Source organism: Paramormyrops kingsleyae, chromosome 5 (assembly GCF_048594095.1).
Source record: "Paramormyrops kingsleyae isolate MSU_618 chromosome 5, PKINGS_0.4, whole genome shotgun sequence".
Taxonomy (NCBI): Eukaryota; Metazoa; Chordata; class Actinopteri; order Osteoglossiformes; family Mormyridae; genus Paramormyrops; species Paramormyrops kingsleyae.
This window is the reverse complement of record NC_132801.1, coordinates 21291329-21542654: the sequence shown is the minus strand read 5'-3', so window position 1 is coordinate 21542654 and position 251326 is coordinate 21291329. Positions and strand designations below refer to the sequence as shown.

Below are 251326 nucleotides of genomic sequence, written 5' to 3'. Positions count from 1 at the left end.
ACATTCATCTTCAAGGGTAGTTTCAAACTAAGGGAAGGTGCTGGATCAGACATGCTAATGTCTATAGAGAGACAGTGGACATTCCCCCCATCGTCATAGGAGAAAAGTGTGAAGCGACATATTACAAATGGCCCACAAGTGTATCTCCTATATATACATGGTCATATCCAATTCTTATATATATATATATGGAGACAGGCAATTTATGATATTGTTTGACACAGCATGGCTTTTCCTGCAATCACACAAACCATTTAGCAATTACCCACAGCTGTCAGTTATTGTCTTTCCACCCATTTCTCACTTCATCCACATTCGAATCAAGGTTTTTCCCAAATTGGGGCTTTGAGATGTTCATGACCACAACCTTGCCTCACCAGTGAGTGATGGATCTCCAGTGTTGCGTATAAGACAGTAGCTGATGCCTGCTATTGTGCAAGAAGAAGACTGCATGTTATACTGATGAATACAAGTGGTCAGACAAAGATCTAAGTCATTTCCTGAATACTTTTGTACATGACCTTAGCAGATCACATCAAGCTTGTTTTCTTATAATTGGTGCTGGGTGTTTATAGTTTGAAGTCCTTCCGCTTGTTGGTGTTGCTTAGAGTTAGAGGTACTATTTGTTTTTGGCCCGATTTCCTTGTTTGAATAAGTTGTAAAATATATTTTCACAAATCTGCATTTTTATTGTTGTTAATTTCATTTTGTTGGCTTTCAGTATTCAAAGAAAATGTGTGAATCTTAGTAACAATGTATTTAATTTATGCCAGCAGTGTGTGTATGTATTACAGGTTCAATATGACAATATGACTGATATGACAACATGCATCTTGTACTGACACATTATTTTTCATATTCAGGGCTGTTGTCACACTTTTCACACCAATTCTTTGCACATGAGAACTATGAGCTCTTTCAGATCATTCTAACTGTTTTGAGCATTGCGTTATTAGTTGATATATCATCTGAAAAATTTGTGCAAGCATTTGTGGTAAACCATAAGCAAAAATTTGAAATAGACAGATGAAGACAAAAGTAATGACAGTGTGTGTTTTCATTCTGTTTGTTAGGAAGGTCTTCTCTGCCAAGCGATGAATCGTATAAAGGCCTACAAAGCTGTAGCGTTAAGCTATTCTTATTGCAAAAAAAAAAAAAACAGGGTGACAGAAAACCTGTAGGTGAATGTATCTTCTTGAATGGCTGCTGCATGAGGACACTCATCACACCTTGGATGGTCCACACTGCAACCTTTCTGAGGATGGGAAATTGCTATATAGATACACTTTCCTGTAAAGACAGCAGCATGTTGACAGAGGCCCCTTTAATGTAATGTTTCCCCTTATGCTTGCCAAGAGCATCATCTGTTAAGAAGTCGCGAATTCTGTTCCCTCTCTGCCGCCACCTCCCGGTCAGATCAAATCCTGCTTCTTTAAGACGGTTAACATCGGGAACAGTTTTTGTATGAACAACTCACGTGTTCTCTGAAAACTATAAGAACATAATTGAAAATAGAAAATAATGCTTTACGTATGGATTAAAATGCGTGTACGTTTATTGGATTTATGGATTGTAATATAATTGTCCACAACGTTACATTTCAGTTTTTTGAGGCATTGTTTAAATACTAGTGAAGAATTATGAGATGACATTTGCACTGTTTCATGTAATTATCTGAATTCATAACATGTTAAATATTTGAGTACCTTAAACCATCCTGCAGGTGTATCGTTTAATAAAACTTTAAAATTTGTGTTGTCTTCCGATACCAATATTAAGTGTCGCGTTTATATGCTATTTTAAAAAGCTGTAATGGTAAAATGAGAGATGAAGGCTTCAAATGATGTGAGGATAAGGCAAGAATTATTACAATCTGAAAAATTGTGCGTATGTTTTTGTCGTTGACATAGCGATTGGCTGAAGGATCACGTCAATCAAACGATCCCGAGGTCTCGATTGGGCTTCACTGGGTGTCGCGAGCTGCAGCAGGGCGTTTCCGACAGTGGCAGCGCCAGCTCGGACGCAGCTTGACTTTAACGCGGACGAAAGCTGCTGCGGGAAAATGGCCGACAGGTTCTCCCGTTTCAACGAAGATCGTGATTTCCAGGTAAACGGACAATTTGGAGGAATTAGTGTGGGTCTTTTAAAATCATATTTCATACTGTGCAGGGGTTTCACTACGATATCCAGCGAAAAATCTGTTTGTTATTTAGCCGCGATGTTTAACACACATTCTTGTCCAATCTTACTACTGTGTATGTATGTTAAAAAGCAATGGCAACTTATTAGTCAGGGAGCTAGTTAGCTAGTTAGCTTTCTGACTGTCTAGTATTATGTAAAGCTAGGTGTTTATTTTTTTGATGCAGTTTGATGCGTATGTCACAAATATTATCAATAATAACGATAATAATAATAATACTACTACTACTAATAATAATAATGTTTGCGCAGATATGTGTTTAATACTAGCCTTGTTTGCCCACTGGGTTCTCGGGTTAGCGGGCTGGCTAAGCGGGGAGCTGCGGCGGCCGTCCACCTTTCGCCCTCACCGCCAGGCCGTTTTCTGAGCGATACCTCGCCGGCTGACCGTCCGCTCAAAGCTGGTCGATCTTCTTGTCGCCTCTCGGTTGTCTTCCTGTTTCTAGCCATTAACTGCGTGACTACACTGCTCTGTAGCCCGTTCTGGTCTATTGCTTTATGTAGGTGACTCTTTTATTGCCCTAGTAATATAAGTGCTGTTAATAGTACTTTAACTTTTTAGTTGTCTGGTTAGCTTGGATGAAACTCTAGGTCTTCCGGTTGTAGGTCGTCCTTGCTGACTTGTTTGATATCGTTTCTTATAAAATGTCTCACTTTCATAACCTCTGTCACACGTCTAATACAATTGCTGCACGTTTGTGTCAATTGTCTGAAAACTGAGCAAGTTAATTTTTTTGTGGATTATTTCTTTAGCGTAGCGTCGTTCTGTAAAAGGCAGACAAGGTTATTTGGCCTGGTGCATTAAAAATGGTCTATGTATACTAAACATTTGAATAGCAAAAAGCAACACTTCTTATGATTGGTAAAATCACTGAGTAAATTCCGTGCCTCGAGCTCATGTTTTTAAAATCTTTAGTGTCTTGAGGTCGGAATAAAGTGTGGCTAACAATTAGATGGGATTTCGAGTTCTCCTCAGTCCAAGATTTACCGTATAAGAATGAACTAAACTGCTTCTAGGGGTGCAGGTGGAGCAGTTGGTGGGGGTGGCGTTTTCCTCTGTTGTTAGCTGTGAAATGTCCAAAGTAGGTAGCTCTCTGTCACTGTGTTGGAAAGCTGCGTTCTCTGCATAATGTTCACATTGTCATGTGATTTGAACTGCCCGCAGAATGCTCTGTGGGTACTGGCATTGCCTCCTTGCTTATTTGTAGTCTTGTTTTTACAGCTGCCTGCTCCCTAATTTGTTATAGTGTCCCACAATTTGAAAGGGAATTTAGACTTGTCGTTATTGTCCCGTTAATGTCAAGCAGCCATAGCTTGTATGCTGGAAATTTATTTATGCTTTACGGACTGGCCATTTTTTTCTTGCCACACTTAAATTATGGTGGGTTCTGGCTAATTAGGCTCAATACAGAATTTCAGTGTTAAAGTTAATGTAGTCTTTGCATTTTACAGAAAGACTAATATTCTTTGTCAGATAGATGCTGATCTTGTGTTTAGATTTTTAGCTTGTGATTTGCATGAGATATTAAACCTTTCCTCACATGTAGGTTGGCAGTGAGGGTGCATGTTTTTATCAGAGAAATAAATGTATGTAATAGTCTCCTGTCAAACATTAGATTCAGTATTTCCAAAGGAGACAACTTGAAAAGGAATAAAAAATGTATACCTTAATTTTGAGTTTGAGTTATGTGTTGTGTCCCTGGCCCTGGAGCTTAACCTCACTGATGGTCAGAAACATATATGCCATTCTGTGTCGTAGCTGCCTATTGCACCAATGCATAGAGAAAGGTCCTGACAAATGACTTGGAAGGTCTACAGAAATTGATTCTTTCTGGCAGTGATGGTGTTAAGAGGCCTTTCTTTACCTGTGAAGAAATGTGTTTGGTCCTCTTGCTGTCCAATGTTTGGAGAACGCTTCTAAGGCAAGGATGCATCACAGCACCGTGTGATTTCTAGGTGTTCTCATTTTTTGGTCAAAGTGAGCATTTTTAAAATTACAACTGATGTACATCTATTTTTTAAGTTATTTAGAGATCAGTAGTCGTTGTTGACACACCACAGCACACAGTGCACAACAACGAAATGTGTTCTCTGCATTTAAGCCATATGTGACATCGTGACATAGCAGGGGGAAGGTAATTTAGCACCCAGGGAGCAGTGCTGGCGGGCGGTACCTTGCTCAGGATACGTCAGTGGTGCCTTGCTGGGCGGGGATTTGAACCTGCATTCTTTCAATTACAAGTGCGCTTCCTTAACCATTAAGTCACCACTTCCCACTGTTTTATCCTAATGATGTTCAATTGTTGCTTACATTTTTATTATTTACTTTTTGGGCAGTGTGCAATTTTTGTTATATAATTTTTGATCTAAATTTGAAATGACTGGTAGGAGAGAGATTTAATCTGTCACGTTAAGATGTAAATTTGAGATGAGCTGAAATATGTCTAGATATTCGCCTCTCAAAAAGCTTGGGATGAGTTTTTACTTCGGTGTACGTTCTGAAGAAATATTTTGTGCTTTGGGGCATTTAGGTGACCTCATTCCTAAAATTTTAAGCCAATGTACTTTAAATTAAATGTTCCAGCTTGGAATTTGGTCAGATTCTGATGTTTGTGATGAACGTAAGACCTGAAAAACAGTTGCTTTTGTGTACCAATCCATCAGTACATTTTGTTTGTCAATGCTTGGGTTATACTACTCATCATTATTGTGACCTGAGCCTAAATGGGCACAGTACCACATTTGTGCTTCACATGCCGTTCTGCCTTGTCCTGTAATAATTGGCAGCAACTGTTGCAGTCCGGGCAGAAAACACAGGCTTCTGTTGTTGGTGCCATGTATTCAGTACGCTGGAGCGACAACGTCCCCTACCCTGACTGCAGTTTCTGATGCATAAAAAGAGCAGTGACACAGTTTTGATACAGGCTTTAGGTGTAGTCTGTTCTCTTAGTGCTGCTCCAGGTTCCATCATCTTATGTTAAAATGCAACAATGTTTCCATATCTAAAAATTCATCTGGGCATAGGTATATTAAAGCATGAAAATATCATGTTTACACTTCTGGTCTGTTAAATTTGCAGTGTAAACTTATTTTAATTTTTTTTCCCTTTTGTTTATTAGCTCTGGGCAAGGTCTTTGTCATATGAAAAAACACGTTATACAATTTTGTTTTGATCCTGAATTAGGTCATGACTGTAACACAGGATTGCTTTATTTGTTTTGATGATATTAGCACTTATTTTATTTTGTTTTTTCTCCTCTTTTAAACTCATGAATTTGGGAAGTTAATGTTTTTGCTCATTTTTCAGTTTGCTTATTTCAATTACAGTTGTCATCAAAACTTTGGTATTGTCAAATATGAACTGGTTATACCACCCCCACCCCCCCCAAAAAAAAACAACTTATAAATTCCTTTTAATACTTGTACATGCAGTTAACCAATGTATGCCAAAGTGTCAGGAAAAAAAACTTCTTTAAAAAACCTTAAATAAAGAAGAAACTAAAATTTGTCTCTAACTCTCTATGGTAGTGGTTTTAATTTAATTTAAAGATGATTTTAGTGCAGTTCATTTGATATGTGGTCTGACACCAGGAGTTAGTCTTCATGCAACTCAAACACAGTACTCAGAGAAATGTCAGTCGTGTGATGCAATGAGTATAAAATTAAAATAAAAGATGGAAGGTTTAGCAGTTCAGTTCGATAATAAGCGAATTCCTGGGGTTGAATGTGAAATGTGAAATGTCACCATAAGCATGAGCTCTGGTTCTGTCAGACTCAAACGCTCCCGCAAGCATGTCTTTGGTCTGACATGTTTCTGTTTGGTCAACGGGTTTGTTTTTTCTTGACACTATATCGTCTTCCGCTTCTCTGTATTGAAAAAAAATAGCCTGGGGTGTCCATCCCACATGCACACGGCACACAAGGAGCTTTAGTTCAGCTTGCTTTGGACAGACTTACAGACAGCTCCAAGATGCTTTTGGAAAGAGGGCCTCGGGACGTTAGTGGTGGACCTTCAGCACAGCTTCCTGATGCTGAATAACGTAAGATACGAAGCCTGATAGCATTCCCAGGTCTAACTGGCTTGTCCTGTCTTTCTGCTCTGAGAAACCCACAGCCTCTTTACTTAGCATTGTTAAAATATTTGTATGTGTTGTCGCTAAGTATTTTTTAACTGATACATTTTTCTGATCCTTAATCTTACTTAAAGTGGTTTAGAATCTATGGAAATGATCCAAAGGGCAATCTTAGAGACTATCTTCTTCGTTCTGGTGTGTGTTATTGTGCTTGTTCAGTTGTCTTGTCTTGAATGCATAAGTGCTCATGCCTCAATGACCCTGGCAGAATCGATGACTGTCGATTGCCAGCACCGGCAGCTGTTTTTATCCTGTGGAGAGAGGACTCCAAGGCTCTCCTTACATAGCCGTGTGCCGAACACGGGCGATAAGCTGCCTGGTGTCGCACTGTTTCCTCTAACCTTGTGCCACTTTGCAAGAAGATGTGACTCAGATGAGCAGGAACTGAAACTAGAACCTGTAACTAGGCAGAACCAATTGTTTACGTTTGTTTCATGAGGATGGCTGTGAGTATAGGGGATGAAAGGGGAAAAAAGCACATTTCAGAGCAGACTCCCATGGGAAAATACTTCATGTTATGTAATTCACTGCCTGACTGAAGATTAGTAGGCAAGTCTGAATGTCTGTGGGTGGGGAGGAGGGTACCTTAGGATATGTATCGCTGCTATATCACTTCTGTCTGATTGTAGCTAGCTCTAAAGTATGTTCAAAAGAATCAGCTTGATCTATGACCCAGATTATCTCAGGGTCACCACCTGGGATTTGAATTCGGTGTATGCTTTCTGAGACTGTTAATGGAGGCTCCAAGAGTGCCCTTGGGACAGCAGCATCACGGTGGAAATGAGAATAACTGGATTGCACGAAAATGCACTAATGAGGGGCTCAGCAGTGCCCAGTGACTGCGTGGCCCGTGGCTATCGCTCTGAGTGGTGCTGTTGTATGTCTACAGGAGGCACTGGAATAAACTTGGAACCCAATGTAGCTTGAGGGGAATTCTGAATGAAGAATCAGTCCTAACAGATTGGGCATTGTGATGGTGTCAAGCTGGGAATCTCTGTATCGGGTGAGAACTGAGCTAGGCTTTGTAATGCAACTCTGGTTCTAACTGCCCCCCCACCCCATCTCTTCCCCTTTTTGGGCATGTGCATTTTTCATTTGGAAGGAGGGACTAGTGAAAGATAAGTTTAAAGACTGTTGTGTCCATTGCGTCTCCCCTTCCTCACTCCTTTTATCCCAGCCCTTCTCCATTTGCAGTGTCCATTGCTGCTTAAATACCTTCTTTATAGTCTGGCTCTTGTGAAGAGCAGGTGGTCCCATCCAGCTCCAGATGTGTAATATACACCATTGTACCAGTGTTTTCACTTAATGCATGGCCCTAAGTTTACCTTTAATAAACAAGGCAATCTTGGAGCGTTTTCACCCCTATACTTCATTTTCTCTGATCCAAATCAGTCGAGTTTGTAAATTTGTAGGGTCTTCCCCTCATTTCGATTTGCTTTCACACAGATAAAAATCCAAGCGAGGCAACTATGCACCACTACAAACCATATGAGAACGTTCATCTCTCTTATGTATTGTTGCGTCACACCCTTAAAGTATTTCTGCTATACTGTGCAAAAGCACTCGAACAGTTGGAACTAGTTTGTTGCCCAGCTTTAATTTATTTTTGTACACTTGCTTCCCCATTTTTGTTATCTAGGCATGTACATGTATTTTTCTTAAAAGCACCCTTATCCCACACAATGTATTTGGAGTGTAAATGAATGCCGGCAAAACAAATGGTTGAAGAAACACATTCACAAGTCAGTCTTTTGAAGAACATGGCTGTAACAGGCCATTTATGGAGCTGCGCTGGCATAATTGAATCAGAGTGCAGTTTCTTCCTATCAGAATGGCAGAGTGACAAAGCAGTGAGTTAGCAATGATCTTTTATCTCTTATGGAAAACATCATACTTGTGGGTTGTGGATAGTTAATATTTTTTAAGAAATATCCAATCTTTGGTGGGAATTGTGTTTTCAGACTTTGTAAGAATCACCATTTATAACCTCAGTTTTCTGATGCTGTTTGAATTTTTATCTTTTTTTATTTGCGTCATACGTTGACTGTGTGTAGGTCACAACCAAATGATGGTGGGACCAGTGACAGCTGTCTGGGGGGGAGCTGGTGGCTGCTTGATTTTAGGTAGCCGTGGGAAGCAAATCAGTATGTCTGAGCATGCATGCTCCTGATACCAGTAAAGGTCAGCGTGTCTCACACCAGAGAAGGGCTCTTTCTTTGGGAATATGTGCTTTGCCATCAGAAAGGAGAGACAGGAGCTGAATGCAGTAGAATAACTACTTGAGGTACTAAGTTGTTTTCCAGTCCCAGATGCTGTTTGGATCCTGCCTGTCACGTGCCAGTCCTGACCCACTTTGCAGAGGTATTGGGCTTGGTCCCTCTAAGGACAGAGGCATAGTAGTTAAATTTTTGTCAACACTGGAAATAAAGGAACTTGGAGGAAAACTGAAAGCCATAAATCTCATATTTAAAATCATTTTCTTCTAATTTAGGTTGGAATATTTATGTTCTGTGGGTCATGACATGCTTTACTTTTTAGCCTTGGGCTGTGCATCTGAAAGATGAATTGCATAAAGAACATTCAAGTTGCAAATAGGTGTTTAAATGCTGCATGTAAAAAATGCTTGTGTGGTTGCAAGTAGAATCGGAAAATGCCTCAGATTAGTGAAATGAATGCATCTCATTCTCTAAATGAACCAACATCTGTTTTGTCTCAAGTTAGACTTGAATTTGTGTTAAATCTAAATATTGTCCAGTTTCGGTTCTGGAGGGCCAGTAGTGCAACACAGTTTGCAGATTTCCCTGCTAAAACGCACCTTATTCAGCTCACCAGCAAACTGCCCGGTTTAGTAGGCGTGTTTGAGCAGGGAAATCTGCAAACCGTGGTGCAGACTGACCTTCCAGGGTCAGAACTGGCCAGCCCTTGCATGCAGTACACCACTGTGAAGTCTCTTAACAGAACAAAGAAAAACCCTAATGATTGAAGTGAGTCACGTTAAGATTTTGGTATAGCAAATATAAGTATGTGGTCCTGTCTCTCTTTTTGTCATTATTTATTTAAGTCCAGCTTCCTGTGCTGAATATGAGCATGCTCAGAATGGCACTGCTCCAGACCAGCATCAGACACTTCCGTCAGCTATCCTTACTGGCTATCTGCATGCACTTCATCTGCAGGAGATTAATCCCTTGGTGGGGGAGGGCTGCATTTCCATTCATCGGGCTCACAGAAGCTCTGTAATAAGCGACATGCGCATGCTTAGTTGGTAGTACACTCCCTTGTTCTGTTTCCCTTGCGCAACCAAATCTTCCCGTATCCTACAGTGACCTTCCAGTTCTCACCCACTGGACATCAAGTCTAGCTGACAGTCATTTGAGTGGGATTTCAAATGGTATGGTAGGTTAGGTTACCCAAAAAGAGAAAACCCAAAATAAAACTTCTTCTAATGCTGTGTTTCTAAACAATTTTATTTAGGATTAGCTTTTGGTTTGGTGGAAAGGAATCGATGATCGACTGCCGCAGGGGCATCAGCTCAACTGATAGCACTGCATCAGCTGGATGTGCATCAGTCATTCAGCACAGGAAACACCCAACCTTTAGCGGTACTGCTGATTGATGAACAAATTATATCCCCCTGCAGCACTCCATCTACCTCGTGGTTGAACAGACTACTCAAGCAGGGTCTCACTGAATCATGGTCCACAGATGTACAGCATGTAGATCAAAGGGTTATTTTGTTTTAAATGCAAAAATATACATTGCTGGAGTTTCTAAAAAGTGTAAATTTCCTAATGTAATTGGGTCGCGCAGTGGCTCATTGGGTAGCACCTTTGTGTTACACATTGAGTACTGGGTTTGAATCTCGTCTCTGCTCTGTGTGTGTACTTTCCATGCTTTCCCCCGTGTTGGCATGGGTTTGCAGTTAGGCAGACTATAGTCTCTAACTTACCCATAGCGTATGATATTGTGTGTGTGTGTGTGTGTGTGTGTGTGTCCTGTGATGGACTGGGGTCTTGTTCAGTGTATACCTTTACCTTGTGTCTTGTGTTGTGTACGATAGGCCCACAACTCACACTGGGAGGAATGGTTATAAATGGGCATATTATTTTTAAATTTAGGTTAAAAAGCTTGTTGAATTTGAATCTAGATTTGGTATGAAATTGCTCCTCCCACTCCACTCATTCATCTATCCATCTGTCTCTCCATCTCTCCGTCTCAATTAAATATCAGTTTTTGGTCTAATTATATTAGTGTGACAGTAGTCAAGTTCTGGTACCCCAGAGGAAGTCATCTCATATCCAGAACGGAGGCCTTGTGTGTGTTAACTTGTAGCCATTTAGTATGACTGTGATAAAGGTGTTAAAAGTAAAATTGTGGGAAAAGTTTTTGCCGGGTTGCTGTGCCAACAGGCCCCTGAATTCAGGGAGTATTTGGCTGTGATGAAGCGTGAGAAGCGCTGCTTCCTAAGGTCTCTGTCTTTGTGATGAGCTGCAGTGAGCTGGAGTACCTACTAGTCACGCAGCCTGCAGTGGCGTCCTGTGACCCTTTAAAAATACATCTGATAACTTTATTTTAACTGAGCTGCTGTATGCTTCCAGTTTAAGTGGTGTAAAACCCCAGTAGCCTGGGTGCAGTCAGTAGTATGATGGAAGTGTTTTCAGCCCCCAGTGACCTTTTTCCACTAGGGGACGCACTACTCTGCTGGTGGTACTGTCATTGGCTGAAAAACCACGATCTCTGAAGCATTCTTCCACAAGTGACTGAGGTGGCAGAGTGTCTGCTTGCCCCTCGGAGGCATATGTCTGTAGTTAATGAATGTTTGACCCCCCTCTGTGTCCTACAACCAATGCTGGTAGCTCCCTCCAATAAACAAATACTCAAGGTCAATTTGCCATCTATTACTCAGTGTTCCAATGACAGTGGTGGACTTGGTGCCTTTCTATTGGCTTGGATACCTTCACTTATAGCTGCAGGTTTACAGTAACACTGTGAGCTCGTCAAGGCATCAGTGGAGGGATAGATGAGCAGGGTATTGCTGTTGTCGCAGTACGTCTCTGTCCTTCAAGCTCTTGCAGCTGTAGCAGTGTTAATGAAAGCACTAGTACAATAATCAGTTTCCCTCCCCCACAGTGTTAAATGCTGGTCTCCCTTTCAGGAAGCAGTCACCTCACTGTGTGGGATGTGAAAATGCAAACTTGAGACTATGTGCGCACGCATGTTTGCATGCACAAAGCAGTCCAGGCAGGCTGGCCCATGTTTTCCAGGGTGACAGTCCGCAGAAGAGCCTTCCGTCCTGTTCTGTCTGGGTGGTGTATTCCGCATTGAAACTGATCTGTCTGGGTGGTGTATTCCGCGTTGACACTGTGCTGTCTCGCTTGCCTTACAGGGGGGAAATCACTTTGATCAGTATGACGACGGTCAACTGGAACTGGAGCAGGCGTCCCTGGACAAGCCCATAGAATCGGTAAGGATGCGCTGATCGCTCAGGCTGTCAGAGCAAGCTGCTTGTGGACAGTGTGTGCGCAGATGGATGGTTGGCTGTACAGGACCCCCCCAACACACACGCACAGACACACAGACACAGACAAGATGTCATGCACTGGCCTTCTGTCAACATACCTCCTTAAACCCTTCATGTATTTTCTGTCTTCTCTATTTCAGTCTTAGATAATTTCTTTGGTTAGCTCATAAAAAAAAAAACATTCTCCTTATCACCTTATTTTCTGCTAGTAGGTGACCTTTGGGGAAATGACAGAACCTGTGGAGTGGATAATGTTCTGGGACAAACTGAATCCAAACTGAGAAATAAGTGCATAGTGAGTGCCTGTGTGCCTCAGAATTCAGTCAGGCTTGGTGCCTCAGCTGTGGCACACTGGGGTCCCGCCTGATCCCCGGAACACGGCAGTACAAATAGCCAGTTGTTAGGTGCAGACAGGGCCTTCCCGAGCACGGCTGCGTCGATAGGCCAGCCGCCCGCTTTCAGACCAGGCAAGACCTGTTTATGAATTCCACTCACCTCATGACCAAAGCCAGGCTCCCCTTCCTGGATACATGAAGTTGCCAATAGACTGCGTTCAGTCAGATGTTTGCCAAACAAAACTGCCACTCTTCCCTGCCCAAGTAGTGAATATGCTTTTGTAAAGGAGATTAAGCTCCACTAAGGACTCATCTGCAGAGGCAGTGTGGGTTAGCTGTTAGCCCGCCCCCCTTCCTGATCCTGTCCAGGCTGTGCCCCTGCTGTCCTCATGCTGCAGTAATTATAGCATGTCCTTCTCAGTCTCTGCTGACACTAGCCACTGTAGGACGTCCGCTTGGACAGCAGTTGAATTAATGTGCTTGGTTATGTTCAATTCTGTAAAAAAAATATACAAAGTAAATTTTACGGTTCCGTTTTATACCCCCCTGGTTTTTAAATATTTGCACGATCCGTCAGTTTATTCATTTTATTTATTGCCTTGTTTGGTTCAGTGTAACTTAAAAGAACCCGGCACAATATCCACTCCAGACAGAGGCTGTGTGAATGCAGAGTGTGTGGGCCTGTCGTTCTGTCCCTAGGTTGTTCACACGTGTGTGTGCACTAGTCATTTTAGAGGTTGCGTGTGCGCTGAATGGGAGAGTGATGGCGGAAATTTCTTGTATTGTACACAACTTGGGGTGTTCGACATTTCTCTCCTGCAGCAAATTGGCCCCAATTAGCTAAGCAGCTATGACCCGGTTTGTATTTGCACGCTCTTGCTTTACTGTTCTCCTGTATCTCCTAGGGTCTCCTGTAACGCTTCTCACCTTTTCTCTCTTGCTCTCCAACTCCTCTTTCTCCTCTCTTGACCTCTATCTGTCTCTCCCTCTTCCTCCTCCTGTTTGACACAGTGGTTCAGTGTACAGTACCCTCTGTCGTCCTGTGCTGGCATGGTGCTTGTGCAACTGGAACTGCATTTTTTTGTTTATTTTGTTTGTTTTGCTGACAAGGCGCATGGATAATATCGCAGGTAGCTCCTCTCCCAGGCACCAAGGCAAACAAGCTCTTTGGGCTGGAGCCTCAGTTCCTCCTCCCCTCTCCATGTCGATTTCACCCTGTACCTGTCACAAAAGAGAAGGTGCTGCTATTTCCCCAGTGTGAACTTTCAGTAAATTAAAAGGTTCAACTAAAGCATGCATCCTTGTCCAGCAGTCCTCTTCCAGATAATCATGGCAATCTTTGCTCAGCTTTCTTCATTTGAAGTTATCCACTGTAGTGGTGCTCTACTGGAGTGTGTGTGCGCACAGTTAGTGTACCTCAAGTTTTAATGAGGGATGTTAAAATGGATTTTTGTAGGTCTGCCGATTTCAGGCTTAAATGTTAATCTGGCAGTTATGGTACAAATATGGCAAGACCAAACAATGAAACCCTAAATCATAGAGCTTTGTTCAGGTTGAATATGTATCAAGAAGTGATTTTGAGACTAGCATGAAAATCAGTCAACAGACCTTTTTCTTCTGGTGTGCTGCCTACACAACCAGAAGAACACCATGATGTTTCACTGCTGTAGGGTGATGGTCAGTCTTTTAAAGGCACCTGGCTTGGGTATCTCTAACAATTACTGCATGTTTAGTCATGGACTTTAATGTTTCCCAATTACTGAGGGAAATGAACAGGAGAAAATGTGTCCTATTAGGGAACTGATTTTCTACTATTTGGTCATTTGTATATTAAACTTGATGCTTTGAGAAAGAGAAGGAGTGAGCTGAACTAAATAAATAAAGAAAATAATAAATGCAGCAACATTATTTGAAATCAAGGCTCATCGGTAGGTAACTCTTTCTCAATCTCTCAACATAGTACATTCATTTATTTAGTGTATTCATTTGCAGTGCAAGTGAGAATCAGAGATCAGGCTCAGACTGTGTCCCTGGGGCTAAGGACACAACAGCAGAATGAACCTACCATCCACAGGGTTTAAACCAGGGACCTTCAGATCACAGGCACGCACTCCTAATCTTCAGAGCTGCACACCCCCCCTTGGGCCACAAACAGGTCCCATACTGACCCAAAGGCAAATTTTCCACATTTGGAGAGAGGGCAGTGGAGAGGGAGGTGGCCTGATCGGCCTGCGGAAGCCACCTTTGCTCCTGCGTTATTGTCTGAATGTTGCCACGACATGCAGCTCTGAGTTGGGGGTGGGGGGGATTCTGGGAGTCCTGAGCTTTGACTGGCAGCTGTCACCAGCCCCGTCACGCCCTGTTGGCACCTCTTAGTAAACCTGCAGGAATGGCAAAATCTAGGAAGTGGAAGCCAGGAGCAGGAAGCCTTTGGACGATCAGCAGCGTCCGTATGATGATATTCCTGGTGAAACGGGCACCTATGGCTCCCTTCCCTTAAAGCTGGGAAGTACCTCAAGCGCCAACTTCTGCAGTGCTCAGGGCTGGCGACAGCACTGAGGGGGGCCGTGTTTGCGGACAGACTGTTTTGGGGTCTGGGGATGGAGGCTCACCGCGTGACAGCTGCCACGGCTGGGGGCGCGTGTGTTTGTGTGTGCGCGCGTGTTTGTGTGTGCGCGCGTGTTTGTGTGCGCGCGTGTTTGTGTGTGCGCGCGTGTTTGTGTGTGCGCGCGTGCACGAGACGGAGCTGTGTGTGCCGCCGGTTCCGCTCGCCGCCTCGTCTTCCCGCCACTCATCGTGCGTGATCCGTTGGCAGCTAGAGGTCTCTGCTCCTCTCTGGGGACCTGTTTAATTTCGTTTTTAATTTCACCTCTAACATCTCTGCCTTGCATGTTTAACTGAGTAGCGTACAGCTCCACTCACTTTCCTCTTTGCGAGAGATATACAGCGGGCAGCTTCAGGCCACCCCACCAAGAAGCACATCACCATGGGCACCAGGTCCTCGCCCCCCAGGAGCAGAGCAGAACCCCAGCCGAGAGACTCTGAGGACATGGCGGACTCATTGTGGGTTGGCGGGGGTGGGTTGTCACATCAGGGCAAATATCGAGAAGTATGACAAAATGGATAGTGTGCCGTGACTTCCGTATGTATCGGAGTTCTGTAATGGGCCGTGTTTGCCATAGTCCTGTAGTTCTGTTAGGCCAGTTATACATCGAGCTGCTTATTATTAACCTGCTGGAAAGTTGCATGTTTACTTATAAGCAGAGAATGCTTGCACTGCAGTCTATTGTTGGAAGATTTTGCATGTTTTATTGTGTCCAGCCCCTTCGTATGGGAGATGGAGATGTTTATTGGGTGAAATCATCCAGAACTCATAGGGGCAATGCTGATGTTCACTCTTTGTGTTGAACATTTTAATTCGATTAAGGTATAGATTGTTTCGAGTTCTTGGCCTTGGATTCCTGCCATTAAGCTGTTTATACATGTAATTTTTGTTCTGCTTGGCTGCAGCCAGAAACCCCTTGTTCTCTGGCTCGGCTTCAGAAACAATGCTCACTGCTTGCTGCTTGTCGCTTTATTCTCTTGTTGTTCCTGTAGCGACACCATGTTCTAGATGCTGGTGTTTGTCACCGCATCCTGGCAGTTGGTAAAGTCCTGGTATTGTCGTGGGGTTTCAGGACAGTTTGACAAAGATCGCTTTCTGACCAGAGCTGACTGCTAAATGCATGCTTGTGGCTCCTGCTGCTTTAATGCTAAATGAATGTGACCAGTTTCTCCTGAATGATGCACCAGGCTATCAACACTAAGACTGAGCTGTAAACCTTGCTAAATTGCTAGAAGAAAGGTCCACACTCAGTTTTGGAAAATCCTGCTTTAACCTTTTTTTTTAGCCTTGGCCAGTAAAATTTTGAATTACCCGTAAGACACTACCCATAAGAATTAGCCAGAGTTTTGGCTGTTGGTTTGTGCCTGGTGGCCAGTATTACTTGCTGTAAAGGTGGTTGCTTCTAAGCTAATGCATATCGGTGAGTTTTCTAGATTGGGGGGCTGTTGAGATGCCATTAGTTTGAAAGAACATGGGATTCCTTACCACATGGTGTATAGGGTCATCTTCAGTTTCCCACCCACCGTCTTGCTACATGCTAAACCTTTGGGCATCTCCAGTATTTTGTTCATGATAGTTAAAGGTGGCTTTAGACCCACCATTCAGGTCTTATGCCGTTATACTTGTGCTTATAACTGACAGTTTAGGTGGCTATGGTGGCTGCCTGGTAAAAGCCACATTGATTTTGAAAATACAATCGTTTTCCTTTGCATGGGTTTACGATATTCCACATCATTCAGCGTAGGTTTGGGAGTTGTGCAGTGACAATTTTGCATTTGGTTTGCTCACTTTAAATGACCGTGAAGCCAGAGGATTCCCTCTCCTCATTATAATGCAGTTTGTGGGAAGTCTCCGGTCTTTGGAAGGAACCCCAGAGTGATCAGGTGAGCTCTGGGCCTGATTGTGTTATCCTGAAGGAAGCAGGCATTATTACAGAAGCCCTCTGTTTTGACTGCACGTTATCGCACATGTTTGGGGCCAGCTGATGGTATCTGTTACTGGTAGGTGTTGAGAGCTTGTGTTTAGAGAGCGAAGACATTTACAAGAGCCCGGGGGTGGTGTTTAAAACTCAAGTAACACACATAGAGGATCTCATTCCTGTTAGTTTGGATTGTTTCATCATGGATTTGTGCCTGATTTTATTCAGCCCCCCCTCAGCCCATCTAAGTTCTAACTCTCCCACCCTTGCAGTTCTCACTAGAGGCCATGTCGATGCCAGCCTTGTATATCTCTCTCTTTTTCTCTTTTCAACATCTCTGGTTTAACCTCTGTAATGTAACTTTTCCCCCTTCACCATCATAGAGCAAAAGCACAGCACAGCAGTTTTGAAATTGCAAAAGTTTTTCTTTTTTTAATTTCTACGCTTAAGACAATCAAAATATACTTGTTACAATGCTTTTTGCATTCCTGTTGCACAATTCCTCTTTTTATTTTTATTTTAGTTTCCCTTCTTCAAGCAAGAAAGTGGGGAAAACAACATAAATGTGATAGCTTTAAAAACCTTAGTTTCTGGACGATTTCTTACATTGTGTTACATGTAACTGTTCTTTTGACAGCCCAGTTTTTAAAGCCAGGTTCGTATGGAATTGCTTTCCCTCCACTTGCACTGCTGTTGGAATCGACGTATTGCTTCATCTGTCTGTTTAGTGCATCTGTTTGTTCGGCACGGCGCGCTGTCTCCACCCCTCCCCCTCGCCTCTAGTCCAATCAGATCTCAGGAATTCCATGTTTTTGTCCCTTGTTTTCCATTTTAGCAATGGGTTGTTTATTTTTAAAATAACTGCTACCCCTGCCCCGCCATTACAGGAATGGGAGATCTGTAAACCAAAAGCAATATGGGAACCCTCCACTGTGTGTGAGTGTGATGGGAACAGTCCAGTGAAGCAAACGTCACACAAAGGCCGGAGTACGGTCTATGTTTGTGTTACTGCTCAGTAAAGCTTACCCTTGAGGGGGTAGTGCTTATCCTCAGAGGCTTGTGTGAATTCTGCACAGCCTATATATAACTGCTTCACATAAACAGTACCTGGTTTTATAGAGTGGGAGCTGAAGTTCTTCAGACCATTACAGAATTATATATTTTTATAATCTCTGCGAATGTACAGAAGCTAAAATGTTGAGATTGTTTATCTGAAATGGAGAGAGACCAGTATACAATGTGAAGCAGAGAACTATTTCACAGTGAGTTGTTTGAGCTGAGTGCACAGTTCAGCCATATATTTAACTGTTTGAGAGCCTCTCTGAGAGCAGATGAGGGATTAAATGCCAGTCAATAAAAATACATTTAAAAAAATGAAACACCGCTCACCAGATAGACTGTTGTCAAACAAATGACCTTCCATGTGGAACAGGATGTACTTACATGAAAATGGTAAGAAGTAACATTTGAGACTCCTAAATAGTGTACAATAAAAGCAACGCATAGCGTAAGTGCTTCAGATCCCAGATATCACTCGATGTATAGGAAGGCGATTTAATGTGAAGGAAGCTGACAGCTGCTGAAGAGGCTGGTCCTCACACAGCAGCTTGTGTGCAATTCACTTGGTGCAGAACCAATCCAGACCAGTGATGGCTGCCTTCAGCACACTGCTAATTGGACATCAAATCGGGGTGTTTTTCAGCCGTCAGTTCTGGTTCTGTCAAGGCTCACCACTGGTCCAGTTCACCTATTGCTTTTTTTGTTACTGATCTTTCTCTAAGCACCAGTTACCTTTATAGCTGTCATACTCCTAGTGCCAAGCCTCAGTGTACTCACTGAATTAAGCCTGAGATAGCATGAAAATATTCTCACCGCTATATTCTGTGGGTACTCTGTAAAAAGTTGATTATGAACATTATACATCTTAAACAAGATTCTTATTTTTTCTTTGGATGCGAAAGGGGTATGTGGTGCATGACTCATTTAAGCAAACAGGCAAATTACTCATTTGCTTTATGCTATATTTTTGTCATGTTTCCTGTTAGTAATTTAAAACTGTCCATTTTTCATTTATGTAGCTGGATCCCAGGATTCCCATATTTGCTTCCTGGTTAAGTTTGTTCCTGTTCTATTATCATTTTCCTGAAAATTTACAAGAAAAAGGGTCTTGCCCAGAACAGTGACCTACCTAGTTTTTTTTAAATAAATAAATAAATAAATATATATATATATATATATATATATATATATATATATATATATATATATATATATATATATATATATATATATATATTAAAAAAAGTGTGTGTGTTAAGCACACACACCGAGGCCGGATGTGTGGTTCCGCTGCAACTTCAGAGGAGCGGTGATGTGTGAGTCGGTGAGGTTAGGGTAGATCCTGCACCCTCTGAGGATTGGTCACTGTTCCGGGCCCAGCGTCCCGTGGGGGCGTGTCGATGGCGAGTGTGGAGTGAGGGGGGGGGGCAGAGCGCCTGCCGTATGTGACGCGTCCTCCTCATGCACACTAACGTGGCCCTGCCTGTTTCATACTAACCCTGTGTCTAGAGACCTCTTGCCAAGCTCGCCACCCTCTGCTCGTGCTCATCCTTCATTCCATTTCACACTCAATGGTTTTTATTCCTGTCCATTTATATAAATGCCTAATATATAGCTGACTAGCACCAGTTTTACTAGCCCAGATTTGCATGTTTTTTTTAATTTTATTTTTTATTTTATATAAATTGTATTTAATATTTCTTTCTACACACACCCCACCCAAATTACCCCCCACCGGTTAATTTATGAGCCTGGAATTAATTTATAATGATTGGCTCTTCTCCTCATTTTATTTATAATTCTTTTTTGTTTGTTTTAATGTCATCCTCTGATTTAGCTGAGGCCGTTTCCCATCCACAGCTTGTTTTGAGTGATATTTGCTGTACTAGTACTACTAGTAGTAACTTTTTATCAAACTAGTACATTTTTTCAAGCTGAAGGCAGTCTCCACCCCTCCCCATTCACCCATGCACACACTTGCACTGGTTGTACTGGTGGCACTGGTTGCACTGGGCGCCTTTACTCTCGTGATTGCTGCATATATACATGGTGCTTCTTGTGTTATGGTCTCACCACCAGCTTGGACTTCCTCTATCTAAATGTTTATGCAAGATCTCGCTCTGTTCTGTGTCTCTGTACTTTCCGGATAGGTTTATATATGTCTAACATGCATATATAACCGAACGTGTTGGAATCAAACTGCCGGTAGTGGTCTTCTGCCTCCTCCTCCTCCTCCTCCCCCCCCCCCCCCCAACTTGCTTTCTCAAAGTTTACTTGCATTTGTGGTCCTGTTTGTAGTCTGCACAGAAACAGCTCATCACATAGTGTGCCCCAAATGCTAGAGGCCTCCTTGCGTCCCCTAAGTTTTCAGTGGTCTGCTTGTGACAGGTCACTCATTCCCCGAGTTTAAGGGTAACAGATTTGAGTATCCCATACACACTGTAGGGAAAGCTTGTACTTTACTGCCCCCCCTCCCATTTTGTGGGTAATGTAAGCCTTCTCCTGGCATGCCTTTCCACACGGAGCTTTGTACTGACACAGTGCCGGAGGTAATCAGATGGTCCATCTAGGATCCCTCCGGTCACCTGCTCCCAATCTTGCTGTACTGTCCACTCCTGCAGGGAAAGCACTTCTTATTATTGGAATATTTTGGTCTTTTTTTCTTCTGTTCTGTCCATCAGGATAATATTGGCCACCGGCTCCTACAGAAACATGGCTGGAAGCTGGGTCAAGGACTGGGCAAATCCATGCAGGGTAAGTGCCTTGTTCGGTGTGACTGCCTCTCTGTCTTCTCTGCTCTTTGTTTTGTTTTCACCATTTGTTTTCATCATGTTTGTGTTGTGAGTCACCTTATTATTGTTTTTCATGTGCATCCCCCATTCCTGCCGAGTTGTGATGGCTTGGGGGGGGTGATATCAGCTTGACTGCCTTTACCGGGGAGAGGGGGCAGTGCGCTAGATCGTCTTTGCTTTATGGTCTTCACCTCCAACAGTGGCCCCGACTCAGTAGTTTGCGGGTGCATCACAAAGAGAAGGCGTAGGGAGTTCTGGGAATGCAGTGGCCTTCTAAACACAGTGGCCCATATCCAAGCGTGGGAAGCATGTTCCGTGCTGAAGCAAGAGACAACGAACCTCTCAGGTGGATATTAACGCTCATTTGCTGGAGCCGAGCTGTGCAGATTCGCTGCTTTTCCTCGGCCAGACAGAGGGGCTCAGTGTGCCGCTGGGAAGATGGTCCCTGGACAATCCTCCCATTGACTGCACACGTGCGGGTGTCACTTTCACAGAGCCTCTGGGGGTGGGCACCAGGGCACAGAGTGATTCATTCTTACAGGTCAAAAGTCTCCTTTGTTTAATAGGGTGACAAAAACTGTCCTTTGCACAATAAAGAGGAAATTAAAGTGCCGCCTTTCTTCATAGCTTGCCGTTCAAAGTTGCTGGCTGCGTTGGTACCATGGCGTAGGACTGCATGATTATTTCTTTTTAAATTGCTATCTCAATTCATAGCACTATGAGATTCCATTCTTATATGATGTTTGCATTAGCAGGAAGATTTGTTCCATCAAACCAAGCCTTTTTTTCCCAAAAGCTGTATCAATAAGTGACTGTACCACATTACACCACGTGATGATCTGTACACAGGAAGATGAGGCAGATTTGAAAACACATCTAATATGCAAGACAAGGTGAAAAGAAAAACAAGAACAAAATGATTTAGACTTGAACACCTTTCCAGTGACTTTGAGGAACAGGATTTTGGCAGCCTCTGTTTGAGCAATAAATTTGTACTCGTACTGAAAAAGGGTTCACATTTGCTTGTGTGGGTGTATTTTTTCTGATTTAACACTACGAATTTGTGGTAAGAAACATTTGTTTTGAAGGTAATTTAAGAGTGGGTGAGGTTTATGTTTAGTATTTTTTGGAATTGGAAATGAGGTTGTTAAAAACCTGGAGTATGCCCTTTCAGTTCTGCAAAGTGTTTCAGTAATGATCATGTTTGTTCCATCTTTATAAAGACAGTATGTAATGCTAATAATAATAGAAAAATATTTTGCTCAAGAATGGTGAGAGAAAACTGCAATCTCAATTCTGAGTGTAAAATGTTGTTCATATTTCATATGTATTAAGCAGCCCTACCGTGGGGTACCAAACCAGTATTTGTTTAATTCTCCTATACAGGATTGTGATTGGTGGAAATCAGGCCTGTAAATGCCCCAGCACATGCCCCCCATATCCTATTTAAGTACATGGTACTTAAAAAAGCAGCACAGTGGTGCCCCTAGTGCACACATGGAAGTTCCGCAGTCTCCACTCCTCCTTGCTGGAGGTCTCCAGCATCAGAATGTGCTTCTTAATGGGGGCAGGGCAGCCTGTTTTTCAGCCTCTGCCTCTGTAAGCTGGGGGCTAGCGACCCACTCTGGCGGGCCCCTTCCTCATGGCCGTCTGCATCCTCCCTCCTGTTCCCTCCTTTCCTCCTCAAGGTCATGGCTTCCTTTGCCTTAGGTTGCTTTTGCAGCCAGCAGCGTGGGCTTGTAAGACATTTTACACAGTTACATTGCTAAAGATTTATCTCTGATTATATCTGAGATGGGATGGGAGACCATGGAAATGTCAGAATCCCCACGATGCATTGCTGCTCAGTTGTCGCCATTGAGATGTTTTGGGAGTTTCTCTGGGAGCAATTCTGATACCTCGTAAATGAAAGGTTATGTCAAAAATGTGCCTGTGATGCTAAAATGTATCCATTCCCACTTTCACTAAACATTCATTTGATGCAGGCGTGCACTTTTGCTTTCACCCCTCATAAAAATCTTTCCTCTCAGATGGACTAATAGACTGCTTCTCAACCCAGTCCACCTGCACCAAATACTCAAGCAATCAAGAACACCACATACCTGGTGCAGGTGTTGAAATCTGGGATAGAACCATAATGTGAACTGTGTGGGGTTCTCTAAGGACTAGGTTGAGAACCATGGACTTCATGCAGAACTACAGATGAAGTGTCAGTATATCTTATGAAAGGTTTTACTACTTTAATGTTTTGAGGACCCAAAGTACTTTGCTCCTGAACTTCTTGGGCAATTTAAATTGCTAATCATGATGTGTCCACATTACCCCCTTTTTATTTTGAGATGTTTGTCCTTGTCATGCCATCAAAAATAATGGCTTAGCTGGAATGTTCTGCTTTGTCCAGTAAGTCTGGAAACAACCATTGAAGCGGTAAGTTGTTGGCCTGTAAAAATAGATCTTGTTCTTCCATACAGTTTAGGTATTGTATGGAAATAGAAGTTCATGTGCTTAAAGCACTTTGAGCATGTTCTGCCTAATTGTTTAATTTGACACGGATGATATTTAGCACAAAGAAGTTGTGTAAAAGGGTCCATTGCGTGGTATTTTTGTGGTTATTTTTAAATCTTTCTCCCTAGTGCAACTAATTAGATCCACAGTGAAGTATCTGCATTTTTTTGGTCCAAACTGGTAATTAGATTAAGCAATGACTACAAATTAGGTTAGCAGTTAGCAATGTGCTTACTCATGCTACCCTCTATAATGATTTTGTAAATTGACTGCTGGTTTCTGAACAATTTGTTGTGCTTAGGCAAGGGTCTCACTGTTAAACTGTTACAGCTCTGGAAGATCAGTTTAAATGTACCCTTTATATAACCTGGGATTATATTTTTTGCTAGACTTAATAAGGTCTTGCCTGCACAGAGATTAATTAAAGAGTCTTACAGCAAGCACTTCCAGTAACTCAAGTTCCATATTCATTCATGTTTGGGGTCGGAAGCCTTTTGCAGGTAGCATAGGATACTAGACTGCGGAACAGCCTGGATGGGGTGCCAGACCATATTAATACATTACGGGCAATATGTGGATGCCAGTAAGCCTAGCTGCATGCCTTTGACTGGCATACAGAAACGAAGCAGTACAGTGAAGAGACTAGTTACAGCGCGGCTCCAGCTCGCTTCGGTTTTCCACTACCGAAGGGTCAGCTTGGTAAAGGCGTTGATGGGTTTGGAGAGCAACAGTAATGTAAAATCGAAGAAATGCTTATTTACTGTCCAGACAGTGTACATCATGATTTACTGTGTGCTGCCCTCCACTAACAAGTCTGAGAATCGCCATCTTATGTTAGCATCAAACGCTAGCAGAATTAGCATTCCTTGTATAAATTTGCAATATGAATCCATTCCTTTCAGCTGTTCTGTAATACTTTATTTAAGTAGGTGGTTGGAAATTTTTAAATGCTGAGTTATTGGGAATGCGTCAATACAGTGCAATGTGCAATACTACTAACAATGAATATTCTATAGATAATCCGTAAATATCATCGTAGATCACCGGTATCACCCTACGTTTCATAGTCAGATAGTGGTGATGCAAGCAGCTGGTGCTTTTGGCTCTGCTAGTAAGCAAGGCCATGTCAGCTTGAGTACAGTTCAGATAGTTTACAATGGAAAATCATCAGTTCCCGTTATGGCTCAGATGCGGCTCAGTTCTTCATGGCAGTGGAAAAGCACCATAAGATTCTTTTTCTTACTGTATTCAGACACAGTTTGGTTTTACTGAGAAATGGGATTCAAGGACTAGTGAGAGCTGCCCAATGAGAAGTATACTGTTCTGTTTGTGACCCCAACCCTTTCTGACCAGTGTAGCTGGCAGAATATTGGGACAGAATGTGAAAGGACTAACAGCTATCAAAATGTTTACTCTCATTTAGGGTGGCAATCACTTGGTTTGCTGCTCTGCTTTTTACTACACTTATCACTCCACCTGTCATTCTTAGGTGCAGCTAATGCAGATTAGCATTAACAGAATGCTAGTTTTTTTATTCATAATTTTTATTCTGTATGCGCTTGCTTAAGCATGCAATTGTGTTTTAAAATTAACCTGAAAGAATGACTATTCTAATCGTTATTGCCAAGCACATGCTTAGGTTTCTTTTGATTAGTCTAAACCAGTAAAACATTAGACTGGAGCTTGGGTTTAAGTTGAAATGTGCCTTGTGAGTCGGTGAATAACAAGTTTGTGATGCTTTTCAACACAGATGGTCCAAAAACTTGCTCCGCAAAGCATTTCAGGTCATTGGTGGCTTCCCGTGGACTCTGCTGAAAGGCGTCTGCTTGAAATGTCCCCTGGGGCACGTTTGATTTGGCGCAGCAGTAGAGGCGAGATTCTGTCCCAGATCGCAATGAGACGACGGCCATTGTGCGTCCATCGGGGGACCCAGTTCTTTTCAGATCCTCTCTCTCTGCTGTCTGCATTTCCTTAGTGGAATTTGGCTCCTTGGTGAAGAGCATTGAGACTATAAAGTATGTTTGGTCCTCCTGTTTCCCAAGCTTCCGGTAACTCTGCTCTGTGCCTTACAATCGGCTGGAGACTGATCCGCACGGGAATTCAGAGGACTCTGTAGTTATTCTGGAGTCTTAGCCTTGAGCCTTCAGTGTTAGCTGTAAATACATATTACCCATCACCCAAGGCCCCACTGCACTGTACAGTTCCAGTGAAAATGAAAAAGTCGTTTGTATTCCTGTCCAGAAGCAAGGGCAAAAGACTCTCCTTCAAGCCGTTTTTTATATCCGAAATCTCAATGCTATCACCTGCTCCTTCCTACTTTTCTGAAAGGAAGATTCAATCAGCTAGCCTTTTGTTCAACAGCTGTGGACTATTCTCTTCATTCATAGCAGTGCTGTACCCTGTACATTTTGGGCACAATCTGGAACATGTAACTAGAGCACTAGAACAATGTAACTATGTTCTGGGAACAAAATTGTTGCCCATGTATTTTACAGAAAAACTAGTGCTATATTTTGCTTGCAGATCCTGAGGCTAATTATTACAGGTTTTTATAACAAAAAATACAAAACAGCACGAAAGGTCCTGTGTGCTCAGTAAAGATCACCCATCCCTCCTGCGGCATACAGGCTGCAGTGCAGCCCCCCCCCCCCCCCCCCAAGCTGCAGCAGTGTATCTGAGACCCAAAATGACTAAACAACCCACTGCCACTCACCGCCCCCCCTTTTGCAGAGAACATTGAAATGTTGGCTAGCAAGGGCCAATCTTCTGCAAAAAGTTTTATTTATATAACACCTTTCTCACATTCAAGGGCAATTTACAATACATAGTCCAATACACACACAAAATCAACAGACAAAACAAAGGTTAACGTCACAAACTGGATGTCAGTGGATGATGTATTATAACATTCTTAAAAAGGATGTGTTTTTAATTGAAGCTTAAAAGTTGAATTGGATTGAACATCTTGCAGACATTGTGACAGTGAAATCCAGAGTTTGGGCACTAAATGCTCTGCCACCCATTGAAGGAGTATATTTTATATAAGAAGAGGATTGTATAAGATGTGCAAATGTAAAACCATTCTCGTAACAGCCATTTAAATTTCTCTTCAGGAAGATTAATGCGATTCTGTCATCTCTCTCTCTTGTGCAACTTCATCCGGTGTCCCTGTTAGAACAGGAGCTGAGCTGAGCAATCAAAAAAGGGACAAGGAGTGCAGACGGACAGATACTTAGAAGCTTAAATTCTCTCAGCTGGTGACAAATAGAACAGTCCTTCAAAGCCGAAGAGTTGTTTCTGGGAGATCGATGGTAGCTACAGGAGGCGTCTCCTGTGGCATTAAGGACTCCTTGGCCTATTTGGCTGGCACACCTGACACACAATGTCATCTAAGGTGCTTTTTCCACCACACCAGGTGGAAAGTACCAAAAGTACGGTACTTCAAGGTATTGGTTTTCAACTGGCATAAAAATTGGTAATGGTGCCAAATGACATCAACACAAGGCTGAATATTTTGTACTGAATTCAAAAAATGGCTGTAGTATATTATACGACTAGATGATGCGAAATTAATACCAGCATTGCATTGTTATGCATATACAATTCTTACATTGCTAGTAAGGGCACTTTTCTGCCGCACCATTTACCATACTTTTGGTACTTTTACTTTTCTATTGACTTAAAACTTTAAACTGATTTTTAAACATGTATAAGAATTTATAAAAGGAATAATTTAAATTGCAAAGCTTGCAGAGTTTTTTTTGTTTTTTTGTTTTTGCCTGTGACAGAGTAACAGTAAAAATATTTTAGCTAAACTTAACCCCCCCACTATAATATCTGTACAGAATTGACAGTAAGAAAAAGCATTATTTTAATACAGCTGACTAGCGGTGTAAGAATTGCATGTGTTGGTATTAATGTTGCCCATTGCCAAGCTGTATAATGTACTGTATAATATTTTTCAAATTCAGTACAAAATACATCGTCTCGCTTAGTGAATGTCATTTGGCGCTGGTACCATTTCTTATGCCAGTGTAAAACCAACATGTTTAAGTACCTTACTTTACCTTAGCTAGCTTTGCTATTTTAATTATTCCTTTTATAAGATTATCTAATATATGTTTAAAATTCAGTTTAAAGTTTATCTATGCTGCTTTTGCTTATGTGCTGCATGTGTTCTCTGAGACAATCACAATCATTTTCATCCTTGCTGTTTAAATAACTCCTACATGGGTTTGTGAGAAATTTCTGAACTAATTTTTGCTTTATAAATACCCCGATATTTATTACAACAAAATCACAGTTCGGGATTTTTTTTTCCGAAGAGGCAGGTTATTTGCATAACCAGTCGACAAAGAAAGCATTTCAAGTCCCACCCTGAAGTACCAAAGAAGTACCCCAGCTGGTTTGACACTTTTGGTACTGGCACTCGACCAGAAGTCAATGGAAACGGGAAAGTACCAAAAGTACGGTACTTGGTGAGGTGGAACGCTCCCCTATCTGAGTGTTTATTCTAAGAGGTACCCTACCGAGTTAGTCATGTTTGTATTTATAATGTGGAATGTACTGGAAGAGAGACCTCAAAATATTTGTGTTTCTCTACAATCAAATACTGTGTCCCTCCCTCAAGGCTTAACGTGGACGGTATAAGAGGTGGGGGTGGTGTTGGCAGGAGATCTTAAGCTACCCGCCGTGTGTGCTGCGTTTCAGTTTAGTCATGTATGATTTTGTGGTCTCTCGTCCCGTGTGATATATCTGATAAAGCACAGCTTAATGGAGTCCCTGTGGAGCAGGGCTGCTTTTCCTAGGGAGTTATCTGGACACAGTAGTAATATCAGGAACATTTTGGCAGTACTGACTAAGCACTTAGTTTAAACCAGTCCTCTTTAGGCATTATCTGTTCAGCTTGTTCTTAGTCAAGGCAACTTACATGACTATGGATATTTAGGGATTTTGAATACATAACATCTCTGATCTGAATTTATTGAATTTAGTGTTAGTGTTGTTTTGTCCGGAAATTTGACTGATTTGCCCCAGTGTGCATCACCCCACTGCATTTTCATTTGCTGAGCCCTGTCTTGTGATTGGTGCTCCGGTTTGTTGGTTTAAATTGTCTGTCGGTGGTCTTTTAAAGGCTAAAGGACGCCAAATATAGTCGTCATGTTAACTTCCCTCACTGTATGAGGTGACGGATCCTCGTAGGCCCTCTTACTTTTCACATTCTCGTATCTCCCACGCCACCTTCAGCTGCTAGCTCAATAGATGAACTGTGTCTCTCTTGTTCATGCACCGCTTGTGGAGCGGAGCTCTCCATGGCCATCGTTGGCAGATTCCTAGCCTACGCATTTCTCATAACTTCACAGGCCTCTGGTCCCACCCGTCAGCCAGTGTACTAGACCTTCCTTCCCCCCTTTGGCCATCCATAAGGGTGCATAGTTACACGCAGCTCCGTGACTCTCTCAGGTAACAGCAGAGTTGCTGGGCTGTGTCCGCGGCTGTCGAGCTGTGGAAGAAAGCTCCCTGCACAGCCAGATGTACAGAGCTCCATCCCTCTTCCCTTGCAATGGCCGTCGGCTGCTTCTTCAGGCTTGGCCGTGTAAATTTATGGAGAAATGGGGGGGGGAAGAAACAATCTTACCATGATTGATAGAGATGATCACGAATTATCTCTTAACTGAAATCCACTGCATTGAAATATGTCACGATCATTCAAAGCAGCAGCATGGTGGAAATTACAGCCGAAAACTGAGCACTTGCTGAATGCCGTCGGGTCTGGATGGTAGCACCTGACATCCCCATCAATCTGTGGCTCTGGTGCCCCTTGTCCAGTAGGCACTCCACAGATTTCATGGGCTGAGATCATGCCACAAATTTTGTTCCTAAAGAGAAACCAAGAATCTGGGTCAAACCAACAGCTTTGGTGGTGGGAACATGGGCCACCCGTTCCCGTCGTCTTCGGCTGTTGCGGGGTGGCGGGCAGGTGTTGGGTCACCTGGTCACCTGGTGTCGGTGATTGGGGTCCACCGGCAGCATTCCTCCTTAACCGATATGGTGTTTCTTTTTTGCAGCGGTATGATCCTGGCCGTGTCGCGGCGATGGTAAACTTAGTGGTAATTTTTAATTTTTTTCGGTTTATTTTTATTTTTTTTAAATAACATCATCAGTGCACAAATGCCATAGGCTTCACTTCTTCTTCCTCCGTTGTAGCTTTCATTCTGCTGCTTATTCCGCTGTAAATTTTGTGCTCATTTCAAACATTTACTGTTAAATGTTTTCTATTGGAATGGGTAATGCAAGAAGGGATACCACTGTTTTAAGACAAAATCATTAATAAAACTAAAACTGGGCATTCTATTGTTTAAAATGCAGATTCCTCTTCTCGCCCTCATGGCTCCTCTCAGCAATGTTGAGCCCTCTCCGTGTTTGTGGGAATTGCGGTAGGCGTATAGAGGGTCACTCTGGTTTTTGACCATCCCCCAGCCAGATTGACAACATCCTAATGGAGTGCCTTTATGAAATGCAGAGCTACAGGCACACGGTTCTCTGTCAATGCGGCGTTTGCCACTGAATATGAAGCAGGAGCGCAGAGAGACACACACCCCCGCAATGGCCTATTCAGCATGGTTATTATAATGATGATCATTAATGAAACATCCTCTACAGCCTCTTGCATACCTATTGCAGATTTTTTTTATTTATTTTTTTGCTTGTGACAATAGGCATCTTGTCTTGCACACATGATCAGAAGTTAGTTTTGCCTTAGCGTTTTTGATAAAATAAAGGTGTTCTTTCCTTTTGTATTGTGTTCTGCTCAGGTAATCAGTATGATGCACCTCTGTGCAGCGCTCCATCACAGACTTTGCGAAGTTTACGCACAACATAAAAAATTTATTCGAAATGAGTAACAACACAGGCAAACAAAATGGTGGTTGCTGCTGGATGACAGCAATTCAGATAGTCAGACACCAGCATAGAGGAAATCTGAAGGAAAAACGTATTTGTATCACAGAGCGGCAAACGCTGACAGCTGGTGTGGCTTTTACTAATTGGATCACAGTGTTTTTGGTGTCCCCATTATTATATGCTGGTGCATTTTCCGTGATTTCCCTGTAGCAGTCATGGACGTGCTGGGCAGGTGGGCATCTCCGGCTGAGCTATCACGATGATGGGGTCTACAGAGAAGGAGACCCTGCTGATTGCCTCAGGGCTTTTTGAAAGGTGTGCCGAGTGCACCATGCCCATGTGGGCCAGTTCTGCAGCCATTGCAGGGTGGAGTCAGGGTTCGGTCTGTCGTGTCTGCAAAACAAGATGTCGCTACTTCAGAATTATATCATTGGGCAGTGACTGCTGACATCGCAGCAGAATGCTGGATTGTGGGCTGGATTAGTGAAGCAGCTCAGCTTCCATTCTTTACAGTTATTTGGCTAAGGTGGTGTCTGCCTTGGAACCCACCCTCAATGTTCAGGCTTGACCATCAGTACATGGGCTTATGTTCCAGGAATAACATGAAAGCACTTCCTTTGTTTCCTCTGGATATTAGCGCAGTCAAAAAGAGCATTAATTGCTAAATACAATACGGCTTTGCCCAAGGGTATAATTTAGGCACAAATACTGTGTCAGTGAAGGTGAAATTGGGGGATCTAACCAGGTGATTGGAGCCTCTGATCATTTATCATCAAACCATAACAGCAGCACTTTGTACAAGTCCTGTCCTCCAGTCCTGTCCTCCCCCCCCAGGTAAGTGCTTTACCACCAGAGTCCCTGTTTTCATTACTTGGTGATCCCCAGCCCGCGTCCCTCCCCCTGCTGCCATAGTTTGGTGCTTGTTTCCCTCTGCTTTGTTTTTGCCTGTGGATTAAACAGTGTGTCTGAACTCTGACATGGTTGGTGTTTTGTTCCCCTTATGTACACCCCCTTCTGTTCCCGGGTTAATGTTCTTATCCAGCTCTTTTCACAGCTTGCAGCGCTGGAGTCCGAGCTGGAGGTCAGGGATGGTGGGGGTACCGGTGTCGCTGGCCATTTCGTGTGCTTTCGTCCAGAGTGCTGTCTTTCTCTGGCCGTTCTGCAGTATTATTAATGCATGATGACAACAAAATGGCAGAGCGGCTCGCAGTGTGTATCATTAACACACGAGTCCTCCTGCACCCGGCACGCTCAGCCGCAGCCCTCCCCCCCCGCATCCCTCTGCAGAGCTCAGCTGTCACTGTTTGAAGCCTCCTGTCCTTGCGGAAGCAGTACTGCGATTCAGGCTGCAACTTTGCAGCAGTCCAGGCGCGGGGGTAGGGGGTTAAGGTGGAGCCAGATGTCATTCAGTTGTGCGATGTTCTGAAGCCAGACGTACGGCAGTGTTAGGGTCCATTCTCTGACAATCCTAACCCCCCCCCCCCCCACCAGTTGGCTTGTCGTGACACCCCCCTTCCGAAATTCTGATTTGGTAAACATACTGATAGAATGTATAAGCTGTGAGAATGGCTGGTGAACTGTTGATGGTGGTAGGCTTTCGGGTTCTGCACAAGGCAAGACCTCTAACCCAACATTATACCAAGCAAGGCTGGCTTACTGACGTGTGTCCTCCCTCCCAGTCTTTTCTCACCACCCCATCTGTTTTTCTCTCCATTCCTTTCTCCTTCCTACTTATAGGTCGGACAGACCCTGTGCCTATCATCCTCAAATACGATGTCATGGGAATGGGCCGCATGGAGATGGAGGTGAGATGGTGGTGAGGAGAGTGTTAAAAAGGGATCAAATGTAGGACTGAGGATGAAAGTCGGTCACAAAAGGGGGTCGAGCTGGGAAGCAGTGGCTGGCCTGCTTTTGAAGGTCAGCGGGGGGTTTCGGTGGAAAGTGCTGGTGTGATACCGGCGGCCCCCAGTTGCTCCCAGTGAAACGGGAGCGCTGCAGGTACGGTGTCCTGGTGTGACGTCAGCTCGCCGCATGGGGGCCACCTCGGGGTTTGCCTGACACGGTGTCCTCTCTGCAGCTGGACTACGCCGAGGATGCCACAGAGAAGCGGCGAGTGTTGGAGGTGGAGAAGGAGGACACGGAGGAGCTGCGGCAGAAGTACAAGGCGAGTTTCATTTAGGCCTTACACTTCCCATCACCTGACTTTATGTTTCGAGAACCACTGCGAGATTCTCATATCCCCAAAAGCAGCTTGATGCTTGACGCATCACTCAAGCTTCTTTTTGCTATTTTACTGGGACAGTTTGAGTGACTTGCTCAGTAGTTTAACGTCTGGGGTAACCTGAGGACTAGGTCAAAAGCTAGGTCAAGTTTGTTATACTTCTGTGTGACTGGCTGTTCGATAAAACAACCTTCTCAGCTTAGTTTCCTCTGCATGTCCAATTAATCACGTCATCCAAGGGCGCAAAAGCACCCTTACTCCAGGGATTCACTCGCCATTGTTAACTTGTGGTGCCTGATTTATTGGGGCCTCCTGGATTTTTGCTGTCTGAGGTCCAGGCAGAATCCAGTGTAGCAGGCTTATGTAACACTAAATTATGGAAGCCATCCAAATATTTGGGAAAATGCCTAAACCTCAGTGAGACAGCTGCCTGCTCGCTGTTAATGCTCCCCCTCATCGCTTCTCTGCTGCTGCTCCTCGGTGTTTGTTAAACTGGAGCTGGAAGGCTGTGTTTCTCTGTCACGATGAATTCTCAGTGAGCCAAGCTGCAGATGCCTCCTGTACGACCCTCTTGCTGACTCCATGAGTCACTGCTCTTATTATTTCAGTTCTGCTTTAGGCAGTTTCCCCCAACTAGTTGTTGGGTTTTATTTTTCCTATGCAAAAAATTTTGGGAACTGTACATAGCAGTATTGTAATGAATTTGCATTCATTTAGAATACAGATGGCATAAGTTCTACATTACAGATTTAATGGTCATAAATGTATGAAATTCACATGATCTATGTCAGAAAGCTGGGCCCATTGTAATTCTTTGTGTCTGCAGAATGTTCCTGAAGGGATTGCATCTCGGGTGGCATGGTGACTCAGTCGGGGGGCACTGTTACAAGGTGTCCATGGGGTATTAAAGTCATAAGAAGTTTTAAGTTCAAGTTGAACCAATTAAGGCCTTGAAAAACATTAAGATATAAATTTACAAGGTCATATACTGTAGTTTGTTGAAAAATGTTTCATTTCAGTTTAAATGTGACTGACTCTTAAGTGTTGTACTATGAAGTCTGTTGAGCCAGCATCACTGGATTACTTGGGGTTTAACACAGAATTTTTTGTACAGTAAGTCCCTGGGTTAAGAACGTCTAATTTACAGACAACTTTTGAACGGACTGCCATAAATCCCATTATATTACAAATCTGAGTTAAATAAAATGGTTTGTAATAACTTTGTGATGCTCATGAAAACAGCAGTTGCTTTAATGTTACCTCACGAATGCCCCTTCTGGTATGCAAGACATCAGTGGAACGACAGTAAGTACCATATGTAATACTTTCCTTATTATTATTATCATCATTATTATTTTATTAAGTACTGTATTATTATGTTTAAAATAGGGCTGCACAATGTCACATTTCAATTATGTCACATTTGCAATAATCACCAGGGCTTTCTATATTATACATTTAATGGTCATAAATGTTAACGTTTGTCCGGGCGCCAGTTTGTCAGTACTATAGGGATGATTACTTATGCCCACAATTTGGTAAGAAGATTAGTAGTGTGCCTGAAATATAAATGAGGTGTGTATTGTGACGCCCAAAAATGAGTAATCCGTATAAATTCAACATCCTTACATTTAATAAATGTCGGAGTTTAAGCTGCAAAAAGTACCACCAAACCACTGATGTGTTTTAACCTTGTTTACCCACAATATCTTCTCCTTTAAAAGATGATGTCGCTGCTGAGCTGTCCCTTTCTTCACCGCCACTTCACTATTTTCATGTTTTACCAAAACATTAGCATGTGGTGCTCCGCTAACCAAATGTAATAAAGATGAGGATATGCCAAATTTATACAGATTAGTAACTTTTGGTCTGATTAACCGCTTCTTTGGGCTTTAAAAGCAAAATTTAAATGTTTCCTTGTTACATGCTCTCTGAGATTGTTCCATTTGTAAGAGAGCTGGATTTAAAATGTTGATCCCAGATGACAGCTGATTTTTATCCACATGTGTTGTGGGTGCGAACTTGAATTTCTGGATGATGATGATGGTGAGATAAACATTTGTGTCTAACACGCATGCCTGTGTGTTAGATCCTTATCCTGCTGCTCTCTGCCAGTGTGCTCACATTTCCCCTGGGGTCTGAGCACTTGCTCCTTTGTTCTGTGCTGCAGGACTACGCTGAGAAGGAGAAGGCCATTGCAAAGGCGCTGGAAGACCTGAGGGCCAACTTCTACTGCGAGCTTTGTGACAAGCAGTACCAGAAACATCAGGAGTTTGACAACCACATCAACTCCTACGATCACGCGCATAAGCAGGTAATACCGCCCTCTGGGCTTGTAGGAGGCTTTGTGGCTGTATTCGCCTGTCACAGAACGCCCCCCCTCCCCCCCCCACACTCCTGCTTTTTTTGCATCCAGACATGTGAAAGTCATCGTCTTTTTTTTGCAGAACTGTATTTGAACCCTCCCCTCCCTGAAGAGACTCGGACTGGCAAAACTGGTCTCATAGGAGCCATCTTATGAATTAAGCCATTGTTCATATGCTGCACATGTTCTGGAAGGGTGTCAGCAATTCCCGGGTTTATCAAACACATGCATGAAACAAACACAATCGGTGACCACTGTGTTTAAAAAAAGAAAAAAAAGAAAAGAAAAAGTGCCATTAATTGTAATATTCACATTTTGTTTGATTTGCTTGTTCTGTACTATTTGGGAAATCAAACAATTGGGTTCAGGCTGAATGAGCATGTGAAATAAGGTTATAAGCTACATTCTGAAGCAAGTGATGCAGTGCCAGTTAAACACAGTGTGTAATAACCGAACCCTTGAGGTGTGAGAGTGAGAAACGACCGACACTGATGTGGGATGACCGACTTTAAAGAGCATCTCTGCTGGGCACAGCTTGCAGGTTCCTCCCCCAGATGTGTCCAGTTTAGCAAACCGCTCTGTCACCCCCCCCACCCCCCTCCTCTTTCAGCACAGGCTGGGGGTGTGTTTGTTTCAGATCTCCCCTAACTCCCTCTCTCAGCCCACGGAGATGTAGTTTGGCCTAACCTGTGACTGCTCCCTGTTCACCGACCCCTCCTACCTCATCCATTGCACTTATCCATGTATGAAGCAGGCTCACCAAGTAATGGCAGATTTTTTTCTTTTTAACTGCATTTTCAAAAGGAATATATAATTTTGGGAATTGTAAAATCTACCTTTCTGTTTTATTCTTTTTTTTCCGTTTTTGTTCTACGATCTGTAACATTTTTCAGCTGATGTATTGCCAGCACCCCCCTCTATAAAAGTGGGCATCCAGACCCAAGGCGTGAGTCTCTCTCTGCTCGCTTGTGTCCCCCTGTCCTCCTGACTGCTGCCTCTCTCCATATGTCGTGAGCGGGTGTTCCTGTGTTCTGTCTCCCTCCCCATCGACTCCACTAGCTCGCGGATGTCCACTTGCACTTCAAAGGCAATGTCCAGTCTGCACAGGGTCAGATTTTCATCTACTGTAACCAGGAGGGGCGGGGTGGGCCGCTGTTGCTGGTAGTGTCAGTACTGTGATGTAGGATGCCAAATTAAGTGCCATTCATGTGAGATGAAATGTTTTTTTTCTTTCTTTCTTTCTTTCTCCAGGACTGCCTTTATCAGTAAACGCCTGTATATTAGAAGGTTAGGATCAGCCTAGTTCTGGTCGTATATATTCCGCCACTCTTGCCCTTCTTGCAGGCATGACATTGTTTTGCTGTCTTCTTCAGTCTCTCTGTTATTCTTTCTAGTATTTTTCATTATGGTTGGTAATGGCTAATCGTGTAGCTGCGCTGTCCCCCCCCCCCCCATACTAAACATTCGTCGTCCCCTGTCCTCCTCTCGCCATCCCCCTCACTCCCTCATTCCAAACCTTGTCCTGTGCACCTTGTACCGGAGTGCAATAGATTTGAGCTGTGGTTTGCAATTTGCTGCTGCTTTTCTCATGACAGTTACTATCTATCTATTTATCTATCTGTCCTGTAAGACACGTGAGTACGCTCACACACACACACACATGCGCACACGCCTGCGCGTGTGCACACACTTAGAGACGAGCGCGAGTACATCGGGGGTACGGAGGAGGCACAGGTAAGGTGCCAGTGACCCCCTCTGGTGGAGTGGTGGTAATGGTGGATTAATTTTGAGGAACTAAATGGAAGAGGGGGCGGGGTGAGGGACAGGAGTACGATTGTTGTGGCTCTGGTGATTGCCCAGTTAGAACTGATTTTCTCCTCACTGAGATTCTCAGCATTGACTTCCTACCAAGGTTCTCCAAAATGTAGAGCTGCTGAAATTTAATAGTCACAAGTTTCAGTCACATTGGGTCCATAATCAGTGCCATCTGTAAGTCTGGAGAAAATCTGACCGTAAACTTACTGTCTCGTCATAATCTTGGGCAGGAGCGTAGTACACATATTGCTTCAGTGGGAATTTGTTGTCAGAGTGCTGCGTTCAGGTTACTTTTTAACCTTCGTCCCCCCCCCCCCTCCCCCACCCACCATTTTTCCTGCTCTTCTTGTTCCCTCTAATTCCCCTCTACCCCCATCCCCCACTCCTGCGTCCTTCCTGTGCTACAGAGACTGAAGGAGCTAAAGCAGAGGGAATTTGCCCGTAACGTGTCCTCACGGTCACGGCGGGACGAAAGGAAGCAGGAGAAGATGCTGCGCCGGCTGCATGAGCTGGCTGAGCAGAGAAAGCAGCAGGACTGGTGAGTGGGTGCTGCCCCCCACAGGCCGGCTGCCATACAGCTGTGAGGGCTGCATCTCATGAGCATCTGTGTCTGTTACAGTGCCCTTGGGAGCGGCCCCATGTTCAAGCCCACCACTGTGGCTGTGGATGGTGAGGCAGGGGAAGAGGGCCCCTCAGAGGGTCTTTCTGCTGGAGATCTGTGTACTGAGGGGCCCCCAGCCCCAGACAAGGTGCTTGCCAGCCATGGTGCCCCCTCACCCAAGTCAGTGGCTGCAGCTGGCTTCTCCGTGAACTGTAGCGGATCCTCACCCTCCTCTGCTGCCGCCCCAATGCCCAAGGTCAGTGTGTCATTCTCCTTCGCCAAGAAAACCCCGGTCAAACTGGAGACCGCAGCCGCGGTGTTCACGGACCATGGGGAGGAGGCTCTGGTAGAGGAGGGCCAGGAGGGGGAGGAGGCATCGGGGACACCAAGGGCGACCAGTGCAGAAAGCCCCAGCATGGAGGAGGAGGAGGAGCAGCAGCAGCAGCAGCAGCAGCAGGAGGCGGATGAAGGGAGCTCCCTGGCCTCCACCCTCTCAAAATTGAAGATGATGATGAAGAAGGATGAGAGCGTCTCGGGCCAGGAGCCCCAGTACTATCACTATGTGCCGCCAGCTCACTGTCGCGTGAAGCCAAATTTCCAATTCCTCGTTTTCATGAAGGCCTCAGACCAGACCGGGAACCAAGAGGAAGAAGAAGAGGAGCAGCAGCAGGTGGCAGGCAGTCCTGCGCAGCAGCAGAGTGATGATGACAAAGACAAAAAAGAGCCAGATGCTCCACCCGAGTTGCCGGCCTTGGAATCTGCCACTGCTGAAGCCCCCCAAGTGAAGGCTGAGCAGGAAGGTGCTGAAAAGGAGCCCCCAGAGAGCAGCCGCGGTACAGGCGAGCCTCACGTGGGACCCCGCCTCCTCACGGGCCCCTTCTTCCCTGTCCTCAGCAAGGATGAGAGCACCACCCTGCAGTGGCCCTCTGAGCTTTTGGAGTTCACACGTGCCCAGCCGTCATTGTCCTATAGCTGCAACCCACTCTACTTTGACTTCAAGCTCTCACGCAACAAGGGAGCCCGTGCCGGGAAACAGTCCAGCGCTGCTGTATCCGACGGCAAGTCGGAGCCGGCTGAGGGGCCCGGGGACCCACTGGCCCCAGGCTCCGGCACGGACAAGGGGGATAGGAGGGATGGAGGAGAGGACAACCAGAAGCTTCAGCACAGCAGCAGCAAGAAGAAGAAGAAGAAGAAAAAGCACAAGAAGTCTGGCAAGCGCCTGAGGCGAAAAGACCGGGATAAAGGGGCGGGAGAGGGAGATGAGGGGGAGGCTGCGGGGGAGAAAGGGAAGAAGAAGAAGAAGAAGAAGAAAAAGAAGCACAAGCGAAAGAAAAGCAAGAACAGGGTGTCCGAAGAGGAGAAGGGCAAGGATGAGGAGGGGAATGTGGAGACCTCCGAGGCCGGCAAGAGGAAGCGGCCAGTGAAGGAGGAGCCTGGGAAGCAAGGGGATGAGGAGGAGGTGGGGAGAGGCGCTGAGAAGCCCGGGACCTCGGAGGAGCATAACAGCGCCAAGCGGCATAAGCCCGACCCCAGGCCTGCGGACCCCCTGAGCGGCTCAGCGTCCTGCCCGGCACAGAAGCGGAGCGGCAAGCGGGGTAGCAGTGACAGTGAGGACGGCGGCTCCTCCCACCGCTCCCACCGACACAATTCCACGTCACGGCAGCGGCACTACAGCGAGGACTCAGAGCGTTCCCGCAGCCGGTCGTCACGGCGGCGCAGTCAGCAACAGCGGCGGCGCCGGGCCAGAGCGCGCTCATCCCGCAGCCGCTCTTACTCCAGCAGCTCACAGTGGTCCTCCGGGGGCAGCAGCCGCTACAGCCGGCGCAGCCGCAGCTACAGCGACAGCTACAGTGACTACAGCGCCTACAGCGAGGACAGCCGTCACTCCAAGCGTTCCTCTGATTCGGAATATGGCCCCCGGAGGTCCCGGCACCGCCGCCGTTGCTACTCCTCGTCGTCCTCGGAAGCAGAATCCAGCCGCTCGCGCAGCCGCAGCAGCCGTCCGAGGCGCCGGCGACGCAGCAGCTCCCGCAGCTCCGGCGGCAGCAGCAGCGCCCCCTCCTGGAGGCGCGGCAGCTACAGCCGCAGCCGCAGCTCCGTCAGCCGCTCCTCCAGCTCCAAGGGCTCCCCCTCCCGCCGCCAGCATGGCCGTGCCGGTTCCAGCCACCGCCGCGACTTCAACCGCTCCCGCATCTACCGCTCACAGTCTCCGCGTTCCTCCTCCCGGGGTGTCCCTCGCAAGGACTCGTCCTGGAATAACAGCTCTTCTGTGGGCCACCCCCGAGGGGGTGGGGGCAGTAGCACCAGCCGCACCACTGCCAATAGGGGAGGTTCGAGGGAGCGCAACTCCCTGACGGCCAGGCAGTTGCTGGAGAAGGTTCAGTCACGCAAGGGTCCGGAGGAGAGCACCACGGGGGTCAAGGCAGGGGTCAAACCGAAGGACCCTCCCCAGGGCTACTTCGGGCCCAAGCTGCCACCCTCCCTTGGGAACAAGGCTATGCTGCCTCTGTTTGGGAAGCTCCCAGCAGGCAGGAAGCCCACGCCGTCACTGCGCCGGCCAGAGGAGGTGGAGAAGGCAGTGTCAGGCGAGAGCGCGGACACTGGGGGCGAAGTGATCCTAGTGGAGCCCATTCGGGAATTCCCACCACCCCCTCCACCCCCTCCTCCCCAACAACTGGAGGAAAGTCCGAAGGCTGGGGTAATTCAGGACCCCATTGGGATGCCCCCTGGTGAGGCCCAGGTTCTTCCAGAATCCGGCTTGTACGAGACAGAGCCAGGCTTGCTGGTTCAGTCATACCCGACCGAGCCAGGACAAGAAGCCCCCACCCCGGGACTGGAGCCCCTCCTGCCAGACATGCAGCAGCAGCACCAACAGCAGCAGCAACAAACACAGCCCCTGCACTCCTATCCCGGGTATGCCCCCCTTGGCATGGAAGAAGAAGACCTGGGCATGGAGACGGAGGAGGACTCCTCCCTGGCTCCCCTGGAGAGCCAGCCCATCACCTTCACCCCAGAGGAGATGGAGAAGTATAGTAAGCTGCAGCAGGCAGCCCAGCAGCACATCCAGCAGCAGCTGCTGGCCAAGCAGGTCAAGAGCTTCCCATCGGCAGCGGCAGCGGCAGCGGCGGCAGCAGCCGCACATGCCGTCAGCCTGACCCCCGCGCCCCCTCCCCCGGCCCTGCAGCAGATTCACATCCAGCAGCCGGCGGCCTCCCCCTCAGCCACGTCCATCACCACCGTGCAGCACGCCATCCTGCAGCACCACGCCGCCACGGCAGCTGCCATCGGCATCCATCCCCATGCTCAGCACCCCCATCCGCACCAGCTGGCTCAGGTGCACCATATCCCTCAGCACCACCTCACCCCCATCTCCTTGTCCCCCCTTGGTCCGACTCTAGGCCACTCCCTGGGGCATTCCCTGATCCCCGCCCACCCTACTGCCTTTCTCTCCGGACAGCCTATCCACATTATACCTGCTTCTGCCCTGCATCCAACCCCATTGGCTTTGCATCATGTCCCACACGCGGCTCTCTACCCCACGCTCTTCGCGCCCCGCCCCACTGCGGCTGCTGCTGCCGCAGCCCTGCACTTGCATCCCCTTCTGCACCCCATCTTCTCTGGGCAGGACCTCCAACACCCTCCAAATCATGGCTCTTGAGGGCAAGCTGTCACACAGGGCTGCCCGGGGCAGGAGTGGAGTTCGCACTGGTGGCCACACCCACACCAGCCTCTTTATTTCCCCAGCCTGACAGCCATGTGGCCAACGCAGAAGAGGCCACAGTTGCCTAAGAGCCTGAAAGCAACACTGGTCGTCCTTGGGTATGTGAAACCAGTCTGCTGTCTTGGATGGGACCTCTGGTAGTGTGGTTTGCTGCGTTGTGATGGTGACCTACTGCTGGAGGGGAGGGGAGGGGAGGGGAGGGGAGGGGGGTGGGGGTTCAAACTTCTACATCTCCAGATTCTGAGCAGGACCTGGAATCTGGATTTTCACTGAGGCAGAAGAATGGATTTGCTGGAGTTTTGGGTGCAGGCACAATGAGAGAAATTTGCAGACTTTGTAGAAAACCAGAACACTGGAGTATTTTTATTGTTGTTGTTGTTCCTGTTGTTGTAGTTGAGATTAATGTATCAAGTTTGTTTCCAACAGCCAAAGAGATGCAATGGCTGAAGCCATAAGTTGGGTTTGGGATGCAGTATGTGAAGAAAGTAACAAATAAGGACCTTACAAAATACCTGACCTAAAAATAACCAGCAAGTTAATCCTGAGGGGTCCTTAAGGAAATAATAAATAATAAATGGTATTCTCTAGCTAACTTTGCTGTTATCAGCATATGGCCGTACAATGGTCTTGTGTTTGCTTCATCCTTTTTGTAGTTGTGAAAATGACGTAAGACACTTGAGTGGATGTTACATCCCATTTATATTAACGTGTCTTTCAGCCTACATCTAGTCAAAACGAATAGTGGTTTACGAGTTCTGATTTCATCAATCATATTTGTCAGTAAATGTACAAATATTGCTAACTTATTAACTCTGTGTAATTACTTTCAACTGGCTGTGTGGAATAGACCACAGAATATAAACTGATGACAAGGGCTCTCGGAGTTTAATTCCCCAAAGCACAGTACCGCCCTAAAATCCACCTTGGGTAATAAAATGCCCTTCCATGTACACAGAGACACATAAACACTCACATGGATTAAAAGGTCATACTCATTGTGAAACATTGATTGCACTGAAACAGTACCATGCTGCTTTTGTAGCATGTAACTTATGATTGTAGGGTACTGCAATTTTATTTTATTTTTTTCATGAATGGTTTTTCAGGTGGATCTTCTGAAGCAGCATGTTTTTTTCCCTCTGTAAATATGGATGCTGTCATATAGATGGCTGGAAGAGTTTTTGGTTTGGCCCCTATGCCTAATGAAATCTAATATACAAGGACTGTGAGACAAAATTAAAACAAGTACTAAGCATGTGTATTTTAGCAGAACTGGTACTGTTCACTATATATATATATATATATATATATATATATATATATATATATATATATATATAATATAATATAGCGCAAAAGTCAACTTTTGAGTGTTGTATGAATTTTCTTTCAATGGTTAAACACCTGTATTGCCTATCCTGGCTTTTACAGGTAGTTAACAGCTGAGCACTGTGCCTTCTGCTCCACCCCTCTTGTACATAAAGACCAGCACTTGAGATATGACAGTTGTAAGCAAAGATGGATAAGGACATATTTGTCTGTGTTTCTCTGATCCAAAAAGGAAAAAAAAGAAAAAAAAAGTCTCATCAGCTGCCACTAGAGGGCCTCAGCTGTTTGGCTGAGCTTTAGGAGAGCTCTGTCACCATACACCAGGGATGCTAAACCCTGTCCCTCAGGGCCAAAAGACATTCTAGGTTTTGCTCCGCTCAAGCCCTTTGTTGCATTATGTAACATGTTTTGGACTGTAAATCACCTCACCTGGGCTTCAGTGTCCATCAGGTGCTAAAATGTTCTTGTGCCCAGGGCTGGGCACCCCTGCCAGTTAAAGAAATGGGCCTGTGTGCAGCTGGGGAAGGCAGTAGTGTGTGAACCTGCTGGTTCTGTGTGTGATCTGGTTTTTGCTCCTGCTGAATTTAAAGCATTATTTATGACCTTTCATCACAAGCTCATGTGCTCAAGGCTTATTGCTGTAAATAAGTGTACAGTGGAAGGAATACAGTAACATTATTCAAAGCAGTTTTATTGAACTGTCAACATCTGACTGCAATATTGCTGTAAAATGCTTCTTTATAATAAAAAAATTTATGGAATCAGTCTCGCCCAACTGGTGTTGAAGTACTGCTCTGGGAATTTAACAACTTTGAAACGGGTTTCACAGCGGGACAAATTAACTGCTACCCTATCCATTTGACTGACATAAGTTACGACAGATCCAAAAGATTCACTCACTAAACCAAGTTGTTATAAATATGTAAGATTCAGAAGGAAATGAGTATAGTACTGGTGATTGCTCACTTATCACAGTAAGGAAATCCGAAAAGAAAGCAAAAATGATCTAATTCATGAAAACCTTTCATCATGGAAAGACAAACCAGCTTTTTAAAGGTCTGCAGGATAAAGCAGTGTAGAAGAATTCACAAAAAAGATTGAATAACAATAGAGGAAAACAGTCAAATATAAAGAGACATACTAATGCATTATATATAAAATGGATCAAATCAGACTGTCACATTAAAACTGCCTTCCTGGACATGAAAGGAAAACTGAAGCAAGAGCAGTTGATCACAGAACTTATATGTCAATTTTAATCCAAACAAAAGCAAGAAATAGGGCAAAACTATTAACAAAAACACATTTTCAGTCCATACAGACCATCATATTCACATTTCTGCTGGGCCTTTGTTGAGACTCTAGTAAGTCCCCAGCTTTGCTTATGATTGGTAACAGACCCATTGTGCAGAAATATTATCCAAACCGTTTGTTTTTACATTGCTTTCGATCAAAACAGTGAAAAGGACAACACAAACAGTTGTTCTCGGACTAGACATTGGCGATTCACTGGAAGGAAGGAAAAAAATCTAATTTCCTGACAGTTGAGAGACATGCACCAGCGGGGAAGACAGAAAGGTGGAATTTTTCTGCAGCTCTCCTGAGGGCACATTTTGAGCCAAAGCCCAAGATCCTGTTGACATACATCCTCCTGCCTGCAAGGTGTTTGCTGTATTCACCTCTCTGCGGCACTGGGTTAGTTATTACTCATCCAGACCACCGACAGTTTAAAGATTTGACTCCTCTCATTAAATTCTGACATGCTACATTTTAGCCATTGCATTTCAAACCACAATTGGTTTTATAAGAATAATGGTAAAAAATACATTGACATTTAAATTATTTTTAAGCATTAATTATTGTGTATTATAACAGTTATGAGAAATGCTTTTTTATGTTATGGGACAGGCAATGGATATATAGGTACAAGTCAGAATTTGCATCCTGTTACCATCTGGTCTGAAATTCAAAAAAATTCAGGGGTCATGGAACAGAATTAAACTTCAGTACTAGACATATTTAGAACTATTAAAAAATGCATTACCCACTGAATCATGCAGGTGATTCATTCACATCTTAATCCACACAACTCCTTCGTAAAATTCCTCTGAATATGACTTTCAGACTAGAACTCCTCATCTGTGGTGTGCCACTGAAGAAGTGCATGGAAAGGACCAGAAGTGCAGCCGTCATGGTAAATCTGTGTGCGACGCCATGAGTTTACAGGGAACGCCTGCCTGAAGCTCAGTAACATTGGCAGGAAATCCTTCGGGAGGGTCTTTCCCTGTCATCAAGCTGTAGGTCTCTGCGTTCTCAAAATGCTTCCGCAAAAAAAAATCACTCCGCTTCACTGAGACAATCACAGATAATTGGATACTTTCCTCTAGGTTGATTTTTTTTTTCACAATTCAATGTTATGTCTGCACTCCATTTTCATGTACATTCCATCTAATAGAGCAGTATTCAAGATTTCAGAATGCTGAAGGTTTTCAATAACTTGTCCTTTTCTTAAAAAAAAGGAAAAAAAATCAACACTTGCCTGTGTGGCGTACGATCATGGTGTCATGATGATTAAGACACACAAAGGGTGTTGATGTGCTCAACCCCTCAAGTACCCTGGCAGTAGCTCATCCTCTTGCTCTGCCAACAGGGTTGTGGTGGCAGTAGCTGGCTCCCCTTAGCTCAGGTATTTAATTACCAAGACTATGACGATGCAGGTGACCAGCATGCCACCAATCATAATGAATTTGTCTTGGAAGGCCCTCTTCTCAATCAGACGCATCACCGTGTTGGACAACCCCAGCATGTTGGCAACATCCAGCATCTTCTTGTGGGTGCCCTGCAGAAGTATGGAGCAGTACAGGTGTTCTTCAGGGTGCAGGTGCTACTGGACTCACAGACATTCTTGGAACACTGGTTCTCAAACTTCTGGCTAATAAGGGTTTCATGAGTAGATTATCAGTGGAATTGGGTCCACTGCTGATGGAACCTTAACATGTGTAATCGCTGATGGTTCCTGAGTGAACACTATGAGGGTTCCTGAGTGAACACTACAGTAATACTTTACTGAAGGCCATGGTTTTTGTCATTTATGTGGTGGCCTAATGGCTATGGAAGTAATCAAAAGACTTCCGGTTCAAATCCCCGACAAGCAAAGTACCACTGAGGTGCCCTGAGCAAGGTACTGCTCCCCAGGTACTGAATTACCTACCCCCTGCTATGTCACGATGTCACATATGGGTTAAATGCAGAGGACATATTTTTTTGTTGTACTGTGGTGTGTCAACAACAACTAAGCACTTTCACTTCACATTCATAACAAAGGATGTATTCATAAAGCATAAACATGGCTATATTTATCAAAAGGCATAACACATTACAGCCATGTGTGCTATGTATTATGAATGCTTTTATGAAGCTCTCATCTATAATGCACTATGCAGTAGATACCTTTATAATGCCTTATAACAGTCAGTATAAGCATTAAGGATGTTTATACTGACTGTTATAAGGCATTATAAAGGTATCTACTGCATAGTGCATTATAGATGAGAGCTTCATAAAAGCATTCATAATACATAGCACACATGGCTGTAATGTGTTATGCCTTTTTATAAATATTTATGGCCATGTCTGTAATGCTTTATGGATGTATTATAATGCATTAAGAATGCGTTTATAAATTACTAAAAAAACATGACCAAAACTACGAACCTAGCAAGTAAGTCACCATGTTTCATTAAGAGCAAGTGAGGTTTTCTGAACAGCTGCAGGGTGCAAACAATCCTCTAGTGTGTGAAAGGCTGAACAATGGAGTTCGTCTTTCCTTCCTTTTCCCTGCCCATTCCAGCCAAAGAGAATCTACAGCATCACCCAGGACACGCCTAGATAAAAGGGAATCTAGGACCAGAGGCAGAAAGGGCATTCTCCCTAGGAACATTAGCTCAGCCTATCATCCTCCCAACATCTCACACATAACACAGAATGTCCAAATACTGAGTGCAACCTTCAATGTGCTCCGCTGGTCCCTCAAGCCATCTAGGATACTGCCGCCACTTGCAAGAAGGTCATCCATGCCTTTGTGTGCATCGTTCAGGCTGGTGTTGAACTGAAGTGTCTCGTCGATCGAGATGGAGGTGTCGGCATCCTAAGTGTGGGAGACATATCAGCTCGTATGACCAATGACGGCCAGAATTGCCCCAAAACGGGCTACATAACAAAACAAGGGCAAAGGCTGGAATGAGCAGCAGCAGTTAGGGGCATTTAGAAGATAGAGTCAATACAACTTTGCAGAGCGCTGTGACACTAACATTGGTGGTGAAGGTACGGGCCATCAGCTCGTCCCTCTCACGCTCTTGGACCTCACGGACATATCGTCTCTGCTGGAAATTGCGAAGGCCACTCTGAAGGTGTTGGATGTCATACTTCAACTGGTCTACTCGTCTGTGGAGGGTCCAGCACAGGTTCTCGTCACACTGATGAAATACCATGTTTATAAAAATAACAATTCTAATCCTCATTGGCCTACAATAATTCACTATGATAATAAATTTACTATAGTTACACTGACGCGTCACAACCCACTTCATACGCATTTTGTTCTAGACTGAACTGCATAGCAGTTGAGTTCAGAAGGTGTTTGCTGAACTCAAAGGACATACTCAGTCCTGAAAACATGTTGACTGGTGGCTACTGGGTTTTCTTTGGGAATTTCGTAGGATACTGTATACCTTTCACCCCAATATTGGTGCATGCAAGGCCTGTAGCAGCACAGAATTGGCAAAGGTGGGTGTCCTGAGGAGCTAAAGGGACTGTAGGTTTTATTTCTCTATGTGTGATGTTAAAGTTCTTAGATTTTCCTAGTGAAAAATTTCCATTTCAAAAGAAATATATTCAGCAAAAGTAAAATCAATAACTATTATTATTATTACTATTAGTAGTAGTAGTAATGACTTTTATTCAGAACTTTTATCCAACACACCTTAATTTTCCCATATCAGTCTTTCCCCACCACTGAAGCAAGTCAAGTGAAACGCCTTTCTCAAGAATACAATAACCAAGCTCTTCATTTGAATAATCAGACATCAAGTTATCAGTGTCTCTCCTTATCCTAACCCCAGCTTGCTGAAAAAGGTAGTTCCTCCTCTAGCAGAAGATTCTTCGATTCCGCATTTAACTTAAATTGTTTCAGGTGACATTCTCCACACAAAAGGAGCAGCAATTAGCAGACAGGATACCCCAAAACTCAGGAAAAGGAACTCCACGAGCAGCCTTGTGTCTTACAGCTTGGCATTCTGCCGCCGGTTCGGTGGTTCCTTGCTGGCCAATATCTCCAGTCTTTCCAGGTGACGGAAGATTTGGTTAATTTTTGCCTGCAGCTCCTCCTCCAGCACTTCAGACCCAGACAAAAGTACAATTAATCCACAGAGAGATTTCATGTCATGTTATTAAAATTCATCTTAGGTCAAGCAGGATAACAAACAATTTCATCATTCTGAACTAGTCTACTTATTCGTCAGCTCATTCATCACACTTTCAGATCATTAAAGTTCATAATATCAACTTATTTTCATGGCATCATAGGGAGCTAATTTTCCTTGGACATGGTCCAGCCACCCACAATGACCTGCAGTAAATGACACATCTTGTCACTTGTTGACAGGTACTGTAAGGTGATGTCATGGGGATTCAACAGACTGCTTCATTATCTTAGCTGGGTGCACCACTCTACTTTCCTGCCCTGGCACCAGGATGGCTCTGAGCCCACCCCCCATCCCCATCCCCAACCCAGGAAACAATAAGGATGACACCCCCCCTTCACAACAGGAACCCACGCTCGTCAGGAAGTCGCAGACTGACTTGCTCAAAAGAGGAGTTTCACAGAAACGTAACTCTTAAAATGTCCTTATAAAGACTTAAGGGTGACTATTAGGAGGAACAGCTGTGACATAAGGCAACGGATTTACCACAGATTTTCCCTACAAAGACGCCTGCCCACTTAAACAGAAAACCTCTGTGAAGCGACAAAGCACTGCACATATACATTGTGCCAAATCCAGACTTATTTTTCATCTAGCCTAATTAAAATAAAGGAATTAAGTCGTACGAACTCACATCCGATATACTCCCGGTCTGTCGTTTCAAGGCGCCCCATTCTGGATTGTACATCTTGGATTTGTCTAGGCAAAAGAAAAAAAATAACAGTCTATAATATTACACACCAATGCCAAGAAATAACCCGCATCAAATAAAAGGACATTGGTTTATATGCACACATACGCACGGCACCCATAAATAGCTGACATACAGAACTTCTGTAGACTGCCAGGTGTTATTTTGTAGTACCTAGTTTAAAAGTAATAATTTGGGGTAAATGCATAGTAACTGACTCACTCACGCTTATTTCAGTAGTAAATTCATAAGAGATATATAACCTCAACAATTTCCGGGTATTATCACAACAGACGCGTTGCACTGTTCCGAATAATATAATTAAGGATATAATGTTCCCTAGTTAGCTTGAACGTGATGCCAGCCACAATTTGCGCAGTAATAAGTAAAAACAAAGCTAAGATGACAACTCTTACCAACACAGTTCCTAACTACACTTACTTATTTGTTTCGTGATATAAAGTCTCCATGTTTCGTGACGTTCCAACAAACGGGAGACGAATGACTGCTGGAAATGGCACGGGGTGTCACAACCGATTTTTTTTATCTATAAACTATGTAAATAAAAACGCAAACGGTTATCCTGAATGAATTTAGACCATGAGCCTTCAATGCGAAAGTATACATCATCACCAGTTTCCACATCATCACCAAAAAGGACCCCAGTTAGGTAGGCTGCGATTCGCCTGAATGAAAAAAGAAGATCGTTGGTTCATGTGCGAATACAGTACTTAAAAATTAACTTAAGTAAATATTACTTCGATTTAAATTGTTGTTATAATTGTGTTATGTATTTTTTACAAGACGTTTCGAAGCAGTCATTGTGACTCGATATAAGGAAGTCATTTGCTTAAAAGTAATTACTGATAGACGTTAATGATAAAACGTACAAATAGTGCACTAATGCATAATTAAAGGATTCTTCGTGTGTTTTGATTATTGTATATTTTCAGTTTGTCTTTATGTCCCTTTTGGAAATTGAATTTAACACTTTAAATGCTTACATCAGTTAATTAATAAACCAATAATGAAACATCATTTATGCCAACTTTGAGCACATGTTACAAACACATAAGATAAATACCATATTTTTTCAGGAATACATATGTTCAAGAAATCAGTTAAATATTATAACAAGTATCACTTGTATACACTTTTACGCACAGTTTTTGCCTCCAGTGTATTAATATTGAGACAAAGCTATATTATAGACAAGAAATTAACATATGGAAAAGACAAACAAATGATGTATGCTATTAAAAGTTAATAATTAATAATTACCATCAATCTTCTAATTGCTTATCCTGAGCAAGGTCACTAGAGGCCCATGCCAGGCAGGGCACATAGCAGAGGGTCCAGCATATGAATGGAATGCCAGTCCACCAAAGGGGACATACTGCAAGCAATTTAAAGACACTAGTTAGCTTAACTCTGTATCTTTGGACAGCAGCAGGAAACGCACACAACAAGAAGAGAAAATACAGAAATATGTACAATTCCAAACACACAGAGCAGAGGTTTGATTCAAGCATACAACCCTAAATGTCAAAATCAGCTTTTGTATAAGTATGTTCACACATATAGCAGGTACATTAATAGTTAAGTCATAGATCATCACTAAATTTGATGTTATGGTAAATCATTTGTCTAACCACTTTCCTTCATTTTTTTCCACTGATATAAACATGGCGTAGTTTTGATCTGTTGTAGTCGGAAACTTGTCTTTTTTAATGATTGCCACAAAGGAATTGTGTTGCATGGATAGCATATAAATGTGCTATTAGTCTCATGTAGAAATGATCATGTGACCACTGAGTACTTACAGAGACATGTTGAGGTATACCTGCTGCAGTACAGTTTCCTGCCCAGCTAATCATACAGCTAATGCAGTCAAATCCCTTTTAAGTGTCTTTTTTGTTAAATATAACAATGATTTGTTATATAACAAATATTTATAGTAAAATATGTAGATATAAACATATAACAAGATATTTTTTTAAAAATTACTGTCATTTTGAACAATAAAAAATTATTTTTGGTATTTCAATCTGCTGTGACAGCTACTTTGACAGCCGATTCTAAACCTGAAAACTTTTGTTTTGTTGTAAGGTGTATGGTTGAGTGACTCCTCATGGTCTTCATTTTGTTACTTTTGTTAAGAATAGAAATGAAAGGATTTAAACCTTTGTTACATCTTTACTTACATTTTATGCTCATCATTGGCACAAGACATAAGATGTGAGAGGAGTGGTACGATATAGAGAGAGATGCTTAAAGGCAACACCTATGACTTCATTGCTTACTACTTGACTAATTTCCGTATTTTCCACATCTTGGTCTGAGGTCATTTTTTAGTTCTGTCGATTCTTGTGTTCAATGACATAATCTAGAATATCAGTCATTCGTAAAGTGGTGAAAAGTCCCAGGCTGTCATAAAGACATCATGATATTTGTTAATTGATGTATCATCTGTTTTGTTGATTGGACTCAGCAAATGCAGCCATTGATTTGTAGAATTAATCTGTAATACTTTAACAAAATGTCAACAAGGGCCCCTCAGAGAAACAATTGCTATCTGTTGCAGACAGTAGTCCTGGGGCAGTCCTAGCCCCTCTGCAAAAAAAGGCTGCTCTACACAAATATCATTCCTCCCTGCTCATCACTGGAGCCAGGGAACAAAGATAATACCCGGCCAGTTCCTCTAGGGCAGATTGATGGTGATGTGTAGTGATTTCTGACATGGATATAGCTGGCTTTGATTCTGTGTTGATGTTTACCCTTGCAGAGCCATCTGAAGGGTGAGACAGTTGCGCCGCAAGACTCCCTGTTTCTCCAGGCAAGAATTCTTTAACAGAGGGGGCCTCTTTTCCTCTGGGCCACAAACCACTGCTGTTCATGCTGCTTCTTGCTTTTTCCTGCTCATGCTCCATAGAAGTCACAACATCTTCTTTGGACAGGTGAGGAAGAACAGGGAGAGACAGTGGACACTAAGTAGAAGGGAGGGTGAGACCAAGACAGGGAGGGAGAGCAAGATGAGGAGGGAGAGAGAGCCCACTAAGAAGCCTGTCAAAGCATGGCTCATGATCCATTTTCTGCTCATCTCTGCTGAGGTCACACCGATCAGCCGAATGTGTCCTCCAGCGACAGCAAGTCTTTCAACTGATCATGTCTCACATAGAGGGATAACAGACAGACCTCACACCCAACCAGGCTTTCCTGATTACACCTTCTCCATCGCCCTCTGGCTGCAGGTGTGCAGTGTGGGAAGTTTCATCTGTATTGACTGCCGCCATGATGCAGGCTATGTCACAGTAGTAGATTCACATATGACAAATTCCTTTAATTTCTAAAAAACAAAAAATGTATCGAGAAGATCACCCTCCTTGCATTTCTTCTTTTAAAGTTGGGACATCATCACAGGTAATGCTAGTATAAAAAGGTACAAAAGCTAGATCTCTTTCTGGACAAAGTAAATTAGTCTCGCAGAAATCCAACGATGTTCATTCTGGATTGACACATAATCCCAAAAGGATATATTCAATTCAGAGTTATCTTATAGACATCTGAATCTTTGCTTGCCAAGTAATTTTGATCCTACAGTATTTATTGCAACACTGCACCCATTCTTCACTGTAATTACAAAGAAACATGTAAAGGGCTATAAATCACTGCTTTGTGAAATGGCAGTTAATGAACAGGGCCTACCTCAAAACCTGAGACAAAGAGTGACACAGGAAGCCAAGCTTTTGGGAACCTACATTACAACTTCTCTTTGTTTGAGTTCAGATATGCTACATGTAAACTGAATGGGAGCTCAGCCTATTTCATCATTTCATCACAAGTACCGAGTTTGTGCATTTTTTTTCCTTTTTTTGCCTGTTGTTTGCCCGCTTGGTTCTGCACCTTTAATAAAGGGTAATAAGATGCAGTAGAGGCGGGAAATTGTGCCCACCCAGGCAGAGGTAGTAGTGGTGTGTGTTTTTTTTCCTTCAGAGCTATGCTGAAATACCTGCCCTGCAGACACACATCCTGCATGATCCTGAGCGAACCACCCCCCCACCCCCAGACCCCAACGGAGCCTGGGATCAAGGATCACCCAGCTGCCACACAGTGCCCCAGACAGACGCTCAAAAACGCCCCCCACCCAAACTCCTCGCCTGCAGCCATACCACCTGGGAGTCCCTCAACACCTGAGTGGACTTTGAGCCAAGCACACTATGAGAAGGTCATGTTCCTCAGGTCTCTGTGAGCCACAGCATAAACACCAACATCACACTCACTCTCGTCAGTCTCTTTTAATAATGGGAGTTACTGCAAAGCTTCACATTTCTGTATTTTCCATGTACATAGCATTTTCACTTTATTTCATTTCTTAAATTTTACATACAAGTTAGTTAAGGTATGTTGCCAGTTGTACCTCAGGATGCATGATTAATTACATAAAGGGAGTCCCCAGATTTTTATTCAAATTCTGCTATAGCGAAATGCACCAAAAAGTGTAAAATAACCATTCATATATCCATCGATTTTGCATAATCGTTTTTCCAGGATGGGCCTTCCACATTCCAATGAGCCTAAGGTCTATTCCAGGAGCTATAGGGTGCAGTTATGAGATGAAACATTTTCAGGTGGGTAGAGTTTTATGTCATTGTAATGTAGCTGCCTGTGCATTTTGACATCATTAACTTCAATTGTCAGGAATAGTTTATTCATGTGTTTTTCTTTTAAATATTGACTCTGTGCAGTTTTGTAGCAATATGTATTGTACTAAGCCTTTAAGTCCTTGACAATGAATCTACACCAAATGGTATAATATACCTGAGACATCACTCATTCCAACCCTACAGACACGGTGGTACCAGCATCTCCCATTGTGCAGTAGCCTGATATGCTTGATTCCTACAGTATGAGCAGCTTCTTCAGACTATGTTGACCATTTTCGTGGGACTGTTTGTGCTTGGGAAGGAGGTCACCCTCTGTGTGTGTGTGTGTGTGTGCGTGCGTGTGTGTTGCACGTGTGTGTGTCTATTATGTTTGGGGGTGTATGTGAGTGAGTGTGTGAGTGTGCATGTTTTGGAGGGAATTGGAGAGACGTGAGGGAGGAAGAATATGATTGGATCCCACAACATGATGCTGTCTCTTATCGCCCCTCAGTGCCACACATTTCTGGTGGCCTGGGCCCAGGTGCCCTCCCAGGATGGTGCAGGGATCCTGGGAACTGCCTCCCCATCTCTTTCCCATCCTTCAGGAACCAATCCAGGGATTGCTGGGGGCTTTAGTGCCATGGGGAGCCCAGCAGTTGCATGGGCTGGACAGGAGCAGTGGGGGGGGGGGGGGTTTGCTACTTTGCTGTGTAGTTATGTCTGAGCCAAGGGTATTTTGAGTGTTTTGTGTTTATACTTTCTGTGTCTAACATTACTATATTTTTACCCATACAAAATGTCATTTTTATAAGAGATAATGCAGTGAACAAAAATACAAAAATAAAATATATTTAATATAAAGGAGCTCACCACAGATGTGTGACATCCAAAGCTGGAGGTGGATTTTGGTAATAGACTATCAACCTGTTGATATTAAACCAGCTGGTTTGTTCCTTGTGCCTACCTCCCTATTCCTTAGCTCTCCCCCACCACCACCATCACTTTTTGGTTTGAACCTATCATCAAGATTACAATCCCTGCCTTTCTCAGTGGGGGTATAAGGTAGGTGACCTGTGATGTGTAGTATTGTCGGCCTCTTTCATCTTCCTGTTGGTCAGGCACTCGTTCCGGAACACATGCACCTGTGACCCTTGGGGAACTCCAGCAAAGAATGTTTCTCTCGCGAACGCATCTGTATAAAGCTCTGGTCCTCCATAAATTGTATCAGACACAAACCTATTTCACCTCATAGCCCCCCCCCCAGTCACTGTGAAATAGGTAACATCTGACAAATGTTCAGCCACCAGCAGCACCCCTCTAAGCCCACAACAACCCTCAACTCAGGTCTCTTCAGGAAAAAATGCACTCAAGTCTGTCGTAGCTCCAGGCACTGCATGAGCTTGTTATGGGTTGTGCAATTGTGTTAGTCATTTTGCATTCCGGATTCCTGCCCAATGCTGTATTCCCGGTCTTTGCTTCTTCTGTCCTTTCCCTCAGTCTTATTTTGCTCCTTTCTTCCCATTGCCTGCTTTAGGGTGGGGTGTGGCCCTGATTAGAAGATCCCTTAAAAAGTTTGTCTTCATAGAGAGTTCTGACTCCCTTTTGGACATTTGCTTGGCCTCAAAAGAAGCAGTTGGCATCAGTCTCGAAGAGTTCCATGTGGCTCCAATAATGTGCTGATTAGTATCTATGTTTCACTTTATGTGTGTGTGTGTGTGTGTGCATATGTGTGTGTGTGGTCCATGTATATGTTGTTAAAAACCTGTTATTTTGACCTTGCAGTGACATTTTTGGTCCCCACAAGGGGAAACGTTTATTTGTTTTTTGTTTGGTTACTTATGGTTAAGTTTAGTTTGGATTAGAGTTATGCTCAGAGAAATGAATGGAGAGTCCTTGTAGAGATATGTGTGTGATAGTATGTGGCATGGTTGGGGGGCCGGTGAGGTTACATCAGTGCAAAGATGGGAGATAAGATGTCTAGTCCCCAGGGGATTCAAGTCCAGCCTGGCTGACCCTACAGATCAAAAGGTAGAGCCAGTGACTCACTTAGTTGACCCGGGTATTGCAGTGCTGATACACACACACACACACACACACGCACAAACAGAGATGTTCGTAATTATATCTTCGTGGGGACTCTCCGTTCATTTCTATGGGTATAACCCTAATGCCAACATGATGACCACTACCCAGCCCTAACCTGGACCAAGCAAAAAATTAGACATTTTTAGTTTTCTGAAAAATGGTCCCCACAATGAAATATAAACACACACACACCTATATATAACCATATATATATGTACAGTGTGAGCATACTTGTGTGTATGTATAAGCATGCAAAACATTGAGATTATGTGTATCTTATAGATGAAGAAACATAACCAAAGCATACATGCACTCGCATACATGAAGAGCTGCGGAGTCTAGATGTTAAAGAAACAAGGTGCAGCAAAGCTGTGCACTGAGACTAAGAATGTGGCCCTGCAGGGAACCCCCCAGGAAAGACGGCTTCTCAGTGGTCTGGGCTGGGCTGGGCTGCGGGGGGTGATTTATTGAGTCGGCTGCTGACGGCCCGTCCATCTTGATAATTGCATGATTTGACAGGAAGTGCTTCAGTAGCACTATGAGACACCAGGAGTTATAGTGTGGAATGCTAGGAGGGAGGGTTATGCGTGTACACGTGTGTGTGAGTGTGTGTGTGTGCGCGCGTGTGTCTGTGTCCGTGTGTGTGTCTGTGTGCATGTGGTGCACGTAGTCTCTGATCCAGAACCATTCCCGCTTTGGTGATGACTGCGACAGCCCCACTGAGCAGGACGCCTGCTTCTCACGCATGTCTCGCACCGGGAGGCAGGTCCCTGAGCCCGAGCCAGGCTGGCGGTGGGTGTTCAGTGTGGCAGGAGAGGGGCAATTCACAGAGAGCGCTCGTATAGCGGGCTGTGTCACTGGAGGTGATGTGGCGGGACAAGGTGTCACATGCTCCCATGGGTCCTTGCTCTAGTCCTTTTGTTCAGCTTTTGGCGCCATCGCGGAGCATGTGACACCTTGTCCCGCCACATCACCTCCAGTGACACAGCCCGCTATACGAGCGCTCTCTGTGAATTGCCCCTCTCCTGCCACACTGAACACCCACCGCCAGCCTGGCTCGGGCTCAGGGACCTGCCTCCCGGTGCGAGACATGCGTGAGAAGCAGGCGTCCTGCTCAGTGGGGCTGCGTCCACTCTGAAGGCCACCGGGAAATGAAGAATTTAAGAGTTCATTTAAAACAACAGCAGCGGGGGGCAGCAGGGAACTCAGTTTGGCCCCCAGGGCTCCTTGAAAATCCCCTCCAAACCCCATCCCACTTCCAGAGATAAGTCTCTCCCTCTTACGCTTAGGAAGTCTCAGCTTTTCTCCTCATCTCCCTCCTGCTGTCTGCTCTCGACTCTTTGGAATTGATCCCCCCCCCCCCCGCCATACCCCCCACCCCCCGTCCCACCTGACCCTCATGCTTATTTCTTCACTTTAATGGAACTTCAGAACTGACAGACCTCTATTAAACATACAACACAGAGTGGTAGTTCCTCACCCCCACCAAAGTCCTCATGTCCTGGCTGTGAGCTGTAAAATACCATCTACCACACCATTACTCTGAGTCTAGTAAATGTCATTTCTCCTTATAAAGTCGTATGCTTGATGGAAAAGACACGGCCTTGATGGGGAGACCTACGAAGCCCAAGAGAGCCGCATTGGAGGGAACCGTTTTAGCTTCATGGCACAAGGAGTCATTAATCCATGTGCTTTTAGGTCAGTGTTGCTACCGCTAATCCAGGCCGACACATTAAGTTACAGCGTGGCCCCAAAGGGTTTAGGGCTATCGCCTTTGCTCTCTCACCTGCAGCCATTAAGATACAATATGAGTGTATGGAAATAATGATCATAGTCCTTTGTGTCATTCTGATATCTTTGTACTCAGCATTATTGTAGTGCTGTAAGCCTCAGCCAGGAGTCACAATTTTTCTTTTTTTTGGGGTGAGATTTTCTGTCATAAAATTTGTTTCAGCAAGATTTGGCATGTACAAAAGACGTGAATCCACAATTAATGAATTATACACTGTTATTAGTTAAAAGTTGTTAAAATAATTGGGGTCTCCACCAAAGTGATTTCGAGTAATATCGGCAGACGTCAGTCTCAGAAAGCATTTTGGTAATTACATCCTGAGAGACGGGATGGTGTGCTGACTCACACACTGCACAGACTCCAAAATGAGAGCCTCTATTGATTCATGACAGTGCCCAGCCCCTCTAGCTGTCTTTGAATCCCTAAAAGATGGAGGGTTAGGTGAGTGTGAGGAAAAGTGTTCATTACGAAGATCCCAGAGGGGCCTGCAGCCGACACCTAAGCGCGTTGGCTCATGTTCTCATATTTTCAGTGTAATTGCTGTTACTTACTTGTCCTTATTGTTCATTTACTCTCAGTTGTTTCCACTTTGAAGCACTTCAGGATTAAATAGCATAGATTAGATGCAATTTACAAGGAAATACAAAAATCAGTACAGAACAATATAGTTTCATAGCATATTAGTTAGAACAGGAAAAAAACCTCAGAACCATTAAAGAGTAACAATTCACTGTCACAAAGTTATATACAGAGGTTTGTAATTATATCTTTGTGGGGACTTTTCATTCATTTCTATGGGGAAAACTCTAATCCCAACATGACGACTTTAATCCCTACCCAGCCCTTACCCATAAGTTACCAAACAAAATATAAGACTTTTGGCATTTTTTCTTTTTTGATTGTATTCACAGATCTTTGTGGGGACCCAAAAAATGGTCCCCACAAAGTAATATAAACCTATTCCACACACATACACACACACACACACACAAACAAACATCACACAATGTATGTACTGTATACATACTTTATTCATGAAATATGAAATATTCAACGCTTGAGGAACATTTCTAGAAATAGACTAGAGTCTGAAATATAGTTTTTTTCACATTAGCTGTCCCTGTAGTCCATATTGTCCTAGTTAATTGTTTTGTTTAATTATCGCTGGTCACATTGCCACATTGGCAATTTAAGCATATCCTGCTCCGTCTGCAGTATTACTAATGAGCACCTGTGCCCATTGTATGACGAGTACAGTGTCTTATCCTGGAACTTCTATGTTTGCAAAGTTCAAAGGGGAGCAGGATGTTGGCGGCTTCCTCTTTGTGTTTTCCCCGTCCGCGTTCATTGCCGTGACTGAGACAGACAGTGATTATGGGAGCTTACAATGCCATTGGGGACGGTACACGTGCTATAGACAGACCTGATCGCATGCCTGCAGGTGTCAACTCGTGAATCACCTGTTGCTATGGTGTGAGTCCATCTCTGTGTTTTTAAAGAGGGAGCTTGTTTTTGCTATTTTTCATATCTGAGAGAGAGCCTGACTGTGGTCTTCAGCAGCACCAAAGGCCACAGTGAAACTGTTTCAGAGGTTATTAAAAACAGGAAAAATAGGCTTCATTTTTAAAAAAACATGGGTGGCTTCATGTTGGAAGGAACCAATGAGAGCCAAGAAAATGCTGAAATGACATTCCTGAGAAGAGGCAAGCACAGCAATACCATACGGTAAGAGGAAAAATGGGAGGTGGGATTCAGAGCACTGCTACTGACAAACCGCTTCAGGTGGGATGATGGGATGAAGGGTGGAAAGAACATCAGCTAGAGGAAGAGGAGAGCTGCTCTGATGGGGATGCAGGGGAAGGGTATTCACTCAAAGTTGGAAGTTTCACCCCCACATATAGGAACACAAAGCATGGATTCTACTTTTCTCCCCATTTGAGATAATACATGCCTTTCATAATTTCAAATGTTTTTGATAATGGATTGGCTAAAAACCAGAGTTGCAGTGTGTTAACAGAATGAACTCACTGCTCATTTGGAGATAACACAAGTTGTACAATCGAGTTACAAACGGAAAGGCAGCGACATGGGGGATCATTTTTTATTAGTGATATGGATCATTGCTAAGTCACGGCTAGGGATGAGATGCAACTCATTACATTTTGCCAATATTCACAGAGCAGATAAATAAGTTACAGAGGGAGGTCTGCTATTACCGCCTTCTGGGTGAGGCGGCTCAGCATTCTGAGACATAGCAAATGAAATGGCAAAAACTGGTGGTGAAATCGGACGTTAAGCCTGGCCACTTGGCGTTATATAAAAAGCAAAGCCGTTCCATGAAAGGAAATGAGAAATGGTCATGTTGTGGACTTTCATGGGAATTTTCATATTTACTCTAATAAAACTGGTCAGCATTGACTATCAGAGTGATTTTGTTTTCCATTACGTATGATTATATAAATGTGTTATTCATTGATGGAGCACCACTGAAATATCCATGCTGTGTCTGCGGCTGTAGCAATGTACGAGGCTACATGATAACAAAATAACATTTAAATGCTATATAATATTGCAATAACTTTCTTGTACCCTGAGCCTTCTGGGATATGCTCCTGGACCCAATACTGGGTAGGTGGATATGAAAAATGGGTGGGAGACAATCTAGACGTGCTAACATGTCAGACTGTTAAGGTTGGCTGACTGCCTTTACCTAATGAAGATTTTCGGAGTTCCTCGAGGGGCAAGCTGGTTTTCCTTATGTGATCCTATGGCAGTACCACAAAGCAGACAGGGTGAGCTTATACATGCCTTCTAGATCCTAATTTAGATGATAAGGTCCCGCAAATGAACTGCGATGGCAGATCTGTCTGGGTCACCCTATGTAGTAAGCTAGAATGCTCGGGGTTTGATCAATGAGTCTAATTTAACAGTGGTGCTTTTGCAGCTCCTGGGAATTTCCTTCCTGGCATCAAAAACTTTTGCCTGTGATTACCCTGATCCGTGGCCAACAAAAACAGCTGTCTGACAAAGCGAAGATGTAATATTCCACTAATAACATCCAGGCTTTGGGAAGAAGGACCTTTATCTCTGACAGAATGAACCCCAAAGTTCTTTAACTGTCCTCCTAAACTGCTTGAAATGAACCTGAAATCCACCTCTTACACTGGGTTGCCAGTTCTCCCCAAACACTCTCATGAAGGTGGCGGCAGCAGCAGAAGGGGGGGGGGGGGTTTGCCCATGGGCATGAAATAATTTTCTTCTTAGCTCAAGCAAACAATAACAGTAACTAGGAAATTATAAAAAAATAAAAAAAAGACACACTACGAAAGCAAGTTGGGACACCGCTTGCACGTTTCACCCTTCGTCGTGGAAAAACGAAGGGGTCCAGAGGATAAACACTGCAATTTCACTTAATTGTTAACGAGGGGAAAACAGTGGGAAACCAGTGACTTCAAAGGCAGAAGGAGAGACACAAAGTGGAGCTTTAAATGAGGTACTGGGGTGGCAACATCTGATGCTAACGACGAAATAAATTCCTCTTGATTTCAGTGACATGGAAGACATTCAAACAAAAGTTCACAAGCGAAATAGGTTTAAAAAAAAAAAAAACACAATAATGCACAAAGAATGAAATATCCCTTCATAACACTTGTACTGTTTGTTATACAACCATCCTGTCCCTTTTTTGTAAACTGTGTTGCAAACTGCCCCTCCAGGACCAGAATTTCTGAATCCCGCTTTAAAGTATACAGGAGGACAGGGTGACCAGGTAATCCATTTCAAGGGGGACATTTTGAGCTGCTTCAGGTTTTACAAACTACTCTGAAACTGAAAGGTTCCTGTGCTTAGCTAAAGAGTGCAGTTCTTCACGTGCTTTGACTGGTTTGTTTCCTTGATTGAAAGACTCATCCAGCTGTTTCAAATTAACATTAGTGGCACATGCATGATTATAGGAGACTGACCAATCAGCACCCAGCATGAACTCAGTGCTTAAATGAAATCCAGGTCCTTTTGATTGAAATGAAATTTTATAAATCCTGTCCTAGCTCCAAGTCTCCCCCCTGACAGGGACTATCTGGTCACCCTACAGGAGGATGTACGGCGGTCATATACAAATACTATATCATTTCATACAAGGGACTTGAGCATCCGTGGGTTCTGGTATCGACGGGGGATTGGATCCAGAACCCCCCGGAGATATATGGAGAACTGACTATATTTTCATTGTCTAAACATTGGCCACAGGCAATAATTACTCCAAGAAAAATTACTTATTTCAAATTAAAACCTTAGTAACTGACATATTAAATGATAGAAAACTGTTTACCGGCATTACATATACTCTGGATAACACAGAGCAAAACATAACCATGAAAGTACATGTCAGGGAAGTGGTCAAATAAAACATACAATGAGGCAGAAAACACAGCTGAACATAACAGGTGTTAAAAGAGCAACAAAACTTTCAAAACAATAAATCAGCAAGATCCATAATCAACTAGTGGATCAGAGATCCTCTGAACACAATGTTCAACTTGGTAATTGTATATAAAAATCTAAGTACACAGCTGGGAAATAAGTGCTAATTATTATTCCAGTATTTACACCAGGACCCACTTGTATCTTCTTACAGCAGAAAGCAGGTATAAAGACCTACATTAAGTTTCTACACAACCGTAGAGTTTTCAGAGACAAGAACACAGGCAGCAAACCAGCAGCAAAGATGGTGGCACAGGGAAGGCACTGGCACCAAACGGCACAGTAGAGAAAATGGTCACCGACAGTCGGACACACTCAGTCGGTGTTGCGCTCAATAACTGCCGACCTCAGGTCCCAAACGCAACTAAAAGTCCATCCTCCAGACTTCAGTATCCATTTCACATGTAGCACCCATAGATGGTGGATCTCCACGCCCTGTTAAGATCTCATTCCTATCAGCAGACAGGGTGACAGGTCTGTCCATGCTGGTGGGACACGTGGCCAACCCCTCTGACAGTGCTCGCCACCATATGCTGTGCAACGCCGCACGGAGAAGGTTAAGACTTGACGTTTAGTCTTTAGTTCTCCCTTTAGGGATAGTCTTTGTTGTGGTGTTTGCATTGAGGCATTCTTGCTTCCTGTTTGCACCAATTCACTGGCAAACAGATGACTGGTATGGATATGATATGAACTGTATGGATATGTATGCTTATTGGTGCCTTGAGGGAGGAGAGACAGTGAGTCATACTAAACATCACGCCACATTTCCTCAGATTCTCTGCATCCCCCCACTTCTCCCGCTCTTCTCACTGGCCCTGCTTCCCCCCGTCTCTGCTTCATCCCCGGACCGTGTGGCTGAATGCGGGTCTCAGTGCTTCTTGCAGGTGTAGACTTCCTCCTCTCTCACGCAGGTCTGGCATTCCACGTGGCAGCACCAGCGCACCTGGCAGTGGCACGACAGCGTGGTGAGCCGTAGGGCCGTGTTGTAGCCACGCCCACAGCACAAGCTTTGGCAGCTGGTGTCCTTGGCACAGGGACGTCCCGCGGTCCCAGGAGAGTAGCGGGATGGACGGCAGAAGCTGGGCGAATCCTCTAGGTAGACCAGGTCGGTGGGGCGAGGACCGTTGTTGTGGCGATGGGCGCCCGCCAGCTGCGTCTCCCCCGTGGCATCGTTGGTGGCGCTGTACACGCGCACGGCCGAGTCGTAGCGGAACTTGAGCAGCCGGCCGGTGTCGTGGAACGGGGAGAGCTGCTTCCAGCAGGTGCGCACGGCACACGAGCCCGACACGCCATGGCACTTGCACGTGGTCTTCAGGCCACTCTTGACCGCCTGCAGGAGGACAGGACACATCAGCTTGGCCCTGCCCCCATTCTCCATTTAATAATGAGCCATTAACAGTATGCCGTGAGCTCAACTTCACGCAGCTGACGAATGTAGAGTGCTCACTCTCTGCCTGCGGCATTTTCTCCGCACTTTACCAGTACCAATTAGCTGTACGTTATCTTGCAGCAGGTGGTGTGGTGGTGTGATGGTTTTCCACTGGCATACAGGAATCGACCTGTATTTGAGCCATATTGCTAAGAAAGACTAATTACAGTTCCAGCTTACTTCGATTTTTCAATGCAGAAGGATCGACTCGGTAAATGCACTGCCAAGCTTGGAGAGCGACAGTGGCGTAAAACCGAAGAGAGGATTATTTGCTGTTCACGGGGTGTACATCATGAATTACTGTGTGCTAATTTCTGCTATCACATCTCAAGAATTGCTGTGTTATGTTAGCATCAAATGCTAGGGGAATTAGCATTAGCTTGAGTAAATCTGCAGTACAAATCCATTCCGTTCAGCCGTTCCCTAGCATGTTTTTAAGTAAGAGGTTGGAAAGTTTCAAGTTACTTGGAATGCATCAATACATTATGATGTGCAATACAGCTATTAATAATACATAATATTAATATATTAATACTAGTAATTATAATATAGAATATGCCCTGTTTTCCTTCATTTAATCCACGAACATTGACGCAGTTCACGGTGCCTCCGCGCATTTCAACCAATCAGTTGGGTGTGTCGCAACCAGCTTGTTTAGATCACGCTTTCGGCTCTGGTAGTAAGCAGAGCCACATCAGCGCGGGTACTATTTACAATGGAAAACGGCTGGTTCGCGGTACGACTCGGTTCTTGGTGGCAGTGGAAAAGCACCGCAATTTAGCTTGTGCAGTTAGCATGCCCAGGAGAGGTGAGCAACCGGTTCACCTTGCACCCCTCAAGGTTTGTTATTCTCTTCTGAATTCCTCTGCTTGCACGGCAGCTGTGTGCTTGTTTGTATTTACACGTGTTAAGTATTTTGGGGAAACTACATCAGGAAGGGAGCTTCGTAAAAAGAAACTGAACTGAATTAGAGAATCACTCGACCACTCTACTCGCAAATGAATGAATGGTTTGACTACAGCATACACTAGTGGCCAAAACTGTGGAAACACCAACATTTTTGCAATTACACTTTAAAAACTACTACACAGATATTGGTCGTAATGTTTATAAACAATTAAAGAATGTTTACAAATATCATACATTGGACGATTAAATGAGTAATTGGAGTAACTGGAATAAAGTTAGTCAATCTCTAAAAACTGGAAGTGTACCCACAATTTTGGCCACTAGTGTAGGTTCACAGCGTGTAAGCTGCTGGATATAAGTGTCCGGCCCCGGGTGCAAGCTAGAGGAGCTCATGTCATTGTAAATTGTAAACTTTCATGTCCCCCCCACTACTTGCTTCCTGACAGAGTGCGCAGCTTTGAAGCATACAGACGGACCACAGAACCGGAAGCTGCCTGAGCTGGATAGAAGATTCCAGAAATTCTGAAAAAGGCATCCTATCTTAATAGCAGAAATGTGCCATGGGTGAGTTTACTTCTCTGGGTTGACGATTGGGACAGCAATGCCAAATGGAATTTTATATAGAGGTGTTACTACACTGAAAGGCAGGGAGAGAAAGAGAGAGAGAACGAGAGAGTGTGTGTGTGTGTGTGTGTGCACGGGGCACAGTGAGAGCAGCCAGAGCAGACCGCCACCAGGTGAGGGTTCACCGTCCTGGAAGAAATAGCGATAGAGCGGTCAGCTGAAAAGAGTGCCTCTGAGCATGGGGGCCCAGGGCAGGTCATGTGGCAGAGGTGTGACTCTAATGGCATGGGGGCGGAGGGGGCAGGAACAGCCTGGGGCTGTTAGGGTGTGTATGTGTGTGTGTGTGTGTGTGTGTGTGTGCAAAGAGGTCAGTCGAATTCCACCCATGCAGGTATGAGCCCCTTAAGGCCTCCTGCTCTTAAAACATTCGGAGGGGTAATGACAAACCACTCAAGCAGCCGCCCCCTACCTGCTGCCAGCCAGCCAGCTTACTAACCCCACGCGGCAGCGGCGGCGTCATCTGATCCGAGTGGGGGGGCTTCGGGTTAGCAGATAAGGCTGTGTTTGTTTTCAGTTTTCTGATTTGTTTCGGGTTTGTTTTCTGGATGCAGGGAAAGATACCATGGCCTGGCCATTGTTCCTGCTTCTTCGGGAAAGGAATTGCCAGAGGGTGACTGGGAATCGTGACCTAAAAGCTGGGAAAGATGGCTCTGATGGTCGGAAACAGATCGCCTGGGGGGGGGAGGATGGCTGACTTTAAATTAGATAATTATTATATATGGACTGGATTTATTAACTATGTAAGTGCCCCTCATACTCTATGTGGAAAAAATGCATGCTCATATATTATAAGGACAAATGTTTAATTTCTGGCAGTTCTGAAAGGAGCCCTTTAATTTTCCGAGGCTCCTGCAGCAAGCTTTATCATGCCTGGGAACACCTGGCTCTCGCGAGTGTCTCCTGACCTTGCAGCCATAGGCTCCACACCGACTTTTTATCTCGGAGGGTGTGGGAGATCTCTGAGGCACCATTAACACGTTCTTTGCTGCGGACTAGGCTGCTAGCACCTGCTACAATAACAGCACACAAACGGTGCTAAGAGACAGGATAGGCTCCAAATAAGCACATGGATACGACAGGCTCTCATTTGCAGCATTCCATAAGCCTCATAGTCCTCATTTTCCTATATTTGGATGTTACTCAATGACAGAAACACTGCATATTTTTGGCACCCAGAGTTCTGTTGTCTCGTACATTTTTTTAACTAATGTATTTGCTTTAATTGTCTAGGCTGTTTAATTGACTGTTAAAAGCACATGAACAAGTATATAAAAGATACAGTGCCATTATCTCTCTTGATTCAATGCGCATACATAAGACCCCTGCAAAGAGGTACCCTGGATTCCCTAAGGGTTCAAATGTGCCATATAAAGCATCATTATCCATTAATAATTATATATTATACTTTATAGTGCATCTACCTGCTACCAAGACCCATTTTTTTTCTGCAGAACAGCCTGAATTATTCAAGGCATGGATTCAACAAGGCGTTGGAAACTTTCCTTATTGGTCCATGGCATTTTTGCACTTGCACCCATTCTGCAGGCTTTAACAAATCTGGCCATTTCCCACTGACTGTTCTCATTAACATTAACTGCCATTGACTGGATCTCTGCAGTTTATCGCACAACCTAGACTCTAGAATCTGTACTGCATAAAAACTACAGGATACCACATCAGTCGTATTCATAATCATTCAGCCCCTCTGAATTGCCCATTCTAAAGCTCCCTAGAACTGAACCTCTTGACTCTGTCTGCATATTTTATATATTGAATTGCATCTATAGGATTGTCTTTTTGTAGGAGCAGGCTATTGATGTCAAAAAGCAGATGTAGCTAATAAAGTGACCGCTGAGTGTATGTTTATAATAATAATAATAATAATTATTATTATTATTATCAGATGCCTTTATTGTCATATACTGTGACCCATTGAGGGGGCTTTCCTTCTGAAGGCAGGAGTGCTTTTAACCTTAATAATGATCATCTTGTCATCTTTTAAAAAGTAGGCCTCACTCACACGAATGCCCACGTTAACGTTGTGGGAGTCAATCTGAGCCCTCAGGTCCTTGCTGACCCGCTTGCTGCCCAGGAAGTTCTTGAGGAGCTTGGTGCTGTACTTGAGGTTGTCCCCGCATATGCCCCACTTCCAGGCCTCACGGTGCTGCAGCTCTGGCGAGTCGTCGCACGTGCAGCGCTCCATGCGGCCCGAGCTGCACGCCTTGGCCAGCGCATGGGACAGCGCCGCCGAGGAGATGGCCAGCAGGAATGCCGTCTCCTTGAAGCCTGAAATGAAGATGCAGTTCAGCTATATTTTCACAAAGTGGACCCTGCACACTACAATACTACAATATGTGATGTTACTTGCATACATGCCCAGACACTTTAGTTTAATGCAGAATATTTACAGCTGCTGAAAAAACTGGAACACACACACCTTAATTTTAGGCAATGGCATGCCTAAAACCTCCCAACTCTTAAAAATAATCAAATATATTTCTCCCAGCATTCAAATTGTTTTCCCTGATTGCACAGCAAACACAGAAACATTTTTACTGTACAGTATTAAAACTACAATCTGGAATTCAGTCTGACTTTGCTTCTCGGAAAACTACGTTTTAACAAATGGTATTATAAATTACAGTGAACATAATCACAAAACTGTGCACAACGGAGCAGTGCACTTCGGGTTTTGTCTGGAATAATTGTAGGTACTTGATATCTCAAAATTAATCTTCCTCAGACTCATAACGATGATTCTCATTACTGCTGGCGCAGTTCGGAGTCACTACAAGGGTGTATTTTGATCCAATTAATTATTATTTTGACTAGGAAGAGACTTTTTCCAGATGAAAGCGGGGAATCTTACCGCCCCTTTCCTCTGGGATCTGGGCGCTTTTCCGAGCTAAAAATACCTCGATAACGCCGCACCTTAAAGGCGCGCAATAAATCCGCCTTTCGATTCCTTAATTACTTTACAGCTGCTCTGTTTATCATACACGATTTTAATCCCTAACAGTAGGTCTATATTTCCAATTCCGTTATTTTCTAACAGTGCAATATCGCTTATTGACAATGTTTAGTCTAATTGTGGTACGTTTGCATGCAGTTTTGTCTCACCAAAATAATACAAACAGATTGTCCCAATTCAAGGCATTTCACTTAGATTGCAGAAACTGCCCAGCATTTTTATCATAAGTACCGCAAAGCCACCATGAGTTTGCCTGACCCCGTATGCAACTGTGCAGTTTAAATACTCTGGCATATTGCGCGCCACGGATTAACGGGAAGAAGTCGCACACCTCGCTTTATCAGGCTGCCACGGCCGTCCAGGCTACAGTTCCACCTCTCGTTTCTGAACTGGTACCGACACTCCAGCAGGCTGAGGCGTACGGACTCCCGCAAGGTTTCGGCCAATCCCGGGTCCCGCCGACAAAGACGCTTCTGGCGACGGTTCAGTGCCAGCTGTTCACACTGCTTAAGGTGCGCTTTATCCGACTGGGCATCGCTGGGTATGGGAGCCGGCAGAAACTCCCTGCCTATCAACCTGCCGAGAAGAATAAGAGAGCAAAATAAGTGTTTATACCGTAGCAAACACTCTAAATAGGACTACCAAGATGAAAACTGAACCACACGGCATATATTCTGATATAGGCTAGAGATAACATTCATATATGAATTAGTCTTGCCCAACTCGCAACCCTGACCAGAATAGGCGGTTAGAAGATGACTGCCTGTATATCTTACCAAGTTTTTAACTACAACGGATTCCAGTAGACAACGGCGTAGGACAGTTTGATTTGGAGGCAACTTTTATATTAATAATAATTTTAATTAACATTTAATAATTAAAATACAAATACTTATCATAGGTTTGAAATTAAATATCGGGGGTACAGGTCCCCCCTTCCCCCCGGTTCCTACGCACCTGCCAGTGAATAATTGTTATTGCCATATTACACATAATGTAGTTGAGTCAGACATTGTATTTAACTCTAACAAAGTATGAGCTGATCTTTAACGGTTCTTCAAATGATGCCTTCCTTAAAGGTAAATTGATGGTTTTGTTGTCTAACTAAGGAACACGAATATAGTTAATACCAACTAATAAACATATCGCATCTCTAAAGGGATTAGCCTTGTGATTTACGTTATAAAAGGCTACATGTGAAGGAAAATATTTAGTTGTCTTATTCAATAATATCAACAATTTCGTGATTATACAATTCTTATTCAATCTAAAATTATTTCAGATCGTGTTGATTTTGTGAAATATCCATCAAGCATTTTTTGCAGTGTTTAGTATGTGTTTAATGTTTAAGAATTTAAGAGAAGCTGATTTTGCGAAACTAAATATATCATGCACAAACATGCCGTTTTCAAACAATAATTAAAAAATCATTAGTAAGTACCCACAGGATTTGATACGTGTCTAAGGTATAACACTGATGGCAACGTGATTCACAGGACGAACTATGAGAACATAATGGAACACTCATCGGTAGAATAGTGTTGTTTGTTCATGTTGCAATTGTAACACATTATTGATATTAATATAAATTCAGGCATAGAGAAAAAACATTTTCAGTTTGTCTGCATTATTACCACCCTCTTGTCTTATAAGGAAACCGTTTATATAAAATGTGAAAACCATGAGTCAATAATAATAGTAATAATAATAATAACAAACTGTACAACAAAAACAATAAATATAATTTCTGAAATATTCAACATAAATAAAAATCTCAACATACCGTGCTTCTCTAAATAACTGACAATGTTATCAAATCAGATGGCAGAATTAGTTTAATAGGATGAATTTCTCTTTTTATTCAATTCCCAGCAAATTAGAAAATTATTTACACGATTCGCTGCCTAGTTTTACCCGAAGACACGTAATTTTGACAATATGATTAAAATATACAAAGCGCTAGATTTAACAGATTTAATAGACCGACGGCTTCATTTTTTAGTTTAATGTTTATCTGGAATTGCGTTCATATCTTTTGAAACACTGACATACTTATTTCCGCGTGTGGTATCTTAACCAAAATCTGATGAGCATCATCTTTGAAGAGTTAACATGTCAAAAAGTATTATAGTCCTCATTGGTGATACACACGCATCAAAGACCGAAAAACAGGACATTGAAATGCAAAATATGACACTATTCCCATGACAGGGACCATTAGAATAGATACATTACGAAGAAAAACAGCAACAAAAGGAAAAGTCTGGCTGACCCGAAATAAGCTGATGTTTGTGATAGAATGATGCAGAGGACAGTGAGTCGTAGCAAGCAGGCGGTCCTTGGGAGCCTGGGGCACATGATGCCGGACTAATGCCGCTCTTCATCTCGCTATTTCTCCACCGTGAAGTCTTCGTTGCATGACCAACGCAACTCTTAAAGGGTTTTGCACCCATTTCACCCAAGAGCAGGTGCGTTCTCGAGAGGCGTGGTCTTTGGGCATCACGCCGCTCTCCTGTTGGCTCGATTCATGCGATGCCCCGCCCACACCTTTCTTAACGAACCGCTTCCCGTTTTACGGCGCATACGCGTAATTTGGCACTCAGGTATACATTTTTAAGATATTCACGTGCACAGTTTTAGTTCAATAAACACCACATATATAGGTAATTTGTTCACACCCGGAGGCACATGTCTGCAGTGAAAATATCACTGTACGACTACTTAACGTCACCTATACAGATACGATTAAAATAACAGTAACATCGACTCAAAATATCAACATTCTTATTTCAGAGTAGGCCTACTTGTAGAAAAATTAAAAGACCCCACATTTTCTTATATTTAATTACTGGTCGTCTGTCTCTCATGAACGTAGGCAGACTTTGCATCTGAATGAGAAATTCTAGAAGTAATTTGTGTGTGTGAGGGTCATGTATATATTACATTATAGGGGCCAACCAAATGTCCCCACAACATGATAAAAATCTATTATTTTGACCTTGTGAGGACAGTTTTTTGGTCCCCATAAGGGGAAACTGAATTTTATAAAAAAAAAAAATTGTGAATGCAATCACAAAACTAAAAATGGATTTTGTTTGGTTATGGTTGTTATGGTTAAGGTTAGGGCTGGGTAAGGGTTATGGTCGTCATAGCTGTAATTATGGTTATTGCCCATAGAAATGAATGGATAATCCCACAAAGATACAGATACCTAATCTCTCTCTCTCTCTCTCAACTCATGTTACTAGATACAGATACTGTGATCATTTCCTAGAAAACAACTTGATGTGGAAGGCAGGGAAATTAACATCCATTCACCCATTTTGCAGGTATAGGGTGACAGGTAGCATACAATTCAATTTCTTTTATAAATAATTCATATTATGTACCTTGTATAGGCAGTGCTGGTCAGGACCTTTATGAAAGGTACAACAGAAAACTCCACTTGGAGTCTCAACCAATATTTTATATATTAGCACAAATCATGTAATGCATTTTATTGCACATGCCGATAAATGTTTCATATTATTTTGCTTCTATTATAAAAGTATACTGATCACTCCAAGGGTCATTTTTCTTATTCCACCAACACGTGAGTATGCTCACAGCAAAGAAATGAGAGTTATCTCCTGTTTATATGGCATGACTGTACTGTTATTGGATTAATCTGTTTTCCAAAATCCGTCAACCAAATGTCCTGATTTTGTTAGAATTCCATGTAAAAGATAACTGTGAAAAAAGAGGATACAGCCCCACCTAGTGGGGAAAAAAATAGCTAAGGTAGTGTTCTCCCCCACCAAGATCATAGTACTGTAAATTGAAGTGATTAATTAACACACCAGAGCACACAACAAGGAAATATGTCCTCTGCATTTAGCCCATGTGTGACATAGCAGAGGACAGCTAATTCAGGACCTGGAGGTGGAACCTTACTGGGTAGGGATTTGAACTAGCACCCGTTCCATCACAAGCACGCTTCCATAAGCAGTAAGCTGAGCAGCACTTGGAGGTGGTAACTTACTGGGCAGGGATTTGAACCAGCAACCTTTCAATCAAAAGCACACTTCCCTAACCAGCAAGCCACCAAGCTCCACCAACCCCCCCCCCACCCCCTCAGTTTTAAAATGTAGGATAGCTGTAATAGGCGGTGCCCTCTTATGTAGATGTAATACTATACATCAATGTATAGTACAACAATAATATGGTTGTTGTGTACTTAATTACTGTAAAATGGAGCTGGAAACCCCCCACTGAAATTGAGTGTTTTGGCCAGTTTGACATTGATTTTGATCATTTCAGTCATCTTGTTTACAATTAAATCAAAGAGGCACTTGTAAGTCAGACAAATATAACATAACATTTATAATGAAATAACCACAAATGTCTTTTCTGTGCTCACATCATTATCAGTTTTATTCAACCCCCAAGTGACATTCATTCTTAGTACAACATCCTTTTCCAGTTATAACATCTTTTAAACGTGAAGCATAGCTTGACACAAGTGTCTTGCAGCGATCTACAGGTATCTTAGCCCATTCTTCATGGGCAAAAGCCTCCAGTTCAGTCACATTCTTAGGCTTGCGCGCAGCAACTGCTTTCTTTAAGTCCCACCAGAGGTTCTCAATCGGTTTTAAGTCTGGTGACTGCGATGGCCACTCCAAAATGTTCCAGCCTTTAATCTGCAACCATGCTCTAGTGGACTTGAAGGTATGCTTGGGATCATTGTCTTGTTGAAAGGTCCAACGTCGCCCAAGCCTCAGGTTTGTGACGGACTGCATCACATTTTCTTCCAATATCTCCTGGTACTGAAGAGAATTCATGGTACCTTGCACACGTTGAAGCTTCCCTGTACCTGCAGAAGCAAAACAGCCCCAAAGCATGATTGACCCCCCACCATGCTTCACAGTAGGCAAGGTGTTCTTTTCTTCATAGGCCTTGTTCTTCCTCCTCCAAACATAGCGTTGATCCATGGGCCCAAACAGTTCTAATTTTGTTTCATCAGTCCACAGAACACTATCCCAAAACTTTTGTGGTTTGTCCACATGACTTGTGGCATACTGCAGTCGACTCTTCTTATTCTTTGGAGACAGCAAGGGGGTGCGCCTGGGAGTTCTGGCATGGAGGCCTTCATTACGCAGTATACGCCTTATTGTCTGAGCTGAAACTTCAGTACCCGCATCTAACAAATCTTTTCTCAGTTCCTCAGCAGTCACACGGGGACTTTTCTCCACTTTGCGCTTCAGGTAGCGCACAGCAGTCGAAGTCAGCATCTTCTTTCTGCCACGACCAGGTAGCGTTTCAACAGTGCCCTTTGCCTTGAATTTGCGAATGATGCTTCCTATGGTCTCTCTTGGAATGTTTAACATCTTTGCAATCTTCTTATAGCCATTGCCCTTCTTGTGAAGAGAAATCACCTCTTCTCTTGTCTTCCTGGACCATTCTCTTGACTTCACCATGTTTGTAAACACACCAGTAAATGTCTAGAAGGAGCTGAGTATCACAGTCATTTTAAATCTGCCTAATTGGTGCTTATTATGCTTGATTGCTGCTCGTTGACATCCACAGGTGTTTTCAATACCTGATCGAAAACACTTGAATGAACCTCTGTTCTTAAGAGTGGTAGCCTTTAAGGGGTTGAATAATTGTGTCAATGAAGAAATCACAAAAAAAAACATTTAATACTGTATTACAAAAACAATTGATGTCATTTTAGTTTAGGGTTGCAAAGGGGCAGAAATTTTCCCATAAACTTTCCAGAAACTTTCCATTCCATGGGAAGTTAAGCTGGGGAATTTTGGAAGTATTCCAAGATGGAAACTTTCCATGTGAATTAATGGGAATATATGGGAACTAAACGGAAAATTTCCAGAATTTTGCAACCCTATTTTAGTTGCATTTGGTTCTTTAAAAAGTCCTTGTAAGATTTCATTCTGAACACAATTACAAATGTACACTGAATTCCCTAAAACCCTTTACAGCATTGGGGGTTGAATAATTTTGAACACAACTGTATGTCAAACATGCCTGCAGATGCAAGTAGTGCTGGGTATAGATGAAGGTTTGTGACGTTATAAGGTGATATTTGACAGCTTCTAAATGTGCCATGCACTGTAATCAGGAGGCCGACTATACAGGGAACAATAAGAACTTTCCAATAGGCTTCAGAATTTGCAAAGCAAAACTGGTCCGAAAATGCTTATCAAATCAAAGTCTATTTATCAATGTACCGCATACAGCAAGAGGTGCAGGGAATGAAACGTCACTCAGAAAGTATTACTATCATGTCATGCTGCCTCAATAGTATCAAAAAATGTGTCCTTTTTTTGAACAGCATTGCCAAGACAAATTAAGATGCCAGAAGTAATCCTGGACTGTAAAACTAGCAAAGGTCTCCACAATTTACAGCTGCTAATTCACGAGTACTTCTTGCCCTCTAGTGGCTTTCTATAGTATTGCCAACACGTTACAAGATTAACCAGACCGCGAACCATGGACTGCCATCCCTGACCGGGTGTCCTTTGCTTCCCGACAGAAGCCCCAGGCTGAGTAATGAGTAAGAGGATATGGGTAGACGGGCATATTTAAGGCGCACTGTTTTCTCCCAACAATATGGTACCACAAACAACTGTAGCAATTTCGACAAAGGAATGGTTGCATTGAATAACCCGCCTTCGCTCGTAATACTGCCTTTCTACAGGAGATCCGACCGAAAAACATTCTGCAGGGTAACAGAATATTAAAACCCGAACGCTACAGTTAAAAGCATTACATATAGAGTCCGTACTGACGCGACACCTTGTCTGCAGATATCCGAAATCCGCCGGAAGCTGGAATTATTAAAGAACAGGGCGTGCACTCAGCTCCGCTTCCTAGTGCGAGGAATCTTTTCACGTCCCATATTTCGTTGGCAGGAACGGTTCAGTCTCCGTCCCCACCCGTGTTATCCTTTAAAGGATGCCCATAGGTTAACGGGATCGGAAGGCGGGGCTTACCTCTTACTGTGCGTGCTGGGATTGGAGGGCGGCGCGGTGGGTTAGGGTCTATGACTCGGCTGTCTTCTGGGTTTGCGAAATGCGCCATTTTGTTGTTACCGGAGAAGTGGACCGCAACAGAAAGAGTAAGAAGTCCAGTCTTCACGGTGATTATATATAATTTTAATAGACGTTTTTACATCGCGCTTGTAGGTAATTACCTGTGCGATTGTAGCGCTGTGTATGGATCACCGCTGCTTATGGCAGGGTTTAATAAAGTCGCGGGTTTCCCCGCACCGGTTGGCCTTACATAGGCGGACCGCTAACGTCCGTCGAATGGGTGTTAACTACCGGTGGAGTTGCCGGCTTAGCTAAAGACACAAAGTTTCTCTGGAGGAAGTTACATTTGTGGGCTGGAATCCTGTATACATATTTTTATCGTTGTACTATTTTGATATATCTCTGAATCTGGTCCCGTGCGTGTCAAATGAAATATTAACGCGGGCTCGGGGTAGCCGGGTAGCTAATGACTTACTGAGCTGCTGTGGGGAGTCGTGGACTTGCCGCACGATGTCCGGCTTCGCTGCTCATTTATGTTACTTCTCCGTATCTTATTGACGACTGGTGGTAAAGGTCGACTCGATTAGTACAATTTAATAACTTTGTGTAGGCCTCGTTGCTCGGTAACAATTTTAGTCACATGACTTGTATATGCTTTTTAGAAACACTACATTCACATCTCCCTCCTCATCTTCTGTGATGAATAACGAAAATAAAAACTCCAAGCCGGGGTGTAACTTCTCGTTTGGATAGACTCTCCTGTATTTCGGTTGCACTGCAGGTTGTTGGAGGTAGTGAGCTGTCTTTTCTCTTTCCATGACTGAGCATGTTGATTCGTGTTAAACTATGAGTAGACGTTTTGATTTAATCTCCCCCTATCTTCTCCTGGACCTTTCGGGTAGCACTGGGCACAAAGCAGGGGTACAGTTGAATGGGATGTCAGTTCATAGAAAGGTGCACACATGCTCACATTTACTCACAGAATCAAATATTGTGGGCAATTTATAGATCACGTTATGATCTTGAGTTTTCCTCAGCGATGTCTTAGGTAATGCTCAGCATTAATAATGAGGTGGCTAGTTTGCTGATGTTGGTCATTAACTGCTCACCAAGAACTGCAGCTGTGATCAAAATGAGCATGGAAAATTGATATTGTACTTGAGTAATTCTTTACTTGTCAATTGATTCTGTTTCCTCTGGACATTGTTGCACATGGTGCTTTACTTTATTGGGTCTGATTTATGCTACATTTATATTTTTTTATGGGAGTGGGTGGTTCTGAGGTGTCCAGAGCAGAGAGTGTTTTGCTGACAATTTCTCAAGGAATGCTTTCTAGATTTCCACAAGGTTAACTAACTTCCTGCTGTTACTAGCCCCTCTTGTGTGGAGAAACAGTATATTGGTGTGATAGTTAAAGGTCCTTGTATATGAAAAACAGTTTTGCAAGTCGTGGAGTACACCCAAATGACCAGTCATTCACAAAGCCTTTCTGATAGACAGACAAAGTTTATTAATCCTAGGGGATATTAAGGATGTCTCTGGTGTGGTCCAGTCTAGGAGTTTGATAAAACTGTTATATGTTATTAGACTGATATAAAACTAAGTCTGTGCAATTAGCCTTTGCATTGCAGCTTTAAATGAAATTGAACAACAGAATGATTTATTTGGAGATGTTCTCTTAATAGTTCTATTCGAGGTGTTTTATATTAACCCTTTGCAGACTGGTCTTTAAAAGCCCTATTTTTTCAAAACTATATGTTGAAATGTTGCTGATGAAATGTCAGGCAGAGCCATGTGTCCCTTCGAGGTCAAATGTCACTTTTTATATCAAGCTTGAATGTTACTGGCCAGCTAAATGCACACCTGTCTTTATCATTTTCCCAATCCTATAGTTAAGGTCTTCTCTACCAGTAGTCATCTCAATAAAGAGGTAGACTAGCAGTGTGATTTCATGAGAAGTATTGTCTTTTCATCAATGACTGTAATGTCAAAGAACCTTAGTCTAATGTGGTTTTAGCTAGTAGAGTCAGGTGGGGTATTCCAATTTTCTTTCTCATAAAAATGTAGTTCCATACTTGGCATTGGATATTACTTTCCACTTAGGACCAGAGTAGGCAAATGTATGAGGTAGAAGAGATAATGGCACACCCATCACATGCCTCTTTCATCTGTATAGCGGAAGACAAGGCATAGGAAATTTGGCAATGTGTTTGGGAAGAACTGCCACTTGTCATTGGATTGAATTATTGTTCTAGTTTTTGAATGGCTGAATGATGAGGACCTGGGTGTTTAATGAATAGCTTAATATAGTAAACTGTCATTTTCTATGTGTGTATTTTGCTGTACACCAGGATCTGTTACAAAAAAAACATTGTCACAAGAGACTCTCATGACACATTATGTGTCTGGTATATGCTTGGAAAGTGTACCACTGACACAGCAAATAATTTCTGCAGAGTTTTTGTGTGTAGCTTCAGGAAGTCTCCCTAGACGGTGACAACCATTAGGAATCACCAGCAGTCGGCATGACCAGGAAGATGGGTGTCCGACTTCTGGAACTTATTTCCTGTTTTCCCTCTGGATTGGTTAGTCTGACGTGGGAAGCCAATAGCCTCATTTTTGAATATAATAGTGTGTCTTTACTATTTGTCATGAGGCTGCACTGTAGCCTTCATAACCCTGTTGTAAACTGCTCAATTTAAACAGAAAACCAGAACTGAACTGTTTCAGTATGACTTCAATTTCATTTCCCACCATGCGCTGCCAGCATAGAGATGTCGGCCATTTTCTTTTGGGAGGGCCCTCTTTCTTAATGAAGTTGTCATAACCCTTTGGCAGCCACTGTGGGTTTGGAAAGAGGTGCTTTCCAGACCTTGTTTAAAATTTGATAAAGGACTGTTAGTTTCCGGGTTTTGCTGTCTCTTGCGTTAATGCTGACCTCTCTCCCGATTAACTTACAGGTGTAGCATTTCTGCTCAGGTAAACGATACTCCTGGGCAGTGAGGAGAGCAGTTTGCAGGCGGTCTGACTTAGCTGCGCTCGCTGAGTGTTGGGGGATGAAGACACTTAAGCTTTTGCTTAACGTTTGTAAATGTGCTTTATGAAACTCAGCACTTCTTCACTTAAGGTTTTGTTCTTATTTACTTACCTTCGAGCCTCTCACTCTCTGTCCTGAGCAGCCATGTTAGTTGCTGGGATGTCTTCCTCCCCTCAGAGTCAACCTGAATGACAGTGGGGTCAGGTTTCCCCAGCGTGCGGTTTTGATGATGAACCCACAGCATGGACAGAGCAGGCAGGTTGAGCGGTGAGCCCAGCAGGGAAGGTCGACCGTGCATTATCTGTACGGCAGCAGAGCTGCGCTTGTGTGTTTCGGATGGCAGAGCCATTTAGTCAGGGGCCGTTGAGCCGACAGCTGGAATGTGATTCTCAGCACTGTCTCTATTACTGTAGTTTAGCTGTTGCATTGACGGGCCCAGGGATGAAAACAAAACATGGCTGGGCAGAAATGTCACAGAATACTTACAAGGGCCAGCTAGGTTGCTTTTGCGTACCATTTAGGTAGAGAGGTTGTTTTCAGACCATTTTGGTGATCAAGGTCTTCTGGGGCAAAGAAACATGCAATGAGGGAAGTGTTGGCAGGGCTTTAGATAATGGCCATACCAATTTGTTTGGAAGCCTGCTTTTCAGTCCCATACGGATGTTTACTTACACCCACAATTTGTTAAGCAGATTAGTAGTAGGCCTAAAATTCAAATGAAAGGCATATTGTGATAGCCAAAAGTTAGTAATCTGTATAAATTCGGAAGTATCCTTATTGTTTGATAAATGTGTCGGACTTTAAACTGCAAAAAGTACCACCACACCACCAATGTCTTTTTACCTTGTTTATCCACAGTATCTGTTTCAGAAGATGATATGGCTGCTGAGCTGTCTTCACCGCCGCTTCAGTGCTTATCGCTTCCATTGTATTCTGAAACAGTAGTATGTCGCATGCTCTGCTAACCTAATTTAATATAACATAAGAATATGCTGAATTTATACACGTTACTAACTTTTGGGTATACTGCCAACCCAGTTTTACGGAGGCTCTGCTCAGTGATGCAAACCAACTTTGATCGTTCATTGGACAGAGGAAAAGTAACTGGAAGTCTGATTGAATGATAATGTCTGGCAATACCGGCACTTATGGGGCAGTGGTGGTTTGATGGTTAAGGAAGTGCACTTGTAATTGAAAGATTGCAGGTTTGAATCCCCGACCAGCAATCAGGCAATGCACCACTGAGGTACCCAGAGCAAGGTACCGCCCCCAAGCACTGCTCCCCGGGCGCTGAATTAGCTGCCCCCTGCTATGTCATGAAAGTCACATATGGGTTAAATACAGAGGACACATTTCGTTGTTGCGCACTGTGTGCTGTGGTGTGTTGACAATGACCACTTCTATGTGATTTCTTGCTACAGGATTGTAAAGACTCCCAGATGGCTACAAACTAAAATAAAATACAGTAGTACTACAATGCCACATACCCATTAGGGATGAGCAGTATGGATTTAGTTTTATCATGATATTTCCTGGTATGTATTGTAATAATATAAATGACAATAAAAAATATTACAATTCAACACTGTCTATTTGGCTACAAATCTAACTCTGCATACAGTCTAGAGGGCTTGAAAGGTTTTATTTAATGATACGGTTTGTTCTTTACTTAAAATATATAGTTGTTCTTTTGGTATTTTATTGAAAGTATGATTACATTAATAGACCAGTTGTACTCTATAATAAAATGTATATAAATAAAATAAAATACCGTTCAATACCGTTTAATAATGCGCCACTGACTTTAAACATGGTGTTTGTGAGTCTAAGGCAGTTCAATGTCATTGCACCCGGCCATGCCTCATTAAAAGAACACCACTCTTAGAAGTGGAAAGCAGGTGAAAAATCATTTACTATTTTGACAATGTGCATGCATACTGTGAAAATGAGCAGTGCACTGGTACATAACTAGTTTATTGTTATCGCAGTGATCATTATCATGGGGATTTTTTTTCCCGGTATATCGTAAAAGATACAATATTGCCCATTCCTAATACCCATGTATGTTTTTTTTTTTTTTTTTTTGTCGTCGTCAGTGTTGTTATTGTTTAGACTTAGTTTTAGGTGTACTTTCATTAGTTTCTATTTTAAAGATCTAAATCTAGTTCTATATTTTACTTCTGGGATAGAAGGAAAGTTGTAGTACTTTGCTGGCTACTACAAAATGTCACAGCGTGGTGCCGTTTACCATTTCTATGGTTCAAGTTCATTGCAGAACTGGCCAAAAGACACAAATCATTACTTTAACTAAATAGTATTTTAAAATGATAGTGGGAAATATTTGATGTTTGCTTTTTTCTTTGTTCGTTTTGGAACCTATATTTATAGTTTGTGTCTGATTGTAGCTATTTTATTTCAGTTTATGGAAATGTTTTCATTAAAGATTATAACCCTGCCTTGCATACTGTAAGGACATAGTACGTGGTCAGTTTTAGAAAAAAAAACTTCTTATAGCATCCGTACCATACTTTATAAATGTAACTTTTAAAAGCAGCTTTGTCTGGCACGTTGGTACTGGAAATATGAACATTCAGGATCGTGGGCAGTCTGGCCCTGAGATGCACAGGCTGCAGGCTGCACATTTTCATGTAAAGTATCACTCAGCCCTGAGCCACACCTACAGCACAGAGAGCAGATGAGAGGGTGGAAGCAGTGTAACTGTCTAAAATGTCAGGGGCATTCATTCTTATGTAAACACAATTTGGCAATATCGAGGTCAGAAAAAAATTATCGGTTATGCTTGTATATCATGCGATAAGTTGATAACCTAATTATCGTGAAAGGCCCAATATTTTAGTCGCAATAACACTCACTAACATCAAATTGTGGGTGTAAGTAAACGTCCATTTAGTACTGAAAAGTAGGTGTCTGGATACATTAGTATGCCCATTATCTAAAGGTCTGTGTTGGCATGGTGTACAGAAGATGTGAAAGACCATCATACTGACTATTATAAGGCATTTTGAAGTATCTATAGTGCATTATAGATGAGAGCTCCAGACAGCATCCATAATGCATAATAAACATGGCTTTAATGTCATGCCTTTTTATAAATAGTTGCCGTGTTTGTAATACTTTATGAATGCATCACAACATATTATGAATATCTATAATCCATTATGATGACTACTTTAAGTAAAGTGTTACCGAAAAATAATTTCAAAATGTACTTAAAAAAAATACAGCTCCATTTAAGAAAAGTGTGGATTCCCACCTGGTCACTCAGAGTGCCAATATGATTATCACCTGCAGAAAACCAAAGGTAGTTGGTAAAGTTTTTTTTTTAATGTAGACAAACAGGCAAACTGCAAATTCATTAACCCCTCAGTGTCTTCACGTGTCATACGAGCTGTGGGGGTTTCTGATCATTGTGGCTGATTTAAATTTTCTGAGGATCCTTTTTTTCTGTGTAGCTAATCCAAAAAGCAAAACTGAAAACGAACACCCTATGCTTAAATCTCTGATTTTAGGAAGGACCTATCAGCAATTTCTCTAAAGTTGTTAGTTGATACATGTATTGTATGGTTGTATTGTATGTCTTAAAATACATCATCTGTTCTAATCTAAATTTAACGTAATGCATAATGCTGTTTCAGATTACTGGGTTTCTGTTTCATGGTTAAATTTAGAGATGGGCGATCCACATTTTTTCAGTTCCGATTCGATTCCGATACACAACTGGCGATACCGATACAGATTCCGATACAAGAGCTCTTTTTACTTTGTTATACTTTATGTATAATTTTTATAAGCTAGTAAATACAGATGGAAAAAATATATGACAAAAAATATTTAATTAGGCTACTACGAACATTCATAGCGCACTGTTTCACCTCATTTGTTTTAAGCGTTTTTGAGGCATTTGCAGTTCAATATGAATATCTTCAAAGCAAGTATACACAAGTGGCCAATGCTTAAAATTTTAACAGTTTTTCTCCCATTGGCGTCAGAGCAGTTACACTTTTGTTGTGATGGCAGCCCCTCTTGTATCACAAGCTGCAGCGAGTTTGCGAAACAGTCCAATTAAGTTAGCGACACCCAAATCATTCATTGCTTTGTTTTGTCTTGTAGATGCGTGCGCTTTGTTAAATGGGATTGTCCATTAAACGCTATTCCCACCTCAAAACATTTGTCTACTTTTACATAGATTGCAAATCGCTGTGCTGCTGGTTTCTGTTAAAAGCGTAAAATACTCCCAGGTCATCACGTCTTATCTTACGCTCCTCGTACTGCGAAGGGTATGTGCATGACGTCACAGCAGGCGGAAGTCACTACTCACACCCACTGAGTAGCAAAAAACGACTGAGGGGCAGCGATAGCATTCGATTTGAATGCCGCAAAAAAAACACATGTAAAATGGGAAAGAGCTGTCGTGCAATTGATTGCCAAAAACTAAATAAGTAAGTATAGGATGTGGATCAGTCACGCATGGCCGATACCCGATCCGTCAAACAGGTCTGGATCGGCGCTGATACCGATCCGAATATCGGTATCAGTGCATCTCTAGTTAAATTTGCAGTGTTATATTTTAAAAGCATTGTTAAAATGTTAATATCAGTAAAGTTGTGTAGTTATGCTCATTGGTTAAAAACTTAGTGCTGCTATGCTTGTTACATATGACTCCCTGTTTTCTTAATTAGTTTTTTTGTTTGGTTTTGTTCCTCAGGAGAACCAAGATGGGGAATGTTTTTGCAAACCTGTTCAAGGGCCTTTTTGGGAAGAAGGAGATGAGAATCCTCATGGTGGGGCTGGATGCAGCTGGGAAGACAACCATCCTCTACAAGCTCAAGCTGGGAGAGATCGTCACCACCATTCCCACCATCGGTGAGTGTCACTTTTCCCGCTACACTGGTTCTCATTACCCCCCCCCCCACACACACACACACACACACACGCTTTATTCACTTCTTCCATCTGTTTATTAACCCCAGATTGTTCTGTGCAGCTGCATATCAACACGGGTCGAATAAATAACGAAAACTAGAAATGGAACAGAAGTGAATAGAATAGCTGCCTTTTATTCATCCCTGTGAGCCAGAGTCCTGCACCGAGTTGGGTACCCGCAGATAGTTGCTGAAACGAGCAGATTTTAATGTTCTGGAATTTTACGGGCGGGTATGCGGGCGGGTAATTCATTACACACGGGCGGGTAGCAAGTCAATCAAAACAGTATTGTAGCCTGCAGAAATAACATAAGCGAAAATATCTATGTATTAGACTATCATGTACAAATTGTCATCATCACAGTGTGTTCAGTATGTCGGGGGTACCTTATGGTGCTTTCGATTATTTCTCTCCAAGTCGGAACTCGGATGAAAACATCACGAAACGTCACGAAAAACGTCACTCGGAATTTCCAAGTTCCCGAGAGAAAAATGAACGCACCATTAGATAACATTCACATACACGTCTGAATCCTTGCTGAAGCGTGTCGTTGTGTTCTCTTTCACGCTCGTCACAGTATGGATAGCTTAGATCTATCTGATTTGATTTTGTGTTAAACTGACTTTTTCGTTTCAATTCAAAATTTATGTAGGCCTAGCGCTTGTCACGTTGAAAGGTGCATAGAAAAAATTATTGTGTGTAATTTATCACGGGTACGGGCAGAATGTTAACGGGCCCGGGCGGGTGCGGATTTAACTTTGAAATAATCACGGGTGCACGGGCAGGTGTGGTGCTGCACTGAGCGGATGCGGGCGGGTGCGGGTCTCCAAAAGTGGACCCGTGCAGGACTCTGCTGTGAGGGACTTGTGTTGTTCTCACAAACCCCAACTTTCTCTGCATGAGGAACACAGGCACCATGTTCAGGTGAGAGCAGGCATTAGGGTCAGAGTGCAGTGCCAGCCAACCCCACTGGAGCAGTTGATGTTAAGGGCCATGCCCATGAGCCCTACAGTGATATGATTACCCTAACGGCTGTGTACCCGTGATCTTCCTGATCCAGGCATGGATCTGCAACCTGCTGAGCTATACAGCGCCACTACACAGGCTTTGGGCTGTGCAGGGGGGGCCCTTTGGTGAATGATGGAAAAATGGATATATATTATGTTTTTGCCGCCTCACAGGTTTTAATGTTGAAACGGTAGAGTACAAGAATATCAGCTTTACTGTGTGGGACGTTGGCGGTCAAGACAAAATTCGGCCTCTGTGGCGCCACTATTTCCAGAACACACAAGGTGAGTGAAAGCCCGTTGCCTCCAAGGCCCCCTCCCTGGCCTGCCAGCTCCCCGCTTAGTTCCTCTGCCCCGTAGGCCTGATCTTCGTGGTGGATAGCAACGACAGGGAGCGTGTGAACGAGGCACGGGAGGAGCTGACCCGCATGCTGGCAGAGGACGAGCTACGGGACGCCGTACTTCTCGTCTTTGCAAACAAGCAGGTGAGTTTCCCGCCACTGTGGTGGCCCAGTGAGTCGGGTAGTAGTTACCTTTTGTACATCAGAGGGAAAACAGTAATTTAACAGTGTCAGAATTTCACCTTATCTACCATCTGGCACCTACCATAATTAAAATTCAATTATCTAACATCTTGCCAAACATAAATCCTTGCTATTCTGACTGCCCAAGCAGTGCACTCTACCATTTTCCTGCCCTGGTGTTCATTGCCTAACCGTAACCCTGCCCCTTCCAGGACCTGCCTAATGCGATGAATGCTGCAGAGATCACAGACAAACTGGGCCTGCATGCCCTGCGGCAGCGCAATTGGTACATTCAGGCCACATGTGCCACCAGTGGCGATGGCCTCTATGAGGGCCTGGACTGGCTCTCCAACCAGCTCAAGAACCAGAAATGATCCGTTCCACTTCCAGAGCGTCAGGGACACGCCCCTTCCAGCCCCTGGCCCTGTTTTCTTCTCCTTCTGTCACCCCCCCCACCACCACCACCTCGTTTCCTTGTTTTGGGCCTATTGCTGGCCAATACACATGTCTTGTGGGTGTGGGTGCTTGTGTGTGTGTCTGTGTGTTTCTCTGTCTGCTGCGAGTGGGAGCAGCCCCAGCGTGCCTTTTACACACTTCCCACGGGAGCGATGGTTCAGCTGTCATTACCTCGGTGTGAGGGCGGAACCAGGATGGAAGATGGCGTCTCTGAACGAGAACCTGATCTGCACCACCGTTTTCAGTGTTTAGATGTGCATGTTAAAATGGTTGAAACTGTAAGCCAGTTTAATTTAATATATATATATAAAAAAATCTAATTTGTGACCTGTATCAGGTTGAAAGAGATTCAAAGACATTTTCCATCCTTGATCCTCCTCCTGATCCTTGAAAATCCTGCTTTTTTTCGCCCCGTCTTCTGTCGCAAAAAAAAATCCCAGGAATCTTGCAGCTGTCTGTCTTATGAACACTACCTTTCTAATTTGGAGACCAGAAAGCACAAGCTGTTCAGCATAGAGGTTTCCTCTGTTATTAAATACAAACTTGTCTATTGGAAAAGCTACATTGGGGAAAAACACAGAATAGTGTCAGGGTTGTAAAGGCTGTGCGCACTGTGTAATATGGGGTGCCACTCCTGAGTGCTACTAAGCATTAGTGGTTAGTGAGTTACTGAAGGGCAGGCTTGACAATCACATGCCCACATTCCACTGGGTACCTGATTGTGCCGTCTCTTTCCAGACCAGGTTGAAGGTGGTGTCCCTGGGGGATGCAACTGACAGCAGCTCCTTCACCTGATTCATTCTCGGGTTGTAGTGAAGTCATTGGAATTTATACATTTCGAAGTACAAAGGAAGTTCTTGGTATGGGTTTGAACTTCACTGAACTCCATACACAGTTAATATAAGGCCATTAAGTAAGAAACTTGCATCCAAAGCTACTTAGGATGCTACTTGGCCATTATACTCCCTTTAAAACCTTGAGAAGCAGGCAGGTGAGCCTTGTTTGAAAGCTTTTGACTTGTAGGATCTGTATACCCCAGTGGGATGTCTTGAATTCATTTAGGACCTAATTGTTGTTTTTTAGTAATCATACAAATGAGAGCTGAATTAGTTGTGTTTTGGGACACGGAGGCCTTTTCAGAGAGCTGCTCCTACTCTGTGTGTAATTATTATTATTATTATTATTTTTCAGGATTTTCTGTTTTTTTTGTACAGAATGCCTGCCTCTGGTTGGCATGTCTGGAGAGCCAGGTGTACAGTGGTAATCATATGGTATATTTGGAGGTGGGGGTAACTGGGATCGGTTGGTTTTTGGATAGTTTTCAGCGGTGCTGGGTCTGAGCTGCAGAAACATGCAGCATGTTAAAGGGACAGTTGAGGCTGGAGGTCTGGGGCTTAAGTGATCAATATATTATTTTTAATGATTTCATTATTGTGATAGGGTGTGTGTTTGACTTTATTACAGTCCTGCTATGTACCTGCTGTATGACCAATCACAATTTAGGATTGATGTTTCCCATAAGAGATTCTCCATTGAATTCATAATTATCACACAGCTACAGGACACATTCTCATCATCTGTGACCGGCTGGACAGTCTGTTACTCAGGCACATTAGCTACGTAGCAGAATTCAAGCTGGACTAGGAAAAAATTGCAGCCCGTTGCTTGATCTCAATGGAGCTTATATAGGTTGTTGTGCTCTGTGCCCCTGCATTATCCAGACAGCCATTTCAGATTTGTCTGGGTTTCGGCAAAGGCAGAAACTCATGACCTGCAGGTTGGGAAATGCATTTCTGTGTTAACTTCTGTGTTCCTAATCAGCTTAGTTGACAGGAACTATTATGTTATCCTGAAACTTGCTATATTTTCGACTTGGCCACAGTGCATGTTCTGCGTACCTTATCTGTGTGTGGCTGAGAAATCTCATCTTCAGTTAATACCTTCTTGAGGGAGGGTGGTCTTTGCATACAGCTGAGCAACTGCAGAAACTTAAGTAAAATGCACCCAGCTTTGTAAACATGCAGGTGTAAGTCAAAGATCCTCATCTTGACATTTTATTTTGTCTACCATAAAAGCCATACAGCACATAAATCTGAATTACAAGTATTAGTGAGAGAATCACAAATACCTTATTGCATATATTTTAGGTAGGTCCATTACGGTTCAGACGTGAAGCTTTAAGTTTGAGAAATTTATAAATGTTTGTGTGTGTGTGTGTGATTTTTTTTTTTTTTTATTCCTTTCCCCAAATGAGTTAATTTTCCTTTTGTTTTAGCCTTTTTTTAATCCATCTTGTAACATCTGAAAAAATGCACTATAATAAAGATCTCTATTTCAGTTTGTTTGTAGGCTTTTGAGATAGTGATTAATTCAAGCATTATTTGCTTTTGTTGTAAATGTTGTGCTGTAAATCCCAAAAAATAAAGTTAAGCAGGGCCCCATCTGCTGTATGCCACTAAACAAATTCAGATTAACCTGGAAGATTATGAATTGGTAAACCCTCTAAATATCTGAGGTTTTCACTTTTTGGAATGCATATCTTGGATTTATTCAGCAGCAAATCAAGATAAAATATAAGAATGTGCATCATTGTGGTTAGATTGGTAGATGCAGTATATCATGCTTTCCAGTAACTGAAAATACAATCACTTTGTTAGAATCACTAGTAACATCACTATGAAAAGATGAACCTGCTGCTGTACGGAATTGTGTCTATAAAGTATCAATAACAATTGCCTACAATGCCCAAAAATCAATTACTGATCTTTTCCTTTACATATTAGTAAAGATGCTGTTTTGTATCCATAGGCGAGAGAGGTATAAATGTTTGACAATATGGAGGCAATGTAGTAAGGCTTATTTAAATTGGAAGCATTCTGAAACTACCTTCCTTTGTTTTTATTTGCATTCTTAGTTGCTGCTTCTGTTTTTGCCATGCTTGATTTCCTTTATTAAAAGAAAATATCCAATGGCAATGTGTGGGGGTAGAATATCTGAAGAATACCCCTGTGAATGGAAATATAATGTAAAAGTTAATGATTTACTTTTATCTCAGAAGAGTTAATAGCAAATTAAAGAATAAAAGGGAAAGGCTATTAAAAGGGGTACAGCTATTTCCATTACAAGCTTTGCAGTTTCTCTTGAGGAAGCATATGTATAGCATCTTTATATCTTCCTTGCGTTCATAATGACAGGTCATATATTGTATGGATTTGTATGCAGCACACTACAATTTTACTTGACAAAATTAGTAAACGCAGCCGTCATTAAAAAGGATTTACCCAATTTCCTCCATATCATCTCGTATTCCTCTCTCTGCCCTGAGGATATAGTTGTTTTTTGTTGAGTGCTCCGTTAAAAAAACAAAAGAAACTTTGCTTTAGGCATGGTAATTCCTGCTTATGTTTTGACAGAGATGCACATCCTTGCACCAATAGGTTCATCTTCATTTAATCCCCATATGACTGAACAATGCATAATATGTACTCTTCTTAGCTGTTTTTGACAAGTGATTGCTCTTTTGTCGAACCATGATTTCAGTGTGCAGTTAAGCATCCTTTTTATAAGCGACATGAGGTACTCCCAAAGGCAACTAGGGTTTTTTTTCCAGGTGGTGCAAGGTGAGATTCATTACAGGCTATGCTGAACTAAGCTGCACATGAAAATAGTAAATACATAAATTATTATTACACATTGATATAACTAACACGAGCCTTATATTCAAATAAAACTTTGCAACATAATATAATGTTACTGATCCTAATATACTGCCTGGCCAAAAAAAAGTCACCGCTTGAATTTAAATCAGCAGGTACTTAAAAGCTAAGGATAGGATCTTTTTTAAAGCTTAGCAACGTTAGGCAGCGATAAGGTGAAGTCAGCTGAATACCTGAATCTACTGAATGGTCAGGTTGTCTCATCAATGGGTTTTTTCTTACCTAAAGGCATGGACATATTCCTGGATGATAAGGCCAAGATTCATACGGCTCCAACTGCTAAAGAGTAGTTTAGGGAGCGCAAGGAATCATTTTCATACATGAATTTGGTAGCACAGAGTTTTGACCTTAACCTCATTGAAAATCTTTGAGATTTGATGACTTTACAGAGTGGTTCAACTCGCCTATCATGAATAGAAGATCTTGACGAGAAATGAATGCAAATCTGGATGAAGTTTTGCAGCATAAGCACATGTCATCAATGCATTAACGAATGTGCACCACAAAGTTAATAGTGGCCCAACAAAATATTAAACTCTGCGACTTTTTTTTTTAGCCAGGCAGTATGTGTTCAAATGTTAAAATATTTTTTTTTCTGACCAGTAGGGGGTGGAATTTTACCTCCGATAAAATCGCCTATGGGTGCACCTGCTATGATAACCAGACAAACACGAGATCAGTGTTCCAGGAACTGAAAGTCTAGGATATCATTTAGCGGGTTAACCCAATCCGAAATCTGTCAGTTTATCCAGAATTTGTTTGATGGGCTGCGGCTTAAAACCCCCAGAGGACAGCGCTATTGGCTCGATTTCACAAACTCCGTAGGCACGTGGTCGACGTACGATGGCGCCCCAGAGCTACGAAGGAGGAAACTAGAGGTCTTTGCGGCGCGTTGTGGACTGAAGTTCTGTCACAGAACCCAGTTCTATGCGAAATGCCAGTTTTATATCACAAAGTATTGTTATAGTGCCGCTTAATTCTCAAACCATAGACATGTATATGTTCCAGAAAGTTAAATATAGTAAGGGAGTAACATACCTGTGTCTGTTACGCAAGTACGCGTTCGCGGTATAAAGGTTAAAATGCGCGGTAATTTCGTGTCATGACAGCATTTATGGCATTTACTCTGGCGTGACACTGACATCTTCAGACTCACGCTCACGCAAGAAATCTTACGGCAAATCGATATTATTCCATTATAAACCTAAAATTAGCTGCATCAAAAGCGTTGGGATAGTTTGCAAACCCTACAGACTATTTACAAGGTAATAAAACCGTTACGTACATGTAAATGAATGTACAGACTTGTCTCGAATTGAAAATCTCAGTTTATCCAGCTGACTAAAGTTGCAACCTGCTGTTATGACAAGAAATTTAACCTTTATACTGCGAATGCGTAGCCTACTTGCCTACTAGCCTACTAATATTTTGCAAGATGTACAACTTGCGAGCAGGAATGTGACGTGATGCATCAGTTATTTATTCTTCTTATTCAGTACGTTGTCGCCTTCTAACTTGGTTACGACGATTAGGTACACCCCCCTGGTTTAATCCAGTCGATGGTTATACCGCATTGTGTAGTGCTCAAATAACCTGTTCTGTCACGTGAAGTCAATTGATAAACCTTTCTCCATCATCTTAATCCGTATCCTGTTCAGTATGTCCACTTGAGACAGTTCGGAGAACGAATAAATCACACGAGGTCATCAGCGTAACTAAAAACCATTTATTGCATGAATAAATTTGAACCTTTAAACATACAATTTAAAACGGATTTTCGTTATAATGATTCAGAATATTTTGCAAGATTAGCTTGTTTCATTTTCTGTTGCACTTTTTAAAAAATCTAAACAACTATTGTTAACCTGTTTCTGAATTATTTTCATTAATTTCAATAACATTTCATATGATGTTGATCTTTTGGTCTTTGGTCTGTTCTTGCATGTGCAGCTTGTTCCATAAAGTCTGAGGTTCAGGATAACCCCTGGACAGCCAGAGACACACAAATTCACCTGGTCTTTAGACAGATCAGTTTGTACTGCAGGAAGGAAGAGTTTTTAGAGGAAGCCAAGAAAAAGAAAGAAAAAAAAATTAGGACAACCTGCAAAGTCGACACAGAGAAAGCTGAAGCCAAGTTTAATCCCTTGCCCGTGAAGGAGTGCCCAGTGAAGCATTCCTTTAAATAAAATATTTACAACTCAGTATCACGAAGCACGTCTACGTGACATGGTAGCCTGTCAGGGCATGGAGGTGGGTGTGTGTTAGGGAAGCTAAGAGTTATGTTGCCAGGTGTTTTCAACTCATGCCAGGGTCACCTATGGAAAACAGGTCTTGGCAGAGGTGGTACCTGAAACCTATGACATATACCAGGCCTTAGGGATACAGTCTTGTGTCAACAGCAGATAATTACAGTGCACTATTTTAAACTGTGGAAGAAGGCAATGATAAAGCACTTCTATATCTTACTAAGAAAATCTTATGGACAGGCACACTAGAATGAATAATGACATAATGTTTATAAGTGGCTCTTTCAGGTCAGAAAGCATTTATTATGCAAATTTGATGGAGCTAAGCATTCTACTGAGTGCAGAGGGTGTTTATGACATACTTGGATCAAAGGTTTTTGGTTGTTCAAAAGCTGATGTCATGTCAGCAAATAAAATTCAAAAGAGAATGCAAAGAGAAGCTGTAAAGGATCAGTACTACAACATTGTGTGGATCATAAGCTATGGAAAGCTGGATATGGTAACGATGGACATAGATCACTTGCAAATTGAGATCTCAGCAAAATTAATGAGCTGGACTATGATTCTTTCAGTCAGGAATACACCATTTGCGACTCAGGAAATGGAGTGCAAAGAAGTTGTGTGGCTTTAATAGTTATGAGGGACGATGGAGAGACTGTAACCCACTGCTGTCTGTGACCAACTGATATCATGGTTATATAGGCTTAAACAGATGGGACATGCAAAGAAAATATGTTCATAGTGAATTGAGAATGAAATGCCAAAGTCAGAAAGGGGGAGGTGGGAAACACTGTTGGCCAGTATTTATTTAGTTAATCAGAAGAATCTAAGCTGGAAAGTAAATAATTACTGTCAGTGAATCCACCTCTTCCCTGCCAACATATTCTTCTGGCAACAAAAGTGTCATCTTAATACTTGGACATTACCTGATAGAGGTCAGAAAAATCAAATAGACCACATACTCTGTGCCAAATGATGGAATTCAAATAGCAAAGACTAGATTAGAAACAGATGAAGAGCTACTATGTGCAAGCTCCAGGTGAAACTGAACAACCTGAGAAAACATCCAAACACAACACTGACGAATATGTGGGATCAGTCTGTGAATTAATCAGGAAGTGCATCAAGGATGTTTTCCTGTCCAAAACAATAAAGATATACCCCAACCAGAAACCTCGGAACAACGCCCTCCGTAAGACAATACAGGCAGCCAAGTGTGGGTACGGGGCCAAGGTGGAACTGCAATTTAATGGAAACACCTGAAGCATGAGGAAGGGACGGAACACCATTACAGACGACAGAGGAAAAGCCGGTGTGATGTGCACTACCGTATCTCTTCTGGAAGAGCTGAAAACGTTTCATGCTCGTTTTTCGGCCAACAGCACCGCCCCCCAGAGAGGCTGCATGCTGCTGATGATGTCGCTATGCTTTCTGTGTCCGTGGTCAATGTGTGCAAGACCGTCACGTGAGTAAATCCCCCCCAGGCTGCTGGCCCAGATGGCATCACCAGGCGTGTCCTTGGAGCATGTGTCAGTGTTCATGGAGATCTTCAACTACTCCCACACCCTGTCTGTTGTCCCTACCTGCTTCAAGACATCCACTATTGTCCTTCTACCAACGACCACCAGGATAACCTGCCTAAATGACTAGTGCCCCATTGCCCTTACTCCTATTGTCAGTAAGTGCTTGGAGAGACTGGTCAGCGACATCATGGCTCCACCCTGCCTGCCTCACTGGACCTGTTACCGTTCGCTTATTATCAGAACAGATCCACTGACGATGCAATAGCCATGCCTCTGCACACTGCCCTCTCCCACCTGAAAAGGAGGGACACGTACACAATATAGATACAAACACTGGGACACCTGGCCATTACCCCTACTGGAGCTTTTATGACATCCCATTCTACTTACATTGGCATAAATATGGAGTTGGTGCCCCCTTGACGGCTGTAACAGTTGCCACTCTTCTGGGGAGGCTTTCCACAAAATTTTGGAGTGTGTCTGTGGAAATTTTGCCCATTCATTCAGAAGAGCATTTGTGAGGTTAGACACTGATGTTGGACATGGAGGCCTGGTTCGCAATGTCTGTTCTAGTTCATCTCACAGGTGTTTGATGGGGTTGAGGTCTGGGCTCTGTGTAGGCCAGTCAAGTTCTTCCATGCCCAACTCACCCAATTTACAGACCTTGCTTTGCGCGCTTGGGCATTCCCCAAACTGTTCCCACAACACTGGAATCATAGAATTGTCCAAAATGTCTTGGTAAGGTGAAGCATTAAGAATTCCCTTCACTGGAGTGTAGGTGTCAGCTTCGGGATGGAACGCGAGCACGGAAGCAAGCGAATGAAGCCAGAAGGTCCAGTGCAGGGTTTATTATAGGTAAAAGGACAGGTGCAGACAACGACGGACCATACAACGATGACAGATCTGGGGAATACAGACTGAGACTCGGACTAAATACACAAGACTAGGTAACAGAACGAGCTACAGGTGGGAACAATTAGGGCGAAACAGAAGGTAATGAGGTGGGCGTGGCACACATCGGGAGCGGACGGAGCGGGGCGTGACATAACCCCCCCCCAAAGGCGCGCACACCGGGCGCGCCAGGGAGGAGGCGACGGACGGGACGAGGGAACAGGACCTGAAAGATAAAACAGAACGTCAACCAAACCCAGGGAACAGGACGGAGACGCAAAAGACGAACAGGGACGAAACGAAGGACAGGACCTGACAGAGAACAGGGAAGGCGGAGAGACAGACCCAGAAGGGAGACACAGGGGGAACACCCACAGGCGACACGAAAGGGCCAGGGGTGCCAAAAGGAGGGACAAAGGGACCAGAGGGAGAAACAGGCGGGACGAACGGCAAGGGAGGAGGAACAAGGGGAGCACGAAAAGGCCCAGGCGGGCGACGGGCAGCGGCCGGAAGGGCCGCAGGGGAGAGGGAGAAGGGAGCAGGAGGGGACCACCCAGGGACCAAGGGGACGGGACGAGGGAGTGACGGAGGGGACCAGGAGGGAGCAGGAGGGAACACCAGGGAAGGCAGGCAGGAGGGGGAAGCCGCGGCAGGCGGAGGCGCAGCCGCAGCCGGCGAAGGCGCCGTCCGACGCCAAGCCGGAGCAGGGGGGCCCGGAGGCGGCCGACCGGGAGCCGGAGGCGGGACCGAGGACCGGCACCCAGGGACCAGGGGGGGGCCCGGCGGCGACCGCCGACCCCGAGGCGCAGGACCCGCAGGCAGCCACCGAGCCAGAGCTAGGGGCCGAACGGGCGAGCCAGGGGGCATGGCGGGCGGGACCCAGGCCCGACGCCTGTGTCCCCGTCCCTTACGGGACACTGACAGGCGGGGTCCTGGGCGGTGCTGGTCTGGCCGGGGTAAGGGCGAGGGAGTCTCAAGGGAGGTCAGGTCTGGACAAACAAGTGTCTTGGCCTCTAAAGAGGCAACAGGCGGGGCAGCCGGAGCCTCAGGTGTGGCCGCAGGCAGAGCGGCGGCCTCAGGCGGGGCCACGGGCAGGACCGGAACGGCGGCCTCAGGCGGCGCCGTGGGCAGGACTGGAACGAAGGCCGGCAGGACAGGCAGTTCAGATGCTGGCAGGTTGGGCGCTGCCCTCCCGTGGCCAGCAGGGGGCGCTGCCGCGGGGCAGAACCCCCCCCCAAAGGCGCGCACTCCGGGCGCGCCAGACAGGGACACCCCGGCGGGCGCTGTCACCCCGTGGCTAGCCACCGGGACTGTAGGCAAGCCAGGCAGGGCAAGCGGGTCCAATGGGACAGACGGGTCAGGCAGGTCAGGAGGTGCCGCTGACAAGGCGGCGGAAGCTGCAGCAGGCGGTGCCGCAGGTAGAGCGGTGGCAGCTGCAGCAGGAAAGACAGGCAGGACGGGCGGTGCCGCTGACGAAGCGGCGGAAGCTGCAACAGGCGGCGCCGCAGGCAGAGCGGCGGCAGCTGCAGCAGGGAAGACAGGCAGGACTGGCGGGTCGAGCGGTGCTGCCGGCATCGCGGCGGCTGCAGCAGGCGGGGCTGCAGGCAGCTCAGCCGCGGGCAGATCGGCGGCGGCAGCAGGCAGCGCAGCCGCAGGCAGATCGGCGGCGGCAGCAGGCAGCGCAGCCGCGGGCGGATCGGCGGCGGCAGCAGGTAGCGCAGCCGCAGGCAGATCGGCGGCGGCAGCAGGCAGCGCAGCCGCAGGCAGATCGGCGACGGCAGCAGGCAGCGCAGCCGCGGGCGGATCGGCGGAGGCAGCAGGCAGCGCCGCCGCAGGCGGATCGGCGGAGGCAGCAGGCAGCGCAGCCGCAGGCGGATCGGCGGAGGCAGCAGGCAGCGCAGCCGCAGGCGGATCGACGGAGGCAGCAGACCGGAGAGGTAGTGCTGCTGGCCGATCGGCGGAAGCTGCAGCAAGCGGTGCCGCAGGCAGGGCGGCGGCAGCTGCAGCAGGCGACGTCGCTGGCAGAGAGGAGACGTCAGCAGCCGGCGGTGCCGCGGGCAGAGCGGCGGCATCAACCGCCGGCAGGTCCGGACCGAACCGGTCCGGTGCAGGAAGGAGGGGTGCTGAGCGCGTATGCGCCCTCCCTTTTCGCGCTTTAGGGACCCGAGGACTGGCGTCTCTAACAGCGCTGTTCCCTCTCCCAGGACAGCGCTCTGGCCAGGCATCCCCAGTCTCCAAAGCAGGCAGGTCCTCCGCGTCTTGGGGCCCACCTATCACCCAGGCGTCCTCCCAGGCGGGGCGAAGGGAGCACGCTCCCAAGAAGAGAGTTGGGGCGGCTTCTTCAGCCTTTCCCTTTCGCCTCTTCTTTCTCCTTCTGGATCCGGAAGGCAGCAGTGGGGTCGCATCAGCGGGTGGTGAGCGGTACATCAGCCCGCTGTCCCGCTCCACCTGCCTTTGCAGGGCTGCAGCCGCTACCTCCCGAAGCTGCTGGAGGCTTTCGCGCACCACGTCCGCGTGGTGCGCGTCGCCGGGGACAGATATCCTCTCCAGGATATCCCGGCTTCGGTGAGCTAACCGGAGTGCTGCGGGATCCTCTCGGATCTCGGGTTGGGCCAGCCAGTATAGGACCTCGTCTACCAAGCCGAGGTACTCTTCCTCGGCTAGGGGGGATCCTTTCTTGCGGAGATCTGTCATTCTGTCAGCTTCGGGATGGAACGCGAGCACGGAAGCAAGCGAATGAAGCCAGAAGGTCCAGTGCAGGGTTTATTATAGGTAAAAGGACAGGTGCAGACAACGACGGACCATACAACGATGACAGATCTGGGGAATACAGACTGAGACTCGGACTAAATACACAAGACTAGGTAACAGAACGAGCTACAGGTGGGAACAATTAGGGCGAAACAGAAGGTAATGAGGTGGGCGTGGCACACATCGGGAGCGGACGGAGCGGGGCGTGACAGTAGGGGCCTAGTGCAACCCTTGTAAAACAACCCCATACCATTATCCCTCCTCCAACAAATTTTACAGTTGGTACAATGCAGTTAGGCAGGTAACTTTCTCCTGGTGTCCTCCAAACCCAGACTCCTTCATCAGACTGCCAGAAAAAAGCGTGATTTGTCACTCCACAGAACAAATTTGCACTACTCCAGAGTCCAGTGGCGGTGTGCTTCACACCACTGCATCGAACTCTTGGCATTGTGCTTGGTGATGTGAGGTTTACTTGCAGCTGCTTGGTCATGGAACCTCATTTCATGATGCCCCCGGCGCACAGTTTTTGTGTTGGGGTTAATGCCAGAGGAAGTTTGGAACTCTACAGCTACTGAGTCAACAGATCTTTGGCGACTTCAGTACTTAGCAACCCTGTTCTGTTATTTTATGTGGTCTGTCACTTTATGGCTGAGACCCTAAATGCCTGTGACCGTGGAATATCTATTAGGGAAGAATTTTCACAAACTGACTTATTGGAAAGGTGGCAGCCTATGACAGCGCCACGCTTGAAGACACTGAACTCTTTCAGAAATGTTTGTAACCCTGACTGGATGGCTTGGTGCTTGATTTTATACACTAGTGGCAATGGATCTAAATGAAACACCTGAATTCAATGATTAAAAGGTGTATCCCAATACTTGTGTCCATGTAGTTTATATGATAATACTGTTTGTGGACTGCTGCTCAGCAATCAACACCATTGATCTTTTCAAACTCAACAGGAAGTTCTGAGCCCTCAGCCTGGACAGCTCTCTGTGCAGCAGTATCCTGGGCTTCCTGTCAGATCAGCACACGGGAGCCCCCCTGTACACCCATGACTGCGTGGTCACAAACAGCTCCAACATCATTGTGAAGTTTGTGGACAACACGACGGTGGTGGGTCTCATCTCCAATGGTGACATGACCATGTACAGAGTGGTAGAGTGCTGACATACTGGTGCCAGGAAAACTGCCTCGCCCTCAATATTGCCAAGACCAAGGAGCTGATAGTGGACTTTAGGAAGCAAGGAGGAGTACACATTCCCATCTCCATCAACGGGGCCACATGGAAGGAGTTAGCAGTTTTAAGTTCTTTGGTGTACACATCACAGAGGACCTCACATAGGCAGTGCATTCCACTGAGGCAGTGAGGAAGGTATAACAGTGCCTCATCTACCTCAGGAGGATGAAGAGCTTTGGCAGAGCTAAGCCCCCAAAGCCTCGGCAAGTTCTACTGATGCACCACTGAAAGCCTCCTAACCAGATGCATCACCACCTGGTATGGGAACTGCACTGCCCTCAGTCACAAAGCACTGCAGAGGGTGGTGTGGACTGCTGAACAGGTCACTGGAGGGATCCATCACCACTGCAGGCCATCTACACCAGGTGGTGATGGACAAAAGGCATTAAAACCAACAGGGAGCCCAATCACGCACTGTATACTCTGCTACTGTCAGGCAGACAGGACCACAGAATCAGGTGCTGGACCAGCAGGCTCCGGGGCAGTTTCATCCACCAGGTGACCAGGATGCTGACGTTCAGCTAGTAACAGTCACCCTGCAGGACACTAACTCCATTCCCCATTGCACTACTAGAAATCCTTTTGATGCACTAAACTGTTGTTATTTGCACCTAAAGTCTGTGTAAAGTATTCATTGCATACTGTATTTTGTGCATATGTATAGTATATATTTCGTTCTGTGTACAGGTTGAATTTATTTAGTGTATCACACTGCTGATGGGGAACTCTGGACCCAAGATTTTTACTTACTAGTTCACTGGATCTAGTGATGAGACAATAAATGTGATTTGATTTTATTGGACAAGGCCACCTAACATCCAAAAAATGATCTGGAGAATATACACATTGTCTTTGAAAAAGGAATGACAGCTCTTTAAAAACAGAAGACCCAAAAGGCGGACACAGAGGAATCAGGAGCAGGCAAGGTTCCAAAACAAAAGGGTTTTTATTGGGGTTTACAAGTACACTGAAAACAAAGACGACCGCACCGCGTTCGGAACCGAGGAGACAAGGAAACCAGGGAACATGCAAGCAGTGCAACAACATTAATGACAGAACTGGGGTTTGCTGGACAGGGAGGCGCTTACATATAGGAGTAACAAGGGAAGATAATGAGGGGCAGGTGGAGCGCATCACATGAGGGCTGGAGCAAGAGGTAAGATGAACGAGCCATAGGCGTGAGGAAACATGAGGATCAGGCAGGGCAGGACATGACATTTACAATGAGAATACCCTTTAAAGGGTTTATAAATAGTTTATAATCAGGTTATTAATTTGGTTGTCACACTTTGTAAATCATTAATAGACAAGAATAAACAAGCGATACATTTTTTTTTTTACATTACCACCATTTATGTGACAAAAGGGAGCCTTATTATAAAGTAGTACCAAAATTGTGAAGAGAAGCCAAAATCAGGAATTATATGTCTCTTAAAAGTGCGGAATTGGTTTAGATGGTTTTTGTCTGCCTGAAACAGTAACAGCAAGAGATCCTACAGTCAAGAAGTATGTCATAGAATGGTGCTGAGCAGAACTGCCTTGATGAACCAGCAAAAAAAGTAAAAAAAACAATTGATCAGAATATGGTATTTTATGTGATTATGGATATGAGAGGTGGATAATGAAGAAACCAGGTGCCACAACTGCTTGAAGCAGAATCCTCTGGACTGCAGTTAAAGCCACACACCTGGATTCTTGATCAAATGAAGTGTGAACTTTCATTTGATGCACAAATGACTTGACTAAACTTGACTTATTTTGAGAATATTATGTACATGCATTGGAAGATGCCATAATACTTCGGACAATTGTAAGACGAGGGAGTATACAACCAGAAACAAAATGGATACAAAGCATACAAACACACTGACGCCAACAGCCGTATCGTATCATCAAGTACAGCGCCCAATTCCCCCGTGAACCTGTACTTGAAAAACGGTTGGAAGGTAAATTGCTCAGTAATTCGCGCATAATTTATCTAAGAGACCAGTATAAACTCTATTGTCGATAATACAGTTGTCTTTGGAGTATTTAAGCCATATTAATGCTCCAGGGGTCAGGATAAACCTTTCCATTGTGTAAAATTCACAAAAAATGTCCTCAAAAAATGAATGACAGGTTTTATCCCAAGTTTCGACACAGAACGTGCCAATTTCTTTAAGCTTCTGCGCGTCAGTGCAGGATACGACATGCATGGATTTATGCAGTAGGTAAATATATCTGTCCCTGAACACGCGATCTAAAGAGAAAACGTACACCAGATTTAGAGACTTTCTGTCACAACACTCTTATTGTACTGCGTTGTGACAGATCAGACACCCCGTAAAAAGCTGCCCCCACAGCTCAGGTGGAACGGCATGCTAGCTCCTCCCACGGATATGAGACGCGGGGCAGAGCCGTCAGCCGTGCGTGGGAGAGGCCGAGAAATGACAGCTTGTGGCGGCTAAGGAACAGGATCTGCCGGTTGTAGGTGATCAGTTCGTACGCTGCCCGCCTCGCCGACGACTTCCGACCAGGTAAAGTAGAGTCTCCGGTCTGGGGAGGACCAGCACTTTTAAGGTCTCCTTTTACCCTTCAGAGCATGATCCAGTTCTTTTTTTATTCAGAGCATTTATTATATATATTTACTTTAAGAAACTTCCGAATTAAATTCGGTCTTGATAGTGCATGTGTGAATCGTTATTATAGGCTAGTGTAACACTAAAACCTGAAATTGATTACGTTTGTATTTTCTGCTTTACGGAGTCGATTGTTAGAGTCCATTTAGTTTTGATTAATTAATCATCTTTTAAAAAAAAAAAAAAAAATCAGACGTAATTTTGGAATAAACTGTTTCTCTACTTTGGCATGCCTTGTCTAGCTGAGATAAAACAAAGTTTCCTAGCTGACTTTCATCCAAGTATCAATTTCTAAACGTCAATACTTCCTTGATGGTGACTGTACTGTATATTCAGTGGAAATTAGCTAAAGTTTAACTGATCATTCAAGAACTGCTTTCTTTGTGTCCTGCATGTTTCTACTCTAAATACTTTGTAATAGGGTAAAATGGTAATATGGTAAGAGGGTAATAGTTCTGAATGAATAGCTAGGTTTATGTGAACCCAACTTTACAGGTACACCTGTACATATTTTTCCTTAGGTGTTAAACTGGGGAACACAGTCTTTAGCAAACATCGCACTCTGTATTTTCTATTATTGTAATATCTATTCCATTTCCAAAGTAAAAATGAATTTAAATGCTGATACTTGATACAAAAAAGATTTCAAAGTGTCACAACACCAACCCCACTATAGCAGATAACAGAGGTTAGAATTTCTGTTTATTTGCTTCTATTTTATGCCTGCTATTCATGCCTGCTTGAGATTTAGTATCTTATCTACAAAAACCTCGAAATCAGGTTTTAGCTTACACTGCTAAACAAAGGAGCAGCACAGGGGATATGGGATGTGTCCAGATAATGCAAGTTGTCCGGGGTAACATTAATACACTGCAAACTTTGTTTTGGTTTCAGTTTAATGACTTACTTATTCTGTGTAACTTTAGTGAACGTTAAACATTTAGACGTAGGTTTGCTATTTTAAGGTTATCTTTTTATTTTTTATGATTATTTCATTCTTACTTGTTAAACCAAAATCACTTGGACATTATTTCAGCTGGAAGAATTTTCATGAGTAAGTAGTGATTACGTTTTGTGGAGCTGTTCTTTTTTTAATTTGTGTACTAATTTCTAATTCCTAAATTGCCTGGAGTGCAAGTCTGAGGTTTGCTGTTTACTCTTTATACGTGCCTGTTGTACATGAGGAGGGCAGGAAGGGGGCAGTAAGTTTCAGTATGAGGTGTCCTGGGGGTGAGTCAGGTGTGGGGGAGGGGGCACCGTGCCACTCTATCTCAGTTTGACTACTGAACTGCTTTGTGTCTGAATACAAAGAACAGGTTCCTGGCAGTTCTCCAAACTCGAGTGAGCTCATTGCCTGCACTGCTGACAAAACCCAGGAGAGGTTTTAACTAACAACCCCCCGCCAGCCCCCAACTATGAAGAAACCACCTGTTCATATGTTCATGAGTGTAAATAGTGGATCACATTACAAACATCAATAAAATCATGGATCTTTACATGATTCAGGGTTTTTCAGGAACTTTGACTTTGGCTCTGGATTTTGGATTCTGTCTGATATCTGTCTTCCCAGAGGGGATACCTGAGATTAGATCAGGCAGACTTAAACAAGCACCAGAAAACGCTCAGGGTGGCTTCGAGGGGGGAGGAGAGGAGGCGCAGGGGAGCCCTTCGAAGGGTTAGGAGGCAGGGCAGAGCACGGAGGTGAAGCGAGGACACAGATGTGAAGTGATACTGGGCCGGTCGGATGGGAACTCCTCTGTCAGCGCACGCTCACGGGACAGTCGGACTAACAGCAGGTCCCGTCATGTCAAAGCAGGAATTAAAAATAGACATGCCTTGGACTGGCAGCCTGCACAGAGAAACAGGCGGAAAACAGGCATCTTCTTGGGTTGCTGATTTTGGGTCACATTTAGCAGAGGTAAGACACCAGGTGTGTGTTCTTTTGGAGCTGCGGCGGTGTGACGGACTCTGAGTTCAGCCGTGCTCGTGCAGCCAAGCCAGAGCATGCTAGCTGATCTCTTTATTTATTTCATTATCTGCCGATGATGAAAAGCCTCGGATAAAGTCGGCCGCACATATTTGTTTGTGTATTACTCCTCCTTGTGCAGCATGGAGTTGAAAAACAAAACAATTAAATTAAAACATACAAGTTACTCCAAGCCTATCACACATTTGCATTTTACTAATACCTAAAGCAGGCAGAGGTACATGCTGCCAAGAAGACAGTGCAGCATTTAATTAGCAGCCGCAAATGATGTCTTATTGATAGATCTGGAAATTTATAGTTACTTTAATGTGACACTCAGGAGGGACAAGATCTTACACAGTTGGTCAGTATGCTTGGAAAAGGGCACAGAAGTGCCCTTTTCCAAGCATACTGGCTTTAGGTATTTACTAATACCTAAAGCCTGCCTGCTTTAGGTATTAGTAAAATGCAAATGTGTGATAGGCTTGGAGTAACTTGTATGTTTTTTTTTTCAATTCATCATTTAATTGTTTTGTTTTTGAACTCCATGTTGCACAAGGAGGAGTAATGCACAAACAGACATGTGCGGCCGACTTTATCTGAGGCTTTTCAGAAGCACACGGCCTTGGAAGCAGAGACACACGTGGGGACTGGTCACTGAACGTCCCGTGCCATGCTGTCATTGTTCCTCCCAGCATCCTTGGAGATGGAAAGTAAGAGACCTGTGGTTGTTTGCCCCACTAATGGTGGGGCCCGGCAGGCGATCTCCACCTGCTCCAGTGACCTCCGACCCCCCGCCAGGTGTGTTAGCGTTGCTGTGTGACTGTGACGGCACGCCCTGCCGGGGCACGCTCGTACACGCAGGCGCCAAGTCATCCGGGGTCGTCGAACAAAGGAGTGTTTTGTGCGGTGTCTGACGGCAAGCAGCCGGCTCCGCCTCCTGGCCCACGCCGTTTGCTCTCCGCCAGAGAGAGTGACCCACTGGCGTGCTTGAGCTAGACCTGGCTTCATTTAAGCTCCATATCAAGTGGATCTTGTGATTTTATTTTTTTACATCTCAGGAGAAGATTATCATGGTTTTGTGCATTGCATTGATCGTGAGGAAACCGTGAAACGGTAGAAAGGTCCAGGCATGTCCCAGAAAAAGCTGCATTGGGTCTAATCCCATGCAAGCCCAAGGATAACCCTCACAGACCCGGCGGACCCTGCGCAAACCCAGGCTCTGCCATGGTGGCTGTACCGCGAAACACCTGTTCCTTCTTTCATTGCGGTCAGTGAAAGAAAAAGGCAGAGTAAGTTTCCCCCTTGAGATAACACCACAAGCTGAGCTGGTCTGTGCGGGCTTTGGCTGTATCACGTTTCCTCTAATGAAAGCCTTAGAAAACAGGCATTTACACACTGGCTCTCCACGTGTCAGTGTGTTTTTTTTTTTTTTATTTTGTACGTGTTGTGTTTTTAGATTCTGCACAGTCCCGCTTCCTGGTTCACGGAGAAGACAACCCGTTAGGAGGGAGAGGCGCACCCGAGGAATTGGCCGTGATTCACTGCAGGTCGCTGCAGCCCGTCAGGCACTCTCACAAGTTGCGGCTGGCCAACGGGCCGCTGCGTGTCAGCTGAAGGTGGGCCCCGCTCTGCCCCCGAAGGTCACTGGTGCATTAAGGGGCCCCAATTCCACCCGAAAGTACCAGTGCCAAAGTACGCCCGAATATAGATAAGCTGCCCCTCAAGCTCCGAGGAGGTAGTGTAGGGTATGATGTGTTTATGCACACGCACAAACACTCTTCATGCCTGGTTGAAAAACTGGTTGTCTTGTTTTTGTTGTTTCTGTTGCCGCGTGCATATCATTGTTCTAAGCCCTGTCCTGGGCCGCACCTTCTGCCTCTTCCTGTAAATAGGATGTGGGGAAATACCACCTGCAGTCATGTATGTGTTAGTAATATGTATTAACAGATCATGGTTCTGTAGGGTGGTTAGGCTGGCTGAGGTCATGGAGCAGTCAGGCTGCTGTGGTTTTGGGGAAATGACAAAGCTTCCATCTTCCTTCATGGAATCGCTCTGTGGCTCCCAGTTTCGGGCAGATGCCACCACCCATCTCCATATCTGCTATTGTTCTTACATTTTCTTTCTCCTGTGCTTGTTTTTGCTTTGTCCCACTGCTGATATCCTTCCATTAATTTTAACACAGATTTTTTTTCTGCTGGAGTTTGGGGGGGCTGTACTGTGTTAAGTTGAGCTTGAGGAGCAGATGCTTAGATTGACAGAAAACCACTGTTTTTCAACATGTATAAGTCGCGGGACATAGACGTGTGCTTCCCATGGCTCCCCTGTCACTGTTCTGGCATGTCTGTTTTTTTTGCTACCTCTATGTGTATGGTTAGTGAAATGGACATTGTATAACTCTACTAATAATACACTAATCTTTATGTTCTAGAGAATTCCATGGAGGTGGAAGGGTCATGGAGAGAAGTCTTTAAGGGGGCAGACAGTGCCAAGAACACCTGCACAGATGTTCAGAATAACCCCAGTATTAGGACCTCAGCTGTGGAAACTTCAGCCTTATGCCGGTCCCTGCCAGTCAGCATCCATCAGAACAGGTACTTTGACTCACTGGGTCATGGGTTAACTAGCTCAACTACTCTGTATAACGTGAGAACAGCTTGAACAAGTCAAATGGGTAGCTGGATGCAAAATAATATCAGCACAGGTCTCAATGCAATTCAACTCTTAATGTTTCGGCACGAGGCCTGGGTGCCGTGCGGGAAGGTTTTGCCCCGAGCGTAACAGTGGCACGCCCCCTCACCACCGGCACCCGGCAACTTCCAGGCACCTGACAGATTTATGGAAGCACTTATGCGGAGTCTGCCTCCCGTTGACAGCCAGCTGGCGGTAGAGCTCAGGTTCTGAGCTGCAAAGTATGTACTCTGATGGTGGAGAGACTGAAAGTGTCAGAAGTCCTATGCTGCATCTATCCATACAGCCATCTTCCATTTATCTGGTACAAGGTCATGGTGAAAAATCTAACAGCTCAGGAAATGACTGGACCAGTCCCATGTTAGAAGTTTTATTAATATGTCCATTTATCTTCCAAACACTTAGCCAGTACAGGTTAAATGGGGGGGGGGGAGTGGAGCCTATCCCAGAAACACAGAGTACAAGGCAGTGGTCAATCTGGATAAAGATACCAGTTTAGTTTTAGTATATAGTATTGTTTTACGTTTTCATCTTTCAGATCCAAAGAAGGAGAGTCACCCGCTTCGTCAGTGCCCTCAATACCCAATCCCTTCCCAGAGCTCTGTAGTCCCTCCCACTCACCGGTTCTGATTGGCTCTCCACTTGGACAGGGCAGCTCTCCTGCAGCTGGCACACATGTGAGTGAAAGCAGGCGTCGGTGCCAGGGGGTGCTGGACAAGGCGATGTGCATGTGATGTCCCCTAATCATTACAGTGAAATTATAAACATCATCCATCCATCCATCCATCCATCCATCTTCAATAATAGTTTATCCAGAACAGGGTCATGGTCACTGAATCCTATCCCAGGAAGCACTATGCACAAAGCAAGAGACATCCTGGACAGGACATTGTTTATTTTACAATATTTTCTAAATATGTGGGCATTCATCAATCAACTGCCTGAATATAATGACAAATAACCAATGATTCCTCGTTCTTTAGTAATGAGCATTCTCGGTGGGTCTATACTCAGAACCCACATTATTCCATGGTCTGTAAGTTTATGACCCAAACTCACTCACACCAAAAGTTAAAGACATGAAGTTGGTGACCAGGAGAGTGAGGGTGGCGATATTTTTTTAACCAGGCTCTCTGCAACCCACTGAAAATGACCCAGTTTTTAGTCACGACCCACCAGTTGAAACAATGATGTGGTGCACCTTTAAGGCCAATGAACCGCCTGCGTGTCATTCAGGTGACTCAAGAATGCAGAAGCAGGTAATAAGTGGTTAATTTGGTGTGAAACAGTTTTGCAATACGTGCAGTTCCATAAATGCCCCAATCGGCTATGTTTGTTTTGTCGGGTTTGGTTTGGTCTGGTCTGAATAGAGGCAGCCATGCTGAGTGCTGAGGCGTGACTGCTGTTGCAGTCTTACTGGTATGTGGTAGCGTGTCATTTACACGGTGGCTGGCAGAGCCGCTCGCGGATGCTGTCATCTCGCAGACTGACGCCAGAAGCCCGTCTGTAATTCGGCGCCTCAGGGGACAAGCCGTCACTGGGGGCAGCAGAGCGGCAGAAGGGCAGAGTGCTGTCCTGGGGCATGGCAGATGTTACCTGATGTGCCCGGCCTGCGAGGCAACTGAGGCCGCCGGGGCCGTGTGCATGCTCACACAAACGCACGTGCTCGCAGAGACGGGGCCTCGCAAGGGCGCTCAACAGCGCCTGACGAGGGCGGTGCGACATAGCGCGGAAAGAATGCTTCTGACGTTACGCAAATTGAATGAAAACGACAGAAAAACAAGGAACACAAAACACAAGAATACTGTGCTACAGGTCCAGGTGTTGACTGGACCAGTCCCGTGTGAGATGCTTTATTTATTTGTTCATCTATGTTCCAAATACTTAGCTACTATGGGGTAGTGGGGGGAAATCTCCCAGGAAAACAGGTTATGAAGCAGGGGGCATCCTTTTCAGCATACCAGTCCATCAGAGGCTACATATTCTCATACACAAACACATGCTTTATCCATTCAGAGACAGCAGTTCAGACATGTGTGTTTTTGGACTGTGGGAAGAACATGCAATCTGCTTATGCAGCTTCATACATGTGTAATGTGCCTTAAATAGAGAACTAAACAGACTGTAAACTGTGTGGAGAGTAGCTTAACCTTCAGGTATTACACACGTGGAGAAGAAAACATATCAGTGGCAAAGAGCAAAAAGCATAGTGTTTTCCCAGTGAAGGTGCATGGCATAGGTACAGAAAATCTTACACTTTAACACAGCATCTTTTCATGCAGGATTCCACCTAAGAGGCGACCCAACGATCTTCTCCACTCACACGGCCAACATCACCATGCTGCACATTGCAAATCAATCGTCATTGTTCCACAGTGTGGACGGACACTGAGATTATAGTGTCATCACTAACAATTGGGCAAAATGCGCAGTCAGGTGTGATCTGAAACGGCCAGGTTAATACAGGAATGCTACTTTGAGTGTCAGGCACAAAAACATATGTAAAATAACTGGCAGCTCAAGCTGGAATCTCAAAGCATCTCCTTCTAGCTGCAAGTTCAAAGTTTCTTGAAATCTGTAACCTGTTAATTCAGGCAAAGAAAAGCAGTTGACAAGTGTGCGTGTGACGCGAGTCGCCTAAAATTCCCGGCTTCCTGCTTACTTGAAACCAAACTTTTTGTAGTCTTGGGATATGGGACAAGCTGAAAGTGACATATCCTCGGAAGGCATTTTTGTGACATTTTGCGTTGGTGTGTGGCTGGTTAACCTGAAGAGGAGTTATTTGTAGCTTTGATGGTGACACACCTATGTTCAAAACATAACACACAATGACAGAGTCAATGGTGGTAGTTTTAAAGAGGAGTTGTTTTTTTTGTGGTAAATAAGCACACATATCTATAGTCCTATAAAGATTAAGGTAAACTTTACATATTGTGCAAAACAGGCAGCATGCAGAAATGGTACACATAGTGCAAATAAGTAAACATGGTGCAAAAAAATTAATTATGCAGTAGGAATGCGGAATATCAACAATCACAGCTGGAAACGCTTCTCACGAAGTTCCCACTTTTTACTAATTTTAATAATCCTTCCTGGTATTTTGTTTTTTATTTTTTACACCACTGGCATGGCTAGCTATCTTAAACTTCCGAAATCCTCTCCCTTTAAACTGCATTTCTTTGTACGACGTTGCTCTGCTACTCAGATGAAACCAAAAGTTTTTCCCTCTTTTCACTAAGTTGAACTTTACGCAGCAATAAAAGAGACAAAAGGACACTAAGTGGAAGGGGATCACAGTGTTGAGTGTGAAATGCACCCTACCCTGGAACATTGCACAATCCCTGCATGCCGTCATGAATGGCAGCCATATAATGTGCCACTGTCATCCTTCCTGCCCCAGGCTGTCTGGGCCTGGTGATTGGCAAATGACATATCCAGGTCAGACTGGTTGTTATAGCTGTCCCATGGGATACGGAGAGGCAGGATGACACAGCAGTGAGCGTGTCCTGTCATTCTCATTCAGTGTTTCAGATACCACCTATTGGCACATTAGCAGCCCAGTATGAAGAATATATCGATACAGTGATATTTCTCCGGAGATGTTTCTTTTGTTCTCAGTTTAGCGGGTTTTCTAGACTACATTTGGACCTTACTAATGGAGTGCATGGGGCTCAAAGCACTCACTTGTTGAGTTCAGAAGAACCCGGTTTCTGTACAACAAGACTGATGGACAGCTGCTGTGATTACCATCTCTGTAGCTCTGTTTGGCATTGTATGGCTGTCTGCTCTTGGATTGGGCCAGCAGTGTCTGGCCACCTTGGAAAATGCTGGTGTTTGACAAGCCGTATCTTAGGTATCATGCACTGACCTTTATGCTGCTTATGGCAGTGCCATATTGGAGCCAGTCTACCTGGTGGTGGGTATCCCTTGCTGGCTGTCACTTGAGCTGGGGGTTCTGTGGGTCTTCAAGTCCCTAGAGAGAGGTCACAGTATGGGAAGCTTTGGTACTCCAGGAATCCCAGTCTAACTGTGTCTCCTTAGACCACGCCATTCTCCAGTTCTCATGGACCTCTGTGATCCTGCTTTCAAGAAAGCAAACATTAATCTCAGTCTTCTACTTCTCTGAAAGCCTCTGAAACCATGGGGTTTCCATGCCACATCCTCCCCAGTCTTAGCCTAATGCTTTCTCCACCCTACTTTTAGCACCTTTACGCTGCTACATTTCTGTAAGCGAAGAGACACACCTGTGGGCTCCTGCCACATAAGGAGATTCTGTTTTTACATCATCTCTAGAGAAGAGATAGAAGAACAGTCATCAATGTAAGTACCTGTGCAAACCCCCCAGCCAATTAATAGACGGGAAAGGAAATTAGTTACAAACAGAAATAGCCACAAACGATCCTCAGTGAGACAAGGTTAGTGGCTGATTCTCTTCACAAGGGCAGAGATGGTTCCCTTGAGGTTAAATCAGCAGCTCTTGCTGGGAAATATTCCTTCTTCCCAGATCAAGGGCAAAAATCTGAAACACAGAAAAGCCTTGGGCTAAAAGGCTACATGCCTGTAACAGGCCATGACACTAACAGCTCCCGAGGGCCCATTAAAAAGGAATGATGCCAGGCCAGGTGCACAGGGCAAGGTGCCCTTTAGATGTGCATTCCCATGATTATTGCATCTGAGACCACATAACCTGTGCTTTGTTGAGGTAAAAAACACTCAAGACAATAATGCTTTACCAACTTGAGTGCTGTTGCTCCAACACTCTAACCTGTTCAATCCCCTTATACAAAGAGACCATCTTTATGCTGGTGGATCTAATCAGCTCCATGTTTGCCAGCTAAGCGACAGGTTTACCTTCTGATGTCTGACATTCACTTTCCCACAAATGTTTCTCAGGAGAAAGGTCCTTCGGTTCTCTTCAGGATCCTGCTCTATGCATCATCTGGCTGGAAGCCTCCGGCTGCCTGTCAGTTGCAGTGAGAGGCTGGCTGTTCAGGCCGCAGGCACCAGCATGGCTGCTTTTATTTGTCCAACCAACGTTTAACCTCCATAATGGGCAGAATAATGGGCACAACAGCTGCAACAGACATGATAATACAATAACAATCTTCACTCTTAAACAGCTCAGCTGGCTCTGTTTAACAGTCCTGTTAGATTTCTACAAGCCAGCAGGACTTTCTTTACATCTTTTGCAATGCACTTACATGTTTTTGTTGCAAAAACCTTTGTCATAACACCTTTTAAGGGCCAGATTCTAAAACAATTTAATATAAGTGTTTACCTAAGTGTATGTCAATGTTTTTCACTCCTCCTTGAATTTGAAGTCAATATTCTTAGTCACTATATTATTAGAGAGTGGAAAAAAGAGGATTTGGTGGATATCTATGATGTCATTATTATTATGTAAATGTTTTTACAAGCTGACCTTTATCCTGACAGATCTGTCTGCTTACTGATACTAGAGTCTAATCCTTTCTCTGTGTGCTTTCGTTTATGGTGCCATGGTGATATGCTACTTTTAGTTGAAGTTCCTCGTCTCTTTTCAGTTTTCTGTCCCTCATTGTGTACCCAGTACTAAGAGCTGCATGTATACCTGTCAACACATTGGTCACATTTCTTTACTTGTGCATTTAGACATCAGCATTTCTTTGTAGGACTGAGTCACCATATGACGACAGTAGGGTTCACCTCTGCATGGCACACTCTCAGCCACGTGTCTGTCACTGGTCTTGGCAGGTGGTGAAGGTCTTTGGGGAAGATGGTCGCAGCCGTTCGCTCTGGGTTCCCACGGGTGCCGCGGCACGAGACGTCTGCCGCATGCTGGTGCAGACGGCCCACTGTGCCGACCAGGAGAGCTGGGCCCTTATAGAGCTGCATGCGGGCCTCGGGCTAGGTGAGACTGGCAGTGCCAATCCAGATGTGAAGTCAGTGATGTAAGATTTTTATAACGGGTCCTCATTTATGAACATGCACACAAAGCCTTTGACACTTGCCAGTCAGATGTTACAGATATAGCTTGTATCTTTATGAAATATCCTTAAGGGTTACAATATAAACTTTTATAGCCTGGTTGGAAAGAAAGAAACACTTAAAATTGGACATTCTGAGTGACTAAGATTTGCCAGCTAGGTAAAGAGTATAAATATTGTTTTATTTCTGGTGGCTCATGATGCAGTGTAATATGCTGCAGTCATTCAATAGATCAATAGCCTCCTGATCCTCCCCACAAAAGGGGCCATTGACCCTCCATGGGCCCCTGTTTCTGAGAGCCCCGCTGCGGCTGCACCAGCTGCACTGCCTGCAGCTGCACTGCCTGCAGCGCCTGTACTGCACTCCTAATGCCATATGCAATTTGTCCTCTTCATATTGCATCTCACTTAAAATACTTTAAACTGCATCTGATGCTAGGTTAAACACATATTTAACAATGCACATTTTAGGTAATTTGTCAAACAAATGTTTGCAAATAGAGTGCTAGCCGAAAGCTGACAATAGATGAGTAATCATACAGGAGAGAAAAATTGGCAAAGTCAACAAAGGCAGAAGAGCTCTCCAAAGCCATGTGTATTATTCAGCCTGAATGACGCGGCACCAACTACCTCATTGTTTGATGAGACTCCCTATTATGACGTGATAAGTAGGTTTGAAAAGTGACCTCCCAGTGACTGAATGAAAGAATGATTCTGGAGTGACATAAATGGGGCTTGTTCTACATCTCTGGAGTGGCCAGTTAACAATAAATGTCAGTATCCAGTCAGCTTCCTAATTCTTATCCTTGTCAGGTTGATGGGAGGGAGTATCCTGGAACCCATCCCAGGTAGCGTGGGTCACACTGGCAGAGGTGCACCATGGATGGGGTACCAGCTCATCTCAGGGCACAGAGATGCACACAGCCTCATGCACATAGGCAATTTAGATACACCAGTCTGCCAAGCTGCATGTCTTTGGGCTGGCAGAGAAAGCTAGAGGATCTAGAGGAGACCCACACATCAGAGAGAATATTCCTGGGATTCAGAGTCTCATTCTTGGTGTGAGGCAACAGCTCTACCTAGTGTTGCTGTGCTGTCCTTAAATGTCAATACAGATGATCTTTGGGTTACAATGGGTTAATGTTTCCCGAAAAACCTATGGTAAGGTGAAAAGATTGTACAGCGAAAATGCATTTTAATAGAGTACATCAAGCCTAACAAACATCATAGCCTAGTCTAGCCTGCCTTAAACATGCTTAGAACACTTACATTAGCTTACGGTTGGGCAAAATCATTAACACAAAGCCTATTTAATAATAAAGTGTTGAATATCTCATGTAATGTAATCATCCCCATCATAAAGTCGAAATATTGTAACACGGACCATCGTAACCCAGGGAGCGTCTGTATAAAGAAACAAATTACAGAGACACAGATATAGTGTAATCTAATAAAACTACAAGAGAAGTAAAACAAGGAAACCTTTGTATATCTGGGTATTTTCTTTTCATTCTTTGTCAGGATATTTTCCTTGCTCAGGGGTACTTAGGTAGCCCTCCTGGGATGACCTGTATCCTTTTCCAATGAAGTTCTCAAATTTTCAGATGCATACTGTTTCTATAATGGCAGTTTTGTTAAAGGCTTTTTATGTGGCAGTGTAGGCATGTTCTGCAGCCAGGTGCAGAGTGTGCACTGACATTGGCCCCGTCTGGTTTGTATGTGCCAACAGAGCGCTGCCTTGAAGACCATGAGACAGTAGTGGAAGTGCAGGCCACCTGGCCACTAGATGGAGATAGCAAGCTTTTATTCAGGAAGAACTACGCCAAATACGAGTTTTTCAAAACACCCATGGTAATGAGCACTTTCCGTTCCTTTTTTGGGTCTGGGTTGGCTTTATTTGTCCTGGTCTGTCTTCCCCTCCAGACTGGAAGTCAGGTATCTGGACTAGTGTGCAAGTGAGTGGTTCCTGTCATATCCTGTTTCAGATGTTCTTTCCGGAACACATGATCTCTGACAGCGCTGATGTCAACAAGGGCATGACTTCGTCAGAACTCATCCAGGTAACCTTGAGTTAGTGATTAAATTTCAGAGAGCGAAAGAGATGCTAATGGGAACATTCATATGCTTTATTTATTATGGTCTGTCTTAAAGATACAGGCATTCATGTAGAAAATGGCTTCATTTGTAGGATTTTGTTAGATAAATTCTTTTATTTTGGTGTCTTCACGACAATACCATACCGATTACACATTGAAAATGCACAAACTTAATCTATCATCTAACCCAAGCTTATAAAAGCAATCTAGGAAAGAGTACTTTATCTTAATTACTACTACATTACTACTATTACTACTACTACAACTACTACTACTGCTACTACTACTCTTATTATTGTTACAGTAGTAGCCTAATTGTACTACTACAGTGTCTGGTACCAAAATAAATTAAAATGCATAGACACTTAAGGCTGCAAAGTGCATTTCAGTTTTCCTTCTGCAATAAATGCAGTATGTTATTAGAAAGAACAGGTACGTCTGAAAAACTCTTTTATTTATTTATATTTTCTTTTAAACTCTTTGATTTTAGTATGTCTAATGTACAATTAATAGGTATATTTGTACCAAGGAGGCAGATTGTTGCAGTACTGCCATCATGAGCTTCATGTATAGGTGTTTGCTGGGGTATAAGACCTGTCCTGCTGGCATTTGGCACCAGGTATAGATGTCTCAAGCATGACTGTGTTTTGCACATTGGGGTTGACAGCTAAGCCCTCTCCCTTCCAGAACCTACTCAACTCGGGTAGCTGTCCAGAGATCCAAGGGTTCCTGCAAGTCCGGGAGCCCAGCCGCAAGGTGTGGAAGAAGGTCTGCTTCTTTTTGAGGAGATCTGGCCTCTACTGCTCAACCAAGGGCTCCTCCAAGGTCAGATTCCCAGGATGGAAGCAACCGTGTCTGTCTCCCTTCAGCCTCCATGGGCACTTTTCCACTGCAGCAGGTACCATAATTTTGGTACTTCGAGAAAGTACCAAAATTACGGTACTTCAAGGTGTTGGTTTTCCACTGGTGTAAAAACTGGTACCGGCGTCAAATGGCATCACAACACGAGGCGGATATTTTGTACTGAATTCTAAAAATGGCTGTAGTATATTATAGGACTGGGTGATGTGCAATATTAATACCAACATCGTATGTTATGCACATGCCATTCTCACATCACAATCAGCTAGATTAAGATCAAACTTTAAATTCTGTATGGACATTATAGCACAGTAAGTTTGAGATTCACTAAAACATTTTTACTCTGTCATAAAAAATAAAAACTTAACTAGCTTTGCATTTTTAATTATATTTCCTCTTATTTTATCTAATATATGTTTAAAAATTTGTTTAAAGTTCACCTCTGCTGCTTTTGCATGAGTGCTTGCTGTTTGAAAGCACGCCTAGATGAGTTTCTGAGAAATTTATGAACTCCTTTTTGCTTTATAAATACTCCAGTATTAATTACAACAAAATCACATCACTATATTTACAACAAAATCACATCACTATATTTACCACAAAATCACATCGCCAGTACAGCACACATATAGCACGCTGTCCTAGTATATCAAACAAAATACTTTTTAAATTTCTTGTCGTGCCGTCCCGAACTTTTTGTTGCATCTTAAGCATACACTGAAGGTCTGACTCAGTGTAATGGGTGTTTGATGAGCAGCTTCTTTGTGTCAAGGCAGGAATGTTAATTGTCAGTAGCTACAGTGGAGCTGATGGCAGTTTGGCTTTCCAAAGTCAGCTTCGTTCCCTCCATTTTAATACTAGTAAGAAGCTTGAGAAAGAAACCCAACCAGGGTACACAAAGGGGAATAGTCAAAGGCACAGACGTTCCCTGTAAATTAGAATTAAGTGATCAGTGGTCATTGTCAACACACAGTGCGCAACAACGAAATGTGACCTCTGCATTTGATCCATATGTGACTTGCGTGACATAGCAGGGGGCAGCTAATTCAGCGCCCGGGGAACAGTGCTTGGGGATGGTATCTTGCTCAGGGTAGGGGGATTCGAACCTGCAATCTTTCAGTTACAAGTGCGCTACCCTAACCATCAAGCCACCACTGCCCAAAAAAACCAGCAATATTATTTGTATTTGTTCTTCAGGAGCCTCGGCATCTACAGTACGTGGCAGATTTGGAAGATCTCAACATCTACACCGTTACTAACGGACGCAAGCTATACGGGGCACCCTCAGACTTCACCTTCTGCATAAAGGTAACGTCAGCCATGACCGGCTTGCCCCAGAACAATTTCATGGCGCATCAGCAAAGGCAGCGCAGTGGGTGGTACCACTGCAAAGAGCAGGTCATTGTGTCAGCGCAGTGCCATCTGAGGCAGGTGACCAAAGGGGAGCGTCGCGCGCTGACAGTCAGTTTCGGGAAGCAGAAGGGCTGCAAATGAGTGGAGTTTGTGTGGGCGCTCTCCAGCCCTGCAGGAACCGCGCTCGCTGGCGGGACATGAAGCTGCTGGCCGCGGAGAATGAGCAGACGCGCACCTGCTGGACCACTGCCTTCAGGCTGTTTAAGGTGAGGCGCCGGGCAGGTGGCATGGTGACGGGAGTACCGGGTGTACTTTCAAATGTGACACAGTACACGCAGGCTTTAAAGGCCCAGGAGGAGAGAATCCTTCCTTAAAAAGTCCATAAATATATCACAAAACAAATATTCTGTCCGGGCAGATAGGAACTCTGTTCTTTATCTGACAATAGACACTGAATTGAGTCTCAATAATATCAATATTAGTGGCCATACACTGTCAGAAAAAAGAGCACCAATTTGTACTCTTGCTTGTCACTAAGGCTGTACCCTCAAGGTACCTTGTAAGATACAGAAATGTACTATGAGGAACATTTTTGTACCATCGAGGGTACATAATGATGTTTGTGGGGTGATATTCTTCAGAGTCCATTTTTGTACCTTTAAAGGTACAATTACCTACAGCTTGGGCATACCCCTTGACAAGCCCCAGTGTCAAGCAGAGGTACAAATTGGTACTCTTTTTTTCTGTCAATGTAAAAAATGGATGGATAGAGTATTAGTACTAATATTAGTAGTTGACTAGTTTTTTGTGTATCAGTATCAGAGCCAAGGTTTGCTGCACTCATGCCCATAAATCATTGTACTTCCTGCTGAATCTGGATACCAACCTTGGATGATTTGATCATGTCACACAAACAAGCAGATCTGTCTGCTCTAGTGACTGGCTTGTCATTATGGTGCTGTTGCTGGTGCATGACGGTGTTTATGACTGACACAGCTTTCAGTTTTGAAATCTTATCCTTTTATCTCACCCGCGGCCTGTTGGTGGCAGTATGGAAAGCAGCTCCAGTGTAACTACCAGCTGTCCCAGTTCACGCGCAGGCAGGAGGGCACTGGGCGCCTGGGTGTCAAGGTAAGACCCCACAGTAATCACTCTATCTGCCTTAGCTGAGATTTAAGCTGCAAGCCGGGGCCAGTCCCTTGACTATCAGCTTCCAGTGTCAGTGTGGTAGTTTTGTCATTTCTGAGCGATGTTCCCATGTGTCCAATGGCCAGCACTGCATGTCTGAAGCTTCCTTGGTGGCCATGGATTTTTCTGGAAAGGCGGGAGGTCGAGTAATCGCGAACCCCAGGGAGGCCCAGCACGCCGAGCAGGAGGAGGGCCAGGCCTGGAGGGTAAGAGAGGGGGAAGGATGATGCGAGGGGGAAAGAGAGACACAGGGGCTGGGATAAGATGAGATGAATGTAGAGAATTCTTCTTGTGGTGCGAGATAAATACTGTGGCATGATGAGTGTGGGTGAGTGAGAGAGTGAGAGAGTGAGAGTGCAGGTATGTGTTAATGGTTCAGCCTGCTTTGCTCCATCAGAAGAAGACAGCCCTTCGCTACAGCCTACCCAGCTCCTGCTCCGGCTCCCGCAGCACCCGTGAGTCACCCCCCACAGTACAAAGCACAGAGCGCTGCATCCCAGCATGCATCACACCATGTATCATAGCTGAAGGAAGTTTCCTGTTATGCCAGACATCACAGAGGGACTTCACTGAGAAATGCGTGTCTTTGCCTAGTTTGTGGAAGACATTAAGCATAGAGTTGCAATTACCATTTATTCATTAGGTTTCAGACCTCATGATGGGTGAGCTGTCAGTGACCGACTGCAACTACCTCTTTGACATTGGTTATTCTATGGTTCATCATTGGGATGGTGTTTCTCACCCACTGTGGCTTTGGGAGCTTCATGTCAATCACTTTCTGCTACTAATACATCTCCGTGGCTTGATAGATCACATTGTTTGCTACAAAAAACATTATGGGGTATTTGAAAATTGTTCTTTGTTTTTTTTTATTTTTGCTTGGGAAATCCTTTAAGTACGTTTAAAAAGCACTAGCTAACAAAAGTGAGATATCTTTGGAAAACCCCCAACCAAAATGAGACACTCTTTGGAAATCCTCAATTTCCCTTGATGGCAGAACAGTGATGTGTGATCTTCACACGTCGTATCTGCGTGTGGATTGTAGTTATAATTACAGATGTGTCATGTTTTCCCAGCGATTCACCAGACCCAGCCGTGGTTCCATGGTGGGGTGTCACGAGGGGAGGCGCAGAGGCTGATTGAGGAACAGGGCCTTGTCGATGGGTGAGTTTGTCCCCCTCCACGTCGCCCATCAGTCATTGGCTCCACATGACATCGCCCTTTCCATGTCTGCAGGATGTACCTGATCCGTGAGAGCCAGCAGCACGCCATGTGCTTTGTCCTCTCACTCTGCCACAAGCTGAAGACCAAACACTACCTCATCATCCCGGTGAGCTGGCTTATTCCTCACCTTTTTCTGTCCACTGCATGCTTTTATTCTTTTTGGGTCCCGAAACCCAGACTAATCCACATATGTCCCATTTTTTTTACGGCCCCTGTTATTCACCCTACCTTTCTCCCCTTTATGGCTTTGAAAGATGAAACAGTGACAGCGGTCTCTGAGATCTCTGTTCCTTGTTTTTTTATAGATTCTCTGTCTTTTTTTCATTGACCAGCTCTCCTTTCTCCTTATTTGCCTGCTTCTGCATCCATCTGGATGAATATGTAGCCGTTTCTCTGAGATCTGCAGCTTAATCTCGCCGTTCCCTGCCCGTTCTGCCTGACGGTTTTGTCTCTCAGCTTGTCCCACCTGTCTGTTTCCCCATCAGCCTGTCTATCATTTCAGATGTCAGCTTCTCCATTTCTGGAGCAATTCCTCTCTATGCCCAGGTTCCACTTGTAAATGGCACCTTTACACCTCACAGTGTGAAGACGGAGGCAGGAGTTACTACACCATGGATGACGGCGTGACACTCTTCATAGACCTTCTGCAGCTGGTGGAGTTCCACCAAATCAACCGGGGCATTCTGCCCGTCTGTCTCAAGCACCCCTGTGTCCGGGTTGCCCTGTGACTCCGCCCCATCGAGCTGACAGATCAGACCACTCCCCTCTTGAATCCCAAACCCCGCCATACCTGCGGTTTCCCTCCAGGAGGTGTGGTTGGGAGAAGGGATAGAGGAAGACAGTCAATGAGGAGATGGAGGGTTTGGTGGATTTCAGCTTTACTCAGGTCACCCTGAGCCTCCATGCCTGCAGGCTAGCTGGCCTGGCATAACCTCACCATTGGGATCTGACTCATCGCTGTTCCATTTTACGGCCTGGGATTGGCCGGCTCTGGCGTCAGGGAGCCGGGCTTGTTTTGGCCATGGGCATACGGAGATGTCTCTGTTTCAGGAGAAACAGCGCTCTTGCGTTGGCATCACGTGATGCAATTGGCCACATGACGCATTCTGTTGGCACTTCCATCGTGGTGGATTCTCAGCAATTAGCCAAATGCTGGGGGGCCAGCGCATGAAAAAAAAGATGTAGCGATAATAGTAGTAAAAAACCTTTGTTAGAAAAATTGAAAATGTGCCATGCCTGTGAATCCATATAGGATCAGACTCATGTCAGATAAGGAGACATTTAGCAGGGCATACGGTTTTAATTGGGGGTGTTGGAACTGAAGCGTGCCCCCAGCAGACAGTCTGGGAGATGGTGAGATAAGCGGCAGGCACTGAGAAGAGTCTCCTTACTGTGGAGTCGGGGCAGCAGTGCAGTGTTGCACCTATTGATTATCTTCAATCTTAGCACCAGTGAGCTGTGTCCTTTCAGGTACATTTTTATATTAACCAAAACAGTCTAGTTATCACAATGTTTATGGCTATGACTAGTTATGGACCTGTCATGAATTTCAGTCTAAAATACATATTTTTAATAATATTTTTGCTTAAAATCATGAATTTCTGATTGTCTTGGTTAGCAGAACTGAGGTCCTTGTTTTACCTCATGCAGAAACACTTGGATGTCTTATAGCTCTCCACTAGAGGGAGCACCTAAACACTAAACGGGTTACTTAATTTATGCCACTTTTCCTACTGCTGCTGCAAGCTCTGCATTGGAAATGAAAGACAGAAAAGATTGTATTGAATATACAGTATATTTCACCATTCAAGATTTTGCATACGCTAAACACAATACAGTGGAACCTCGGATTACGAGTAACGCGGTTTACGAGTGTTCCGCAAGACGAGCAAAGATTTTTAATAAATTTTGACTTGGAAACCGAGCAAGTCCTGGTTTACGAGCGCCAAGTATCATCAAAAATCATATGGCACATATGCGCTCCTTGTTTTTCTTGTTTTTACGTGCGCTCCGCTTCAAAACAGGACGCCGATCACACGTCATCACAACTGAACCAATGGTTATTCACTTTCTCACGCTGCGGAATTGTGGGTAATCGTCTCCCATGCTCGGTCTCAGTCGGCATGCCTCACTCGTATAGTCAAAATTTAGTAGAAAAGCACCACCTGAATAAGGGCATAGCAGTGCGAGCGATGAATCTGTTTAACGACAATGCAATGTCCACATTTTTGCGAAATCAAAAAGGAGGCAAAAGAGGCTGTCATTGGATGGGTTCCTTGTTAAAGTCACACAAACAGAAAAAGATTCCAGTGAGCCAACAGATAGCAGTGATTCCGTTAATTATAGTGAAAGTCGTCCTACAAAATAACCCTCCTGTTCTCCTCTCTTGTCTCCCTCACACCATCCACGATTCTTTTCAAAGGTAAAGCACAGGTTAATTTGTTTTATGTATTTTTACTTTATATTTTGTATTAATTTTTATATGAATATTTTTGAGTTGTGGAACAGATCATATGAGTTTCCATTATTTCTAATGGGAAAATTCGCTTTGATATATGAGTGCTTTGGATTACAAGCATGTTTCCAGAACGAATTATGCTTGTAAACCAAGGTACCACTGTATTTGGTTACAATGTTGCATAAGCACTCTTAAACATGCATGCTTTTGCACAGTTGCGGTACCTTTTAAGATCATGCCATATACCGTAGTTTTCAGTATGCCAGTTCTGATTGATTGATTGATTGATGTAATTAAAACTGGTATTTTGCCCCAAAATGCGCAACTGTGATTGAAGTGTCGGTGCTAAAAACTGTTCTTTCACTTGACAGTTGTGTTGAGTTACTTTAAATGCATAAGGCCAGTCTGTTTTATGTGTTTTATATATTTGTGCAAAAACAACAAAGCCAAAATTTATTTAAACCTTTAATACATATTTCAGAAAAGCAACCAATGAAAAAATTGCATTATTATATTACTTTTGCATTATTGAAATAAAATAATTTTCACATAAACTTTGTACAGTAGTTCACTACATATTTTATACTTTTGTATAATATTATGTATAATATTATACAGTTTTATTAGGAGGGGATTTTTCAAATTGTTTGCCTTGGATGCAACTCAGTAGTAGTGGCAGTATTTGTTGTTTGGTGAGGGGTAGGGGGACATCTGTTGTCATTTTTAGGGCTGCTGGTGGGGGTACTAAGCAGATTGCCTCCCCCCAGTCCTGGCCCTATTTACTTGCATGACAAGACTTTTCTTTGACTCTTCCAAATAGATTGAGCAATTTATTACTACGCCGTTGGGCTTGCATGTCCTGCCTTTCTTAAGGATAGGACTTTAGAAGACAGCCTCAGGAACCCTTCCATGGCTTCCCTTTGAAGTCAAATTTCATGATGCCAACTCTCTATGGAGATGTTACCTTGGAAACAGTACTTACTTATTTTATAGATAGCGGCCAGGTAAAGTAGGAGGGTAATACAGTGAAAAGTAAAAGGAATATGCTAAGGACGTCTAGGGGGAATACGGCAAGGTGTCTAGAGTCGAATCAAGGTCTGTCTGTTAATGACTCACTGGGATTAGAAAATCCAGTGCAGGGCAGTGACTCAGTGGAAAGATGGGCAGATGGTGGAGAATTACCGTCAGACCCCTCTCTGGTCTCCTCACACTGGTTTTTGGAATGAATACTGCTGGACAGGAGTCTAGCTGTTAACGCCCACACGGTTTCAGGGCGGAATGCAGGACGAAGAGAGCAAGACAAAGATTTCTGTCCACTTACCTTATTAATTTTAATAGAACTACCTTAAATTTCAGAACTTAAATTGAGTATCGATTTTCTCTCAATGGTCACTCGCCAGTTGATTGCATGGAAAGGAAGATATCAATAATAATAAATCACTTTTGATAAAGAGACTTTATTCTATCTGTGTTAAGATTCAAGATGTTTTACTGGCCATGCGCAACATGTGCATTAGAATATTTACTTGTTCTACTACACCAAGTACAAAGAACAACAAACAAAAAACCATAAACAGACTCAGGGGCAGAGTAAGCACCCTGGGGGCCCTCGGCTAACATGGGTAAGAGGCCCCCCAAGTGAGCCATTGGAGATATTTTTGGAGCTGAAAGAGAAACAAGAGGGAATTAAAAATGATAGAACATCAATAATATGCTAATGAAAGCACGGGATGCCATCGATAAAACTTAACAATCAGGGTCGGGGTGGGAAATGCTGTCAATAAGATTTGCTGATCGGGGAGGGGGGTATCATGCTGGAGGATTGATTGGCCAAATTTAAGAAGTTTATCCATTTCCTCTTTTGCTATGGTTAGCTTTGCATTTTTGCATATGCACATTAATTGTGTTCTCTCCTCGTCCGTTAACGATTTCTCTACCATTCTAGAGAGACAGTAACAGACAAAGGAGATGTAATGTTTGTCTTTGTACCATTTTCTTCTTCTTACTTAGTGCCATTTTGTTTGACAGTGAACAACTGGTAGACTCCAGTGGTAAGAGAAAGCTGGGTAGCACAAAGTCTCAAGGTTGAATAATTCATTGTAGCTAGGATGGGAACAACATTGTCTATCCTGAAAACTGCTGCTACAAATGCAAATAACATGCATGTTGCTGTCATTTAAATTATCATATTATGTTATATCCTTAGATGTAACTTCTGGAAATTCTGTCTTCATCGGGCCCCAAGTTTTCTGGGGCCCAGGCAGCAGCCTACCCCTGCCTTATGGTAAGTCGTCCCCCCCCTGAACAGACTACAGGCAATACACATGCAATAGTGAAGTGAAATAAGTTTCATTTATATTCTCGATCAGCTCATCAGGAATTTTCTGCACACCAGTAGGGGGCAGAAATAACAGGAAGATGATAACAACATTGTCCTCTTGGTCAGCTCAGATACCACCTATGAGGATGCTAACTGCACACAGCTGGTCAGCACTAATTATCCCAACCAGGGCTGGGACGGTGTTTCTCAATGTAGCATAAAGCTCATGCTAGGGAGAAGGAAAACGGTGAGCATGTTGTGTAGGTTTTCTCTGGCCCCCAAGAGTAGGCATCCTACAGTGGGATTCCCAACCCGCAGTCCATAGCCAGTATACCACTGTGCCAAGGAGCACTGGGGGTGTTTTTTGGGGGGGTTGAGTAATTTCCAAAGATAAACTATGTATTTTAAATTTTTATGACCTCGCAAGAGCCATCAAGGCTGACTGGCATGTGCATGCTGCAGTGCCATGTGTCCATAGTAATCCGCTCTGTTTTATTGATCTTCAGAGTGAGGTTGTTGCTATGGCACCATTCCACCAGCTGTACCACCTTGCTCCTGTATGTGAACTCATCATTACAGGTGCTGAGACTAATTACTGTGAATTATTAGCAAAGTTCATGTGGTTGCTTCTGAGTGTGCAACCGCAGTCATTACGTCAGAAGGGATGAGGTCTTATCTCCGATCTTCAGTCCCTGGGGACCGTTTCTTTTTAGGAAGTCCAGAACCCATTTGCATTTGGAGTTGCTGAGGCCCAGTTCCTTGAGTTTTCCCACCAGCTTCTCTGGCATGGTGTTAAAGGCAGAGCTGATGAATAACATTCTGGCTAAGGTGCTCATATTGTTCAGATGTTCAAGGCTGGTGTGAAGGGCCAAACAAAGAGTGTCATCCACTGACCTCTTCCTGAGTACACAAGCTGTAGGGGGTCTAGAGCAATGCTGGGGAAGTGCCATATAACCATATCAGTAATTCCATATCAGGAAACTGGTCATGTACCGTGACCTTCACCATAGTCATAAAACAATAGCATTTATTAGTTTCAACATTTGATGTGTTCTATTTTCAATTAAATATGGGTTTAAATGATTTATAAATCATTGCATTCTGTTTTTATTTACATTTTAAACAGAGTACAAACTTTTTTGGAAACGAGGTTGCATATAAATTTGTATATTTGTATGTGTTTTGCACAGAAGTATTTTAACTTCACGAATTACTTCTTCAAATGCACAGATAAATCATTGTGTAAATGCATTTCAAGTAGTAACTTACATAGTGCTAAAGTGCTATAATCGAGAAAAAAATAGCATGCAAGCTATATTGAAATGCTAATAATATTAAGCTATTCATTTACTCCCGTTGAGTATTGTGGGTCTTGCAGTTCCCATTTCTCAATTTCTTTGTGACTGGATTCTTGGGTATAACAGCTGTTGTGTTCTCTGGCTTTAATGGTGAATGCTGACTATCTAGCATGTAATTAAAACCCCTGCCAATGTTGGTAGTTAATTCTTTTCCTTACCAAACCCATCATACTTCAAGGACAACATTATATAACAAACGTTTGTATTTGCAAATTTGATGACTAAGAAGAGAATGTGTTAAACAGTTACACTAGTAATAGGAAATTCGCTGTATTCCCAAAGCACCTGCTTAGTAATGGTTCCTAGCTCCCCTGAATATCAAATATTCAAAGCCCTGAATCGGTAGTATGTGCCACACATTACATTAGTAGACAGTGACCTTAACCATTGCTTGAGAGGGTCCCAGGGAATAGCACTCTGTGAGCATGTGAGATATGAAGATGAATTCCTATGTACCTATACTCGTATTTGTGCTATGGCCAATAAAGGATTATTATTATTATTATTACTATTATTATTATTATTGTTATTATTATTATTATTATGTACTCCAGCTGAATAACAAGAAATTAAATATGTTAAAAGGTTATATACATTATAGTGAAATGAATGACCCATACCTGCTCAGCCTACGTAATTCTGGATCGTTTTTCTGGATTTCTTAATATGTGCAGCACCAAATCTTTTCTGAGGGTTACTTCCCTTTGCTTTTGTGTTCAGAAATCTTCCTCAGCCTGAGCTTGGGTGTCAGGAACTTTGGACTGGCCCACATTTCTCACTTTCAAGACCCGCTGCAGAGCTTGAACAAGCACATGGACTCACCCCTATCCGGTTTTGCTTGGTTTCTCATTTGTTTCTCTCTTGTTCTCCAGCTGTCGCTCACTAATTCTCTTTCATATGGAACAGAGCTGCTACACAGAGGCAGCTGTGGTAACTCGTGAGGAACCTCCGACGTGTCAGAATTTCTCCCCCCAAGTGCCCACCACTTTTTTGCTCTGAAAGCATCCTTGATTTGAGATGCACCAGGACTTCACAGGCAATTCATTGGGGACAGGTGATAAAAGTGGCATGGTGTCACATCAAGGATACGGTGCTCATTTGGTGACTGATAAAATGGAGCACACCTTCATACACACATACACACCCACATACACACACACACGTTTTTATGAAGATCTTTGTGAGGACCATCCATTCATCTCTGTGGGCAGAACCCTAATCCTAACAATGACAACCTAAACCCTACCCAGCCATAACCTTAATGATAAGTAGCTAAACCAAATACAAGATTCCCCCCCACACACGCACACACTTTCCTGGTCAACTACAATGTTATCTCTCCTTACTAAACACACAGACCTATACAATCCAGGTCACGCAAGTACAGACTGCCTTAACACTGTGTCCTTCTGCGGACGGTATAGACCTTCATAACTTTGTCCTTTTGACACAGCAGCCATCGCCATGGGAACACATAGATTTGGCTGAGTGAGTTTCCCTGTTAAATTACGGTGTAGTGGGCCTCTGGCTTGAAGAGCCGCAGTAATGGTACTGGATTGTATCCGTGGGAGACCAGCAATCGCCTCCATCTGCACACAATGCAAGAGTAAATACAACCCAGATTCTGCTCCCAACAGACGAGCCCGCTGACAGTGCAGTGAAGAATGTAGACAGATGGGGAAGAGGGATGTGGAGCCAGGGAAGGAAGACGGAAATTGACACTTCTGGAATGGACTCGGTAGCAATATACAAATGATAAGTCTCATTAGCCCAATGAGATCCGTCAAGTGAAACGTTCAGTGGGAGAGGTCCGGTCAAAGCAGCTGCAGCCTCTTATCCAGAGATACTCTCACACCCACCAGTGCAAGTACAAAAGAGTCAATAGCAATGCTAAGCCATGAATAAAACAGCAGATATAAAAGCACACACTGGCCACAGGAAACTGAAAAAAAAATCACACTTACATGGAAGGACACGGCAGACAAACAAATGGGTTTTCTTTGGTTATGTTAGTTTTGTTTGGCTCTGTGATTTGGGTTTGTTTGACTGGTTTTCGTTCCTAAGGTTAGTTTTATTATTGGTCATCTTCTATGGACCCTTCAATAATTACCTGCATTGCTTTACCCGTTTTGTAAACATCCATTCTGAAAATAAGTCAATGTTCACGGTGGATTACACTGTATCTACAGTATCTCGTATCTGTACTGATGTGAAATCCCGAGCATTCTGCATCATTACCACTGTGCTGGAGGTCAGGCCCCATGGCTCTGCAGCAAGCCAGAGCGCTGACGTTTATGCTTATGACCCGTGTGGACACTAATGATCCTTGATGAGCCCTTGCCATAGAAGCGTGAGGGGAATGAATGTACCATGTGGGAAGGGAGGGTGGCCCTGTCAATAAGGGTGAATCCAGGGTGGAGGAGGACAAGGGGGATGCTACTGAGGTCATGATGCCATGATGCCACTCAGTTCAGGACTGGTGGCAAATTATGCATCATTACCATTGGACCCTCCAAATAACATTTTCATAGTGTTAATATAGATTTGAGGTAATGTTATGCTGGATATGCAAGATCACACAAGTGTGAGAAATTTGGCTGAGCTTCTCATAAAACAATTAGCTTCCCTTAATGACCAAGAAGGTCAAACTGAAAAAACAGACATCAGGCTTCACTGCGGCACCCCTGACATTTCACACCAACTGACATTACTTACTGTCTGAAAGCAAACAGATTAGATTCGTTTTGCTATTTCTGGCTCATGAACAGTCTGCTGTGGGACATATTTTGCTACTCTGGACAGCACCTAAACTCAATTACCCCCCCTCCACCCCCCTGAGAAAAGGCAACAAATCTTGTGGTGTGTGTATTACAGCATCAGGGTGTGGATGGCACTTGTTCGTCTGAGCTCTGCTTTGTCAGCATCTGGTACAGTACAAAGCCCACTACAATTAATCAGGTTCACAATTCAATCTAAAGAAACTCCATTAAGAGGAGGAGAGGGCCCCCCAGGTAAAAGGCAACGCTTAATTAAAAAACTATTTACACGACAGGATTAATTCATTGGTCTCCCAAATGAACAGAGCTACATGAAATGGCTATTGTAGAGGACTCCGGTCAAGTGATTTGTATCAGGGAATAATATAACCTTTTGCAGTTATTATTTATTGAAATAAGTTGGCTTTGGATAAAAGTGACAGCCACACAAATTAAATGCAAATGTAATAAGTTTTTCATCAAGATTTTCTAATTAGGGGATTCAGTTTGATGAAAGTGCAGTTTTCCAGTACTAGGTGCGGTGAGTTATGTAACCTATTATTTACCATTTTGTAGGTCAATAACCAATTCATTGTGGGAGCTCGATCCTATAAGGAGTAGTGATGCGTAATGCGTGACCAGTAGTTTCATGCGGCAAGTCTGGCGCGGATTCGGTATAGATGTGACGAAATGTGTACTATGATAGATCGCTAGAAAGGAATAAGAACTGCCACGCCAGTTAAAAGCGCCGTTTTCAAAAGGTGTTACAACCAATAACAACTAAAACGAATATTTCATCTCTGACAGGAGGCATTTTTTCAGGGATGTTAAGTGATCGCCGTGTTCTTTATTAGCCCAAGCAAATGCGCACAAAATTTAACACGATCGATGAAAAATACAACCACACAGGAAATGTGTTTACAAATTGTTTTCGGTTAAAAATAAAAGTAAGTAATTTCAATTATACAAATAAATTTCGACTGGTGTTGGGAAACATGCCCACAATGCAGTCCTTTTCAAAGTTAAGAGCAATAGACTGTGAAATTTGTTAAACTTTGTTCTTGTCTTGAGAAGAGTTACTGTATATGGGCGAGGAAAGTCCACCAGACCAAAGTTTATAGATTTTTTATTAAGAATTATTTTTCCAAACAGCTGCGGTTACTCAGTTTTACCATGGAACATTTGTACAAATTTGTATTAATGTAACTCCGTTCATTCCTTCTGTGATAGCCTACATAAGTAACCTGTATTCGGTTGCCTTTTTGCATCGACGACGTCAAGCGGTATATTCCTTTGGTGTATCTGTAGCTTAAATGACGATGAAATACCAGTGTATGCCTATGTATATATTAAGATTAAATTGTAAATGAAATATCTTACTAATTTCGACATGCAGTTGTGGTTAAACAGACAATTTAAGCACGAGACACTACTATAAATGCGCGTTTGATTAAATACGCTCATTGCTTTCATGCGTGTAAATACAAATACACCACGCAATATATTTGTTCTTGAGACTAAGATAGCATGCATTTTGAATGTTTGATTAGGTAACTGCATTGACATATGAAAAGTTCTGTTTTTTAAGCACGTTATGAGGCTTGTCCTTTAAATTGCAATAGTTGCTTGGTTATGTGGCCTGACACTCGACTCATTATAAGAATGTAATGTCAAGCATGGACGTTTTTCATGCCCTGCTAAAGACGTCCTAACACAGTGATGATCAAAGCAGGCCCGAGATGCGGCATTGAATCATTTTAAACGGCATATTTTTCATATGAAAAAATGATTTGCATGAATATAACAGCTTGTTGTTGTTCATCTGCTCGACTTCGTGCCACTCCATCAGCCAGCCCGGAAAAGCGTGAGCTGACAGAATAAACGCTTCTCGACTGCAGTCATTAGACGCTCATTTTCTAGCGTGATTAACGCGAATTTAGCTGAAGGTGCCGAACAGCAGACCCAATTCTACGTGAAATCTCCGTTTGATGCAGCATTATAGCAGATGATCGCCCGGTGTGCATCCGCACTTTTGTTCCACTAACTAAGCCGTGGCTTGTTTCTGCCTGCTGGAAAGTGCTGTTCGCTGATAATTGTTAATTAACTTAAAATCTCAGTCACGTGTCAGACAATATTATGAGGAACACCGCAACATTTTATCAGTGTGGATAAACGCATAAGTATTCACACAAATATCAATATGTAAATGAGGTTTTGCCTTCGCTAGGATTTAACCAGCAACGCCAGCCCCTTGCGGCACCATGAGCTCACATGAGGCCGCTGTCATCGGGAAGACACCAGAAAGGACGGCGTTTCCCTGTTCTTAAAATCCAGCAGCGTTTCTCCATTATCACGCTTAAATCTCTGGCGTGTGGAGAAGGTCAGTACATCGTCACTGTTGTGCGACTTAATCCTCCTGGTTTAAGTGTGCTGTGTTAGAGATGCCAATAAGACACTCGCACTGGCGTAACTGTGTATGGCAGAAGCATTCTGACATATTATGCCAATAGTGTTTCCGTCACTGACAGCTTTGGCGTTGGGTAGCAGGCTGCCAGTCCGTGTCTAAGACCATTTAAAATCGTTCTGTTCCGTGAAAAGCATGTTGTGCTGTTGCTGTTTTTCCCCCCCAAATAAACCTGATGGTTGGCAGAAAACCATCTTTAATTTGGTTTGCACATGCATCGTTCATGAAGCAGGTTCTTACAAAGTCCAGCCCTCAATCTCCCTCTTGTTGTCCTGTACTTTATGGCTCTTTATTTGTCATGGTGCGTTAGCTGCCTATCGCACTGTCTATGTCCGGCAATCATTGGACCAAATGCCTATATTCTGATGGCATTCCATTGCTATGCTCTTTCCACCTCCTGATTATGGCATTTCTGTATTCCTTTGGCTGTCGTCTCCCAGGTAACCTTCCCCAGCTTCATAAGCTGGTGTCAGGATGTCCGTGCCCCATTGGCTTCTCTTCCTATCCGCCTGCTGCTCTCACATACTGGGCCATGGGTGCAAGGTTGCTCACAGGAAGGACGCAGAATCTACATGCTCCTTCACAAATGGTGTAACACTTGGAAACATTTGTAGACATGTGCAAATGTAAGTGGTGCATTTTTAATGCTAATCATACCCCTTCATCATTACCTGCCTGACACACTCCTAGTGTTTTTTAAATCTGCATTTCCAATGCAATGCAAAAACACAAGGTATCTAGGCTCAGCCAAAAAGGAATTGAATGCTTTTCTTTTGTCTGCAAAGATTGTCTTCCACCCTTACTGTTCCCCAAGGGACCTGTCTAGACCCATCATTAGGCCACATATATTCCCGGGTGCTTCATTGGACCCCAGCTCACCTGATTCCTGAAGTTTCCTTGACTACTCTAACACCAGTGGCTTGTACTGTAGAATGGTATAGATGTGCTGTCCCTTTAAGACAGAGAGAGAATGCGAATAGGAGAGGGTGAGAGAACACATTAGTCTATCATGAGCTATTTTTTTTTTTTCCATCCTCAGTTGTGCTGAGCAGCTCTCCTGCACAAATACACTTGTGCGCAGGCACGGATGCTAGAGACATTCACACACACACATACACACACACACACAAGCACGCAATCGCACACACTCTGTCGGTGTGGCTGGACTGGCGCCATCACGGAGGAGCATCCAGGCCAAGAGAGAGACAGATAGAAAGAAAAAAGGGAGACAGCCGGAATAAGGAAAGCAGCGAATAGGAGAAGAGACAGTCTGAGGAGAGCGTGAGAGGCAGGAGAAGGGGAAAAAAACCCAAAAATTATTACGCACAACACAAGAGATTCGTATTGCAGAATGGGAAATGCACCATCCCAAGGCATGTCAACTCTATCTCCATGCACACGTTAGTAGCAAGGTATTTTTAATTTGTGTGTTTTACAACTGCTGCTGTCGGTTCTTTGATTTCTGGGGGAGGGTTGGTGTTGGTTTGATGTGTTGTTTTTTTCCCTCAAGTTTCATTTGATGCTTGCGCCCGTTTGGCCGGTGCTCAGAGTGGGGAGGGGAGATGCTAGCGTGTGCGTGTTGGGCTGTGCGGGAAAGTGAGTTGGCAATGGGATCGGTGCCCCGTGTGAGCTGAGCAAGTGGGCTTGGTGGAGTCCAGATGCTGATGCAAGTCCGAGCACTTCGCTGTGCCTATGTGCTGCTGAACGAGGGAGCCTTTAAAGAAATGTGGTGCTGCTCTGCTGGAGTTTGAGCGGGGTGTTATTTAGCTGAAGTGAGGAGTCTGAAATAGTGTGTTTGTGTATCTATGGGGGGGTCTGCCAGCACATAGGGGAAGCCTCATCGCCCATGAGGCCAGCAGGGTGGGTGTTATGAAGATGCTGAGATGCTGTGATGCTGAGGTGGGCTCCGTGTGTGTGTGTGTGAGAGAGAGAGAGGGGGGGGGGAGAGAGTGCATGGTTTATGTAATGCTTTTAAAGTGGCTGTTGGACAGTTTATACTTAATTTGTCATGGAAGATGGAAATTCAGCATCCCCTACCATGTAAACATGAAAACCAAGTGAGGAACAGCGGAGCAGGCAGATCTGACACTGAAAGACAGTCAGACTCTTGGGAATTGAGAGAGCGACAGAAGGAGGGGGTTGCATGGCAAGAGGGATGGAGGGAGCTAAGAGAGCAGAGGGATGGAGGGGGAAAGATCACTCACACAACTGGGACAGGAAAGGGAGGCAGTGATGCTGTTGTCAGGGGGGACCTGGGCAGTTCATTCTGCAGGTCACCCAGGGAATTGTTAGGGTTGCTGTGGAGAAAAAGTCCACCTTGGAGAAAGCAGATGTACTGTAAGACGTCTATTTAAAGGTTGTGGTATGAACAGAGGAAGAGTTTAGACCGAGAAGCCAAAAATAACAAGTAGAGAGATGTGTGGCATTGTAAGAACATGGTACTTATACACATTAGCATATAAAGCAGAGGTTAATCATTCTGTTTTCAATATATGTATCCATGATTTCTTCTTCCATAAGCAGTTTGGGGTCACCGTAAGCCTAGAGCCAATCCCAGGTTGCATAGAGCACACCATGGATTAAACATAGTCTAAATTCTTGCTAAGGTGTAGCAAGAAGAACTGGACATACATTTCAAAGAGAGTGTGTCAGAGAATGCCATTATCATTCTTAGGGTAGCAGTGGAAAATGCTGCTCTCCCTGTCTAAGTTGTCAAGTAAGAGCCATTTTTGCACTATAATGATCGATCAGAACATGTTTGTGTGAAGTGAATCAAATGCAGAAAAGTGTGTAAGAAGCACCTGCAGGTCTTTATGAAAGCTGCTGCAGTGCCGCCATGGGGAGACAGTGATAAATGAGGCATTATGGGAGAAAAACCACTGATTATGACTGAGAGGTTGAGGCTGCTTCAGGAAAGCCAGTCCCCACTGGCTCTGTGGCTGCTGAATGCCACTCCCAGCTTTTTTCTGGGGGGGGGTGCGCCCCCCTCCCTGCCTGAAGTTGATTACCTTGCAATCAGCCTCTACTCTCCCTGCATGGGGGCTTTTGAGTGCAAACGGCAATTTGTGTTTCTCGCGTGTGTTTTTCTTTTGGAGCAAAGGCTGGTCTGTTTTCCTTGATCTTTTGACGTTGTCTGTTGCTGCCTTTCCATTCAGCTGAGCCTGCATTACACAAAAAGGTCAGAGAGAGCAGGTCAGGTTAGTGCCGGACCTGAAAACCCAGAACTGGGTGCAGGAGTTTTCCACAGCAGTGCCGAGGTCAACCTGTCGTCTGTGCAGAGTGACCCACCGTTCCGTCGGCATTAGGCTCACTCTGATGGATGCCTTCGTTTTCAGTCAGGACTGATTATTCATGAGCATGTGGCAAATGCACACTGACACTACAGGTGTGATGAGGGGCCGCATTGATCGTGCGGCACAAAGTTCAGGGTTGAATGTGTGGGCTTTGTATTCCCTGTGTGTGTTTATGCGGTTCGCAACTTGGCCGCTAACACTGGTAGCAAAGGAGCTTTGGGTGTTTCGTGACTTAAAAGTCATGAACTGCTTAATGATCTATGATTACTGAGCATGTTTAGGAGCTTACAATTTCAAAATTGACTTGTTTTGTTTTATGCTCAAGCAAATGTGTTTTTTTTTTTAATATTGTGAGTATAATATATTGAAAGGCATAGACAAGCACAGTGAAAATGTGAGGATGAGGAGAGCCAAGGCACAGTTGCAAAATGTGTGGGCGCGATGTTTCTGCTGGAAAACCAGTACAGGAAGACTTTAGGTTATAAAGTCAGTGATACATTTGACTAGTACAATGGCACTGCCCTAACAATAAATGACATTTTTCAGGTAATTGGAAATTGGTTTTGTGGTTTAAGGGACATTAAAGTGGGATGTTTAATTCTGCCTCCTGAAGGTGCCTCAATGGGCTTATTGAGTTTGGCTAAATGGTTTAATGCAGGCTTCACAGGGGATGAGAGGCTCAAAGGTTAGGAGGAGAATTGCTCTGCTTTAAACTGTGTGGAAGGCTAGAGGCATCTATCATTGCATACTGCCTAAGGATTTTAAATGCCTGTGTGATTTTAGGGTGTACGCAACACGTTTTAGTGACTATTGATTGCCTTTACTTTTGTTTTCCTGAGTGCATTTTTATTTCTGTTGGCCAATACTTTAAGAAAAGGAGATGCGTGTGTGTGCTGTACAATCGTTTCCCATCATAGCAAGACAAGAATTCTCTGTTACAAGAAGTTTGAAGACTGATCCAGCCTCTTTAGCAAATTGACCTTTTCTTTTCTGAAAGTGCTGCCCCACCCTGTACACCCCTGTGTAAGGAGTAAGCGTCACCCCCCTCCCCCCCTTTGTGAGATTGTAGCTTCACTGATCAGATGCTGAGCCTCTTAACTTTTCTGACAACACTACCAATTCTGCCTCCCTTGCATGGGAATCGAGAGGAGGTTTTTGGATTGAACTGCTTTCATTATCAGATCACTTAGCATTAATAAATCGATTGTCTTCATTCACAGTCCAGTGGCCGAAGACACATAGTTACAGATGCGTCTTTCATTTGTGAGCTGAAACAGACAGTCATAATTGAATAAAAACCCAGGATGGCATTTTTCCTTGTTTCACAATATCTAATCCACCACACCATATATCCTTGAACATTGACATAGCAGTTATATTAGGTCAGCTAGCCTCTGACATGTGTGTTAAGTTTATTCCAATTGATGTTTATGAAACGTAGTTGTGTTCCGCATGAGGCTCACATGCGATCACAACAGACTAACGATTAAATAGGGTGACTGTTCAAGGAGTTTCTGTCTGCTGCCCAAACAAAATATTCATGCTGGAATAGAATGGAAAGGAAAGGGGAAAAGTGGTATTGACTAGGGATGGAGACAGACAAGGTCCTGCTTGTTACCTCAGACTAGTAATTGGAGCTGGTCTGATTGCTCTGTCTGGGGTTGTGACTTGTAGGTTTCATCTTATAAAACCCTAAAGGGATCAGAGCCATTTTCTTTCCCATTAAATCACACTTTATAATCACCCATGCTGACAGCATCCAACACCTAATTGTCCAATGTACTGTTTGACTGCTGAGAAAGTATATTACAGATTTGACTGCCCTTTGAGTGCTGTTCCTCGTCTTCCCCCGTTGTTCCTGGACAGTACTGGGTTTAGCAGGTCCTATCCCACAGTTCCGTTCCAGATGCTGTGGACCTGCATCAGGCTGGCCTAACGGTACCCAGGTCCTGATTCCAGATGCCCAGAGGAGACCAGCCACTGTGTGTGTGATGGGAGCTCAGCCTAGGACTGTAGGTCCACTGGGATCCTCTGCTCCACTGGAGATTAATCCCCAGCCTCGTTACCTTCTGTAGCATCCAGAACGGGGGCTATCAAAGCAAAAATCTAAATCACAAGGCTATGTCCTGCAGCAAGCAAGTGTTCCGTAATAGCAATCTGTGTTATCATTTCCATAATATTTTCCTGCTTTCCTCAATCCCGCCTCGTCCAGTTTGACACATTTTATAGGGAATACAGCACCAAAAGCTCTTCAGCCCCAGATTGTTATTAGATATAACTGTCAAGTCGTGTAACTATTCTCTTCTATCTGTAATGAGCCAGAGGCTTTCTCTGACTTGTTAGCATTTTAAAAATGCATTCATACTAATTGTGAATAGTTAACATCTGCTTTCTGCAGTTAATTAGTTTCCTGCTTGTGGTAGTACTTCATGATTATGTGTTTCTGGATGGGTGTGTGGGCCTTCGGCTGTTTGTTCGCTGACATCATTGTCGGTTCTCAGTCCCCACGGCCAATGATAGCTGCATGGGTGGGGGGATGGGACAGCATAATGAGTGAAGCACAATGAGTGAAGCAAGGTGAAGCAACAAGTGATGAATCTCAATAGCAAGAATGCAAAGACTATGCTTGTGGTCTTGGCAAGACTGGTCTTGGCAAAACTTGCCTTCCAAGAACGAGCTTGGGGTACAATGAACGATGGGATTGGTCTCGTTTGGTGAGGACGCGACTGCTGCATCCTTGATATTTGAGGTGGGGCAAAACCAACATCCGGGGATTTTTACCGTCCTCATATACTTGTGTTCTTAGTATTGGAACAGGTCTTCAGCAATAGATGACGACTTGAAACGGGTACATGAGAACACAAGTATGGTCAAGTACGCATATTGAGATTCACCCAAGGATTAGAAGACTTGCAAGATGGCTGTCTCTATCTCCATCTTTATACTTTCCTAAGTGCTCTTACAGACACTCCTAAAACACAATACACAGCACAGAAGTATGCCAATTTGGCACTGTAAGGTAAACCTAGCTGTTTGCCTGTTTTCCTGAAACAGGCACTGATGCTGCACACCTCACCAGCGTCAGTATGATGCGTGGCTCTCAAAAAGCTGCATACTGTGTAGTGCCCTGCTCTGTACATTTAGGATCCTCTCTGAGCTGTTTTCAGAGGTGCAGAGGAACAGAATCTCAGGCTTGCTTGAGTGTGTTGCACACTCTGCACAGAGATCAGCTCCTGTCTTAAATTGAGATCTTATGTTTTGACAGGTCAAGTGCAGCATGACCAGGGGGCATGATCCTTATTCTGTGGCTTCCTGGAACTGCTTTCCTATAAGACAGGACCACAGCCATTGCTGTGTGTGAAAAATTCTGGGTTAATGTAAGCAGTACACCTTTTGAAGAGGTTGTGTGTACAGTTGATAGTATTTTTCTTTTCCTGTAAAATTATCCTATTATGTTTCTAGTTATGTTTTGGTATCTGTTCCTTAGAGGGCACTGACATATCAAAAGCAGCCATTTTACACCATATAAACGGACAGTGAGCAATGGATGAAAGTTTATGGAGGATAATACACGTAGGTGTTGTAAAAATATCACAGCCGGTCAGGTGACACTCCTGCTAATTTACGGAAAGCGTTCCACCAAAAAGAAGTTGGAAGTACCGGCTCAGACACATAACTGAAAAGGAAATCGCGTGAGGCAGGTGAGAGGATTGATCATTTAGGGACATACGTCTGCAGTATTACTCCCCAGCCCGCTGTTTTGCCTCTTGGGCAATTATTAGGTTATTGAACTGTAGCCGGAGATTTATCAGTGTGTAAATCGCCAGTCAGCATCACGGGGACGCGCCGCGCTGCCTGATTAAATTTTCTCTGCACTCTCCCAGCCCTGCATCGCACAGCTAGCAGATTATATTCCAGCATGCATCAATTATTAATCTTAGAAATAAATAAATGTTTAAACATCCATTGAAAGCAGATGGATGTTTCAGATGGTATATATAAACGTGAGTCTCACTCCACACAAAAATTTAAGATGATGAACATATGTGCCGCTCTCTAATCTAACATAATAAGCGGCGCGCATTAATTGCTGTGTAAAGACAGCGCGGAGATGCCGCCGTGAGCACATTAAGCGGAGTTCAGGCGAGACCGGAGAGGCTGCGCGGCGAGCCGCAGTTTCGTCGCTCTCTCCGTCTCCAATAATTCGGGAGTCCCGCCGGGGCCGTGAGCGTCGCGGAGGAGAGCGAGGGCGCCAGCGATTGGTTAACGAAGTGCGGAGGAGGCACACTTCTCGTCGTTAATTAAAGATACACGAACATTTGGGAGTTAAAATGGGCATCTCGGTCTTTATTTTCTAGCGAAGAATTTCAATTTCTTTCCACAGCCAATGGGATTAAACATTATCTAAATACTCTTAGATAATTGTTTCTGAAAGGATCTGTTTATTTTTGCATTAGCTGTTGACAGTAGCCGCATAGGCGGTTCAAGAGTACCCCCCCCCCCTTTGCTTTTAGCGATTTGTCCCGTATTGTCGTGTACGTGTCGTATCCGCCACCCGGCAAATTTTATCACGGGGGACCTCCACCTTAGCTGCGGGAGGCTTCCTAGAATCGACACTAGTGGAGGCTACTTTATTGTACTATCCATTTATGGGTTCTGCACGTACTTTATTATTTGTTTGCCCCCGACCTTTTGTCTCAATCGAGCACGTTTTTACAAACACTGTGGCTGAGGGCATGCAGCCCAATAAAACTGGCTGGCAACTGGTGTTTTGATGATAGATTTGCTGATAGATTTATATGCTCTCCAACAATCTGTGACGGCAACTGGCTGGGCTCCCGTCATACTTAAGCTTTGTTTGTATTATTATTATTATTATTATTATTATTATTATTATTATTATAATAGTGAATTATTGTGCCAAGCGCGACCCGTAACTTAAACACTGTTATGTTCACTGCGGTAATCATTATACAAGTACCAGCGGTATAATGGCAATCCCCTAACTAGAGCTTTAATGCCAGCCCAGGTCTTTTTCCGCAGCTGTACTCTCCGCTGGGGATTCATTGTACATTGTGGGTTGGGTGTTGGGTTCCTGTGCAGATGCCCTTGACGACACGGATTCCCTGTGTTATGACGCTCTCTGCGCGTTCCCGTGACGCTGGCAGGCTGCTCTTACTCCGCAGAGTGGCCCTTCACGTCGGACGTGGCCGGGAAACTGACACCCGCCACAGAACACAGGCTGTCTTCGCTTTGTAATATCAGGATTAGTTTATGCTTTTAGTAGAGATGTTTTTTCTTGAATAAAGAGAAGCATTTTCCTTCTTCCCACGAATATTCTGATCTAAATTTTATTTCTAAAAGCTCTTATTTAACTCTCCTACTTTGCTCGGATAAGTCCGGATAGGGAGAGCGCCTGTTTCCCACTGCCATTACCGGTCTGTGTGAGTGGCTGGTTTCTCTCTTTCTTTTTTTTTATTCCGGTAATGGCTTAGCAACCAGAGGCTGGGCGACCTGCTGTTCAGCCTTATTCAAGTACAGGCGGCGAGTATCTGGGCACAGAGGCGGCTGTCTGAACCTGGAGAGGATGGTAAAATAAATGGTGGAGAACAGTGCAGTATTTCTGCCTATTATGGCTCAGTCCATTGTGAATATCAACAGCTCTCCACACACACACACAGACAAAATAATCTGTGTTTGTATTCACATCTTTGTGGGGACCACCCATCCTAATCCCAACAATGGCAACCTTAACACCTACCCAGCCCTAACCTTAACCATAAGTAACCAAACAAAATATTAGACTTTATGTTACAGTATGTATACCTGGACCACACACACACTACCCTTTTTGTTCAAGAAATCCTAGCCTTTGATGCCAAATGAGAAAGCTTCATTAAAAAAAAACGTAAACTGAAAAGCAGGGGAATTCTGCATGGTACCATGTTAGACAAGCTGCCTCCACACCCACCTGTACCACATCCGGCTCCCCATTTGCACCAGAGAGCAAGCGTAAGGGCCGTGCAGTCAGTGTATTCCCTCCAAAGATGCATTCTTGCCATTTGCCCCTAGTGTACTTGAAGAGTTCATTCCAGCTCCCTGTCCTTTATGGAAAAGCACTTGATCCTTGATCGTTGTGATTGCTGCTATTTTTTAAACTGTGGGAGCGTAAACAGAACTCCCCCCCCCCCCCCCCCCCCCCTTTTTTTTGTGCCACTAGTGTTTATCGCATTTGTGTTTCTGCTTTTGAAACTGTCCATGTACAGTAAGCGAACAGCATCGTAGAAGGTGACTTGGTAAGTCAGAGTGGTAACCAGGACCACAGCAGAGGATGGAAGGGGGCATCTGGCAAACACTGGGCAGATATGATGCCTTTTGTTTTGATGCATAACGCCCCCCCCCCACCGACACGCACACATGCCGCCACATTCTTTGGATGACGAGATAACACCCCGGAAGCTGTATGCGGGGGCACAGACCGGGGAAGGCGTGAAGCTCAGTATCCCAACAGACGGTGGCGTTTCTCTTCTCAGGTTGACAGCTGCGTCGGCTGCACCTGCCTGCACTCACGCACCACCTTCAGAGTGCATCTGAGCCCATTCTCACCCTGAGCCTGTTTAGAGCAGTAGATGGGTCATGAAGGGATTGCAAAATCAACAACACAAAACGTTATGGCGTCTGACACCATACGTTCATTGATGCCAGTGACGTTTTCTGTAGTTGTTACTGCACAATGAGAGTAGGAGCAGCACCTGATGAATGAACTTTAGGAGCAAAGGCTCTCTGTGTTTCCTAAGTTCCATCAGGCTAGAACCCATGTGACCTGACTGGATGTAGTCACTGTCGCTGGACACGGCCCAGGAGGGGCCTGTTTATCTTAAGAGGTCCGGCTTCGCCAGTTTGGTCCAACTCCTTTTTGCAGTATCCATGAAGGGCGGTGTAAATCTCATGCTGGGCCAGGTATGCCATGTGAAAGATTAATGAGGGCCGGAATTACTTCCCACCCCCCCCCACCCCCCCCCAATCCCTAGGGGGGCAGTTGGTGTTTCAGCTGTTTCATTATACGGCCTGTTTTTCAGCAGCGGAAATGTGAGACGGCCTCACTCTCTTTGTGTTGTCGTCTAGCTGCCGTCCCAAACTCAACTAGCTGGTTTTATCTGCCCCTTTAAGGGCGTTCAAAGCGTGAAAAAAGAAGTGCCTAACTCATTCACGTTTTGCATTTTTTTTAATTACCAGAGTGACAACATTTAGGGCTGAGTTCCAGGCTGGTCACCAGTGTGGCCACCCAGCGAGTGATGCTGTTTTGCATTTCAGGATAGTGCGTTCTTGGAAAACAGCTCACCGGCACTCCAGTCCACATCTTCTGGCAGAGGTCGGGCTTGTTGGGGGGGAAATGACGACATGGATATTGGATGGGGTCGATTAAACAAGAAGACGGAATCCATGGAGATTAAGTAATTATGAACTCTGCTGCTTGAGCTACGATGGAGGAAGGATTTAACCTTAAGGATGACAAGGCATCCTCTTGCCGTGTAATTAGGGCTGGAACGTATCTCTGAGCGTGAAACATCACCATGAGGATTGGCTGTAAGTTGCACCTTTTCATTCATAAATATTGGTTCACTGTAAATTATTCTTTATTGCACTGTGTGGTTGAATGTCTTGGTTTAGAATTTAAATTTTAGATTAAATTGGTTAAATCTTAGATGTCTGGGTTTATAGGAAAATGTTTTTATTGCATAATCATAAAAAGTAAGTATTATACGTAATAAAAAATATCCATTCATTTTCACTATACAAATGATCAAATTATACAGTGAGATCACTGTATAAATAAACAGGCATACTTTTAAAATAATAGAAAACCTTTGTCAACAGGTTGATAGTAATTGTGGAGTTTTTCCCTTTGATGTGGCTATTAAAGCGTTTGACTTCGAGGGCTTTGGTGCTGTTGACACATCAGGTATCTCTTTCACTTGACCTTGTGCCAATCTTGGGGTAACTGAGCCCTTGGCTGGGGACCCAGAGAATGGAGGCTCCAGTAACGACTGAATCGCGTCCCTAAAGTAATGGCTCCTCATTCTAGAGGAGCCCTGCACATAGGTATGCCCTTTCTGCCCAAGGACCAGTTCTGAGTGACTATTACATCGCGGAAGTGATGAATGCTTTCGATGCCCCATGAAAGATATTGAAAGTGCTGAGCTGGGTGATCCATTAGTTATTCCTGTAATCCCCCCTTGCAAGTAACAGGATAAATTGCTTCGCCCCCCCCCCCCCCTGAGGGATGGAAGGTACCCACGTGATCATGCGCTCAATCGTCACCTATAAATCTCACCCTAAAATCCTGTATCGGTCAAATGGACAAAAACTGCAAATTTGAAGTTGTCTGACTCCTATGGTAACTTATGGTGATGTTTTCTGGGTGATCACGGACACTGCTTTGGAGGAGTATCCAAATGCTCAATCGTCAGCAGTCATTCAAGATTACTCATCTGTACCTTTTAATCCATAATGAAATCTACTGCTGTTCATAAAGAACCATCCAATTTATTTTAGCTCATTTAGGCACAACAGGATGCTAAGTAGCACGTCTTTGGTGATAACTGTGGAAATTAACTCTCTAACAGTTCATTACACTGAGGCATCTGTGATTCTTAAATGCTGCTATAGCCTTTTACTTTGGGTTTGTTTTCCAAGCTTGGGCTGGCATGAATGGGCGGGCCTTGACGGTTCTTGGGCCCCGATCCACCAAGAACATCTGCCTGAGGGGCTTTGGTGCGAATGCCCCAGGAATCAGACCTGTGTTTTGTGTGTGATGGGAGCTCAGCCTGGGACTCTGGCTGAAGACCCCCTGGGACCCTCTGCCGCAGTGGAGATTAATCCCCAGCCTTGTTACCTTCTGTAGCACCCAGAGTGCTACATGTAGCTGTCACAGAGGAGCCAAAGCCATATTTTTTATCCCCATAATTAATAATAAAACTGGTGCTCTTCATAAATAATCACCTCCTTGGTAAAGATAATCTGTCAGGGCACAGGCTCAGCATCTAAATGTTCACTATTTCAGTATGTACAAATTAGCAGATTCTAATGTAAATAGTTATTTGTCTTCACATGCTTGTCTTTTATGCTCACATCTCCCCGTACCTAGCTAGAATATGACCTCCTTAAGGATTTTCAGCATTCCGGTTTACCTTTTTCTGTCAGAAGTGACTAGGAGCCAAAACAAACCCGCATTTTAGAAACGAGCTTAACAATGTCTTGGGTAACAAAGGGCAGAATCGTCACATTTGTTTTCAGTTGTGTTTTTCCTGAAATACACACAGATTGCTAAGCATATGTAAGTGGGACAATGCTTACTATTCTACCAGGTGCTCTTATCATGTACATAACCAATTCTTAGATTTGACCACATATCTAAAATTATCATGCAACCTAATTATTACATTTTTTTATTATTTAACGATGAAAATATCCACAATTCACAATTGTGGGGGAATTCACAATTCCCCCACAATTTACTGCATGTTTTATTACTTTATTAAAAATGTTTTTATACAACATTTTATCGATCAAGGGTACTATGCTTTCAAATATATGCTGCATTATATTTTCAACAAAACCATGACGGTACCCATCAAGAATAATATTAACTGATATATTTACTTTTGAGTTATGACTTGTACTGTATGTAGATGTGCAGGCAAACTGAAATTTCTTTTGTTACATTTTATCCTTTAAACTTGGCATAACTCAGGTAATACAATCATCCTGAATGGGATGATGTGGTGATTTTGATTAATTTGATTGTGACAACATCATAAATTTAATTTCTAATGAAAATCTGAGAACTTTGCTGGGTAATTGGATTGTTTTATGCAATATACGTTCATGAATTAGAATGCAAATGAATAAGCTCCTGAAAAATTCTAATAACTTCTAGGTTATTTTTAAGTCTTTGGCCATGGTTAAGCCAGCAGTTTATTATTTCTGTATCTCTGCAGTCATTTTGCAGGTAAAAGTTTCTGGATGATGTCATTGTGTGATGTCACAATGCAAACTTAAGTTATATGTACACCCTGCCTTGACCTCTGACTTGCTAAAACATTTGAGGTTGATATAGCCTCCCAGAATCTTCACTAGCCCAAAAAACAAAAATAAATTGGTGCAATCCACCTAGCTAGCAACCAAAAGCTTCACTAGCTAAACCTCCGCTAGCTAATACACCCAAAAGCTTCACTAGCTAAACCTCCATTGGCTAATGCACCCAGAAGCTTCACTAGCTAAACCTCCACTAACTAATGCACCCAGAAGCTTCACTAGCTAAACCTCTGCTAACTAATGCACCCAAAAGCTTCACTAGCTAAACCTCTGCTAGCTAATGCACCCAGAAGCTTTACTAGCTAAACCTCTGCTAGCTAATGCACCCAGAAGCTTTACTAGCTAAACCTCTGCTAGCTAATGCAGCCAAAAGCTTCACTAGCTAAACCTCTGCTAGCTGATGCACCCAAAAGCTTCACTTGCTAAACTTTCACTAGTTTTCATTATCTAATATTTCTAGATTAATGAAAGCAGTGCTCTGCTTTGTCAAACTTAAAATTATGTTCATTTATTATGACAAGACAGCTCATAACAGGATGTTAACAATAAAGCCATTTCAGAATTGGCAGTTGCACAGTGGCATTCCAGCTGTTACAGTCTTTTAAAGAAAGGAGTCGTAATAATGCAGAGGTGATAGCTTCAATTCATTTATGTACTTTAGGAAAAGCTCCAAACAAAACAGAAGGAGCTTTATAAAAATAGAGAAGATTTTACAATGGTTGTGTTTCACTGAAATGAGGATTGTCTCTGTAAGGAGTTTACCCTAATTGAGATATTTAAAGCCCAGAGATGGGTTGGCGCCCCATCCTGGGTTGTTCCCTGCCTTATCCTGTAGCTTTTTGGATAGGACCCCGGGCCCCGCAACCCTGCATAGGACAGGTGGCTATGGGAGATGGATGGAGATATTTTAGGATGATGAGAGTAGCAGTGTGGTCACAGTAGCTCACAGTGTCCTGCCCAGGGTACCCCTCTGCCTTGTGCCCTGATTTGCCTAGAATAGACTCTAGACCTTTTATGACCCCGACCAGCATAAGCAGTTTGAAGATGGATATAATAACAGCAGTATCATTTATAATACTTTCCTTTTTTAAAATTCTGGTGATATACCTGCAGCTGTGAGGTTACATCGCAGGATCCCCCTGGGGTCATGAGCATATGACCTGCTGGCTGACTGCCCATACCCCCCCCCCCTCTCCCCCGATGGTCTTGATTGTGGGTTAATGAGAACTGTCTCACTTAATTAGGACATTTAATCAAGGCTCAACTCATGTGTGGAGAATATAAAATAACAGTTTTCAGTCAACGTGCAAGTCACATGATGGATGAAGCGGCAGTAGGACATTATATGTGTATATGTGGGATGGGGGGGGGGACGCTTTGTCATTCTATCCATCCATTCACCTTCCATTGGCTAATATAGTCACATCCATTCCAGGCAGCACAGGTCACGAGGCAGGGGAACACCCTTCACAGGATGCTAGTCTATCACAGGGCACACACACAAGTTTTAAATATAACACAATTCCTCTGTTTACTGTTTATGTAGTGGAAAAATGAATTTAAGAAACGGGATGCATATGACTGGCTGTAGATAACGGAAGCTATTGAAGTTGCTTTCATTTTCTTTTCTTCTCCTGCTCCTTTCTTGATCTCCCAGCTTTTGTGCTCAGGTGGCTTAAAATATAGTATTGATTTTTTGTGTGTGTGCATGTGAAACAATGTCTGCATGGACCATGAGGCCTTTCTCCTGTTCGCTATGTGTTGTATCTTCCTCTTTTGTTTTCTTCCTCCTTTTTTGTGCTATAAACGTCCTTGTTGCAGATGATTTTCTGTCTCGGATTTCTTTTGTAAGTACTGCAGGACTCCTCCCAAGTCCCTCTCACTCCTTGCATATGAATTCTCACAGAGGGGTTCTTGATAATGTTCAGCAAGTTTTACATCATGCAGTGAATTATCTATAGATGTAAGCAAAGGAATAAAACTCACCATGGTGATTATCGCGGAAAAGATAATTGAAGCATTTCTGTACCACTGCATTTTCCGCTGCATCCCCATGTACCTCCACATACTGCAGTACCAACCCCCCCCCCCGCAACTTAGTATCTACTGGATCCATCCACATCACAGGAGAGCTGGTTCTGTAACGCCTTAAGGTAGTGCTTGGCGTCCTGGGCAGGAAGCTGTAGCTAGAGAGTGAGGAGAAGCTCTCAGCTGTTCTGGTTTCGAAGAATCTCCCGAGATAATGAATTCTGCTGGCCAGCGAGGTGTGACCAGCCACCACTTATACCACAGCCGCGAATTCTCTTCACCGCGGCTTTCCCAGACTTGATACTACCATGCTTATATGCCTCTCATGTCCCCTAGTGGAACCCTGGGGACACAGTGTGTCCTATAAACAGGGGGGTAGAGCTTCCAGCAGCTGCCTGCAAGCTTACATCCCACCCCCCCCCCCATCAGCTGCACCGATTCATTTCACCTTGGACTCATCCTCCCGCCCATGTGTGCTATGGGGAACGCCGTCGCATCTGTAGCTCACACTCAGATTTTTTAGTGGTCATGTTACATGTGCTGCTTTCCTGTATAAGTATACCAAATTAATGTGATTGCAGGAGGTAATTTAGGTAGAAAAGCAAGGAATAAAAGGAGATCGTAGATTGATGTGATCTGTGTGCTCCGATTTCAGTTTTCCTTCACGATCTTTGATCATATTTTTCTGCTCTTGTTTAAGCCTCCCTATGGACTGTCATGGTATGAAGGCAGGTTTGAAGCCTCTTTGCTGTTTCAGGCATCGCAGTGGAGAGGCAGGACCTCCGGTGTTTTGGCTCTTGATGGAACTCTCCGCACGGCAGTTTTGATGATGAATCGTGAAGGTGTTGCTTTCGGAACGTATATTAAGTGGGAGGCACAGAGGGTCACGGGCTAAGGTGTAGCACCACCCCTTGACATTCACACACAGGCGGGCTTGTGTGATGCTAGGTAGGCTGGCAGTCTAAATGTGCAGCCCTGCCAATACACACCAGATCTCAGACCACTGCTCTGCAGTACCCTGCTTTTAGTCTGGGGAGCACTGATCCACACCATTACTGTGTAAAGATCCAGTACCACGACTGAAATAAGCACTAATTTAAAAAAAACAAACTGGCTTGAAAAGTTGACAGAGTGCTAAAAATGCAGTGAAGCTGTAGAGGTTTTCTTTCTTCTGGCGGTGCCAGTTTGAGAGGAAGGCATATTCGGCTTCATTTATACTCAACCCATGAACTGCAGAGTACTGTTCTAGCGGTTGGGTAGGGGGCTAGGGAATTGTCATTTTAAAACTGTAATGGTTTTTAAAAGGTTGAGAAGAACATGATCCATACTCTTTACCATCTCCCTGTAACTGAGGTCAAATCCTGCTGAAGATTCGCCCCATAGAATGAAACCTCTGGGTTTTAAGATCATTAGCAAAAACACTCTGAACTAATAAGCTGCTTCTACAGCTTTAATGACTTGGTTTCCAGCTACATCTTTTTTTAATTTCCCTGGAAGGGAACTACAGTTGTACCTTTGACTTGGCAAACGTTGTTTTTGCATTAATGTGTGTGCGTGTCCTGATCCTAAAAGCATGCTCGTCTTCTCAGTCCAGTTTAATACTCCAAAGCTTCCTTTTAGATTTTGAGTGCCTTTTGTGAGACCTTCTGAGTGCTTGAACATGTGTATTACTTGGCAGCAATCTTTGATCCGGTCATAAACAGAAGTGTTACTCCATGGAACAGATGTGTGGTGCAGATGGGTGTGTGGTTTTTTGTGTGCGGATGATCACATAAGCTTTTTTTATGCTTCTAAGTAGCTTGCATTTTTTGTTCCGATCCCACGTCTGTCCCTTTACTTGAAATAAACATGCGTGCATGTTTAGGGGTGCGTGAGTGTGTAGGGGGCTGTTTAAATCCACATGCAGTTCTTTCTGGGGGCTAATAATGCTGACTGCTTGACATTGCCAGTCTGCTGTACCAATGTGGCAGTGACAAGTGTTTGCTGGGCCGGATGCTTGGCCAGGGTGTCCAGGTGTTAGCAGCGGGGTGCTGCAGATCCGGCCAGGAGCTGATGCTGGGACAGGACAAGTAGCCCCGGGGGGGGGGGGGGGGGCAAGGGAGCCTGCCAGCCAGCCAGCCAGCCAGCAATGGGAGGTAAGCTTTGTCTTTATGGCTTAAGTATCACCTCACCAAAGAAATTCGCCCAAATATGTTTGAAAGGACTTATTTATTTAATCAGCACCAGCTGTGGTCTTGAGTGTCCTGCAGAGTTTAGTGATCATTAGCTGTATGCATGCGTTCTCCTACTTTATAATCTGACTTGGATTGGAGCACAGATTCTGTAATATCCTTGAAGTGCCCTCCTTTATTAGCAGCCGGGGAAGTCATTTTTACTTGTTTGCTGTATGGAGAATGTGAATGGGCAATTTCACACTTCGGACTCTTGAAAGCTAATTGCTCACTTTGTGTTTCAGCTTTTAATGCTCCTAAAAAAAGAATACCAGGTCTTGCCGGCACATCATTGTGAGATCTAACGGCACAGGGGCGTTGTGTTGAATGGTCTGATCCCTTACTCCCTCGCTGGTGCCTCTTGACAGGTCCCTGATGTAGCATTTTGCTGTTCTGCAAATTTGACTGCCAAAGTTTCACATTGTCACATGGTGAGAGTGGTGACTTTTATTGGCCTTGTGGAGGTGCCTGGGTGTTTTAGAAACCAAATTAATTTCTTCATCTTCATAAGATCAGAGTTTGGATCTTACTGTGGCCAGAAGGATCTGCTTGGGGTTGGTAACTATGACTCCTTCGTTCACTAGCTTTGGACTCTTTATTATGACCAGGTTTCACACCTGCCATCCCATCTGCATGACTGTAAGCTCTCATCTGATTATTGGGATGCTTAGGAGCACCTTGATATGCTAATGGTGTTAGGATTCCTGTTTGTTGTGCATTGTTGTGTAGAAGGATTAGGTTTGAATCTCATGACTGGCAGAAACTCCTCAAGATTCTCTGGTGTTTATCCTTAAACATGACTTTTTAAATGAATCTGTCTTATAGTTTATAATGCAGTAGCTTCTTCTTCAACACAACATCTACCTGCTTACCTCGGTCTGTGTCTGTGTGAAATTTTTTTGAACAACCTACAATTCTAACTCTAATTTTAATTCTGTTTAAGTGCTATAAATTTAATTCCTAAAGTGTCTTTGAAGTTATGTTTCTTTAAAATTATGAATAAGGATGTTGGTTTTCAGATTCTCTTCCATCGTTTCAGTTTTTGCGTGCCTACAGCTGGTGGCCAGTTAACTTATGCACCGAGTGACTTGTGTGGCCTCCTCTGATGATCATTTACAGTATGCGGCCCACATATCTCATTACCCCTGAGATGTATCGCAGCATCAAAGCAGGTCCAGTCATCAGGCTTTTCCATGTGCTCCACGGCACGTCCGGCTCTTTGATCTTGCGGCGTTGGCGGGGAGGACCAGGTGGGACGACCCCGGTGCCGACTCTGTGTGCCGTGAGCAAACCGGGAAGCCTGCTTGCGGACAAAGCAGAGTTTGGCTGGGAGTCCCGGACTCAGGAAGTGCCAAAAGTGGTGCTGTGGCGGCCAGCTCCCGGCATGGTGGCGTGGCTTCATGGTGGGTGTGAAACGCAGGCCAGTTTGAGGCTTGCAAGGCTGTCTCTATGCATGCACCCTGCTCATAACAATGGGTTGTACCCTAACCATGACCAGAACCCTAACCTTAACTAAGGGTGTGCTCACACTTAGCCTGGTTCATTCCCCCCCATTGCACATAATGTTCCAGGCCTGAGCTTTTGTCATCACCATGCAACTTTTTTGTTGAAGAAAACATATGACGGAAAGCGCTATCACAGCGCACAATGGAGTTCATGATTAATGTCCTTATTTTCTGGCTTATTTGGAGTCGTTTAGGGTGCGATGACGCACGGCCCTCTTATGGATTTATTGAGTATGCAACAGCTATTTTCATTTAATCGTGCTGCGTGGAGAAGAAGCATGTGCCATATTTTACCAAATATCTCAGATTTTGTGTCTTCCAGTTGTTCCTGGATACTTTCGTCAAGCAAAATTTCCTGCAAACACGGCACCTCTGCTGTCGACCTAAACGATCCCTTTGCCGCAGTGGTGTCACTACCTGATCTGTACGGCCTACCTGACTCGTTAGAACCAGGTCCTGTTCATGTGTAGTGTACATGTGCACATGCGTGTGTCAGTGGCGTCCTTGATGTCATGTCTGTGCTCGGGCATGGCTTGGCCCACCTCTTAAAGCTGGTTCCACCATTTAAGCATATTCTGCCCAGGCACAGTACAGAGAAATCACACTAGATGAATGAACTGGACTTTGGGGGTCAAGTGTGCTTGACACGGTACAGATCGCCTAGTGTGAGTATGGCCTATCAGTCCCTGTTCTCCTTCAAAGATTAAGTCTGTTGCAGTGGTGCATTACATTTTATTCCTGTTGTTATCAGCCGGTGAATTCAGATCAGCAAGAAAATACCTACAGTGCCGTCTTGAGAAATGCTCTGTACAGCCCAAGTGTGACCCTGGTAGCAGAGATCCGTGCTTTCTCTGATGCCTTCTGTGAGTACTGGTGCATCTTGCAGGTGTCTCTTGCAGGTAAAGGGTATATCAGTGTCCTCTCAGTCATCAGTGGAGCGCTGGCATCACAGACTGTCCCGCAGCCTGTTTTTAATGCCTCAGAAGGCACTGTCACCGACACGGGGGAGGGACTTGGCCACCAAACGACTCCCTGTCATCAGATCGTAAAGACGCCGTTTCTTAATTTACTTTTTTTGTCACCTTGCCCCTGAATGACGGGCTGAAATACCACGGGGTTGCATATCGCTGTCGTGTCAAAACAAAGCAGAGTACGGATGGAATAAAATACTGGCATTCAACAGGCAGATGTGGAATATGAGACAGGGAAAATATCAGGGTCTCCCGTGACTGCGCTCCGAAATGAAGAAGACAGAGACACTTTGAACAGAAGCCGACAGGAAAGGGAGCTGGAAGAACACGGCGCCAGCTTTATTTCCGCAATTAAAAAGTGACCTCTGAAGGTCCCAGCTTATCTCCATGCCAGGCAGCACTTGATAGTGTAATGGGCTGCCAGCAGCCTTCATGGTCAAGCTCAGCTTGTGGTCAAAAGACCCAGAGGAGGCCCAGTGGCTGAGCTCCTCCTCAGGGAAGTATCACACTGGGACCTATGTAATTGCCTTTGGATGGAAGTTTCTTCTGAGGGCCGGTCGCTGCAGCTGCCTGCTTAATAGGCACTGAGACTAAGAAAAGGTCACATGTTCACATGTTGCTACCAGTGGGCTTTACGCCAGCTCCTTCCACACCTCAGCTTCTCTCCTAATTTCCAGTTTAAGCAAGAGTATGTTGATCTTGCAGCGTGTTGGAATTAAGCTTCGAGCAATGTGTAAATACTAATGTCAGACAGCTCATCAGATTCCCATAAATTAGCGTAATATAGACTGTTACAATTTAAGACACAAATTAGCTTGTCTCAGAATTATGGCTGTTTTTTTGTGAATTATGGCGCAAGGGAGGTGAACGGGCCTCGCATGTGTCATGACCGTGCCGTCTCCCTATTGGAGGACAACAGCCCACTGACAGGTAGGGAAGCACCTCTGATTGGTTGCTGGCAGAACCCTGTAACACCTGATGCCATCTTGGGGATCTTGTTCTGAACAGGCCATGAAATCCGGGAAGTAGCACTTAAAGGGAAAATTATCATCTTAGCTTTCCATAGACTGATGATGTCATAGGTGTCACAGCCTCTTCACCTCTTCCTCCCAGTCAGATTACTTCTGGCATGTTCCAGGGCCCCTGTCCCCTGGATCAGTCAGGGTTTCTTAGCTCAGTTATGGCAGTGTTGTCACTACCTCAGTTATGTCATCCCTGCTCTCAAGGTCTTGCTCCTGAACCCAGTGAGTCCTATGTCAATGTGAAAGCGTAGCCACAGTGAGCAGATTGCTGTGATCGCTCTTGAAGTCTTGCATGACTGCTTTGGGAAGTAAAGTCTAGCACTTCCTCTTGTCGCAGGCAGGCCCACTGTGATCCCCCCCCCCCAATCTGTTCTGTGAGTATGACACCGAACACCCATGTGACATTGTGAGATGAGCCCTGTGGTGCTGCCATGGGGGGAGGGTGATAGTATAGTGTACAGAATGCTGGTGTCAGCATGAAGTCACTTTCTCCTCCAGTCCCCTGCCACCGCCAGCAGGGCGGCGCTGTGGTACCAAGGAACATGGGGGGGGGATGACAGGGGGGTGGAAGAACACAATTATTATCCTATCCTGCATTATCTGCTGAGCAGCATAGACACCACAAGCTAGCACTGGAGGGGGAGAACGTGAACCAGAGAAGCTCATTTACAGCCTATCCTGGCAGGCAGAGGGGATTATGGGGGCCACAATGCGTACGAACAAGCTGACGGCCCTGTCTTCACAAGGCTGTCCCCCCCCGCAAGCCCCTGCCAACCGGACGCTCTGAGGTCAGAGTTTCCCCACAGCTGTGCTGTCAGATGCCCTGCATCGCCAGAGGGGATTCTGTCTCTCTGTATGCGGGCCCCCTGCCTCTGTCCAGATCCCCCAGGCCTGTGTGGTATGGACCGGCCCGGCTCCAGGATATTAGTCTTGGGAGTTTTTCTTCATTAACTGTAAGGCCCAATCCCAATTCTATTTTCTACCCCTTTGCCTACCCCTCACCCCTTCCCCTTGCCCCTTGAAATGAAGTGGAAAGGGGTAGGGTTAAAAAATTTCCCCTAAGAAATGGGACACCACTACTACACTGTTATACGTCATCATCCATTGTCACTACCTCCTAACGTTACGTCAGAGGACATGCTCCGATGTTTATCACAAATTCCAAGATGTCGCCGTCAGCATCGTAGCATGTAAAGATTACTCACTCCCAAAGTTTTTTTGCGCCGTATTTGGACTTTAAAAACAGATGTTCGTTTTCACCTTGAAAACGTATGAGCCTTCGGGTTTCCTCAGCTGTCCCTATACAGAATATAATTTACAAAAATGTTGTCATGTTGCAATAAGTACGAATAGTGTAAGCACCGTTCATTTACATGTACACATATGGCCGTAAGCAAAACAAAACAACGCGTTACCACATGCAGTCAGTCACCGGGTAACGTTATATGACATAAAAATATATTTCCTAATATTGTGCAATCAGTGCTATCCGCAAGCAAACTTTAGCGATTTTTTTTCAAACGTTTCTTTACAGAACATCACCGTAAACACAAACACAAGATTGATGGTAATATACATGTAATGAAAAAATGTCATAAAAATCCTTATTAATGGCAAAAATTACTTAACATTTATGGGTCTGCTTGCTCGAGTGGGCAGCCATGTTGTAAATTTCTCTTAGCCCTTCGTTTGAAGTGAGGTCCCGAAAAATCTTCGTTTCGAGGGTTATCTAGCCCTTCCCCTTACCCCTACCCCTCCAATCAAAAGAGAATTGAGACACCCCTACCCCTACACGTGAATGCGCCAAACGGAGGGGTAGGGGTAAGTGTAGGGGTAAGGGGTAGAATTGGGATTGGGCCTAAGTCTGCATGTCCATCAGCAGCTCGAAGAAACCCATTTTGATCAGTTCATTTAGTCGATGCACTGCAATTTCTGTTAATACTCTTGCACAGGCAATTTTTGATTTTTTTTCTTACTGAAAATGCAGAGCTTGACAATTTTTTTTGCATTATAAATGAGAATAATACAGGCAGGAAGGTCATATTTTACACGCACTTTAAAAGATATGGTTTAATTTTCCAGGGTGCCAATAAACGTGTATGCTCTTAATAAGGCATTTCTGGACATTACATGAGTTCCCATGTTGACATGTTCACATACATGACTGATCCGGGGTCACAGGGGGGTCTGGAACCCATCCTAGGCAGCACTGGGTACAGTAGTGCCAGAAGATCTGAAGAGCGGTACTCACAAAATCAGATGTTTCTGGTAATTGCTTGTATTTCCAGGATGTGTAACCGTGTTTTTATTTAGAATTATGCATTTTAAGAGAATTCAGGGTCACAGAAAACTGTGGAAGTTTTTGATTTTTTTTCTGTGGAGAATTTCTTCTGGTTTTACCTTTTCTGTGAGAAACACTCCAGTGTTCAGGTGTATTTGAAGGGACAGGCTCTCCGGGTCAGTGTCAGCTGTTGGTTTGTAATGGCCGCAGATAACGAGAGTTTCTGTGAGTACAGCTGTGCTTTGTTTCTGTGCTCCCTCCAGTGCTGCCCTCTTGCACAAATGCCTCATGGCTGATAATGTCTTTTATTATCTTACTTTTTGTGTGACCCTGCTCTGTAGCTGGGGAGAGCTCATGGCTTCCCCACACTACATGATGTCATCATATCTATCCCCCGGCAAAAATGCTGTTCTTCACATCCTGTATGAAATGAATGCATGCTTCGTTAAAGAACCGGAATTTTAAATTGATTTACATGCAGTTGGGCAGGTAGAGATTTCATATGTGTGTTGTTAAAGTTCATCTCGATTTAGAGGCTGTAATTTTAAAGTATTTTTGGTAAAACTGTTGTGGCTGTTTTGAATAAATGCTCTGCTTTTAGCAGCCAAGCTGCTAGACTGCGTAGTGTAAGATGGAGTTCATATTTAAAAGACACATACACAATCATTCTACTTTGGGGCCCATAATTTAGGGCTGTTTCAGTGAAAAGTCAAGATCCTTAACCACAGTGCCACCTGCTGTCCTTTAGAGGCAGAATCAAAGAGCCAGATGCACCAGAACAACTAGGCTTCCTTCCAGACCAGCTGGCGCCGGGCACTTGTGCCAAACTCTTGCCACCCCTGATTACACTGGACCTTTAGCCTCTGCTGGCATGGTCACCCCGCACAGCTCTGTCTCTCATAACATATGTTCATGGGAACTGTCTCCTCACTCACCCCCTGTATCTTACTCTTCTTCTGCCTCTGCCATTGATGCTGTCCTTGTGTAATCCCAGTTGCCCCGGCTTACCCTATGCTGTCGTTAGATGCGACGGACTCTCTTTCCCCCTCCCCTCGCCTCCCACTTCTTGTTTTTCATGCCAGGTCCTGCTCGGGGAGCTTTGCCCGTCCTGCTTTTTGAACCTCCCCATCTCCAGCCTCCCCATACACCCTCCTACCCTCAGCTACTATCCGCCTGCTTCTATTTTCTCTTTCCTCGGCCTTCCCTGTCGGCTGTCCCTGCTGACGCCGTCCTTCACTCGCCCTTCCTGTGCACCGTCAGATTCCGTTCCGGCCGGCTCCAGTCAGAGAGGAGGGACAGTGGGGCTACTCCCTGCACTCAGCTGACTCCATTTATCGTTAAAACGTTTTGGCTTCTCTGAAAGATTGTTCGCTTTAATAATGCCATTCTAGCAGCGGAAGATGACGAGCGGTTAATTAGTAACACTTCGGAAATCAAAGCTTTGTCATTCTATGAGATTATGGAGCAGTATCTCTTTTTTCCAGTTTTTAGACTGTAATGAAATTAGTAGAGCTGAAATCCCCTTTGACTAGGCTGGTGACATTGTGCCGCACTCTCAAGGACAGTGCTACTGTTAATGACAGGTTCTGTCACCAAAATTAACTAGCACACACTGTTTTTTACGTTCTACCAGTATGATATCTGCTGTTCATGGCAAGGCTGCAACAACATGCCACATCCAGAGACAATTGGAAACTTTTTGGTCAAGTTAAGTTCTCTAAATGCTTCATTCTTATGATATGTGTTTTTTTGGACTGTAGCGGCTAATAAAGGATGACCTATCATTTTATTGCCTTTGTGAGTCTTTAGCGGCAAGGATGAGGGAGCCATCAAGGTGATATGGCCTGTTCTCGGGGGGGGGGCTGAGTCGTACTTCACTACTTATTAATGTCTTTGGAGGAGCATGACGACAGAGCGGGGGGGCTCCGTAAGCATGTCTTTGCAGCCGCCGGCCTCCCTGCGTCAGAGGGACACGATGACCCTTGTGTCAGACCACGTCGGGGCTGGGGCACTCGCTCCGTAGTGGTCGCCGAGGCAGCCGAATGAATCACCCTGCCGGTTTCCAAGGGGAGGCTCTGGCACACGATGAGAGATTTGGCGCTTGTAAGCGTCTGTAATGCGCTGACCCTTTTTAAAACAAGCCATCCCCGTTTGGCCAAATCTGGTGTACGTTTATTTGTCGTGCGTCTGACTGCTGCATCGGGTCAAGTCAGCACCCTCCTCTCCCATCAGCCATCATGATATCGGTATGAATTCGGCCACATACAGTAGTCACTTGCAAACTGCTCCAGGCCTGAAGTATGTCAACTGGTTGCATGTCTATCTTTCTTCTTTTGACATTTTTTCTTTTAAGGAGGGGGCGGGGGTGGGGGATTGGGTGGCTCTGCATTGGAAGGATTTTGGTTTTTTAAAAAGACATAGTGCTAGTGGGAGGCGTCGAGAAATCACTTCATCCCTTTTAATACGTTTCAGATTTGAAAATTGATTTCAATAATAGGCTTTACTCTCAATTTTTCTAGCTAGATTACCTATCAAAAAAAATCGGAGAAGACATCGCCAAATAGCTTATTTTGTATGGTTGACTGAACCGAAATTAAAATAACTCCTCTTACTGAAACGGATGGTTACCGCCTCCTTTCATTTTGGTAATTATGAAATATAAAGTATGTTCCATAACCAGAGCCCCTAAATTTAATCACAGAAAGATTAAGGAGTTTTATGTGCTAAATTTATCAAAATTCAAAGTTCCCTTAGAACTCCCACGGTTTATTTGGTCTCCAGTGTGCCGTGAATATTTCTAGTGTGTTATTAGAATGTGCACGCATTTACGGACTCTGACCTGATTGTCTTTTCCAGTCATTCAGGGAAGGGATGCATAAGCATAAATAATGGGATGCATTTTAAATGCAAAATACTGCTGCCCCTGCATTTATGTCTGACTGTTACAGGCCTGGCTGGAGCTGCAGCTGCACAGATTAAGTCGATTGTGCATCAAAAATGCAGGAAGGACTCAGGAACTTTCATAAATGTGACATCATGCCATCTAAATTTTAGCATACTGTGTCATTAATAAAATGTCGGAATTGCTATGATGAGTTTTGAGTGGACAATAATATTATTAATGGTAATGATAATAATAATAAAAAAAATAATTTTAATATTTGGGCTATACCCGTGCATGCAGATTTAAATCTTCAGATTGAGAGAGTTTTAAAAAAGGGTAAAATGCAGTGTACAAAATACTGGGGGTTCCAGGGGGGTCCGACACCCCCGATTAACCAATGAGACCCCTTGAAAGCCTCAAAAGCAAAATTTTATGGGGGTCTCAAGATTGGTATTGTGCAACAATAGGGAGATGGGGACCCCCCCGAATACTGACGGGTATTTCGCACACTGGTCAAATGTACAAGTAAGATACGCAGGGTGATGCTTGTGAATGTGTCTTATAGGCAAACGCATTAATAATAATCAAAGATGGTGTCATAGTGGCGATTTTTAATTTTTTTTTTTGCTTGATCCCTCCCTCTTCTGGTGCCATGACAGACTCATTGGCTCGGTTAATATCCCATTCTACAATTAAGCTATCAGGACGTTACTCGGTGTTTGCTGTGGCACGCCACAGCCTGGGGACTGGAGATTGCAGCTGAAACAATGGGGCCTCCGAGCCAGCGGCAGCAACCGGCATCTCGGCGACCCAGATAGGCTTTATCAGCCTCCTGCAGCCCATCTCCCTCCCTCCCTGGCCGAATGTCGGGGAAAGTACATGGGCCGAGGCGAGCCGGTCTCAGAGAGGGAGGCCTCACAGGCTGGACACATCTGCCTGCAGCCCCGAGGAGAAGAACGGCGCTTCCCTGCCCTGCTCGTGGTCCACACCGGCGCCTGTGCTGGCGAGATAAGGGGGCGGCGGCATGCCTACCCATGGGTCTCCACTAACGCTGCCTGCTCTTGCAGCCATGCCGCAATAATGACTGTAGCTGCTTGCTAAAAGCCTATAATTAATTCTGAAGGGAGACAGAGGCGACACTGAAAAGCCATCCGCAGCTTTTCGGCAGGGACCGTAACCCCGTCCCATCCCGGATGCCTCCCAGATGCTTTGAGTAATCACCCCAATGCCCCCGCATCCCCGCCTGTGGATGGGTCTCATTCGGATGCCCCCTGCTGTACCGGTGCCTCTTTTGTGAGGCTGTGCTAAGCAGCATCGACCCGCGCTGATGTCTCATCTCATCCTGACAGGTGTATTTTGCATATTCCTCATTTCCCCCAAGCCAAAAATAAACTATATTTTTTCTAATTTTTTTAAGTTTGCAATCACCGCAGGCAAAGCCAGACATGACCTATGATAACAATCATGCCTTGAAAACACTAAGTAGACTCAAACAAACGACTCCTCTCCATGGAGCCCAGTGACACTAGTCACTCAGATCAATATCTTGTTTTCTCTGGCTATGACGTTGGCCTTGGGATCAGTCCTATTCTTCCAGCGCCACACCACGACTGCTAATTAGCTAGACAAAAATACCGATGTATGCAATTCACAGTAATTAGTGCTGTTTAGCAATTCTTGGACTTTGCGTGGTTTTCATAATGTTTTGCAATGCTAATTTACTACCTTCTGTCCCAGATACTGCAGAAGCTGAAAAGGGAAAATCACATATTAATAAATAAACCCTACAGCATTTTTGTGTAGAAAGGCTCTGGATGAAATTACTTTGTTTTCAATGAATGAGTTGCTGTATTTTGGATGCATCTCTGCCAGTCCGATGTGCAAAGTATTTGCCAAAACAGCCTTGAGTGAAACACGTCCCAATTCCAAATCGCTTCTCTGTCAGTCGAGCAAGTTCATTTTTATTTTTGTTATGCTGATTTCAATTTCAATGTCAGAGTTGCTTTTATATTCCTTTAAATCCTTTGCTTTTTACTATGTTCCCACTGAATTATATAGCTGTGAATATAGTCTATTCTGTAGTTACATTAAAAGAAAACATTAATTTGAAATGTGGATATTGTTTTTCACTGTTGGTAAATCGGTGCTCATACTGGTCCCCCGTAAATTATTTTATCTGACAATAAATTGATTCAAAGAAACTTGTTCCATACAGTGTTACATTTTAAATGTTTGTTCAGGATGGCATTGTGATTCCTACCCCCATGTTCTCCCCATTCCTGTGATGGGTTGGCGCCCCCATCCTGGGCTTTTCTCCACTTACACCCAGTGTTTCCGGGATGCTGTCGGGTCCCTTGTATGTCTGTAGTAAGTGACTGTCTGTGTTGGTGTGACTGTGTGTGTCGGTGTGTCCCCTGTGACGCGTCTCGTTCGGTCTGTCCCCTGTGACGCGTCTCGTTTGGTCTGTCCCCTGTGACGCGTCTCGTTCGGTCTGTCCCCTGTGACGCGTCTCGTTTGGTCTGTCCCCTGTGACGCGTCTCGTTCGGTCTGTCCCCTGTGACGCGTCCCTTTACTGGATAAGTGGTTTGGGCACATGGACGGAGGGAATATTTAGGTAGCTGTGTATGTCACTGAAATCAGTTGCCATATAGCTTAAGTATATCAGTGTTTCTTCTAAGATCAGACTTGTCAACCTTTTGAGAAACATCAGTGTCACGCTCTTGCGGCAGCTGCACACTTCCTGACCGGAGTGGCGTGTGTGTGCTCACACTTCAGGCTCCTCCTGCCCGCGTGCAGGTGCCCGTTGCTGTCTGGGTGTATCACGGCGTCTGTTTCACTCTCCCATGAAAACGTAGTAACTGACTGCACTGTGTGCTCTCAGCCTTTCATGCAGGGTTATATTCTCAAAAACAGCAGAGAGCAACATGGCATCACAGATAATCGCTAGTGTCTTCAGGGCCCTCTGAGCATTTCTAAGGCTTTTCTATTATATTGGCTTCACACTCTGTTTTTTTGTCTCATTTTCTTTAGTTCTTTAAATTCCACATCTCACATTATGTCATGTTTGTTTGTATGTGTGTGTGTGTGTGTGTGTGTGTGTATACATGTATACATATATATAGATGTATATTATTCTTGGTCAGATTCTTATCATTTTTTTACAATGAACTTAAAGTTAGCTGTTCTTGGAAGGAGTGGAGTTATTTTGTCACCTTTTTGGTGTTACTCACCAAATGCCCCGCAACATCACGGCCCCTAGTGCTGAAATTAACCACTTTGTTTCCAGTTGGCTGAGAGACTGGGATTCAGGGTGACCAATGAATGGGAAATATCACAAACTTACTGAAGATAAAATTTGGAAACGGTCGAGCCAAACATTCGTCTCTTGTGGGCCACCTATTGGGGAACCATGCTTTGACACCCAAAATCTACTTCCTAAAAATGGTCCTACCATGCCAGACTAAGTGCTTTATAAGCCCTATAACATTCGGTGACTGTTCTTATGCTTCCATCACTGGCTTCTGTTATCCAAAGAGCTGGAGTAAGACAATCAATTTCAAACCTCATTAATGACTGCAAAGCACATTTTAATTATAAGTATGTTTGATTAAACTGTTCCTCAGCCATGACTATAAGTACTTTAGGAGGACAATGTATACCAAGATAAGACCTGTAATTAACACAATTTTTTGGAAAGCTGTCATTTTACCTGTTTTAAATCTGGAAAGATTTTAAACAGAAGAATAGGGTCCTTCAGTCTCTTCTGAGCTTTGCCACATAAGCCATGCATTAGAACCTTCTGGAAGGCATTGGTTATGTGACAAGGAAAACAGCAAGAAATGCTTTTGAAATGAAAAAGATGAGGCAATATTATGGGTAGGGAGAAGCTGAAACACAGCAAGATATTCAGGTCACGGTTAATGGTGCAGTTTCTATAGCCGTGTTGTTCATTCTGTCCTGCTGTGTGTCAGATTTAGTTGGGCGCAGTTTGCTGTCTGTGATCAACTGGCTGTCGATCGGTACGTTATTTCCAACACGTGCTGGCGTGCCATGTGGACGGCAGTTGAGGAAGTGGTTCTGGAGAGGCCGGGAGCAGTAACTGAAAGTGCCCCCCCCACCCCTGGAAGGTTGTTGGGTTCTTGTCCTGGCATATAGGGCCAGTCCATCCAGAGTTTGCTATGTGAGTGGCCACTTCTGGGAGCCAATAGGGAAAGGTGCAGGGGATGATGGGGCCCACACCAAGCTGTCAGTGTGGTATTTGGCACTTGTGGTCGTTCCAGAGCCCCGCCCCTTGCTTCCCATTCCCAGCCAATCTCCTTCACCCCAAAGGCAGTGCTTTCACTAACTCCAACAATATTTGCAAACAAAAGAGGTTGTTAATTAAGTCAGCCCCATTTTATTAAGTTTGAGAGTAAATGCACAAATTTTTTACAAAAGCTTGTTTATTTAGGTATTAAGCTTATTTTAATTTGTTTTTGAGCTAAGCCAAAAGCAAAGATAGCTGCTGTTTAGGAAATGCTTTTGAGTGCCATGTTTTTCCGTGTAAAAATATCTTCATAATGGTACTCAAATCTCTTACGGTGGACATTAAAACTAACATTAATGCCAGTGTATGCAGTAGCCCCTAGCTTATATCCAGCTTGGTGTATATGAGCCTACTCTCATCAGTGATACCTCACATTGATGCTTTTCAATTCAATTCAATTCAAAATTCAAACTTTATTTGTCCCCTTTATTTTGATTTCAGGTCCAGAAAGTACAAATCCAGACCAAAATTTTGTTTCAACCAACCAGTTTAGTACTCTGTGACTGTGACTCTTTATGCTCATTTGGTTGGTTGAAAGTAAATCATGGTCTGGATTTTTACTTTCTGGACCTGAAATTGCCACCTCTGCTGAGAACCGTGCTCCCCACCTTCACATGCATTCTCTGCTGTGGTGTGAGAGGTCGCTGTCACAATTAGGGAGCTGTCAGCTGTGCCTTGGCCTCTTCTGCTGCCCACACGAGCGGTCAGTGCGGAGCAAAGCCTGCCCTGGCCGGCCGTGGGGTTAGCGTTTGTTGTGATTGGACCTCCCACCTCACTGTCTGCTCTCGTCTCTCACTTAAACCCATTGAATTCCACACATGAAGGCGAGTCCTATCGACCAGCGTGACCCAAAGCACAGCTTTCTAATGGCCGATGCTGTATTTTTCTGTCCTAAGTTTTCTCCTATCTGGCTTTTCCTTCCTGAAGCCTCTTGACCCAGCCTCAGTGATTCTGTGTGATGGAGAGCGGGACCATTAAGCAGCCAGTGTGTCTTAGATACTGAATGTAGAATACATTTGGAGATGTGCTTTTATTATTATTGACTGCTTTCGCAGAGAATTGTGTGATTTGCTTCTTTCAAATTATGAAATTTCAGAAGATAATGACATAACCTCCCAAGTAGCGCAATCTAAAAAAAATATAGGTTTTGTTTTTCACTTTTACTGCAGATACTTTAATCTTTATTTTCCTTTGGACAGAAAATAAATGGCAAAACAGTTTACTATAATTCGATCAGTTTTGTGTAATTTGAATCACTTGAAGCAGAATGAAGTATCTAGGTATGCGTTTCTAGATTTGACAGGTACTCATCAGAATCACAGGCAGAATCAGTTATATGTCATTTTATGAAATCCTGAACAAGCGCAGGGTCTGTGCTTTGCTGTCTTTGGTGCTCAGACGCACAGTGACACGGACGTCCCCTAGGGTACAGGGTGTACAGTACAGGTGCTGACATGACAGACGGCACATATGAAGATCATGTAGTACTTACAAAGAAACCTGCAGCTCAAATAGAGAATAAACATACAGGAAGAGCCAGATTCATAAAATAATGTATGCATGTTGTAAATATTTTCACCCACATAAACAAGTGGAGGACAGTGACTGTTCATGTAAAATCACATTGTGATGTAATGCTTGCATGAAATGTGCCATAATGAAATGGGCACTTGGAATGAATAAATTATACATACTGCATATCTCCAAATAATTTAGTATCACATGCCTTTTATTGGGTGTCGGCGCTCCTTAGGTACCATTATTTCTTCAGAACTTAGCACACTGTTGCCAGTGTGTGCAGAACGTACCAGAATTGGTTGTGGTTCAGAGACAAACATGAAGCACACAGCAATATTATAAGGCACTTAGCAGGAACACTTCACTATGTAATATGCACAAAACTAAAGAACACAACATCAATTACAAATAAACAGGAAAACAGTAAGTTTGCATACGAGTACGGTACTGTGTGCAAATGACTGCGAAGTGCAAGGGAAACTGTGTGCTGAGAGATGTCACAGACGCAGAACAGACCAATGACCTATCGGAGTGCATTCTGAATGCCACTTCACCACAAAACATTTATCTGTCACTCCAAAGCAATGTACGAGTGACGATGAGAGAGCAAGATCCGACTATGTCCTTGGAGCTGTTGTGGTTAAGGGCCTTGCTCAAAGCCCCATGGTGAGATGAGTGTTGTTCCGGGCCGTGGGATTTGAACTGATGACCTTCCTTTTCTTTCCTCGGTCAGCTGTGTTTGCACATGCGGGAAGAGGGAGCTGGGGACTGATGGGAGGCATTTCCTGTCGGCATGGTGATCCTTAGGTCATTCTGATTGGGGGACTGTCATAGGCTGTGCTGGGAATTTATGGTGATGGGACCAGCCAGCAATGGGGAAAAGAGACTGTTAAACATAGAGAGAGAGAGTGTGGTTGAGACAGGTTGGGGCATCCCCTGCAGATGAGGAATAGTGTCAGCTGCTCTCAGGAGAGTGGATGGATAGATGGATGTGTCTTTGGGGGTGTGGAGGGCAGGTGAGTGGAAAATGGTGTTAGGCGGTTCACGCTGGGTGAACTGGGAAATAGAGTGAGTTCACCGTGGCGATGCCTACAGCCCCCCCTTCAGAAAGTGTGCCTGTCATCTGCATGATAGACCTCTGGCATACTAGGCTTATTTATTTGGCTTCCTCTGAAAATGGGAATGTGTGTGTGGGGGGGGGGGGGGGGGGGGCTGTTCCTCTGTGCTCTGAGACAGAAGCCTGTGACGCCACTCATCTTCTCCGCCCCCAAACCTCCATTCGGACAAACTTGCTTTTCATTCATTGCCTTGTTGCTTGGAGCAAATGTTTAATTCTACTTTTCTTTTTCCATCAGTCTGTAGGCAGAGCCCGTTTTGTTGGGTGTTTTTTGCAAGCGATAATTACCTTATGTGTTTGGCTTTCCAGGAGTGTTTAATTAACCACACTTGTGTTGTGGCATGTTTTGAGTTTTGAACAGTAGCGTGCAGGTAGAAGAGCATGTGAACACTGTGAAGTATATCCTCTTGGTAGAGGATCTGCCATCTAAGGTAGGGCACTTTCGCCCAGACTCTCTGTTGCCATGGGAGTTAATGTGTTTTTTTTTTTTTTTTTTTTACTTTTGTGGGCTTGTTCTGCTAAGGCTTTCAACAGCCATTCCCTGTACCAGTGACATCACTGCAGTTGCCTGATGACTCTGGGTTCGACTGCACTGTACTGAGTTAATCAGTTTGCTTAATTCCATGCAGGGATAACAGTGATGGACATGGCAAGTTAATTGCCTAGTTTCCAAAATTTATGATCTTGAGTAAACTAGAGAATGGTGGGTCATGTGACTAGACTCAATTTGAATAACACCCATAGAGGCGCTGACTTCCACAAAGCCACGGGTCATTAATCCCCACGCTATTTCATAAAAGCTTATAAATAATAATAATTAAATGAATGACATTAAATCGACAATGATGTAACCTGCTGGTTAGGGATTTTAAAATTCCCTGTTTCAAGAGGGACCCTGAATCTTTACAGTAAACATATGCAGCTTTATAAAAAAAAAAGTCACCTTGGGTAAAAGTGTCAGCTAAGCAGATAAATGGAATGATTTGCACCCGTGCATATTTGGGTTGTTGTTGGGTATTAAGATGAGCCTATTAAACAGATGCTGCTGAGATTGCTGGAGTTGGCAGAGGAGGCAGGATGTAATGGTGGTGGGGGTAGAGGTACAGATCTGCCCCGGGGGCAATGGCGTAGCCGTGCGGTGCCACTAATCTGGGCTGGCCGACGACTACGGCAGCACAGAGCAGCCAAACCCTCCCTCCCTCACCGCTGCATTCCCTCCCTCTCTCTGGCACGCAAACCCGAAAAGAGGGACTTTGGGCCGCTAGCTCAGCGGCCCGTGACAGAGCCAGCCTTCCAGAGCCGTTAATTAGCCTAAAAGGGGCTGGTGTGTGATAGCGGGACTCTGCTTGCGGGGCTCGCAGTGTATGCATGCGTCGCCGTTAAAGAGCATGCTTGTACTCCAGGCACAGATTTCCTGACCTACGATTTCTCTTACAAAAAGAGGTTGAGCACTTACCACCAACATAACACCCCATGCCCAACAGAAGGTGTTTACAAGGGGCCAGCCTACGGATTACTGGAGTTCCGTACTCAGTTTAACCACCCTGAGAACTATGCAGGATTAATCACAGCCAAAATGCCAGCTAATCACGCTACATTGCTGTTCTACTCACTTATTTATTTTTATAAGTTTAATTCTAAGTGACCTACTTTCTAATTACAGTTTTTAATATTTAATAGTTCTAATTATCATTAAATTGGTAATTAGAGGCTGGATTTTAATCTGGTAGTCAAGCTGCATTTCAGTAGTCTTTCGATATGTTGTCCCTTTTGGGGACCTGCTCACCAAGTCATTGAAAAGAAGCATGATGTTGCTGATAGCTGTGAATGTGTCTAGTGAAAAACAAATATACCCGAAATGTCAGAACGTGGTTTCATTGACAGCAGACTAATACAGTGTTCCGCTTGGACATCGCTGACAGATGTATTCATCTTTCTCGACTTGTTATTTGACTTTCAAGCGTGTGCGGACCATTACACAAGAGTCAAAGAGACATAATGTCAGTCAAACCCTGAAGGAATGAGACAAAAGGAGATGGCACAATGGTTTCATATATGACTGAGATAGTGAAGTGGTAGGTGCATACGATTCAGACGGGGGGGTGACGGGGGTCTGGATCCTAACCCAGACAGCATTGAGCAAATGGTAAGGGGAGGACCTGCAGCTCACACCAGTTCACCTGACACCATGCATTCAGGCTGGAGCTGTCAGTGCTATACACTGCTCATAGTGTATTTGTTATAACTGAAAATGCACAGGTACAAAAGATCACACACATTTTCACATATATATTATATATATGGGAAATAAATATGGGAAATATTGTCTTATATTAATTAATACATATTTGTTCATCATAAGTGTCACCAGAGACCAATATCAATGTCAATATCAATGTGGTTATTTTGTTAACCCTCCAGATACATTAACATGTACTGACTGCCATAGTTGTAATTTGTTAGTAATAATCAGCTTTTGGTGATGGGACTGAAAATGCTTCCGGAAATGATCTCAGCTTCCTTTTGGTTTTGAACTCTGCTGTCTACCGCTGCCCGCAGTCAGAATAAATGCATAAATAAGTAAATAAATAAATAAAGGGCTGGACTGGGATTCAGAATTGACCCTACGGACTCACAACACATGGGGGTTGCCCCAAATGAAGTTTTCTGACCCACAACCCCTTTGGCTCACCGAGATAATGCCTCAGTATGCCTGTCTGGCCCTGCATGCTGATGAAGTTACTAATTCTGATTTATTTTTTGTTTGCACTGAACTCCTTGTTAAACATCACATGCCATTCTTTATAAGATTTCTCCAAATTACTGATCAGTATCTATTCTAAAACCATGCGTGATCTAATCGTCCCACAATATGTTAATTGACTGCATAATTAATCGGTTACTTCATTACCCAAAACCTGATTGCACTCTGATGCAAACAGCTGCCATGGTGATGTGATGTCACACTAGCAGCCATGGTGATGTGATGTCACGCTGGAAGCCATGGTGATGTGATGTCACGCTGGAAGCCATAGTGATGTGATGTCACGCTGGAAGCCATGGTGATGTGATGTCACGCTGGAATCCATGGTAATGTGTGGTCACAGGGGCGTTTGTAGTTATGTGAGACAAAGCTGGCTGCTATGGTAAAGTAAATCAGTCTAGCTGCTTTGGTGATGTGAGGTGAAACTAGTTGCCAGGATTTTGTGAGGTCAGTTACCCATAGGGACTGTGAAGCTTTTAGTGTGAGAAAAGTACTTTATTAATGCCAGACATTTGTCTTCTTCTTAGTGAAATTGGAATCTTCTAGTACTTGACAGGAATGTTCTTTGGTCAGTAGTGGAATGTCCATTATTTTTTATTGTAAAGAATTTTGAACTTTGAATGAAATCAGTTCTATTACAGCTGGTTTGTTTTTAGTAGCATTACTTCTGTTTTGCCTGAAAATGTTAATGTCTGCTACATTTGGTCATTTCATGTAAGCATTTATCGTCCTTAGAAAAAGGCCCTGTGATGAGGGGTATGTCATCTGTATCAGGACTGCAGGATTGGCTTGGTGATAAATATGTCACTTAAGAACAACACTGTGTCCTTGTGAGCGGGAGGGGTTGCAGAAGCATGAATTGTGCATTGGTGTCCACTCTCATGGATACTGGATTTAAGGCTATCTTGACTGAATATATGATATCGGCAGCCACTGGGTCGTTGGAAAAGAATGTTTGAGGACGACCTAGTCTCATTTATTCTCCCAAAAGAGAAGGAGGCAGGTCTCCAAGTGCAGCCCATGATATCTGGTATGGTTTAGGAACGCCATTTACAAAAACCTAGATCAGCTTTTTAATAACTTGCATGAAAGGGTTAAAGGTCATAGAGGTCATTATCACGACGTGTGAGGGACGGCGTCTGTGACCCACTGCTACCAGGCGATGCCCCAGCACCATGATAGCGCAGTAGGGTGTGTTTGGGGGGGGGGGCAGATAGACAGCAGGGGATACACAAGCAGACAGCGAGGGCAGAGGGACGATGCAAGGAGCTGACACATTTCCATATTTGTGCTGTGCTCTGTTTTCGCAGTCGGCACACTCCCCTCTTCCCTTTTAGTTCTCCGCTGCTTCTCTCTCTCCCGCTTCCTCTAGCATTGAACTCGTTAGTCATCTCCTCTTTCCCCCGCTCCTATTCAGCTGTCATGTGCCCAGCAGTTCCCTTGCCGCAACTCACACTTCACTTAGGTTCCCTTGTATACTCCTCTCCTCTCCTCCCACTTTTCCCTCCCTCGCAAACCCCCCCCCCCCCCCCTGCCTGTCTCCCTCCGCGATTTTCCCCGCCAGTATCGGAGCTAAGGGAGTAGGGGATGGATGGACGGGATGTGTGCACGATCCAGAGGAAGGGGGCTTTGAAGCGTGCCGAGGAGCAAGGTGGGAATGACATCCCCCCACCCCCATGCTTTCATTTGCGTCTTTGCCGGTTTTGTCCATTCTGTCCTCACTTGTCCCGCTGTCTTCATTTCTTTACCCGAATGTCTCTTTGTCACCGTGTCCGGTCATTCTGAGGTGCAATGTCCTCTGCGTTTTGGTCGTGTGCTGATAGACCTGGTGTGTGTGTGTATGTGTGTGTGTGTGTGTGTGTGTGTGTGTGTGTGTGTGCGCACATGTCTGTCCCTGCTTGTCTTATTTCTGACCGTCCTCTGGCAGGTCCACAGTGATGCATTTCTTGTCCGGGTCTCCAATGGTTTGCTGTCGCTAGATACTCTGTGCTTCATGTTGCTGCTTTGGATCTGTGGCTGCATGGGATCAGGTGTGAACAGGTCTACACTTTAGCCTCAGGTCATATGGAGCTCTGCCCTCCTCAATGCCGTGCTGCTGCCAGATGTCCCTGGGAGACGAGCGTCGCCCCTGTCCTCTTCTAACATAGCTAATCCCTGGCTTATGTAATCAGGTGTGAGGAGGAGTTTTTCAGAGGAAGCGTTGGCCAGCAAAGCTTGGTGAGGGTCTGGGGGTACACAGAGCTCACGGTAGGGTAGGGTGTGAGAGCAATGGTGACCCTTCATCCTGAAGAGCACCTCAGAGGGACTTGGGAAGCACAAGAGGGAATCTGCTGGGTAGGAACATGCTGCTTCGTGCTGCAAGCGGCTTCGATCCCCCTGGCCAACGTGGGCCACTTGCTGATGGGCAGGTCCTCGACAGTGCATTAGCAGGCTGACACACACAGGTGGGCACGTCTGTTCTCACATTAGCACTAATTAAATCGGCCTGCTCCTCCAGTCCCTCGGCAACTCTGCTGACGTGACGCCGCTTTCTGTCATGTGCGTTTACCTCGGACGGGCTTCTGTAACCTGGTGGTAGAGCCGACTTACTTGCTGAAACACTCATTCCCGGTCAGCCAGGGGGCACCCTTCATTCTGGAGAGGAGTATAGCGAGTGCCTGCCTGTTTTGGATGTGTGGACTGACCCCGTCAAATGATTAGTTAGGAAACAGGGAATTAGCCGCATTGTAACCCCATTAACTGTCACCGAGGGAGGCGCCGGGATGCACACCTCTGCGCTGATCCGCCGCTCGCTGCCTGCAGAGTGATTTATCAGACGCTGGCAACTAGAAATTTTCCATAATCTGACAGCAGTCGTATCTGTATTTCCCTTTTAATCACCGTGCGGTTTGTATATTCATGCCATCTCAGGTCGTCAGAGCTGGTCGAAGGGCTGTCCCCGCTTGGCCAATACCTGGATTCTAACTGGGGATATTAAATTTCATTCAGTTTCTTCGATATACAGTACATCCGAAGCAGGTCTGTGATTCAGCTGTTTTGTAATAGAAGGTGGAAAAGTTCATAATCACTTGTCAATGAAGTAAATTGTACCTGTTGTGTAATGTTTTTGTTAAGAAAACTGACAAGCACATACCATAGAAAATACAGTATATAACCTATAATGGTCTATAATTATGTAATTGTCTATATGCCATTGATTACTTTGGCATTTGCTCCATACTTTAGCAGCATAGTTTAGTGGAAAGGACAGTGTAAGGACAGTAAAAGGACAGTGTAAGGACAGTAAAAGGACAGTGTAAGGACAGTGTAAGTTTGCAGTACTCTCTACCAGTACTACTTCATCTTGTGTTGTGTAGTTTATGTTGTGTATTCTGTATATGGCAGAAGCTACATTTAAAGCAGGGATCTGTGAGGCCTGGACTCCATGACATGTTCTGCTACACGTTTAATCACAGCAGGAGTGACTAAGGTCATTTGGGAAGCCTGTGACATCATGTGAGCTGTGACCTGGAAGTGACAGGTCATCCTGAAACTGCATCATGATTTTAGGCATCTTTGCACTCTGATGAAATGTGAAAACCCTGCACATTTCAATCACCTGCCAAGAAATGTTGAAATGCTAGTACATTGTTGTTATAATCATTAATAGTCATTTATGTCATTACTAGGGCACAATTTAAGGTTGTATATTTTATCGTAGCACACGTAGATAATAGACAGTAATTGTAACGATAGGATAATTTTGTACCTGAATATCAGGTGGTGCAAGCATATCACGTGTTATATCATCTGTCCTCTTCCTGCACTTATAATTCATTTTTATTTGAACAAATAGAAAAAAAATAATTACTAAGATATTAGTATCATTAACCATACACTTGATATACATATGGGAAAAAAATGAATGTTAGCCATTTTATTTGTTTTCATTTTGTTTGTAGCCAATTTATACTGTTGAGTCCAGTGTTTTCCAACCCGGTCCTTGGAGACCCACAGACAGTCCCTGTTTTTGTGTGAGCTGGGATAGAGATCTGGCAGGGACCTCGGGGGGAGCAAAAACGTGGACCGGCTGTGGGTCCCCAAAGACCGGATTGGGAAACACTTCTGTAGTCGGCTGATGCTTGATTTTGGATTCATAGATTTGGCCGAGCTGCAGGATCTTGCTTCTTTCTATTTTGTAGATAAAATCTGAGCGTGTGATCCAGGGCACCAGGTCTTCTCTTAGGCCTCTTTCAGAGCCTGTTCCTTTCCCACGCAAAGTAGGATGTAGAACTGGGATCCCCTGCAGCCTCTGCATGGTCACAGTGGTTCCTGGAGCTGACTTTGAAACCTCAGACAGGAAGAAAGGGGTTAGCTGTGGAGCAGCTGTTCTAGGCCATTAGCAGGATCTCTCAGAGGTGGCATCACAACAAGAAGGTGTTGGGAGGAGTGTGGAGGGGGGAGGGGGGGGGGGGGGGGGGCTGAGGTGGCTGGGACAGGATCAGAGGAAGAGGGGGTGTTAAGCTGCGGAGAGGCTGCTGGAACAGTGCTGCCAGGTCTGGTTATAGGTCCCTGTGATCTAAAAGGTCCTCACCAGAAGAGTTAGACAGCATCCTAGAAGACACAACGTGTTGTAGACTGGATCACCATGAGGATGGGAGGGAGGCTTTCAGCTGCTTTTAAATACTGTGACGAAGAAGAGTAGGAGAAGCATAGACACAGGGCAAGGGGGTGGGAGATGTCGAGGGCATCTCTCATAATAGAAGAGAGGTTGAAAGCAGGTTGATGGAGGACTCAAGGAAAACATGAATGGTGAGTGTTAAGTGTGTAATTGTTGAGTGGGGATAATGTTAAGTGCTTTGAGACAATGTAATGTTCCACCAACTTTACCATCTTAAAATAAAGCAAACCAGCTCAGTATAAGAAAGCAGTTAAGTGGAAGGTGTTGGTAGATATGTAGTTTAAGTGGGGAGAAGCACTAAAACCAAAGACAATGTATGATGGTTGAGGTCTATCAATGGTTACTGCCCATCCATGATTTGTGTGACAGAAACAGGTTTTTATTTGTGTATCTGAGTCTGTTATGGCACGAGTGTGCACTGCTGATTGGCTAATGCGGTGACCAATCAGGGAAAACTGGCCGGGGCGACAGATTGTGTGTGCGTGGGAATCCTACAGTGTGTGGCAGCCACCAAATACACAGACGGTAAAAGCTGTGTGGCTGTGAAATGAGCAGGAGAGGAATCAGCAACCGCTGGAGCAGGGATGAAGGATAGTTTGAGGCTTGGTCTAAGCATATTTAGGTCTTCCATACAGATTTAAGGCTTTTTTTCCCTCCTCCCCAGTCAAGGCGGCAGAGACCTTACAACTATTTATCTTGTCTGGCTATGAGTTAAGTTAGTGCGAGGGGGCAGAGAGTGCAGGTTTGGAGAGGCCGAGAGCGGCACGGGCACCGTGATAAATAGATACCTCTCGTCTTTCGGGACCCTGGTTGGCTGGCAACTGCTCTGAAGATTCGCTTCATTATTTATAGCCAAGCTGATCCTCGGCGTTGAGGTAATGAGTTTCATGTGACAAATGCCTTTGTGGGAGCCACGCTCGAGTTTCAGATGCTTCATTTTGCCTCCGTGTGCACTCCCCCCCCCCCCCCCCCCCCAAAAAAAAATCTGCCACCGTATCATTCCTAAGACTCATTCAACCTCCCCCCCTCAAAAGCTTCCAGTCACTTTATCTAATTTTCCGCTTCTGTTTTCCATGTTGCTTCCACTGGCCCTTGCTTGTTTCACCCCTCACATTCCTACCACTTGACCCCCCCCCCCCCCACAACGCCTGTTTCTCACCCAAATCTAATATCCTGCTGGCTTTAAGCACAGCTTCTCAATGCGCCTTGTCAGCTCTTCTCACTCCTTTAAAGCGGTAAAAGTCGAAATCGCAAGGATTATACTGCTGCCGTCCCCTGTGCCCTGACATATTAGCGAGGCACAGAGCTCTATCACGCTGCTGCTGAAAGAGGGGAGGTGCCACTCGCTGCTCCTTTGGAGCACAAAGGGTCTCCCTGCAAGCCTGGCCTCCTGACCGAATGCATTCGGAATATGATTGGCTCAGACCTTTGCAAAGGACACGCTCTTCATTTGTCAAAGTCCCCTCCAGCAATCTCTGATGAAGGCCTTGGCGGCAGGCAGAGCCAAAATTGTTATCAATTCGCCTCATGTAGCATTGGAAAATGTCATATTCCCTGGGATTTTAGCTGATTTATGGCAAAGCAGGCCTCCCTAGTTCTGCGATGGGCCATGATGTCAGACATAAAGGCCAAACAGGCGAGTGCACATCCACAGTTAGTCTGGTGGCCTGAATTTTTGGCGTATTTGTGTGTGTGTGTCGTTCAAGCACTTCCAGAGTAATTTACAATTTGTCCTCTTCTGTTTCCCTTATTTCCAATCCCACACCTTGCATGACTTATTTCGTCTACCGAAATGCAGAATTTGGGGGAACTTTGTAATCCATAACCTGCTGCAGTATAAAATGATAGACTGCAATGAAAAAGCTTTATGAACAATCGGAGCAGTGCTTGCCTAAACACTGCGAGCACCCCTGAAATATACTGTAATCGTGTAGTCGCTCTTGCCGATTCCTTCACATAATCTTCTTATTGTAGACTTTTGCCCTCAATAAGCAGGTGTTCATGTGAAGGTTCATTAATTATATGGCTGTGGCCCCTGACTCTGTGTGCAGTTTGCATGTTCTCCCTGTGACTGTGTAGGTTTCCCCTGAATACTCCAGTTTCCTCCCAACAGTTAGTAGTTAGATGAATTACTATAGTGCCCCCACCAGGCTCACCAATCCCTGCTACTGGATAACTGGATAAACAGAATGGTGGATTAATGAATGACATAGCTGTGATATCCAACCAAATCTAGTATCTAAGTGATGTGACGTGCCCGTATGCCACTTGCCAAACCCACCTGTTGCCACATGTCTGCATGTGTCTGCCCAAGATTCACTGGAGGTTCTGAAGTGAAGGCTCCTCTTTCACAGTTGCTGTCTAGCTGTAAAATTTCCCGAGGGTGGTGTTTGGGGATGGGCCAGTAGGGTGGGGCTGGAGTGGTACTAATACAAGATGACTTGGATGCATCAAAGGTGCTGGGAGACATCTGCCTGTGCTTAACTCACCGTTTGAAAAAGGACCATTGTGTCAGTGCTCCTTGCACAGAGTCCTCAGTCCAACACCCCGCACTTACAGAAAGGGAGCAGAATTATTCTAGTCTGCCCCTCCTTTCTGTCTCATCGCGCTCCCTCTTTGCAAATCCACTCTTCCTTTTCCTGCTGATTTCCCATACTTCTTTTATCTGCATAATCTCCCCTATTCCCTGGCTCCATCTTTTTCATTTGCCTCCTCACTGTCTAGATGCAGGTACGGCGGAGCGATTTCGCTTACCTGCACAAATGGAAATTGGATGCTGGAAGCAGATGGGCCAGATTGAGTAGCGAGGGAGGCAGATAGATGAGCAAGCCAAAAGAAAAGGGGCTATCTCTGACTGCACAGATATAATAATCACATAAGGGTTTGGTTTTAATATAACTCATTGCCACTGGCGTTTAAATGACATGTTCTTCTAAATGCGGAACAAAGTTCTAAAAGATTTTACCTTTGTACCTTATGAAATCTGTATAAGTTTTTTCTTGTAAATCATTCAGTCTGAGTCTTGGCATTTGGATAAATTAGTGTGTATCATTTTTGCGGGCGTTTGTTTATTCATCCGTCTTCCAAAAGCTTATGGAAGCCGGGATGCCCTGGGTAAAGGGTCTCTCCAGATGGGATGCCAGTCTATCACAGGGCACACACACTGTGTGGCAATTTTACAGATGCCATTTCAACTAGCATGTTTTAGGCTACAGGGGGAAACCCACAAAAAAAAGTGTCGAGAACGTGCCGACTACACAAGCGCAGAGGTGCGGTGTGATTCAGTGCCCGACCGTGGGGGTGCGTGGTGACAGTGCCACCTGCTGAGACACTGGGCCATTCTTGTATTCAGTGTTGATGTCACTGTATCCGAGTGTCACACCAAACTCGACTGACTGCTGACTGGCTTCCTTTAATAGTGATTGACAGCCCCCACATCCCGAGTGATACCCCCACCCCTCTCTAGGCTGATGGCTCTCCCTGGCAGTCAGGGCCCAAGGTGCCAATTCCACCAGGTTCAGAGGGTTTCTGGATCGTGGTGCTTCCGGCTGCCCTTCTCCCAGGATGGCTGACGACGATCTTGCTTGCCTCACCCTTATGAGATTCTCTGCTCCTCATCCATCCAGTAAGGAATCGCTGTACCGTCGCTTGTTTAATGATCTGCGTTTAGGCAGTCCTCCATGATCTGGAGGGGAATGGGAGGGGAGTCATGGAGGACTCTTTCAACCGCTCCTGTTTGTACATTGTTCCTCTGTCTACATTGCTTCTGCCAATACGTGTGTCTTAAATGAAAATAATTAGTTGTCAGGAAACCAAGCTGACTACCATTGTGAGGATCTGTCCCGGCAGGGAAAAGTGAACCTGTTTCCTTGGAGACGGCTTAGCAGTATATATATATGTGCTCATTTCCAGTCAAGCCAAGCTGGTTGTTTAGTTTTCACTATTTTATTGACTTTTAATCACAAAGTCCTGGAAAACACAGTTCCAATTATGTGGCAAATGGAATTTCAAATGTGTTGTTATGCCAGTGTTGTTTTTGTTTTTTTTTTTTGGAGGCAACACAAACAGGGTGTGTTCTTTTAAGCCTTTTATTGTGCAAGACGGATCGTCTGCTGGGGGCGACTATAAAGCACTGGGAGAATGTGAGCAGTCAGAGCATATTTGTGTCCCACTGCTGCTGTCCTCCCCCTCCCCCAAACACACACACACCTGCCTCTGACAGCTTGGCTTGTGGTGATAACCTCTGTGAGCTCTCAGAATGACTTAGCTCTCACATCGTAAGCAGCATCGTACAGGCCCTCGTGGTGACTTTGGGAGCTGTCCAGTGCCCGTTCATGCAGGAACATCGCCTGCATTCATCCATGGTTGGAATCAGTTTGAGCTGACAGTTGAGCTTCAAGGATGCCACTGCAGGAAATGACATGGGCAGTGATTGACACACGGTAGCTTTGCGCTTTGTGGGCTAGGAAAGTGGAGTATTGCCCATTCTTCTGGTATTTACTCATATCACTTAAGTTCTATGGTAACTCACTTATTGATATGGTAACCATTGTCTTCATGATGAAGGACAACAGATAGAAGCATTGCAGGAACTTTTACACAAATCATCATTCTTTCATAAATTAAGGAGGACCTCATTATAAATTTAGCAAAAACATTTTTGGTTTGCAAGACAACACTACAGAGAATGCATTTATGGATATTTCATTAAATTAATTATTTAGTACTTCATTGTAGCAGTTATTTAATAGAACTTATTACTTATTAAATAATTGCCACTAAACATATCAGTGACTGAAGAATTACCTCATTCTCATTAACTCAAGTTAAATTCAGATCTGAGATGACAGTCCATCGCAGGGCACAAGGCTGGGGCACCAGGACGGGGTGACAGTCCATCGCCACTAAACATATCAGTGACTGAAGAATTACCTCATTCTCATTAACTCAAGTTAAATTCAGATCTGAGATGACAGTCCATCGCAGGGCACAAGGCTGGGGCACCAGGACGGGGTGACAGTCCATCGCAGGGCACAAGGCTGGGGCACCAGGACGGGGTGACAGTCCATCGCAGGGCACAAGGCTGGGGCACCAGGACGGGGTGACAGTCCATCGCCACTAAACATATCAGTGACTGAAGAATTACCTCATTCTCATTAACTCAAGTTAAATTCAGATCTGAGATGACAGTCCATCGCAGGGCACAAGGCTGGGGCACCAGGACGGGGTGACAGTCCATCGCCACTAAACATATCAGTGACTGAAGAATTACCTCATTCTCATTAACTCAAGTTAAATTCAGATCTGAGATGACAGTCCATCGCAGGGCACAAGGCTGGGGCACCAGGACGGGGTGACAGTCCATCGCAGGGCACAAGGCTGGGGCACCAGGACGGGGTGACAGTCCATCGCAGGGCACAAGGCTGGGGCACCAGGACGGGGTGACAGTCCATCGCAGGGCACAAGGCTGGGGCACAAGGACGGGGTGACAGTCCATCGCAGGGCACAAGGCTGGGGCACAAGGACGGGGTGACAGTCCATCGCAGGGCACAAGGCTGGGGCACAAGGACGGGGTGACAGTCCATCGCAGGGCACAAGGCTGGGGCACCAGGACGGGGTGACAGTCCATCGCAGGGCACAAGGCTGGGGCACCAGGATGGGGTGACAGTGCATCGCAGGGCACAAGGCTGGGGCACAAGGACGGGGTGACAGTCCATCGCAGGGCACAAGGCTGGGGCACAAGGACGGGGTGACAGTCCATCGCAGGGCACAAGGCTGGGGCACAAGGACGGGGTGACAGTCCATCGCAGGGCACAAGGCTGGGGCACAAGGACGGGGTGACAGTCCATCGCAGGGCACAAGGCTGGGGCACAAGGACGGGGTGACAGTCCATCGCAGGGCACAAGGCTGGGGCACAAGGACGGGGTGACAGTCCATCGCAGGTCACAAGGCTGGGGCACAAGGACAGGGTGACAGTCCATCGCAGGGCACAAGGCTGGGGCACAAGGACAGGGTGACAGTCCATCGCAGGGCACAAGGCTGGGGCACAAGGACGGGGTGACAGTCCATCGCAGGGCACAAGGCTGGGGCACCAGGACAGGGTGTCTATCCATTGCAGGGCACAAGGCTGGGGCACCAGGACGGGATGACAGTCCATCACAGGGCACAAGGCTGGGGCACCAGGACAGGGTGTCTATCCATTGCAGGGCACCGGTTCAGTGTTTCTCCTGGAGGTGCTCCCAGGAAGCACAAGGCATCAGGACGGGGTGACAGGCTGGGGGCTCCGGAATGGGGTAACAGTCCATCGCATGGGACAACAGGAGGGCACCAGGAGAGGGTGACGGTCCATCGCAGGCGACAACAGGGGGGCACTAGGACAGGGTGACAGTCCATCATAGGGCACACACAGATCTATATATTATTAATCACATCAGCCTGTTGCTGATGCAGTTTTTGTGGAACTTAGACTGGGATAAAATGACAGCTAGTGAAGTTACCCTTTTGTATATAAACATTAGTTTGGTCAGTTTCTGGATAATGGGCGATGGATGGATGGATGGATATTTCTTCCTCACTTGTATGTGAGGAAGGTCATCACTGTATGATACTTAATTTCCCCAAATGAAATAATGACTCGTCTCATTTTTGCCATGATGACTGCCTTAAGAACAAAGAAGCAATGGTATTACATTAGCATTCAGTACGATTTTTAAGCAGGATGAAGACCTCAAGCTAAACCAAATGTCACTGTCCTTAAAAGTATGTATTTCCAAAATTTTGATCCTCATCATCATTATCACGACCTAAAAGTACACATCTCTATTTTTGTTTTAGATTGCTTTAATTCAGAAAATAAGAATGAATGTGAAGCAACAAGATGCTGATGAACTGTTTGCAATTTTCTGTACTGCTGCATTATTTAAAACCAAAATTTAGTCTGATATTACTAATTATAATTAATGTAATTTTATTTTACCTGATTAAAGAGCACAGAAATTGAATGCATTGACTGCTTGTGTTGGAAAAAGTATGTAAGTCAACTGGGTAATCAGTTATTTGGCAATGTAGTCTAAGTTTGAGGATCCCTGTTCTAGAAAAAAATTGTGACAGGTTCGTGGAAGAGAGTCATAATTTGATCAAAGGAGATTCCTGAGCTCTCGAAGAAGCAAGTGAGGCTGGAGAAAGTTAGAAAGCCATTTCTGTAGACAATTGCATCCATCAATAGGTAGTGTGTGGATGGAGATGGGTGGAGTCCAACTTAAGGAAATAAATCCCTGACGTGGGAGGATGCCGTGGAGAAAACGGATTCCAATGACATGAAAGTGGAATTTCAAGAACATTTTAGCAAAAATAAAACTACATTCCCTGAAAAGAACCTCTCACTAACCGTGAAACATGCTGGAGCATGAAGGATCATGGTTTCAGGGCTCTTTATAGTCTTGGAGAAAGAGATGGGTTCTGAAATGTACCAGGAAGCTCTGTAGTAGAATGTCACTATGTCCATCCATGAACCGAACCTTTAATGAAATGAGTCATGCAGCAGGACAGTCATCCAATAATTACAAGTATATCTACAACAAAATGGTTGAAGAAAAAGAAATTCGGCATTTTGGAGGATCCACAGTAGAAGTCCTGACCTTAACCCAAGTAACATGCAATGGCATGACCCAAAGTGAGCAGTTCTGGGCTGTAGTATCTCCATGTGCCTGGGTGTGAGAGATCAAGAGGTACAGAGAGCGTACAAGTCATTAAATTGGTCATATACCTTCACTGAATCACCACCTACAGAATACAAGATTTGTCATGTTTTTCTAACAAACTTGCTGAATATTGTTTCAATAAAGACATGAAAAACTACCACTTGGTGTATCCAATTTTTAAAATTAGATTCTATTTATGTGTTACTGGGATGAGATCACATTTTCAGTCAAAATATAAGGGCATAAATTATAGTAAATACTTCACAAACTTTTTCTTGCTGCTGCAGGGGATGATTGACCTGTTTAATCTAGCGGTCCTTTCGGCAGCAAAACAATTCCCAGACAAATAGATAAATATTTACTGTCTGCTGTATGCAGAAATTCATTTCCCGTCACCATTTGCAAAAAATACATTAAATGCAAATATTTACAGATCACAAACCCCAGCTGCAGAGATACAAATGTAGATATTACTCATCATTAGCATCGAACGGCATATATTGAAAAGCGAAAAATATGCAGTGAAACCAACAAAAGTGTATGCATATCATCACAGCTGCGACTGAATCCCTACAGTTGCGTGACCTCTGCATTCCGATATCGGGGGTGATGTGGCAGCCCTAGCATGGACAGGCTGTTGGCTGGTTGGTGATGTTCATGTGTCATAGTCTCCCGTCATTCATATCTGAAGACGTAATGTGTTGTTCATTGTGGTGTCTGGTTAACCCAGTGTGACCCACACATGCAACCTGACTCCTGATTCAGTTTCATTGTTCTTTGATATTACCCACATTGCTTCTTATTAGTTCTCGCAAGTAGTATTGTAGATTGACTCTATGCCCCTTTATACAGTAGTTCCCCAATAAACCCGTCCTCCCATGACCTATCTGAGATTAGATGGTTTTCATTGGCACCCGTACTGAAAACTTTATCAATATATAGATCACCACAGCAGAAAAGTCAGCATAGCAGAAAGAATATTCACATTGCTTTAGAGATCAGAGCATATTATGCAGTACACATGGCCTAAATGCATCAAACATGGCCTGCATTCTCCTGTCCCTGTACCCCTGAACATAAGCTTTTAATTGTAAGTCAGAAATATTTCTATACATTCAGAAGCTACAATGTGTTTTTCAGATAATTTAACAAAAAGATGGATGAAGTATGAAGAAAGTATAAGGTGCACCTTACAAATCGCCTCCCTGACCAGAAAATCCTGCTCTATCTTTATTCTTAGAAGTGATTCCAACAATTTTGTAAATAAACTGGATGGAGGACATTTTGTGCTGGCAGTGACACATGTCGTAGGTTCTAAGCTGTGAGCTTTTTCATCAGCGGGTTCTGCTGTTGCTATGACTCTGTTACTTATGATAATGCTTGTCCAGCACTGAAAACATTTGACTGGGACTAAAACCATTGAATTCTGCAACTGTGTGGAATGAGATATTGGCTCCTAATTCGTTTACTAACACAAGCTATTTAGTTTGAGGCTTAGGGTGAGACTATACATTTTTTCTTTCTCTCTTTCAAAAAATCCATTTCAGTTAGGTCCCATTTTGCATAATTTTCTGAGGTTGTGATTTCTGTAATTTTCTCAATGGTGAGAGTAGTGGATAGATGACATAGAAAAGGCACAGATGTACTGTAGACTCTCACGTTTCCTGTGTTTGGCACATTACTACTAGTGCGGAGAGGAAGAATTGAGCAGCAGCAGGTCATTTTTCTTGGTAGGAAGGCCACATTTTCACAATTTCAATATACAGTTACTGTACATTATATCATGCTGTTGGCAGATGTCTCAAAACCTCGAGCTCCCCCCCCCCCAAAAAACCTCTCCCCCAGCATGACCATATGAACTATCATGCTAATTGCAGCCCAATTTGTAATCTCCCCAACCTTTCACACCACCCGCTATGAACATCTCGTGCTCGTTAATATGCAGAGAGATGGAGGGCCTTTTAAATACTCCGCTTGTGGGTTCATTTTTTTTAATGCCGGCTGCTGAATTTTTTATATAAACTCATATAAACGTTGTCAGAGCCCCTGCTAGCATTCCTTTCAACCTAGACTGTATCAGAAAGATGATTAGGTGATGAGCAGATAAAATATAATTCTCCTTATGCTGCATGGTGTTTATGATGTGACACATAACTAAATAATCAGTAATCCACCCCGTTCCCATGAACACAGGGAAAGCATAACTCATACTCTTCCTTCATATTTAATATTTGTTCTTGTTCTTGTCTAATACATGTAGAAAGGAGGCTGCATTGTTAGGCTGCTCGCCTATCATTGTTTCTGTCTCAGCCAGACCCGATTTGTGTGTGTCTGTATGCTCTACAAGAATCCACCCCCACCCACCAAAAGCCTTCATCTTATTAAACTTGCCCACATTGCCTGCCACAAAACCAACAGCTGGGTGCTGTTATTCACTTCTTCATAAATGCAATTATCAACTCCTACTGAAGGCATCCCATTTTTTGCCTGTCCAAAAGTAATTCATATTTAACCCTATAAAACTTTGCTTTGGTTTGGGTTTGTTTTTTATTTGGAATTTAAATGCCATGTGACGACCCCTGCCCCTGATTTATCAATCAGGGAATTGCAGTTTTGTCACATCTGTCCTCGGTTTACCAATCAGGGAATTGCACCTTTGTCACATCTGTCCCTGGTTTACCAATCAGGAAATTGCGCCTGATATGGGTTGGGTTCAATTAGAACCCAACCTTCTCACTGCTTGATCATCATTATTGCTCTTTGATCATAGGGTTCAGTTGCTTCTTTGTTAGAGGTTTAGTTTAAGGAACTTGGTGGTGTTCTGTCTTCTGGATTTTCTACATGTGTAGTCCTGTTTCCTCTCTGACTGTCAGCCCCATATGCTGGGAGACCAGGGTGTGATATACTAGCCATTATGACCCATTTTCTGGGACTGAGACCTCTTTAGTATGCAAAACATGCATGGTTGTCCATTTGTACTCTGCTTCTTTCTCTGTTGCCAGCTATGGATGATACAACTATAAACTGAGGCTTAAATTCCTTTGCTGTAAGCATCCCTAGGAATGCTAGTTAATGTCAGACAGAATAAAAGATTATGTTAGAGAATGCATGTAAACCAAGCAAAAGGTACAGGCAAAGGCAGTCCATTATTTTTTTATTTATTTCTGGAATAATGCCTGAAAGCCCTTAATCACAGAATATAGACATTTTGTATGGTTTTTGGAATCACATACCCAATTTTTCAGTCATTTGACAGTCTCTTTCTGAACCATTTATTTTTTTTACACCTCATGAAGGAAAAGCAACAACATGTGTATACACCTTTGGTTGACTTGCTTTCTTTATTTCCAAAATGCAGGTACAATCAGGCGGTCAGCTGTAACCATTGAGTAGATCACAAAGCAAAATACTTTCCACTTAGGATTAAATGGTACTGACTTTGATTTGATAAGCAAGAATGCTTTGGCCACATGGTTAGATGGTATGTCCTGGGAAAGTCCAACACATTTTGCAACCCAAATAACACCACCAGCAAAGTAAAAGTTGCTAGTGGCAGCCTTCAGCTGTGGTGCAGTTTCTCTTCAGCAGGAACTGTGGCACTTGTAAGGATAGAGAGGATGGGTGCTGCAAGATATCATCTGTTTCTTGACGGAACCCTGATGACCACAGGGATCCTATACAGGGTGTGGCCCATACCCATATGCCCCTTATACAGAGGTTTGAAGAAGGATTGATGGACTAGTTATATATTTATAATTTCAAGGCATTGGAACTGACATTCCATGAAGTCAGGTCTGCAGAGAGAATTTAGTATGTATGACCATAAACATCCTGTGAAAATCAGTGTAAAAGTCAGCTTATTGGTGGCGATGCTGGGCTTTGGGCAACTTCAAGTTAGCGCAGGTCCACGTGAGAGATTCACTTCAGTTCAATATAACAGGTTGCGGCAAAGTTCTAATTAACGGGCAGCACTGAAGAGACGGGGGCAGCTCCAGTCTGGTTGAATTTTATGCCGGCTTTTATTTCGAGGATCAAGAACGACTTTGAAGTCCCTGTTTGGAATGTGGCACTCATACGCGTGTCTTTTCTGAAAGTATCTTGGAGCATCAAGAAGGCAGCACCCCTGAGCTGATATTGTTTGCCTCAGCTAAAACAAGGGCTGACAGATGTGGTGGAAGCTGAGCATCTTCATGGCTGTTATTTATGCGGCCTGGGGAAAGATATCAGTAAAAATGAGTGATAGGAAGCAGGAGGGGCATTGCCCCTGTGTCAGGTGGAGAGGTGAGAGAGCTCCGGTCTTTCACAGTTGGCTGTATGGCCCCCAGGAGAGTCACCGGTGACTAAGAAAAATAGACAGTTAAGGGTAGAAATACCAAAGAGACTCATATTCTAGCCCCTGCTCTTGTAGCTGCCAGCTTGGTCCACTACAAAGAAATAATTCATGCCTTCCTTGTGTTCATCTTCTTACAAAAGCTTTTGAAGACCTTTAGTCTGGATCCAACCCTGTTTTTTGTCCCCTGCTAATGGGTTATGTCTGTCCAAATCCCAGGGCAATGCAAACAAAATCCTCATTCCTTCCTTTGAAGGTCCGTATGTTGCAGTTGCTGGTGGTGGTGGGTTGAATTGATGCTCATTTGGCCCCATGTTGTTATTGGTGACTCTGGGGTTAAATTAGTGCAGCAATGTAGTCCTATAATCAAGAAGCCATAACTATAAGACCGCAGGGCAAGGAAGGAACCATTCAGGAGACCGATGGGGGGAGCCTGGAACGATCCATGTCACGTACATCCATCTGTGGTAAATGGAAGCAAAATTCAGCATTCATCACTGCTAGGAATTTCAACACAACGGTTGCCATAGGTAACACAAACTGGCGTGTGTTGTTTACCAAAGCACTGCAAAGCGTAAGCAATCCCCAGGGAGAAATGTAGAACAGGTGCATCGGGATTTGTCAGACATCTTGTGATGGAGTCGGGGTGTCAGAATTTCTGACATGCTTCTGGTCAGTTTATTAGCATTGACCAGATGGCACACTTTGGAGCACCATTGAGAAAGAATGGGAAAATTGCAATGATTTAATATAAAACCCTTAAAAGGGTATTAATTGAAGCCAGAATTATATCCATCCATTTTCTCTCCACTTGTCCTGTTCAGGATCACAGGGGGAGCTTATCTTGGAAGCTATAGGCACAATGCAGGATGGGGTGCCAACCCATAATAGGGCACATGCACACCTACAGGCAATCTGCTAACTCCATTTCACCTTAGAATGTTTTTGGACCGTAGGGGGGGGATCAGAGTACTCAGAGGGATCCCCGCAATGACACAGAGAGAACATGCAGACTCCACACACATGGAGCCACGGCAAAGACTCAAACCCTGGTCCCAAAGGTGTGAGACAACAGTCTTAACCACTCCATGTTACTTAAAACTGAAGGTTATATCTGTATTTCTCAAATACAAATAGACAGGTGGACATGGCGTTATATATTCCGTGGCCCACTATGCTGTTTTTGCTATGCTAATTTAAAATCATCTGGAACGTACAGTTCCAGTGTACATGACTAGATGTCCTTTATGCATTTCTGCATCGGGAGTGATGTTCTGCTCATTCACTGCACTTAAAACTCTACGAGCAGATTCCTTTGTTGTTTTACCTTTACTATCAAAACTTCAGTGGCCCCTTAACTATGCCCTGACTGGGAAAAAGTCCCCCTGACTTTCTGCTGCCCCTAAAACAAACACAAGTTAGTCCATGCCGCAGTACACAAGTCAGTCCATACCGCAGTACACAAGTCAGTCCATACTGCAGTACTTGCCCCACACCACTTCCTGGTCGGGTCAGGAAATAGCTTGTGACTGGTTGGTGTTAATAACCCAGAACACTGCTCCAGGAGGGGGGGGGGGGGGTCTCTAGTTGTTCCTCCCACACAGTGTTTCAGAATATTTACTGCTCCGTCCTTTGAGGATGCATGTGTCTGTCTGTGATAATTCAACCACCACAACTTACTCTCTGGTTCCCCCCAATGAAAAACACATATAACACTGCAGTGCAGCCCAGTGAAATATTGGCCTTTATTTATTTCTCAGTCAGATCTAACTGCTGCTGTTGTTTAATATATCATTTTTATATTTCAGATGATTTAGGATTTTATTATTTTTGATATACTTTTCAAACGTGTATGATGTTTTTCTTTGTTGCCTTTCACAGCTTGCCTCTTCCCTTCCCTCTTCTTACAATACCCTGCACATACTGTATCAGAATCAGAATCCTTGTAATTGCCAAGAACGAAATGTCCAATGAATCTGTTTTGGTGGCATGAGATGTACAATTAAACATACAATCAAGATAATTACAAACAAAAAATAGAATGAAAAATACAAAGAAGCAGAAACAGGGATGTTCAAATAAACAGAAAATGTGCAACGATTGGATGTAGGGTACAGGCAGGTTTGGGGTATGTACAGATTTCTTATAAAGTCAATAAGAGTATAAAATTCTTACAGTGGGGTATTAAATATGAAACAATCTGCCAGCATGCTCCTTATTTAGGAGGGCAGTAACCTGCGGAAAGATGCCGTTCATGTGGTGATTAGTCCTTGGACTACAGAGATGCTGGGGAAGAAGGCAGTGACTGGAGTACAAGGGGTCATACATTATTTCCTTAACCCCATTCCTCATCTTTGATGAGATATCTCATCAATACGCACTCTAACACGGTGCATGGATGTCCAGTGACACAGGCTCTATGTGCCTCTTCCTCAAAGGTGAAAACAGAGCTACCCAAACAGGACAGCAGGATGACAGTAAATGGCTGGGGATGCAGTTCAGGGGAGGGACCCTCAAGCAGCTGTGTCTGCTGTTGGTCGGCATATGAAACTCCCAGAATGTGGTTATTCTCGCTGGTGGGAGTTTTACTTACAGAAAAATGTTCTGAGGGCAGAAGGAAAAATGGTTTAGAGAGATAACCAATCAAATTGTAGAGGAGGTGGGTCCAAGCAACTAGAGGAAATGGGACCAAAACATCTCATTGGTTGGTCACACCTCTTATAGTTGCTTGGACCCACCTCCTCTAAAGTTTGATTGGTTATCTCTCAAAACCAGTAATTTTTCCTTCTTCTCTCAGAACAGTTTTGTGTAAGTAAAACTCCCAGGAGCGTTATTCTCCTGATATTGAGGAACCTCAGGTTTACAGTGCCTCTGGGGCAGTTCTGAGATGGGGGGGGGGCAGGTTTTTTGTTTTCAAAATTGTCTTTTGCTTTTTAATTCTGGCAATGTAGTGTAAATAATATTTGGAGAACGCTTAGTTCAGATGCATCTGGACCCCCTAACAGAATAACTGGCACCAGTCTGGTCCCATTGCGGTGCCTCTCTGACCCTAACCCTAACCCTATCCATAAACCCAACCTGCATGCGGCTTAACGGAACAACAGAGAGATCTGACACCCCACAGGTCTCCATGTTCCTCCAACATCTCACTTATCCACCACCATCTGCAATCTGCTGATTTCACATTCGAGATCCTTCAGCTGTAAGCACAAAAATTTCTCTCCTTGAAGAATGCCCCCCCCATACCAGTAGACTGGCAGTGGAGGGTCGGAGTCTTACATATGTGCTTAAAATATGGTGATGACAAGCTGTTCGGAAACGCAGAGGCGCTGATCACTGTTAATCGTTAAGAAATCCCAACGACCTAGTGTATAATTCTGTCCCTTGCTGTTCCCGCTTTACCAGATGCTGGTACCATAACACTGTGAGCGTCTGCGGGTACAGCAAGACGGCAGGAGACCAGCCCACTGGCATGTTTAACTGAAAACCAGTTAGAGCAAACGATGGACCCAAACAAACAAGCCACTGAGGGCTTGAACCTTAATAGTGCTGGTGGGAGTTAACGAGCCTGCACTCTCCATTTTTATGGGGTGAGGCACTAATTACAGGCTGCCGTGATTCTAATTTGGGTCCTCTCTTCAAATCCCTAGGCTGGGATGGAGCTGAATGTAACCAAGGCAGATGATTCTGTGGGTTAGATGGTGATAGGTTGTGTGTGTGGGGGGGTGAGTTTAATTAAAAAAGGAAGCCAATCTTATTAGTTTGTGTCTTCATATAAATTTGCAAGAAGCCATCAAGGTGGGATGTGTTGATTTATTTACTTTCCGAGTTGTTTTCATTCAGCATTGACAAAGACGTCAGTGAGATGACACAGGTGTCATTTCTGTTTGATTGATTTATTGCACTGACTTTTTTTCCCCGGATTTCCTCATGCTGAACTGCAATTAACTGACTAGAATTTCTTCACTTGGTCGATTGATAACCCCCCCCCCCCCACCCCGCCACCCCGCCACCCCACTAGGTGCTAGCAGTTAATGTGTGCGGAGCAGGGAGTAGAGGCTGCTGACCTGTGTGGGTTTGAACTGAACTGTAGTGCAGATACAGTATATGTTGGTTCTGCTTGTCTGTAAGGTGATCAATAAGCATTTTGTGTAATTTCTGTCACTTGCTCCCCTAAATTCCTGCCATTTGGACAATTTTCTGTGACAAGACCATATTTTTTAAGAAGCTGTCATGGATGAAAGATTTACATACTTATTTGTTGTTACTGATCCCTAACTGTACAGTCGACCTTCCTGCATTGTAACTTTCCCCGTCACGGTTTTTGATATATCGCAGAGTCAGCATAAGATATTAGATGGGAATTTTTTTGTGAGTTTTGTGAAAGTTACAGACAATGCACAAAAAGTTTAGTAAGTCATAAATGTGTACAGTGCTGGTTTGGAGGATACCAAGTGTGTTTATGGCAGCCTCTCACGTGATGTCACACAGTGATTTCACAGTGATCCTTGTATCTTTTCACTTCGTATTAGTCGCCAAGGGGACCACAAAATCTTATGTGGTTTTGGCAGATCACGGGGGGCCTGCGCCTCTAACCCCTGCGATGTGGGAGGGTCGACTATAAATAGTCCTACAGGGGCTTCGCTGTAGAAGACTTGTGCCCTTACTTTGTATTTGAGAACTTCCCTGGTAGTTAAACACCTTTGAAAGTGACTCTATACTGTACTGTCTGATTCTAAATAACAAGCAGAATCTTGTCCATCATCACAAAGCTAATGATGTGGCTTTCACCTCATTTTATGTTCTCAGAAAAGTCTATTCTAATATAACTGCTTAGAAAAATGACCATCAAGTAGTTTTCATTTTATTTAAAATCAATTAAATGTTACTGCCAGAAAGATAAAGTGTGATAACAGTAACAGAATAGTAACAGAAAGTGATGAGAACATTAATTTATGACAGGAGAAACAGGCCTGTCTTTTATCTTAATGTAACATTTGTACCCTAGACCTACATTATCATTTCAATACTCTGAAAATGCAGACAGTAATAGTAATTGCTCTTGAGCTGTGAGCAGTGTTCTCCTTAAATATTATTTTCCTTTTCAGATGATGTGAGATGTTTCTTCAGTAAGGCATAGTGACATTTTTTTCCCCCCCGCATTTGACGTTATCAACTCGCATGTCACATAGAGCTACATCTGTACCATCTGTGCATATCGGTGGCATCTTCTGGAACGTGGTGGATGGGCTTCCAGTCAGCCATGAGACCCATGCTCCGCATGGTGTGCAATTTGGAGACTTCAAGTCAGCTAACTGCCTAGTTTTTCAGGAAACAAGATGACCTAGAGGAGAAACACACAAACACATATAAGATTTGTTTATTGTGACTGAATAGCAGTTATATAGTTCTATCCAGGACCAGGATTGGAAACACGTAAATAAAAAACATGATGCTAAGATATGCTAAGCATTTCTCTTCGCTTGTGAATGGCAATAGAACACAGGAACGGGTTTTTAAACGGATCTGATTACCAGCTGTGGGAGGCTCTGTGCTGAGAATTCCTGCTATGTAAGACTTAGCAGAGATTAGCATGCACCCAAGGGACCCGCCCTCCGGTCTGTTACAGTGCTTCCTCATTGGCCGCTTGCAGTGTCCATCACCACATTGCCTTTCGTAGATCGTCTCCTGCCTGCTTGCTGGATCATCATCAAAAGCCTCCCCATAGAGAGTCCAGTGACCCACAGCCCCCCTGATGTGGCATGTGACCAGAGTACGGGTCTAATATGTTGATTGAGTCTTCTGGCATCCTGGGAATAACATTTCTTGCACACATATTCTCAAAGTTCAGGTGCAATTTACTCATAGGATGAAATAAACTGTTTGTAGTAAATTCTACAACACTGTACCATACCATAGGATGACATCATAATCTTTTAGAAATTAAGAAATTTATACCTGCTGCAAAAATTCCAGCACAAGGTCACTATCCCAGGCACAGGTTCATTCTGAACAGAATACCAGGGATCATGATTATTCAAATGTAGGTTATAACCCACCAGACAGAACTCCTGTATTTGTGAGAAAAGGAGGATTCATTTTCTCTGAACAATTTACCCGTGATTTCTGGCAGAGCATGGTTCTGCTGTCTTCGCATTTTCAGCTATGCTATTTGTATGCCTGCCTGTCATGGACGTGTTTATTAAAATGTCAGAGGCCTGTTCGATGTGGTTCCCAGCAGCTTGACTTTTTTTTTGCCTCTGGGCCTGTCGCTGGTGGCTGTTTTCTGTCCCCACTGACATTCCCCTAGCCCCCAGCTGGGTGGATATGGCGTGAGCTTGTGCACAGTGCATCACGTGAGGTCCTCCCCCTCGCATGGGCAGCCCGGCAGTCCCTTAAGTCACCAGACCTGCATGCTGGATGTCGCCAGCTGCCAGCAGTTGGGTTTCTCCATCCCGCCTGTGGCTATAGCTCTACGGTGTATGTGTTCCCTTTCGCCCAAACGCTGTACCTCGCTCCCCCTAATGCCGCTCCGTGTTATAGCAGCATGAAGCGTGACATCAGTGTGGATTGCCACATCTCCAGCAGGAGACCACAGCTCTGCGTTTAATGGACTTAACTCAAGGCACAGTCGCAGAACGCATCATAAGTCGGAAAATCAGAAAAGTGAGCTCAAGGCTGGAGTTGCTGGAAAGCCCTTCACATAAAGGCCCTTCAGATTTTTCCATACTTATTGCTAATTTCATAATTACACCTGAAGGAATACCTGGTTTAAGCATTATGATGATATAAATTGTTATAAAAGAATGGATTCACCCCCCTATGGGACACAGTGGGATCTTTTGGGATCAGTGGCTGGAAGGTGAATGGATGGTCTTGAGAATATATTGATACTCATTTTTCTTATAGTTAGTAAGCATATTAAAACAGGGGATGTCGTCACTGAAATATCAGCCAATGACAGGGGAACAGTGTTTTGATTGGTCTATTTTGCAACATTCTAGTGCTCCCAGTGTGACATGTTCACCAATCGGCAGCCAGACATTGCAGTGGTAAAGCAGAGCAGACCGGCTCCATGCGACAGATGATGCCACCTGCTGGTGTCTCCAGGTTCTCCACAGGCGAAAGACTCCCATGGCGGTGGCGTGAGGCAGATGGTCACCCAGCGGGGCGGGGGGAGGGGGCCAACAGACCCACGCGGGGGCAGGTGGCTGGCCGGGGGCTGGGGTCTGCCCGTTCCGATCTGCAGTGCCCACTCTGATGCAAGGCGAGCTGTCCCATCCTGCCCAGCAGACCTCACAGCTCCTGTGCCGACATGGAGAGCGTGCGGAGACCGGGGGGGTGGCACACCTGCTGTGAGAACCTTGTTAAGTTAATGAATCCTCCAGGACCACAGGAGTCGTGTGGACCCGCTCTGCTCACACCTTCTGAGGCCGAGTGTGGCCAGTTTGGCGCTGGCACCCTTATGAAGTGATGAACCTTCTCAGGCACCACAGGCTCTTGGCTCCCCAGTTCAGCTCAGAAACCTCAGACAGCCTCCCTGACTCCTCTGCAGTCATGCATTAGGGGACACTACCCAGGACAAACTCTTATGCTTTTCCATCCATCTTCCATAACTGCTTATCCAGTAACAAGGTCATCGTGAGCCTGGAGCCTATCACAGGAAACTCAGGACGAGGCAGGGGACACTATGCATGGGATTCCAGTCCGTTGCAGTGTGTTCACTCAATGTGGGCAATTTTCAGAAATTCATTTTGCCTGGGCGCATGTTTGAGTACCCAGAGGGATCCTGGGTATCTTATTGCTGTCTGCATTAAGCACAGTGACTGTGGCTCTGGGACCAGAACATGTTGCCTGCCTGATTTTCTATGTGTGCCCATCTCCCTGCATCAGGCTGGCTCACTTCTCCAGTAATGTTGCAGAGTCGCAGTTCACCTCCATGTTTCGAGTGATATTTGCTATGGTACTCTTAGGTCAGGGATGACCACTGCCGCGTACGGCTGTAGATCCCCTTGTGGTCCTAAATTCGATTCCATACTTTCTCCTAATGGATCCAGAAGTTCACCTGAAATAGACATACAGGCAAATTAGCCAAAAAAAAAACATACGGTATTTGTCAGTTGGGCATCGGTAAAAGCTGACTGGGACTTATGTGTCCCAGTTTCAAACAGCTCCTGTGAAGTTTTTCTTTTTCTGCAAACAGCTCCGGGACAGAATTATTTCCACATTCTGCCCTTCCTTGGAAGCCAGTGGAGAGAAAAAAAATAGCATTTTCAATCCTCCGATGCGGGTAAATCTCTCCACTTAGCGCACTTTACTGGCAGAGCAAAGTAACATTTTCTCAATCCCAAGAATTTGGAATTTGTACTTGAAGAAAAGATGAACGGTGGTGTGCATGTAGGGTTCATGCCAGCTATGTCCTCCGTTAATCCGCTTCACGTTCCCCAGTCTTCACAGCCGCCTGCTCATAAGATCAAGGGGGTGTTTTTGCTCCTGGTGGAATCTGAGGTCTGTTTTTCAAAGCTGAATAACCGCAAACTACAAGCTGGATTTCGTGCTGGTGTTCAAAAGGCTGTTAATGCCCGCCTTTGGTATTGAACCTATTCCTTTTGTTTTCCTTCTCTGGCGAGTGCAGTTGTTTTGAGTCCATCCATTGGCTAGAACATTTTGGGCCACTTTAAGTCTGCCGTGATTGGTTTAGAAGCGTCGACAAATAAATTCGAAAATCTGGAGTGAGTGTTTTTTTTTGCCCTACTCTAATTGTCGCATGGGCCTTGGTCCCTTGGCGTAATGACTTCTTTTTGAAAGCCTTTTTGTTTCAGGAAGCAGCAAAGGCAACTGAAATTACAAACAATTACAAAAAGTGGGAGATGTGTATATTAAATGAATGTTTTCTGATGTATCGTGGCAGCGTGGTTAGCACTTGGATTCTTGATTGTTCTCTTCCTTAAACTGGGAATCAGTGTAATGGCAACCGTTGCACCTTTTCTGCCGTTCAGGATTGCTTTGCTCTGGGGGGCGTGTGTCTGACTGTTTGGGTGGGGGGTGTTCGTCCTCCTTACTGTCACCCCACAACCCATGCTGACCTGACCCCTCCCTCTCCTCCGCCTCCGCAGGCTCCGAGAGCGGCGGAGGTCACATGATCTCGACGGACGACGCCGAGTACCCGCGGGAATACCGCACCCTGGGCGCCGGTGGCTCGCGCCGCTTCTCCAACGTGGGCCTGGTGCACACGTCCGAACGGCGCCACACGGTTGTCGCCACTGTCGCCGGCGGTGGGCAGAGTGTGGAGCCCAAGGTGGACGCCGAGCGGAAGAGGGACGCTGTCATGGAGCACCTGAAGAACAAGTACCCTGGGCAGCAGGGGGGCACACACACCCCCTCCTACGGCAGCCTGCGGGTGCCCATGGAGCGGCCCCGGGAACAGGTACCTGAGCCCCCCCCCCAGCCACCTACACACCTCATTTTACCTGTCATCTAATTATAAAGCTCTTGACCACTCTGCGGGTGGACTGGCTAATGGTGGGGGAGCAGGGGGGGTTGGCTTAAAAGCACCGATGGAAACAAGCGAAGCTCCAGAGAATGACCAGGACGAGCTGCTCTTCAGGCTAAGTCTGCGGAGAGGCTGTCCCTGCTCACTCCTCTGCCCTTCACTCTCCTGCTCTCATCCCTCGCTCTTTATCATTCCTCGCTCTATATCTGTGCCTCGGTAGATGGTGCAGCTCCCTGAACTGCAGTCCTGTAAAAGTGGCATTCCACCGCAATCCGCAGAACTGAGGAGAGGCACTCAGAACTGCTTCCTCTCTCTCTCTCTCTCTCTCTCTCTCTCTCTAAACTCGCTCTCTCTCCATTACCTTTTCCTGAATTCCACATTTCTACCTTCTCGCCGTGTTGTTACCCCACACCATTTCCTTCTGTTCTCTTTTTCTCTTGCTTTCTTCGTCTCTCTCCTTCCCTCTGTCTCTCTCTTTAGAGTCAAATCCACCATCTTTACAGAAAACCGAGAGATATGGAAGGAGAGACTGAGAGACAGTGACAAAGAGAGAGAGAGAGAGAGAGAGAGAGAGAGAGCGAGAGAGAGGGAGAGAGAGTGAGAGACAGGTGGAGTCCGCGGTTGCTTAGCAACCTGTCCCTTATAAGGAAATCAATGATATCACATAGTAGAGGCTGCTCTGGAAAGAAGGAGGGACAGAGTGCGGCGCGGAGGGAAAAAGGAGGCAGACAGAGAGGAGAGCCGGACTCGCCGTGCTGAGGGGAGAGCCTCAGCCACGGGCATCTCTGCGCCACCTCGGCGTGGGAGAGTTAGCGAACGAGGGGGAGGGGTGCCAGGGGGCGGGGCGGACAGAGGGCTAAGCGTTATGCGGATTAATTAGCAGCAGAACGAGCTGTTCGTTAATCAATGAGGGCGGCGAGGAAGCGTCATGTTAATGGAGTGTGTAAACATTTACGGGGACGCGCTGGCGGCGGAGCCAGCAGGGCGGCGGGTCGGGCCGCAGGGCGGAGCTTGACGAGCAGCCGCACCTGAGCGACGTGTCTTGAGCTGAGCACCTGGCGGAGGGGAGCTGCACGCAGGTGCCAAGCAGGTGAGGAGACGCCCTGGTGGGGGGGTGGGTGGTGGGGGGGCACCTGCTTGAGATGCGGGTCACACAGCTTTCCCAGAACTCCTGCTCCCGGTTGAATGCCTAGTCCTCACCCCAGCTGTGTGTCTCACATCACACCTGCAGCGGCGAGACGCTGAGCTCTCTGAGGGGGCTGAGACGATTAAGGGGGCTGCTGTTGTACCCTTGAGCCACGTATTGTAATCGAGATCCCCGGTTAATGGTGGTGACGCTTGCTGAAGGTCAGGGTGCTTAGGGCGAGTGTGGCACTTTTGTATTTTGTAATTTAGGTTTGTGTACTGTATGTAAAAATCAAGGAGAGGGACTTGGGTGACCCTGGAATTGGCCTGCTCTGGGACATCATACACAGCAGCAGGCTGCACATGTAAACAAGCTGGATGCCGACTCTTGGTGCTTTTTGTGCTCCAGATATCAGGTTGTCAGGTTGCCTGTGAGACAACCATTCCATTTTCTGTTTTGCTTCAGCTTAAGTAATAACAAATCTAAATAATATATAAACAGTGTATATTTACCTACATGATTAACAATTCAGTTACCCACAGCATGGTTACAATCATATATATGTAATTGTTATGATATGTGTGGCCCATGATGGTGTGGTCGTGGTTTCTCCTGACTTCCTAGAAGAGGCTGCATGACCTTGTATTGGGGAAGCAGTTAAAAGATGGGCGGAGTGCTGGTTGTTGATGGGTGGATGGTTATATATGATACATTTGTAAGTAACAAGCTCCTTTCCTTGGTGTCCTTTACCACAATGCAGGTAGCATTCAGAATGTCTAATTTTATACCACCATCATCATTAGTGTATACTGTAAATGCCTGGGGGCGAATGTTTGCTGTGACCGTCTGGGCAGCCTAGCGGTGGTGTCCAGCGGAGAGACGCAGTTTGGGGGAGGTAGTTTGGGCCTGATACCCGATCAGGTAGGCCGTCACTCAAGCAGGCCTCCGGGAAACACGAAGAGCCTGTACTGTATGTGGGTCAGGCTGCTGTCTGATCCCTGTGTCTCAGGTTTTCCACAGGCTATTGTCAGCATCCTTGCCAGACCGAGCCGTTCCCACCGGGGTGCCTGTTAGAGCCCGTCAGGGGGTGCAGGCCTGCTGCTTTAGGGAAAAAGAACGTAAGCGTGACACGTGTCATGGGATTCAACGGGAAGGTCAAGGATGCAGCACCTCCCTTTCAGACTGGGACACAACCGGAGATCCCAGGTCCCTGGAATTGGTGCCGGCCATGATAAATGGAGGCTCACTCACCTTGTGCCCGCCACACTCTTCTCCGTCTGCCTCTGCTGCCCCCTCGCTTGGTATCAGTATTTGCCTTCCATATGTCGTCCTCCTGTCGAGTATAGAAAACAGGCCTCCCACCAATCTGGTCGCTAAGGAGAAAACAAATGTTGCCGGCCTGATTGTGTTGCCACGCTGGAGGATGGAGATTCCGTGCTGTATTTCCATAGGCTAACAGTGTCGCCGTGTCACTTTTAATGGGCTTATCTCTTACCTTGGCCTCTCCGTGCCACAAATATGCAGATTGTTTTGTAAATTTGCATAACAGATGTTTATGTGGTGGAGTATACAGCCCACCTTAGGTTAATTGCTTGCATCAGTGGGTGTTCCCCTATTGGGATCTGAACCTATAACCTTTTGATCATGAGCCTCCTTTGAGAATTTAGCAGGTGCTGTCGTATTTGTGGCCTCATTCTATGCGTGATTTAAAATGTGCCGATGCTGATGATTGTAATCAAGATCTAAGATGAGAGCTTTCAAACTCAGATGCCACCCTGAATATGTTCTCTCCAGTTATATTTAACATCCATAAACACTTATCCAGTACAGTGTCCAGGGGATCCAGCCATCCTTCTGTCCAACCAAGCAGCACAGGGCACCAGGATGGGTGACACACAGGAGGCAGTGCCAGTCCACTGTAGGTGCAATGCACACGTACACAATCATACAATACAGGCTGTTTTGTAAAAATTCCCTTTAACTTAATTGCATGTTTTTGAACTGTGGGAGGAAACCAGGTGACACCCAAAACTTGTACTCAGGACTGAGGGGGGATTTGAACCCCCAGTTTAGGAGGTGTGCAGTAATAGTGTTGCCCACTGGGCCCACCTTTGGAGGCTGGCACTTTTCCTAGGAAATACAAGGATGAGGCATGAATCGACAGTGACACAAGAATTCATACCTTATGGGGAAACTGGAGGTGCTAATTTGCCTGAAACACACATTTTTAGACTGTGAGTGTAAACCCATGCAAGTGTACACCGAGAGCCAGGGCTGGGAATCAAACCCACAACCCTGGCAGTGCAAGATCATAGTGCTACCCACTGCATCCCACTATTCACATTTAAATCCTGACCGCTGATTAGGGCCTGTGCCTGTACCTTTTACTGCATGCATTTTTATTGCAGGAATGATAGAGTAACTTTTTTTTCACTTTCAGTGGTTGGCAGTTTCAGTGTACTCAGGGGAGGAAGATGAAATGTCACGTCAGCTTTATGAATTGGGAAGGGAACAAAAAAAAGTTTGTGAGGGGAGAGGCATGCCCTGGACAGGTACCCAGCTGCGGACAGGTACCCGGCTGCGGACAGGTACCCGGTTGTGGGCAGGTACCCAGCTGCGGACAGGTACCCGGTTGTGGGCAGGTACCCAGCTGTGGACAGGTACCCGGTTGTGGGCAGGTACCCAGCTGCGGACAGGTACCCGGTTGTAGGCAGATACCCGGTTGTGGGCAGATACCCGGTTGTGGGCTGGAGGTCCTGCTTCGCTTCCCTCCAGGTCATCATTAAATCCAGACTGACTGGTTAAATATTCAGTCGGCTTCTCCGATTGATGTGGGGCCTGTGATGATCGCTCCTGTGTGCACACCACTGCTCCTGTTGGTTTCTTTATTACTGCACCAATGCTGATCCTGAGGGTTATGGGAGGAGAGGAATGCCATGCAGAGAGCTCGGAACACGCCTCGCTGCGTCAGTTGGGGGGTCTGGACTCGCCCTGCCTTTTTTCCCCACACTATGCGCGCCCGCAGTAGATAAGATGACAGGATGCTGCCTAAGAGTCTAGATGCATTTTGTTCAGCATGTTCAGGATGCTCCATATCCATCCAGCTGCCTTTTTGAGGTGGGTTCATGACGGATACGTCCGGCTGCAGGGTTGACCTGAGGCCGAGGTCTGTCTGTGCAAAGTCTGTTTATCTGCACCTTCTCTGAGTCCCCTCTGGAGAAAAGCTGTCCAGGGTAACTAGTGATTTCCATTAGTCTGCATGCACTTAACGATCGAGGGGGAGTCACACCCTGCCTCACCCCAGGCTCCCGTCGAGGGGGAATGTCACCCTGCGTCCTGCCCCACCCCAGGCTCCCGTCGAGGGGGAATGTCACCCTGCGTCCTGCCCCACCCCAGGCTCCCGTCGAGGGGGAATGTCACCCTGCGTCCTGCCCCACCCCAGACTCCCGTCGAGGGAAAATGTCACCCTGCGTCCTGCCCCAGCCCAGGCTCCCGTCGAGGGGGAATGTCACCCTGCGTCCTGCCCCAGCCCAGGCTCCCGTCGAGGGGGAATGTCACCCTGCGTCCTGCCCCAGCCCAGGCTCCCGTCGAGGGGGAATGTCACCCTGCGTCCTGCCCCAGCCCAGGCTCCCGTCGAGGGGGAATGTCACCCTGCGTCCTGCCCCAGCCCAGGCTCCCGTCGAGGGGGAATGTCACCCTGCGTCCTGCCCCAGCCCAGGCTCCCGTCGAGGGGGAATGTCACCCTGCGTCCTGCCCCACCCCAGGCTCCCGTCGAGGGGGAATGTCACCCTGCGTCCTGTCCCACCCCAGGCTCCCGTCGAGGGGGAATGTCACCTTGCGTCCTGTCCCACCCCAGGCTCCCGTCGAGGGGGAATGTCACCCTGCGTCCTGCCCCAGCCCAGGCTCCCGTCGAGGGGGAATGTCACCCTGCGTCCTGCCCCAGCCCAGGCTCCCGTCGAGGGGGAATGTCACCCTGCGTCCTGCCCCACCCCAGGCTCCCGTCGAGGGGGAATGTCACCCTGCGTCCTGTCCCACCCCAGGCTCCCGTCGAGGGGGAATGTCACCTTGCGTCCTGTCCCACCCCAGGCTCCCGTCGAGGGGGAATGTCACCCTGCGTCCTGCCCCACCCCAGGCTCCCGTCGAGGGGGAATGTCACCCTGTGTCCTGCCCCAGCCCAGGCTCCCGTCGAGGGGGAATGTCACCCTGTGTCCTGCCCCAGCCCAGGCTCCCGTCGAGGGGGAATGTCACCCTGTGTCCTGCCCCAGCCCAGGCTCCCGTCGAGGGGGAATGTCACCCTGTGTCCTGCCCCAGCCCAGGCTCCCGTCGAGGGGGAATGTCACCCTGTGTCCTGCCCCACCCCAGGCTCCCGTCGAGGGGGAATGTCACCCTGCGTCCTGCCCCACCCCAGGCTCCCGTCGAGGGGGAATGTCACCCTGCGTCCTGCCCCAGCCCAGGCTCCCGTCGAGGGGGAATGTCACCCTGTGTCCTGCCCCAGCCCAGGCTCTGGGAGGCCCCAGTCCCAAATGAACAAGCAGTTCCATCTGGTGAACTGATGGATGCTTTTTGCATATGCTGAAGAATGTCATCCCACTGACTTTGAATTAGAAGGAGATGGGCTTGGGACTATCCCATTGACCCTGTGACCCTGACCACAACAAAGCGGTTGAAAGATGGGTGGATGAATGGATGGATGGATTATCGCTTTAGTCTGTCTGTCATGAAAGCGTGTATGATGCCTTCAGACCTTCAATAGAGGCAAATAACTTCAGCAGTGCCAGCAGCTCTGTGTATTAAGAGGTTTCAGAGGAAACAGTCCAAAAGCAGCTCCATCTTCACACTCAGCTCTCACAGGTGTCTGAGGGATCACACATTATGCATTTCTTTCAGTGCCAAAAGATTTTTCATCCAAGATGAACAAACAGCACGTATTTCAGTTTTTTTTCTTTTCCTTTGGTTTCTCTGTGTGTCTCTGTTGCGCCAAATTGACCTTTAATTGTCTGCTGCAGAATGTCCTTAGAGGAAGTGGTGAAAGATCTTTGTGAGGTACAAGTCTGGGAGCACCGCCAGAGTTTTTAAAGAGAGCAGGCTTTTAAGCTCATTTTCCATCGTTTCATTGAGTGCTGTCATGAACCTAAGGCAACTGAATGTGTTGGGAATAAGGATCGGATGTGATATTATGTATCGGGTTTGAGGGTAACTCCCTTTGCGGAAATAAATTATATCAGCAAACAAATGTCATTTGAATCGCTACCCTGAAAAACAATCGCAGTTGTAATTAGCTCTTAATGTTTCTGAAGTTTTTTTTTGGTAAAGGATGAGTTTAATCGGGTCTCTCTGTGTTAGCTATGTCTGTAATAGGCAGGCCCTTCTGAAATGAGAATGACAATATAGTCATCATCTGTCATACTGTGCCCCCCCCACCCCACCTTCACTGCCTGCTCCTCCATCTTCCCCATCGCCCTCTCATTCTTAATCAAGGAAGCCAATACCCGTGTATGACATACATGCGATTCTAATTCCCTCTCCTCCCCCCCCCTCTCTGTTTCCTCTCTCTGCAGCAACAGCCAAACTACTGGAGCTTTAAGGTCAGTGCCGTTTGCTGTGGGTCTTGCTGCGTCTGCCTTCTCTGTATGCTGGCCTTGCTTGTGTGTGCGACGGCAGCTACACAAACCCAAGCACTGCACGCCTGTGTTAGCGGGGTTACTGCTAGCTGGTTATCCTCGCTGCGGTCTGGCGAACATGAACATTAGCTGTCGGAGCATGTTTGCCAAAAGCTATGTCTGCTATAGATGTTTATTTTTACATGTTTGTATGTCCATGTTTGTGGCGTTGTCCAGATATTTTTGCAGAGGTTGTGACAGGCTGATGCTGTGGCTGGGAGTAATAGAGAGTAATACAGGCCCAGATCCACAATGTCTGCTAAGCCTCACGTTGTGGTGGACAAACCATACGGCCCATTGACCAGTGATACCTTCTATATAGAGCTGGAAAATTCAGGTCCAGAAAGTACAAATGCAGACCAAGGTTTTGTTTCACCCAACCAGTACTCTGTGACTATGACTCTCTACACTCAACTGGTTGGTTGAAACAAAATTTTGGTCTGGATTTGTACTTTCTGGACCACCTTAGCTTCTGTGGCGTACAAGCGTCCTGAGCCCATGTATTACGTGGTTTTCTCTCTGTGGAATGTATTCAGATGGCTGCAGTGCTGTGTTAGAAACAGAATTGGGGATTTCAGTCCAAAAAAATACTTTGTATATGCAGAATTTGGTTCCAGATGAGGAGACCAGGGATTTCGCCATTAAAAAACAATAATTAATGAATGAATTTGTGAATTAATACATTAATTCATTCACTCAGTGAATGAATTCATTTATGAATGAATTCATGGTTTATATTAAGTTGAATAATTAAGTTAAAATCAATTCAGAATTCTTTTTGGATCATGATAATTGAATCATAATAAGAATTAAACTTATTTGTACTATTATTCGGGGGTGTAAATGAATAATATTAGCATAAGAGGACTGTTTTATTGCTTATCCACAAATGTCCTTTTGTGTTTATAGTAATGTACAAGGTGTAGGTTATTTAAGAAGTTATTACTAGATGTGATATCAGGATTGTTGTAGCACTGTCGAGTTTGGCTGGGAAATTTGCCACCATAATCTCCCTCAGGACTGAAACAGGCAACACACTTACAGTAGCTGGGCTACAGACATTCACATCAAAGGTCCTCTGATCGTACTCAACATCGACTGGCGATTAACTCAACGTGATATTGATCTCACAGCCTGCATCTGGACTGGATTCCTGGAACGACTGATCATGTTTGTTCTGTGTTTGTGGGCATCTACTTTAAAGACTTACAATCCTCCATATCAATCCTCCATGAGATCATCAGCAAAATCAGATACAACCCTAAATATAGTATACATCAAACGCTAACTATTTCAATATATAGAGGGAATAGAGGAAAATTTTATGGAATGTGTACCCAGATAGATGATGAGTTCACATATTATTGTACAGCTGAAAATAGAGTAGAAATTATAATGGTCCTGCACATGCAGTATTGTTTATTATAAATTTTCTTACTCTGCCCTTGAAATGACAAACTATTCTGTAATTAGTTATTTGTATTAATGCTAAACATATATTAAAGGTAGGATTATTTTTACCGTGGGACTGTATTTTATCTAATTTTTCACATTTTTAGCTCTAACCATATCAACATATACATGTTTTTTTTACAATAGTGCCTCACAATGTTAATATTTTTGGCACCTTATTTAAAGGTTTACTTGGCAGAAGCGTAGTCAGTTTGATGCTCCCGTAAAGTTTTGCAGATATTGGAAGGCCTCCTAATTTCCAGCAGTGCACAGCTGCCACACTGCGCAAGGTCGATTCTGTTCGATTGTGTGCATGACCTGTTCCAAAGCATTGTGGGTAGGTGGTCTGTGTGGGTAAATCTCAGCTCCTGATTAAAAGCTAGTCCAGTTTGAATTTCTGCTGATCTCATCTTATCCTCCCAGTCTTGCATTTCCTTCCTTTCCCACTGGCTGAAAGATTCATTCCAGATGATTGACTCCTTCTCACCTGACCTCTTAGACTTGGATGAACTGAGCAATACATAGAACATACAGATGCTGCTAACAGGATATGGAGAAACGTGTGTCTGTGGCGTTTAGCACACCAGGATCAAATTCAAAAAAGCTAATACATTTAGGCCCCAACTTAACCTAAGATTCGGTGTGTTCTCTGATTGATCTTGGACTATTTAACATTGCGGTCCTCAGTGGCTGGCAGTGGAGGATGTGGTGGAGCTGAAATTTTTTGGGCACCAGCTGGTACGCATGTATGCACACACTTAGGACACCGTGGATGAGTTGGAACAGTATGTTACGCAGCAGGAAGTGTGCCATCACTGACGATTTTAATTAAGTCAAACACACCAGCTAGAACAGGCCAAGAATTCAGAAAAAAAAGCCAGATATGATGAGGAAGAGGGTTCTACATGTAATCCACCCCAATGGGTCCAACACCAATTTCAGGTGACCATCTAAGATAAAAAGAGCAGTAAAAAAGTGTGTAGAGTCACAAGCACACTTGTAAAGCATCATCCTCACACAGAGAATAAAGACAATAGGCTAACAATGAGCAGAACTGTGTATTTGCATAAGCTCATAAGAGATAAAAGTTATAATCTATTCAGTCGGGCACCTTGGGGACACAACTGAATGATAAGTTGTGGCATGTGTAAATGGTGCTTAGTGCAGTGGCCTTTGGGGAAGGCAGATGCACTGGTGAAGAGCTGCACCTATGGAAAGATTAGCATTTCTTATTGGCAGACAAAGGACAGCACACTGTCATGTTGGTGAGATCTCTGCTGAGCCCCTGAGCTGTTAGCGAATCACCAGCAGATTAATGAGAAAGTAAGATAACACAACTGAGGAAGGAGCAAAGGGGAGGATTAATCGGTGCTGTCCCCCCCACAAGGGCGGGGGGGAGTGGGGTCTAACCTTTTCTCCTTCATGTCAGTTTGCACAGTTTGCAATTGACGGGTTTGTCATAACCTGCTGGTGACACCAGGCTATGGCTGTCTTCCACATAGCACGCCAGTTTATTTACATTTATATTTTTATCAGGCACTTTTGCCCTGAGTGAAATACAAGTGAGACAAATAGCACATTCATGCTAACAAGGGGTCAACTAGGCATAAGTGCAGCAAGGCTGAGCTTCCAGTGAATGCCCAGGTACAAGTGCAGCAAGGCTGAGCTTCCAGTGAATACCCAGGTACAAGTGCAGCAAGGCTGAGCTTCCAGTGAATGCCCAGGTACAAGTGCAGCTAGACTGAGCTTCCAGTGAATGCCCAGGTACAAGTGCAGCTAGACTGAGCTTCCAGTGAATGCCCAGGTACAAGTGTACGCAGTTTTGGAGCAGAAGCCACAGAACAGCTATACAACTACACAAATAACTATTAACAAAGTAAGAACCTCATTCAAGGGCCAGTGAGTGTAACATAAGAGCATTCAAAGAACAATCAATATTCCATGAAAGATTCCCTGTGTTAAGTGTACTGGGTCATGCTTGCGGAGAACATGTGTCACGTCCATAAAGGAAGGATGAAGTGAAGATGATGTGAGGCCAGGAGGGGAAAGAAAAAGAAGGACAGTTAAAAGGGAAGATTCCTCAGCCTGGTGCACGGCAAAGCAAGACGCTTGTGTTTCTGTTCACCAAGCTGAAGCTGAAACGTGACGGGAAAACAGTGGTGTGGGGTAGAGCGCAAACAGAGCCCCGCTGGCAGCTTCTCCAGGAAAGGTTTTCATCAACGGGCACAATGTCAACAAGGACGGGCGGATGGGGGGGCGGGGACACCTTTGGGATGGTTGTGGAATGAAAGGTGAGCGTTCGTGGCAGTGCTGCAGAGGGAAGAGGAGGCCACCAAAAGTTAGAATGAAAAGCGATGGAGGGAGCGTGTAAAATCATGCAACGCTACTGGAGGGCGTGGCTTCAGCCAGACGCTCGCACCACCCTATGAAGTCCGTTCCATCATTCCGTCACGCTGTCCTCTATTTCTCACAACCCCCACCACACGCATCACCTCAGAGAGCGGCTGCTTTCACACAGAAAGCTTTTAGGTTCTCGCCCCCGCTTAGGGTGGGGGGCCTCAAATGGCACTTCCTGTCATATTAATCTTTCCTACTGGCCACTTCGTACGTCCTTCTGTCACAGAGACTGAATCACAGGCCTGCGCAATGTCCCCTAAACACACAACATAAAAATAGACTCAGTACTATTCACCCAAAATGCAGCTTTTAAATCTATTTTTATTCTGAATGGGAGCGTCACTCACCCGTTTGCGTGTCCTCTCATCACGTGTAGTAGGAACATAATCTGACACTCTGCAATTACACCTCCAGTAAGAAACATCTGCTTTGGACAACACAAAACATCATACGACGTGTTAAAAATGCTTGTTTTCTTCCACATCCTCCTGAGCACAAACATTGTAAAGAAAAACAAATTAAAATGTTTCATCCTCTAAATTATATAGAAATTATATGTAAATTTGCTGTCCCTGTATCAGTACTTATTCTGTGTATTTTCTGGTCCAAAGTGGCGTAACTGTCCAGTAGCACTGCGACCTGAAGCTCAGTGTCACTCTCTCTGTTTCTCTCACTCTGCCCCCCCTGCTTCCCTCGTCTAAATCCTCGCCACTCCTGTTCTCGCGTCTACGATAGCTTGCTGCTGCTGGTCTGATGGCTGTAGCTGTGCTTACCCCACCTCTCTTTGCTCATATATAATTTAAGCATCACGTCCACTTAAGCTGCTTGGAGGAGGTTCCTGAAACTCATGAACCATGAACGACATTGTTTATGGCAACAAGGGGAAAGGACAGAGGGCCCCGATCAGAAGCCGTCTTCCTCTTCTGTCTCCATTATGAGGGAACAGAAGCTTTTTTTCACAGTACTGTATCTAACCTCATTTTGTGCTGTATCTAACTTCATCAAACAGTATTCTAGCCGCTAACCTGGAGGGTACAAGATAATGGACAGGCTGGAGTGTATCCCAGGATGCACCTGGTGCAAAGCAGAGGCACCTTGGGCACAGGGTGGGCACTAGGTGCCGGTCTATCTCAAGGCACACACATGCACGCACGCCATGGGCAATTCCGGACTGCAGAGGGGGGTGAGATTCAAACCCCCAACCTGTCAAGCTACTCTGCTGTCCTGACTTCAGTAAATTTCAGTATATTTATGATAATTAGGTGAAAATGTGAGTAGCGCATAGTATTCTTTCCCAATTTTGATGTCTTGGTTTTGCCCTGGAGACAGGTTGCTGTGCAGGCAGGGTTCTTGGCAAAACTGACCAGTTCTGACACCGTGCTGCTATCATCTTCTGCGTTGGTCCATAATGGAGAGCTACAGTACATGGGGAATTTATCAAAAAATCTTGAAAATATAAGCCAGATATCTGTTGAGTCCCCCATATGTGTGGATGTGTGTATATATATATATATATACACACATATATCACTTCCTGCTCTGCCTGGCTGGTGAGAGACATTCTTCAGGTTCCCAAATATAATCTTGTCCTCAGTTTCCTGGGGAGGGTGAGGAGGGGGGGATTTATTATACTCAGCTAAAACACAGATGGGGTCCCTGTCATCATCTACCAGATCATCTGCACATGTAAAATGTCAAACATACCCAACTGTCATACAAACTAAGTTTAAAAATCAACAGAATTATATACCAATATTTTACAGACATTTCTTTCAAGCTATTTTTGAAGATTTATCCTTTATTCTGGCCGGCTTTCTTTTGCTCGTGCAGAGGTATTTAAAATAACAACTTGGAGACAGCAGGTCTCAGGCGTGCTTTTTGGATCCACGCAAACTTCACCCTCCACCAAGCCAAGGGCCGGAGACAAGTGCACAGGTCTGGTGGCTGCAGTGCTTCCCACTGAACCAGTACGGCAGCTCTGTGCTGTGAAGTTTAATTCAATTTGCTGATAATGACATACCGGATGTACACAAGAGATAATAAACACCATTTTAGTGAAGGTTTTAACTTGTGCGTGTCCATGTAATGCTATTCATAAAAGTTCTTGTGCTGTTAAAAGAGAGACGTTGTCTGAGGCGCTAAGTGTGTTTGAGGACGGTAAAGCTCATGGAGCGGGTTCTGCTAGGCTGTCATCTTCGTTACATCTTCCTCATTTAATTTCCAGCCCTATCTTTGTATTTCCTGAGTCAGGAAATGATGTCGCAGTGGAATGATGTCACAGTGTGATGACATGGCGGGTCTGTGGGTAGTACTGTTGCCTCCAGGGCTGTGGGTTCAAATCCCACCCCTGCTCTTTGTGTGTGGAGTGTGTTTATTTCTGCATTGTGTAGAATATTTTGGTTTCCTCCCTCAGTCCAAACAAATGCAGTTAGGCTAATTGGCATCTCAAGATTTCCCATATTGTGTAAGCGTGTGTGTGTGTACCACGTGATAGGGTGGCATTCCATCCAAACCGTACTCTTGCCTTCTCTCTTATGCTGTCAGAGATAGGCTCTAGACCCCCTTCAGGCCTAAGCTGGATAGGCAGCTTGAAGATGGGTGGATGTTATCACAACGCATCACTGTCACAGTAGATGACTGGTGTGTGTACAGTATGAAAAGCACGGGAGAGGACAAGATAGCACAGCTGACAAATAATAATGTAAGGAAAAATAGCAATTTTATCAGTGCAGGTGAAATAATGAATCTATAAACATGTCAACTGACATTTATATTTCAACATTATGCATGTTGAAGCCTGTTTTACATAATGTGGAATGCAAACAGCTTAGTCTGACAACTGTCCTGGTGTGGTCGTAGATGATCGAGCTATATACACATATGGTGGACATTTGGTGTATGGTGATATGCAGTGTGTGTTTACAAATACAGTATGATATTTACAGGGAATTCACACATATAAGATGATGTATAGGGTGAATTTAGAGATGAGTAGAGAATAAAGGTAATACATAGTATGCATTTACAAACAGCGTGGTGTATTGTGGCTTATATGGTGTATTTAGACATACAGACTCTTATTTCATGTGTTAATTAAAAAAGGTTGATATTAATGTGTATGTGCAAATATGGAGACATATGACATGTAGGGTGTATTTCGACTTTTCACACACTGTAGTGTATTCAGTATCACATAAGCAGGATATTAGTGTGAATGTGCACGTTTGGTGACAAGAGTCTTGGGCAGTCAAAGAAAATGTCTGATGCTTATATTTTATCTTAGTAGCCTGTGTATAGTTTTTCAGGAAAAATAATTTAATATTAGAATATCTGGAAATGAACATTTAACACAATAAAAAATTAGAATTTCTTCTGTTCTCCCAAGTGTTACACATATCAGCCCTAACATTAAAACCACTGAGACATGAAGTGAAAAGCAATGATTATCTTGTTACAGTGGCACCTGTCAAGGGTACCATTGTAAATTAGGCAAGTGAACAGTCAGTTCTTGAAGTTGACATGCCTCCAAATTCCCCAGATCTCACTATGATCAAGCATCACTGGGATGTGCTGGACAAACAAGTCCGATCCACCACCTCACTACTTACAGGACTTAAAGGATCTGCTGCTAGCGTCTTGTTGCCAGATATCACAGGATATCTTCAGAGGTCTTGTGGAGTACAAGCCTCGATGGGGCAGAGCTGTTTTGGTGGCACGAGGAGAACCTGTACAATATTAGTCAGGTGGTTTTAATGTTATGGCTGATGTATATAATGTTGGATAGCTGTAAGAACACAGCTTCAGTTCCTAAACCTCTACTCAGTGCCACCCCAGCCAGTAAATAATTTGATGAGGTGTTGATTAGCCAAACACGATACGTTAGAGTCAAGAGATCCATGGATATGTTAAGTGGTTATTGCAAATCCTGGGGTGACATCCGCAGAGGTCTTGGAATGGCTAATTTAATACACTTTGACAGACATAAAATCATATTTTCACACGAAGATGAAGATCATTTGCACATTATTTTATTTGACTGGCTAAGACTTTTGCACAGTGCTGTATATCATGCATAAAAGTGACACATAGGGTGTATTTAGACAGTTTGGTGCATTACACTGTTATTCGGTTTGTGGCCTAATAATGAGGATGAGGGTGGACTGTACCAATTAGAGTGCTCACTGGAACGGTATGCCAGGACCGCGGGGGGGTAATGTCTGTGAAATTGGAAGAGGAACAGCCTAGATTACATAGGGTGTGGTGGAGAAGGGGGGGGGGATTACAGATATGCACAGCTGGTCCCTCACTCACTGCCCATTCCAGGGTCTGTAGAGCAGAAGAGCAGAGCTGAAAACAACCAGGCAGCGGCAGATCCAGAGGACTGGTCTGTTTGGGCGAGGGCAGCTGACACAGTCAGCGGGGCCCACCTATCCTGCTTCTCAGGGGCGGGGGCACAGGTCACCTAGGCACGCTGACACGGGGCAGACTGACCCGTATCTGCCTTTTGTAAGGTCTAAGGCTGCCCGCAAGTGATTATCAGATGCGGCAGGAAAGGATGCGAGGCTGCCAGCTAAGGTAAGGGCTTGTGCTCCAGTTCTGCTTCCTGACCAGTTCTGTTCTGAAGAGGGTGGTCATTAGAATGAATATGACCGGGAAACACGCGCAGACGGCAGCTGAGCTCGCTGAAGGTGATGGCACATGAAGTCCTGCCCCAGCCGGCTGTCTCTAGCTACCTGCTACTGTCAGTTCTTTTCTGACTACTTGTGGTCGGTGTAGTTGCCTACCTGCCTCTTCTGTAAATCCAGTTATTAGACAGACATTTCTGATTGACTGCAGGGTGACATCCAGAGTTTTCATGTCACAATGCTATATATTATTATTATTATTATTAATAATAATAATAATAATAATAATAATAATAATAATAATAATAATAATAAAATATAATGATAGTAATAGCTGTTGTTGCTATTATTATTAATATAGTATTCATAGTACTGTATGTGGCTTCTTGAAGTCAATACTGTCTATGAAAATGGATGGAAAATAAGCACTTTTTAAAAGTTGTTCAAGCAGAGAAAAACAAAACATGCATATAATTAATTCTACATCTGACATTGTTTTTTTTTTTTACTTGGGGTTAGATGTTTTACAAGATGCAAAATCAGAATCAGATAATTCCGAGAAATAATTGTTTCTGCGTATAAATGGGCTCCTTATAGTATTTACACTTTCGTTCAACTGAGCCTCAGCCAAAGGGCACGAGTTAAGGGAAATGTGAAGTTTATGCAGCAGGCTAACCATTGAGGCATAGGTGGGTCATTGCACACAGGCCTGTAAGTCAAAGCATTGCTTAGTGGTTGTTAAATAAAATACAGCTGCTTCATCCATGCATTCTCTGTAGCACACACAGCCTGGGTAAACTCTGGACAGTCTACGTAACTTGCAAGAGGCCTGTAGCTCACCCCCAGTGGGACTCCTTGTGCAAAAGTACGTTCTGCACCACAGACAAAAGGCTTGTTTAAGTCTGTGATGCGGTATCAATCTGGCAGCTTCATGACAAGGTGACGTGAAAGCAGCAGAGGGTCCTCAACAAGACCACGCAGCTGAAACGGGCACTCTGTCAGGACTACTACCTGCAATGCCAGTGTCAAGGTTCTGAGCAATGAGAGGGAATTACTCTATTATCTGGGATGGATAAAAAGAATCGTTTACCCCTTTGATAATAACATCTGCATTTAGCAACCACCCATGCAGAGCTAAGTAATATGATGTATATGGGTGGGTGGGGGCATTTTTTGGTGCTAGTGCAGGCAATCATTATCCCCCACTCCAGGGGAATAAAGACCTGTTTTTCACATCGATTTCCACATGTGATTTGGGCCTCATCCTTTTCTTCTCTAGCCTGTCCCTTCCCCGAGCAACTGGATGGCTCTTCCTGTGCTCCCAATGCAGGGTAGAGAGGTCTTCAAATGGGAGTTATTTTTGAACAGCATGCGCTATGCATCCCCACCCCCCTGATCCTCCTTGAGCACACGGACTAGGCCTGCGTGGTGAGCATCTGGATGTGACTCGGACAGCTGCTTCAGTGCTTCCAGCAGCTAGGGAGCCCCAAACTCTTTCAGTCCCCTCGGTGTGCCAGATGAATAACTTCTCTCGAGTAGAGTTTAACACCTCCATCCTCAGCCATCTGGGATTTGTCATGGGAAGCAACAGCCAGGCACTAGCATCATCTGTGTCTTGCCATTTTTTTAGGATTTTCTGACTGAAACATTGGAAGTTGTCTTTTTTTAGCCACTTTTCCACAGTCCTCTGTCTCTTGTACATAAAACATAGCCATTACAACACTGGAGAAGGTCAAGAGTAGGGTTGCATAGCGGTAGGAAATTTCAGGAAACTTTCCAGAAACTTTCCATTCCATGGGAAGTTAAGGTGGGGGATTTTGGAAATATTCCAAGTTGGAAACTTTCCATGGGAATTACTAGAAATATATGGGAATTAACAGAAAAATCCCAGAATTTTGCAGCCAAGAATAATGCATCCCTCCCATTAACACTCGTGGCTTATGGTTGCAGGCCTGGCTTCTGTGTGTCACTGATGAGTATTCTCTCTGTTGCGCAAAGTAGTGATGTCTTTGCTTATGCTTCACTACTCAGGTAACAAAACATAGACTAAGGCTGAAAAAGGAGGACACCCATGAAAAGTTTGTGGGGTATTATATCATTCACATACTACAGAAGTCAAGAACAGTATATCTCATTATCTTGAGAGAACAGCATAAAAAAGCACAGCTGTTCTTGGCTTCTGTAGTATGTGACAGCATGTGTTTCATGGTTTTTGTGCAACCAGGGGTGGTGGAGAATGTGTTGTTGACTGAGAGATGGGTAGGGGGTAGGGAAAAATTAGGACAAGGGGACTACAAAGCGGACATCCAACAGCAGACCAGAGCTGGACTGTCCAGACAAAATCTATTCAGCGTGCCTAAATTTATATATACTTAGACAATAAAGTATCTGTTCTACAATAGGTAAAACTGTCTTAAACTGAATTCTCAATACTGCTGATTAATTAAACCTGGGGTCCTTAATCCTGGCCACAGTGGATGGGCCATATGTTCTTAAGGCTAAATTAATTCAATTATTATCTTAAAGGAGCATTTTCAGATACACTGAAAAATGACATACACACCGGCTTGTTAGAGTCTGTTACTGGGGATTCCACATTAAACCTTTCCATGTCTTTTTAAATGTTAAATATGGCAGGTTTCTGTCTGTTTTCCTGTTTTAGATTGTTCACATTTTGCCCCTGAGTGATGTTAGTTCTGTCCCTGCTCCATCCTTGTATACCCATGAACTTTTCAAAATGCCTATTCAGTTGCTAACTTTGCTTATATAATATACAACTAAACCCTTACTGCAGTAGAACTGTACTGAACACACAAAAGGCAATGTATATGGCATTACCACTCAAGCAAGTTTTGTTTTGAGTGTAGTTTTGATTTCAATTTTTAGTCTTTGTATTGCAAGGGCAATACTAATGCTGTAATGTTAGAGTCCATTACAGCATTGCAGTGGGTTTATTTTTCTGTTGAAAAGTATAAATCAGTAGAGGGATATGAAAACACTTTGAAAGCAATAAATATACTATGGAACACCGTGAAGTTGGTAATCAGGAAACTAAGGCAATATAGCACCCCTAGGACCTTGCCTAGAGTAAGCCACTGCCAAGATGGATGACTATTCAACGAATGGGCTCCTTAGGGAGAATGCTGGCACAGGACCCACCACGCACTGCATGCAGCAGCTGTGTCCTCCAGAACTTCCCGGCTGTGTGACAGGGTGACAAAGACAAAACCCTAACCCTAACCCTAACCTTAACCCTAACCCACCATGCACTGCATGCAGCAGCTGTGTCCTCCAGAACTCCTAGGCTGCGTGGCAGGGTGACAAAGACAAAACCCTAACCCTAACCCTAACCCTAACCTTAACCCTAACCCACCATGCACTGCATGCAGCAGCTGTGTCCTCCAGAACTCCTAGGCTGCGTGGCAGGGTGACAAAGACAAAACCCTAACCCTAACCCTAACCTTAACCCTAACCCACCATGCACTGCATGCAGCAGCTGTGTCCTCCAGAACTCCTAGGCTGCGTGGCAGGGTGACAAAGACAAAACCCTAACCCTAACCCTAACCTTAACCCTAACCCACCACGTACTGCATGCAGCAGCTGTGTCCTCCTAGGCTGCGTGACAGGGTGACAAAGACAAAAGCCACTTTTCACAAAAACATCATTCAGTCACATCTCAGTCAGTCTCTCAAAACCATACTGGAAAAATCCTTAGTGGTCTGATGCTGCGTTCCATTTACCTCAGAGATTGGAACTCGGAATGACGTCACACATGAGTTTCAAAAAGCAAGATATCTTGCTTAGCCAGATATATTATCGGATTTACCCCTTTATCTTCCTTCACTTACATTTAGTCCAGACTACCTTAGATCCGACAAGTTGTCTGGCTAAGCAAGAAATTCTGCTTTGAAATAGTTCCTGGTTGTAGCCTGGTTAATTGTTAGCCATTGTTAGCAATATCAGTGGATAACAACACATTACATGGTATTTTGTGCATAAAAACACCATAGCAACATGTCCACAGATAGCGGTTGGACAATACTGTGTATACGACCGATTTAATGAACCACAAATAAAACATTATAAGTGCTAATAAACAGTGTAAAACTACAGCTTTAACTTCTGTTGATAAAGGGTGCAGCCATCTTCGATTCTGTGGTCGGGATTGTGTTGATTCCTCCGAGTTCACGAGTCGGAATTCCAACTTCAGAGGACGTTCCAGCTGAAATTTCCGATTAGAACTCAGAATTTCTGAGCTACAAGGTCAAATGGAGCGCAGCATGACAGTGGAGAATTTGGTATGTTTAATTCAATTCAGTTCAAGTTTATTTGGATAACGCATTTTCACAACATTATATTGTCTCAAAGCACTTTACATTATCCCTACATAAAACCCCCAGGAAAGCAAGCCAGAGGTGACAGTGGCAAGGAGAAACTCCCTAGAAGGAAGAAATCAGGCAGAGGAAGTCAAATGAGCAAGATGCCAAGTCCCAATTCACACTATCCCCATTTCAAGAGCTGAGTCTCAAAGCAGGGGGGCAGGCAGGTGATGGCAAGCAGGTGCTGGTGCTGCTTCTGATGATTCTGAGGACGAGCAGTGGTACAGCAGCAGGGCATACAGGTGAGACATCACAGGCGGAAGTGCAAAGCCAACAAATTCATCACCCGAAGGCTACAGTACTTGTTGTCAAGTATGGTGTTAGTAGCTCTTTCTTCTCAGTGGGGACATCCACCCTGGTCAGGATGGAGTGGGAAATGAATACTAATACTGAGATAATTCTGCAGGAAAACTTGCTGCCCTCCACAAAAGAGCTGAAGCTGAATAATTTTGCATTTCAACATGGCAAGGATGTGAAGCACATAGCCGAATCAAGCAGGACACGGCTGATAAGCCTCAAGTCCTGCAGAGGCCGAGTCAGTCATATAGAAAATCTGCGCACTGACCTAAAGCAGATGGTACACAAGGGGTCCTCCTGCAATTTGGGTACATTTCTTTCATTTTCTGCTACTCTTCTGCATGGAATAATGAGAAAAATAGTAAAATCCTGGTGTGGTAAATTTATGGAGATGTAGACTTACACAGGGTCACTTCTGCTATCAGAGCGGTAGAACACTCTGGGTATATAAATTTATGCCAGATTTTATTGGGAGGTCAAATTTTTATTACATACTATTTCTCTGTCTTTATAACAAAAATTTTGACTTCTAAATTTAATTATGTACGCATAGTTTACAATTATTTCTTTTGTTTTGAAAATTTTACAATTAAAGCTTTATTATTATATTGAAGTTGACACTTGGATTCCGCTTTAACAGGGAATTAATCCATGCATCTATAGACTATGACTGGGTGAATTTTTCTGTGTGTGAATGGGCAGCACTTTTGGCTCACACCTCCCGGCTTGGGTATGTTTGAATGTTGCCTCTACTGTATGTATGTGTGGAATTTCTATGTTCTTTAACATTTGCCTGGCTGGTCTAGTTTCCCCCTGCAGACCAAATGCATAAGTTAGGTAAAATTCCCTGTTTTGCATTTCTGTGTGCTGTAATGGTCCAGTACCCCATCCTGGGTGTAGCCCTGCCTGGTGCCCTATATTACCTGGGATAGACACTGGGTCCCCTATCACCCTGTGCTAGATTAGGTTTTGGGTGGTGGTTAATTATAATGGTTTAAATTGATGGATGTATTGCTGTTGGTCTGTTACCAGGCTTCAACTGTCTCTCACATGACTGCAGTGAGGAGTGTTAGATTTCAAAGTCAAAGTTTTATTTGTCACATAGTTATACTCAGTACAGTATACAGTGAAATACATTGTTGTCCCAGACTGTGAAACAGTGGACATATGTATGAACGAAATAGGTATCAAAGTATATACTCTTAAGTATAAAGAGACCAGACATAGGGCATTAAACAATAGATATCAAACAATAAAGTGCAGGGTGGTGTGTGTAGGAGGGTGATCAGAAGGTCATTGGTTCAAATCCTGTGGTTGGCAGAGTGATGTCATTGTTGGGCCCTTAAGCAATGCCTTTAATCCCAGTTGCTCTAGGGTTGACCCTGTTCACTGATCCTCACTTTGGACAAAATAAGACAATGTAATGCAATGCATATAGTTAAAGTGTGAAAGTCTGTGTTCCTAAGATTTCTGTGTCTACAGTGTAAATCCAGGAGTGCATTGTGGTGATGGGTGATTAATGTGTGAGGAGTGAAGTGAATAAACCAAGACATGTACATTCCCACGTATCCCTGTACATGTAGACGTCTGTCACCTTTGGCAACATTTGCAGGGATCAAGGTAGATTTGGTTAAACAACAAAAGAGCAGCAAATCGCAGTTTTCTTCCAGTTACGGGGGGCTGATGACAGCAAGCGCGCATTCGAAGCGAGGCACCACGCACTCTGGGAGCTCATTACTGCATGCTCGGAGCTGGAAAATTCCCTGACTGTAGGGATCTCTGAGCCAGCTCGCTGAACGCAGAGCCACTGGGGGGAAAGCCTGGGAGCAGCTTGGCTCCGCTACACCATCATGACAGCCTCTCATGGCACCTCCATCTGCCCCCCCGTCCCCTGGCTTGTCTGCAACTGGATGATTAAAACACAGCTGCCCACCTACGCCTTTAATTGCTGCGCTCCACGTCACTCCCTATATATGCCTCTCACTCACCACATGAAAACAAACAGCTCCCGTGGCTCTGGGGGGATTATGTCATCGCATGTGCTCTCATGTGCCTCACATCTGATTGGCTGGTAGATCGCTACACTTCATTGAAGGCCGCTGATGTTCTCAGTGGTGCCATTTTCATGTCCTTCTCATCCCTGCTTTACGTAATCGAAGTATCGCCATCATTTGTTTTGCATAAGCGTGAACAGGATAAATTTAGACATGGTCTACATTATCTCGCTATTATTATTTAATATTGTTCATCTATGGCTAATTCATATTAGCATCCATTCCAAGCAAATGCTTTTATTCAACTTGTGAAGCACAATCTATTTGTTTTGCTGAAACGTAGTTAGTGATGTAGCCTCACACCTCCTGCTCCTCGGCATGTCTGCAGTTTGGATGTCCTCCCTGTGTCTCTCTGGGTTTCCTCCAGCTGTCTTGGTTTCCATCCCGTGATGGTCTAGCTGTCCCTCTGAATAGGCTCCAGGTTCACTGTGACCCCGTGCTGGATGATTTGTTGGAAGATGGTCGAATGGGCAAAGTGATCGTGTTGATGGTGACAGAGTCGTAATTTGAACCCCTACACTGTCGTCCACCTTCCTTGCAGAGCCGGAGCCCACGACACTCTCATTCCACCCAGTCTGGCCTGGCTGACCAGGCCGCCAAATTGTCCTACGCCTCGGCCGAATCCCTGGAGACCATGTCGGAGGCCGAGATCCCATTGGGCTTCAACCGCATGAACCGGTTACGGCAGAGTCTGCCGCTATCACGCTCTGCTAGCCAGACTAAGCTGCGGTCACCAGGTTGGGCCCCCCCCCACAACACTGAATGCCTACATTTAAGCAGAGTCACGTTTTCAAGTGTGTTGACTGTTTTTATGCTTTCCCCCTGTCTCTAGGTGTCCTCTTCCTGCAATTCGGGGATGAGACGCGGCGGGTGCATATCACCCATGAGCTGAGCAGCCTGGATACTTTACACGCGCTCATTGCCCACATGTTTCCCCAGAAGCTCACCATGGGGATGCTCAAATCCTCCAACACAGCCATCCTCATCAAGGACGAGGCACGCAACATCTTCTACGAGCTGGAGGACGTGCGAGACATCCAGGATCGCAGCATCATCAAGATCTACCGCAAGGAGCCCATCTACGCTGCATACCCTACCGCCCACTTAGCCAATGGGGACCTGAGGGTGAGTGAGAGGGGCGGGACCCATTATCAAATAGCCATAAAGCACCTATCAGAGTCTAAAATGTAATGGCTGAAGAAAAAGTAATGATTGTTGGGAAGAGAATTTGGTCTCTGTGTTCAAATCTTCGCTTTTGTTGACTGCAGCTTCCATGAGCTTCAGAGTGTTTTCATCAGCGTTATACTTAACCTCCCATTTCATTCGAATTCCCATACAAATATCACTATACCATGAGCAACAGATCTTTCCATAGTGGTTTTCTTCCTTGTTTAATTACTTCACAGCTGTTATTTATTGTTGCTTGCTAAGTATTATGATACATTTAATAATCCAATTTTGGCATTAAAATTGTGTTTACGAAACTGAGCTACTGTGACAGTTCATTATGTATCGCTGGGTAACCAAATTAGTTTATTCCAAACCAGCAACCTGTTTGTGTTTTCCGCATCAGTGGGTCCTTGTAGTGCATGCCAATTCGCCTCCCTGAATCCGCATCTCTCTCAGATTCCCCCTTACTCCCATGCGTATCTGATGCCGGCCCAAAGCAAAGATCACTCAACCCAAAGATAAGGAGACCCACTTTCATTCTTTTACATGGCCCAAGTCGAGCTATTAAGTGTTTTCCCCCCTCCATCCATGTAAACTGTCTATACTTGAAAGAGAATCCAGGAAATCCCCTAGCAATTGAGCACTTTTGCTGTCTTCATTTGTGGCTCCCAGCATCCTTCTCTATGTGTTTTTGCTGATACATGAGAATTACTGAAAGCCCTCTGATGGTGGGGGGGGGGGGGGTGATTCAAGTGCGGTAATAATCTTGCGCAATCTTATTAGGCAGTTTAAACCAAGACCGGGGGAGCACTGGCAGCATAATGGGGGTGGAGGAAGAATTACAGGATTGAGAGAAGGAGAAAGTGGGGGAGAGAAGAGGTATTTGCCCATGAAAAGCAGGGGCTTGCTGCAGCCGGGGGTGTGGAAGATCGGGGTGGGTGTCCATATGGAGAATGTGAATGACAAAGTTGTGGTTCCAGCTTTCCTATTGTTCCCCTGTGAGGATGGAACTTGCTGTCCATTTGCACGCTTATTCTCTCGTCTCCTTTGCTGTCCCTTTTCATTCAATGATAAAGCGCCTTCATGCTGTGATAATGCCCCTCATTCTGTTATAATGACCCTTTATTATGTGATAATGCCCCTTCATTCTATGGTAATGCCCCTCATTCTGTGATAATGACCCTTTGTTATGTGATAATGCCCTTTCATTCTATGGTAATGCCCCTCATTCTGTGATAATGACCCTTTGTTATGTGATAATGCCCCTTCATTCTATGGTAATGCCCCTCATTCTGTGATAATGCCCCATCCTTCTGTGATAATGCCTCCTCATTCTGTGATAATGCCCCGTCATTATGTGATAATGCCCCATCCTTCTGTGATAATGCCCCTTCATTCTGTGATAATGCCCCCTAATTCTGTGATAATGCCCCCTAATTCTGTGATAATGACCTTTTGTTATGTGATAATGCCCCTCATTCTATGACAATGCCCCCTCATTCTGTAATAATGCCCCTGCATTCTGTGACAATGCCCCTCATTCTGTGATAATGCCCCCTCATTCTATGACAATGCCCCCTCATTCTATGATAAAGCCCCCTCATTCTGTGATAATGCCCCTGCATTCTGTGACAATGCCCCCTCATTCTATGACAATGCCCCCTCATTCTATGATAATGCCCCCTCATTCTGTGATAATGCCCCTGCATTCTGTGACAATGCCCCATAATTCTGTGACAATGCCCCCTCATTCTGTGATAATGCCCCTGCATTCTGTGACAATGCCCTCTCTATCTCCCCTTTCAGAGGGAGATGGCATTCGCCTCCCGGGAGTCGTCGCCAACCCGCCGTCTTAACAATGCCCCCCCTTCATCCTCGCCCCCCTCGGGCTCACCCTCCCGCTCCCGCCTCTCCTATAGTGTTGGCCGCCCCCCCTCCTTTGCTGGTCCCGGTCATGCACCCCCGCATCCCCACCACCCACTGGTGGCGCACACCCAGGCCGGCCTCTCACCCTCCCCAAGCGCCATCCTGGAACGGCGTGATGTCAAGCCGGACGAGGAGGTATCCACTAAGAACATGGTGCTGCTGAAGAACGAGGGCCTGTACGCCGAGCCCTATGGCCTGGTGCACGAGGGCCGCCTCAGCATCGCCTCCGCCCAGTCACTGGCCGTCGGCGACCCTTTCACCTTTCCCGTGCCGGGGGCGCTGTACCGCCGCGGCTCCGTGCGTTCGCTCAGCACCTATTCCACCGCAGCCCTGCAGGGGGAGGTAGAGGAGGCTCTCTACAAGTCTGGGGGCCCGCTGTACCCTGAAGCTTACGCCACACTGGGGATGGGCTTCCGCATGCCGCCCTCGTCCCCACAGAAAATCCCCGATGTGCGGGACCGGGACTCCTACTCGGGCTCGCCCAGCCGAGGGTCCCCTGTGCGCCAGGGCCTGCGGAAGGACTCCAGCTCCTCCTCCGTGTTTGCAGAGAGCCCCAAGTCTCGCACGGGGTCCGGCTCTGATGGGCTCTGTGGGGCCCTGGTGCCTGCAGGGGAAGCGGCCCGAGGAACGCCAGGGTACAGCTCGCCCCTTCCAGGCAATGAGGTGGACACACGGTAAGGGGCCCTGACCGTATTAACATGTCCGGGTCATTCACACTCTTGCGTCTGAGTGCTCAAGCTGAACCCACCCATCTTCCACCTGCTTTACCTGAGCTGGATCTTTGGCAGCCAGGAGTGTCTCCATGTCCTACCAGTGTTTGAACTAGATTGTCCGAAGTCTTGCTATTTAGGTAAAATAGTGTCTACAAATTATTTAGGGTGCCTAGTCTGAGATTATCTGTGTCCTGTCTTGGACTGGCATCCCATTTAGGGTACCCTATGCCTTGTGCTCTGTGCATTCTTCATTTGGCTACAGGATCAGTGCTTTCCTGCTTTGGATAAGCATCTATTAAACATATGACTGAATGAATTGATATTTTGTATTATTTAATACAGTAAGACCTCAGATTGCGAGTAACTTGGTTTGCAAGTGTTTTGCAAGACGAGCAAAAATTTTAAATAAATTTTAGCTTGATAAACGAGCGAGGTCTTGCAATACAAGTACTGCGTATACGCTTTGTCTGGCTAGCAACACGTAATCACAACTGACCCGATGGTTCTTCTCTCTTGCTGCGGGATTGTGGGTAATCGTTTCCCATGCTTGGTCTCAGTCGGAGTGCCTCATTCATATAGTCAAAATTTAGTAGAAAAGCACCACCCGAATAAGGGCGTAGCAGTGCGACCGATGAATCTGTTTAACGACAATGCAATGTCACATTTCCACGAAATGGAAAAGGAGGCAAAAGCGGTTAGGTTCCTTGTTAAAGTCGCACAAAGAGAAAAAGATTCCAGTGAGCTAACAGATGGCTGTGATTCCGTTACTTATAGTTATAGTCGTCCTACAAAAAAACCCTCCTCTTCTCCTCTCTCTCGTCTCCCTCACACCATCCATGATTCTTTTGAAAGGTAGAGTACACGTTAATTTATTTTATGTATTTTTACTTTATATTTTGTATGAATCATTTTTATATGAATATTTTTGGGTTGTGGAACGAATCATATGAGTTTTCATTATTTCTTATGGGAAAATTCATTTTGATATATGAGTGCTTTGGATTAGAAGCACGTTTCCGGAACGAATTATGCTCACAATCCTAGGTTTTACTGTATATGATTTTATATATAATTCTTTTAAAAGTATGAGGATGTATATATTCTCAGTTTATGTCATTCCACTGTATAACCACTCTGCCTGGGTTATTTGCTTTCCAGGTATCCAGTGTAGTGGCTGCAAACAGTCTTACAAGCTGTACTGCATACACAGTTGTGCTTTCTGCCCCAGGTGTATCCACTGATTTCAGGAATCGTGTTTCAGTCTCTGCCTCTTACATTACGGTAAAGGCCAGCCAAAAGTAACCTTAGCTTGTAAATGTTTTTGGATGTGTGCTGGCCAGGGAGCGGATGGAGGCGATGGAGAAACAGATCGCCAGCCTCACTGGTCTAGTGCAGAGTGTGCTGACCAGGGGTCCGGACAGTGACAGCACGTAAGTTTGTCATAGACACTGTCAGCACAAGAACAAGGAATTTGTTATGAACTAAATAAAGACCTAAGTAGCCTTTTCAGTCCCAGGAGAAATTACTGGTTCAGAGACATAACCAATCGGATTGTAGAGGAGGTGGCTCTATCAACTAGAGAAAGCAGAACATCTGATTAGTTGGTCCCACCTCCTCTAGTTGCTTGGAACCACCTACTCTGCAATCTGATTGGTTATCTCCCTGAACCAATCATTTTTCCTTCTGCCCTCAGAACATTTTGTGTAAGTAAAACTCCCATGAGCAGTGCTGCTGTGCAGCTGATGCAGGGAGAATCTGCTTGACGTGTGCTTTCCTGTATGAAGGAAACATACTCATGAATAGTGATAATTTATTAAAAACTCTAACTTTTCAGTTGTCCTCCATTCACAATACACACAAATGTGCACCTATCGCACTGAGCCCAATACAGATATGTGTTTTTGTAAATAAGTAAGTATACCAAATTAACACATATAACATAACATGGTTAACAGGAAAGTTTTGAGTTCCTTCTCTTCCTACACTTCATTCATGAACAGGTAATTTACCATCCACCACACCCATGTGACATGTCATGTGACTGACAAATATGGCTTCTACACACGCCTGTGATTGTTTGATTGAGTGAATAGCCCAGCGAAAGCTCTTCCCCCAGCATATCCAGGTGGTGAGGACCTCACTGCTTTCTGCTTCCCTTCCAGTGAGAAGACTGAATCCACTAGTGACTGTTCAGGCACAGGAAGTAAGTACGGTCCCTGCTCTCCATCTACATCCCAGCTTTGCAAAGCACTTCTTTTTGCTCAGTTTACTTTTTATTGGGAGGGAATCATCACATGCTGCTTAACTGATAGGAGCCATTAGCATTTTCAAATCCATTGTCTGGAGGCTGTCCTAAGTTTTCCATGCATCTCTGTTTACCATGAATCCTTATTCATATATATGGCCCCTTGAAGTGGTTTCACAGAGCTGTTTGAAATGGAGTTTTCGACTGAGGGAGGTGTCATATATTGGAAGGGGGAACTTTCACTGTGCTTCCTTTGGACCGCTCTCCTCTGATTGGCTCTGCTCCCTTTTTTAGACCCGAGACATAAAAGCTTGACGTAAGTGAATCTGTGCAGACTTCTTCTCACAGGCTGGGCAGTTGAAGCTCTGCCTAGACAGATTTTTAAACAAAGTTGCCTTTCTTCTGGCACTTCACAAGAGATCAGCGAGCAGGGAGAGTTTCGGTGTGGATAGCAGCACCCTGTCCGGAAATTCTTGACAAGCACACGTAGAGCTGTCTCGATAGAGAGACAAGCTTTTATTTTTTGTTTTGTTTTTTGTAACAAGCCGATTCCTTCTTTGTTTCAGCTGGACGCCTTAAAAAGCGGAGAGGTATCTATTTCCTTTGTTCATGCTCCAGTCTGTCTAAGTGCAGTTGTCTCTTTTGATGGCTGTCCTGATTTGTGCCTATTCATCTGTATGTTTCCCTTTCACTCCTGTTTGTCTTTGGGAGGAAGGCTGTGCTCTTTCTCACTGTGCTATGGGACATGAACAGAGCAGACTACTGATGCTCAGGGGGTGATTTGTAGGCCACTCCAGTGTCTGAGAGGCAAGGTCTTAAGGCAGGCAACCCCCCCCCCCCCACCCTTCATCATCCTACTTTCAACATCCATATAGAAATCAGCCCTTGTTAGCTTCTTTAATGAAAAATGGGACTCCTGTTCTACTGCGTGCTTCAGAAAGCCATTTGTTAGACTTGTAAAAGTCGATTTGAGCATCAAATGGATACTAGCACTTGTGTTTGTCTGTCTGTTTTTGTCTCTAGTTGTGGTTTTAATCTTAAATTTATGTCTATTGCTGCTACTAATCTGATGATGGTATGACCCCCCCCCCCTCACCACCACCATGCCAAACCACAGGGCTGTCTTCCACAGTTCACATGCTTTCTCTTACTCTGGGTGCATATTGTGAGCCCCTGTCTGCTCATGCCCCACTTGTACTTAATCCATGGTCTGCCTTGTGAGAGTAGAAATGCCTTCCTTGTCAAGGCATTCTCCTTGATCTGTTTGTGTTGATTTGTGGTCTTGACTCTGTAGATCAGGTGTCTCCAACTCCGGTCCTGGAGAACTACTGTCCAGTAGGTTTCTATCCTACCTGGCTTCTGATGAGCCACACCTGTTCCTGGTATTTACCTGAGAGCATGTGTGGCTCATCAGAAGCCAGGCAGGATAGAAAACCTACTGGACAGTAGCTCTCAGTTGGAAAGCCCTGCTGTAGATCCTGCGTGACATGATGTGATATTGAATGAAAGCCAACCAGGTGTCTTTCAACAACCCAACTAACAATAATATCTCACTGTGTATGCTACCCAGTCCCAGTGGCGATCCCGAAGACTGTCCTGATATTAACTGTTGGTTATGGCTTAATATATAGGGGGTTCGAAGCATTTTGTCTGTGTGTTTGTCTGTTTGTAACCCTGTTCCATATGTGTTAGCTTAAGGATAGCATTGGTTTCATGTCCGGTGATCCCTGTCCTGTCCTCTCCCCGCCAGCTCTGACACCCTCCGCTCCTTTGGCCTTGATGCCACCTCCTCCAGCCAGCGCCACGCAGGCGACCACAGTCTCTCGTCTGCAGATGCAGCTGCACCTGCACGACCTGCAACAGAATGCCACCGAGCTGCGCGACCAGCTGTCCCAGCTGCGCAAGATGCAGGTCAGAGATCACCTGCTGCCGCACGGCAATCGTCAAAATATTTATTCCACTTAAAGGAGGCCTACCTTAGCTTTTTATAGCTAATCAAATTGTAGGTGGTGTATTTGCATTTAATTATAGTTATTTCATGATAACAGCAGGTAGAAAGAAATCTTCTCTTGTAAACAGGATGTTTCCCACACATTTGTCCCTGGATAAATATAGCTTGAAACAGAAAAGAGTGAAGTCAGGTCAATTAAGCAGCAGTTTCACAATTCCCTGGGAATCCAAAGGTGCCTGTTGAAACGAGAAGCGTTCCACCTCCAGGAATACCATGAGAGGAAGGGATTGGTGAGAAGCATCAGATGTGCACAATGACAAAAGAGACTACACTGATATCTGGCTGGAATCTGACACTGCAGTCAGGAGCTTTTAATTGAACAGATGGTGAGTGGCTCAGTGAGTTAGGATAGTGTGGCTGTGATTGGAAGGTCAGTGGTTTAGATCTCTGGGTCGGCCAAATGACTTTACTGTTGGGCACTTGAGGAAGGACCCAGTTGCTCCAAGGACTGGCTGGTTCTGTTTTTTCAACGGCACATTGCTTTGAATAAAAACATTTGCCAAACAAATAAAATATTCTTTTAAATTGAAAAAATCTTGCAACCATGATGCAGAGATGGGGCCATCACACCTGCTCTGAGTTTGACAACTTGTGTCAGAAAGGCGGAAATGTTGATGGGACCAGGGGGACGTTTTGGTAGTTCAAGGAACTTCAGTAGAGCAGTTGATGTTTCAGAACTTCATCTGTGGCTCCAGGTTAGAGGCATCAGTTGCATGTCTGCACAGGAAGCAGGCAGAGGATAAGGGCTGATGCAAGTGAATCAGGGTTCAAATCAGTGTTTGCTCTCCCAGTGCCAAGGATTAAAGCGTGCTTGACATCCGGAGATGAGAAAAACGCAAGATTTTTATCAGATGTTTTTATCTGCAGCAAGTGAAATGGCTTGCATGTTTCTGTTTAATCTAGTTCTACAGTTGGGTATTTTTTCCTGAATTCAGACTGAATGCCTTTCATTTGACCTAGCTACTTTAAAGCCCCATGCCCAGATTATTAGCCGTGTGAGTGCCACAGTATTAATTGCTATTTTCACAGTTATTGCTGTTCTGTGGAAAAGCTTGTGTTTACATATCATGAATAATTCATGGCAGCAGTAAATACTGCAAAGGGAGGAGCAGATTCGGTGCATAAGAGGGGTGGGAAGGGAAGTTGGGCTGGGAAGGGAAGTTGGGGTGGGAAGGGAAGTTGGGCTGGCAAGCCGCTCGATGAGAAACGTGTTTTTTTTTACTGTAACTGTCTTCCAGTTGGGTGTCAGCAGCCAAGCTTTGCTCCATCCTTAGATTTCAGCTCTTTCTTTTTTATCAGCCTCCTCTCTCTCTCTCCGGCCCGCTGGGCTCACGGACGGTCAGGCTGTCAGCTCTTGCTACACTCATGGCCCAGCTGCTGGCTAGGCAGGAGTCCCAAGTCCCTTCCACAACAACTTCCTGTCTGGCAGGATATTCGCTCTGCACCAGCTGGGCTCCAGGGGGCAGCTAGTGTTGGGAGAAAAGGCCAACCAGCTGCTGGCTGATTTTAGTTAAGAAACACACCGGTCAGGGGTCAATGGACACACAGCCCTCCTTTAAATGCATCACACCCTAAAAACTTAATGTTTATTATTAGGTAACACTCTTGCCTACGTGCACCTGTGTCCGTGTACTGTGATGTTGCACGATGTGCCCTCATTATGAGTCATTATACGCTGCTTTAGGAAGGCACCATGCAGAGTGGAAATATGCCGTGTGACGTATGCATCAGGATGCACAGGCAGTTCGGCACAAGCATCCCCAGAAAAACACAAGGACAAAGACAGTCATGCTCCAGTTATGGAGATGCTGTCCTGTGACTGGAAGCAGGCCATTACAAGGTGGAGCAGGTTGAGTCAGCTTTGCATTTTGACCATCTTACAGAAAGGCAGGACCAACAGTATCTACACAAAAGCACATGGACTCACACACCTGCTTAAGAGTCCCAAATATTATTGCTTTCATATCATCCCAACTGTAGATGAAAATACAAACATATTATTATTGTATTTATATTTTACTACATAAGGCTCTGCTGTACTGTTCTTATATATTGTAGTGCATAATCTTTATGAATGTTAGCCGTTAGATGTACAATCACGTGTACTTGATGTACGCTCACGCATTCTATCGGTATACTATAGAAGTGATCAAATTGTCCCTAAATGTATGTGCACACTCAGCTCCAGAACCAGGACTCGGTGCGATCACTGCTGAAGCGGACAGAGACAGAGATCAGCGTACGGCTGACGGATGCCCTCCGTAAGCAGGAGGACCCCCTGCAGAGACAGCGCCTCCTAGTGGAGGAGGAGAGACTCAAGTACCTCAACGAGGAGGAACTTGTCATCCAACAGCTACAGTGCGTTGAGAATCCCAACAGAAACAGAAATACAGAGACATTCTGGGCTTCCTCTACTGTGCAAAGCAGAAGTACTTCTTTTCCAGTTTTGCTGGATGAATTAAATTTACATATCATTTCAGTTCATCCTTCATATATCTGGCAGATATTACAGATTCAAATTGTTCAAATGTCCTTGAACAGTGCCTGACCTAGGATATTAGTTTAGTTTCCAAACCACATCCTGTAAAACTTCTTAGATGTATCACATTTTATTTTGGATTTCCCATATTAGATGGTGCAGTCTCCCATAGCTTTGTGTGTGTGGTTGCAGTGATTTGGAGAAGTCAGTGGAGGAGATCCAGAAGGACTCATCGGTGAACCAGAAACTCGTGACAGTGCAGGAGCTTGAAGAAAAGACTGCAGCACTGAGGAAGCTGGGAGAGACCCTCACAGAGCTAAAGAGTGAGTCACGATGCAGTTGGCAACCTACTGAGATGATGTATGAGGAGACTCTTACAGGGTCTATTGGCATGCTGCAATAGACTGAAATGCTGCCATACCTTGAGTTGAATCGAGATTTGCTCAGTCAAACAGTTACTCTGAGACACCCCGGGGTGTGCTGGGATACATTAAAATACTGTCATTCTTAGGGACGATCTGAAACACATATCCCAAGGAAAGCAGTGATCCACTCAGAAAGGCTGAGTCACACATGCATGGAAAATTACAAGAAATACTGAATTATACTAATTTAAGCCCATAATGCAATGCACAAGTGACATGATTAAATGCAACATGTGCACTTTGTTTTTCCATTTCCTGCTTTGTAGACCAGTTCCCCAGCCTGCAGAGTAAGATGCGTGTAGTGCTGAGGGTGGAGGTAGAGGCTGTCAAGTTCCTTAAGGAAGAGCCACACAGGCTGGATGCTCTGCTGAAGCGGTGCAAGACCATCACTGACACACTGGCCACGCTGCGCAGGTATAGCAGGCGGCTGTGAGTTGCCTCGGGGGGTGGACTTTTTGGGGGCTGTAGGCAGTCTTTTTGGGGTGGGGGGGGGGGGTTAGCTCTTTTTGGTCTATGAATGCGTTGATCCAGAAGTGTCTCCTCTCTCAGCCGGCAGCTCCACAGGCTATGATGCTCCAACGGGCTCTGCTCCCCCCACTCATGGTAACCCTGTTTCACGTGTCCTGCATCCCCATTTTCAGGCAGACGAACGAGGGAATCTGGAAGGCTCCGGAGGAGTTTTCCAGTCAGTCCCCCAAGCAGGCGAGCGATTTCAGCAAAGCTACTGACTTCGATATTCCAACAAGCCCACCCTTAAACTTCAACAGCCTGGGGGGGAACGTTAGCTTGTCTAGCTGGACTCCCCACTTGGGCTTGACTCACGGCAACCCTACCAGCCCCCATCATGACCCACTGGCACCCACGTCCCTCAAGAATCGGGCCCTGGAAGAGCTGTCGGGCCGCCGCAGCACAGAAAAATCGGTGTCCGTGGAGGTTAGACTGGTACTGGGAACCTGTTATCATGTGCTTATAGCTGTGTGTTGGTGTACATCTACCTGAGCCTTATTATCTATGTGCATCTCATTTACCATCTTTATTGCCCAGGTCTATCATGTGTCTGCTTCGTGTGCTTGTTTGCTTGTTTTTACATTGCTGTTTTGTCTGTGTCTACTGTTGAGTGTGTGAATTTGGATTTCGCTGCCTACAGCAGACCTATATTGTTTCATCACACCTGCTTGTTTGCACCTAACTTGTGTTTGGTTGGGAGCTCAATAGAAGAGATGACCCTTTATATGTTATGTATTTTGTAGGCAGCAGAACGGGACTGGGAAGAGAAGCGGGCCAGCCTCACCCAGTACAGCGCCCAGGATATCAATCGGCTGCTGGAGGAGACCCAGGCTGAGCTCATGAAAGCCATTCCTGACCTGGACTTTGCAGCCAAGCAGATCAACAAGCCTTCAACGGCCAACGCATGCGAAAGCGCCGGTAGCACGCCAGAGCACCGTCCCAGCAAACCCCAGCACACAGCTCAGAAGCTGGCTGGCAAGGAGGCCAGCTTCTGTCGGGGATCTGGTGAGTCAGCTGAACTGAACATCACCTCATATATCTGGAGTTGGACAACAAGAAGAAACTGGGTAGACACAGATAGCAAACTACAGAATGAACATTAATCACAAAAAAGTAACCCTGGTAATTAAACTTTGATTGATACATAGTTTCACTACCGCACTATAACAGACATGGAGTTTGTGGTTACTTCTGCACTACGCACACTGAAATATTCATAGGTTCCTTCAGATGTCCCATCTTCACGACTTGAAATCTTCATGTCAGAAAGGGTTCCTGTCAAGGATGTCAACGATCTGCCCACAGATGAGCTGACAGTTCCCCGCTATCGCACCGAGAAGCCCTCCAAGTCCCCCCCACCCCCACCCCCCCGGCGGAGCTTCCCCTCGTCCCACGGGCTCACCACCAATCGCACTGGGGAGGTCATCGTCACAAGCAAAAGTGTTAAGGTGAGGAGTGTGGGGCACTGCATGTTGGCACAGTGCTACTGATGGTGTCAATATAGTGACATCGCTCAGAAGTGTGACAGGCCTGAAGTGCGGAAGACAAATTCACATGCCATTTGGGGCAACAGCTTACATTAATATTCTGTCAATTCTTTGTCATTCCATGTTCATAATTCAATCATAAATCCATTCACTCATCCATCTCCCATAACCACTTATCTGGCGCCGGGTCAGAATGAGCCTGGAGCTTATCTCAGCAAGCACAGGGCACAAGGCAGGGCAGGCCCTGGATAGGATGCCACTTCATCACAGTCAGTTATAAAGCTATCTATCCATCATCCAGCCACGTCTCCTGAGCAGGGTTCTCTGGTTTCTGGAGCCTATCCTATGTAGCACAGAGATTAAGGTGGGGGAAGACCCTGCACAGGATCTCAGTCAATCTGAGAAAGTTCATGGAGACTATCCAAGGAAGCACATAGCACAAAACAGAGGAGCACCCTGCACAGAGTTCCAGTTCATCACAGTCATTTATGACTATATCTTTTCAGGATATTATTGAATTCTGGACAACTCACTATGAAGGACTGTAGGAATTAATTTTCTCTGTCCTTTCCAACACTGTGCCCTGGTGTGCAGAAGGCAGAATCGGAGGAAATGGAGACACCAAAACCCCATGTTAAGCTGAGAAGAGTCTCCTCAGAGGCACCACGGCCCTCCTCCACACCCCCAGTCATTGCTGCTTCTGGGGTGAGGGATGAAGATGATGAGGAGAAGATAATCGCTGAGCTGGAGGTAGGCTTGGAAGGGTCCCAATATTTCCCATAATCAAGTGACAGATTCTGGTGACACTGTACAGTGGGACATATTTGAAAAGACATAGGATATAACAGGGGTGCCGCATGCTTCTCATGAATGCTCTACTCATTTAGAAGTTGGAAATTCCATTAACTATATAGAGAAGTGGTTGACTTGGTAAATTTAGTTAGTTATTATCCAGAGCTTTATCTTGTTGACCTAACCCTGCGTAGAGTCAAGACCCCAAGCTGATATATCTAAACATGTTAAAATGTTGTATTAAACTAAGAACAAACTCCAGTCTCACATCTGTGCAAAGAATATGTCAAAAACTGAAGTAATTATTTTTTTCTTGAAGCGATTTTTAGAATTTCCTGATGAAGTTCATCACAGTTACGGTTTCTCATCTTAGATTACCAGAGAGTCATAAGTCAGTCCTTGACCACTATAATCAGCAAATGATTAACTGTCCTAAGGAATTTTCTTGTCCGGAACAGGGAAATGTATACACATCCTTTAAAAATGTCAATGTGTTTTGAGCTATCAAGCCAAAATTAGGACAACTGGAATGTGACATCCTTCTACCTTCTTTTGCAGTATTTTTACACACATCTCCAAGTGAAAAACAAGCACTTCAATAATCTCTTGTTTGAATTAAAAGGAAATAAAATGCAGACAATACAGGTTGAAGAAGTATACTGAAGTTAATTTAGTCTTGTGTCTTGAGTAACTGCTAGTCTGTTTTGGTAGGTCTCCATCAAGATTGCATAGTCTTGCAATATTTTTCTGTTCCCCCTCAAGAAACATCAAGTACTGTCCAGTTCATGGGAAACTGTCGTTAGACTCCCCTCCCCTCCTCGTGTTTTCAGTTGATGGTGATTTTGTAGCTGGGGGAGTAATAATGATCTGATTCATTTGGGAGTCCCGGGTTCAAGGGTTGACCTCCCCAGCCATAAATGCACCTTGAGGGGGGCTTGGAGGCTCAGTAGCCTCATTCATCCAAGACTGAGGCTTTGAATCTCGCCTTTATATATCCACACCATGTCCTTCTCAGAATTGCCCGTCGTTATGTCCTGAGATGAATCAGTATCCCATCCAGGAAGCTGTCTCTGCTTCTCAATCACCCTACAAGCGATATTTAAAGCCTTTGAAATCTTTTGTCTCTTACTAAAACTGTGTATTTCCACAGCCTCAATCTTCATTCACAGCAAGAGAATAATCAGATTTTTAGGTCATATTGAAGACACTTGGTCACCCAGACTTAATAATTGTTATTACTGCGGTGTTATATGCTTATTCAGGTCTCTTATTACTTTCACCTCTCACATAAGTGTTACCCATAACCATGTATAACCATGGGCAATAAATATGATGTAATCTCTTTCGTGTCAGACTGTAGATGCAACAAAAGTAGCTGAATTTTAAATGGTGTGTAGACTTTTTATCTGCATTCAATATGGTGCTCTGCCCCTTGTCAGAGGGTGAATGGCTTTCCTCTTATTTTTGGATCCGCTCACCGCATTTCCCCCCACCATCCACTAGGTGTTTCAAAGAAACCCAGTCAAAGTCAAAGTGTCCCCTCCCCACTCCCTGCCCAACACCTTGCTCAAGACCCGTGCCCCCCCTTCCAGCCTGGACCTGAGGTCCTCAGGGCCCCTGAGAAGGAAGGTAAACAAAAAAACCATGAGGCCTTTCTGGGGCACAGCTCCCGAGGTCCCTGTCTCTATCTTCCCCTGCTTGGGCTGTCCTCTCTCAATCATCACACTTAGACACAACTAATCTTAAAGCTGGTGGACCATGGGGGATTCCAGTCAGAGTCACGCTACCTAGGCTTCCTGTAGCAGCACGTACTTCTGGCTTGTGCACATCTGGTTTGAAGTGATGTGTATGTGTGCTTTTTCTTTCCAATTATAGCCATTGAAGCTGCTGAGTGAATGTGGGACTTCTGCCTTTGTTCACATCCAGCAGTGCCTGTGGCTGTAATTGGCACGAGCTGTTACAGAAAGGGAATCCCCAGATGATGCACTGTCACACCATCTTAGCTGGAAATGTGGCAGCAGTCACAGAGCCTCTCTGGTCCAGCATGTTTCTGTGCCGAGTTCTCCCTCGACACTTATTACCTCACCTAACTGTCTAGGATTCCACCAGCTAACCGCCCTAGTGACGCTGTAGTTCATCCTACATAACAGCCAGAACCTCTTCCTGAGTTCTAACTAATTTAGACTCTAGTCACTGTATTCACCAGGTACTGGAAATTATGCTTTTTCTGGAACTTAAAGGACTCGCTTCCATAGGATTGCAGAGTGATGCGTCTCCTGTTGTGTGCTTGTGATGGGTGGAGGCTCATTGAATGTCTCAGGAAATCAGTATCTCCCATATCCTGTCTTTGAGTGCCAGACTGGGGCCCGGCTTGATGAGGTAAGGTCATGGGAATTGAGTGTGGCGTCAATGGCCGGGACAATGCGTGTGAGGAGTTGCAGCTGCTCTTGCGTGCAGTGTGCTGCATGCTGCCATGTGGGTTGCACTGACAGCATGCTCCAGTGACCTGCAGAGGCTGTGCCTCGCTGTGTCCTCCAGTTATCTGCAGCCTCTCTGGACCCCTCTGGCCTACAGTTGGAGTTGGGCCAATGCCCAAGTGAGCGAAGACCTAGTGCTCCTATATTAGCTACACAGGTACGACTCTCACCCGGTCTGCCCTCCTGCTATCATCACAATGTCTTATATGCTATTTTGTTCCATCAAACACAGGACAGGGTGTCGATGCTAGTTTGATGTTGTCTTTGTGAGTACCAAAGCTTACAGCATCAAATGAACAAGAGCCAAATCCTTCACGAACATCAAAATTCATAAGTGCACGTTACGTTACGTTACGTGAACCGTTACGTTAATTTATCTGTTAGTGCAGCTGTAAACAAGCCAGGTCTGATAAAAAGATACTAAGAATGTAAGAACAGGAGACAGGATGTCTTTGTTCAGAGTGCTGCTTAATCGCAGGACTATTCTGTGCTCAGTCAAAATTCATGTAGAACGCCTGCAAAATTACACAGTCAATTCCTGTGCTGCACCACTGAAGGGAAAGAAATAGCTTATGAATGAACTCTGAAGTGAATGATCATTACTTGACTTAGTTGTTATACCTGTATAGTAGTCCTGGAAACAGCATGATTGGCACTGTGTGGCTCAGTGGGCTAAGCCTCTGTACCTGGTATTGGAAGGTCGGTGGTTTGAGTCCACCTTGGTACATCTGTGTAACCTTGAGCAAGGCCCTTGACCCCCCAGCTCCCTGGGCACTGTTATGGGTGGCTGCCTTCCATAGCCAGCTTGCACTCACCTACTGAGAGCAAGATGGGGGAGGTGTAAAGACAGGGATCAATAAAGAATGAATTATTATTGACTGTTTTGGCTTGTGATTAATATTTATTAGATTAATATTAGTGATGATAGTTTTGTAGTTATTCCTTATGGATTATTTCTTACATGGTTCACCCGAGTAATCTTCTGATTTTATTGACAGATCACACCAACCAGTCTTTCATCCAGTCAGATCCCTCAGATTGTGCTAACTGACTGGTCTTCTGCCCCATCCTCCCCTTCTAAGAGGTCAGGCACAGAAAGGGAGGATGGTGGACATGTACTCAGAGCTATGCAGGCCAGAGGAAAAGAGTCCAGAAGCATTGTGAGCCCTCAGCAGGCATCTAGTGTCATTGTAGATGGCCTTGGACACAGAGCTCAGGCACCAAGCGTTACAATGAGGCCAGTGGTAGCCACAGCTTTACCCCGTTGTCAGAGGCCCCGTGTGCCCCAACCTCAGAAGAAGCCCCAGAATTGGGAGTTGAGGATCCAAGAGTCCTTTGAGGAAACAGAGACTGAAAATGATAAGGAAGAGCTGGCCCTACTCCTCACACACCAAGAATTAAGGGTGCTATCCAGTAGTGAGGCCAAAGATCTCACTAAGCAAGGATGGCAAGGCTTACAGACACTGACCCTTCCAGTCCAACCCCAAGACGATACATCTGACCTCAAGGCACAAGAAAAAAATACCTACAGACCTAATCTAGACAGTAGCCCTTTAGTTCTGCTTTTCAGAGAATGTTTGGAAGTTGAAGAGGCCTTTCGACAACTAGAAGCACTATTAGATGAGGAGAATCCCACTGAAAATGGAAATTTTGAGTCTGACATAAAGTCTGACCAAGCAAGTCATGTGGGCAAGCCAATACCTAAACCCAGACTTACCAGACCAATGGATCCTTGCAGGGCAGGTTCAAACCCCAGGATCGCACTTCCCAGAGAGAAGCAGGAAGCACTGAAGGAAGCAGTGAAGTGGGGGCTTCAGACAGGACAAAGGACCCTGAAGTTTTCCCATGATGCTGAAAAGGGTATTAATGGGTCAGCTAAACAGCTGGACAAAGGGAAACCAAAATCACACACCGGTGTCTGTGAATCCGGATCCGGTGCTTTACTCAGTGCCCTGCCAAGCGTAGCTGGAGAGGGACAGTCCCGGAAGGTCCAAGCACAGGCTTTGCGCTGCAATACCTACCAGCGGCTGGACAGCCTGGAGGAATCCATCCGTGAGCTGGAGAGCACGCTGCAGGAGTTCAGCAGCAAACCTTCCCTGGGCGATTCCATCGCCACAGACTCCTTGGCAAACCTAAGTGCATCAGCAGTGAGTAGGAATGTTGTAGAACCACTTGCTGAGATCACAAAGACAGAAACCACTTCTCCCCAGGCCTCCCCAAAAAGAAAGCCTGCAGTTCCACCTAAGCCCATGGAGCTCCCAGAACAAATGACTAAGGTCCACTCACCAATTCTTATTTTCTTTTGATTACTTACGGTTGCCTGTTTTTCATCCCATGATTGGCTCTGTCCGTGGAGTTGGGGATCTTCCATTTCTCTGATTTCCTCTTGTCTCATGCATATTTCTCCCTGAGTCACAAATATGCTGTTTTTTTTTTTCTAGCCGCAGTTCTATCTTGAAGTGATGGATTTCTTGTAACTTCTTTCTGAAACTACATCTTTAAAGAACTGCACATCTGTGTGTGAATTTCAACCTTTCTCCAATACTTTAGGCAAATAATTTCTGTACTCAGGTAAGATATTCTTGTAAAGCTGCGGTGTGTCTCCATCCTTAGAAAGGTTACCACGGGCTGTTTCTCAATAAACTCTTCTCTTTCTACTCTTCCCTTTCATGGGATGCAGTGTCCTGATTTTATTCCTTCATCCACTCAGAAGTTTTTCTGTCAAGCATCCATCTATGAAGCATCCCTCACCTTACCAGTTATTCGTGGTTATGGTGTAGAGGATTTGTGATTTATTGTAGCTTATAGATTTATTGTGGCTTATTGTAGATATCAGCTTATTCTGTTTAACATTACTGTTTAGGAGGCCGTGTTATTTGCATGATGTTCTCTGAGGCTTATGTATAAAGGGAGGCCATTAAGATATATATAAAAATGGGCATGTAAATGCAGAGATGCAGCAGGTTGTGTTGGGGCAGCTGTCATATCCATTGTTTATTGAAAAATAGTGAACAGTGTGGGGGGGGGGGGGCTATTTGTGCAGAACTTTAGAACAGCAACAACAGGAAATTTATTCAGAAATATATGCATTTTCCTGCATTCAAATATAAATCCCCACTTTACATAATGTTAAAATCAGGTTATAGTCAAATACTTGAAGTTAATATGACATTTTTTAAGCTAGTATTGATGATGGCTTTCTGCTATTGATGTCAATGTTCAAAGTACAGTGCCGTGCAAATGTCTTTGGCAGTCTAAAGAAATGTTTAAAGCTATTTATCTGGGTAATAGGTGCACATTTGCTCAGAACAAAAAACAATTTAACATTAGGCTACAACATATGCAAATTGAGCATAACAAAATAAAAACTAGTATCAATTTCTTCTGTTCTCCAAAAAGTCACTGATATCTAGTTGGATGGCTAGATGAACAACACTTCCGTTCCCAAACCTCTCCTCAGGGGCACCTCAGCCATTCCATGTATTTATTAAATTTTACCACCAGCTCAATTAATTAAATAAATTAGTTTATGACAAAGTCAATGAGGTATTGACTAGCTATACCAGGTGTGCCCAGTGGTCAAGTCAAAAAATACATGGGTGCATTGAACGGTTGCTGGAAATAATGGGGTGATTTTGGCAGAGGTTTTGAAATGGCTAAGCTAACACACTTTTACAGGCATAATAGCATAGTTTTACACCAACATAAAGATGATTTAAACTTCATTTTTTTGGCTGCCTAAGACTGTATATTTCAGCAGAAAATAATTAGTCATGATTTTAGTGGAAGAGAAGAAGAGCGCAACCGTATTTCCCCACACTCAGTTTGTGAAGTTAACGAAGTGTGAAAGGTTTCTGAATTTCGTAATCAAAGTATCTATACATCACCCTGTCCATTTATGTTCATGATATACCACCAAAGTTATATTTTTTCAGTATTAATTACAGTATTAATAAACCACTGCTACTGTACTGTTAAGGTTTGTTTTTCTAATGTGATTATTTTTTTGCCATCACAATCCACGGCCTTGAGTGATGCTTTAATCAGAAACAGAGTCAGCCAATCAGGTGGTTTTAATGTCACTTCCTGCAATCGCTTCTGCACTCTGTCGTCATAGAGTCAACAATTATTTTCTAAAATAATTTTTTACTTTGTTCCATTGCCCATTTCTCCCTCACCCCCTTCAGGATGGATTGTAAAAAGATTGGGATTTAAAGATAGTGCCAGCTACATAACAGAGCCTTAAGGACTCACGTCCAAACATTTCTGTTTCAGTGAAGATACGTCTGGTGAGAGTAAAATAAAAAAGTGTTTTGTTTCAGTAGTCTCCAGCCCTCTAACTAGCTATTATGTAATATGTCAAATAAAAATCAAGAGCTTTTTGGTTGCGATAAACTCAGTGAACGGAGCCAAAAAATATAAGATAACGATAAACCTTTTAAAACCCCCTAGCGTCCATGCATTATATTAATATTGGAATTACTTGTATGGTTTGTCATAAAATTAGCTAGCTTTGCGGCGGCTAATTTTAAGTTAGCTAACCCTGTGACCATTTCTTTACATTACTATCCCTCAGGTACTTCCCCATCCTGGTTAAAATCACACAAATCCAGCCTGGTTCCACTTAGTACTGCATGTTTCAGACTAGTAGTTCCTCACCTGGCCTTGTTCTTTCTTGATATGACTAAGGGGGAAAAAATGACGCTAATATTAATGTGCGAGGTGGCCATCACGGCAAGTGGCAGTATGATTTGCGTGAGCTCACTCCCTCACGTGGCCTCCCCTTTTACTGCAGACCAGCAGCGGCTTCTCCCCCAGCTCTGGCAAAGGCCCCCACCCCACCGCCACCTCACGCCTCAAGCACTTGCAGCAGAGCAATCCAGAGAAGGGCAAGCCGGCCAAGCAGCGGGAGGACTTCCTCAAGGTCCAGGGCCAGCCGCAGGTATTTCACTTCTAACGGCCCTTCCGCTTTCCACCCTGATGCTGTCACCGGCGTTTTACCTGTCGCACCCTTGCCGATTCCTCTGCCCCACTCCGAAACCCTCTGTCGCCCCGTGGTGCTACCCGTTCACGTCAGACTGCAGAAGGACGATGTTCTGCGCTAGCGGGCGTTCGTCACGTATGTTGGCGACGTGCTGGCACAACGAAGGTGCTCACGTTCACTAGGTGGTCGCTCGTTGACAGTGCCCAGCGCTACCCAGTGACGTACACGTTGTACCAAACTCCTTCCAAACCAACAGGAGTCAAAGCGACGGCAGTTGGGTGATCTACTATTGTGACGGATGTTTAATGAGGGAGGACTGGTCAACTTTTGGGGCTCCTCTACTATGCCAAGTAAGCTGAATGCTGCCAAGTGTGGGGCCCTGGATTCCTGGCCCTCTACCCGATCCGTTCCTTTGCCACGTTTCCATGTGCTCTGTTGCTATGTTACCTCTGATCTCCCTGACGACCATACTGCACCATCACCTCATCCCGAGCCCTTGCTAGTTACAATAATCTCGGGAATTTAATTTCAAATTCACATTACTGATACAGCCTTGGAAAAAAAATAGGCAGATAAATATGGAAGTGTTTTGCACCCTGTCTGACCACTACTGCATGCAGCCTCTGCCGAATGCCTCAGGCTTCCTGTTCCTCAGTCAATAAGGCCTGGGGCTTCTGTCTGGAGATTAATCTTACATTCCAGACTCAAGAAGTAACTGTATAATGCATGGTACAGGGAAAAGGGGGGGATAAATAGGTAAGAATTGTTATAAGGTTGGCAGGGAAACTTAAGGGATGCTGGCAGGCAGAGAGTAAATGAGAGTTAAATTATGATTGTAGGCAACGAGAGGGAGGAGTGCTTGACAGACAGAGTGAAATAAGTGGGTGAATGAGGAGAATGCCGTGATGGAGGTGGATGTGGAGCACTGATGATGGTAATCAAGTGGGGTGGTGTCCCTCTGGCTGGGTTTCTGGTCTGATCTACGTCGAGGGCCTTATCAGCTGAAGCAGCCTCGCTAAGTCACAGCCCTTAACCAATCTGGCCTAAAACCAGAGAGGTTCGAAAATGTGGGGTCAGGATGGGGGGGTCTCCGCTTCCCCTCATTGAGCATCTGTGTCAGTTGGGCCCCTCTGTATGCATAATACCTGATGATTTCCCAGAATAATTCATACTGCTGCAGATACTGTCATCTCTTCACAGATATAGTGCTGTTGATACCCCCTGAAATTCCCTTAGTAGGCTGGGGTAATTTTGTCCAAGAGCACTTATGCAATCAGATAGAAAGAATGGACCCACCTGAAAAAAATGGACTTGACATTGTCAACATAATTACAGAGGAAGCTCCAAGTCATCCCCCCCCCGGCATCAAAACAGCAGTACTTTCCTGCATTACAACAAGTAGCATCATAAATCACTAGGTACAAATATTGTACCACAGTCTCTAAATTATGGTAAACAGTATTACAGAAATGGCATAATAGCACATCAGGGTGATGCTTTCTATGGTGCTCAGAGGGAATTTTTCTGTGACTGGGCAGCAGGGGGAGTAATGGTTAAAGGTTAGTTCCAGGAAGAGTCACACTTTAGAAAGTTACGCAATTCTGCAGCTAGAGTACTATAATGTTCAAGTGTTTGTGCTTTATCCAGGAAGACATGGAGCAGCCATAAAATCTTTAATTCATGCTTTTAAGACATGTTGAATTTGTGCATGCACACAGCTGCTAGAGCTTTTCTCACATCCGTGTATTAATGACGTTCCATTAGTCTGGAAGACCACTGCTGGCAGACAAATCAATGCTTTAGCTAAACTCTGTGGGTAAGATTTCCAAGATTTATGGTCTGGTGCACCAGTCCCCTAAGAGAAAATGATTGGAAATGGTGCAGCAATGTAGAGCAACATAAAGGAAAAATGCAGTAGGTGGAAGAAGGTGCTTTGACTACATGAAAGGACGGTTCCTGTCTGAGCTGCCTCGTCTAGCTGCTAACGGTGTCGTAGCTTGAACATGCCCACCACAGCTTCATTCTGCTTTAATTTAGCCAGGGGTATTAAGGCATCCCACTGCACAATCTCCTCTCGCAGCTTCAGAGTGCCCATACGTACGTATGTAACCTACAATGCACTGGGGGAGCGACTGGTTGGCAGAGAACCTCTACAAGGATGCCGTCAAGTCACGTTGAACTTGAGGCTTGTGCCGGGCAGCTGGGACCGGTGTGGAATTGGAAACGATGTAACTTGGGTGGGAATCAAATGAAAGGATCAGAATTCCTAGGGAGACACATCTGTATGTGCGGCAAGAAGCTTGGGCTGAGCGCCAAGTCTCCGTTTAGGTTGTTAGCGCTAAATGGTAGAACTTGTATTTACTGGTGACTCTTTGCTGTTGTTCAGTGTCAACTGAAAAAATGTTGACTAAGAGAAGGCAGAGGGTGATGTAGCCTTCGCCATGTGATATAATATCTGTCCTGCGGTGTGTTCTCATTTTGCTTTGGGATGTTTGATTATTGCTGCACTACATCATTAACTTCTGTACTTTGCTGGGTGATTGTAATAGAGGCTAATGGAAAAGCAAGAAATCCTAGCAGTCCAGATATCTGCAGTTCACTGGATCCTACTGTAAAGTCCCCGGCACAGTTTCGGGCCTCCTTTGGTCTGACCAAGTAGGTCAGAGAGCAGGGTAGCGGGGGCCACTGGGGCAGGACGCTGTCCCCCTGGGAGCATTGCAGTGCCATGACGATACTAGCCACTGTTGGACTGAGAAATCTGAAGACTCATTTTTTTGGTATGATTCCCTTTAGCTGACACCCCCATCCTTCCCTAGACTGCATGTGTAAATATGTGCCCCTCCTCCTCCTCATCGCCCCCTGGATCTTTTCTTCTTTCATCGAGCACACAGTGGACTTTCTGCCCCCGTCCTTCTGCAAACGCCTTTCTGACTTAACTGCTCCTGCTGCACGAATGGCTCAGCGCCCCCCCAGGGCGACGTTGCCCACAGAGATCTCTGCACGCCATTGCAAGATGCTGCCAGGTATCTAGTGACCGCTGGAAAGCATCCAGTTATTGCCGGGATGCGAAGGCTGAACCATCACCCAGGGGAAGACGGCTGAAGCGAGCCTTTGGATACCTTCCCCTCTCACGTAGATGCAGATGCCTTCAGCCTGTCCGGGGTTTCCCTGTCCCCTGCCCCCTGTACACTGCAGCCTGCTCCCGTCTCCATACTCTACATATCCATCAGCTCTCCCTTCTGGGTTCATTAGCAGAGCATCCAAGCCCGTCATCATCTCACTGCTGCCTCCTGCATCTCTGCTGTCTCCCGCCCCCACATTGCCTTTCCTGGCCCCCTCCCGCTTTACTTCACTCTGATACTGAGCTTGGAGAGTGTCTCGTCAGGCAGACTTAGCGATACGAAGTATCGGGGGCCTGGGGGTAGAAGCAGCCGCCTGTGTAATCGCCATGTGTGACTCTGCCATGCTAAATAGGACACATGCTTAGAGAGAGAGAGGACTGAAGGGATGAGGGGCTTGTCACCCTTCTGGGAGCCGGACTATTCTGGAAGCTGAAATCTGCTTCTTTCTGTGTCATTTCACACTAACACTGTGCCTAATGCATGTCCTCAGTACACACTGATCACTCCTCTTTAAGGGGTATTTTTAGCGCATGTTGTATGAAATTTCTTCAGTATAGCTAACTTCAAGAACTAGACAGCCCTGTTTTTAAATGAAAATAAATGTATTTTTTCCCGAACTATGCTTTTTAATATTAGCTGGAACAAGCTATGATTACACGACGGCATAGTGTGCATTTAGGCGTTGCCTGACCTTACTGCTATCTTAATTTACCGCATCGTGGTCACTGCGATCCATCTGGAGGAAAATGCAGGAAGATTGGGTTGGGGTGGGGGGGGGGGGTGGTGATGTCTGCAGCAGAAGACACTACAGCACAAAGGCTGCATTTTCTATCTATTTTCTCACTCCAGAGCTTTATTTCAAGTTGTTGATGTTGGGATGGAGCAGAAAAGTCAAGCCATTGCTCTCCGGACGGAACATGTGGCCTTTTGTGTGCTGAAAACTACCAGCCTGTGGTGGGAGATTTTCAGTGGCTCTGCTGAGTCTCTTAGCATCCTCTGCAAGGCACTGAGGATCTCAGACAAAAAACAAGATTATTGTCGGTAAAGCTCCAATTTAAATTTACAAAAAAGATTATTTATCCTTATACATTTGTAAAATGCCCCTTTTTCATGCTAGTTTTTTTTTTGTATGACAATGCTAATTTGCATAGAGTATTCTGTACCTGAACTGGATTGTTATTACAAAGATAACCACTTTAAATAATAACTGTTTATATAACACCTTTTGTGCATTGATATGCAGCTCCAAGAGCTGTACATGTGTTAATCAAAAACATAAATGCAAAACTGTAATAAGGGGACAATCTGGCAAAGAAATGACTACAATGAATTAAGTCAAACGGTGCAAGTTTTTTTTTAGAAAGTACAAAACATTAAATATGACAATAATGGGGAAAAAAGAGAAGCTAATGGAGAGGAAGATTTAAATATGTGTAGAGGTTGCCTGGTGGCATGAAACCAAGAAGCTCACTGCCCACATTTTCATTTTTTTGCTTTGTTCTGGGATCTTTGCAGAAGCCCATTATCAGGGGAAATGTAAGTGGCTGCTTAGAGAACACATTTAATAATATAGTCACATTGTTAGATTATTTAGAGCTTTTGTGACGTCTGTATACAGTGAGCCAGCATTGTGAAGCCAGTACAGGTGTGATATGTTAATACTTTGTGTTCTTGTTTATATTCTTGCTGTGGTCTGTCAGTAGTCTTCCTTGGCAACTGCCAAATCGTGCATTATAGTAGTCTAGGTGATGGAAAACAACATGTCAATTTCGTAGCATCTTGCTGTGAGCAAAGTAGCTGGATGCTGTATTTCCCAGGTGAAAAGGGAAGTCTTGGATGCATAACAAACTTGGTGTTTAAAGCCCCCAGATTTCACACCTGTGTTGTCATCTCTGTAGCTAGAATTTATCTTGTCCATGTTCAGTTTAACAAGGTTTAAGTGTGTTCAAGTTCTGATGCTGGTGAAGCAGCTCATTAAAATATTTACTACACTGGGATCTTGTAATATGTCATTTGCAAAGCTGTGGATGAATGCGCAGTGGTCTTTTAGATTGCGGGAATTACTTTGGGTTCAAAAAGAAGGTCCAGATGTAGTGGTGAGATGCTGCGCCTGAATATATTCAGTAATTCATCCACATAAGTAACTGGGTAACAGCTTCACCCTGGAGCTCTGCATCTGTCTCTCAGCTGCTGCAGGCCCCTGCTCTGTAGCGCTGCATAAATCATTTGCAGCTCTAGTTGCTGTTTGTCTAAGCACATGCAGATTAACTGCCTTGTTCTAGCTTAGCAGGAACTGTAAACAGGTCGGTACTGTTTGGATGGCTTCTGTCTGTTTTCCTGAGATTGCAGTGAGCCTCATCCACAAGTCGTCCTCTTGACTGGTACACATGGTATAAACAGTGACCTTGTCCTCCTCTTGCCTCCTTTGCCACATTGCCTGCTTCTCCATTAATCTCATGTAGCGCTCAGTACTGTCTGTACATCCCACTCAGCCATTTCCCATCACCTCTTTCCTAGTTGTAGCTGACCAACTTCGTGAAAATCCCAGGCTCTCTTCGGCTTCTGTTTTAATTTTTTGCCGAGCAGATGGAGTTAAAGCTTCTGCTTCAGAAAGCTCTTAGGAAACTCTTTAGAGCAGACAAGCATGCCCAGGAACAGGATTTCTCAGTGTTAATCCGGGAAGGGTGCCGTCACAGTGCTGACTTTACTGTTATTGCCTATTTGATGCTCAAGGGCCATGGAGATTTCGATCTTTTACACTTTGAGCTGCCGTTTCCAATTCCTCATTTTATTCTTGTACCATAAATTGGGCTGGTTAAGATGTCAGAGAACTCCTCTCAAAAATGGGCCCCTGGAGCTGGAAGGGAGCTGTTTGTATTTAGGTGGTTGAGTTTATGGGCCTGCCTTTATTTGCCCAGAATGAAGAAGAGTTTCTGCTGAATTAACAGGGTGTGATGAATAACCATTGAAACTCAAAGAATATTCTTACACAGATTTTACCCTCTTGTGGGAAACAACATGTTCTGAGCTCATATCGTGGGATCAGAGTTCCTGGATGATTGTAGAACATAGATGCTGCACCAAACCATAATGAGATGCCTAACATTGTACATAACAGAAAGAAGGGCTTATTTAATTGTATAACACTTAAAGTGTTCACTGTTCAGTAAAATTTGTCTTAAATATTAAATGTTTTCCGTTAATTGCTGTCAGAGGAATAAAAAATGCAGAAAAGCCTCAAATCTTCGGTGCTTGGGCTTCCACAGTCTAAAAACATGTTCAACTGGTGTGTCTGAATTGCCCACACGGCATGTCTGCATGCCAGGACCTGGTAGCCCATGGTGTTCTTCCTCGAATAGTCTCCAGGTTTCCTGAGACCCTGTACCAGATATGCCCCTAAAATGTCTATACATTCAACAAGATTAATTCATGAGATGGTGCAGAAATGTACTTATCTTGTGTGAAGTTGTCCTTGGAGGTACTTGGAGTTGATATAAACAAATGTTTCCTTGAAATCCTACAGAGACAGAAATGTTTTAGGTCTGTGTGTTTTGATCATGAAAAAAATTAGACAAATATGAGTCAGTGTAGTTTTCACATTGTATTAATTAAAATTTCACCCAGAGAAAGCCCATGTAATTAATGTCTACCTGCATTTTTTTCCTACTGGGCTTTCACACAGTGCTGTCTCAGAACTGTGTCAGAAGGTGCAATCTACACTCGTTATAACTCTGATATAAGTCTGCCATATAGTCCGGTTCAGCATCAGGTACAGCATAAAAACTAAGGGTGCCACCCAGGGGCACAGTAGTACGTGCCCATTTCAAGCAAATAACCCAGATCATTAAATGGGAATAGGAAACGGCATAACTGCACACAAGTCCTCACTAACAGCCCTGAGGCAGCCAAGCAGAATGAGCAGAGGGACGACAAACCCACCCATCACATGATATCATATTGGAAACAAAGATCTCCACTGGCCTGGAAATGATTCCATCACACTCATGTCTCTTTGCTGATTCCTTTGCATGTGCCACCTCACCATGCGCTCTGCCCAGAGCAGCCCAGGAGCAGAAATCAGTCGTCTATCCTTTAATTCTCTCTCAGGAATAGATGGAGCTAAATACATTCATGCATTTCAATTCCGCAATTATCATTTTCTGAAACAGATTCAGCAATTCATTTTAGTGAAAGACGTTTTTAGAACCACAAGATGTTACTGCTGGTATGAAATGCATCCCCCCTCCCTCAGTCTAGCCAGGCTAGTGTACCGTTACTGCAGTAATAACATTACTGCATTAGTGTGGTGGCAGCTCGTCATGTGAAGCCGCAATGGGAGGCTAATTGTCAGTGGTGTCATGCTGTTAAAGTTCATTCTTATCACTGGCCACCCACATATTTACGCATATTAGTATAGGCCAAATTTAATTCTAGAACACATAAATCTCAGAGAATTGCACTTGGTTTAAACTGAATTATGTCCCATTAAACCTATTCCTGTGAGAATGACATCGCCAATACAGGACACCTACCTACCAAGACTCATATCCACGTTTGCAGGCGGTGAGAAATACAATGAAACAGAACAACAACCTGCTGAACCAGCCGAGCACAAGATCATGATGCGGTTGTATATGATTCCACAAATATATATATATATACACACACACATATATATATACATACATACATATATGTAGTCTTAGGTAGTCAACGAAAATGTTTAAAGCCATTTATCTGGGTAGTTTGCATACATTTGTTCAGAAAAAAAACACATTCTAACATTAGTATATGCAAATTAACAGTAATACAGCTTTCAGCACTAGTTAAATTACTTAGCCAGTTAAAATAAGCCAGTTAGGTATTGATTAGCCAAACAGTGTGTTAGTGGTCGAGTCAAAAAATAGATTGGTATATTGGATGGTTGTTACAAATGCTGGGGTAATTTGAGGTATTCAAATAGTTTGGCTGCCAGCATTTTCATTTCATAATTTGCATTTCTATATTAAATGGGTCTTAAATCTGACCTTCATTTAGGGTCTTATTTAATAATAATAAAAAAACACTTCACATGCAGGGTTGCATGAATGCTACATGTCTCCGGCAAACGTCACGGCTGGACAGATACGTCTAAAGCCAAAGGTTAATGACACACTATCTGTTGCAGAGATGTTTTTGAACTTGAGAACTTCAGCATAAAGTCAGGGGTGAATCATGGTCTATATCTTAAGGGCTGGAACATGCTGAATGCTGACATGATCTTCCTGGGTCTGGGTGGCCTTCAGTAACCCTGACCTGTGACGCCTCCCTCTGCTTGCTCTTAGAGTCACTGTAGTAGCACTTACACATTTAGCTGGAGGGGGAGCTGCTTTTGCATGCATGTAGAGAGCAGGAAGGGAGCAAAAACATGGACTCCTGGATAGGGAGCTGAGAGTGAACAATAACGTGGACTGTCCAGGGGTTCCTGAGGGCTGGGTTGAGAAGCACTGACTTAAGCAATGACAAATAGCCTCAGTCAGTGTTTAGGTCATTTGCAGAAGTGTGTACTAAAAATAACAAGATGGAGATTCATAACAGGCAAAATGGTGCCGTTGTGTACATCAGCCTGTAACAGTCTATAGGGATTGCCCAAACCAGGCCAGAGAGCATGAAGTAGATTTAAATCTTGCCGAGCCTTGAATCTTGTCTAGGTTTTGATAAACTTCCGTGAATCTCACCCACCATCCATGTGCTGGCTGTCTTCTCCCTCACCACACATTAAAAGCAGGGATAGGGCTGCTTCTTTGTGTATCGTCTTGTTTTGCCAGAACATTGCAGTGTGTTTGGAGATAGATGAAGTGCTGATCGCTGGTACAACAGAAAATAATGTCTTGTGTTTCCCTCCCCTCATTTTCTTCCCACTCCCTGGTAAGTGTCTGCACTTCAGTATGAATGTGACCTTAAATTGTCAGAGGCTGCCGCAGTGACAGCAAGTTCCCTCTACAGGCCAACATTAGCATTACAACTTATGCTTGTAATGTTCATTTTCACATCAGCACTGATAGCCACTGGAAAAATTGTGAAAATGAATCTGATGCCAGTACTGTCCTTTAGTGTGCGGTAGTTGCATGCGGAGTTGTGAATGTTATACGGGTCTTTAAGAAATGTTTTTGTTTGGCTCTCAGAAAGGTTTAAGGTACACATGGCTAGCTTCATGCATGTGGTTTCTTATTGATTAATTCCTCTGTTTGTTCTTTTTGTTTTGTTTTGTTTTCTCTTTCCTTATTTCCTCCTCCCCTCACCCCCTGGCCCTTTCACTCGCCTGCCTGCCTGCCTGTCTGCCTGTCTCTCCACACCCGCCACACCTGGTGACCCCCCCGACCCCCCTGCGCCTCCCCGTCTGTCTGCCACCCTGCACGTGGGCCCAGCAGTGAACTCTCTACCCACTCTCTTGCTTCCTCCAAACCCTCTTCGTCCCAAGCCCAGCTTTATCTGGCTTCTGAGCGCTCACTGCCCTCCCTTCGCTGACCCTGAGGCCCCGCCCATCCGCGCCTCGTACTCTGCCCCCCAGAGCCGCTCTGCTCCAGTGCACGCTGTGTGCCTGCAGTCACGTTCTTCCAGTGTCTTGGACTCAGGGGAAGAACTACAACCCCATTATGCCATGGCGATCTCTCCGACCCTAAGACTATAGCTTCTCTTTTTGTTTCAGTATTCTTCTCTAAACCCTGCCCCCAAATTGCTCCCTCTTCTTCTTCTTCTTCTTCTTCCTCCTGTTCCTCTTCTTCTCCTGCCCTGGGAGCTGTGCCTCTAGGCTCTGGGCAGCAGCAGCAGCAGCAGTAGATTCTCGGAGCCGCTCTTCATCTCTGGCACCAGGACCATCAGCTTCTTGGGCTACTCGCTGCCCTCGGCCCCACCGTCCTCCAACAGCCTCTTCGCCCTGCAGATGAAGAGGTTCCCCCAGGAGGGGGCGCTGTCCTCCTCCTTGCCAGCCTCCATCCTCCCAACCAATGCCCCCAAAGTCTCAGTCTCCAGCCTGAGCTCTGAGGCCCTCTTCCTCCCCCACCTCCTGCCAGAACATAGTTAAAGGACAACAGTCCCCTCCCTGCCCTGGCTCCACCCTCTTGTTGCTACCCAACGGGCAGTCCGACACAGCCACCTCTGCCTCTCCAGCCTTTGCCACCCCTTCATGCTCACCACCTACCCCTTCACCATCAGCTTCGCTCACCCCCTGCACAATGAACCGCAGCCATGACACCCCCCTAGAAGCATATCAATGAAATCCTATCATGAACCCCCTAATGAATGGCACATGCTGTGACAATGGAGATATGATGGAAGATTCAGGAGTTTCAGTCCAAGCTCCATGACGTGCCAAGAACTCAAGATAAAAGCACAAAGATTTATCCATCTCACCCCATCTTCATCCCCACTCCTTTCAAGGCAAGAGTGTGATACTGGGACCAAAATGGAAGACCTGAACCTTTTTGCATTCCTTTATCCCTTTGGGTGCTACTCACTGGATGCACATTGTTCCAGATGATGATGTTGACTTTTACACAAAACAACAGGAGCCAGTTAAAGAAGAGTCACCTTATCACAGCAATCTATTTTGCTAGTTCTCAAAGAGAAGTATCATCAGCATAATTATAGAGGCTCAGAACACTGCATACTCCCCATTTGCTATGTTTCATTCATCCCCTTTGCACAACGCACTCTGTCTTGTCGCTCTCTGCTCTATGAATTGTGCTGGGTCCCTTGTCTCTTACTGCCATCCTGATTAGGGTGGATTGGCAAAACTCAAAGGGGAAATTCTGATCCCATCCACTGATGCCAAATTTCTGGGGAAAAGATCTGCAGGTCATTTACTAAGTATGTTATATATCTGATTAGAACATATTCAAGACAGAAGTGCAATAATGTGGTGGAATGGCGCTTGGCATGTGTGTAATATTTTGCTGTCTCTTTTCAGTAAAACAGTAATCAATGAAGAAGAAAAAAAAGCGTGAATTTTAACCTTTTTATTGCTTGTGTCCAGCCCATAGAAATACTGGTGCTAGACTACGTTTGTATCACGTCTTTGGCAGAGATTCTCAGTTCAGTCGATGGATTTCTCCTGCCTGCTTTAACGTAATGTCTGAAGCTATTTAAAAATGCAGCCTGCAGACTGATTGTTCTGTGGGGAAGGATGCGGTTGGAATAACTACAGAGGATTTAAAAAGTCCAGACTGTGTTAATTATACTCCAGCATATTTGGAAATCTTGACTGTCATGTGGTCAGTTCAATATTTTGTGACATCATGGGGGACTGGGCAGTTTTAGGGGCATGTCATGCTCACCAAAGCACTGTCTCATCTGAATTCTGCCAGCCACAAAGCAGAGAGCTGCAGAAGAACTGCTAGGTTAATGAAACCATTCGTAGATGGTTCCTTCCATTGCTAATTGTTACCTTTGCTGGCAAATATGACTTACCTAAAGGCCCAAATCAGCCTAAGCAGAAATATTACTAGTACATTTTTATTCTTTCCCTGTTCTCTGCGGCTTCTTGGGACCACTGACTCTCAGAATGGAAAGGTGGATTTCTGTAGATTCCTGAAGGATGGATGGGTAGGAGCTCGCTGCTGGTCACCAAAAGTTGGGATGTCACATTGTTGGGTTCCTTATTAGCAATGTCCTTTAGCTTTCACACTGGATGAGAAACACAACCTTCGCACACTTTACCAAAAAGTACAAAAAGCTTTCAGTCTGTTTCACTGAAATGTTTGTGAAAACATAACATAGGTCCATCTTTGGATTAGAGTAGGAAAAGGAATGTAAACCTAAGGGAAATTAAGACACATTCTTTTGATGTTTTTTTGACAATGTGAAAGCACATTACTGATTTGTGATTTTTTTTTAGCAATGTGTTTGGTTTGCGAAGTAGATCACAGTACCTGCAGCTCTCAGTAAATCTATGTTTGTTGGAAACAGTTCATTACAATTGTATCATTTCCAACTAGATCCCAGCTATAAATGGCTTATAGCCAAGGTCAGATTCTCTCATTATCAGGTTGTACAGTAGATTTAGTGCACATAAAATGTGTAATGGTATCTTCCTATAGTTTGATGAAAAATACAGATTGTCACCCAGAGCTATAGCCTCTTTCTACCGTGCATTACCATAAAATCACTGTGCTCAATGTTGCTACAATTTATTTAGTTAGCAGATGCTTTTATCAAAAGTGATATACACTTGAAAGCAGAGTCAGACAGTCCCTAGGGTGATTGGGGGTTATGGGTCGTTGCAAAGAACTAGTCATGTTTTAGTAGAGGACGGTTTCAATCCATTGACCTCTGCTCCCCTTGTTAGTCATGGTTACTGTGTCTGAGACTTCATGTCCACTGTGTTGATGTGAGACGGTAGGGCCTGTACAGCACAAAGGGTACCAACAAAATCAGACTGACTCTAATGACTTTAATATTGTATAAAAAGCATGCACTCAATATATTCAATGCCTCACAGCGAGTGATATTAAGTCATCGCCCCCTTGTGGGTACTGGTGGCATTGTAATAGGACTCTACAGGCTGGTTGATTGGGGGAGGAGGGTGCAAGGCAATACAAGCAAGGTGGCTTTGTAGAGCTGACTGAAGCACAAATTATATAAATTATACAGTGAAGGCGTAATTCTCATATACCTGTGAAACCTGGAAAGTGAATCCATGAATAATTAGTTTAAGAAATATGATAAAAAATCAGATTGTGGGTTTCCACTTCTGTCATGCTGCTGTTGTTGAATTGCAATAAGTTGGGCCTCTCTGAGTTCCAGAGGCAAGATTTGACTGTTACCCTCAGAAAGTCAGCAAAATTCACATCACAAAAAAATGTTAGACTGCTCTGGCTCCCCCTGGCTCTGTGAGGTTTTGGGGATGTGCAAATTAAACCTAAACAATAAGAAAATGTACTTGTCCTCTCCCCCAAAGAAGCACACACAGGAAATATTATGGCACTAGTGTGCACTTTTTCTGTATGTTATTTTGTTTTTAGAAATTAAAGAGTATTGACTGAAAAAGCCTCAATACCTTAGATGTCATGCACTGGTTCAGGGACAGGAGCCATGCTGGAGCCCGTCTGGCCCAGTATGGCTTTTCCTTGCTGACCAAGCACAGGAAAGATTTAATATAAAGAGCTGATATAAAAAATACAGAAAGCATACAAGAGTATATAACATATAAATATAACACAAGTCCTGTTTGTGTATGAAACTAATATATAGTGTGAAAGTGTGAAATACATAGAATAAATATTATGTAATGTAAAATTAAAATCCTCATCTTTTGCTTTTTTTATATTCAAAGCTTTTTTGTACAGTTTTTTTAATCGGGATGGTATACCATATTAACAGATACTTTAACTCACAACCAAGACCTCTTCAGTAGTGAGTGGACTAACATTTTTGTATCTAGTCTCAAATAATTGTGTTTGTGTGTGTATTTATATATATATATACACACACACACACACACATATATATATATATATATATATATATATATATATACACACACAGTACAGATAAATCAGATGCGGTGTAAACTGTTTGCAAAATCTGAATTTGGATTGTATTTATTTTCTATTGATTTGCAGAGTGTGGTGTGTCAATAGTCTTCTTGAATTCACTGTTTATTTTTTAATTGACATTGTCATTCTTTTGCCAACAGCATCTGATAGTTTTTGTATTTTATATACGTGTGTGTTTATTGATGGAGATGTACAGTGAAGTCTCTGAGGTACCCAGACAGCATTTAAAATCATCTGTGTCCCATGTTCACATCTGTACTCAGAATTCAGGAAGCAGGTGAATTTGTGATTAATGACTACATCTGAAGTGCTTTTAGAAAGAGAAAGATTTTCTTCTCTTTATGTGTGTGAAAAGTCATTTTGTTATAATAGAATTGCAATTTCTTATCAAGGTGGGTTAATGTTTCTGAAATCTGCATTTGGATGCTATAGTTCATCTGCTCGACTGACTGCTCTCAGTCAGTTATCCCTCTCTGGTCTGGCTCTTCTGTCTGTCAGGGTTACTGAGAAAACTTCACTGCTGTTCACGGGTTGCACTGTGTATGATGCTGACATGATGTCTGGTATCAAATCAGCATTACTTGTCACACTGCCTGGTGTTCAACCTCCTGGACCCTATATCTTGTAATTGAGTTTTTTTGTACCCTGCCATTAGTTCTTTTACTGTTACTGTTTTCTGCTGTTGTAACCTTGTAAGTGAGACACATCCACTGTAATGGGCTATGCTGTAGGCCGTGATTGGACAGATACTGCAATCATGATGCTTCCCATTGGAAACCGAAGCACAGTCTTAACAGTATGTACTTCATGCTATAAGCTGTAAATGAAGCAGCTTTAGGACTGGAACTAGGGTCGTCTGTATGCACATCAGTACTGCACCCTTCAGTGGTCGAGACTGATGCACCTTATACTTGACCTGTGTGTTTAATTAGAACGGTATTTCCATACTAACAGATCCAATTCCTCACAGCCACGACCACTTTAGTGATTGGAATAAGGTTTATTATATTTGGCTGCAAATAAATGTGTGCACCGCTTCCTTACCCGAGTGCACCCTAGAACCAGCTGACCCCAAGCAGACTGGGGAAACCAGAATCCAATCTCTCTCCTGTTTCCTATTTAATTCATGGTCAATAGGAGTTATGAAGTACTTTATCTTTGGAAATGGCACACTTCAAAAATCTGACTTTTTTTAACCTAAAAAAACTTTACGCTTCACTTGCAGATTTTCATATGAATGTGTGAGTGGATTAAACTCATAGCAGTGGAATAAAGATTCACCTGTAAATACACTGAATCATCCTGAAAAAAAAGTCCACAGTACTTTATGTCAAACATGTCTTTGGGGTTAAATTTAAATGAAATATATGATGGTTATAATGCATGTGTATTTTGAGAAACTGCACGGCACAAAATTTGGTCAACAATAGTTTTTTTTTTTAATATATAAATGTCAAGTTCTAAAAGGTTTAAATCTATCAAGATTTTTATTTTTTTAATACTCCATGTATAGTGGCAAAGGCATGATGTGTTTACTGTGGTCTTTAAGGAAAGAGCATTGGATTTGACTAATATGAGACCAGGGGTGTTTGATGCTGTTCCCATGAGCAAACTTTTTATTTTTTTGAGAGTGATGTTTCTGTCTGTAGAGTAGTGTGATTATGAATGATGAAGAAAAATAAATCATTAAAATGCATAATAATAAATCAATGTGGTTGCCATGGTGATCTCTTACAAATGTAAATCTCCTGTGGGCAAACGCCAGTGACAGTGGGCTTATTTTGTAAATAATTGCTGTCTGTGTACCTAATAAAGTGCAGCTCCCTTGTAAGGCTTGTGGGATTCTCGATTGCAGCTGAGCACTAGGACGCATCTTTGCGCTCTTTGCCTCACCTGTGTCACACTCAAACACGCATCCCGCTACACAAACATACATACTGAGGTAGTGCCTTCGTCACGTGCAACAAAAACGCAACCCATTACATTTGGCACAAATGAGAAAGCCACAGAGATTTTCATAACCACCAATCTGTGTTGCGTACTTCTTAAATGTTAAATTCAGGTTCACAAAAAATGTAATTAGTGAAACTCAGAAATTCTACAACGCTGGTCCTCCAAATTGTTATGCTACAGTACCGTGTTTGACTTCATCAAACTAGAAAAAAAAAAAGAATTTATTATTACACCTGATAGCAGAATGCACATTTCATATTTGCCATGATGTATATTACAATTGTTGTTCCTCTAGCATCAGCATTGGGTGGGGGGTGGGGGTAAACTGACAGGTATCCTAATTGTATGCAATAAGCCTAATAATGTGGAAGCAGATGTTGTGATATACATTCTGTAATATAACTGCAATTACCTGCAGAACATCCTGAGACACTAATCCGGTTAACCCTTTGTAAATGTTCAGTGGAGTAACTCATGATGAGCACCCTCATCCTCAGGGCCCAATCTGTACAGATGAACACACCGCTTTGTCGTCACCAGGAAAACCACAATCACATGACAGGGTATTGAGAACTGGTGTCCTGGCTGTAGGCATACAATCAACCTTAGAGATATGCAAAAAACACTTTCCAGAAATGACACACTGAAACGTTTTTGTAACTCTAGCATACACCAGCCAAGGATGGCAAGATGGGACTGACTTTTTATACTTTCCAAAACCCTGTTGTGTACCACAGACATAAGGTAAGGAACATGTACCGATTACGGTGCATTGCCGCGGCTACCACCTGGCAAACGACGACAGGGATGAGAACAAGAATGCAGCAGGTGATACCTCAGCACCATACTAGTCCAAATGGAACAGTGTGAGTTTTTTCCAGCGGCTGGAGTGCCAATCCTGCCAACAACCCACAAATTTCCCTGTAAGTTGGAAGACCTCCTTATAGGGCTGGATGTAGATTAACATCATACCCAGGATGAAGTCATTGCAGGTTAAGGGCTTTGTTCAATGACCCAATGGAGTAAGATCATTCCTGGCATTCAAACCAGCAACATTCTGATTGCCAGCACAGTTCCCAGGCCTCAGAACCACCACTCCACCCCGGAAAACTGTTTAAACCAGAACCTGCAAAAGTTATTCTTAGAAAGTTTTTGACTTTTAGATACATGCTAATGCATTTTTATGATAGTTCTGGCACCATTTATGATGAAACTAGGCACCGAGAAGGAGGGAAACCACAGTTTAACTGGGTATGCTAGATGGAGAAATGCATTTCAAGGATCTGTCACCCTAAGTCCCCAAATTAGCGTTAGCTAACTACAGCTAGGGTTAGGGTTAGAAGCGTTATACCTTTTCGGAAATTCTAAGGTGTCTATGATAAATCTAGGCCCCAGGAAGGAGGCAAACCATAGTTTAGCTTGGTTTGAATTTTTTTTAAAAACGGCCTGTTTTGTCACCTTAAATCCCCAAGTTAGGGTTAGGGTTAGCAAACTGAGGATAGGCTTAGGTTTGGGAAACGTATGGCATTTTCAGGCATCAACATGTTTTTATGACAGGTCTGTTCCCCCGTAGGATAGGTAACCACAGTTTAGCATGCTTTAGTAGCATATTTCCTACTTTACAACTACCTTTTGATTCACCATAAGGCCCCAAAATAGGGTTAGGGTTAGCATACTGAGGCTACAGTTAGGGTTAGACAAACTATGGCATATCCAGACGTCAATATGTGTTTTTATGACAGTTCTGCTCCCCACACGGATTAGAAAACAAAATTCAGTACGCTTTAGTAGCATGTTGCCTACTTTCCAACTACCTTTTGATTCACCGTAAGGCCCCAAATTATGGTTAGGGTTAGCAAACTGAGGCTACGGTTAGGGTTAGAAAAACTATGGCATATCCAGACATCAATATGTGTTTTTATGACAGTTCTGCTCCCCGTCTGTTTTGTCTGTTTTGTCAGTCTGTTTTGTCACCCTAAGGCCCCAAATTAGGGTTAGGAATCTGAGGCTACGGTTTGGGTTAGAAAAAGAATGGCATTTTCAGGCATTAAAGTGTATATTTGATTGTTGTGTCAAACTCAGTGCATCTAGACACATCACACAAACATGAGCTCTTATGGGAACTACTGCAAACCTCCTAACCCAGGGGTGTTAAATCTTATCCGCAAAGGACCGGTGTGTATGCAGATTTTTGGGATAACCTGTAGGTCAGCTGTTCAAACCCAGGTGTGAGGATTCTTCAGCTAATCAGTCCTCTAATTAGAAATCTACTTAAGAAGTTGCAGCGAAAACCCGCACACACAGCTGCCCTTTGCGAATAAGATTGGACACCCCCGTCCTAACCTGTAGTGGGCAGAAAGAACAACCTTTGTTTGTTAGGAAACCTAAAGATCAGCCAGTGTTTCTGCAGGGACCCATATACTTGTGCACCTGCTGAGAGAAAAGTTTGGAAAGAAAGGCTTCACTGGGATTTCTCGGCAAGCAAATAAAATAAAAGAACAATCAGCTCACAGTCAAGACACT

At 44.5% G+C, this 251326-nt stretch overlaps 6 protein-coding genes across 17 annotated transcripts; 4 read left to right on the top strand and 2 right to left on the bottom strand.

The window, feature by feature from the left end:
* Positions 1 to 1965: 1965 nt before the first annotated feature.
* Positions 1966 to 42780, top strand: LOC111832884 (G patch domain-containing protein 8-like). 9 transcript variants are annotated; one of them, XM_023790629.2, is made up of 10 exons: positions 2047 to 2107; positions 11716 to 11793; positions 17346 to 17363; positions 20449 to 20521; positions 29133 to 29174; positions 31705 to 31772; positions 32045 to 32131; positions 34359 to 34502; positions 36776 to 36906; positions 36988 to 42780. In XM_023790629.2, the coding sequence occupies exons 6-10, from the start codon at positions 31746 to 31748 to the stop codon at positions 40625 to 40627; spliced, it is 4029 nt and encodes a 1342-aa protein (XP_023646397.2). In that variant the 5' UTR covers positions 2047 to 2107; positions 11716 to 11793; positions 17346 to 17363; positions 20449 to 20521; positions 29133 to 29174; positions 31705 to 31745; the 3' UTR covers positions 40628 to 42780. The 9 variants fall into 9 exon arrangements, with proteins under 9 accessions (XP_023646395.2, XP_023646397.2, XP_023646396.2 ...); XM_023790628.2 differs by lacking the exon at positions 29133 to 29174; XM_023790627.2 differs by lacking the exons at positions 17346 to 17363; positions 29133 to 29174 and having other exon boundaries at positions 1966 to 2107.
* A 468-nt stretch (positions 42781 to 43248) lies between these two features.
* Positions 43249 to 48845, bottom strand: gosr2 (golgi SNAP receptor complex member 2). The gene is made up of 6 exons (XM_023790636.2): positions 48632 to 48845; positions 48134 to 48198; positions 47303 to 47411; positions 46330 to 46462; positions 46026 to 46166; positions 43249 to 44858 (listed from the first exon to the last, which is right to left on the bottom strand). The coding sequence occupies exons 1-6, from the start codon at positions 48658 to 48660 to the stop codon at positions 44697 to 44699; spliced, it is 639 nt and encodes a 212-aa protein (XP_023646404.1). The 5' UTR covers positions 48661 to 48845; the 3' UTR covers positions 43249 to 44696.
* Positions 48846 to 57777: 8932 nt separating this feature from the next.
* Positions 57778 to 69540, bottom strand: wnt9b (wingless-type MMTV integration site family, member 9B). The gene is made up of 4 exons (XM_023790637.2): positions 69395 to 69540; positions 67454 to 67698; positions 66172 to 66437; positions 57778 to 62519 (listed from the first exon to the last, which is right to left on the bottom strand). The coding sequence occupies exons 1-4, from the start codon at positions 69478 to 69480 to the stop codon at positions 62058 to 62060; spliced, it is 1059 nt and encodes a 352-aa protein (XP_023646405.1). The 5' UTR covers positions 69481 to 69540; the 3' UTR covers positions 57778 to 62057.
* Positions 69541 to 74102: 4562 nt separating this feature from the next.
* LOC111832888 (ADP-ribosylation factor 1-like) lies at positions 74103 to 86458 on the top strand. Of its 2 annotated transcripts, none has more exons than XM_023790638.2 (5): positions 74103 to 74260; positions 81917 to 82074; positions 83316 to 83426; positions 83502 to 83626; positions 83878 to 86458. In XM_023790638.2, the coding sequence occupies exons 2-5, from the start codon at positions 81927 to 81929 to the stop codon at positions 84037 to 84039; spliced, it is 546 nt and encodes a 181-aa protein (XP_023646406.1). In that variant the 5' UTR covers positions 74103 to 74260; positions 81917 to 81926; the 3' UTR covers positions 84040 to 86458. The 2 variants fall into 2 exon arrangements, with proteins under 2 accessions (XP_023646406.1, XP_023646407.1); XM_023790639.2 differs by having other exon boundaries at positions 74138 to 74239.
* Positions 86459 to 98893: 12435 nt separating this feature from the next.
* Positions 98894 to 119463, top strand: grb7 (growth factor receptor bound protein 7). Of its 3 annotated transcripts, none has more exons than XM_023790615.2 (16): positions 98894 to 99004; positions 102532 to 102691; positions 103504 to 103666; positions 104302 to 104440; positions 109497 to 109653; positions 111459 to 111580; positions 111715 to 111789; positions 112513 to 112650; positions 113884 to 113994; positions 114207 to 114305; positions 115090 to 115170; positions 115314 to 115433; positions 115628 to 115682; positions 116304 to 116391; positions 116464 to 116557; positions 117033 to 119463. In XM_023790615.2, exons 3-16 carry the CDS (start codon positions 103512 to 103514, stop codon positions 117177 to 117179), a joined length of 1581 nt encoding a protein of 526 aa, XP_023646383.1. In that variant the 5' UTR covers positions 98894 to 99004; positions 102532 to 102691; positions 103504 to 103511; the 3' UTR covers positions 117180 to 119463. The 3 variants fall into 3 exon arrangements, with proteins under 3 accessions (XP_023646383.1, XP_023646382.1, XP_023646381.1); XM_023790613.2 differs by having other exon boundaries at positions 98895 to 99004; positions 115625 to 115682; XM_023790614.2 differs by lacking the exon at positions 102532 to 102691 and having other exon boundaries at positions 115625 to 115682.
* Positions 119464 to 127572: 8109 nt separating this feature from the next.
* Positions 127573 to 248681, top strand: LOC111832889 (SRC kinase signaling inhibitor 1-like). The gene is made up of 20 exons (XM_023790640.2): positions 127573 to 127723; positions 189611 to 189921; positions 196672 to 196698; positions 212519 to 212714; positions 212810 to 213102; positions 214954 to 215747; positions 217127 to 217216; positions 217949 to 217989; positions 218598 to 218621; positions 219782 to 219942; positions 222225 to 222400; positions 222714 to 222844; positions 223213 to 223360; positions 223588 to 223888; positions 224197 to 224458; positions 224720 to 224901; positions 225535 to 225690; positions 227236 to 227361; positions 233005 to 233151; positions 242723 to 248681. The coding sequence occupies exons 1-20, from the start codon at positions 127615 to 127617 to the stop codon at positions 242726 to 242728; spliced, it is 3681 nt and encodes a 1226-aa protein (XP_023646408.1). The 5' UTR covers positions 127573 to 127614; the 3' UTR covers positions 242729 to 248681.
* The last annotated feature ends 2645 nt before the right edge of the window (positions 248682 to 251326 follow it).

What these genes read in the sequence shown, in the direction of transcription:
- grb7 (XM_023790614.2), top strand. Translation starts at nt 103,512, where the DNA reads ATGGAGGTGGAAGGGTCATGGAGAGAAGTCTTTAAGGGGGCAGACAGT. An exon ending in CTCCGGCTCCCGCAGCACCC is followed by an intron (nt 115,683 to 116,303) that starts GTGAGTCACCCC and finishes ATGTTTTCCCAG; the next exon opens with CGATTCACCAGACCCAGCCG. An exon ending in GAACAGGGCCTTGTCGATGG is followed by an intron (nt 116,392 to 116,463) that starts GTGAGTTTGTCC and finishes CCATGTCTGCAG; the next exon opens with GATGTACCTGATCCGTGAGA.
- LOC111832884 (XM_023790627.2), top strand. Translation starts at nt 2,063, where the DNA reads ATGGCCGACAGGTTCTCCCGTTTCAACGAAGATCGTGATTTCCAG. An exon ending in ACGAAGATCGTGATTTCCAG is followed by an intron (nt 2,108 to 11,715) that starts GTAAACGGACAA and finishes CTTGCCTTACAG; the next exon opens with GGGGGAAATCACTTTGATCA. An exon ending in TGGGCCGCATGGAGATGGAG is followed by an intron (nt 31,773 to 32,044) that starts GTGAGATGGTGG and finishes TCCTCTCTGCAG; the next exon opens with CTGGACTACGCCGAGGATGC.
- wnt9b (XM_023790637.2), bottom strand. Translation starts at nt 69,480, where the DNA reads ATGTGCCCCAGGCTCCCAAGGACCGCCTGCTTGCTACGACTCACTGTC. An exon ending in CAAACATCAGCTTATTTCGG is followed by an intron (nt 67,699 to 69,394) that starts GTCAGCCAGACT and finishes TCTTCTCGGCAG; the next exon opens with GTTGATAGGCAGGGAGTTTC. An exon ending in ACGTTAACGTGGGCATTCGT is followed by an intron (nt 62,520 to 66,171) that starts GTGAGTGAGGCC and finishes GTCCTCCTGCAG; the next exon opens with GCGGTCAAGAGTGGCCTGAA.
- LOC111832888 (XM_023790638.2), top strand. Translation starts at nt 81,927, where the DNA reads ATGGGGAATGTTTTTGCAAACCTGTTCAAGGGCCTTTTTGGGAAGAAG. An exon ending in CACCACCATTCCCACCATCG is followed by an intron (nt 82,075 to 83,315) that starts GTGAGTGTCACT and finishes GCCGCCTCACAG; the next exon opens with GTTTTAATGTTGAAACGGTA. An exon ending in CTATTTCCAGAACACACAAG is followed by an intron (nt 83,427 to 83,501) that starts GTGAGTGAAAGC and finishes TCTGCCCCGTAG; the next exon opens with GCCTGATCTTCGTGGTGGAT.
- LOC111832889 (XM_023790640.2), top strand. Translation starts at nt 127,615, where the DNA reads ATGAGGCCGCTGTCATCGGGAAGACACCAGAAAGGACGGCGTTTCCCT. An exon ending in ACGCCTTAAAAAGCGGAGAG is followed by an intron (nt 218,622 to 219,781) that starts GTATCTATTTCC and finishes TCTCCCCGCCAG; the next exon opens with CTCTGACACCCTCCGCTCCT. An exon ending in CAGCTTCTGTCGGGGATCTG is followed by an intron (nt 224,459 to 224,719) that starts GTGAGTCAGCTG and finishes TCTTCATGTCAG; the next exon opens with AAAGGGTTCCTGTCAAGGAT.
- gosr2 (XM_023790636.2), bottom strand. Translation starts at nt 48,660, where the DNA reads ATGGAGACTTTATATCACGAAACAAATAA. An exon ending in CGGCGGCAGAATGCCAAGCT is followed by an intron (nt 46,463 to 47,302) that starts GTAAGACACAAG and finishes GACCCTCCACAG; the next exon opens with ACGAGTAGACCAGTTGAAGT. An exon ending in ACCAGCGGAGCACATTGAAG is followed by an intron (nt 44,859 to 46,025) that starts GTTGCACTCAGT and finishes ATACTTCTGCAG; the next exon opens with GGCACCCACAAGAAGATGCT.